This window comes from Nelumbo nucifera, chromosome 6 (assembly GCF_055504915.1).
Source record: "Nelumbo nucifera cultivar China Antique chromosome 6, China Antique-T2T, whole genome shotgun sequence".
Taxonomy (NCBI): domain Eukaryota; kingdom Viridiplantae; phylum Streptophyta; class Magnoliopsida; order Proteales; family Nelumbonaceae; genus Nelumbo; species Nelumbo nucifera.
The window spans coordinates 33,615,440-33,903,797 of NC_142654.1; the positions used below are offsets into that span (position 1 = coordinate 33,615,440).

Here is a 288,358-nt window from a genome sequence, read left to right on the forward strand (position 1 = left end):
TTGATGAAAACATACTAAGTCCTTCGAAGGATGATCCTACTTATCCAGCCTGGCAAAGATGCAACACAATGGTATATTCATGGTTAGTTCGTTCCTTATCACCTTCAATTGCTAAAAGTATTTTGTGGTTAGACAATGTTGTGGACATTTGGAAGGACTTGTATGATAGATTTTCTCAAGGATATGCTATAAGAATCTCAGAACTGCAAGAAGAGATTTATAACTTTCGACAAAACTCACTTTTTGTCACTGATTATCACACACAATTAAAAATTTTGTGGGATGAGAATATGTTACTCTTAGACCTGTTCCAGTTTGCACTTGTGAGCCCCAATGTTCTTGTCAAGCACTCAAAGATGTTAAGAAATCTTATCAGAATGATTATTCTATCAGATTCTTGAAAGGCCTCAATGATAATTTCGCAACAGTAAGGTCACAAATCTTCTTGATGGATCATTTGCCCAACATTAACAAATTGTTTTCTTTGGTGCTTCAACATGAAAGACAGCTCAATCATCCTGTGATTAAGCTTGAGGAACTAGCCTCTGTGTTCTTAACCCAAGGACAATGATCTAATTACAATCGAAGACCATTTGTTCCATAGAATTCACAACAATCTCAGAAATCATTTTCCTCCTCTAACTTTGGTTCAGGAACCACTATGCTAATACAGGATCCAAGCCAATCTGTAGCTATTGTAACACTCCAGGACATGCAGTTGAAACTTGCTATAAAAAGCATGGATATCTAGTTGGCTATAGAGGAGGGAAAGGCAGATTTGGTTAAAAGACTGCGCATGCCAATCAAGATTCTTATAACAGTGAATTAGCAGACGAAGGCACAGATGTTGCAGATTCTTTAATTCCTAATTCTGCATCTAGAGTTCATAATGAATTCACTTCAGCCAATAATGTGGCAACCTCTCCAATTACTCAAGACCAATACAATCAGCTCATGAGTCTGCTTCAACAAGTCAACCTTGCTCCTGGTTCTGCATTAGGAACTGTTATATTCTCTTCCAATTTTGTACTTCTAATGTTTTTTATATACCTCATTTCTCTTTCAATCTTATATCTATTAGCAAGCTTAATGATTCATATTCTTATTGTCTCATTTTTCAACACAATATTTGTATCCTCCAGGATCATCAATGCTAGAAGATGATTGGATTAGCTAAGAAGGTCAATGGCCTCTACAAGCTTATCCTACCATCTGTTTCTTGTAATTCTTCATTATTTGTAATTTTGTTTCTATTCCTTTTTGTAATAAGCCTAATGCAACTGATATATGGCATTTTAGGATGGGGCATTTGTCCAATCCTCGATTGAAACTTTTGAGAGCATTGGATCATTCTATAACACTACCATCTTCAAATTACTGTTATATATGTCATTATGCCAAACAAAGAAAACTTTCATTCCCCATTAGCCAATCTACTTCTGCCAACTATTTTGATTTGATTCACATTGATACATGGGGTCCTTTTTCTACTCCTTCATTTTATGGACATAAATATTTTTTGACAATAGTTGATGACAATAGTAGATTTACATGGATATACCTTATGAAAACTAAATCTGAAGCTAGACAACATATTCAAAACTTTTGTTTTATGATTGAAACTCAGTTTTCTGCAAAAGTAAAGTGTATTAGATCTAATAATGCTTTGGAATTTAACATGCCTGATTTTTATGCTTCAAGAGGTATTGTTCATCAAGCTACATGTGTGTGTACTCGTCAACAAAATTCTATTGTTGAGAGAAAACACCAACATATTTTGAATGTTGCCAGAGCTCTCAAGTTTCAATCACAACTTCCCATTTCCTTCTGGTCTGACTGTATTTCTCATGCAGTCTATCTAATAAATAGAACTCCTTTCCCAATCATTTCAAACAAAACTCCATTTCAGCTTCTTTATCATGCTGCTCCTTCATTTGATAATTTGAAAGTTTTCGAATGCCTTTGCTTTGCTTCTACACTTGATACAGGTAGAACTAAGTTTGATACTAGAGCCGATCATTGTGTATTTCTTGGCTATCTTTCTGCCACTAAAGGTTTTCGTTTGTATAATTTCAGAACTAAAAAGGTCATTGTTTCAAGAGATGTTCATTTCTATGAACACTCATTTCCTTTTCATTCTAATTCTTTCTCAATAGATAATTCAAACTTCATTCTTCCCACAGAATATGCAGTTTCTTTAGCAGAACCCTCTCCACCTTCTTTCACATCTTCATCTACTAATCAATCACCACCACTTACCACTTCAGATAATACCACTATTGATCCAACCCCTTCTACTAATGTTTCGCTAGATCCCATACAAAGTACACATTCTGAAACCCAACCTAGAAGATCATCTAGATCTCATACACTTCCTTCATATCTTGACCAATATCACTGCCAAATACCAAATCTAAAAGCCAATTCTGTTTTCAAAACCTCCAATCCTCACCCCATATCTTCTACCTATTCCACTCACAAATTATCGTCTTTTCATAGGATCTTTGCCACTCAAATCTCCCAAACCAAAGATCCTAGAACCTATAATGAGGCTATAAAATCACAATGCTGGAAGGATGCAATGGCACTTGAGATCAAAGCATTGGAGCAAAATAATACTTGGGTTTTAACCGATTTACCTGTAGGAAAACAACCTATAGGGTGCAAATGAGTTTTTAAAACCAAGTATCATGCAAATGACAGCATTGAAAGATATAAGGCAAGATTAGTTGCCAAGGGCTATACTCAACAGAATGGCATTGATTATCTTGTTACTTTTTCTCCAGTTGCAAAAATAACAACTATTAGATGTTTACTTCCTGTTGCAATTATTAAAGATTGGCATTTGCAACAACTGGATATTAGCAATGTCTTTTTGCATGGTGACTTACATGAAGAAGTTTACATGACTCTTCCCCCAGGTTTTGAAACTTCTGATCCTTCAAAAGTATGCAGATTAACTAAGTCACTCTATGGTCTCAAGCAGGCAAGTAGACAATGGAATAAAAAACTCACTGATGCCTTATTGTCTCAAGGATTCACTCAAGCAATTTCTGATACTTCTCTGTTCACAAGACAAGCTGGTTCTCATTTTATAGCCTTGCTAATTTATGTTGATGATGTCATTTTGGCAAGTGACAGCATTGAATTGATAAATGAGGTCAAAAAGTTCTTACATGATGCTTTCAAAATTAAAGATATCGTCCAACTCAAGTTCTTTCTTGGCCTAGAGGTTGCTAGATCCATGGCTGGCATTAATCTCAGCCAAAGGAAGTATGTGATTGATCTCTTGGAGGAAACAAGTTTTATAAACAACAAGTCAGTATCTACTCCTATGATTACCTCTCAAAGACTTGATAAAGATGCTGGTGCTCCTCTAACATATGTTACTTCCTACAGAAAATTGGTTGGCAAATTAATTTATTTATAGCACAAGGCCAGACATTTGTTTTGCTGTCAAACATCTTTCTCAGTTTTTGGACTTCCCTACAAACCTTCATATGTAAGCCGTACATAGAATTCTTTGATACTTAAAAGCTAGTCCTGGCCAAGGAGTGTTCTTCTTTGCTTCATCATCTCTATAGTTGAAAGCCTTCTCAGATTCAGATTGGGCTTCGTGCCTTGATACCAGGAGATCTATCACTGGCCATTATGTTTTTTTGGGAGATAGTCTAATATCTTGGAAATCCAAGAAGCAACAAATTGTTTCCAAATCTTCCTCTGAAGTTGAGTATCGTTCCCTTGTTGCTGTTACATGTGAAGTTCAATGGCTTACTTATTTATTAAAAGATTTGTAGATCCCTCAAGTTGCTCTTACTCTTGTTTTTTGTGACAATCGATCAACTATTCACATTGCTCGTAATCCAATTTTTCATGAGCATACAAAACATATTGACATAGATTGCCACATTGTAAGGGAAAAATTGCAAGCCGGTTTGATCCACTCGATGCCAGTAACTTCTGAAGACCAATTAGCTGACTGCTTCACCAAGCCCTTGCCACCTCACTCGTTCAATAGCTCAATCTGCAAGCTGGGCATTCAAAACTTGTTTGCTCCAGCTTGAGGGGGGCTATTAGAAGACTAAACTTGTAATTTACAATTTATTAGTTTTCCTTTTTTTTTTCTTCTTTTGCTTCTTCATTTGCTATATATATATTTCTTTGTAATATTTTCCAAATCAATGAAAGGGAATTATCTCTCTCTCCAAATTGCGATACATGTCACCAGGGTGACTCAAGATCACCAAGGCGATTTAAGAAATGTCAATTTCGAAGTTTCAAGAAATACATCCTTTCCTAAGACTCAGTTTGGAAGGAGTACAAATACAAATATGTAGAGTGCAAAATTATGTATTTTGTATGTATTTGTACTGTACATATTTGTGTTTGTACTCCTTCTAAACTAAGCCTAAATTCCAAAGCTAATCATTACAAAAATGTTTTTTTTTTTTTTGAGAAACAAGACTGCCAAATGCGGTTTTCTTGCCCATTCCATTTATTTCAATGCAATTATTTCACAAAATGATGTACACAATTTCCAGACAAATCAAGCTAATCTGATGTTTATTTATGTAACAGTGAATTGAAAATGATGAACTCTGGATATACTTCAAAGGATTTCATGTTTTGGAGAGCTTGTGGTTGAATAAGATTGTTGGTTTAGCAAGAGGCGCGAGGTAGTTGATCTCCAGACATCATATTGCTCTTCATCTTCAAACAGCAGCTCGAAATTGCCTCCACTGGTACTGAGGCATAATGAGTAAACACCATGAGCTTTCTTGTTTGCTTTGATCACATTCATAATCTTATCTGAGAAAATATAGCAAGTCAATGGGATTTGAAGTTCTGCAACTTATCTTCAGGTAGTTTAAATTAAGAGACGATCAACAGAAAAATGGGTCTTACACTGTTTAAAAATTGTCAAGACTCCCTTTAGGTATCTCTTCTCCAATCTCAGTATGAGCCTTTTGTGCTTGATGCAAATGCAGACACTTCTGAGTTTTTTTTGACCTGCATTAAGTGAATACAAAATATTGTATTATCAACTATATATTGCTCTCTCTTTCTCTCTCTCTCTCTCTTTCTCTCTCTCTCTTTTGCTGAAGTTCTCAAGTCAGAGTTTCTTCCTCACCAGAGAATGTACATACTGATAATTGGGCGCCTTTGGCAAGCATTTCCTTGTAATTTGAGAAGCATGTACTAGTTACAGATCTCGATTTCAGTGTCGCAGTTCCTCTTAGACCTTGTAAAATCAGTAGGTTACGTTACAGTTCAGAAACAACTATACAAAGCAAGCTCTTAATAACTGCAGTAAGCTCTTTGCTTCAATAGTGATCAAGATATTAATTGTTCAGTAAAATGAGACGTACAAATTTGTATTTGTATAGATACAAATACAAAATATGTACAGTGCAAATACGCACTCCTTCCAAACTGAGCTTAAAGACTATAAATACAAATATGTACAGTATAAATATATACAAATAATACAAAAGACCAAGTTTTGTACTCTATATTTGTATATATATTCTTTTCAAACTGAGACTTAAATAAATACAAATATATAGAGTGCAAATACATACAAAATACAAGGTTTTGCACTCTACATATTTGTGTTTGTACTCCTTCCAAACTGAGCCTAAGGCTATATTTGGAATTTGCACTAGTACAAATGTAAAAAATGTAAATTCTTATTTATTTTTTTTAGATTTTATTATATTTTGTTTCATGTCTTAATTTACTTCATTTGTACTGCAATCAAACAGAATAAGCTAAAATTTGAAACAAAAATAGGCCAGAATTTACACTCAAATGATTTGCACTGTCATGGTTTTGCATAAGTGCAAATTTATTTGCATTGCAACCAAACACAGCCTAAGGAGAAAAATGGTTGAAGTGGGCTTACATGTTGCGGCAGTGGCTGTGAGTGTGATGATGTCAGACGGAGTCCGAGCAGTGAGAGCAGAGTTGACGACAGATTCAATGTGGGCTTTATGCGCGCCTGCAGACTCCGCAGCCTCGGCGCACACTGTTGCCACCAAGGTCGCAGCTGAAGCAATAGCCATACCCATCTTCTTGTCCCGTATTCTACCTTTGCTAGAAAAGTCATCGATGTCTAGCTGTTCAAAGCCTCCGCCTGCTGTGAAGCCAGCAACCACTGCAGCCAACTCTGCAACTGAAAGGGCTGCATGGACTTTGGCTGTCTGCAGTCGGAATTCTTCCTTCTTTTTCTCTGTTCTATACCTTCTGGAGAAGCTAGACAATGGTCGTTCCACCAACCATCCCTTCATGAGTTTTATGTTCATCTTTGTAATTAGAATAGAGAGACAGGAACCAATTTCAAAGGAGAGAAAACTTAACTATAGTATAGCTATAGCAATGGTTATCCTGCTTATTACCAAACTATTCTTGACTGATCTTTGCCTTTGAAGGACCCTTCTCACGGACTTTCCAGCTGCAAGCCATTTCTATCCACAGATACCAACACAGAAAATCAGATACCATATCACAATAAAGCTTTGATGGAACCAACTCATTGACTTGAGGTTTAGTTGGGAGTTAGCGGATCAAAGCTTCAGGTTTAGTTAGAAGGTATATATAGCTGAACAACTAACTTTTATTCTAGTTTGTGAACTCATCATCATTCATCACTGAGTCCGACTCAGCTGGCTATCCTGGCAGAGTAGTAGTTGATGATCGAGTCTGAGTCATGTATATACCAATAACTTGTGTCTATGCCTAAGAGAGAGAGAGAGAGAGAGAGAGAATCCTTCAATTCCTTACCCATATGCTATCTCTGCTGCCTTGACTTGAGTTACTTTCTACTCCTGTATCTAGCCTTTCATCTGTATCTAGCAATAAGTTCTGCAAATTGACATGAAGAATATAAACTTCCTTCTAAGGCTTTAATCTATAATATTAAATAATTGTAGTTCGCGATCAACAATATTAATGTACTAAGGATATAAACATGGGTGCAGCCATGGTTCAGTTCAGCAGTTCAACCAATGCATGGCACAGGGAACTGTAGATACATGCAATATAATCGAGTTCACAACTGCTGCGAACAGATGCCGACTCACAATCATCATTCAAGGTAGTTGACACTTCAGCTAGCGCTTGCAGCTTGCTTTCCAGTCTTAGAAAAAGATGAAATGCTACAGTGTTTCACCATGAAAATGAATACATGCATGTGACACTGTAAATCGTGAAGACCTATAGAATAAGTTTAAAGGACTATTAATTTCTCACTTTGGATGATAAGATGTTGAAGAAGTCCGTGGCAGACTGGCTCCATGAACGCGATAAGAACTCCATGGCTTGATAGGGGCTTTTTGGGGTCTCCAGAGGATGATGATCACATGAAGATGAACACAGTTTCTCCTTGTTCAAGTGCTCTCGAGCTTTGTAGGAGCCCATCTTCTCCAATCTCCGACTCTTTCAAAAACTTCACTGAAGTCAGAAGGTTTTTCTTGGGCTTAATCCTTATATATTAACAAGTTAAAATGGAGAGAAGAAAGAAAAAAAGTACTAACAGATATAAACTTTACTCACCTTACGTGACAAATTAATTAAGATGCTGAGTGGCTAATGAGACTCTCTATATTCCCCCTCTGATGATTTTCCCATGTAAGATAGGTATTAAATACTGCAGATGAAGCATACAGTAAGCTATATTCTTTACACTAAGTAGGCCCTCCCCACTACCATGGATAATTTAATTTAAACTTTTATAATGGGGCGGTGGTCTAAAGCCTATTGGCCTGAATATCTTCATGATCAGTTGAATTATTAGTCTATGTTCAACCAAGATATCACTTAAAGTTGTTAAATATGGTTTTCAATGGGGAAGACCTGGAGAGCTTTAGATTTTCTTTAATGGAAGGACAATGTACGAGAAGGTTTGATAATTCATTCTTGCTTCTGTTTTTTGGCAAGCATCAAACAAACAGTAGTGTTAATGTTAAAAATTGACAATTTGAAACTCCAAACAGTGTTTAAACAGTATTTTGCAGTACACTCCCTTATCCTGGACGAGACCTGTACAAAAATTTAGTACAATTCCTACATTCCCTAAGTTAGACTCAAAGTTCTAAGTTCCTGGGTCTCAGTCATTGATTTGGAACAAGTACGTTAGGGAGAAGTGCAAACGAAGTACAATCTGGGGCTGAAGGATGAACAGTGATTTTGTTTCACTTTTACTGTGGAATCATGGGTCTAAGGAAATTGAATTACATAAAATGGAAATGTACGACTGAACAAAACATAGTGGAGGACAGTCGATGGCCATCATCATATATATATCCTCCCTTGAAAGGAAGCATAGCTGCTCAGGGATACAAAATTCACGCTGAAAGCATGGTTTGACAAAAAGATGACCAATTTGTAATTGAAAAAGGAAGAGAAAGAAAGGAAAACTTACGCCAAGAAGAAAAAGAGAACCAATTTGTAATTGAAATGGAAAGCAAATGCAAGAAAAACTTACCCTAAGAAGCAGGTTTCTTTGGATGGATAACTACGTATACTTGCTGCCATCTCCAGCGCATTCACACACACACTGAGAGAGAACTTTCTAATACATTAGAATTGAACTTTCTAAAGGCGGATCGAGCAGAAAGAATGCACATGGCTAGCAAGAGAGTTCATACTCTCTTTCTAATGAGATTGTGGCAAATTTTAGAGCTGCATTATTAAATTGAGGCCTCCAAATGGTAGCTTAATATACTTGAAAGTGCACTTAAAATAAGGATTTACTTGGTTAAAGAAAACATATTATAGATTATGGTTGAAGGAAGTGGCAAGCACAAGTTCGAGCACTAGCTCTAAATCTCTAATTGGCTCGAGAAATAAGTAGTTAAAAGTTGTATATATATATATATATATATGCCAATAAGAGCTCAATAGGTACGTGGGGCGCCTATATCATTATTAGAGTGCTATCATATGGTCATTTCTTATGGGAAAATCCCTGATTAATACTTTGTACTTTGGGCCTAGTGCCACTTTGGTCCCCAAACCCTCAAAATGTGACAATCTAGTATCTGCCATTAACTAGCTGTTAACCAACCATTAAGTGGCATTTGAAAAAGACACAAATGCCCTTCGAGTGTCATCTAATTTTCTTTATCAATTATCTAAACATTGACAAAAAAATAACAGCCCCAAATCTTTGCCTTTTCCATTCAAGAAAGTTTGGGTCAACGTTTGAGTGGGCATTCCCGTGACCCCAACTTTCTTGAATAGGATTTGAGACTTAATTTTTTGTCAGTGTTTGGATGGTTGTTAAAGAAAATTAAATGACACGCGAAGGGCATTTGTGTCTTTTTCAAATGCCACTTAACAGTTGGTTAACAACTAGTTAACAACAGGTAATGGATTGTTATGTTTTAAAAGTTTGGGTATTGAATTATCGCATTTTAAAATTTGGAGACCAAAATATCACTAGACCCAAAGTATAGAATACTAATTGGGAATTTTCCCATTTCTTATTCTCATCATTTTTGTATGAGGAATACTGTCAAACACTTAACTGTTGTTTTTTATGTGGATTATTAATGGAAAGAGAACAGAAACAGATGCCTTAGAGATGGCCGATATATATGCTATTAAAACGAGGGAAGCATTTTTCAAATGTCTCATCGTGTGATGCCCTAGAGGGGGTTTGACAGAATTTTTGAATGGAGGTGACAAGGCTAGATGATTGCTAAAACCCTCTTAGGAGAAGTCTTTGGAATTATAAGGAAGTAGAGATTTGTCAATTCTGATGAAAATCTTCGTATCCTCATGAGGCTAGAGAATTAAGGTTGGGCTAGGCTAAGGACCAAAACCACGTTTTAATTAGGCTTTGTGCTTTCGGCTTATAGTGTTTTAGCTTCGGATTATAGTGTTTATAAGAGTTTGGATCCATCTGTTTTCTACACCCTACCCATAAGACATTACAGCCGCACATGGGGAATATCTACTGTCAATGACTTTGAACTCTCTACTGTTCTAATTGCAATACTGAGCCAATCATGAGCAAAAACTTTAGCTGTTTGGAGAAAAACAGTTTGGGCTATTTTTCAGCTTCTTGTGCATGACACATGATTTCTTGGACATAGGGAGAGGGACCATGGCTCCCCCGGATCCCCCTGTCTCTGTCTCAAACTGAGTGGGGTATATATGTCAAGGTTCAAAATATTGATACGTCCAATATGTTGGTATGGGAGTATCGATACAGCTTTTGATGCCTTTTTTTTGTTTTTATTTTTTGCAACTGGTTCAGAGGGGCCGTTTTAGGGCTCCTCTACCCCATGAACTGATCAAACCCCTGATACACCCACTGTAGGGGTGTATGGGTGTATCAGAGGGGTCCCAGAACGATACATTTCGTTCGATATGAGCCGGAACTGATACGTGTTGATACTTTCAACATATATATATATATTACCCTTTCATTTATATTTTCAGAGAAATACAGACAGGCCCAATGCAGATTTCTGATTTCCACTGCAGAGCTATAAATATTCAAAAAGTAAAAAACCCCACTCTACACATTGCGCTAATGAAATGACATCAATTCCGAACTGGTACCCACCCCAACTGTACTTTTGGAGTGAACAATAAAAATGTGTAATAAGATTTTTTTTCCTATTAAAAACTTTTTGAGCTGACAAATACAAATTACTATTTATACCTGAAACTCAAATTTGATATTTTATCTATAACCAATGATCAATCCCATGGATCCATTTTTCTGATTGAAGTGACCATCTTATGTGATATTACAAAAATATTTTCTCAAAAAAATTTTATTGATTCAGGGGTGGCAGAGGGGGCCATGACCCCTCCCCCCCTCCTATGCCTTGAAAATCCCTATAATACTCATTGGAATCTTATCTATATTTTGGTCCTCCTACTTATATTTATTAATTTATTTTTAGCCACCTTATCCATGTTTATAATTACTTTTTTGCCCCCCTCAAAAAAATTCTAGTTCCTCCCTGTATTGATCAAAGGTGGAACCGACAATGTTACCAAACAACTTAAGTGAGGTATATAGTTGATATGGACTATGGGTTTGAAATTGTGGCAAATTTTAGTGTGGGTGTGTGTAGAGGCTCCCTACTTGATTTAACAAGTGATTCTTTCTCTCTCTCTCTCTCTCTTATATATATATATATATATATATATATATATATATATCTTAGCAGGGACCTGTGTGATGTACGGGCTTTGTCACGGGTTTTGTTAAACAAAAGTTAAATAATAGAAATAAATAGGAGTATATAAATGTTTTATATTTTAACATTTTAATAACCAATCTGATTGAACTTGACCCAAGTTGGTTGGTCTTCTAGTATTTCTGATCAGCTTTGGTTTAGCAATTTTCCAACTCGACCAAGTTAGGTGATCAGTTTCGATTTGGCCATTTGTAAACCGACCTGACCATAGATATATGTTAATATTTTATATTTTAAATATAATTTTTTAATATGGAAAAGTGGGAAAAGTCTCATATTTCTTAGTCTAAAATTCTCATAATTTTTTTGTGTATAGGTGGATCTATTGAAGGCTAACCCCTCTTGTATTTGGATTGGTTTAGGCATAAAGGGTTATTGGCAAAAAATAGTGGTGGCAATTGGGCAGGTTGGGTTGGGTTTGGTTTGGGTTGAGCTTCAACCTAACCCATCTAACCCGCCAACCCATTAATTAATGATCTAGTTATATAAAATTAAATGGGTTGGGTTAAACCCAAACCCGCCTTAAACCAATCCAACCCGCCCAAACCCATTAATCTTATGTTTATGTACTTAAAACAAAAAACTAACTCTCTCTTGACAAATAAGTTGGTTATAGCTTGGTGGTAGTAGTAGTTGCTATTTACACAAGTGGTGAAGGTTCAAATCACATTACATGCATGTTACTTTTACACAATCGGCGAAGCCATTTGACTATGTTCAGGTTTTGAGTTTGACCGAACCACTTAATTCAAACCAGACCAACTTGAACTATCTAATTGGATTGTCTTCAAGCTAATCACATCAAGGGTGGTTGAACCGTTTAGATATGGATCAGTCCGGTCGGACCATACCGAACCGGTAGTCAATGGCGGATTGACTTGGACCAGCCCATATTAGGTTTGTGCACGGATTTGGGACCGAACCGACTGGCCTGAAGCGGGTCAAGAGAAGTAAATTGGGGTCGGTCCTGATTCGAGCCGAGCTATGTGGATACGGCCTGGATGATCCAAACCGGGCAAAGCAAGCATGGTGGATTTTGGGTTAGGCCGAACCATTGCGCTCAGACCCGTTTTGGATTCGAGTCGACCAGGATCGACCTATCCTAGGTTAGGTCGGGTTCAAGTTGGGATTACTGACCCAAATGAACCGAACCAAGGTGATCGTGCCTATTCATATTTAGACCAAGTTAAGCTGGTCTAGACTCAGGTCAAGTTGATTTGGATTTATGTCGATTTGGGTGAAGTGTGTTGATTCGAGACAACTAATTTTAGTTAATAATTGATAAAAAAATAATGCATTAATTATAAATTATTTCATTCAAATGAAGAAAATTAAAAAAAGGTTTAAGGAATTAATACTTGTATCTGTAGTGGTTAACCCAATGGTTATTTACAACCCAACGCAACCTATTTAAATTGACTAATGGGTGATCAACCCATTTCCAAACCACCAAGTAAATGGGTAGGTTGGGTGAAAAATTGCCACCCCTAGCAAAAAATAATGTATGAAAACATGCCCTACTACTATATTCAATGTAACAAAATTGAGCACGCTAAAGAAGCATGTAAGTGGAAGGAAAAGAAGTCTGAAAAGCAAAAGAAGAATCAAATCTCAATGGATAAGAAAGGAAAAGCAAATTTACAAAGCTATAGTAGAACTTTAAACTTAGAAAACGAAGACATCTCCCACCCTGTTGACAATGAAGCGATCTCTAAAGGAGGGAGGTTGCCCCCGGTGCTAGATACACAGGAAGGTGAAACAAATCCTTAGTCCTTAGTAAGTGTTCAGCCAATTGTTGATGAAGGTAATCTTTTTCATCCTTCTAATGTGATGGTGAATGCCATACTTGAAGAGGGAGAGTAGAGTATTTGACAAAATGCCTCTATGGAGGCTGATATTGGATAGGAAGTCCAATATTATTAATCGGATGCAAATTGCAAAATCCAAATTTGATTACATAAACACCTCATCCAAAAATGTGATAGTCGGATCAAGTTGTGAAATTTCAAGTATCATTGACAAGCCTACTTGCTTGGCTAGATTCTTCTTTTTGTAATGTTTTATCTTTTTGATGTATCTTTTTTGTTCATTTATCAAAAGAAAATGTAAGATTTAAACAGAGGGAATTGAATGATGTGAAAAGTAGTAGTTCAATTTATAATTTAGACATTGCAATTAAATGGGGACTAAATTCAAAAATGAGTATTTTAGTCAAAAGAAAGTTCCACAATCTTATTCATATTTTTAATAGTAGTGTAAATATAGAATTATAGATGTGTTCACTTTTTTCTATATTTTTTTGTATTTTTGTGTGAAAAAATATTTCTGATATGTCACACTTACATTTTGTTTAATAGGATAAATATATGATACTATACATGTGCCTGAATGTTTTTTTTTTCATTTTTTTTATTCTTTATTCTATTAATTTTTATTATTTATTTATGACATTAAAGGTTAATACATTTACCCAAAAGTTGAACTATTTATTATTAATTTTTATGTTTCATTTTTGGCCATTTATAAATTTTGTATTTCATTTTCGTTATCAATAAAAATAAGTCATGTTTATTATACTTATTTTTTTAATTTGATTAATAAAAATATCATAAACGTGTCTAATTTTTTTCTACATTTTTGTAATTTTCTATATTTATTTATATTTTAAAAATTTTATTACCTAACTATGACTTTATAGGTTTATCAATTTGATTCAGATGGTTGAATTGCTTAGCCATTACTTTAATAAAGAATGATTTTGTTTTTTAGTCAATTTTAAAATATATGGGCCTATATTGTTAAAAATATTGACACAGATCTAATTAGTAGAATTTATTAGTGAAAAATAATTACTTAAATATATGATTTAATAAGAGAAAATGAGATTTAATACCTTAAGTATAAGACTTAATGAGAGGGGATTAAACAAGGTGGAAAGTGTTGCCGTGTGGATTGGCCAGGGGCAATGAAGTAAATTTACTCTTCAGTTTCCGAGTGTTGGCCGAGGACACTGAGGCATCAGAAAAGGTTGATTGAAGCCGTGGCAAAGTACTCCTTTCGAGGACTATGGTAGTCGAGGACTACAAGCCGAGGCGAGATCCCTAGTGACCAAAGATGCTGTAAGACAGGGAGTGTAAGAGGCCTCGGGGTGGATACCCAAGGCAGAGGCTCCGTTACTCAAGTTAATATGAGGTGTAAAGTAGGGGAGAATGCCAAAGAGATCCTAGAGAGAGTCATCGGATGCACCAAATATCCTTGAATTAATGCTAGGTAGATAGTGTAGGTGCGGGGAGTAAATGAGTGAGTGATGTTGGAGTTACTCTGTTCTAGCCCCTTTTAAGGGGTAGTTACCACTTATTTATACTTGAGCGTGCTGGGGGTAGGTGAAGATGAATGCCGCAGACAAGAGCCGTACGAGGTCGGGCTACAGGCCCTGGTGGGTACGCCAGACAATTATGTGGTTGGCTCCGTATGGAGGTAGCAGGGCTCCCTCCTATTGTGGCTGACGCCAGTAGGCAATAGTGGGTTGGGCCTCCCAACCCTATGTGGGCTGGGCCAAGCTAACCCACATCACTTGCCCCACTCCTGAGACCGAGGTGAGGCCTCAGCTTTTGCCCGTAATGAGGGTAGTAATCGAAGTAAGGCTTTGGCTTCGGTCATTGGGAGTAGTGGTCGTTATGCCTTCAAATTCGTCAGCCGAGGGATGTTCGACAGTGGTGTTGCTTTCGCTGTTCGCGTCGTCCCTCTTCGGTTCGGAAGCGCGAGCGATGTGGATGCCTCGGCTAGGCGGGGGGTCCGGTATCATGCACGGGCAGGTCACGTTAGCGGGGCTATCGTGCAGGGGACGACCATCCCAAGTCTTGTGTTTGTTGGGTTGAACGGTCTGCCCGATGGTTCGTTATGAGTGGGCCTTTCGGTTCGCTTGGCGGGTTGCCGCGGGCGATCTTCGTAGTCTACCCGACGTCATTTCGCTTTCCGAGGGTATGCGCTAGGAGGTGTAGTGAGATTGGTTCGCAAGAGCAGGGGGCTCCCGTATTCGTTGTCGATCTAAACTGTTGCTTTGGACGTCGTTTCGTCTTCCGAGGGCCTACGCTAGGTGGCGTATCACAGTTGGATGGTGGAAGCGGATTGGTTTCAGCTGTCGGATTTGGAGAAATCCAGGCCATTCATTTTCTTTTAAATTGGGGCCCTGGCAATGATTTTCTTCTCCATTTGAACTTAGATGCCCTTGCTCTCGAGTGAACGTAGCTTCCCAACTCTCAACTCTCCAAAACTTTTCTAATTCTTCCATTCTTCGGGATATTTCACCCTCTCTTAGGTAATCAAAACATGTCATTTTCAGATTCTGGTCTTGAGTGCCATGAACTCCCGAACATCTCGATAGGGAGCTCTCTTCAACCCCCTCTCCCCTGTCTTCTCTGGGTTCTTTAGCTGTAGTCCCCCTTTGACGGGATGTGGCCGTATTGAGGGAGAGGTTAACCTCAGGGGGGTGCCGAGGGCAGTCACCGGGGAAGACTCTCCCCATGAAAGCATTGCCTCGGCATTGTTGAGGGAGTCCGAGGGATCACCTCTCTCCGAGGATGATGTCGTGGAACTCTTTGCCGGACCAGTGGGAGGGAGTGCTGCCCGAAGGGTGGTTGACGTTGGTGTCCTGTGTTCGGAGTTTGACATCTCCTTAGACGTGTGCAGGTCAAATCCTTGGTGAAGAGTTATTCTCTTTATATAGAATCGAGGGTAAGGTTTTATGTCTCCCTTCTAAGATATTTATTTTATTGTTAGTAAAAAAGGCTTTTCTTTTCTTAAAAATGATTGGATATTCAATTAGGTGTCAAATTTTCGAAGTCCATTGGCAGCCCTATTTGAGGCTTATGCCAATATATTCACAGGAATATGCTATGTTTCTCCTCAAAACACCTTGATGCTTGTGGCTTGCTTCTCTTTGAACCCAACTGCCTCGATCGGCTCCTCCTTCAAACTTTTAAAACCTTGGGAAAATTGACCTTAATTTTGGAAATCAATATGGTAAATAAATAAATAGATTCTTGAGGAAAGTTTTATTACAACTCTTAGAGAAAACCTAAAAAGTAAAGCTTTTTAGATTGTCTAATACTTAGGGACCGTTTGATGACAACTGAACTGAAATGCTTATGTAGAGAACACTGATGTGGGCCCCACAGCTATGATCCCACTGTGTTCGTAGGGTATAAGGTGTTCTAGTCATCCTAGGGTTAGCTGGTGGTCAGTTGGTTATTTCAGTTGTTATTTATTTCAGTTTTATTTTGTTCTATTTGTTATGTAAATACTAAGGTCTGATCTGTCCTTTCCATGTAATGAGCATAACCTATAAATACTAAATAAAGTGGCGGCGGCAGAACATTAAGATTTTGTCCCTCCTTTAAACTCTTGTGTTCTACTGCTCTCACTTCTCTATACTTTTTCTTCTATTTTCGAACCTGAAATCCATTAGGGTTCAAGACTGATAGCAGTCATGAACGTCTACTTGGTATCAGAGCTAGGGTCTCTCATGTGAGTTTCGTCCTGAACGTCTACTTGGAATCATTGAATGATTCTTGGAGATTGCCAGAGGGTTTAGCAGCTGTTTGAAGATTTGCCACAGTTGCAGAGTGTTGGTGATCAAGAAGAATCAGAGAAGGCTAGGGTTCGGGTAACCTTGGAAGGCAGCGAACAACATTCTCTTGTAAGTTTTTTATTTTCTAAGAGAAGTACTATCAGAGAAGATAGGTTGGACCTATCTAGAAAGGGAGGCTGAACCACTCTAGGGTTTTCTTCCTTCTATTCTCTAGGGTTTTGTCTTAACCCTGCGGCAATCCCTAATGTTGGGCCGAACCTTGTGATCTACCTGTGAAGCTTTTCTTAAGTTCTCTCCTCAACATTGATCAGTTTTAGGGTTTCATATTAACCCTACTACAAGTCTTATCCATATGATACTACCTGGAATGTGCGGTTGAGAATTTTCTTTTAAGGATTGATTAAAACCCTAATTCTGCTTCAACATATCAGATTATTCTCCAAGTTGTTTTTAGATTTTTTTTGGGAGTTTTGAACTCTTCTAAGGGGTGAAAACTGTACGGACTGTTGCTGTTGTGTTTGCTAATTGGTTTCAGATCAGATTTATACCTGTTTCATGCACATATACCGTGAATACAGATTGGTTCTATACTAATTTTTTATTGTGATTGATAGTTCAAGTGCTGTTTTTGACTGTAGTAACCCTAATTTTTTAGACTACTAGTTCTTGACTGAAATGGAGTTTAAGAATCAGGCAGAAGGAAATTTTGGGAACAACAGTTATGGTGGTGTTTCTGAGACAGGTTTTCAGATTACAACCGTAAGATTTGATGGATCAAACTATTTGGAATGGACCCAATCAGCCATGATGGCTATTGGGGGAAGGGGTAAAGTAGGGTATCTCTTGGGAGATGTGAAAGAACCTTCCAAGGGAGACCCCATGTATACCAAGTGGGTCAAAGAAAACTACTTGGTTATGACACTGTGTAATTCTATGCAGCCTCATATCAACCAAAATTACTTGTGGGCAAAGACATCCAAGGAGATATGGGATGTTATGAAAGAAACTTACTCCCAACCCCTTAATGTTGCTAGAGCATATGAATTGAAATGTGAAGTGAATACTCTTAAACAAGGAGAGAAACCGGTTTCGGTCTACTTCTCTACCTTGAAGTCCCTGTGGCATGAGATTGATCACTTAGAGACTCTTGAGTGGGAGAGTCCCGAAGATGCATTGACCCATAGAAAGCACATCGAGACAAACAGGGTGTTTGAGTTTCTGGAAAGCCTAAATTCAGAGTATGATATTGTGTGGCAACAGATTTTGACCAGAGATAGTGTGACCCTCTCTCAGACATACTCCTTAGTTCATAGTGAAGAGACCAGGAGGAAATTCATGATGCAATCTCAGCCTCTTACACCGGCCCTTGTAACTGTTAAACCCAAATCAGGGGGTGATTCAGAGAGGGACAAGAAGAAGGAAGATAAAAGGGATGTGGTATGTGAGCATTGTAAGAAACCTAAATACACAAAAGAAACATGTTGGAAGTTGCATCCTCATTTGGTCCCGGCAAAGTTGAGAAGCAATAGGGGTAATGCTCATGTGGTCGTGATTACTGATTCAGCATCCTCGTCTGGCACAAGAGGCACACCCTTAGAGACCTTAGCTGCAGTTCGGGCTGCTCTAATACAGTTGGAAAATTAAGTTGGGAACTCAGCTCAGTCACCGCAGTCACCATCGGCCCCTACCACATCTGCTTTCGCACATTCAGGTACTCGAGCCTCAACCTACCATGCCTCAACTCCAGGTACTACTGAACCCTGTTGGGTAATAGATTCAGGTGCATCCGACCATGTGACTAGCTTGCCTTCTTTGTTTACCACTTATCATTTATCTTCTGGTAGGGATAAATTATCTATTATTGATGGCTCTCTTGTCCCCAATTCTGGCAAGGGTGACATCAAACTGTCGGATACTATCTCCTTGTTTTTTGTCTTGCATGTTCCTAAACTTGATACTAACCTTCTTTCAGTTAGTAGTATTACCAAATGTATGAACTGCTCAGTAACTTTCTTCCCTGATCGATGTGTTTTTCAGGACCTGGAGACGAAGAAGGTGATTGGGACTGGCCGTGAGACGAATGGGATCTATCTGCTCGGGGAGAGTTCTCGTCGGGAAGAGTCAGTGGACAAGAAGTCACTTATTTCTCAGATTGTGAGTCCAGTTATGCTTTGGCATAACCGATTGGGTCATTTGTCTTTTCGGTCCTTAAAGAGTCTGTTCCCTACTTTGTTTGAGTCTTTTGAATTGTCCCAGTTGAAATGTGAAAGTTGTGAGTTTGTTAAACATTGTAGAAACACTTATTCATTGAATAATAAAAGGAGTAATAGTTCTTTTGATATTGTACATACTAATGTTTGGGGGCTATATCACATCCCTTCTATGGGTGGGTACATATATTTTTTGTTATTTGTTGATGACCATATTCGGTTTTCTTGGGTTTATCTTATGCGTTCACGAAATGAGGTTCCCGTCCTGACCCAAAACTTCCAGCAAATGATCCTAACCCATTTTGATGCCAAGATCAAAGTTCTTAGATATGATAATGCAAAGGAATATGTTGAGCAGGAGGAGAAGGAGAAGAAGAAGGGAAGAAGAAGAAGAAGAAGAAGAAGAAGAAGAAGAAGAAGAAGAGGCTACAAAGTTAAGGCCTCAACAAAACTTAGCTTCAGTCGAGTGAAGCATTGCATTTATACTATTCTGGCCGTACATAACAGTATGTTTATAGAATTACAAAAATACCCATGCGGATACTAAGTCTGTGAACAGTACATATAATACACCTGTTAACACTCCCCCTCAAGTTGGGGCAAAGATATCAATAATGCCCAACTTGTCACAGAGACCTTGATGTCTGGAATGGTTTATCCCTTTTGTAAATAAGTCTGTTAGTTGGTCTTCAGAGCTGATGTATGGAGTGCATACTTTGCTTGTGATGATTTTCTCTCTGATAAAATGCTTGTCAACTTCAATGTGCTTTGTTCTATCATGTAGTACCGGGTTGGCAGCGATACTGATAGCTGCCTTGTTGTCACAAAGTAGAGTCATGGGTTTACCAACTGGAAAATCCAACTCTCCTAATAGATTCTTTATCCACATACCTTTGGCTACTCCGTGTGCCATTGCACGGTACTCAACTTCAGCACTGGATCTAGCTACCACGGTTTGCTTCTTACTCCTCCAAGTAACAAGGTTCCCTCCTATAAAGGTGCAGTAACCACTAGTAGACCTTTTGTCACTTTGAGATCCAGCCCAATCCGCATATGTGTAAATTTCAACCCTAAAGTGTCCATGTTTCTGGAATAATAAACCAGCACTTGGGAACTTCTTAAGATACCGAAGAACTCTCTCTGCTGCTTCAAGATGGGTGGACCTAGGTGCATGCATGAACTGACTGAGGACACCAACAGCATATGCTATGTCTGGACGAGTCATAGAGAGGTACAACAATCTTCCTACAAGCCTTTGAAATTGCTTCACATCCTTAAGAGGTTCACCTTGGCTGTCACTTAACTTATGGTTGGGGTCAATGGGAGAGTCAGCTGGTTTAACCCCAATCTTTCTAGTGTCCTTAAGCAAGTCTAGGACATATTTCCTTTGGGAGATGAAGATACCTTTTTTTGATCGGGCAACCTCAATTCCAAGGAAGTATTTGGCAGGTCCTAGATCTTTCACTTCGAACTGAGTGGCAAGGAAGCCCTTCAAACTTTGAATTTCATCCTCCTAGTCACCAGTAACACTTATGCCATCCACAAATACTATTAGGGCAGCCATTTTACCTTCTACCCTTGTTACAAACAGTGAGTGATCTGACTGACATTGCTTGTATCCCCTCTACTGAACTGTAGTATGAAATCTTCAAAACCAAGCTCTTGGTGATTGTTTCAGCCCATATAAAGACTTCTTTAACTTGCACACTTTCTGTTCACTTCCTTGAGCCAAAAAATCGGGGGGTTGAGCCGTATAAACTTATTCTTCAAGGTCACTATTCAAGAAGGCATTCTTGATGTCGAGCTGATGTAGATCCCAATTTAGATTGGTAGCAAGAGAGAAAAGTACTCTAATAGAGTTCATTTTGGCAACAGGGGCAAATGTTTCCGCATAATCAACTCCATATACTTGAGTAAAACCCTTTGCCACTAAACGAGCTTTATACCTCTACACAGTTCCATCAGCCCCATGCTTAACAGTGAACACCCATTTACATCCAACTAGAACCTTACCCTTAGGGAGATCAACAAGTTCCCACGTGCCATTCTTATGAAGAGCATCAATTCCTTCCTTCATGGCATTTGTCCATTATGGTACTGAGAGAGCTTCTGCCACATTCTTGGGAATAGGGATACTGTCAATGGAGGTAAGGAAGGGACGAAATGAAGGTGAGATGTTCTCATAGGAGACAAAGTTGGAAATGGGATGTTTTGTGGTGCACAACCTAACACCTTTCCTGTGAGCAATAGGAAGGTCAAGATCATTAGCAACAGGGAGGTCAGGACTATCATTGGGAGTCAAATTACCTAAGAGAGTATGATCTTCCCCTGAAGAGTTTGATGGCACTTGAGGTACAGCTTCTGGATTCTCCACAACTCTTGAACTTGGTTGGCCTTTATGACGACGAGAAAAAACACGGAAAGGTGGAGGATCAGGAAGAGAAGGGGGAGAAGGAGAAGGATTAGGAAGAGGAGGAAACTGAACCAGTTTCTCCTCATGCCTACACTCCCCTTGAGGAGAAACAGGAAAGAAGGGCTCATCTTCAAAGAAGGTAGCATCCATGGAGACATAGAATCTCCGAGAAACAGGATCAAAGCAACGATACCCTTTCTGAGAGAATGAGTAGCCAAGAAATATACACGGGATAGCACGAGAGTCCAATTTCCCCCGGGTGGGAGATAGGTTTTGGATAAAGCACCGATAACCAAAAACACGAGGAGGGATAGAAAGAAGAGGGGCCTTAGGAAAGTGAAGCTGATGTGGGGCTTTGTACTCTAACCAACGAGAGGGCATTCGGTTAATGAGGTATGTAGAACAAAGGACAGCCTCAAGCCAAAATCGTTTGGGAACTTTCATGTGGAGTAGTAAACCCCGTGCCACTTCAAGGAGGTGTCGGTTCTTCCATTCAGCCACACCATTTTGTTGTGGTGTACGGGCACAAGAGCTTCGATGAAGAGAGCCATGTGAAGCAAAGAACTCCATGAGGTCACTATGAAAAAACTCTTTTGCATTTTCTGACTGGAATATTTGAATCTCGGTCTGAAATTGGGTGAAGACCATACGCTGAAAATCTTGGATAATTTTTGGTACTTCCTCACGGGTTCGCATTAGATATACCCAAGTGTATCTGGAATAATCGTCAATGAAGGTAATGAAGTACTTGTAGCCACTCTCATAAGGTAAAGTAACAGGGCCCCACACATCAGAATGCACAATGTGAAAAGGAAACTCAGATTTGCTATTTCTTTGGGGAAATTGAGTTCTACAATGCTTGCTTAACTGACACGTTTGACAAGAAAGATTAGAAACAAACATTGACTTGCACAGTTCTGGGAAAACCAATTTCAAGGTCTCAAAAGACAAATGACCCAGACGACAGTGCCACAAATACATTTTACTCTTTTTGAACTGACTCATAGACTCTATAACATGAAGGACAACCGTATTCTCCAGCATGTAGAGTTCATCAACCATACGTCCCCTACCAATCGTCCTCCCCGAGGCTAGATCCTGAATCACACAATAGGTAGGGAAAAACGTCACAGAACAGTTCAAGGAATTTGTAACACTACTGACTGAGAACAAATTCATAGGAAACTTTGGAACATGAAGAACATCAGAAAGAGTAAGGCCGAGGGGAAGAGAGAGAGTTCCTTGACCAGCTATGGAAGTGTATGTTCAGGTAGTCTCACTTTATCTCTTCCAGAAAGAGGGTGATAAGTTTGAAAGTAAGAGGACATACCAGTCATGTGTTTTGACGCTCCAGAATCAATAATCCATGGAGAGTCAAGGTTGTGTGAGGCAGTAGGGAAAGCTGTGGCAGGATTACCTGATATGGTTGCAAAAGAGGTGGTGGGAGGAGCAGCATCCATCTGGCGAATTGCTTTACCATAAATCTCCAAATGGTCACGAAAGGAGTTTACAATGTCCTCCCTTGGGTCTGATCTAGAGTAGTTGTGTTGGCAATGTGGTGTTTGAGGCACAGTAAAAGTGGAGGGCTGATTCTCCTGAGTAACTATATTTTCCATGTGGTGCTTCTTGGTACCTTGTTGCCCGGGTCTTCTAATTACATCTAAGCCTTGCTTCTTAGGTAAATCCTGAGCCCACTTTGGTTTCTCATGGAGATCCCAACAAGTATCTTTGGTGTGTTGGGGCTTCTGACAATTAGTGCATCACAATCTTTCCTTATTCATGATTCTAGGTTTAGAAGTACTCAAAACACAGGCACACTGCCTTACAGAGCTGTTACAGTCCACAACTAGGCACTTGCTGATTTTCAGTTTCACAGAGAACCAAACACAAACACTGCAGCTGTAGTACTAGGATGTATGACTTACACTGTGTAGGAGTCCATAGAACAATATACGAACTGCTCTTGCAGTGTAACCAGGTCTGATGATCTACAGTTTTGCAACTCCAATACAACTTCTCAACCAAGAGAGAAAAAACAACTCAGTAGAAACAACAATACAAGTGGTGGTGCACCACACCTAATCGGCTGATATCCACTTTCCAGGACAGCCTAACAGTCACTTAGGGTCTAGGGTTCAACCACAGTCCCTTGGAGAGTTGAATAGAGCAACATACAATCGGAGGAAGGGGAACAGTCCCTACACAGATTTTGGAACATTAACAGTCGTGCAAGAAGAGAGCCATAAACAGGAAAAAAAAATCCAGTCCCTATGTCACCCGAACTGTGAATAGGTAGAACAATCATGGATTTGAACTTCTCTTCAGGTCAGAACCTTCCTTCAAACATCTGGGATGGATTTCCATAGACTTCTTAGCCGAGCAACACCAGCTACCAGCACTTAAGGCTGGAAGTTGAACAGTCAGTAGCAGAACCCTTTTTTCTGTGCCAGGAAGTTGAACAGACAACTTTCATGTAGCAGAACCCAACTCGACAGTAGAGACAATCCGCAACACTAGAGAATGCTTCCTCTCCTTGTCTTCGAGCATCAGGACTATAGCTTCTACGCAGCAGTGGAGAGAGACCTCAGCTGGTTGTTTTCCAGGCCTGGACAGTCCTGCTCTGATACCATATTAAGTAGGAGGAGAAGGAGAAGAAGAAGGGAAGAAGAAGGAAGAAGAAGAAGCTACAGAGTTAAGGCCTCAACAAAACTTAGCTTCAGTCGAGTGAAGCATTGCATTTATACTATTCTGGTCGTACATAACAATATGTCTACAGAATTACAAAAATACCCCTGCGGGTACTAAGTCTGTGAACAGTACATATAATACACCTGTTAACAGAATACTTTGCTAAGCCATTGGCATCGTACCTTCTTAATCATGGGGTTATCCACCAGAGCACTTGCCTTCATACACCTCAGCAGAATGGGGTTGCAAAAAGGAAGAATAGGCACATCTTGAAGGTAGCTAGAAGTATTATGTTTACCTCCAATGTCCCTATTCGCTTCTGGGGTGATGCTATCCTCACGGCGGTATATCTAATCGGGTTCCTTCCCGGGTTCTTGATATGAAACCTCCTTTTTCCCTTCTATACCCAAATGAGGAGTTGTTTACTGTTCCCCTTAAAACATTTGGTTGTACCTGTTTTGTTCAGCTTCTCGGACCCCATCACTCCAAGTTCAAACCAAGGGCCTCCAAATGCATCTTTCTTGGTTATGCACAAACTCAAAAGGGTTATCACTGCTATGATCCTGTCTCAGGGAAGAAGTTTGTCTCCATGGATGTCACTTTCTTTGAGGAGACACCCTGTTATTCTCAGGTTTCTCCTTAGGGGGAGAGCAGTGAGAGTGGGGATTTGGGTCCTTTTCTTCAGGGGGCGCAGTGAGGGTCGGGTTAATACTTTTGGGGCTGTTCCTGTACCTATTCCATTAGGTGATGAGGGCTGCAATAGTGAGGGTGGTCAAAGGGATCAGGAGTTGAGCGTCTATCACAGGCGATGCAGGTAGGTTGATCCCGGTCATCAGCAGTCCAGGCCAGCTCCAACCTCTTTTGCAGCTCCAAGTCCATGTATTACAGTCCCAGGGCCCATAGAGACTCCTTCCATTATTGCCACTTCACCTCCTACAGACGACCTTGACCTTCCCATTGCCATCCGTAAAGGAAAATGGCATTGCACCACATCTACAGCCCACTACATTTCCCAGTTTTTATCCTATGATCATCTATCTCCTTCCTACAGGTCCTATCTTACTTCCGTTGCTAATGTCCCTATTCCAAGAACAGTGCAAGAAGCCCTATCAGTCCCGGAGTGGAGAGGTGCAGTGCAAGTTGAAATGGATGCCCTGTTGAAAAATAATGCATATGGGTATTTACTGTGAAGCACAATGCGGATGGCTCCATTGAGAGGTACAAAGCTCAGCTAGTTGCAAAAGGGTTCACCCAGACTTATGGTATAAATTACTTGGAGACATTTGCCCCGGTAGCCAAAATGACCACCATTCGAGTTCTATTATCTCTTGCATCAAGCCACACTTGGCCTTTGTACCAAATGGACGTTAAAACTGCTTTTCTGAATGGAGACCTGCAGGAAGAGGTTTACATGCAGTTGCCTCCTGAATTCTATGATACCGAGACAGGTAAGAAGGTCTACCGGCTCAATAAGGCATTGTATGGTTTGAAGCAGTCACCTACAGCTTGGTTCGATAGATTCAGACTAGCCCTTGGGAAGTTCGGTTATGTACAGGCCCAGTCAGATCATACACCATTCATCAAGAGGGTGGAGTCCTCTCTGACACTACTTGCAGTATATGTTGATGATACTGTGGTGACAGGAAATGATAGCCATGAGATTGAGTCCCTCAAACAGCTCATTCATCAAGAGTTTGAGGTGAAAGATTTTGGTGCACTACGGTATTTTTTGGGTATTAAGGTTGCTAGATCTAAATAGGGGATCTTTGTCTCTCAGAGGAAATATGTTCTAGATCTGTTGGCAGAAACTGGAAAGTTAGGTGTCAAGCCTGCGGATACACCCATTGAACAGAACCACAGGATTAGTGCAGAGAGTGGGGAGCCTCTTGAAGACAAAGTTATGTTCCAGCGATTAGTGGGAAAGCTCCTATATCTCTGCCTCACTCGGCTAGATATCAGTTATGCAGTTAGTGTTGTCATCCAGTACATGCATTCTCCTATAACCACTCACTTTCTTGCAGCAGAAAGAATATTAGCATACTTGAAGAGATGCCCGAGTAGAAGTATACTGTTCAAGAACAATGACCACATGAAAGTGGAGGTATATATGGATGCCGATTGGGCTGGGAGTGTTGATGACAGAAGGTCTACCTCTGGATATTGTGCCCTTGTGGGAGGTAACCTTGTCTCTTGGAGGAGTAAAAAATAGAGTATTGTCTCCCAATCTAGTGTTGAAGCTGAATACAGGTCAATGGCTAATGGAGTGGCTGAAATTCTATGGCTGAGATCACTACTTGAGGAGTTGGGTATTGAGTATGAGAAGTCCCTGACGCTGTATTGTGATAATCAAGCGGCTATTAATATAGCACACAATCCGGTAGGGCATGACAAAACTAAACATATTGAAGTTGATCGACATTTTGTACGAGAGAGGGTCTCATCACCAGAAGTGTGTCTCCCGTACATCACATCCAACATGCAGCTAGCAGATATCCTTACCAAAGCTGTACCAAGGAAGAAGCTAGAGGCGGATCTCTCCAAGTTGGGAATGATAAACATTTATTCCCAACTTGAGGGGAAGTGTAGAGAACACTGATGTGGGCCCCACAGCTATGGTCCCACTGTGCTCATAGGGTAGAAGGTGTTCTAGTCATCCTAGGGTTAGCTGGTGGTCAGTTGGTTATTTCAGTTTTATTTTGTTATATTTGCTATGTAAATACTAAGGGCAGATCTGTCCTTTCCATGTAATGAGCATAACCTATAAATACTAAATAAAGTGGCGGCGACAGAACATTAAGATTTTGTCCCTCCTTTGAACTCTTGTGTTCTACTGTCTCTCTTCTCTTTCTCTATACTTTTTCTTCTATTTTCGAACCTGAAATCCATTAGGGTTCAAGACTGATAGTAGTCCTGAACGTCTACTATAGCTAGCTTTGTATATATTCTAGCTAATGAATAAGTTTTTAAGGAGGTTGTGAACTCCCTAATGATTTAAGCTAAACTTGATAAAATATTATACCCTTTAATATTTTATTATTTAATTTTTTTGTCCACTTAAAAGACAAAGCAACAAGTCATTTTGTTCAACTTCCACTGTTATCAAACGACCCCTTAATCTAATCCTCCTCTTGATAATCTCTGGTTAGGCACTCTCTTACTAGGGGCTGGATTCAGATTTGAAACAAGGAGTCAATTTGGCCCCAGACCCAAGAAAAACCCTTTCCATAAACCATGGTTTTTAAAACCGACCTGGAGGTTGAACTGGTCAGGGGTCTGGTTCTTGGGTCGAACAGTCTGACCGTTCGAACCAAACGGTCGGCCCGTTCTAACAAAAAATAAAAAAAAAAGAAGCGGTCCAAACCATTGAACGGTTCAATCGTCCGAATCAATGGTTTGCTGACCAAATCAAAAGTTTTTTTTTTTTTTTTTTTTTGCAAATATCCAATTTTGGGGAAAAACAGAACCGGTCACCTGATAGGTTCCCGTTTTTTCCGGCTGACCGTCCGATCCGGTCCGGTTTTGAAAACCATGCCATAAACTAATTAAGCTCTTTTATATTAATTAAGATGATCGATCAATACCTTCCAAAGGCAACTTGGATGATTCCCATTTAAGAACAGCATTGGTAGAGCTTTGCTAAGTCCAACCAGATGTATATTCTCCATGTCACACTAGCTATTATGTCCTCATTCTGTCCATGACTTGATCAGTAGCATAAAGAATTTGATAACTAAATGATTATTTCCGAAACTGGAGATCTAGAGGTGTTTTTGGGTCTAGTGCGGCTTAGGGCACTACCTGGGGCATGATATTCTGGTATCTGATAAGTGCATTTTCTGATCATCACGTTGCTTTTGGGAATTCTGTATTCTTCTTTTTAGGTGTGGTTGTTACATAACGGAAAAGCATGTGGATTGGAATTGGATTATTCCTCTTGGACATCATGGGTCCTCTACTCCCACTACAGACCGGCCCCTCTGCAATTAAGTATTTTCCCTTAATTTAATTTCCACTTTCTTTTGTTTAGGGACTTAAACCAGCTATTATGGAAATACACAGCTTTTGATTTGTCGAGAACAATAAAGTATTCTGGATGATAAGTTTACTTCTCTCTAAACAATGCTTGAGTGAATTAATTGTATGATGTCATGTTTATTATTTAATGAAAAGGTGGCATTGCGTGAGCCCTTGTGCAAACAAATTGTTTAATGTAAGAGCAGTCAAAGCCTTCCTAGATATCGATTTCTTTAGTTCTTAGGCAAAGCCCAAATGATGATAATACACAGAGTGGATGTGGGTGTTATTAGGGTTGAAGAATCCAGTGGGCATGAACTCTATCCTCTCTATAATGCCTCGTATTCTCTCTAATCTACAAAATCTATAGTGATCAGCACTCTCAGGTAACTAAGATGTACATTCAGAAAAAAAAAATGATAAGTAAGTATAATGTAGGTGCCATGCTAGAATATACAATAGAAACATGGTTGAATATAGTATCCAGGTACTAAATTTACAATACAATTTATATTAAAAATTGAAGTATCCAACATGATACAACATCCTTGTATAGGTGGTGTTTGTTAAGAGTGAATTCATGCTGAATCCCTGCTAGCAATGACAGCTCAGAGATATCGCTAGGTGAGATTAGCAGGTCATATTTGCAAGACGAAATACGTTAGAGAGACTAGGGTGACCCGGGTAAGGGATCTCCGACAGTCAAGTTAGCACCGGGCTGGTGAGGTAGCAAGAGAGCAGGAAATCAGAGCAAAGTAAGTGCCTAGAGAAGTGATTATCACCCTTGTATAAACTTCGAAGCTCGGTTGAAGCATGTTCGATACATTTGGAGATGATAAGCCTTATTCGTCTATTGCTTATAGAGTATACCCGCACGGCGTCGCTGTGGCCCTTATTCAGTTCCCCGCGATGTGAAAGGAACCGAGTTTATCGTTGCCAGGTGGGCATTGTGTCCTTGCACATTTTGGGGGCGCTAATTAAGTGGTGTGAACGGATAAGGAGAGACGTGCTATGTAGGTTGAAGCCATCTTGAGGTCGGCGTGACACTTTAGGTCGTGTGTTGCCCAGGTTGGAGAGGTAGGCCGGTGTTTGGAGCAGTCAATGGACATGTGTCGTAAAGGTCCCGTAAGCAGATCTACCGTTCTACTCTTAAGCAAGGTTGAAGTTATTCTAAGCGGCATAAGCTGATCTGTTCAGGAGGATTCAAGCGAGATCATGCCACATGCGATGCTGAGGTGTTGTAAGACGGTTTTGATTGCCACGTGGCAGCTCATAATTGGAAGGTCATTTTACCCCTCGTCAGTATTTGTTGTAAAGTAAAAGTTCAAAGGGGTCTTTGTTGCAAATGAAAATTCATTAGGGGATAGTTGTCACTGACCCCATAATATATATAGGGGGTCTTTGTAATTTATCCTTTAATTTAACTTGTTGAACATGGTTATAATGTCTCATATGTTATGTAATACTACATAATATATAAGGTTTAGTTTGGGAGAAGTACAAATACAAATATGTACAGTATAAATTCATACAAAATAATACAAAATATAAGGTTTTGTGCTCTACATATTTCTACTTGTACTCCTTCCAAATGGAAACTAAAGAACACTCAGGTAAGAAGCACATTTAAAAAAGAAAAAAAATGATAAGCAAGTACTAGATGTAGGGGTACCAAATATACTAGATACAATATAAACATGGTTGAATATAGGATCCAGTGGTACTAAATTTACAATACTAGTTTTATAATAAAAATTGAAGTACGTAACATGATACAACACCCTTGTATAGGGGGTATTTGTTGCAAGGTGAAAATTCAGGAAGTCTTTGTCACAAACGAAAGCTCATAAAACTCAGTTTGGAAGGAGTATAAATGCAAATTTATAGAGTGCAAAGCTTTATATTTTGTATGTATTTACACTGTACATATTTATATATTTGTACTCCTTTCGAATTGAGGCAAAGGGATAATTGTCATTGACCCCATAGTTCGTAGGTCTTTGTAGTTTACCCTTTAATTTTAATATGTTGAACAACATAGTTATAATGTCTCATATTCTCTGTAATCCCACATAATGTGTGGTGAACACTCTTAGGTAAGATGTACATGTAGAGGTGCCATGCTATATGTTATCCAGATATATCCGACATGATGTTTCATGCATTCATATATGTCTTAAGATGATATATAATTAATGCTTCCTATTTAGCATTAACCTTTGGGGTAGACCATTATCAATAATTGGTGCGTGGTACTGGAATTGATACAATTCTTGTATACGATTTATATTTAGCATGCATCTGAGCAAGGCCTATTGGTACATCATTAGTAAGGCATTCTTTTGAAGTTCTCAAAGATGCAGGTAATAAATGTTATTACTAGAAAGGGAAAAATGATTGATTGAAATAATCTATTAGTAGGTTTTCTTCATTTGGGCCGAGTTTGGAAAGAATATAAATGCAAATATGTACAGTACTGCAAATACATATAAAATAATACAAAATATAATATGTCGAGTCCAAATTTTTAAAATTAACTGATAACTGAATATATATATATATATATATAGAGAGAGAGAGAGAGATTAACGAAAAAACCTGACCAGCTGATATTGCAACTTTAAAAACATTGTAAATATAGTCATCATTAAGAATATACTCTATATATATAAAGCAAGGTGGTCTATGTCAAAGGGCCTCTCTTTGCTTCAAACACCCTTCCTAATTTCCTATTTTTTTGAATTTTTTATTTTTTAATTCCACCTAATTGTCCATTAAACCATTAAGGAAACAATGTAGGCAATAATCCCCTTATCTTATTCCTAATCTCTCTCTCTCTCTCTCTCTCTCATTCCCAATCAACTAAATCATCTCTTCTCCTAAAAGTTCTCCTGAACTATCTCCCCTACCTAAAAATTCTTCCTAAAACATGCCCCAACCTATCTCACAGTAAACAACATAATTCCAATGCCTCTTTCCCAACCCCCTATCTCTCTTTCTTTATCTAAAACACTAAAAAATGAGTAAAAAATTATCTAAAAGACTAATAAGAATAAAATAAATAATACAATAAGACAAATAATAAAAGTAATTAATAACATTTCATAATTTAAAATTATTATAATTATGCATAATATTTTTCATATCGCCATTGAAAATTTAATAATTAATTATAATAATTTTATATTATTCTTTAATAATTTTAAGTACTTAAAAGTAATTAACATAATAGAAAATTTAAAATAAATTACTATTTTTTTAATTTTAACAATAATAATTATTAAAATTAATTACAGTAATATAATACTTAATTTATAATAACAAATTCTAACAAGATAAAAATTTTAAACAATAACAAACTTAGCATAATATCATAACTTAAATTATGCTTCAATAACAGTTTACTAAATAAATTAAAATTTAATAAAAATAAAAATGAACTCTATATAAATTTAATTTTAAAATAATGAAAAAATAAACACAAAAGTTGAGTCCAATATGGGTTTACCTTCATCCTACCTAGGCCCCTCATTTTGCCACGTCATCTGGCTCTTAGCCTCTGGCCATGTCACCTTACCTCCCATTTCAACATTGTAACAAAGTTGGAAACTTCCCTAACATTAAACCAAGGTTTTAAAAACCGACTCAAAATCGAAACCGTTCTGTCCATTGGTTTCTAGGTCGATGCTTAAACCATCTGGTTTGAATGGACAACCCGTTTTAACTGAAAAAATTAAAAAATAATTAATATAAAATGTCCAAAAACCATTGAACGGGTCAATGGTTTGATTGCCTGGGTTAGTGGGTCATTGACCAAATCAATGGTTTTTGGCCAACGTTTGGGTTGAGGGTGAAATGGAACTGATTACTTGGACAGTTCCTGAGTTGAATGGTCCAATCATCATGGCCAACAACAATTTGAAAACATCACTTTGTTTTGATTTTTAATAATTAATTATTCATAAAATACATAAATGTTTGAAAATTAATTTATTCATATCAATTATTATTGAATATTCAAATATTAATTTATTATTATATGAAATTAATTATATATTAGTATTATTTTAAATTGATAATTATTACATGAAAGTTTTAGTAATTTAAAGATAGTTATTTATTTTTAAAATTTAAAAAATTTAATTTTCAGCAATTTTCAGGTAATTTCACAAAATTATTAATTTTGAAATTTAATTTTGGTAATAAAAATTATTTATTGATGTTTTCATTTACATAGGTTTTTGGCTATTGTTAAATGTTAAATTGGAAATTTATTGGGAAATTTTAACTATATTTATAATTTCCATAACTATTTTGAAAATTTAATATTTTTTGAAAATTATTAAATTGGAAACTTTTAATAATTTCCATAATTAATTACTTTGGTTTTTGGTAATTATTAATTTGAAAAGTTATTGAGGACTCTTAGTATTGATAATTTATATCTGGTAATAATTAATAATTTCTATAATTATCATAACTTACATTGCGTTTTGGTATTATTGGGAATTTTTAATTTAGTGATTTCCGTAAACTAATTTTCATGTTTTTGGTATTTTAATTTTGTGAAAGTTAATTTAAAAAAATCTAAATTACTGGAATGCTTATATTTTCAGTAATTAATTACTCATAAATTCAAAATTTATTGAAAATTAAATTATTCATACTAATAAATTTTGAAAATTTTATTCATATGAATTTGAAAATGTATTCATAAATTTTTGAAAAGTTGTTATTTATATCAATATTTGTACTAAGGATTGTTAAGATATTCAAAATTTTCTTTCTGTTTTTTATTTTCTTTTATGCACACAACAATAAATTATAAATAGATATTTTTATTAATTTAGTTTTAACATCCTTGCCAAAGTGTCAATTGGTTGGTTGGTAGGTCTACTGTTGGTTGTAGGAAAGACTTGGGATCAAATTTAGTTTGCACTAGGGTTGGGAGGCTTTATGGATTTGGGGATGATCCCCCGGTTGTTTAGCTCCATAGAGAAACAATTTTTAAACCTTCCCTATATTTTAACCTCAGCCAAAAAAGAAAAATCCCTGATATCTTTCAAATTATATCAATGGTTAACCTGCTCCATTGACATCCCTAATCAATCGGCAATTGAGATCCATCTTCAGTTTATATCACTCTGAGTTCCTCTTATATGGTTGCTGCTGCAAATCAAGAAAACTCAGCCTCCCCAAGATGGTGCAAGACCAAATTTGCAGGTAGCTTATCATCTTAATGTGGTGCTATTTCAATTATGCCATCTCGCTTGCTCCTCTTCAGTCTTCATTCAATGTTGGCCACATCATTTGAAACTGCCCCAATACATCTTACAGTTGAAGTAGCAATGGACAAAAGAGAAGACCAAAGGAACCCATAATCAGGCCCATAGATGGGTGCAGGGTCCATAGAAATTGTCTTCATGAAATCATGGCCCTTAAAAACCAACCGTTTCAAGCCCATATTGGCTCTTTCTCTGACCTATTTCTATGCCCAAGAGGGCTCTTTTGATCCACCCAATTCAATTTTCAATGTAGCATTGCTTTTCAAAGACATGAAGAACAGATCATGAAGTCGGGGAAAATCTCTTCTTCTTGAGGGCTTCCCAGCAGGCCGACCACTAGTAGGGGTGATCATTGGCTGGGCCGGGCTGGGCCAATGTGAAGGTTTTAGTGATCCGTGTATTGTTTGTGCCATGGCCCATGGGCCATACATTCTTCTGAAAACAGGAGACAGAGAGGCATTTAAGCTGGACATTGATGATCATTGGCAATTGTGATTCTGAGGTCGTACTCTGCCATTATTAAACTGAGCTGAGGTTGTGGTGGTAGGACCAACTGTATGATATATGTATTTCTAAAAGCAACTCTTACCAAACCCTCAAAACACTTTTTGGCTTATTTTTGTTTCCCATATTCCAAAACTCGAAAGAAAAAGCTTATCCAGCAAATGGAGCCTAATTAACCTTGATTTAGTCACACACACACACACACTATATATATATATATATATATATATATATAATTGGAATTTCAGGCTGTATGCCCTCTCAATCTCAAATGTTTTAATCAGTTGAGTACTTTTTTATGATCATATATATGGCCATAGACGTCTTCATCTTCATATCTTACATACATGCACTTCTATTCCTATAAGTTCATAGCTCACATTCTGTGAGGAGAGGTCTCTGCTTCTCCAATGCAAATCAAATCTATGTTATTTATATGTAACAGTGGAAAGGCAGATCCCGTTCTTTGATGGGATTGATCACCAATGGCATTGTTGGTTATGCCACAGGTGCGAGGTGGTTGATTGCCAGACATTACATTGCTTCTCATCTTCGAACAGCAGATTGATATTACCTCCACTGGTATTAAGGCTTAGCCAGTAGAAACCTTGAACTTCCTTTCTTTCTTCCATCACATTGATAATCCTGTCTGAGAAAATTAAGTAAATGAGTGTGAAAACCCAAGTAGAGTTGGGTTGAACAATAGGAACAACATTGGACGGAGCAGAAAACTAAACAAATCTAATAATAAATTAATCTAAAAGAGGACACCTTTCTACAGTAAATTGCATTCTATGAGACACAAATTACATACATAAACATGCTATAAAGGTGAAGAGATCTTACACTCCTTAGAAGTTGTTAGAAATCCTCCTAGGCATTTCTTTCCCAGTCTCAGGATGAGCTTATTGTTCTTGATGTAGATGCATACTAACCTAAATTGTGTACGCCCTGCATGGAATCCATAAAAATTATCAACAACTAAGAATCTTCTCTCTCTCTCTCTCTCTCTCTCTCTCTCTCTCATTCAAACACACACACATACACAGAAACACGAATGATCTCTTGCTCACCAGACGATGTGCATACCGATAGTTGGGTCCCTCGGGCAATCATTTCTTTCTCCCTTGAGAAGCATGTATCAGCTGTAGCTCTTGATTTAAGCGCTGCAGCTCCTCTTAGACCTGGTAGCGTCAATACCTAGGTTAGCAACTGTAACAACTACAAAGAGATCGAATTATGGAAAAAACAAAACCTTGGTTAAATGAAAGAAACTAGGCGTATACTTGCGTGCATGGAGTGCTTCTATGGATTCAACTACTTCTATTTAATGTATATGCATGGAGAATTAATGCACATAAACACAAATTTCTATCAGTCCATGTGAATGCCCTACTGTTCATGATGCACCAGATTTCAAGCTTAGAACAATAATCGAGATATTGAACTAGTTCAATTACTACTGTTCAAATCTGTGGCATAATTCAGACTTAAAGCGCTCACTTCAGTCTGGTTTTATCACTGGGAAGTGAGATGCATTGAATGGATGAGTGAATCCAAGTTTTGGCTTCTATTGCTTGTAGCTCATGTCAAGCTCATGTCAATCTGAACTGAAGAGCTTGAACTAGTAAGATTGGATGTAATACGTTACATGTTGCAGCAGTTGCAGTGAGTGTCATCATATCAGCAGAAGTTCGAGTGGCCAGGCCAGAGTTAATGGCGGATGCAATGTGGGCTCTGTGGGCGCCTGCAGACTCTGCAGCCTCAGCACATACAGTTGCTACCAATGCCGCAGCTGAAGCAACAACCATATCCATCTTCTTGTTCCATGCTCCACCTTTGCTAGAAAGATGGTTGATATCTAGTGGTTCAAAGCTGCCATCAGCTGTAAATCCAGCAACTGCTGCAGCCAACCGCGCAACAGAGAGTGCTGCGTGGATTTTGGCTGTCCGCAGTCGGACTTCCTCTTTCTTCTTCTCTCTGCACCCTAACCATCCTCCCTTCATGTATTGCATGGTTATCTTAGTAAGAACAAGGATAGATAGATAAATTAAACTAAAGTAGCTAGTATATATATTTCATTTTGCTTATTACCCAGCTGTTCTTTATTGATCTTTGTCTTTGAAGGAACCATGAGAGGGGCCTTTCAACTGCAAGCCATGTCTGTGAGGAGAGACCAAAATAAGTTCATTAGATTTCATTTTCAGTCATTTGATACAAGCTAAAAATAAAAATTCAAAACTGAATTTTCTGAAAAATTCTAATTTCACCCATTTCATATGCTTTAATTCACTTTAAAAAATTCAAATGAAAATTTTGGTATATTATGATAACTAATAAATCATGGTGGAGATAATAATCAGCAGTAGCTGCTAAAATAATTTTTTTTTTTTTGGTGAAGGCATTGCATTTTCCTGCAGATTTTTCATTGTTGGATATATATAGTTAGAGAATAAAAATCTATTCAGGGACACCTGTAACGGTTCCTTGAGAGATATATTCACCATTAGAAGAAAAACAATTTACTGTCAAGACAATAATATATATGAAGTGTAAAGACTCTAAACTATAAGATGCAATAGAAAGAAAATCTTAATTAACTTGGTCCTTTGTTGGGTGACCTTAAATATCGGTTGCTCGGTAAAAGATATTCACAAAAAAATTGTTATAAGAAGGACCAACAATATTTTGTTATGATAAAATATTTAATAACATTGGGGGGGGGGGGGGTTGATTGGTCAAAGTTCTTGTAGTATCATACCTTTCCGGCATCATAAAATTATCCTTATGTTGAATGAATGATTTATGAGACATAATATAAAACTCTAAAAGAGGAAAACCATGTTTTTGAAATCAGAAATTCAAGAACAAGTTTCTGGTTTTATTTTTGAAAAAATAAAGAAAAACACTAAACATTAATGTGAAGGGCCCGGCTTTCTTAAGATTTTAATAATTAACAAAGAAACCATTTCACATTGGAGAAACACCCCTAAAGATTTATTAGATGATGGGGTTATTTATTTTATAAAGTATTATTTATACTGGGCCTATATATCTATATTAGGCAAGTGCACATCACTCCACACAGTCTTGGCCCTGACGAAGCCCTTAAATCACAAAGGAATGGTTTGGGGAGGAACCTTGAATGAAATAAGAAATTTCCACATGGTAACTTGATTTGGGGGAGACAGGACATTCTCCGTCCTTTATTTATGTAATAAACTTCAGCCCAATAAACCCTTACGGCATTGTGAGAAAGATCCTTCTTAATCTTTTAAATTGAATACTTGCATATTATTGGGAAAATTTTCACTCAATTTAGAAGCTTTTATCTACCTAAGGGTCCGTTTGGGAATGAAGCTTCATAGGAAAACTTTTTTTTTTTTTTGGACTGAAAGGCAGCAGCTAATTTGGGCTGAAAGGCACCTAAGGGTCCGTCAGTCCTAGTGAGGCCCACCTCGCAGACCCAAAATCCGCCCTCCCATATCATGAAAAAGTCACATATTCTCACTTTGGAAAATAAATCATGGTTTAGTATGTTTTCTTGAAAAAGAAACCTGTGGGATATACCATGCCTTTGGCTCGGGTATGGCGGGAGTTGTTTTGAAGTCAAACTTTGATATATGAGGTGGGAATGAGTAGGCCTGTATAGAGATAGATAGATAGATAGATAGATAGATAAAGAGAGAGAGAGAGAGAGAGTCATTTGTTACCCAAATTCTTTCCACTCTCTTGACAGTATCTTTGTTCCCTTGAGTTGAGATCCTTTCTGCTGCTTCTATTTCTAGTCTCTCATTATGGTCATCTTCCTTTCCATTGTCCTGAAGAGGTAACAACAAGTTCTGCAAAACCAGAAGCCCTTGTTATTCTTAATTACTTGAATATGTAGATGTACCTTCTTTCAAGTTTTTAATAAGATTGGTTTTAACTATTAAGTTGCAATTTGAATTTCCATTGACCAAGGAAACTTGGTGTATCCACAATAGCTAGCAGAGGTTTCACCATTGCAAAATTAACTATCAATTGTGGCCCTTTCATTGCTTTCCACATGTCTGAGGAGCTCGATTTAAATTTCAGCAAGTGTAAAAGGTAAAAAGCTGTGGTTGCACCATGAAAATAATGCAGGTGAGCACTCTATAGTCTATGATCATTTCAATTTTCACGTATGCTGTATGCATGAAGTTTCAATATATTGTAAACATAGATTAGAGTTCAGATGTTTCTCACATTGGATGGGAATATATGGAAGAAGTCCGATGCAGAAGGGCTCCATGAACGAGATAAGAACTCCATGGCGTGATAGGGGCCTTTTGGAATCTCTAGGGGATGATAACAAGAAGAGGAATATGATTTCTCCTTGTCCAAGTGCTCTAGAGCTTTGTAGGAACCCATCGTCTCCAGTATTCCATTCTATACCAAAATTTTGAATTGAAGTAATTAATAACAAAACCAAGCAAATTAAAGTATATTCATAACTTAAACTACCCCTGTTATTACTAGTTTACAATGCAGATAAACTTCATAAATTTACTCACCTTACATGTCAATGGATGTTGAGTGGAAAACGAGATTCTACCTGTTCTCAGTTCTTCTGATGATTCCTCCATGTAAAATGTTATTTAACCCTGCAAAGAAACATAGTAAGCTACAGCCTTGTTAATGGGTTGGTCTCATCACTATACCTATAATTTAATCTTAGCTTTATCTCAGTCAGGCGTGAGCTTAAATTAAGCTTACTCACCTTGGTAAACGGTTTTACGTAGTGGCCTACAATCAATATAGATCCAGCTCAGTTATGACAGGGATATACTCATGAATGGCTTTTCACAGAATAGTAAAAACTAAGTACGGTAGGAGGATTTGAAATTCTTATCTCCAGTAGTATTTTATGTACTCAGACAAGTAAATAGTCAGAATAGGGCATGGCAAAACCCATGAACAAGTGCTACTAAACGACCCAACAAAACATAGTGGAAGACACCATACATCAACACAACTCTCTTAAAAAGGGAGCGCATGGGATGAATATCAATTCTCTATGAAAGGATGGTCTGGTCAGAAAGAGAGTGGATTCATAATTAATGGGAAAGAGAACAAAGAACTTCCTACCCCAAGATGAGGGTCCCTTTGGATGGATGATACTTTATTACATCGCAAGCATTCTATTATATATGGACATTCTAAAAGTGGAAGTCATATTAGAGGCACGAGGTCAGTTTCTCAAGTTTTTATGTGATTATGACCGTTGTATACTACATTACTAATTTAGGGAGATTGCTCATTGGAATTCTCTCATGGTTTAGTTAAGAAAAGCATCCCAAGGTTGAATGCACGTGAGAATCACAAGCTCCTGTTCTCCATTTTCTATGTGATTATAATTTATGGAGTAAACATTACAGTATGGAAGTCTGGTACTGAAATAACACGACCAGAACATGACTTCACTGGATGAGTGGAAATCACCTACATGTATACCAAATTAAAACAACTACACGTAACAGTAGAAGCACCAACACATTAGTCTAATTGTAGCATATTCTATGCAGACTTCCCTGTTTTGGTATTTACCTCTATTTTATAGTCCTTAAGAATATTATTAATTTTTAAAAAAATAAAAGAAGGAACATGTACCAAATCTGGGGTCTGGAGACACACCCACCTTCCTCATTCCAAGCAACAGATCCCACCATCAGATAGGCCCTACTTAGCTGGGATAGAAATCAGGCTCCTGGAGGCAAAAAATTAGTTCCACAACTAATGAAGAAAGCAGATGGTTAAATGTCATCTGAGTGTATTGATTGTTTAGTGCACTCATGACTTTTAATTTGTTGACCATTCAATGGTCGGTCCTGATTCTTGAAGCATTGAACAGATCTCAAGGTTATTGGGGTCCAGACCCTTATATGTGTCCTGTGCTCCCTGACCCAATACACTCACTACTATTAGCAAATCTCGGAAGGTAGGCTTTCTGCAGGTTAAAAAAATGTCAAAAGGTTTTCATTAAAAGGGACTCCCTATTATTAATTTGAGTTGCGACAGCGATAGAGAGAGAGAGAAGACAACGTAGGGATGACACATGAGAAAGTATTGGGGTGCCTTGGACTGAGAGGGCATTAAGTTTAATTCTTATTTACCCACTAGCCACTAGATTATAAGCAAATTAAACCCTTTTAGACTCTAGTCTTGTACATTACTTTTCCCTAAATCATTAATTAATTTTCTAATAAGGATGATTATAATAACACCTCCCATCTCAAGGCAACTTGAGATTTACTGATGGAATATTTAAGGGCATCGTTCTCATCAGAAAATTAAACGCAAGAGTATTAGAAGCTTCGCTACAGTGTTCTTACGTTTGTCCATGTTTTATGGCTAAAATAGAGAGTGGTTTTGAGTTTCAATGCAGCTTGGGACCAGGGTTGAGTATATAGAATCTCTTGGTATTAAGATATATATAAAAACGTTCTGGTTTTCTTGTGGACGCATATCCATTGAGCGATTCCTGCATGCATCATTGATATGGTTGGCCAATCCATAGGTCTTCACGTGTCCTATGGGAGCCAAAATATTGATGTATGCATATAGGGATCCATGCTCAGGAGATGGAGTGGAGCCTGTGTATCGGAATGCGTTTGCATGTGGATTGAAATTTGAATAGATCTTTAGCTGGTGGTGCCGGACCTCGTCTGTTTGCTTATTATTTGTCAACACAATGCTCAACGTACAACCTGGTAAAACCCAAGTTTCCTTTATCCATGAAAAGATACTTTTCGCGAATGCAGAGGAGATAAAACAACCTGCAGAAAACCCAGTACGTACCACGGTAAGTGGTTTCACTAGGCCTAAACTATTACATTGGAATCATTGAAGAAATTCTGTGTTTCTCATTAATGGACGAAACTCTTTTTTTAAGTGCAAATCAGGTTTCAGAAAGACAGAGAGAAAACCATCTGAAAAAGAAAAATATTAGAGGAAGCATCTGAACAATTGTTTGAGTCTCACCTCGGATTGCAAATCCACTAGGAAAGGTGGGAGTTTGTGTCTCCTTCCCTGTAAGCATTGATCCCTTCCCTAAGCCTGTACTCTCGGACACATGTCAACAACGTACGCTCTCTAGACCCATGACCCTGTTCAGGTTCATGATGCTATCTGCTTATCCCCCTCCCCACCATTTCTCACCGATCCTGATCTTTAGCATCTGTGTCCCTTGCTATCACAGTAGTGATTAAGTTCCCAATTTGCAAGAAAACTTTCTTTGCAAAATCTAATTTGTGACGTTGATAGACTTGACATATATACATAAAGCATGCATGCATGCATGAATACATACATACATACATGGTCATATGGAGTTATAAATTGCTTCTTTCTTAATCTCAGTTTGGGAAGTGTAAATACAAGATTTAGAAATACGGATTACAAGGATTTGCACTGTACACTCCCCATTTCGTTTGCAGTTTTGTTCTCTAAATAAATATATACCAATTATCACATAAATTTCAGTTTTTATGATGTTTTGTTTTTCATCTTTTAATTATTCACCTTCTATTAGTGGAAAACTTTGACGTATGTAGTAAATACCTTTTCAAGAAAATGCATGGTTTTCAAAACCGGACCGGACCAGATGGTCGGACTGGAAAAATCGGGAACCGGTCACCTGATCGATTCCGTTTTCCCCCAAAACCGTTTTTTTCCCCAAAACTGTTGATTTTGGTCAGCAAACCGCTGAACTGACCGGTTAACCGTTCGAACGGTTTTGACCGTTTTCCAATTTTTTAATTTTTTTTAAATTTTTTTATTTTTTTGTTAGAATGGGCCAACCGTCTGGGTCGAATGGTCGGACCATTCGAACTAGTAACCGGACCCCTGACCGGTTCGGTCACCGTTGTTTTAAAAACCATGAGAAAATGTAAGATATATAATGGATTTGAGTTATTTAAGAAAATAGTTGCATCCAAGGTTCAAAATATCCGTACACCCGATACGTCGTATCTGGCTATACCGGTATTGTTTTTTTTTTTACTTTTTTTTTTTATTTTTTTTCAAAACCAGTTCAGGGGGGCCGGTTTATGGCTCCTCCACCCCCTGAACTGATCATAACCCCGATACACCCTCTGTAGAGGTGTATTGGGGAGTTCCCGAAACGATACGTATCGGCCGATACATGTCAATACTTTGAACCTTAGTTTCATCTTTATGAGTTTGTGATTTAACTAGAATTCTTGGTAATATGTGATGGATTGATTACCAAAAGAGAGGTGAAATATGATAAAAAATAAATTGGGTTTGAAGGTGGGAAATCTTTCACACATGATATGCTGGCACATAGAATTTGGATTAATATATAATATATGTTTGGTCAGCATTTGGTACAGAAACACATTGCTATTCATTGGATTTCTTATTCAACCTACTTTCTTTATGAATATTTTCTAGGCAGAAATTTTTTCCACATTCCTATATCACCATCTGAACAATTGTTTTAATTCTCACCTCATATGATTGGATGCCTCACTAGTTCCTGTGGGATCTTGTGTCTCCTTCCCTGTAAACATTCCCTTCCCTAAGCCAGTGGCCCTGGACACCTGTCGACATAGTACCATATCTAAGCACATGATCCCTCCATGCCCAGAGATCTTGCTTGTTTGACATGAATAGATAGACTTGACTAGCATACAAGTCCTGATGTCCATATGGTAATCTACAACCTGATTTCTTAAGGACAACGTTGGCCAACATTTCCATATACGGCTATACCACTAATGCTTATTCAAAGGAATTTCCGTGCATGATAGAGGATAATATTTTGGTAATTCTAATATATAATTGAGAGAGAGAGAGAGAGAGAGAGAGAGAGAGAGAGAGTTCCCAATGATTTAGCTTTTCATTTGTAAGAGAGAGTCAGGATAACTCTATGGTGCATTTATGCATTATTCTAATAGCATAGATAAAAATATTACCAGGAATTAACAGCTTTGATGGAATAGTATACATGAAAATATTAATTAAAGAATGTTCCAAAAGAATATAACAAACTATGCACTTAGAAAAAAGAAATAACTAACAAATAGTACTTCTCTCCGAGGATTTGTTCTCATATTCTAAGATGGATCCTGCACAGTCCCATAGTCGACATGAAAAAGATCTGATGAATAAACATGTTCCTAAGTGGGAAAAGACAATCTAGATTCAACGTTCGCAAGTAGGAAAAGATAATATATAGCTAAAATAAAGTGATAATGAGCTAAGGTTACATATAACTGGACAATCCACGCCCTTCAATTGTTCAATAGCTAATTCTAAACCTCGAAAATAATACAATGCTAAACCTGCTTTTGCATTCCCTAAATTCAGTAATTTCTAGCAGAAATTCAAGGCATGATGCCATGACATAATGCCAAACTAAAAAATCTAGCCATCAGGACAAACATACCAAAATCTGTAGCAAGGGAAAAAGTATTCCTTAATAACAAAACTAATTTGGGGTTGGGGCCTGGGGGGGGGGGGCGGTATTGGTGGACCTTGACTACTAAATTCATTATGGCAGTTATATTTATAGGAGTTTTGATCACATCTTTTATTTTTGTTGTCTGGTTTTTCTAAACTAATGATGGTAAATATATTCAAAATCAATAACAACCAGATGATTGTTAGCAACTGCTTTGTACATCATCAACATCCAAAATTAGTATTAATATCAATTAAAAGGGAGTCCCTTTATTTTATCTAAAGATAATGGTCTGATTAGTTTCTTTTTATTACTAAATAAAAAAACAAAATTTTCTGCTTGATGGAAGAATCCTACAAAATTCAGGGTTCAGACAACAGATACACTGCAACACAGTATTGCTATGTTATGTATCAAATGGTTATTATTGGGCACAATAATAAATATCATATAACATTACTCTGCTGGGACTTGAGGACATGTGTTCAATTAAACTTCTCTTCCCTCAAGCTTCTAGATGGCAGTGCATAGCCTGGTCAATAGTTTGGCTGAACTCAATCCCTTTTGTATACCACGGTTGGGTAGTCTGGGTTCCACATGTTGTTCTTCACAAAAGCCACGATTTCATCCTGCACTCATGAGAATGTAAGAGAAATAACAGGTGCCATTTGTTGAAGCCCCAATTGAGTAAATATGGTTTTTTAAGGTACTCAAAGTAAGGCATTTAAAGAATAATATAAAGATGGAAACCGGTTCAATAGGCAGTCCAAAGTGCTATCCAAGGAAAATATCATGTAGTTCCAACTTTCAATTTAACACAGCATAATTTTCACCCATTTTAGGTAAAAGTTTTTTATTGTAAATATAGGCTAGAAAATCACACACAAAAAATGATAGAAATTGAGGAATATGCATATAACAGGTTCAACACTGAATATGCCTCTCAAACAAAAAAATAATCAACATGATAAGAAGGTCATGATATAACAAGTAACATTCTGAGATCAGGTGGCTTAGCCTTTTCATACAAAAGGGTAGAATTTTTTACCAAGATATCACTTATGTGGTGGGACTGTCAATTGTGAGTATTGCTTTCCAAAAGTCTATAAAGTATGAACATGATGTTTACAGACTGGTTAGAGCAACAAGGTTCAAATCATAGATTATTTATACAAAAGTGACACCAACTATGTGGATGGCCTCCAAATTCTCTATGAACATGCTGTTTATAGACAAGTTAGAGTAATAAGATTTAGATCATATATTGTTAAACCAAGAGTCCTTTAGAATGTTTCAAATAAAAAACATTAGGAAAGAAAAGAAAAAAAGGTTGGGGTTATCACATTCTATTAATAGAAAAACACCTGGTTTAGTTTTTGAAGATCTCGAGCATCCATATCACGGTATCCCTCTGCTAGATCCTCTTCTATAGCTTCCCTCACCACAGCTGCAGCAATCTCTTTTGTTATATCACGTATGCTACATAGATCAAATAGATTAAAACATAAGCTAGCATGTAAAATTGAGTCTCAGCATACACTGCAGGTTTTAGATGATACTTACCTTGATATTGATGGATATATTATCCCATTGAGAACCTCTTCTTCTTTCATATATGTGGCCAGGCTATGATATAGAAAGCAAAGGCAATAAAAGTTAAAATATTATGTGTCTGCCTCAATAAGTAATATCCAGAAACGAGTTACATATGAGAATCACCATTCTGCAGCAGCTTGCAGCATGCCATCGGATATCACAGGAGAACCAGATAGAAGAGTACCAAGCCCTATCCTGCACAATCAAATAGATAATGAGATCGAAACTAAAGCACAGTTCATTTAGAAGGTGTTATCCAGCATGTATGCTTTTTTTGAACAGTAATGTTTTTTGTTTTCTTGTTTCTAAGAAATGCCAGGTGGGCTAAAAACAAAAACATATTCTTGGATGTGTGTTTCCAAAACAATGTAACACTATTTTCACTTCCATAAGGCTGATATGATATACTATTTCATGTGTTTTTGCACACTAAAATTTCCTGTACATCCTTTTACAAATTCTAATTTAAAGCTTATATAGATCATACCAACCCACATTTAAATGGATCAGGGTGCAAAGTAGGAATACGAATTAAAATACAAAATAAGAAAGGCGAGATAATATCTTTTCAATCAAAATATCTGAATATTATATAAAACATGATATCAAACTTCCAGAGGAGAACGTGTTTGTTAAAGGAGAAATTCAAGAGTGAATTCTGTTTTCAGTTTTGGAAACAAATACACTACACAACCAGAACATGTTTTCTGTGTTTTTGTTTTAAAATCAATTTTCTTTGAAAGCAGGTGTGGGACCTTCGCTTTAGGAACTTGCAACAAAGAGAAAAGAAACAATTCACATTGGAGAATATCTTAATATCTAAAATGTTCAAGTGGTAAAACTCACCCTGGGAATAGGTACATGTTGTTCCCCTGGTTGCAGTGCCCAACTGTACCATTTCCTGACACAATTAACAATATCCGATTCATGACATCAAACAACTAAATTGACAGTAAGGTCTCTATGTGAACAAATTCAAATTCCAAAACATGTGAAATCTAAGACACCCTGAAGCATCTAAAGAGATGGCTTATTTTAAAATTAAATGAAGCATTCCATGCCTTTGAATATATCAAAGCCTGAAAATTACTAATGGTGAGTAGGGCATATGGTAGTTACAATATACAGAAATGGTTCCTTACTTATTTCAGGTTAACTGCAAGCAATAGGTTCCAAGCAACCTGGTATCAGGTAGTGGAGTAAAGGTTGCTCTAGATCACCTTCCCTTTTTAACAAAGACCCTTCTGTAACATCCCAAAAGGAACTCCAAAATGGATCTCAGCAAGCACCATTTTTCCAGACCACGCTGAAAATGATGACACCTAACTGCATGGACACTTCTAGATGTACTCTATAGCATTAACACTTAAAAAATATGTAATGTGGTCTAGTTTTTGAAGTTAAACTTCATTTCTTCAGACTTATGTCTTGCCAAATTAATTAAATTTCCAACATGTGCAGATATTTTTATAGTATAATTTGTCAAAAACAGACCACATTACATATTTTACAAGTGTTAATGTTATAGAGTACACCTAGAATGCCCATGCAGTTAGGGGTCATCATTTTCAGTGTGGTCTGGAAATTCCAGGCTTGAGCCTAGGTTTTGTGTTCAGGCCTGGCCCACAAACATATATTTAATATTGTTGAAGGCATTTTTTTAATCCAAATAATACTTAAATAAATTAGAACTCAAATAAGTGGGTTGGCTGTCTGCTAGCCAAATCATTAAAACTATAAAAAAGTATCCCATATGGGAGTTCCCTCTCTTTAAGTGGGAGGGACAGGTGTCCTTCACCTAGGAGGAGGAGGTAGTTACATAACTACCGCACTCCCTATTTATGCTCCTTAAGGGGAAGCTAGAAGCACAGACGGAGACACTCTTCGGAGAAAATTGTCACAAGAGATTCTTAAGAAAAGCAAAGATAAAGAGAGAAGAAAAGAGAAGTGCTCAAGGGAAGGCAGGGAAGGAAAAGTCTCACTAATACAGGTAGAAAAAGGAAAGTCCTCTCTGTGAATACTTCCTATATATGTCTTCTTCTATGTATCCTTCTTTCTCTCTCTTTTATTTTCACTTTTGAGAAAGGAAATAGAGGGAAATAAACCATCTACAACCAGGTGCCTCTACTTGGTTGATTATGGTCCCTCTTTCAAGAAAAAGTTAGGGATTAAACCATCTATAGTCTAATTCTCGAAGGCTGATTATGGTTCCCTTCAAATGAAAATGAAGAGTAAAGGGAAATAAACCATCTACAACCAGGTGCCTCTATTTGGTTGATTATGGTTCCTCTTTCAAGACAAAGTTAGGGATTAAACCATCTACAATCTAATTCTCGAGGGCTGATTATGGTTCCCTTCAAAGGAAAATGAAGAGAAAAGGGAGGAAAATTGTCTACAATCAAATATTCAGTTTGATTGACTATGATTCCCTTTTTGTATGCAAAAATCCAAGGACTAAGGCTGTTTACAATCAGAATTTCATCTGATTGACTACAACTTATTGTGAAGAAAGAGTGATAAGGAAATTTTCTTTGTATCAAAAAGAAAAGAGAAATGCATTACTGCATAGTTTCTCAATTGTATTTTCTTTTTCTTTCTTCTCATTCTTGTACACTTGATGTAAAAGAAAAGCAAATGAAAAGTTCTTTTCAAGTACTCTATTGCCCTTTTTCTTTTGTTCTATGCATTCATTTCTCCATGTCAGAATCAAAAGGTGTTCTCTACTTTCTTGTGGAGATGTAATTAAGGGGAACAATCTGTATGATTCCATGAATGGGCCTTACCCAAAATAATAAAAACTCAATCACTTGATTGAGTGAATTATGTTGCATGAGAATTTATTAAAATTTTCACACCAACAAATATATATTGTTAAATTCTGCTAGTTTAAGCTTTGGTGTCATAGGGACATTTTTGTAATTTTCTCCCTTTTTATTTATGTATTGGGTTTCCCTAGTATAAATACCATTGCTTGCACCCCCAACATAATCTTTTTGAATCTCAAATCTCTGTTTTCTCTCTTCTATTCTATTATGCTATAAAGAATGGTAGAAAAGAGAGGAGAGAAGGAAGAGAAGAGAAGAGAGAAGGAAAAGGAGAGAAAAGGATGAGAGGCAAAATGTTGTGCTGGTGGCACCAACATTAGATTATATACTAGGGCATCCAAGAATAAAAAAGGAGAAATTACAACAGCAACCATGCAACACTACATATAAACAATACAACATTTTCAACACTCCACCTCAAGTTGGGATATAGATGTCAATCATGCCCAACTTGTCACAAATCATTATGCCGCAAGTGATGTAAATCCTTAGGCTATGTTTGGTTTGAAGGAAAAGGTGAGGAAAGGAAAGGAAAGGTAGGGAAACCCATACAAGGTTTGTAAAGGTTTCCCTGCACTTCCTTTCCTTTCCTTACTTTTTCCTTCAAACCAAACACAACCTTAGTGAAGATGTCTACAAGCTGCTCTTCAAAACTGATATAGGTTGTGTTGGTTCGACTGGTTTAGTGTTTATGTTAGTCATATTTGTGTCTTAAGTTCTTAGTTATTGGGCCTAAACTTGTTTAATTTTTTATTTGTCTAGGTGTCCCATCACTAATCAGGGGCATTCTAGTCCATTCATGTAATATTGCTTTGTAAACATCTATATAAGATTGTAGGGCTGGCTGAAGTGAGTAAGCTGCCATTCTCAAATCTTCTTCTTCTTCTTCTTCTTCTTCTTCTTCTTCGGCTGTTGTTTTCCAGCAAACATGGTATCAGAGCACTAATCCGTCTGTCTGGTTACAACCGCCTCTTTTCTCCTCTTCTCTATTCTTTTTTTTTTGTTTTTCTCTCTCTCCTATCTTGGCCGCTGTGAAGAAACCCTAGGGCTGACCATAGAACACAACAAGGTCTGTATCTAGGGTTTCCCTTGGTTGTAGGGCCCAAGGGGAGTTTGTTCCAGAAGCTGATGCCCTACTAGACACCCTGCAGTAGGTAGTAGCCATTCGGCTGCTAAGAGAGATCTGTGTGGAACAGATCTAGGTGGAAGGACTGAATGAGACAGTCCTAGTACAGATTGTAAGGGTGGTCACAGTCTATGACAGCAGAAGTCAAAGCCCAGCCTAGTCCAGAAGAGTTCAGCACAGTACAGAGGTGGATTGTTCTTGGTTTCAGACCTGTTACGAGGGGTTCTCAGACTTGTAACAGCTTCGGTAAGTCTTAAATCGTGTTCTTTGTATTGAGTTTTCAGTTGTGATCACTATAAGAGGAAGAAGATGTCTTCAATATCGGGAGAAGTGTCTTCTAGGGATGATAGAACTGGTGGGACCTGAAGTGGGAACTTACGGGTTATTTAGATGGACAGAAGAAGGAACCTGAAGTGGGTAGTGTGGAGTACGCAATATGGTGTAAGGAAAACGCTACTGTTATGTCCTGGCTGCTTGCTTCAATGACTCCAAGAGTGGCCAGGACTGTTCAACACTTTCCCACTGCTACTAAGATTTGGGAGAAAGTGTCTAAAACTTATGGACAGAGAAAGAACAATGCAAGAATTTATAGGCTAAACCAAGACATTGCTGCATTGAGACAAGGAGATATGACAGTTGCAACGTATTTTGCAACCCTAGAAGGACTATGGGAAGAACTTGATCATCATCTTATTCTTGGTTGGGAGAATGTAAAAGAGAAGGAGAGGCATGATAAACAAATTGAAGAGGGTAGAGCCTTTAAGTTCTTGGCTGGTTTAGACCCAATGTATGAGAGCACAAGGTCTCAACTTTTTTGAAGAGATGAAATGCCAGATTTACACCATGTCTACTATCTAGTAAGGAATGAAGAGGTTAGGAGGAAAGAGATGCAAGTTGACACTCAAATACAGCCTGTTGAACATTCAACCCTGATTTCTTCAAACCAAAAAGGGAGCAAGCATTCAGACAAAAGGCATCTTAAGTGTACTCATTGTGGAGATGAAAGGCATGCAAAAGAGACTTGTTGGGTTCTTTATCCCCATCTGAAACCAGCTGCGTTAAGGAAAGACAAGAAGCCCCAGAGGATCAAACAGCGAGTGGGAACCTTGTTACTAGTCACAGTGGTGATAGCTCGAAGAACACATCTACAGTTACACCTCCTCCCATGGGACAGACTGCTAATTCCACCACATCCGGGTCCTTGGGTTTCACTGCTGATGAGGTAGAGGTCCTTAGCCGAGCCTTAACCCGTCTAAGGACTAATTCCCTTGCTTCCACCTCTCTTGCCAGATCAGGTATTGTCTCTACTTATAGCGCAACTAGTTCTATAGACTCTACTTCTTGGATTATTGATTCCGGTGCAACTGACCACATGACACACATGTCCTCTTTATTTTCTTCTTACCATTTGATGTCTGGCCAAGATAAGATGAGGGTTGCTGACGGTTCTCTCTCCACCATCTCTGGGAAGGGGGGGGGGGGGTTGACCTAAGCAAGGACCTCTCTCTTAAATCTGTTCTACATGTTCCCAATCTTACTTCCAATCTCTTATCTGTTTCAAAGCTTACCAAGAATTTAAACTGTAGCATAACTTTCTTTCCTACTCATTGTGTCTTTTAGGACAGACTGGCTAAGAGAACGATTAGGAGCGGTCATGAGTGTGGAGGTCTCTACTATTTTGATGCAGACATCAGTTTGGCCTTACAATCATCTGCTGCCAGTAGTCAGAATAATGAGGAGTCAATAGCTAGGTTACACTTGTGGCATGCAAGGCTAGGTCATTTACCTTTTTCATCATTGCAAGGGCTGTTTCCTAAATTATTCAAGGGTATTTCAAGTCAAAGTTTAGTTTGTGAAGTGTGTCAGTTGTCAAAACAATGTAGAACTCTTTATCCAATTTCTAGTAATGAAATTCAAGCTCCTTTTGATTTGGTCCATTCTGATGTTTGGGGCCCTTCACCTCTTGTTTCTGTAGATGGCTTTCGTTACTTTATCAGTTTTATTGATCACTATTCTCGATGCACATGGATCTACTTGTTAAAAGGACATGATGAAGTGCCATAGATAACCATGGCATTTTGTAAAATGATTGGAACTCAATTTGACAAGAAGATTAAGCAATTCCGTTCAGACAATGCTGTTGAATATTTTGAAAGATCCTTGAACCTGTTCATGGAGGATGCAGGCATGCTACACCAGTCATCTTGTGCTAGTACCCCTCAATAGAATGGGGTTGCTGAGCGCAAAAATAGACACTTATTGGAGACCGCTTGAGTTTTACTATTTCAGCACAAGGTTCCCAAGCACTATTGGTCTCAAGCAGTCCTTACCGCATCATATTTGATAAATCGGATGCCATCTAAGGTGTTGGGTATGAAAACTCCTTTCTCTGTCCTTTGTCCGAATCTTCCAGACTTTCCTCTTCCACCTAGAGTCTTTGGTTGTGTATGTTTTATACATGTAAAGGATCCAAAGAAAACCAAGTTGGATCCTAGGGCTACGAAAGGAATCTTTCTAGGGTACTCTCCTACATAAAAGGGTTACAAGTGTTATGATCCCGTTACCAAGAAGAAATATGTCACAAAAGATGTGGTATTTTTTGAGTCTCAATCCTATTTTCATTCTTCCCAGAATCCTCTTCAGGGGGAGACTAGTGGGATGAAAGAGGATTCTTCTTCCCCCTCATTTTTTGTGCCTCTTTCTGCCTCGGGCCTTCCATCTTCTCCTCCTGATCCTCCTAGTTGTAGCATCCCAGGTGAATCTAGTGAGGCTCCCATTGAACCTGTTACCACTCTTGATGTTGCAGATGTAACTGAGGACACTAGTAGGCAACAAAAAGATATAAGAATCACCTACAAGAGAAGGAAAAAAGACCCTCTAATTCATGGCAGCAACCAATTGGACTCGGATCAATCTGTCTCAGCAACTCCAAGTAATCTTATCACTCATACTTCTGATTTGGATCTCCCTATTGCTCTTCGTAAGTCTACCCGTTCTTGTACTATCTGACACCCCATTGCTGATTTTGTTTCTTACTCACGTTTATCTCCTCGTTATTATTCCTTTATGTCTGCTCTCTCTTCCGTGCATGTCCCTACTAGGTACTCAGAGGCAGTGTCTGACCCAAGATGGAGAGAGGCTATGAATAAAGAAATGAAAGCCTTAATGAAAGCAAGGATTTGGGAATTAGTGGATCTACCAGAAGGAAAGAGTACTGTGGGATGCAAGTGGGTGTTCACTGTGAAGCATAGAGAGGACGGGTCCATTGAAAGATACAAGGCCAGACTTGTAGCAAAGGGGTTTACTCAAAAAGAAGGAATTGGCTACAAAGAGACCTTTGCTTCAGTCGCGAAGCTCAACACAATCTGGGTTCTATTGTCATTAGCTGCAAACTTCTCACGGGAGCTACATCAGTTGGATGTGAAGAACGCTTTCCTAAATGACGATCTACATGAAGAGGTATTCATGGATCTTCCACTAGGTTATGGCTTTGATGGGAAAGTGTGTAAACTGAGGAAAGCATTATATGGTCTTAAGCAGTCTCCTCGGGCTTGGTTTGAGAAGCTCTGTGGGGCCATGAAGAGAGTGGGATGCACTCAAAGCAGTGCAGATCATACCTTGTTCATAAGGAAACAAGATAGCAGACTTATGACACTCATCGTCTGTGGATGATATGGTGATTACAGGGAGTGATCTAGAAGAGATAACAAGATTGAAGGAGTTCTTGGCTTCTGAGTTTGAGATCAAAGACTTGGGTCATCTGAGATACTTCCTTGGAATTGAAGTTGCTAGGTCACAAGAGGGCATCTATATATGTCAACAGAAGTATGTCCTTGATCTTCTAGAGGAGACAGGTATGATGGGGAGTAGACCAGCAGATACTCCAATAGAACAAAACCATGGTCTACAGGAATCAGTAGGAGAGGACTACCTTGATAAAGAGAGATACCAAAAACTGGTAGGAAAGTTGATATATCTGCCTCACTCGACCAGGTATTGCTTATGCTGTACATGTTGTCAGCCAGTTCATGCACTCTCCAAAGATTCCTCATATGAGAGCAACGGAAAGGATTCTTAGGTACTTGAAGACTTGCCTGGGAAAAGGAATTCTGTTCAAAAAACACAATAAAATTGAAATTGAAGCATATACTGATGCAGATTGGGCTAGTTCTGTTGGAGATAAGAAGTCTACTTCTGGGTATTGCACGTTCGTTGGAGGGAATTTGGTTACATGGTGAAGTAAAAAAGCAGAATGTGGTTGCTAGATCAAGTGCAGAGGCTGAATATCGAGCTATGGCTCATGGTGTTGCTGAACTATTGTGGCTTAGGACCCTTCTTGGTGAGCTCGGGATAAAGGTCGAGTGTCCTCTCAGGCTGTACTGTGACAACAAGGCTGCCATCAACGTTGCAAATAACCCAGTGCAACATGATAGGACGGAGCATATTGAGATTGACCGACACTTCGTTAGAGAAAGGATGGTCTCAGGGGAACTCTGCATTCCTTATACTCCTTCTGAGATGCAGATTGCAGATGTGCTAACAAAAGGACTAGCTTCAATGAAATTCTTAGACTTACTTGGCAAGCTAAACATGGCTGGCATCCATGCTTAGCTTGAGGGGGAGTGTTGGTTCGGCTGGTTTAGTGTTTATGTTAGTCATATTTGTGTCTTAAGTTCTTAGTTATTGGGCTTAAACTTGTTTAATTTTTTATTTGTCTAGGTGTCCCATCACTAATCAGGGGCATTCTAGTCCATTCATGTAACATTACTTTGTAAACATCTATATAAGATTGTAGGGCCGGCTGAAGTGAGTAAGCCGCCATTCTCAAATCTTCTTCTCTTCTTCTTCTTCTTCTTCTTCTTCTTCTTCAGCCATTGTTTTCCAGCAAACAGGTTGTACATATTTCTATACTAACAAGCTTCTCCCTGATAAAGTGCTTATCCACCTCAATATGCTTGGTCATATCATGAAGCATAGGATTAGCTGCCTTGTTATCATAAATATAAGGACATGTGATTATCCATTGTAAATCCTAGTTCACTCAACAAGTTCTTAATCCACATGATCTCAGTCACTCCATGAGACATTGCCTAGTATTCAGCTTCAGCACTAGACCTAGCCACAACACTTTGTTTCTTGCTTCTCCATGTAGCTAGGTTCCCTCCCACAAAGGTACAATAACCATTGGTGGATTTTCTGTCATCAACAGACCCAATCCAATCAGTATCTGTATTATACCTCAACCTTCAAATGCCCATGTTTCTAGAACAACAAACCAGCACCTGGAAATTTCTTGAGATATCTGAGGATCCTCTCAATTGCTTCCAAGTGAGCAGCCCTGGGAGAAAGCATGAACTGGCTAAGAACCCTACAACATAAGCAACATTTGGGCATGTAATGGATAGATATAAAACTCTTCCCACAAGTCTTTGAAATTGTTTCACATATTTGATGGTTTCACCTTGACAAACACCTAGCTTATGCTTTGGATCAATAGGAGAGTCAACTAGTTTCACCCCTAGCTTATTAGAATCTTGCAACAGATCTAGGATGTACTTCCTTTGAGAAATGAAGATCCCCTTTTGTGAACAAGCAACTTCACTTCCAAGAAAATACCATAAGTGGCCTAAATCTTTCACCTCAAACTAAGTAGAAAGAAACTCCTTTAACTTCTAAATTTTAGTTTTCCAATCACCAGTTATCACTATGTAGTCAACATATACTATCAAATCTGCAATCTTTCCTTCCCCTCTCTCACAAACAGGGTATGATTAGATTGGCATTGCTTGTAGCCTATATGTTGTCTTGCTAAATGAAACCTGTTGAACCAAGCTCTTAGTAACTGCTTTAGGCCATATAAGGTGTTAGGAATCGATCAGCGCCCTTGAAGACTTATTCTAGAAAGAAGAAGGCCTTATAGCAGGTCCTAATATGGCATAGTAATGGTACTTGGGGTTTGGACTAAATAGAACACCAAGGGTATTTTTGCCATTTTATAATTTTTCTGTAGGGTCCAATAATAGGGTTTGATTGTCTAGTTATAGTTTGTTTATGTTTAAAATTTCAGAGTCATTGCATAAGTAGGATTAGAGTTATTGAGTCTTCTTTGAACTGAAATAGGATATGATAGCTTAGTTGAGTCCTACTAGTATTATTGAGTCTAACAGTTTGACTCCTAATACTATTATGAGTCTAGCAGTTTGACTCTTAGGATTATTATGAGTTTAGAGTCTATAAATATGTATGGACGTTTTACACAAAGGAAATGAAGTATATTGAGCTTTATTCAGCTTATTCTAGCTATGGTGAGTGATTCCCATGCCCTAGAGTGATTTTAAGCACCTTGTGAGTGATTTCAGGTATTTTCTCTCTTCTTTTTCTCCCTATTTTCTCTCTTATTCCTTCAAGAAGCCATTACAGCCATCAACAACCATAAAACTATGATCAAGAAGGCCATTCAACATTCTCTAAGGACTAGAACTGAGTTGGACCTACATTAGTTTGGTATCAGAGACAATGTTATAGGCTGTTATCATCATGGCTACACGTAGTGGCAAGCAGTATAGGGGTCGGCTGACTGATACACAAAGAGATTCATTGATTTCTACCATTTGCAAAAGAGTTGAAACCCTTGAAGCACAAGTAAAAGAATTTCAAGAAGCTAAAGAAGAAGAAACCCAACAAGAAGCACCACTATCAATGAAAGGGATGGAGGACGAAACAACGGAGCTGTCCATGAAGATGATAATGGTGAAGATGAAGGATCTGTTAATCTTAGAGGACGACAAAAAGCTGCAAACTGCACAAGGGTACCACCTGCACAAGCTAACCGAACCAAAAATACCCATCAAGGGATTGATCGAGAAGCATCACTCACAAATCTATTTGATGAGATGATGGAACGAGCTGAGCATGGTGGTTATGCAGATGATATAACCAAGAAGGTAAAGGTGGATGATTCTGATTTTAATGGAGATTTAGATCCTCTATCTTTTTCAAATTGGCTGGCTGCACTTGAGGAAGATTTCGACTGGTATGACATGACTGGTGATCGGAGAATCAGATTTGCACGTATGAAGCTTGGTGGTCATGCTAAAGTATGGTGGAGAAGCATGGAGTGATGATTGGAGAGTACAGGTGATGGTCCTATTTCTACCTGGTTAGAAATGAAGAAACATTTGAGAGACAAGTACCTCCCAATGGACTTCCAAGATGAGTTATATGAGGAATTGACTAACCTCAAGCAAGGTACGCTATTTGTAGTTGATTACATGCATAAATTTGACGAATTATGTATTAGATGTGATACTATTGAAAGTGAGAGGCAAAAGTTGGCTCGATTAAAGAATGGACTAAGGGCTGAAATCAATAAAGAGATGGTAACTGCTCGAGTCTTTGACTTAGAGGATGCCTACTAAGCTGCTGTCAAAATTGAGAAGAGTTTAAAGCAAACAAATACAAGGAAATTTGTATCACAATTTGGGGAGTATGCAGCTCGTAAGCAAGCTGATGGGGGAAAGACTTCTAGGCTGGCATATTCTAATGCCAGCTCTAATAAGCCTAGTGGGTCTAGACCTTATCAAGGGGCTGACAATAAGAGTAAATCAGTTGCTAGTGGTGTTACTCAGAAAAAACAGCCCGATATTAGTTGCTTTAGATGTGGAGGAAAGGGCCATATGGCTTATCAATGTCCTATCAAAAGCCTTAATATCATTTATGAAGAAGGCATTAAAGTGGTAGGTGACCCAAGTGATGACTTAGCTAAATAAGAGGATTATTCCTTCATTGATGATGATGCTTTAGATGAAGACAGCAACTATGTTGGTGTAGTTCAGCATATTCTTGCATCCCCAAAGGAAGAAATCAAGATTGGCTTCATACAACAATATTTCAAACTATAGTAAAGAGTGGAGACAAATATTGTATATTTATCATAGATGGTGGTAGTAGTATGAATGTGATTTCTGAAGTCACTGTGGATTGGCTAAAGTTGACAACACAACCACATCCACAACCATACAAGATTGTTTGGTTTGATAAGACAACAATTCCGGTAACTAAACGAGCCCTTGTTACTATTTCTTATGGTAGTTATTCTGATTCTATTTGGTGTGACATTGTTCCTATGAATGTTACACACACATTGCTTAGAAGGCCTTGGTTGTATGATAGGGATATCTACCATTGCGGAAGGGAGAACACCTATCACTTCCTATTTAATAGGAAGCGAGTTATCATGAAGCCAATGTTACCGAAAGTTATTAAAAGGCATGCCAGACCACCTCAAAAGGAGACTATATTCGGCCAAGGGCCCATCACTGAATCTAAGAAAAACCGTTGCATTTGCTCTCCAAAAAAGAGTTTGAAGTAGAAAGCAAGGAGACAGGAGTTGTATATGTTGTAATATCCAAGGAGGTAAAGCAACCAGATGTTGTTCCACCTACTGAAATGCCTAAAGAAGTGGTCCAAGTGTTGGAGAGTTTTCAAATTTGGCACCAGAAGAGCTACCTAATGAGTTACCTCCCAGGAGAGACATTCAACATGCTATTGACTTGCAGCCAGGGTCACAATTCCCCAACTTACCAGCTTATTGTATGAATCCTATAGAGCAAGCTGAACTTAAACGACAAGTTGATGACCTCCTAAAGAAAGGTTTTATTAGAGAAAGCCTTAGTCTATGTGCTGTTCCAGCTCTTTCTACTCCAAAGAAATATGGTTCTTAGCGTATGTGCGTTGATAATAGAGCAATCGACAAGATTACTATCAAGTATAGGTTCCCAATTCCTAGGCTTGACGACATGCTTGATATGATGACTAGAGCGACCAGTTTTTCTACGATTGATCTAGAGAGTGGCTATCATCAAATACGAATTAGGCCTAGTGATGAGTGGAAGACAGCATTTAAGATAAAAGATGGCTTATACAAGTGGTTAGTTATGCCATTTGGACTAACCAATGCCCCTAGTACTTTCATAAGGATGATGACGGATGACCTAGGTACTTCGATCCTTCATTGGTCATTTCCTAGTTGTTTATTTTGATGATATTCTTATATATAGCCATAGTCCAAAAGAGCATATTGATCATCTACGTCAAGTGGTGAGAGTTTTACGCCAAGAGAAACTCTACATCAATGTAAAGAAATGCTCTTTCATGTCACCCAAAGTTATATTTTTGGGGTTTGTTGTTTCTGCTGAAGGCATAAGTGTTGATCCTGAGAAAGTAAAGTCTATATTAGATTGGCCCCTCCCTACCAATCTTCAAGAGGTTAGAAGCCTCCACAGCCTAGCAACTTTTTATAGAAGATTTATTAAGGGGTTCAGCAATATCATGGCTCCAATTACTGATAAATGAAAAGAGGTGAATTTAATTGGACCAAGGCACCAAGAAAGGCATTTGAGACTATCAAGAAGAAAATGATAGAGGCACCTATTTTACAACTTCCAAACTTCTCTAAAGTCTTTGAAGTGGCATGTGATGCATCCGGTGTAGGAATTGGAAGAATTCTCATGCAAGAAGGCCGTCCCATTGCATTTCATAGTGAGAAACTAAATGAAGCCAAGCAGAAATATTCAACTTACGGCAAGGAGTTATATGCAGTAGTGCAAGTTCTACGACATTGGCGACACTAGTTAATATCCAAGGAGTTTGTGCTCTATTCAGATCATGAAGCTTTAAAGTACTTGAATTCCCAAAAGAAACTAAACTATAGGCATGGGAAGTGGATTTCATTCCTACAAGAATACACCTTTTTCTTAAGCACCAAGTTGGAAATGAGAATAAAGTGGCAGATGCGCCAAGTCGGATGGCTTACATACTTCATTCCATAAATGTCCAAGTCATTGGTTTTGATCAACTAAAGCAAGACTATGCTGGTTGTAAGGATTTCAGCATCATCTATATTGACTTACAAGCTGGGAAGCAAGAAGAGTATCCTTCCTTTTCACTGCATAATGGTTATTTGCTTTTTGATACCAAGGTTTAAAATGTCGATGTCGATGTCGATGGAAATGTCGCTTACCAAAATATAAGACATATGTCGGAAATGTCGGAAATGTCGAGGGGACATATTGTAAAAATTAGAGACATTGTGGAAATATTATGAAATATGTGGAAATAGGCAAAGATATTTTGTAAAATGATAAAAGAAGCATTAATACATATTTCTAGACTATTATCTTATTCCCAACCATTATATAAAGCTAAGAAACTAAGATCAATAACAAATTAGTAAATGACGATTTACTGATTTATTATACATTTTGATTTTTTTACAAGGTTATCTGATATTTTCTTTTCTTATTTTTAATTCTGATTTATTATAAATTATAGTATATTTATTTCACACTAGTATATAGAAATACATTTATTCTGATTTTTTAAATATTAAAGTTATAATACATTATGTTTTATTATAAATTTAATAAACTGATTCTCCTTTTTGTAGTATTAAGATTATGATAAATTCTGATTTCTTATAAAACTTAATGAATTTATTATGATTTTTAATACTAAATTTATAATAAATTATGATTTAGTATAAAATTTATTAAATTTATTCTGATTTTTTATATTAAATGTAGAATATGGTTTATTATAAAATTTAATAAACATTTTCTGATTTTAATAAATATTTTAAAAAATACTAACTAGTTAATATTTTATTACTTGAAAAATATTTTATGTTTTATATTATAAAGTAATTAATTTATTCTTTTGTTTTTATATTTTGTTAATTCTTTTTATAAATATTTTATTTGAAATATTAAATAGAAATTATTAATGGAATAATCTATATTAATATACTGTATTATATTAATATAATATACTAATATATTATATTTTTAATATACATTAGTCAACATCCTGTCGACATAATAGGAAAAACTGTATTTTTTTTGGTTATTTGGACCGATTTGGTCGACATTTCCGAAATATAGGAAATGTCGACCGACATAATGTAATTTTTATATTACCATCCATTTTCATGTCGGTGAGCCTCGACATCAACATATGTTGGGCGACATTAGCGGCATTTGGCGACATTTGAAACCATGTTTGATACCTGCTTATGTCCACCAAATACCTCTTTACGGGATTTTGTTATTTGGGAGTTACATGTTGGAGGTGTAGTAGGTCATTTTGGTAGAGATAAGACCACTGCTATGGTGGAAGATAGGTTTTATTGGCCTGGTTTGAAGAATGATGTTGCTCATATAATAAAGCAATGTTGGACATGCAAACTTGCCAAAGGACAAAAGCAAAACACTGGGCTATATACACCCGTACCTATTGCTCATGAACCATGGCAAAATCCATCCATGGATTTTGTCCTTGGATTCCCAAAGACTGCTAGGGGTCACGATACAATCTATGTTGTGGTGGATCATTTCTCCAAGATGGCTCATTTCTTACTTTGCAACAAAACACATGATGCTTCACATATTCCTACTATATTTTTCAAAGAAGTGGTTCGACTTCATGGAGTACCTTCTACTATTGTATCAGATCAGGACACCAAGTTTATGAGTTATTCTTGGAAGACACTTTGGAAACTACTCAATACTCAGCTGAAATTATCTACATCATTTCACCCCCAAATAGATGGTCAGACTGAGGTAGTAAGTAGAAGCTTGGAGATCTTTTACAGTGTCTAGTTGGTGATCATACTTCTAGATGGGATATAGTGCTTCCAATAGCTGAGTTTGCTTATAACAGCTTAGTAAATAGATCCACAGGAAGAAGTCCATTTGAAGTGGTGACTGGTATTCAGCCTAAGCGGCCAATTGACTTAGTTGAGACATGGTTATGGTACATATACGACCAGAACGTCTTCCTAAAGGTGTGTACAAGAACCTTCACTCAAAGAGTGTCGGTCCTTACAAAATCATCAAGAAGATAAGTTCTAATGCCTATGTTCTAGAGTTGCCAGATGACATGGGAATTAGTCCTATCTTCAATGTTGAAGATTTGACTCCTTACCATGGACATGTGGATTCTTTTAAGACTCTTATACCTAAATTTCCAACTATTGCAGCTCCAAATGACATTCTAGAGGATGCTTTAGATGAGAAAATAATATCTGCTGTTACAGGAGGGTATCAGAAATTCCTTGTCAAGTGGAAAGGCAAACCTATGTCTGAGAGTTCTTGGATCACTGCTGAAGACTTTCATCATCTCAACCCAGATCTTTATGAAGGTTACCATGCTTTTAACTCAGGGGTCGAGTTCCTTCAAGCCGGGGAGAGTTGATAGGAATTGATCAGCACCCTTGAAGACTTATTCTAGAAAGAAGAAGGCCTTACAACAGGTCGTAATATGGCATAGTGATAGTTACTGGGATTTGGACTGAATTGAACACTAAGGGTATTTTTGCCATTTTATAATTTTTTTGTAGGTTCCAACAATAGGGTTTGATTGTCTAGTTATAGTTTATTTTTAAAATTTCAGAGTCATTGCATAAGTAGGATTAGAGTTATTGAGTCTTCTTTGAACTGAAATAGGATATGACAACTTAGTTGAGTCCTACTAGGATTATTGAGTCTAACAGTTTGACTCCTAATACTATTATGAGTCTAGCAGTTTGATTCCTAGGATTATTATGAGTTAAGAGTCTATAAATATGTTTGGACGTTTTACACAAAGGCAATGAAATATATTGAGCTTTCTTCAGCTTATGCTAGTTATGGTGAGTTATTCCCATGCCCTAGAGTGATTTTAGGCACCCTGTGATTGATTCCAGGTATTTTCTGTCTTCTTTCTCTCCCTATTTTCTCTCTTATTCCTTCAAGAAGCCATTACAGCCATCAACAACCATAAAACTCCGATCAAGAAGACCATTCAACATTCTCTAAGGACTAGAATTGAGCTGGTCCTACATCATAAGGTCTTATTCAACTTGCACATTTTCTGTTCACTACCTTGAGCATGAAAACCATGAGGTTGTACCATGTATACCTCTTCTTCAAGATCACCATTAAGAAAGGAATTTTTAATATCTAGCTGGTGAAGCTACCAATCAAGGTTAGCAGCAAGGGAGAAAAAGACTTTGATAGAGTTCATCTTCATTGTTGGAGAAAATGTTTCTACATAATGCACTCCACATAAATAAATCCTTTTGCTACTAATTGAGCTTTATATCTTTCTATTGTACCATAAGCTCTATGATTCATTGTGATAACCCACTTACATCCTATTGATTCTTTTCCTCAAGGAAGGATAATCAATTCCCATGTGCCATTTTTGTGTAAGGCACTTATTCTTTCATTGCATCTATCCATTCAAGTACACTAAGAGGGATTTGCCACATTTTTTAGAATAGGAACACTGTCAATGGAGGAAAGGAAAAGTACAAAAAGAAGGTTAAATGTTCTCATAAGAGACAAAATGGAAAATAGGATGTTTAATAGTGCAAGACCTTACACCTTTCCTTTAAGTAATAGGAAGGTTTAGGTCATCAACAACAGAAGTATCAATGCTAATGGGGTCAAGCATATCAATGGGAATAAGAGTACATGGCTAGATAGAATTTGTCCCCTAGGAATCCAATGGCACTGGTGGTATAGCATCTAGATGCTCCACATCTCTTGAACTCGGACAAACCTTGTGTTGATGAAAGAAAATGCAAAACAAAGGAGGATCAGGAATAGAAGGGAGGTGAACTTGAGCATGTTTCTCTTCAACTTTACTAAACTCCCCTAAGGAGAAACAAAGAAGGGTTACTCTTAAGAAAGGACACATCCATAAAAACATAGTTTTTCCTAAAGATGAGATCAAAGAACTGGTAACCCTTTTGAGAAGAGGGATACCCTAAGAAAACACTAGTAGTACGAGGGTCAAGTTTACCATGAGTAGTTGATAAGTCTTGGATGAAACAATGACATCCAAACATACAAAGAGGAATAGAGAACAAAGGAGCCTTGGGAAGCAGGAGCTGATGTAGGGCCTTGTATTCCAACCACCAAGAAGGCAAACGATTGATAAGATATGCAACACAAAAGAACATCTAGCCAAAAATGTTTTAGGACATTCATATATATAAATAACCCACAGGCAACTTCAAGAAGATTGTAGTTTTTTCTTTTCGCAACACCATTTTGTTGAGGTGTTCAAGCACAAGAGCTATGGTGAAGGGATCTACGTAAAGCAAAAAATTCCATGAGGTCACTATGGTAATAGTCTCTAACATTATCAGATTTGGATCTTGTCTTGGAACTGGGTAAAAACCATTTGTTGGAATTCTTTTACAATTTTAGATACCTCATCCCTTGACCATATTGGGTACCATGTATACCTAGAGTAGTCATCAATGAGTGTAATAAAGTACTTATAACTAGTCTTAGAAGGCAAAGTAGCAGGGCCCTAAACATTAGAATAAACAACATGGAAAGTTAACTGAGATCTATTATTTCACAAAGGAAACTACATTGTTTGCTCAACTGACAAGTTTGACAGATAAATTCAAACATTAACATTGACTTAAGTATTTCGGGAAACAAAACTTTTAATGACTCAAAAATAAATGACCAAGGTGACTGTGACACAAATTGACCTAACTCTTAGACTCTGTGACTGTAAGACCAGGTTTATTCTACAGCATGTAGAGCCCATCTATCATACAACTCCTACCAATTGTCATCCCCAAGGCCAAATCCTATATAACACAAGAAGGGAAGAATGTTATTGAACAGTTCAATGAATTTGTAATACTACTAATAAAATATAGGTTTATAGGCATTTTTGGAACATGAAAAACATTAGAAAGATGAAATCCGGAAGGGAGGGAGATGGTTCCTTGACCGGCTATGGTGGAAAAACACACATCAGCTAGTTTCACCTTGTCCTTGCCAGAGAGGAGATGATAGGATTGAAAGCAATTTGACTTACTAGTCATATGATTAGAGGCCCCTAAATCAATTATCCAAGGAGAGTCAGAAAAATCAGAAGTCACATGGAAAGCTATGGTAGGATTACCTGATGTAGATGCAAAGGAAGTAGAGGGGGTAGGGGTAGAATTATCCATCTAACGAATTGCGCTATCGTATAACTCCAAATGGTCAGAACCAGAAGCACGCATGACTCACAGTAATAGTAGGTAACTAAGTCTCCTGAGAAGACATATTTTCTGCACCAGATTTTTTTGGACATTGCTGTCCTGTTTTCCTACTCTGATCTGAACCAGATTTCTTACTCAACTCTTAAGCCCATTTCGGCTTCCCATGAAGATCCCAACAAGTGTCATTGGTATGCCTAGAATTCTGACAGTGAGTGCACCATAACTTATCTTTGTCACCTACTTTCTTCTAAAACTCCCCCTTCTTAAAAGAACTTCCACCACCTGTACCTACACCACCTTTTGCCACCAAAGCCATTGATTCACCCTCAGAGCTATTCATCAAACTTCTCCTACTCTCCTCAGATTGCAATAGGGCAAATACCTCTTGGATAGATGGATGGTCCTTACTTCCTAGGATCTATACCCTAATAAGTAGGATTCAGACCCAAGAGGAAAGTGAACACCCATTGTTGTGAGACAAGATTCTTGTAAGCTTGTGCATCCTCATCACATATCCAATTCATTTTCTGATAATGATCCAGTTCTTTCTAGATAGAAGTCAAGTCACAGTAATAGACAGAAAGGTTTCCCTCCCCCTGTTTACAGGCAAATTATTCTACCTGTAGCTGATAAATTTTAGAATAGTATCACTGTTCAGAATAGGTAGACTTGGCTTGCTCCTAGATTTCATAGGTTGTCTCAGCCCACATGAAGTTCCTCCTCACTTGAGGCTGCATGGAAACTAACGGCCACAACATCACAATGTTGTTTTCTTGGTTCCATTTTTCATGTTCTGCACTTCTAGATCCAGGTTCTTTAATCGTCCCATTGGTATTACCCTAATTTTCCCCTTGCAGTGATATACAACTTAATCCCCTTTGACCACTCTAAATAGTTAAGCCCATCTATGCAAATAATAGCCATCGGTAGCTCAAATCAATCCCCCACTGTAAATAAAGGATACACCAGAAGTAGCCAAGTCCTCAGATGCCATAAAGTGATATACAACTTAATCCCCTTTGACCACTCTATATAGTTAAGCCCATCTATGCAAATAATAGCCATCGGTAGCTCAAATCAATCCCCCACTGTAAATAAAGGATACACCAGAAGTAGCCAAGTCCTCAGATGCCATAAAAAATTTTATATTTTGTTCTCAGTCCACACACACACAGTCCAGCGCTAAAGGGAGAAATTTCTGATAATTTTCTTCAGTTCAGACACAGTATGATCTCTGGAAAACACATGCAGCCATAGATAACAGTAGAACAATCACCACCTGGAACAAAAAACTGGACCTACGTCCATCAAACTTCCACTTAACTGTTGTTAGAGAAAAAACAGCTCATCTCCTGACCTACAGATACACCCCAAAGGATCACATGATCCACAAATAAAGGTAAAATAACAGGTTCTAAACCCTTCACATTAATCATACGAACCTGTTACAGGTTGTTTTCTTGGTACACGACCAAGAACAAAAAAGAAAAAAGGCTGAAGAGGACTCTCAAACCTGTCCGATCTGTGTTCTCAAGTTTTTTGAGATAAAAAACAACAAGAAAGGGAAGTAGTACTTGATCTAATCTGTTCTTTTTGGCTGGCAGACCTGCTCTGATACCACATTATGCTGCAAGGAATAATAGAAAAGAAAGATGATAGAATTCAGGCCTGCCTTAGAGTTCGGCCTGACTGAGTTCAGTTATGTAGAAGAAGAAAAGGTGATAAAGAGAGAGAGAGAGAAAGAGAGAAGAGAGTATTCTGGTTCGAACTGAAAGAGCCAACTTGACTTCTCCCAGTCGGCCAGTAAGTATTTATATTATTATTAAAACATAACTGAAAAGACCTATGTGCCCTTACTTAAGTTAAGAGCACTTGTTCCAACACAACATTACAGATCAACAACATTAATCAAGGTATAAAGACAGAAATACCCCTACACTAACACTCCCCCTCAAGCTGGTGAGTATATATCATATACTCCCAGCTTGTTACATATGTAGTCCACTCTTCCCCGACTCAAGCCTTTTGTAAATAAGTCAGCCCACTGATTTCTTGTATTAACATGTGTAGTGTCTAGCTCTCCATTCAGCACCTTCTCCCTCACAAAGTGACAGTCAACCTCAATGTGCTTGGTTCTTTCATGAAACACTGGATTAGAGGAGATATGAACTGCAGCCTGATTATCACAATAGAGCTTCATTGGAGTGTTAATGTTGTACCCTACTTCCTGTAGAAGGTTCCTTAGCCACACTAATTCACAAGCGGTGTGCGCCATAGCCCTATATTCTGCTTCTGCACTGCTTCTTGCCACAACCGTCTGCTTCTTACTTTTCCATGTCACCAGGTTACCTCCCAGAAACGTGCAATAGCCTGTAGTAGACCACCTATCAGACATAGAACCGGCCCAATCAGCATCAGAATACCCTTCTATTTCAAGTTTTCCCCCACTCTTGTATATCAGACCGCGACCCGAAGCCCCTTTTAGATACTTCACAATTCTCAGAACTGCATTCCAATGAGGAATCAGAGGTTTTTGCATGAACTGGCTTACCACACTAACTGCAAATGAGATGTCTGGTTTGGTAATGGTTAGGTAGTTCAATTTGCCCACAAGTCATCGGTATCTGCCAGGGTCTTCAAACACTTCACCCATATCACTGCTTAGCTTGGTATTTGTGTCCATGGGTGTTTCAGCTGGTTTGGCACCCAACAGGCCTGTTTCTTCCAGCAAATCAAGCACATACTTCCTCTGGCACAGGTTAATCCCATACTTGGATCTCGCTACCTTTGTCTGAAAGTGATCTTGCAGATAAGTCTTCAGCCTATCAATACCAATGTTATCATTCCCAGTAATAACAATATCATCTACATACACCACCAACAGTATTTTTCCTCCCGGAGAGTCATGACTAAATACAGAATGGTCAACTTTGCACTGTTTCATACCAAACTTCTTTACCACCTCACTAAACCTACCAAACCATGCTCGAGGAGACTGTTTAATCCCATATATAGCCTTCCTTAGTCTGCACACCTTACCATCCTCTCCCTGAGCAACAAACCCTGGAGGTTGCTCCATGTAGACCTCCTCGAGTAAGTCACCATGCAAAAAGGCATTCTTGATATCAAGCTAATATAGTGGCCACTCATACATGGCTACAAGAGAGATCACAACATGAACTGACCCTATCTTAGCAACCGGTGAGAAGGTCTCTGTGTAGTCAATACCATAGGTTTGGGAGTACCCTTTTGCAACTAATCGCGCTTTCAGGCGTTCAACACTACCATCAGGCAGATACTTAACCGTATAAACCCATTTACATCCAACAGCTTGCTTCCCAAGATGAAGAGCAGTGAGGTCCCAAGTATGATTATGATGAAGGGCTGAAGTTCTTCTTCCATGGCACGACACCACCCTGGAGAGGCAAGACATCTTTAGGAACAATAACTGAAGATAACAAGGTAACAAACTGGCGATGGGAAGCAGAAAGGTGAGTAAGAGAAACATAATTAGAAATGGGATGAAGGGTGCAAGTACGTTTACCTTTCCGCAAAGCAATGGGTAGATCAATCTCGGATGCTAAGTGCGGGTCTGGTGCTAGATCCGTCGACGGAGATGTAGCCGGAGGAGTAGTAGCTGGTGCACATGGGCGATGTGTATACACATGACAGATAGGTGGGCGTTCAACAGGTGGTGGCACCGGAGGCAAGGATATGGTCACGACTGGAACAAAGGGAGGAGGATCGACAACGGAAAGTGGAAGAGGAGGAGGTGATGAGGTGGAAGAAGCATCACTAGACTCCAAAAAGAACGGAGTAGACTCAAAGAAACTGACATCAGCACACACAAAGGACCGTCGAGAACCAGGATGGTAACACCTATACCCTTTCTGGGTCCGAGAATAGCCAAGGAAGATGCACTTGAGAGAACAAGCATCGAACTTGTCGTTCCCAGGACCCAGATTATGGACGAAGCAGACACACCCAAAAACTCCCGGCGTAAGAGGGAACGGAGACAAAGTGGGAAACAAGACCTGAAACGGAGAATGACCATCAAGGATGAACGTGGGCATCCGATTAATCAGAAAACAAGAGGTAAGCACTGCATCACTCCAAAAAGGTTTGGGAACATGCATGTGATGCATTAGGGATCTTGCTGTTTCAAGGAGATGGCGATTCTTTTTCTCAGCCACCCCGTTTTGTTGTGGGGTGTAGCTACACGAGGTCTGATGTATAATGCCGTGTTGGTCCAAGTATTCCTGAAATGATGAGGATAAATATTCACGGCCATTATCAGAATGAAAAACTTTGATGTGGGTACCAAATTGGTTACGAATCTCAGCATAAAATTTTTGAAAAATGGTAAACAATTCACTTCTTTTTTTCATTAAATAGAGCCATGTCATCCTTGAAAAATCATCCACAAAAATGACAAAATATCTATATCCATTATATGACATCACTTTATAAGGACCCCAAACATCTGAATGAACTAAAGAAAAAGGACTCAACACACGGTTATCAACCCTAGAACTAAAGGGAACACGATGGTGTTTCCCAAACTGACACGACTCACAATCAAAAACTGAAAGCTGATTCAAGGACAGAACCAAGGACTTCAAGACTTTTAGCGACGGATGACCAAATTGGCAGTGCCACTAGAGAGGAGAAAGAGATGACTGGAGAGCTGTTGAAGTTCTACCACCACCACCGTCAAGATAATACAGTCCACCTGCTTCATGCCCTCCACCAATCTTCATCCCCGTCTTGAGATCCTAAAAAACACACATATTCATCACGGGGAATATGTGATTGGATAAACCTCTCATATTCATCACGGGGAACACACCATCTCCTTCATGGGACCATCTGTGGCTGTAGGAGGCATCTGGTCAGATGAATGATTCTCCTGTCTAAAGCTGGAACTTGAGTCACCGGTCGCGGCATGATTGGCCCAGGTTGAAAGAGGACCATGTAGATCATAACAATAGTTGATGGTATGTCCATCCATACAACAATGAGTGCACGTCTTCGGGCCTGAGCTACGTCCTCTACCACGGGCTCCCCCTGAATCTCTGCTCCCAGTACGACCACCCCCACGATTATGAGTAGACCCACCATTGCCACTTCGGCCATATGCAGAACCACTACCACCACCACGGCCAGATTGAGCTCCCCGAGCTCCACCTCTAACACCACGGCCTCTCGATGCAGCAAAGGCAGATCTATCTGAGATATTAGAGTTCTCAGTAGATCCGATAGAAATCCTCCGGAGTCGAGCAAATACCTCTTCTAGGGACGGAAGAGCTGATCCCCTTGTAGGTTTTCAAGACTACTATTCAGTCTTGACCACTAAGAGATTTCAGGTTCGATGAGAAGAAAAGTGAAGAAGTAGAAGGAAGAGTGGTGAAAGAGCAGTAGAACACAGATTTTGAGGAGAATAACAGAATGTCAATATTCTGCCGTCGCCACTTTAAGTTAATATATATAGGTTATACTAGTTACATGAAAGGACATATCTGCCCTTGGTGTTTACATCATAACTGCTAACAAATAACAAACAATATAAAATTGAAACTAGAAATAACAGAATAGCAAAAAAACCACAGCTGTGACTAGATACATTCTACCCTATGGACAGTGTGGGACCACAGCTGTGGGGCCCACATCAATGTTCTCTACACTCCCCTTCAAGTTGGGAGTATATGTTCATCATTCCCAACTTGGATAGATCCGCCTCTAGCTTCTTTCTTGATACGGCTTTAGTGAGGATGTCTGCTAGTTGCATACTAGATGTGATGTAAGGGAGGCATACTTCTTGAGATGAGACCCTCTCTTGCACAAAATGGTGGTCAACTTCAATGTGTTTGGTTTTGTCATACTGTATTGGATTATGTGCTATATTAATGGCGGCTTGATTATCACAGTCCAGCATCAGGGGCTTCTCATACTCAATACCCAACTCCTCAAGTAGAGATCTTAGCCATAGGATTTCAACCACTCCATTGGCCATGGACCTGTATTCTGCTTCAGTACTTGACCGGGAGACAACACTTTGTTTCTTACTTCTCCAGGAGACAAGGTTTCCTCCCACAAGGGCACAATATCCTGAGGTAGACCTTCTGTCATCAACACTCCCAGCCCAATCTGCATCAGTATAGACCTCCACCTTCATGTGATTGTTGTTCTTGAAAAGTATACCCCTACCTGGGCATCTCTTCAAGTAGGCTAAGATTCTTTCTGCCGCAAGAAGATGTGTGGTTCTAGGAGAATGCATGTACTGGCTGACAACACTAACAGCATAAGTAATATCTGGCCGAGTGAGGCAGAGATATAGGATTTTTCCTACCAGTTGCTGGAACATAACTTTGTCTTCAAGAAGCTCCCCACTCTCGGCACTAATCCTGTGATTCTGTTCGATTGGTGTATCTGCAGGCTTGACACCTAACTTTCCATTTTCTGCCAACAGGTCTAGGACATATTTCCTCTGAGATATAAAGATCCCCTGTTTGGATCTAGCAACCTCAATTCCCAAAAAATACCAGAGTACACCAAGGTCCTTCACCTCAAATTCTTGGTGAAGAAGCTGTTTAAGAGACTCAATCTCATGGCTATCATTCCCTGTGACCACAATATCATCAACATATACAGTCAGTAGTGTCAAAGAGGACTCCACCCTCTTGATGAATAGGGTATGATCTGACTGGGCCTGTACATATCCAAACTTCACAAGTGCTAGTCTGAATCTATTGAACCAAGCCCTAGGTGACTGTTACAAACCATACAAAGCCTTGTTGAACCGGCAGACCTTCTTACCTATTTTTGCATCATAGAATCCAGGAGGCAATCGCATGTAAACTTCTTCTTGCAGATCTCCATTCAGAAAGGCATTTTTCACGTCCATTTGTTATAAAGGCCAAGTGTGACTTGCTGCAAGGGACAACAGAACTCGAATAGTAGTCATCTTGGCTACCGGTGCAAATGTCTCCAAGTAATCTATGCCATAAGTCTGTGTAAACCCTCTTGCAACTAACCGAGCTTTATACCTCTCAATAGATCCATCTGCATTATGCTTCACCGTAAATACCCATCTGCATCCAACTGGTTTCTTTCCTTTTGGCAAATCAACTACCTCCCAGGTGTTGTTTTTCAATAGGGCATCCATCTCAACTTGCATTGCATCTTTCCATTCAGGGACGGATAGGGCTTCTTGCACTGTTCTTGAAATAGGGACATTGGAAATGGAGCTAAGGTAGGACCTGTAGGTAGGAGATAGGTGATCATAGGATAAAAAATGGGAAATACAATGGGCTGTGGATGTGGTACAATGTCGTTTCCCTTTATGGACTACAATTGGAAGGTCAAGATCATCTGTAGGGGAAGTCTTTGTGGGCTCTGGGACTGAAGTATCTGGACCTGGAGCTGCAGATGAGATTGGAGCTGGTCTGGACTGTTGATGATCAGGACCAACCTACCTGCACCGCCTGTGATAAACCCTCTACTCCTGATCCCTCTGACCACCCTCACCATTGCAGCTTTCCCTCAACTCCTGATCCCTCTGACCACCCTCACCATTGCAGCTCTCATCACCCAATGGAATAGATAAAGGAACTGCCCCACTCTCACTGCTCTCCCCCTGAAGACAAGAACTCAAACCCCCACTCTCACTACTCTCCCCCTGAGGGGCAACCCGAGGATAATAGGGTGTCCCCTCAAAGAAAGTGACATCCATGGAGACAAACTTCCTCCCGGAGATAGGATCATAGCAGCAATAACCCTTTTGAGTTTGTGCATAACCAAGGAAGATGCATTTGGAGGCTTTGGGTTCGAACTTGGAGGGATGGGGTCCGAGAAGCTGAACAAAGCAAGTGCAACCAAATGTCTTAAGGGGAATAGAAAACAAGTACTCACGTGGGTGTAGAAGCGAAAAAGGAGATCGTATATCAAGGACCCTAGAAGGGACCCGATTAATAAGGTATACTGCCGTGAGGATAGCATCCCCCCAGAAGCGAATAGGGACATTGGAAGTAAACATGAGGCTTCTAGCCACTTCCAAAATGTGCCTATTCTTCCTCTCAACAACTCCATTCTGCTGAGGTGTATGAGGGAAGAGCTCTGGTGGATAACCCCATGATGAAGAAGATAAGATGTCAATGATTTAGCAAAGTATTCCTTTGTGTTATCAGATCTGAGAACTTTGATCTTGGCATCAAACTGGGTTAGGATCATTTGGTGAAAATTTTGAGTCAGGGAAGGTACCTCATCTCGTGAACGCCTGAGATAAACCTAAGAAAAACGGGTATGGTCATCAACAAATAACAAAAAATATCTGTACCCACCCATGGAAGGGATACGATAAGGCCCCCAAACGTCAGTATGCACAATATCAAAAGAATTATCACTCCTTTTATTACTCAATAAATAAGGCTTCTACAATGCTTAGCAAACTCACAACTTTCACACTGTAGCTGAGACAACTCAATAGACTCAAATAAAGTAGGAAACAAACTCTATAAAGATCGAAAAGACAAATGACCTAATCGGTTATGCCAAAGCATAACTAGACTCACTCTAAGAAACAAAAGACAACTTCTCTACTAACTCTCCCTGACGGAACCGCTCCCCGAGCAGATAGATCCCATTCGTCTCACGGCCAATCCCAATCACCTTCTGCGTCTCCAAGTCCTAAAAAACACATCGGTCAGGGAAGAAGGTTACTGAGCAGTTGATATGCTTGGTAATACTACTGACTGAAAGAAGGTTAGTATCAAGCTGAGGAACATGCAAAACAGATGATAGGGAGATAGTATTTGAAAGCTTGATGTCACCCTTCCCAGAAATAGGAACCAGGGAGCCATCAACAATAGATACCTTATCCCTACTAGAAGACAAATGGTAAGTATTAAACAATGAAGGCAAGCTAGTCATGTGATCAGATGCACCTGAGTCTATTACCCAACAAGGTTCAGTAGTACCTAGAGCTGAGGCATGATAGGCTGAAGCTCAAGTTCTTGAATGGGCGAAGGCAGATGTGACAAGGGCTGATGGAGGCTGCAGTGGCTAAGCTGAAATTCCAACCTCCTTTTCTAGCTGTATTAGGGCAGCCCGAATTGCAGCTAAGGTTTCCAAAGATGTTCCTTTTGTGCTAGATGAGGATGCTGAATCAGTGTTCATGGCTACATGAGCAGTGCCCTTCTTGTTTCTTAACTTCGCAGGAACCAAGTGGGGATGCAGTTTCCAACATGTCTCTTTTGTATGTTTGGGTTTCTTACAATGTTCACATACTACATCCTTCTTGTCTTCCTTCCTCCTGTCCTTCTCTGAATCACCCCCTGATTTTGGTGTAGCCGCTACAAAGGCTGATGTGGGTTGCATCATAACCTTCCTTCTGGTCTCTTCACTGTGTACAAATGAGTAAGCCAGAGAGAGAGTCACACTGTCTCTAGTCAAAATCTGCTGCCTCACAATATCATATTCTGAGTTCAGTCCAGCCAGGAACTCAAACACTCTGTTTGTCTCGATGTGCTTTCTATGGGTCTGAGCATCTTTGGGACTCTCCCACTCAAGAGTCTCTAAGTGATCAATCTCGTGCCACAGAGACTTCAAGGTAGAGAAGTAGACCGACACCGGTTTCTCTCCTTGTTTAAGGGTGTTCACTTCACATTTCAATTCATATGCTCGGCAACATTATGGGGTTGGGAGTAAGTTTCTTTCATAACATCCCATATCTCCTTAGCTGTCTTTGCCCACAAATAATTCCGGCTAATATGAGGTTGCATAGAATTACACAGCCATGTCATAACCAAGTAGTTTTCTTGCATCCACTTGGTATATGTCGGGTCTCCCTTGGAAGGTTCTTTCATATCTCCCAGGAGGTACCCTAATTTACCTCTTCCACCAATAGCCATCATGGATGATTGGGCCCATTCCAAATAGTTTGATCCATCAAACTTTACGGTCATAATCTGACCACCCATCTCAGAAATACCACCATAACTGATGTTCCCAAGACTGCCTTCTGCGTGAATTTTAGACTCCATTTCTGTCAAGTCTCAAAACAGCACTTGAATCACCAATCACAATCAAAACAGTATAGGCCTGATCTGTATTCTCAGTGTATGTGCACAAAACCGAAATAATTCTGATCTGAAACCAACTAGCCAACACAGCAGTAGCTGTCCGTAGATCTCTAACTCCCTTAGAACTCTGAGAACAGCCTTAAAAAAACTGATATGCTAGGGAAAGTTAGGGTTTTAATCAGTCCTGAAAGGAAGCAATTCAGTCGCACAGTCCAAACTATATAGATGAGCTTGCAGTAGGGTTAATAAGAAACCCTAGAATCTGATCGGACCTACCAATAAACTTAAGAGAAGCTCTAGGTAGATCACAGGGTTCAGTCAAACACTAGGGCTTGCCGCAGATCACTTTCAAACCCTAGAGTAGAGAGAAACACAGTTCGGCCAGGGTTTGCAGTAAAACCCTAGTGAATCAAAGAGAGAAAGAACTAGAATGGTTCGGCCTTCCCCTCCAAATAGGTCCAACCTATCTTCTCTGATAGAACTTCTCTTAAAAAGTAAACAACTTACAAGGAAAAAATAGTTCGCTGCCTTCTAGGGTTACCTGAACCCTAGTCTTCTCTGATCCTTCCTGACCACCAACACTCTGCAACCCTAGCAAGTTTCCAACAGCTGCTAGCACCTCTGGCGATCTCCAAGAATCAGTCTGCGAACTCCTCCTTTTCAGCTTTCAGTCCTAGGGAATTCTCATGTGGTCGGCTGGTATTAGATTCACATGAAAAACCCTAACTTGGCTCTGATACCATGTAGGTTTTCAAGACTGCTATTTACTCTTGACCACTAAGAGATTTCAGGTTCAATGAGAAGAAAAGTGAAGTAGAAGGAAGAGTGGTGAAAGAGCAGTAGAACACAGATTTTGAGGAGAAGAACAGAATGTCAATATTCTGCCGCCGCCACTTTAAGTTAATATATATAGGTTATGCTAGTTACATGAAAGGACATATCTGCCCTTGGTGTTTACATCATAACTGCTAACAAATAACAAACAATATAAAACTGAAACTAGAAATAACAGAATAACAAAAAATCCACAGCTGTGACTAGATACATTCTACCCTACGAACAGAGTGGGACCACAGCTGTGGGGCCCACATCAATGTTCTCTACACCCCTAATATCTGAGCCCGTACTGGTTCATATTCAGACTTTAGTCCCACAAAAAATCTAGTCACATCAAGTTGCTCTCTCTATTGTTGCTGAATCTTGACATCAGAAGTGAGAGGATGAGACATTCAACTCATTACGTATGTTCCTCATGTTGGCATAGTACTCCTCAAGACTCTGATTGCCCTATTGCAGATTAAAGTACTCTTGATAAAGCTGATAAACTCTGGTTGTATTGTCCTGCCCCGAATACAATTTCTTCACATGGTCCCACACATCTTTGGCAGTATCAAGGAACATGAAGTTCACACTAATCCTGGGTTCCATACTGTTCCACAACCATGTGATGATCTGAGCATCCTCTTGCTCCCAGTCTTCATACTCGTGAGAGTCAGAGGAGAGTTTCTCCTCTCTGATGTGTTTTACCTTCTTCTTTGCCTTCAGAAAGACTTCAACGGATTTAGCCCAAGGCACATAATTCTCTCCATTTAATTTAATGGAGGTCATCTGAACATTTAGGTAGTCTGTAGGCACCATCACACTAGGTTTATAATCATTATTGTCTCCCATTATGTTATCACCGATTCTGCACACTTGCTGAATTCTATTATCACTGAGATCTGCACACTACACACCACTAGGTCACACCTGTCACACTGATTGCAGCACTAATTGTTGCTGGAATGTGTGCTCTTTACACCACAAACCCTAGATCACACCTGTCACACTGATTTCAGCACTTGTTGTTGCTGAAAAGTGTGCTCACACCACAAACCCTACTCCTACAACTACCTGAAATCTCGCCACTATATGATCATATCTCTTCCTTCAAAATGCACAAAGAAACTAGCATAAACCTTAGCTCTTACTGGCCGAAACCCTAGCATATGGTCTGAAACACACCTTCTATTTAATCCATAACAGATATCATGCACTGAAAACTCTTACCTTATCGCTGAAGTAACACCCATACGAGCAGGAAAGCAGTCCACACACAACAGCCGCTGCACACACAACAGCCACACACAACAGCCACTGCCCACACAGTTCGGCCCTCTATTCTTCCTCTACTAGGAGAGGGCGATCTCAGAAATCACTGCAACCGACCACATACGACCTGACTGGAGGCATAGAGACCTCCAAGGGAAGAGGGCGATCACTCCTTTTCAGCCCTTTCCCTTATCTCCAATCGAACACAGAAAAAAAAGGAAAACCCTAGATAGGGTGCGTAGAGAATGAACCCTAGGCAAGCAGAAATCTAGGCAGATTCAAGAAGCTTTGATACCATGATAGAATTCAGGTCTGCCTTAGAGTTCGGCCTGACTAAGTTCAGTTATGTAGAAGAAGAAAAGGTGATAGAGAGAGAGAGAGAGAGAGAGAGAGAGAGAGAAAGAGAGAAGAGAGTATTCTGGTTCGAACTGAAAGAGTCAACTTGACTTCTCCTAGTCGGCCAATAAGTATTTATATTATTATTAAAACATAACTGAAAAGACCTATGTGCCCTTACTTAAGTTAAGAGCACTTGTTCCAACACAACATTACAGATCAGCAACATTAATCAAGGTATAAAGACAGAAATACCCCTACGCTAACAAAAGAGAAGAAGGAAGAGAAGAGAAGAGAGAAACAAAAGGAGAGAAAAGAATGAGAGGCAAAAAGTTGTTCTGGGGGTGCCAATATTAGATTATATACTAAGGCATCCAAGAATAAAAAAGGAGAAATTATAGCAGTATCTTGCGGCACTAGATATAAACAATACAGCATTTTCAACATCTTCTTCTTCCCATCTTCTACTGTTTTTCTCCAAAGTTCCCTATTTTTTTGTTAAAGTGTGCATAGTTTTCAAGGCACCAAGGCGAGGCTAGGTGACCATGGGGTACCCAGGTGCCTAGGTGCCTAGATGGGCGCCTAGCCCTGGAATTTAAAAATAAAAAGCCAATGGATTTCTACCCCTTCTGAACTAGGTTTTTTGGTTTTATGTATTCTGCACTTACTTTTGTGCTTGTGTTTCTTGATGAGAACAATTACTAAAATAAAAGAAGAAAAGGGGTGGAGCCCCTGTTCTAGACCCAGAAAAGCTGGTGAAATAATATAAAAATAAAAGAAAAAATATGAAGAAGAAAAGAAGGGGTTTCATCCCTGTTTCAGACACCAATGATAAGAACAAAAAAAAGCTGAAAAATGCAAGAAGTTGAAAACAAAAGAAGGGGGCGCCCTGTTCTAGACCCAAAAAAGTTGGTGAAAAAAATACTAAAATAAAAGAAGAATATGGAGAATAAAAGAAGGGGTGGAGCCCCTATTTCAGACACCAATGACGAAAAAAAAGCTGAAAACAGTAGAAGATCAAGACTATAATCAGTCTTTACTTAATAAATAAAGTAAATAAAAGCTGAAATAAATAACAACTGAATTAACAAACTAACACTACTATAACTGAAACAAATAACTACACATGCTGTCCTACGAACACAGTGGGGACCACTGCAGTGGGGCCCACATCAGTGTTCTCTACAAATGCAAGAAATTTAAGAACAAAAGAAGGGGGAGGAGCCCCGGTTTTAGTCCAATAATATGATTCAAACCAGGAAAGAAGAATGGTTTTAGTCCAACAAAAAGGAAGAGAAGAAAAATGGGGCATAACCACTGTTTCAAACCAGTGGAAAAAGAGAACAAAACGAAGGAGGAAACTGATTAACTCACCTTGACTTAGAGGACTGTATCAGAACGATAGAGGGCTGTTGTTTATCTTCCTCAGTTCGATTTTTTTTGTCAAAGTGAAACCCTTGAGATTATTTTGTTTTTACTTTCCTCACAACAAAAACATGATAACATGCAACATGTCCTATTATAAAAACTAAAACCAACCAATAAAATATTATATATTTTGTATTTATTTTTATTTAATAAATATTATATATTATATATGTCATTCAGTCCACTAAGCATGCGCCTAATACATTTTTTCTTGGTGTTTGGGCAAGGTGCACTTTGAAAAGCACTTAGTCACCTAGGCATCACCTTCACAACTATGATCACGTACCCTAGAGGAGGGGTGTTTGATGTTCATAAAGGCTATACAGACCTTTCTTGATATGTGATTTGTTATTTTTTGGCTCCCAAACCAGTTCCAGAAGTGTTCCAGTACTTGCGTAGTGTGTTGACAGTGGTGAATATTTTTTTTTGGGCTGTTTTATAAGGTTGAGTGGTCTGGTGATTGTTTCTCCACCTTCTTGTGCCTGTGAACAAACTTGATACATCATATTAGGATAGCCCTTGTTATACACTATATATCAGCTTTGTAGTTTTATTTTTTCCTTTATTTTCTTTCAGCCCCATAAGGGAACTTTTGTAAATATACATAATATGTTATGTTTAATATACAAGAGGCCTCTTGGGGTGGGGTTGACTGATTTTGATTTTACTCGACACCCCTAGAACTGTTTTCTGCTTGCTCGTACTAGGTTGACATGGTATCAGGGCAAGTCCTACGAACCTGCCTTTGATTAAGTCTGTCAATAGAGGATTGAAAGAAGATTTAGGGCATCTAAATCGACTGTTATTCAGATGGTTAGAAGACCTCTGGTAGCTGTTCTGTTCAGCACGAGGTTTCCTGATCATGATAGCCATTTTCTCTAAAGTTTCACAGTTTCTTTCTCATTCTTCAGTTTGTGCATTTATAATAACAATTCTTTTGATTATTAATACAAAGTTAACTTGCATGCAAAATACAGTCTAACTTCAAAATCATTATTAGCTGTCTCATATAAAGGTTAAATGATCTCCTATCCTATCAATTCTAGGTCAGTGCCTGTTATATTAGGTCTCCTTTCTTTACAGAAACTTTTCATATAGCAATGCTAATACTAATCCCAATTCTATCCATATTAAATACCAAATTTCTCCATATAAAGTATTAAATTGAGTCACACATCTTATGCTTTTCTTCTCTTTGCCACATTCTATGGTGAATCATCAAACAACCTACAAAGAAACAAATGAACAAGGAATGATGTGCAAATTATAATGACTAAATCACATACCAAGATCAACGTTTTTGAATGGGCTTCCGCTAGCAAATATGATGTGGTGACCCACAATGGAAAATGCTTCTTCAGGGGTGCATTCAGCTGCCAAAGATTTAGAAGGATATGGATTTAAACAGAATGGAGTGGCGAAACAGGATTCATGTAGCTGATCCCATACAGTTGGGATAAGGCTTGGATAATGATGATGATTTATAATATAGAATATGGAATGATTGATGAGTTTAACACAAATGTAGGAACCAGAGTTCACATACCATTTTTCGTAGGGTTTGACAATGCAAAAATGGCTGGTCTAGTTGATGTTGAATGCTTCATGGCCTCCAAAACCTAATATGTAAAGTGCAATATAATAAATTAGTGTATTAATTGAAAATCAATTCGCAATTTGGGCAAAAAATTATTAATTATAAATTTTCTTTTTTTTTTGGTGCAGCCATTGCACAAGGAATATCACCCAAAACTTAATTTTTCTTCATTTTGGAGACCCATCCAAATTCATTACATATTTCAAAAACTCTAAATATTTTGATGCAGAAAGTCAGATTGACGTCAAAATTGATGGAGCAAAGCACATGATACAAAATTTAAGAAGGCTTCGTCCAAGACTCCCTACAAAATTTCTTCCACCATTTAGGATGCAAGGCTATCTCAACTTATAATAGTATAATACCATAGAAGGAACAATCTGCTTTGACATTTCCATGTGCTAGATTTTCTTCTACATATGGGATTTACACCTCAAGCTGATTAAGAAGAATTTCATTTGTCCCCCTTCCAAGAAAACTACTTATCCATTGTCATCCCAAAGCATTCCTCCTTCCCCATAGCTTCCTTTCCCAAACTTAATCTTTATAACCCAGGAAGCAAGCTGCCATGCCTTTATGCTGTAAAAGAACCAATTCTACCTCCTCCAAAGACTTTACATCTTCCACCACTATAAATATCCTTGATCCCTGTGATTAAGTACAAACTAGGGTGACCAAGAAATATTATAAATTAGATCATAGAAGCCTGGTTTTTCAGAGTTATTGAATATGCAATGTATCCAGAGTTATTTTGGCCTTTACACTGTACATCATATAAATAAAAGATCGTGAATGGGTTAATATCCCTATTCTTTTGTATGTATCTCTTCTTTGTTCTCCTGTCTTCTTCTTTTCTCCTCAAATATCTACTTGATCAAATCTAAGTTGGTACAAGTAGCAATTTATTCACTTGTATTCTTCTAGTGATAGCACTCTTTAGAGTGTCAATGTTTAAGGGTTCAAGTATTCAGCAATGAAGAAGAACAACAGTTTTGGAAGGTGTATCAAACCAATCAAAGTGCAAATTTTATTAGATGGGGCAAAAATATATACAATTACATAAATGCCCTTTATTAGTGGGCAAAGTACAAAATAGCCTACAAACAATCTATTGAAATACAATAAGACCCACCATACAAAAAATAAAATAAAACAAAGGAAATACATAACATATAACCCTATCTATACTCTCCCTCAAACTGATGTAGGGACAACATCAAGTTTTCCCACAAGGAAGTCATGGCATGCATGGGTCATGGCTTTAGTGAAGAGATCAACAAGTTGCATCTCAGAGGAGATATGAGGAAGAGTGATTGTCCCCACCAGAACTGATCACGAATGGAATGGCAGTCAACCTCAATGTGTTTTGTGCGCTCATGAAAGACTGGGTTGGAAGCAATGCGAATAACACTCATATTATTAGCATATAAGGGTGTAGGAACAATGAGGTGAAAATGAAGTTTTTGTGGAAGACCCCTCAACCAAACTATTTCACCACAAGCAGAAACATAGCCTGCTATTCAGCTTTAATAGAGGATTTGGATACAGAACTTTGCTTCCTATATTTCCATTTGATAAGGGATCACTGAGGGAAATGCATCAGATCTATGTGTATTTGAACACCCTCCCAATTAGCATCAGAGTATGCATGAAGATGGACCAAAGATGAAGGGAAAAACAATCTCCATGACATTGTTCTACACTTCCTTTGCAATTTCCATCCACAGGTAGTGGTGACTAATATGTGGCTGCATGGAGTTTACTAACTGTTAGAATCAGCAGCTTAAGGGTAGTTTAGTCTTTTGTCATTTAATTAAAGGTGAGTTGTCTATTTTGTCAGTGTTTAAGTTGTGTGTCCCATACTTAATGAGGGACATAATTGTTTTTTGTATTCTAATGCACAAACTATAAATAAAAGGTGGGTCGGCTGAGAGAGTGTGATCTTTTCCTCTCTGGCCAAACCCTTTCTTTCTCTTCTTCTTCTTCTCTCTTCTTATTTCAGACCTAGGACTGAACCAGTGTTGATCAAACCATTAACATGGTATCAGAGCAGTGGAAATTAGTCTAGAAATAAGTTTTCTTTCTTCCTATTTTTTCCTTGCATTGCCATATCAGATATGAGATTTTGAAATATCTCATCAACCAATTGGAGGATAGATAAGAGGCCAAAAAGGAATGATCATTTTTCCTTCTAGGAGGTAATTATGCCTCCAGCTGTTGAGGTGGCGTTTGTTTCAGTGGTTTGCTAGAAACCCTCTACTCGATGATTCGAAGAGGGCTGGTCCATGGACAGGTGTGAACAGAATTTTATAGTCGGCAGATATCATGGTGTTTTCTCCCCTTTTCGGACTGGATTTCAATTGTGTGGCAGTGCTGATTGGTAGGTATGTGTAGGGACTGTTTTCCTTCCTATTTATGTCTAAATGTGTGTGACAACAATAGGGTTTTGGTGTTGAACCCTATGACAGCGAGTGTCTCAGAAACAGTTAATTAAGTGTGGCGTAGTGATTGCTGAATAGTGAAGGGTGATCTTGGTGATTGATTTTTTTCAATGGAAACAATCAAAGAGGTTAGTGATAATAAAACTGGTGTTATGATTTCCCTTAATTACTTAAATGTACAGATGACCTCCATCAAATTAAATGATGAGAATTATGTGTCATGGGCTAAGCTGGTGGAAGTGTTCCTGAGAGCCAAGAAGGTAAAACATGTGGAGGAGGAGAAACTCTCATCTGAATCTCAGGGGTATAGTGAGTGGAAACAGGGGGGTGCACAGATTATGACTTGGTTGTGGAATAGCATGAAACCTAAAATTAGTGTGAATTTATGTTCTTGGATATAGACAGGGAGATTTGGGACCATGCTAAGAAACTTTATTCTGGCCAAGATAACACCACCAGAGCATACCAACTTTTTTAGGAGTACTTTAATCTGAAGTAGGGAAATTAGAGCCTAGAGGAGTATTGTGCTAGTATGAGAAACCTTCATAATGAGATTAACGTGTATCACCCCTTGACTTTAGATGTTAACATTCAGCAACAACAAAGGGAACAACTTGATGTGACAAGGTTTTTAGTGGGATTGAAATCTGAATATGAAGCTGTTAGGGCACAAATACTAGGCGAATCTGCTCTTCCCTCTCTTGAGGAGGTGTTTGCCCGACTCTGGAGGATCTCTGTTGAACCTTCATAGCATTCTACCCTTTTTGACAGGTCTATTTTTGTGGTGGTGAGAGGGGGAGGTCATGGGAATAAAGGTGGTGGAGGTGGCTGTGGACTTCTAAGGAACAAAGGTGGTCATAGGAGATGCACATATTGTAGGTTAGAGGGAATACTATCAACTTCTGTTATGACTTGCATGGCACACCCAATACTTGGGCCAATCATGTTGTAACTAGTGGTGGTGGTGGTGCAGTTAGTGAGAACCAACAAGCTGATTAAACACCTTCCACATCTACAGGTGCTTCTGGTAAGGAAATTGTGAGTGTCTCATGTAATGAATATGAGAAATTTCTTTAGACTTCTTCTCAGTAGAACACAACTACCCTTGCTCACTCAGCTATGGCTTGCTTGGCATCCAAACCTTTACATTGGATTATTGATTTTGGAGCCTCTGATCATATGACTAGGACTCCAGGTGTGTTTTCTTCTCTCTTCCAGTCTTCCACATCCTAAACAGTTACCCTAGCAAATCCTTCATTCCTTCTATCTCTCCTATTTGTGGTGTTGGTTGTGCTAGTAGATTGACTAAATCTCTTAATTGTTATATCACCTTTTACCCCTTTTCTTGTATGTTTAAGGATCTCAAGAGGGGGATGAAGATTGGTGGAGGGCATGAAGTTGGTGGGTTGTATTATCTTGATGGTGGTGGTCCAAAAGTAGCACTTCAATCTTCTCTCACTTCTCTCCAATGGCACTGCATATTTTGTCATCCATCTCTCAAGGCTCTAAAGTTACTTGTTCCATCGTTAAGTCATCTTTCTTCTTTGGATTGTGAATTGTGTCAACTTTGAAAACATCATAAAGTCCTTTAGTCCTAGGGTTGATATTCATGTTTTGAGTCCTTTTTCGATAGTTCATTCAGATGTTTAGGGTCCAAATAAAATTGTGTCGTACAATGGCTACAAGTATTTTGTAATTTTTTATTAAGGATTATTCAAGGATGACATGACTTTATCTTATGAAAGACAAAAGTGAATTGCTCTCTATTTTTCAAAACTTTCATGCCGAAATTCGTACCCAATTCGGTGTTCATATTAAGATTCTCCATTTGAATAATGCTAAAGAATATTGTCCAACAACATTTCAACAATATTTAGAACAATACACTGTAATTCATCAAATTTCTTGTACTTACCCTCGCAACAGAATGGTGTGGCTGAATGGAAGAACCGACATTTACTTGAAACTGCTCAGTCCATTATACATGATATGAATGCTCCCAAGCATTTTTAGAGTGATGTTGTCCTTACATCATGTTTTCTCATCAATTTGATGCCCATGTCTATCCTTGGAAGTTAATCACCTTTCTCATCCTTGTTTCCTACTTTATTTTCATTTCCCCTTACTCCAGAGTTTTTGGTTGTGTATGTTTCGACTTCAGCTACAATAACCTGAACCAGCAAGATGAAGACGAAGAAGAGGAAGAAGAAGTGAAGAAAAAGAAGGAAAAGAAGGGACTGTCGAATCTGATGGGTAAACCCTATCAGTCGACCCCTTAATAGTAATTAGTCTCTAATAATTTCTACAAAGACTAAATTGCCCTTACTTAAGTGTGGGGCAAAGTGTCTCTAATAAAACTGCCACATAAGCATAGAACTTAACAAAGATAAGATGACTAAACTACCCTTATTCGGCTCACTTTAACAGTCCCCCTCAAGCTGGAGAATATATGTCATATAATCCTAGCTTGTTACATAGATAGTTCACTTTCCCTGAGCATAGAGCTTTTGTAAACAAATCTGCCCACTGATCATTCGAGCCCACATGTTCTGTGCTTATCTCTCCAGCAAGAACCTTCTCCCTCACAAAGTGGCAATCAACCTCTATGTGCTTCGTTCTCTCATGAAAAACAGGGTTGGATGAGATATGGAGTGCAACTTGATTGCCATAGTACAATTTCGTAGGTTTATCCATGTGAAACCCAATTTCTTGTAGGAGATTCCTCAACCACACTAATTCATAGGTAGTGTGTGCCATGGCCCTATACTCGGCTTCAGCACTGCTTCTAGCCACAACCATCTGCTTTTTACTCTTTCACGTCACAAGATTTCCTCCAAGAAATGTGCAATAGCCTGTAGTCGATCTTTTGTCATTCACTGAGCCTGCCCAGTCTGCATTTGTGTACCCAACTACTTCAAGTTTTCCTCTTGGTTTATACAATAGTCCACGGCCTGGAGCTCCTTTCAGATATCTCACCACACTGACTGCAAAGGAGATGTCGGGTCTCGTGATAGTCAGATAGTTCAGCTTCCCAACTAGTCGTCTATACCTTCCAGGATCTTCAAATACTTCCCCTGTATCACTGCTCAACTTAACATTTGGTTCCATAGGGTTCTCAGCCGGTTTTGCACCTAACAGTCCTGTTTCTTCCAGAAGATCAAGAACATATTTTCTTTGGCACATATTTACACCTTGTTTTGACCTAGCAACTTCTATGCCCAAGAAATACTTCAATGTCCCAAGGTTGAAAATGATTTTGCAGAAATACCTTTAATTTGTTAATCCCAAATTTGTCACTGCCAGTAATAACAATATCATCCACATAGACCACTAATAAAATCTTTCCAGCCTCTGAGTCATAGTTGAACACTGAGTGATCAACCTGGCATTGCTTCATTCCAAAACTCTTCACCACTTCACTAAACTTCCCGAACCAAGCACGCAACAATTGTTTCAACCCATAAATTGCCTTCTTCAGTCTGCACACCTTACCATCCTCCCCCTGAGCAACAAACCCAGGTGGTTGCTTCATATATACCTCCTCCACAAGGTCACCATGAAGGAAAGCATTTTTTATGTCAAGCTGAAACAGAGGCCAATCATACATAACTGCTAGGGAGATTAGCATACGAACAGAGCCAATCTTAGCCACCGGAGAGAATGTCTCCATGTAGTCCACTCCATACAACTGTGAATAACCTTTAGCAACGAGTCTAGCCTTCAGACGCTCCACACTACCATCTAGCAAGTATTTAACAGTATACACCCATTTACAGCCCATAACATGCTTACCAGGTGGGAAAGTAGTGAGCTCCCATGTTTGAGTATGTTGAAGAGCAGAGAGTCCTCCTCCATTGCCTGCCGCCACCTAGGTGGACTAAGAGCTTCTTGGACATTGTTAGGTATGGAAATAGATGACAAAAGTGAAACAAACTAACGATGTGAGGCAGAAAGGCGAGATAATGAAACAAAATTAGAAATGGGATGGAGAGTAGAACTGTGTTTACCTTTCCGTAAGGCAATGGGTAGGTCAAGTTCTGAGGGTTTAGCAACAGGAGCCATGACAGGATCCGCAAATAAGGTAGAAGCTGGAGGAGGGGCTGGTGTCATTCGACATGTATACACTTGCCGGATCGGTGGTCGTTCAGTAGTGATCTACACTGGATGATGTGATGAGTCTACTCCAACAGGAACATCCGGAACTGGATCACTGACAGGAAGAGGAAGAGGAAGTAACGGTGGAAACGAAGGTGCTTCAGGTCCTGAGAAGAAGGGGACAAACTCAAAAAAGGTGACATCAAGACAGACATAGCACTTTCGAGTAATGGGATTATAACACTTGTACCCTTTTTGAGTCTGAGAGTAGCCAAGAAAGAAACATTTAATGGAGTGTGCATCTAGCTTGTCTATTCCAAGACTCAAATTGTGGACAAAGCACACACAGCCAAAGACACGAGGAGTTAATGGAAATGGAGATAAAGTAGGGAACAAGATAGAGAAGGGGGACCGACCATGAAGAATGAAGGAGGGTATCCGATTAATGAAGAAACATGCAGTGAGTACAGCATCACTCCAAAGCCGTTTAGGAACATTCATATGATGAAGAATAGACCGAGCAGTTTCAAGGAGCTGATGGTTCTTTCGTTCAACTACCCCATTTTATTGAGGAGTGGATGCACATGAGGTTTGATGAATAATGCCATGTTGTTCTAAATACTGTTGAAATGAAGTTAGTATTCACGACCATTATCTGAACAAAGGACTTTGATTGGAACACCAAATTGTGTACGTATTTCAGCATGGAATTTTTGAAAAATGGAAAATAATTCACTTCTTTCTTTCATTAAGTAAATTCATGTCATCCTTGAATAATCATCAATAAAAGAGACAAAATACTTGTACCCATTATAAGACTCTATTTTGATCGGGCCCCAAACATCAGAATGAACCAAAGAAAAAGGACTCAACATACGACTTTCAACTCTAGGACTGAAGGAAACACGACGATGTTTCCCAAACTGACATGACTCACATTGTAAAACTGACAAATGACTCAAAGATGGAACTAATATCTTGAGTGCCTTTAGAGAAGGATGTCCCAGTCGACAATGCCACTGTAGAGGAGTAAGTGAAGTCTGAAGAGCAATTGAGGATCCACCACCATCAAGATAATACAATCCACTAGCTTCATGCCCCCCACCAATCTTCTTCCCCATCTTGAGATCCTGAAAAACACAAGAGGAAGGAAGGAAGGTAACAGAACAGTTAAGAGTCTTGGTTAATTTACTAAAGGACATAAGATTGAATGGAAACTTAGGTACATATAGAACAGATGATAAAGGAAGAGAAGCCATGTCAACATTACCAACACCACAGATGGGAGATGAGGAGCCATTGGCAAGTGTAATAGATTGTGATGTGGAAATTTCAGAAAGAGAAGAGAACACACCTGGAGTCCCGGTCATGTGATCAGAGTCTCCAGAGTCAATAATCCAGGGAGAGGTTTTAGATGACATGCAAGCAATACCTGAGTGGGCAAGAGTAGCAGTGGTATGCTATGAAGTGGTTTGAAGGAACCATTCATACTCATCACGCGGTACACTCACCATCTCCCTCCCAGAAGCAGATGTGGATGTGGAAGGAGTTAGGTCTGCCTGTTTACTGTCACTGATATCAACCTCACCAGTTACAGCATGATTAGCCCATTTAGAGGGAGGGCCATGTAGATCATAACAGAAATTCACCGTGTGTCCTTCCCTGCCACAATGAGTACACTTCCTTGCAGAGTTACTCTTTCCTTTGCCACAGCCTCCCCCTGAGTCATGACCACCACCCCGGCCAAACATGGAACTGCCACGGCCTCCTCGGGAGGCATGTCCTCCCCCTCTTATACCATGTCCACTTCCTCTAACTGTCACAAGTGTTGATCTATCAGACTGTGTGGGATTCTCTGTCTGTCCCAAAGAAATCCTACGAAGCTGTGCAAATACTTCCTCAAGAGTAGGAAGGGTAGAGCTCCCTAATATTTGGGCTCTAACTGGTTCATACTCCGATTTCAACCCCACTAAGAATCTTGTAACATCTAGTTGTTCCCTCTGCTGTTGCTGGACTTTAACATCTGGAGTGAGGGGATGATAGACATTGAGTTCATTCCTTATATTCTTCATGCAGGCATAGTAGTCTTCTAGGGTTTTGTTTCCTTGATGCAAATCAAAGTATTCCTGATAAAGTTGATATACCCTTGTAGTATTATCTTGTCCAGAATACAGCTTCTTAGCATGTTCCCATATATCCTTAGTCGTATCTAGGAACATGAAGTTGGCACTAATTTTGGGTTCCATACTATTCCATAGCCAGGTCATGATTTGAGCATCCTCTTGTTCCCAATCACCAAACCCTGGAGAGTCAGCTAGTGGTTTATCTTCTTTTATATGCTTCACTTTCCTCTTTGCCTTGAGGACCACTGATTTGGCCCATGGAATATAGTTCTCCCCATTCAGTTTAATTGAGGTCATCTGTACACCTAGGTAGTCAGAGGGAACCACCACACTAGGTTTCTGATCATTATATCCATCTCCCGTTGCTGCCATGGTACTCTTTCACCGTTGCCTCTAACCTGAATTCTCAGCTACAAACTGAGTGCTGTTATTAGGAGTTTGATGTTCCAGCACCTATAGCGGCCCCTCAACACAATAATAGGTACACAAGCCTTGTTCTTGTTCACACTACTACTGATTTCACAACACCAAGAACCACATAAACATCAATTCAACACTTACTAATCACATGCAAGCCCTCTTACAACCACTCAATAAAAATTGTGCATCACAAGCACCACCACATAGTCATATCTGTTACACCCGGTACAGACCTGTTTAACACCTTTAAGAGGGCACTACACGACCACAAGGAACTCGGCTAGGTCACTGCATTACACTTTACACCACTCGGCCACTTACAGCAGTCCTTACACCACTTTGCAACTTACAGCAGCCCCTACACCATTCGGCTATTGTACACACAGCCCGTTCTTGGGATTTTCTCCAAGAACTAGGGCAACAATAAACCTAGTTCTCTAGGTTCTGATCAGTACTAGCAGGTTCTTGAAGATTTTCTACCCAAAAATACCAGCAGCACAAGGAGAAGAAATAACCGACCTTCTTTTGAGAGTCTCAACCAACCATTCACTGCTGAGGTCGTTTTTCTTAATGAAGAAGGTTATGCGCAGCAGAGAGAGACGAGCTGAGATGTTTCAGACCTAGGACGAACCAGTTTTCTCCATTGACAGCCCAGAAACGAAGAAAGAGAGATCACGAACACTGCTGAGATGTTTCACGAACTGAAGTAGGTCAGGGACATGGCTTTTCGACTTCTGCTACAGTAACCCGAACCAGCAAGATGAAGAAGAAGAAGAGGAAGAAGAAGAGAAGAAGAAGAAGGAAAAGAAGGGACTGTCGAATCTGATGGGTAAACCCTATCAGTCGACCCCTTAATAGTAATTAGTCTCTAATAATTTCTACAAAGACTAAACTGCCCTTACTTAAGTGTGGGGCAGAGTGTCTCTAATAAAACTGCCACATAAGCATACAACTTAACAAAGATAAGATGACTAAACTACCCTTATTCGGCTCACTTTAACAGAATAATGCTAAAGAATATTGTCCAACAACATTTCAACAATATTTAGAACAATACACTGTAATTCATCAAATTTCTTGTACTTACCCTCGCAACAGAATGGTGTGGCTGAATGGAAGAACCAACATTTACTTGAAACTGCTCGGTCCATTATACATGATATGAATGCTCCCAAGCATTTTTAGAGTGATGTTGTCCTTACATCATGTTTTCTCATCAATTTGATGCCCATGCCTATCCTTGGAATTTAGTCACCTTTCTCATCCTTGTTTCCTACTTTATTTTCATTTCCCCTTACTCCAGAGTTTTTGGTTGTGTATGTTTTCTACATAATTTAGGGCTTGGACTAGACAAGTTAGATGCATGCGCTACAAAATGCATCTTTCTTGGCTATTCTAGAACTCAAAAAGGGTATAAATGTTACAACTCTAGCTCTCCTCGTTCATTTGTGTGTTTAGATGTCACTTTCTTTGAATATGTTCCCTTCTTTTCTAGCTTTGATGTTCCTCCTCTCATGTTTTCTCTTCCTGTTCCACTTGAGGACCCCATTCCTATAGTTCTTGTTGTCTCAGTTGTCTTCTCCAATGTAGGTTAATATTGAAAGGCTACCAATCACACAAGTGTATACTCACAGACAAGCACTAGCTCCTCCTCCAGTCCATTCCTCGTCGACGGATCTAGCAATTCTGTCCCTTCCTTTTGATCTTGATCTGCTCATTGCATTGTGGAAAGGAAAATGTAGTTGTACTTCTCACTCTATTTCCAATTATGTTTATGTTGCTCACATTTCTACTTCCCATTTCTAGTTTATATCTTTATTATCCTCTGTCTCCATCCCTAAGAATGTCCAAGAAGCTATTACCTCTCCTAGGTGGTGCCAAGCAATGGAAGAATTGTCTACACTGGCACACAATCACATGTGGGACCTTACGACTCTCCCTCTTGGTAAGCATGTTGTTGGATGTAAGTGGTTGTATATTGTGAAATATCTCCTAGATGGCAATGTGGAAAACTTGAAGGCTCGATTAGTGGCAAAAGGATACTCTCAGTTGTATGGAGTTGACTACACTGAAACTTTTTCTTTTGTGGCTAAGATTGGTTCAGTTCGAGTGTTGATCCCTTTAGCAGCAATGTATGATTGGCTCCTTTCTTAGCTTAACATTAAAAATGCCTTCTTACATGGTGACCTTCTTGAGGAAGTATATATGGAGCAACAACCAATTTGTTGCTCAGGGGGAGGATGTTAAGGTTTGTAGACTTAGGAAGGCAATCTATGGGCTGAAATAGTCTCCATATGCATGGTTTGGAAAGTCCAGTGAAGTGGTAAAGGACTTTGGCATTAAACAATGCCAGGTAGACCATTCTGTGTTCAACTATGAATCAAAGGCTAGGAAGATCTTATTAGTGGTGTATGTAGATGACATTGTCATAACTGGCAGTGATAGTATGGGAATTGATAGGTTGAAGACTTTTCTGCATGATCACTTCCAACAGAAGACCTAGGTAAGCTGAAATATTTTTTGGGAATAGAAGTTGCAAGATCAAGACATGGTATTAACTTGTGTGAAAGAAAATATGTCCTTGATTTGCTGGAAGAGACAAGACTATTAGGTGCCAAACCGAATGAAACACCTATGGAACCAAATGTCAAGTTAAGTATTGATGCGGGTGAAGAAGGTTGGTAGGTAAGTTGAACTATTTGACTAATACTCGGCTAGATATATCATTTGCAGTGAGTGTAGTGAGTCAGTTTATGCAGCACCCTTGGGTTCCACATTGGAATGTAGTTCTAAGAATTGTCAGATACTTGAAGGGAGCTCTAGGTCATGGATTGTTATAAAAGAATAGAGGAACTCTTAAGATAAAACAGTATACATATGCTGATTGGGTTGGATCAGTTTCTGATAGGAGATTCACTACAGGATATTGTACCTTCCTTGGGGGAAATTTGGTGACTTGGAAGAGCAAGAAACAAATTGTAGTAGCAAGAAGCAATGCTGAAGTTGAATATGGGGCCATGGAACATACTACATGTGAACTGGTGTGGCTGAAAAACCTTTTCTAGGAGATGGGGTTCTCAATTGACAAGCTTATGAAGTTGTACTATGATAACAGAGCTACAATCCACATTTCTTCTAACCCAATTTTTCAGGAGAGAACAAAGCATATAGAAGTTGATTGCCACTTTGTAAGAGAAAAGGTGATCAGTGGAGTGATAAGTATGACACATGTGAGTTAAGGAAATCAGTGGGCAGATCTATTTACAAAAGGGTTGAGTCGGGGGACAGTGGATTACGTATATAACAAGCTAGGATTATAAGATAAATACTCATTAGCTTGAGGGGGAGTGTTAGAGTCAACAACATAAGGGTAGTTTAGTTTTTTTGTCATTTAACTAAAGGTAAGTTGTCTATTTTTTCTGTGTTTAAGTTGTGTGTCCGATACTTAATACAGGACATAATTGTCTTTTGTATTCTAATGCACAAACAATAAATAAAAGGTCGGTTGGATAAGAGAGTGTTATCTTTTTCTCTTTGGCCAAACCCTTTCTTTCTCTCCTCTCTTCTTTCTCTTCTTCTCTCTTTCTTTCTTACTTCAGACCTAGGACTAAACCAGTGTTAATCAAATCATTAACACTAATCAACCCACTATTGTGTAATTCCTGCATCCACCTCTCATAGGTAGGATCATTCTCCGCAGGTTTCTTTTTGCTCCCAGTGATGTAACCCCATTTCCCTCTACTACACATGTTTCTTTATAGACTGAGACCAGGCCATATAATTGGTTCCATCCAACTTTCCAGTGGTCACTGCTCCTAATAGAGTCTCCATAGACCCTCCATGTCAAAACCCAAAATCTGTGGGATATTTGGTTTCTCCTCTAATTTGCTCCATTGACTTAACGGATGCAAATGAAAATTAGATTAGGGCTTTACTAATCAAGATTTGCTAACCCAAAGCAAAAACTTCAACCACCCAAAACTAGGGTTTCACAGGACCTAACAAGATGGGAGGAGAGAAAGTTAGATGCTCCTACCAGAAGTTCCAGAAAACTGTCCAACCTAAATCAATGTTAAAGGAAATAAAAAAACTCCCCTTTAATCCCCAAGCGCTAGCTTCAAAGTGTCTCTAGAACTTGTAATTATGTTTTTGCAATTATCTAATGTTTTCAGGAAAAAAACTCCAAGAACCTGCCTTTGGCTTCAACTAGGGATGAAAATCTCCAAAACCTCTCCAAAAAATCCTCCCAACTGTGCTGCATAAGCTGCTAATTAATCAGCCGATCAGTTCTCCATACACACTATGTATGAGCCAAAAAAGATGTGAAGGTGGAACCTGCTCTAATACCAAGTTTCAGTACAAGCTTTAGGAAGAAGATGAGAGAATGGAAGAGAAGAGAAGAGGGAAGAAAGTAACTTGATCTCTCTCATTTGATTTATATATGTTGAAACAAAAAATGTGTAAAGTTACAAGAGTGCCCTTAATTGGGCAGTTGACTTCAGCATAAACAAAAAGAAATAAAAACAGACCCATAAAGAAGGCCCACTACAGCAGAACTAGCAACAGAAATAAACCTATTTAAACAAAGAGAACTAAGGCCCATTGGGCCCAATCTCTCTACACTATCAATTCTACCCCTCCTAAGACTCCAGGTAGCTGGGACCAATATTGGATAGTGACCTTACATTTCCAAATAAGTATTTTTGAACATTAACCACAACCTTTTTACATCTCATAGGGGGGAAATCTGAAGCACAAGCCTTGTAGAACAGAAGTTATGAAGACCAAATGCAAATCCACCATGACATTTAATTTATCACAACTTAATCATTTTATACCTCTTTGGAGAACAAGCTGCCAACTGCAGATAACCCAAGAAGAACATCAGGATTCACTTGCCGAACCTGGCAAGTATAGAATTAGAAAAGCATTTATGTGATTTAATACAGTAAATGTGGCAATAAAGCAAGGTATATTATCTCAATTATGCAACTAGAAATTATCAACCTTGAATTAGGAAGAAATATGTGGCTTCCTTGTGATGCATCTAAAATAACACAATTGATATAATTTACTATAAACGTTTTTAATATTAAAACACCTAAAAGGCAAAGACAAACTATATAGGCCTTGAAAATTTGAGAAAAATAACCAAAAATGCCACCACAATAATGAAACAAGAGATACTCTTGGGAGTACTAGCATAATTTCTTGCTTCATTATGACATCTTGTTTTGAGGTACAATGAAAAGGACATGGATGAATATATTTTCAGTGGATAATTTGCCCATCAAAATTTACGATGGCGAAGATGATGATAAATCTTATATCTGTATTACTTTTATTAAATTCATTATATTCCCCATCATTAAGACCTATATTTAAGTTATTAAGTCCCATTTCCTTTCATTAAATCTTATAGTTAAGGCACATTAAATGAATAAGATTTGTGGAATTTTCTTGACTAAAACACCCTCATTTGTGAATTTAATCCCTCTTTAACTTTTTATGAAAAAAATGTAATTTACTATTACTTTCCACTTCATTAAATGTCCTCTCATTAAGATATTAATTCTCATTCTCTCTCCTTAGATACTTTATTTGAAGTATTTTTGTTTCTCACCAAATATATTATACAAATTAAATCTATATCTAACATTTTTAATAATGTAAAATCTATGTTCAAAAGCAACAAGAAAAATAATTAAATAAACCACCCTTTTGTCTGAGAGGCAAGTAAATAGTTCAACCATCAACATCAAATGGGTCAACCAATTTTCTCATATTCAAATAATAAAAATTTAAAAATAAATATAAATACAAATATTAAAAAAATTATAAAAAAATAGGTGCATATCTAATATTATCTATAGTTGTGAAACACACCTACAATAATTCAAAAAATATAAAAAAAAAAGAAAAGGAAGAAGAAAGAAAGATTTCAGCAGAAGTAGAGAATGGAAGAGAGAAGAGAAGAGTTGAATTTGTTCTCTCTAGCCCCCCAAGATGTCTTTTATTATCTTAATTCTAAACTGAGTACAATTCCTCGGATGCCCTTAAGGGGGCGGCCAGCACTAAAGTAATAATAAAACAAAAAATAGAGGCCTATAACTAAAATGACTTAAACTTAAAACATAACTTAAAAGAAATAAAGTCACTAAGGCCCATTTGGCCTATTCTCACTACACTCTCACTCAAGCTAAGCACAGATGTCAATCATGCCCAGCTTGCTTATATAATGTTGAAGCTTTGCCTTCGGAACTCCCATAGTTAAAAAATCTGCTAGCTACTCTTCTGGTACAATGAAAGGAAGGCACACCTCTCCTGACGCCATTCTCTCCCATATAAAGTGTTTGTCTACCTCAATATGCTTAGTTCAGTCATGTTGAACCGGGTTGTGAGTACTGTTAATTGAAGCTTGGTTACACAATACAACATCAATGGCTTGACATGAAACACCCATCTCATCAAGGAGAGATCTAAGCCATAACAACTTAGAAACCCCATGGGCCATAGCCTTATACTCTGCCTTAGTTGAAGATCTAGCAACCACTGACTGCTTTTTACTTCTCCAGGAAACAATATTCCTGGCCACCATAGCACAATAGCCTAATGTGGATCTCCTATCATCCACATTATTTGCCCAATCAGCACCTGTATATGCTTCTACCTTCATATGGCCATGTTTAGGAAATTATATACCCTTCTTGGGAGTTCCCTTAAGATAGCATAGCACCCTTTCTACAGCAGCTATATGTGTGTCTCTGGAAGCATGCATGAACTGGCTGATTACACTCACCGCGTATGAAATGTCTAGACGAGACTCATACATAGATAAAGAAATTTCCACAGTAATCTTTGAAACACTCCCCTCTCAGCTAAAAGTTCTCCATCATTCACTGAGAGTTTATGATTCACATCAATAGGGGTGGAGGTAGGTTTAGCACCAAGTTTTCCAATCTCAATAAGAAGATCCAACACATACTTAAAAATACCTTCTTTGGACCTAGCAACCTCAATCCCAAGAAAATACCGCAACTCCCCTAAGTATTTAATCTCAAATTCAGAATTAAGGAACTTCTTGAGAACATTAACTTTTTCTATGTCATTGCTAGTAACAACAATATCATCCACATAAACAATAAGAAATGTAACTAGAATATTTCTCCTCTTAACAAAGAAAGTATGATCTGATTGAGTTTGAGCGTAGCCAAACTGAACAAGAGCAGCCCTAAACCTGTCAAACCAAGCACGTAGAGATTGTTGGAAGCCATAAAGTGACTTCTCCAATCTGCACACCTTACCTTGCATCTCCTTACCATATATACTAGGAGGAAGGGACATATATACCTCTTAAGTGAGATCACCATTCAGGAATGCATTCTTAACATCAAACTGAGATCACCATAAACCTACTTACACCCAACAGTCTCCTTCCCAACTGGCAAGTCAACAATATCCTAGGTATTATTTTTATGGAGTGCTTCTATTTCAGTCCTCATAGCATCTCTTCACTTTGGTTTGGCTAAGGCTACACTCACTGACTTTAGGATGGGTTAAAAGGAAATGGAGGCTAGAAAGGAATAATAGGATGGGGCAACAAGTTATAGGAAAGGTGTTTGGAAATGCAATGAACTATTCATTTCCTCTTACCCTTTCTCAGAGCAATGGGTAGGTCAAGGTCTAGAAATGAACGTGCTAGTTGTGGAGATGTCGGACCTATCCTCTCTTTGGTGATTAAAAGCACCTAAGACTCAACTAGAGGTGTAGGATCAACCTATGTTTGCCTTAGCCTTTGCTCTTGGTACCACCTCTAGAGAATAGGATGAGTGATAAAAACTGAAGGACTAGCAGGAAGAGGGGGAGGAGCAAGAATGGAAGACCTCAAAGGAGAGTATCCCTCCACGAGAATGGGTAATTGTAGAGGACTTGACACAAGACTCAACTGGAGTTGGCAAAGGAAGGGATGAAGAAAATAATTCAAGAGATCTCTCCTCCTTAGAAGGACGACTATAAAATGGGATTGATCCTGCAAAGGTGATATCCATGGAAACAAACCAGATGCCACTAATGGGATCAAAACAACATTACCCTTTCTCTGTGGAGGCATACCCAAGGAAGTTACATTTCTGAGCCTTGGGTTCAAACTTAGTCTCTTGGAATTGAGAATGTGGACATAGGAAGTGCAACCAAAGACACGTAGAGGAATGGAGAAAAGCTCAACACTAGGAAGGACTCCAAAAAGAGACTTTAACTCCAAGACTTAAGAAGGCATATAGTTAATAAGATAGGTGGTTGTTAAAGCTGCATCACCCCAAAACTTCATAGGTACATGGGTAGGAAAAAGAATATTCCTTACAACTTCCACAATATGTGTGTTTTTCTTCTTCGCTACTCCATTTTATTGTGGAGTATGGGCGCAAGAACTCTGATGGACAACCCCAAATTTCTCAAGGTAGGAAGTAAGGTTCTTCTCAAAATGTTCCTTAGCATTGTCTGATCGGAATATTTTGATGCGGGTATCAAACTGAGTGCGTATATATTCATGGAATTGTTGCACAAGTTTAGGCACTTCAGCACAAGAACACATAAGGTAAATATAGGCATATCATGAAAAGTCATCAACAAATAGGAAGAAATATCTATAGCCACCCATACAAGGTAAATGGTAAGGCCCCTACACATCAAAGTGCACAATATTAAAAGTAATATTCGATCTTTTACTACTTGAAGGATAAGTCTTCTTACAATGCTTTAAGAACTCACAAAATTCATAATGTAGACTTGACAAACTTATTCATTTAAATAGCTTTGGAAACAATTGACTCAATGAAGAGAAAGACAAATGACCCAAATGACTATGACATAACATAATATGACTAGTGGACTTTGAAACAAATGCAATTCTCTAAGGTTGTACTTGTCTCTGCTCAGGCATGACTAACAGATAGATCCCATTCACCTCATGGTGACTCCCAATCACCTTCTAAGATTTCATGTCCTAAACACGATATGAAGGGAAAAAGATCACACTGCAATTAAGGGATTTAGTTAAACTACAAAATAAAAGCAAATCAGTATTAAGTTTAGGTACGTGAAGAATAGATGATAAGGTCAGGAAATGTGAGGTCTTAATGTCTCCCTTTCCTATGATAGGGGAAAGGGAGCCATCAACAAGGGATATCTTCTCCCGACTAGAAAGGAGTTGGTAAGAGATGAATAAGGGTCTGTTTCGTTCATAGTCGAAATCGGAATCGGAATTGGAATCGAAATCATCCGGAATCGGAATTGGAATGATCCATTCTCAGTCTGTTTGGTTCAGACAAAAGTGGGAATGGGAATTAAAATCAGTAGGAATGGGATTTCATTCCCAAGGGAGGGGCAGGGAATGGCCATTCCCTCAAATGGGGGAATGCCATTCTAGTAGGAATGGGAATGGGATTCCGATTCCGTCCAACCAAACAGTTGAAATCGGAATAGCCCATTCCGATTCCGATTCCAGACCCCTATTCCTGTTAACCAAATGGCCCCTAAATGTGAAGCATTGGCCATATGGTCAGAGGCACCAAAATTAATTATCGAAGGGATTTTATGAGTATATGAAATAGAAGAATGATTTGTAGTGGCACGAATACCTGAATGTGCATATGCAGAGGAAGGAATAGTCTCTAATGAAGTAGATGTTGTAGTGGACTCCAAGTGATTGATTATTCGGCCATATTTCTCATACTCAGTTCTAGTAGCTGCAAGTTGCTCTCCCACCGACTTCTCACCACTCTGTCTCCATTCACTCTGTGAGGAGGTGGCTAAATTTGCATTTCCACCTTTTCCATTCTCAAACCTTTTTTCACTATTTTCTTTCTTAAGTCTGGTAGGAATGAGCTCTGGGTGCATTTTCCAACATTGACATTTGGCTTCATCCTAGCATTAGCATAGTGATCAACCTGCGGCTCTACAGGCTAAACTTATGCTCTCCTCACTACTCACCATAGCATAAGCCTAAGACAAAGTTACCTCATCCTTTGCCAAAACATTTTGCCTCACAATATCATAATTCGGGTTGAGTCTAGTGAGGAACCCAAAGACCAGGTTTCTCTCTAGTAACTTCCTATGTGTTTCTGCATCCTTAGTACAACCCCAAACAACAATCCCCATCAATCAATCTCCTACCAAAGAGATTTCTCTCCCTATCTTAGATTATTTACATCATTCCTCATTTTTTAGGCTCGAGCAACATTAAGCATTTGGGAATAGGTCTCTATGACACTATCCCACACTTCTTTTGTAATTTCCATCCACAGGTGGTGTTGACTAATGTGTGGCTGCATAAAATTCACTAACCAACCCACTACTATGTAGTTTTCTTGCATCCACTTTTCAGCGTAAGGTCATCCTCCACCGGTTTCTTCTTACTCCTAGTAATGCAACCCCATTTCCCTCTACTACAAACATGTATTTTAATTGATTGAGACCAAGCTAAATAATTGGATCCATCCAACTTCACAGTGGTCACTACCCCCAACAAAGTCCCCACTAGCCATCTAAGTCCAAACCCAAAATCTGTGGGATATTTGGTTTCTCCTCCAGCTTGCTCCATTGAGTGAACAGATGTAAATAAAAATCAAATTAGGGTTTTACTAAGCTAGATTTCCTATTCCAAACTTTCACAGGACCCAATAGGATAGAAGGAGAGAAACTTCAATCCCTCCTACCAGAGGTTCCAATACTCAGCCCAACCCAAATTGTCATTAATAGAAATCAAAGAGCTTCCCTTTGATCCCCAAGCACCAACTTCAAAGTGTCTCCAGTTATCTAGGGTTTTCGGGAAAAATCTCCAAGAACTTGCCCTGGACTTCAACAAAGGATGAAAAACTCCACAAAAACTCTCCAAAAACCCTCCTAATTGGGTTACATAAGTTGTTGATTGATCATCCGATCAGTTCTCCATACACACTGTGTATAGGCTAAGAAAAGAGAAAGATGTTGAAGGTGAGAACCTGTTCTGATACCAAGTTGTGAAACACACCTACAATAATAAAGAAAATATAGAAAAAGAATAGAAAAGGAAGAAGAAAGAAAGGTTTCAATAGAGGTTTATAGAAGAACAAGAGAAGGGAAGAGAAAAGAGAAGAGTTCAATCCTTTCTCTCTAGCCCCCTAAGTTGTCTTTTATTCTCTTAATTCTAAATTGAGTACAATTCCCCAGATGCCCTTAATGGGGCGGCCAACACTAAAGAAATAATAAAACAAAACAAAAGAGGCCCATAACTAAAAGGACATAAACTTAAAACATAACTTAAAATAAATAAAGTCACCAAGGCCCATTTGGCCCATTTTCACTACATCTATTAATCATATCATACAATATTAAGCATGATAAATAAAAGTATTTTTATTCAATGGAAATGAAATATAAGATTTAAAACTAACCCAAAAACGAAACCATTTTCCTATTCAAGTGGTGGGTCAATGATTCAACTGATGATATCATAAATTAATAATAAAAAATTTAAAAAGGATAGAGACAGAAATTTTTAAAAACATAGAAATTTTGTAAAAAGACATTTGGGTGCATCTTTAATATTATGTATTCATCATATTAAGCAAACATATGTGTGATAGATAAGAGTTATTTTTATTAATAATAGAAATAGAATTAAAACTAAACTAAATTAAAAAGAAAACTGCTTTTGCATCTAATTAATGGTCAATGGTCCATTAGGAGGAAAATTAGGTGGGCTTAACTCAAGCTCGAATCAACCTAGCTCGTAATTTTAAATAGGCTAGCTTCAATTTTTGGTCATCAACTTGGGCCTAGGCCTAGGTTCAAAAGTTTGGGCTTTCTTATTTTTTGGTTAGGCCCAAGCCTATCCCTTAGGTAGATAAAGTCAAGCCTAAATATATACATACAATCATAAATGCATATATAGCACATATTGCATACATGCATGTAAATACAATTATACACATATATTGTATGTCAAATTTTGTCATGGGGCTAATTGATAGACCCAAGTCTATGACAAACCCAAGTGCATCAAATTTCAACGCAGCCTGGAGGTTGGGCCCAAGTTGAATAGATTAGGCTTGACTTTGGTCTGAAGCCTTAGGCCCAATGCATAGGGTTGGACCTATGTTAAGCTTAAATTCAGCCCAACCTACTTGACTTGCACCATAATGGCCCAATCCTTTGAGTAAGTGAGTTAACTATCGATGTCATCATTAAATAATAACTAAAAATAGATGGAAACACAAAAATGAGGTTGCTTTTTAGAATTAATTATGTAAATGGAATAAAAATGAGGTTGCTTTTTTTCAAGTCAAATAGGCCAGCACATGGTGTCATAATTATAAGTGCGATAAACAAGAATTATTTTTAGAATTAATTATGTAAATGGAATAAAAAATTTAAAGTTACCCAAAAATGAGGTTGCTTTTTTTCAAGTCAAATAGGCCAGCACATGGTGTCATAATTATATAATAAAACTCAAAAAATAGATAGAAATAAAAAATATGGAAAACACAAAACTTTGCCTATAAAATTTGTGCACATCTCTAATATCACATATTTATCATATTAAAAAAAGTAAATATGATAAATAAGAATTAACTTTATTTACAATGAAAATGAAATATAAAATCTAAATACACTAGAACACCATGCTTTTATTACTTATCCTTTTTAAATGGTTCTAATAATGATATGGAAATTATTAATATTATCCGAAATAAACATGTGCAACGACGTGCATATTTACTAGTTGATTTCAATATGTCAACCTCAACTGTCAAGAATAGTAGAAACACTGGTATCACTTACACATTGAACAAACAAGGACACCTACGTATGTATGTATCTACAAGATTTTCCACTTTGAGGGTATAGTAAGTCCTTAGACATCCATCAGATTTACCAAACAAGAAAGCTGTGAGTAAGTCCTTAAAAATTAGAGGTTTTCAGTTGATTGAAGTATGTCAATTTCATCAATTCACCTACCTGGTTTTGAATATTTGACCGGGTTCTGTTCCTTCTACTATGGTTTCTAAATTCTAAAACAAGTAACAAATATTCTTTTACCACCAACAGTGCATTACATTACCCATGTTAAATTAATGTTCAACAAACATGAATTTAGCTATTGACTTTTTGTTAGCACTTTAGGATGTGTCACTCTCCAAGCCTGGAGAAGGCAAGGCTGCATTGATCAGAATGAGGTCTTCAAAATTATAATTTGTTCTTAGAGTTGGTAGGTTTTTGGCTTCCAGGATGAACAGTCAATTCTCCATGAAACTAGGGTCCTAAGATGCTTTAGCCAATTTGTTTGCAGTTTGCATACAGTGTCTTGTCAAGGAAATAAATGTTATATCATAATATACATACATACATACATACATACACACACACACGCACACACACACACACACACACACATATATATATATATTGAGAAAGGTATCATAATATTGACCGCTTGTAGGCAATTTTTTAGCTTAGAAGGGACCTTACACCACTCTTCTTTAAGTCTCCCTTCTTTCCTTCAACTAAATTTTTATATCACCAAAAATAAAATAAAATAAAAACAGTATAGTTCTCTACAGTGTCCAGTACAATGCAGACTTTTCTCTGTTTTGAAATTTATTTTATTGCAGTCACTATGGTTTATGCTTTAAACTTAGGGTGTGACTTGTCACTTAAACCAAATACTAATTTCAAAATAAGATGAATATTGTATCACAAGGTCTTGATCTAGTTTTGTTGGATTCTCTTGATTTACTTGGTGACCGTTTCTGTCTCTCTTAATCTCTCTCCTGATTTGATCTCTCCCATATCTTCCCTTCAAATTTTGATCTTTAATAAACTATCTTGTTTTTTATTTAAATATCTTGTTAGTTATAAAAAAAAGAAAAAAAAGTCCTGGCCAATGTTTATATTTAAAGATCATAATAATCATGAGCACCAGACAAGTGGTAAAAGGCATCCCTTCATTTAAAGAATGCGCAAACTCAAAATCAGAATCTTCTACTAACATTTTTGCTGTATTTAGTCATTCATAATCCAACAAAAGCAAGGCAAAATGATGTTCATTTTTAAGTCATTAACAAGAAAATATTGAATGAGAAAAATGGAGGAAATACAAAGGCATCAACAATTCCAAAAAAGGAATTGCAGAGAAAAGAAATCAACATGGGACTTATTAAACAGAAAAAACATTGGAACAACATAGGAAACAAAAGCTAACTATACATCTCAAACATAGAGATCCCAAGTTGCAAGATTCAGTAATACATTAACAAACCTAGATGTCCCAGAGAACGATATTCACCCATAAGGCTATAACTTAAAAGAAACTTCTCACATTAAAATATATGATATGGAAGAATAGTCATCAGTGCAACATTTATTATGTGTAGTGTGTAAGTTTTTAAAACAATTGCCTCTATACCACTTCAACCAAGCTTGCTCCTTCCCGTAATCCTTGATAACCAACTTCTTTCATCTTTCTTGCAAATGGCAAAACCTCTGGATCAATATTTGCACGATCCTCTGTAATTAGCCCCTGGATTTCCAGAAAAGTATTGACATGCATGAGTAGGAGCGTTCTTAGAATAGTGGATTTTTAAGATAGCCATAGAAAATTTATCCCAAGTCACTCTTCCAGTAAAGCTTCCAATGTTCCATCAAAATAAATAATTAAACAATAGATACCAATTAGATAAAAGACAAATGAAATGTATGTCATATTGTCATCAGAATGAGATAGCAGATAGGTTCTATTGCCAGTGCATGGCAAAACTAATAAGGAGCTTGGTATGGGTATTTTATTAACTTGTTCAGTACTTGGATAGCAAGCTTCTTGATCTTTTTAATTTGGGCCAATAAAAGAGATGAAGCTAGAAAATCTACAGTTCAGGAAATACAAATATTTAAAGTTCTAGACCAAATGGTTTGTTCAATTCCTGCTTTTGGACATCTAAATAAGCCTCTGTTCATGGTTCTAATAGTATGGTATTGCAAAGGAAAAGTACACTAACCAACAGAAAACTAAAGCCTCATCTCTTCTTCCAAGTACTACAAAATAGAGAAAATGACCAAAAATAAATAAATCCTGCCTTTCAAACCAAAAGAAACAACACTTCCAATTTGCTAAAAGACTACAAACAGCTTGAAAACCTTTAAAATGCCAACCATTCCAAAAATTTAGTTTGACCTCTAAATGAAGTTGCAAATTCTCCAAGGATGACATGCATGCCCTTTTAACAGAACGATACCTACAACAATAGAAGCTGTAAAAAGATGTTAAAGTTAAGAATGGTTCAGGAACCAACAACCACAATGAGAAATGAAATGACACCTTTTAAGGGGGGATCATTGGTCAACCACAATGTAGGGAGAGTGTGATTCAATACTAAGAAAGCAAGTGCGTGGTGTGTGTAAATTAGAGGATAGACTTTTCTTAGGGCAATATAAGGAGAATACCACTGGGAGTTCAGTACTAAAGGTCAATCACCAATCTGGAGATGCTCTTGAGGGACAGTTAATTCCGTCGAACCTAATTCCATGCCTGGTTAACAAAAGAGTAATGGTACCGGATCAGGCTGAGCCAAACCCATTAATGATCCTGTCTCATCTGCATTCCCTATCTCAATCCCCCAAGGTAATCACGAACCTAAAGCCATGCCTATTTTTGTTGATTTTTTTAAGAGAGCAATCATCAACCCAAGTGATATTGCTACTTTCTTAGCTTTGGTTCTCAAAAATCAAAAAGCAAGTTACCTTGGGGATTTTAGGCGAAACAGGACTCTTTTTGACAAACTAGAGGACTTAAATATTTCCTTCAAGGTGTCTACACTCTATGGATGTGTAAAATGTCTATTATCCCACACCAAAATAGTAAAATGATGCATCACTAAAATTATGGCACATGAACTAAAAAATAGTAGCACATATGAAGATGAATTCTTCAAACTAAAATGTGCAAAACAGAAAAAGCATCAATTAATGAAAACCATACTTTAGCTAGTAAAGTTCATTTTACAATGCAATAGAAGCATGCCAAAAGTATTCTGCTTTTCATTTCCAGTAGAAATCTACTAAATCAAAAATTTACAAAGAAAAGAAGAGTTTCTTGTGGAAGAGGAAGAGGAGAGAAGAAGTTGAGAAAGGAGAGAGAAAATCAGATATGGCCGCCCTCTCCCATTGGTATTTATACTTAAATAAAAACTAAGTACAATGACTAATATGCCCTTATAGGGCGGCTAACACATAAAACTGCATAAAAAACTTAGAAACATTACTCCAATGGGTCCCAACAAGAGTGTTGTGGTCCCCACTTATTATCTAAATAAATAATAAACAAAAACAACTAACAAATCTGCACAAAATCCTCAACACTCCCCCTCAAGTTTGGAGTAAATGTCACACATTCTCAACTTGCACAAGTCATGTTCAAGCTTATTCTTTGCAACCCCTTTGGTGAAGACATCAGCTAAGTGTAACTCAGAGGAGACATAAGGCAAAAGACGTCTCTGATTGTCACCCTTTCTCTTATGAACAGTTTATCAACCTCAATGTACTTTATCCTGCCATGCTGAATTGGATTGTGGGCAATATTAGCTTGGTTGTCACAATATAACATCATGGGCTCCTTTGCATCTATCCCAATCTCACTCGAGAAGGATCTAACCCAAAGTAATTCTGAAACACTGTTGGAAAACATGGGGTTACTGGTGCAGATCTATATTTGGTAGTTGTGTAAAAATAGAATTGTATATATTCCTAGGATTGTGGAAGGATTGATTTAGAAAGTTTTTCTTTCTATTCTTGTACTTTCTATTTTCTTTTCTTTCTATTTTTGTACTTTCTATTTTCTTTTCTTTCTATTTTCTTCTTCTTTCTATTTATTGCAGCAGCTTACTATATAAATATGTCGATTGGCAATAGAATGAAACACATCAGTATTCTACCATTCCAAAACATGGTATCAGAGCTCTAGGTTTCTCAACCTTGAGATTTTTTTTCCGGCCTTCATTGCCAGTTTTTCGTGTTTTTCTCTTCTGACCTTCAGTGTTGATCTGTAACCAGAAGTGTTCCTTTATTCTCCTTTATTCCGGCCAGTTCTTCCCTCCTTTATTCTCCTTTTCTACTGGCCTTATTTTTCCTCCATTAACAATGTCCGACACGACTGCAACAAGTGCTCCCGTCCAAACTGATGAAGGAGCAACAAATTCTCATCCTCACACTGGTGATTTGCAGAATATTCAGACAACATATAGACTAAATGGCCAAAACTACTTGAAGTGGTCACAACTAGTGCGTACCTATTTGAAGGGAAAAGGAAAAATTAGCCACCTTCTTGGAACAGGGCCAAAGTTGGGCGAGCCAAATTTTGATGCTTGGGACGAAGAGGACTCCATGATTATGTCATGGTTGTGGAGTTCAATGACACCTGAGATCAGTGATACTTGTATGTTTCTTCCCTCTGCAAAGGCTATTTGGGATGTTGTCCGACAAACCTATTCCAAAGCCCATGACGCTGCTCATGTCTATGAGGTCAAAGTGAAGACAGTGGCGGCCAAACAAGGGAGCAGAAGTGTTACAGAGTATGCAAATCTGCTACAAAATTTATGGCATGAGCTTGATCATTATCGGGTTCTTGAGCAAAGTGCCCTGATCATGCTGTGGTCTTGAAGAATTTTATTGAAAGAAATAGGGTGTATGATTTTTTGATCGGACTGAATGCTGAATTTGATCAGGTCCGAATACAAATTCTTGGCAAAGAAGAAGTGCCTCCATTGAATGAAGTCATATCCCTTGTCAGAGCTGAGGAAAGCCGCCGTGGAATCATGCTTGAGCCTAAAGATCCCAAAGGCTTAGCCATGGTGGCAAGGGGAGGAAGTTACAGTGGTTCAAAGGGTGAGAACAATCACAACTTGGCTCGTGACACAACTACCCGTGACTCTAACGATAACCTCTGGTGCACCTATTGCAAGAAGCCCAGACACACAAAAGATCGGTGCTGGAAACTTCATGGGAAACCTCCCACATCCAGCAAGGAATGGGGAAATCGAGGAGTTTCAAAAGGAGTCCAACAGGCCCATAATGTCTCCACAACCCCGCAGCAAGAACACTCAAGTCAGGGACCATTTAATGATGAAGAAATTGAAAGGCTAAGGAGCTTCCTGAAATCCTTGAAACCAGGAAGTGGTTCTACCTCTCTTGCTCTCTCAGGTGAATCTTTATCTCTAGGATTACATGCCTCAGCTAAAGTTTTTCCATGGATTCTTGATTCTGGAGCTACTGACCACATGAGACCCTCTTCACTACATTTTCTCACCTATACACCTTGTCCTAGTAATAGAAAAATTTCTGTTGCTGATGGTTCTTTCACCACAGTGGCAGGGATTGGGAATATTCAAATTGCTCCATCCCTATTGCTTAAAAATGTGCTTCATGTTCCTAAGTTATCCACTAGCCTTATCTCTATACATAAACTCACCCAGGATGTGAACTGCAATGTTGTGTTCTTTCCTTCTTATTGTGTATTTCAGGACCAGGTTTTGGGGAAGAAGATTGGACTTGCTAAGGAAAGGGATGGACTCTACTACCTTGAAGCAACCAGCAAACCATCTCACACTGTTATGCATGTCACACACGAGTCATTCTTATCTACCTCCAATAAAGATTTAATTTGGCGTCATCACTTCCGTTTTGGTCATCCTTCATTTCCTATTTTAAAAACAATGCTTCCTTCCTTGTTTAAAGGAATTGATGTTGAAACCTATCATTGTGATGTTTGTGAACTTGCTAAGAACAAAAGGGTTTCTTTCCCAATCAGCAATAAAAGATCTTCAACTCCTTTTTATTTGATTCATTTGGATATTTGGGGCCCTTCTCAAATTCCCAACATTACTGGTTCTAGATGGTTTGTCACCTTTATTGACGATTGCACTAGGGTCACATGGATCTTTCTTCTCAAGTCTAAATCTGATGTGGGTACCATTCTTCCCAACTTTCATAACATGATCCAAACTCAGTTTGGTGTGAGAATTAAAAGGTTTTGATCTGATAACGCTACAGATTATTTTAATCAGAATTTGTCCCCATTTTTTCAGAAAGAAGGCATTGTGCATGAATCCTCCTGTGTTAACACTCCCCAACAGAATGGGATAGCTGAGAGGAAAAATGGCCATCTTTTGCAAACCACCCGAGCCTTTCTCTTTCAAAACCGGGTGCCAAAACAATATTGGGGGGAAGCTGTCCTTACTACTGCATACACCATAAATAAACTACCATCTAAAGTTCTTGACAACCGAAGCCCAATACAAGTCCTTTCTCAATTCTACCCTGATATTCGAACCTCAAATAATCTCACACCAAGAAATTTTGGCTGCACTGCCTTTGTTCATGTCCATAATAAGGGAAAATTGGATCCACGAGCAATCAGGTGTGTCTTCTTGGGATATTCCCCAACTCAGAAAGGTTATAAATGTTATCATCCAGCCACCAGAAAATTCTACACCTCCATCGATGTCACATTTGAGGAGGGACAATCCTTTTTCACTCAACCTTATCTTCAGGGGGAGCTCTCATTAATGGAAGATAAGGCCTCGGATCTACTCTCCTTAGATGTATTACCCTCCTCACAGTTATCCAACCGTCAAGAATCACATCCCTCTGAGTCACAATCCTCTGAGCCCCACATTCCCGAGTCTCAACAAGAGTCAAACAACCCAACCATTGAACCAAATTCAGACACTGTTAACTCCACCAATGATGTGCATGATGATGTGAGATATATGTAGGTTTACTCTACGAGAAGAAATCCAGATCCTCAACTTGTGCAAGTCCAAGATTCAAATCCTAATCCTGGAACTGAGGGATATGCAGAACCTGAACCTGCACCTTCACAGTCTGAGTATGACCTACCTATTGCACTGAGAAAAGGAACCAGAGAATGTACCAAACGCCCATTGTACCCTTTAGCCAAATCTGTGTCGTTACAAAGATTCTCTAAATCCCATAAAAGTTTTCTAGCCAGCCTTAACACCATTCCAATTCCTAATACTCTAGCCAAGGCACTTTCTAATAAGGAGTGGAGAAAAGCCATGAGAGTGGAAATGGAGGCATTAGAAAAGAACAACACATGGGAAGTTGTGGATCTACCAAGAAACAAGAAGACTGTAGGTTGTAAATGGGTGTTCACAATTAAGTACAAATCTGACGGGTTGTTAGAAAGGTACAAAGCACGACTGGTAGCCAAGGGATATACACAGACTTATGGGGTAGATTATCAGGAAACTTTTGCCCCAGTAGCTAAAATGAATACAGTAAGGGTGTTGCTGTCTTTGGCTGCTAACTATAATTGGGATTTTCAACAGTTTGATGTAAAGAATGCATTTCTCAATGGTGATCTAGAAGAGGAGATATACATGGACATTCCACCGGGTTTTGGAGAAGGCATTAAGGGGAACAAAGTTTGTAGGTTGAAGAAAGCACTATACGGCATCAAACAATCTCCGAGAGCATGGTTTGGAAGGTTTACAAAGGTGATGCTTAGTACAGGTTACAAGCAAAGTCAAGGTGACCACACATTGTTTATCAAACACACAGCCTCAGGGGGAGTTACTGCACTATTAGTCTATGTGGACGATATAATTGTTACTGGGAATGATAAAAAGGAGATGGAATCATTGAAAAACTGCCTTTCCAGAGAATTTGAGATAAAAGACTTGGGGAGACTAAAGTATTTTCTCGGAATTGAAGTTGCACATTCTAAACAAGGCATCTTTATCTCTCAACAAAAGTATGTTGTTGATCTTTTGAGAGAAACATGAAATATGGCATGTAAACCAGCTTCCACGCCTATAGATCCCAATCATAAACTTGGAGAAGCCAGCGAGAATGCAAGTGTAGACAAGGAGATGTTCCAAAGACTGGTTGGAAAACTCATTTATCTTGCACATACACGGCCAGATATTGCATATGCTGTAAGTGTAATAAGTCAGTTTATGCATAATCCTAAAGAAGTTCATCTGCAAGCTGCTCATCGAATTCTGCACTATTTGAAAGCCAATCCAAGAAAAGGAATTTTATTCAGAAGAAATGGGGGACTGGCTCTTGAAGCATATATAGATGTCGATTATGCAGGATCTCCAGTAGATAGACGGTCCACTTCCGGTTATTGTACCATCTTGGGAGGAAACTTAGTCACTTGGAGGAGTAAGAAGCAAAATGTAGTGGCTCGGTCAAGTGCAGAGGCAGAATTCAGGGCTATGGCACAAGGAATGTGTGAATTACTCTGGTTGAAGATAATTTTAGAAGACCTGAAGATTCCACGAGAAGAACTTATGAAACTACATTGTGATAACAAGTCAGCCATCAATATTGCTCACAATCCTATTCAACATGACAAGACGAAGCACATCGAAATTGACCGACACTTTATAAAAGAGAAACTGGACAGCAAGTTGATTTGTACTCCCTATGTGTCTACAAAAGGACAACTGGCCGATGTACTTACTAAAGGGCTCAATAGTACAGACTTTCGAAGAATTATAGCTAAGCTGGGAATGGAGGATCTCTATTCACCAGCTTGTGGGGGAGTGTTGGAAAACGTGGGGTTACTGGTGTAGATCTATATTTGGTAGTTGTGTAAAAATAGAATTGTATATATTCCTAGGATTGTGGAAGGATTGATTTAGAAAGTTTTTCTTTCTATTTCTTTCTTTCTATTCTTGTACTTTCTATTTTCTTTTCTTTTTATTTTTCTACTTTCTATTTTCTTTTCTTTCTATTTTTCTACTTTCTATTTTCTTTTCTTTCTATTTTCTTCTTCTTTCTATTTATTGCAGCAGCTTACTATATAAATATGCCGATTGGCAGTAGAATGAAACACATCAGTATTCTACCATTCCAAAACAAACACCATGGGCCATAGATCCATATTCAGCCTCTGCACTTGACTTAGCCACCACTAATTGCTTTTTACTCTTCCATGAAACCAGATTTCCTCCCATAAAGTTGCATACCCCTAATGTGGATCTCCTATCATCTAGACAACCTACCCAATCTGCATTTGTATAGGACTCCAGTTTCAAATTCCCATGATCTGAGAATATAACTCCTCTGCCTGGATGCTTCTTTAGGTATGATGCAAGTATCCTATCAATAGCTTCCTAGTGCTGAACCCGAGGAGCATGCATATACTGATTCACAACATTAACAGCATAGGAAATGTCTAGGTGTGGCATGCCTAAATATCTCCCAACATCCTTAACCAACTCACCATTCAAAGCATTAATCTTGTGGTTAGGGTCAATAGGAGTATTAGTTGGTTTAACAACTAGCTTCCCAATTTCCTACAGTAGGTCCAACACATACTTGCTTTGAAAGATGAATATCCCATGCTTAGATCTTGTAACCTCAATCCCTAAAAAATATTTCAGTTCACCTAGATACTTAATCTCAAATTCTTGTTGTGGTGACTTCTTGAGTGCATCAATCTCCCTCAAAATCATTCCCTATAACAACTATATCATCCATATATACAATCAGTACTGACAGAAGTGCTTCTTTCCTCTTTCACAAAGAGATTGTGATCTAACTGGGCTTGTGTGTATCCAAATTGGATCAATGCCCCCCTAAACCTGTCAAGCCATGCCCTAGGTGACTGCTTCAAACCATATAATGAACTTTTTTTAGCCTATAAGCGTTTTCCTCACCAACATTCTCATAGAAATTGGCTAGAAGGTCCATATATACCTCCTCCTAAAATTCAACATTGAGATATGCATTTTAAACATCAAGTTGGAAGAGCGGCCATGAATAAGTAGCTGCTAGAGACAAGAGGATCTGAACTGAGCTCATCTTAGCTACTAGTGCAAAGGTCTCTGGATAATCTATACCATAGGTTTATGTACACGCTTTTGCAACCAACCTTGTGTTGTACTTCTCTATGCTACCATCTGCTCTATACTTCATAGTGAATACCCAGAAATCAACTATCTCCCATGTCTGGTTCTTAATCAAAGTCTCCATTTCTTCTATCATAACTATTCTCCACTCAAGTTTGGAAAAAACCTCACTAACATTCCAAGGTATAGACACTAAATTTAAGGAAGAAAGAAAAGCATGATAAGAAGGTGATAGGGCACTGTAGAAGAGATGGTGTGAAATGCAATGGGTCGTATGCTTTCTCTTTCCCTTGCGAAGTGCAATGGGAAGATCAAGATTAGCTGTAACATCAGTGTTAAGTACAGAAACATCATCAATGAGATCAAAGGCAATAATGGGATCAAGAGAAACACCTAGAACTGTATCAGTCGAACCTAGAATCTCGAATGGACAGATGGTGAATGGTGCAAGTTCTTCCACTGGAGCATGTGTAGAGCCAACCATCTTGCGCTGGCACTAAAAGAACTGTAAGGCAATCCGTAGTGGATCAACTAGTGGGATTGGGAGTTGATGGTGGAGTTGATGGTAGAGCAACAAGTGGAACTAATGGAGTTGATGGTGGAATTGATGGACCAGATGAAGGAATAGGAAGAGGAACAAAATATGAGTTCTCCTCCCCAAAACACTCCCCCTGTGGAGAGTCACCAAAGAAAAAGAATGTAGACTCAAAAGAGGTAACATCCATACTAACCTGTTCCCCAAAACTGGATCATAACAACAATGCCCCTTTTGGTTTTGAGCATACCCAAGAAAAACGCATTACTTGGCCTTAGGATCCAACTTTCTACAATGAGGACCAAGAATGTGAACAAAACAGACACACCCAAAAACTCTCAAGGGTATATGAAATACCTCCCCATCTGGAAAAAGAAGATTGAATGGCACTTTAAACCCCAGGATGTGTAAAGGCACACAGCTAATCAAGTACACAACCGTGACAACTACATCTCCCCAAAAATGAGCAGGAACTAAAGCGACATAATGGAACTTCTTGCCACCTCCACAATGTGTATTTTTTCTCTCTACTATCCCATTCTATTGTAGTGTATAAGCAAAACTACTATCATGAAACACCTCATGCTCCAAAAAATATGTGGCCAACTCCTTAAAATATTCTCTAGAATTGCTTGATTTGAAACCACAAACTATGTGAGAACCATCGGGTAGAACTGTCTCACCAAAATAGGTACCTCATCACGTGATCTCATCAAATATATCTAAGAATATCGAGTGTAATCATCCACAAACAAAAGAAATAATGGTATCCGTCCATGTTGTTGTTCTAGGGCTTATACTTTGAAGAAAAATTACAAGAATGCCCATACTTGGGCGCCCAAATACAAAAGATGATGAAAAGACTAAAACACCCTTGTCAAAGCATTCTCAACACTCCCCCTCAAGCTGAGCATATATGTCAATCATGCCCAACTTGACAAGGTTTTTGGCAAACTTTGGGTGGTGTACACCCACCCTTAGTGAGGCAATCAGCTAGTTGTCTTTCGACCTTACAAATGGAAGGCAAATCTCTCCACTACCAATTCTTTCTCTAATAAAGTAGCTACCCGCCTCAATATGCTTTGTACAATCATGTTGAATAGGATTATGAGCAATATTTATGGCTGCTTGGTTGTTATAAGACAGTCTCATTGTAGTATCTACTTGGATGTCCATCATTCAATGAGGCCTTCAACCAGAGTAATTCAAACACTCCATGAACCATCACCCTATACTGTGCCTTAGCACTAGATCAAGCAACAACAGATTGTTTCTTACTTCTCAAAGAAACCACATTTCCTCTAACTAAGGCACAATAACCAGATGTAAATCTTTTATCATCAATGGACTTTGCCTAGTCAACATTTGTGTAAGCCTCAACCTTTAGATGGCCATGATAGGAATACAACATCCCTTTACTAGGGCAATTCTTTCAAATAGGCTAAAATTCTATTAACTACTTGCATATGAGATGTCTTGGGTTCATGCATAAATTGGCTAACCACTCTAACAACATAGGATATGTCAGGTCTTATCAAACAAAGATATAGGAGACAGCCCACCAATCTCTGATATATCCCTTTGTCTAAGTAGCACTCAACTTGTGGTTGGGATCAATTGGAGTTTCTACAGGCTTACACCCTAACCTCCCAACTTCATGGAGCAAGTCAAGAACATACTTCCTTTGTGACAAAAAGATTCTTTTCTTGGATATTATAACTTCAATGCCAATAAAGTATTTGAGATCACTAAGATCCTTAATCTCAAATTCTGAAGCAAGGAAGGATTTTAACTGAGAGATACCTATGACGCCATCACCAGTCACAACAATGTCATCAACATATACTATCAACATTAAGGTGTTATTTGCCTGAGATTGAGAAAATTCAATCTTTAAGATAGAATTTCTAAATTTGTCAAAGTAGCCTTTAGGAGATTACTTGAGCCTATACAAGGACTTCTTGAAGTGGCATACTTTTCCTCACTGTTAGGAAAGCTTACCCTAGGTGGTAAATCCATATAAACTTATTCTTGCAAGTCACCATTAAGGAAGGCATTCTATACATCCATTTGATATAAAAGCCAAGAATAGTAAGTAGCAAGAGACATGATCACACGAATGGAGTTCATTTTAGCAACTGGAGCAAAGGTTTCCGGATAATCAATGCCATAACTTTGAGTATATCTTTTGGCCACATGTTGAACCTTGTACCCCTGAATCGAACCATCTGCCTTGTGCTTAATAGTGTGAACCCACTTACACCCGATAGGAATCTTATCCTTGGGACAAGAAACAATCTCCCAAGTTTGATTCTTTATTAGGGCCTCCATCTCTTGGTTCATAACTTCCTTCTAGTAAGGGGACTGCATTGCCTCTATAACACTGCAAGAGATGGAAACAGAAGAAATAGCAGAAATATAGGCACAATAGGAGAGTGAAGAGCATCATTAGACACATAATTAGTAATAGGATATTTGTTGCATGTCCTCTTTCCTTTTCAGATGGCAATAGGAAGATCGAGGTCACAATCAGTAACAGAATTATCAAGAGATTCAAGAGTACCTAAGTCTGGGAGATCTAATTGTGATGGGCATTTAGCTTCAGAAGCCACCCTCTTACTGTGCTTGATGAAAACTGCTACCAAGACTGAGGCCGATACACAGAAGGAGGAGGAGGAGGGCAAGGAATAAGATCATTACAAGGAAGAGAGGGAGGAAAAAGAGGAACAAAGATAGGAATAGGAAGAGAGAAGGGAACCCGATCTTCATTTGCATTCTCCCCCTGAAGAAAAGGACAAGATGACTGGAAAAAAGAGGAGGGCTCTAGAAAGGTAACATTCTTGGAAACATATCTCTTTCCAGAGAGATGATAAAACATCTATAGCCTTTCTAGACTAAAAAGTAACCAAATAAAACACATTTAATTGATTCAGGATCAAATTTATGCTTGGTAGGACTTGTATCATGATCAAAACAAACACAACCGACGATTTTGAGGGGTAGATTAAAGAGGGGTTCATCAGGGAAAAGAAGTTGATGAGGAGACCGAAGGTTAAGGACCCTTGATGGAAGCCTATCAATGAGATATACAGTTGTCTCAACAGCATCACCCCAAAACTAGGGGGGAACATGGGTTTGAAACAGTAAACCTCGAACAACTTCAACCACATGCCTATTCTTCCTTTTAGCAACCCCATTTTGTTGTGGAGTATGACTGCATGAACTTTGGTGAATAAATCCCCGATCTTCAAGGAACCCATGCAAATGGTTTTCGAAGTATTACTTCGCATTGTCAAATCTTATTATCTTAGCTCTTTTCTCTACCTGTCTCTACCATATTAATGAAACTTTAAACAATCATGGGAACCTCATCCCAACTTTTCATCAAGTAGATCCATGTATGCCAATTGTATTTATCAATGAAGATAATGAAGTATTTATACCCACCCATGCAAGGGATAGCATATGGGCCCCAAACATTAGTATGAACCAAATGAAAAACAATATCGCTTCTTTTACTACTCACAAAATATGTGGCTCTACATTGTTTAGACAAATGACAAACTTCACATTTAGATTTCAATTTTCACACTGAGTTAAACAAATTTAGAAACAAAAAGTTTTATAAAATTAAAAGACATATGACTAAGACGACATTGCCATAATTTCAAAAGAATCGTTTTCTCATTAGAACAAAACTCAATCTTGTTCGATAATCCATGCCCTAAAGGTCCACCAAAGATGTAGGCTCCATCGACTTCAAGCCCACTTACAATCATCTTCCTCATGCTCAGGTCTTGGAAAACACGATGCGTAGAAAAAAAGGTAGATGAAGAACAAATCCAAGAGAAAGGTTATGGGTGAATTTGAATTCACCTTGACCCAAGATAAGGGCCTGAGATCCATCAGCAACAGTAACCTTACCCTTCCCTGGGGTTAACTTATATGAAGCAAAATGTAAAGGCATACCAATCATATGGTCACTAGCCCCAAAGTCTACAATCCATGGACTGAAAGATGTAGAACAAGTAAGTGTAATACCTGTCTTAGCATATGAACTAGATGGATTACTAGGTCCAAAACCAAACAAGGAGGATTTACCATCCTTTCCAACTACAACACAATACTCAGGAGTTTATACATTACATCAAAGGAGTCAGGAGCATCAGAAGATTTAACATCATTATCAACTATAACCAAGTGAGCATTGCCTTTCCTCCCAGTTTTGAAGTTTCTAGTTTTAAATGAGGATTGAACTTCCAAACCTTTCCTTAGTATGTCTTGGCTTCTTGTAATAATCATAAATAACATCCTTAGCCTTCTCAGTAACAAGATGCTTACTGGTATTTTGCTTGGGTCAAGATGACATAAAGGTAAAGTGATCGGTCGCTGGAGGTTGTATCATGGTGGTCCTTCTACTTTCCTCCCCTTGTACAACGGAGTAAGTGGAAATAAAAAAGACAATGCCAGCATTAAGAATATGTTGCCTAGTATAGTCAAACTCTGTGTCCAAACCAGCCAAGAAATCAAAGACTCTATTCTCTTCTATGTGCTTTCAATATTGCTCACCATCTTCTGGATCCTTCTATGCTAGAGCTTTCAAGTGATCCATTTCTTCCCAAATAGACTATAGAGAAGAAAAATGCATAGCCACAGGTCTCTCCCCTTGACGTGTACTACAAGCCTCCTTTCGAAGCTGGTACAACCTAGCAATATTGTTAACTTGGGAATAGGTGGCAACAACCTTATCCCAAATATCTTTACCAATTGGAAGAAACATGTAATTTTGGGCAATATGAGGTTGCATTAAGCAAATCAACCATGACATTACAAGGGACTTATCTTGCTCCCACTTTTCAAATTTCAGATTTTCAGGATTTGGCTTTACTTCCTTTCTGAAAGTTGGTTCCATCAAATTTAACAGTGGTTATCATACCACTGGAGATATCTGCATTTCTTGGGAACACACTGGAAACCATCTATACATCCTTGAATGCTTCCATATTCAATCAAACCACTTTTTCATCAACCAAAAAGACCCCCAATGCTCAACAAAGTTAAAGACCCAAGAAAATAGCTCACCACACGGTTAAGAGACACGAGGAGACCAAAAAGTTAAGTTGGTGGCAAAATAGAAGAAGAAAATCTCCCAAAAATTGTATAGGGCTTAGAAAATTACGGGACCACTTCCCTTCACACCTAACATGTAAAAAACCTAAATGGTCTAGGTTTATAGCAAAAAAAAGCATTAAACTCGTTTTATGAGGGTCAACATCAGATCTGGAATTTCTTTGATTTTCTCCTTTAAAAATCCACAAAAAAAAATCATATAAGCTTCAAATAGCCACAAGAGTCATACCAAAAAACTTCTAAAATCAGGGCGAACCAAACCATGTAAGATTCATTGATTGCCATCGTCACCTATACAGATTGTTGACATCATTTGGCGGTAGTTTGGCATCAGTAGGTCATCTCACAACAGAGGATCAAGAAAATAAGTGTTCCTAAGAGCCTCTACCTCGCTCTAATAACAAGTTTTTCTAGGGCTTGTAGAAGAGAAGAGAAAAGACGAAGGAGAAGAAGAGAAAGAAGAATGTATCAAAGAGAGGAGTATGTGTTACTATTCACACCCTCAAAAATGCTACTTATACTTAGAAGAAAAATAACAAGAAAGCCCATACTTAGGCATCTGTAGAGAAGATGGGCCGAATGGCCCATAGGCAGTTTATCCTTTCTTAATTTTTATGTTCTTTACTGTAATGGGCCTTATTTTGGGCCAATTCTTTCTATGTTATGTTCTTTTAATTTCTTGCCCAACTAAGGGCCTCTTTGTAAATTATTAAAGTTTAACTTAATAAAATAGTGTTAGGGAGTAAGAGGAGAGATTAAGGTTCGAAACTCTCTTCCTCTGAACCCTTATCGCCGCCATCTTCTTCTTCATCTTCTCTTCCTTAGAAGAAGGATTTCTGCTGTTTTCTTTTGATTTCTGCATCTGTTCTAAACAGTCCTCTATTCTTAAGGACTGTTTTTCTTCTTGGTATCAGAGCAGGCCTAAACTTGGCTTGGGCTCTCATGTAGGTGTTGTCCAGCCGACAACATGAGAGTTGTTCTAGTTGTTCTAGGGCTGGAAGCTTCAGCTTGAGTCGTCTGGTTCTTGGAGGTCATTAGAGATTGAAGAAGGTGCCCAAGATTCAAATCTCTTGGAGAGTTGTCTCGTGACCAGGAAGAATCGGAGAAAACAGGTTGGTTCCTGATTTAGAGCTTAAATCAGAGATTGAGAGTGGTGCCCAATAATTTATGGGTTGTTTTCTTTATATTTTTTTGGACTGTTAAAGTATCCAAAATTTCTCTGAAATCAGTACTGCTATTCGGCTATCCTTCTAGACTACTTTAGCCCAGAATTTTTTTGGGTTGTTTTTCATATTGTTTGGACTTTCAAGTGAGCTGTCAAACCATTGTAGAAACAGTTATCCCTTGAGTAGTAAAAGATCTTCTTCTCCTTTTAATATTGTGCACTCTGATGTGTGGGAACCTTACCACTTACCCTCTATGGGTGGCTACAAATATTTTATCTTGTTAATTGATGACTTTTCGCGGTTTACTTGGATATTCCTGATGAAATCCCGTGATGAAGTTCCCAGACTTGTGAGGCAATTCCATGAATTTGTCCTAACCCAGTTTGATACCAGGATTAAAATTTTCAGATCTGACAATGCAAAAGAATATTTTGAGAAGAACTTGTCCTGCTATCTCTCTGACTTGGGGGTTATTCATCAAAGCTCCTGTGTTAGGACCCTAGAACAGAATGGAGTTGCTGAATGAAAAAACAGACATATTGTTGAAGTTGCAAGAAGTATCTTGTTTGCCTCACATGTTCCTACAAGGTTTTGGGGTGATGCTGTTCTCACTGCTACCTACCTTATAAATCGTATGCCATCCAGGGTTTTGGGGTTTAAGTCTCCTTCATCCGGACTAGGAGCTTTTTTCTATTCCTCTTCGTGTCTTTGGTTGCACTTGTTATGTACATATTCCTAGTGTCCAAAGACATAAATTTGAACCAAAAGCCCACAAGTATATCTCCCTTGGTTATTCCCCCACACAGAAGGGTTACTATTGCTTTGATCCAAAGACCGGTACTCGATATGTCACAATGGATGTCACCTTTGATGAGCTTTCTTCCTTTTATGGTTCCTCTATGGAAGGACATTGTCCAAAGGGGGAGGATTTGTCACAGGTCTTTGCTCTTCCTCTTCCTGTCCCAATTGAGTCTTTTACTGAGTCTCTTTCTTCTTCAAATGAATCAAGGGAGAATCAATCATTCCACTCTCCCTATCCCAGTGTTCCTCCCCCTTTACCTCCTCGTCCTCTCTTTAATCCCAGGATGTATCAAAGGCAAAGATCCAAAAATGAGCAAGTTGTTTCCCCTACAACACATGAGCCTCATGCACTTCTAGTTACAGATGAGACAACAGGCACTGTTTCAGCCCCTTTGGAGCCATCCTTCCCTGACCTTGATATTCCCATTGCTATTAGGAAAGGAAAAAGGAAGTGTACTGCACATTGCATTTCCAAACACCTTTCTTATAGTTTGCTTTCTCCTTCATATTTTGCCTACCTTTCTTCTATTGCCTCTAACCCTATTCCCAGGTCTGTGTCAGAAGCTCTTAATATTCCAGAATGGAAGGATGCTATGAGATCCGAAATTGATGCTCTGCACAAGAATGACACTTGGGAAGTGGTTGATTTGCCTAAAGGGAAGGATCTAGTTGGCTATAAGTGGGTCTTTACTATCAAATATCATGTTGATGGCACCATTGAGAGGTACAAGGCTAGGCTGGTTGCAAAAGGTTATACACAGACATATGGGATTGATTATTTGGACACCTTTGCACCTGTTGCCAAGATGACCTCTGTGAGAGTTCTTCTATCTTTGGCTGCTCACTCAAACTGGCCACTTTATCAATTGGATGTAAATAATGCATTTCTGAATGGAGAATTACATGAGGAGGTTTATATGTCTCTTCCTCCAGGGATGTATGAAACAGATATGAAAGAAAAGGTATGCAAGCTGAAGAGATCTGTTTATGGACTAAAACAGTCCCCTAGAGCATGGTTTGAGAGGTTTAGGACTGCCCTTGTTAACTTTGGCTATGTACAGACACAGTCTGATCATACTCTCTTTGTGAAGAGGAGAGGGCTCCTGGCAATTTACCTGATTGTGTATGTTGATGATATTGTTGTGACTGGTAATGATGTTTTAGGAATTACTGATCTCAAATCTTTCCTCCATACAGAGTTTGAGATCAAAGATCTGGGGGAATTGAGATACTTCCTTGGCATAGAAGTTGCTAAATCCAAGGATGGGATTCTTATCACCCAGAGGAAATATGTTCTTGATTTGCTCTCTAAAACAGGGAAGATGGGTGCTAGACCGGTTGCTACTCCTATTGATATGAGTCATAAACTCTCTGCTTCAGATGGAACATTGTTAGAAGACAAAGGAGTCTTCTAGAGATTTCTTGGAAAACTTTTGTATCTATGCATGACTCGGCTAGACATTGCATATGCTGTCAGTTGCATCAGCCAATTCATGCATGCTCCCCGGGATACTCATATGGCAGCAGCAGAGTGAATCCTGTGTTATTTGAAGGGCTCTCCAGGAAAGGGAATTCTGTTTGCCAAGTATGGTCATATGAAACTTGAAGCCTATACTGATGCTGACTGGGCTGGAAACATTGATGACAGAAGATCTACTTTTGGGTATTGCAGCTTGGTGGCTGGTAATGTTGTTTCTTGGAGAAGCAAGAAACAATCGGTTGTTGCTCGATCTTCAGCAGAAGCAGAAGCAGAATACAAGGCCATGGCACATGGAGTTTCTGAACTGTTATGGCTAAAATCATTGATGGAGGAACTTGGGGTTGAGCATGACAAGCCAATGATGTTGTACTGTGATAATCAGGCCACCATCAACATTGCCCACAACCTAGTGCAACATGATAGAACTAAGCATATTGAAGTTGATAGACACTTTATTCGAGAAAGGGTCTCTTCGGGTGAAGTGTGTCTTCCATTCATCACATCTGAAGGACAGTTAGCAGATTTTCTCACCAAGGGCATTCCCAAGGCAAAGCTTCAGCATGACACTGGCAAGCTTGGCATGATTGACATCTATGCTCAGCTTGAGGGGGAGTGTAGAGAAGATGGGCCGAATGGCCCATAGGTTGTTTATCCTTTCTTATTTTTTATGTTCTTTACTGTAATGGGCCTATTCTTTCTATGTTATGTTCTTTTAATTTCTTGCCCAACTAAGGGCCTCTTTGTAAATTATTAAAGTTTAACTTAATAAAATAGTGTTAGGGGGTAAGAGGAGAGATTAAGGTTCGAAACTCTCTTCCTCTGAACCCTTATTGCCGCCATCTTCTTCTTCATCTTCTCTTCCTTAGAAGAAGGATTTCTGCTGTTTTCTTTTGATTTCTGCATCTGTTCTAAACAGTCCTCTATTCTCAAGGACTGTTTTTCTTCTGCATCAAAATACAAAAGATGATGAAAAGACTAAAACACCCTTGTCCAAGCATTCTCAATAGAAGAAACATGATAAGGTCTCCAAACATCAGTCTGAACAATATCAAAAGCAGAAGCACTTCTTTTATTACTTGGTTTGAAAGAATGTCTACAATGCTTTCCCAACTAACAACTTTCACACCCAAGACAAGATAACTAAAAAAACTCAAACAACTTTGGAAACAAACTTCTCAATGAACTGAAAGAAAGATGAGCCAACTGGTTATGCCAGAGTATAATCTGACTTATTGACCCTGACCCACTACTACTGCTACCAACATGGTGGCTCTGATGTCTCAGAATTTGATCTAGAAGGTAGACTCCATTCACCTCACGACCACTCCTATCGTCTTCTTTAACTCTAGATCTTACAAAGCACAATTACGAGGAAGGAAGTCACTGGACAATACAATTTTTTTGCCAAACTACTCACAAAAATATTAGTATGAAGTCTAGGAACATGTAAGACAAAGGACAAAGTAATGCCATTAGTCACCCTAACTATCCCTTTCCCAGCAATGGGGATATGAGAACCATCTGCTGCAGAAACTCTATCTCTACCAGAACACAACTGGTAAGAATCGAAAAGGGTAGATGCATAATTTGCAACTATAATCCAGGGAGGTCCCTCCTTACCTAAGGTGGATGCATAATTTGCAACCACATATGAACTACTTATATGAGCAAAGGAAGTAGTGTGGTTGGTTCCTAGGTTTCCAGCACTCTGTTTCCCACCTGAAGAACTAGAACTAGTTGAATCCTTCTTACTCATAATCTATCCATACTTTTCCAACCCAGTTCTAACTATTGCCATTGCAATGAACTCCAAGTCATCTTGGGTAAGAGGTCCTGAAGAGTCTTTAGTAGTTTCCACAATTGCATTTTCCCTTCTTGCTCTTGACCTGAGCTAGTAAGACATGTGGATGGAGCTTCAGCAAGTGTCTTTGGTATGCTTAGGCTTCTTGCAGTAATCACACATCAAGTCCTTATCCTCCCTCACTACTCCCCCTGTCTCCATTTGGCTTAGGCTTAACTATACTAACCATAGCCGATTGGTCAACCCCAGACACAAAGGCATAAGCTTGTGAAAGAGTTACACTTTCTCTAGAAAGGATGTATTTCCTGGCAATATCAAATTCAGGGTTCAGTCCATCCAAGAAAGCAAAGACCCTATTCCTTCTCCACCAACTTCTGATAGGTTGTTGCATCCTTCGTACTCTCCCAAGCCACAGTCTCTAAGTGATCTATCTCATGCCAAAGTGTTTTTAGCATGGAAAAATTCATAGCTAGTGGTCTATCTCCTTATTTTGTATTAATCACTTGATTCCTTAACTAGTACACTCTAACTACATTCTATTTCTATGAATAGGTCTCAGTCACACCATCCCAAATCTCCTTTGCAATACTAGCCCACAAAAAATTTTAACCAATGTGAGATAACATAGAATTACATAGCCAAGACATCACCATTTAATTCTCTCGTACCCACCGGGAGGAGTCTATATCAGGTTTATTCTCCTACCTAGCAATGTACTCCAATTTCCCACGAGTACCAATAGTCATCTTAGCTGATTGTGCCCATTCTAGATAATTTGTACCATTCAATTTTACTAATGGTAATAATCCCAGACCCAAAAATGTCACTGGTACTTCTTTCACCCAAACCTAGGTCACCGATGGACTTCTACTCAGTACTCCAACCCTCCATTTCAACTTCAATTAGGTCAAAACAAGAAAAAATCAACTAGAAAGCTTATAGAAAATGTAGAGAAGAGAAATCTCTCTCCTCCCACCTTCTCCCACCAGAGAGAAAAGAGAATCGATCTCTCCAAAGGGCACTAAAACTGCTAGAAACTGAACTGCCCCCTATAGAAAACCTAGAGAAGTCCAGAATTGCCCAGTATCAAGTCAAAAATGAAGAGTCCAACTTGACTATGACTCTTTCGCGCACTCTAGTTCTTCTTGATTTTGATGCCAAAACACAAATCACTCTCTTGATGACTGGAACCCACTAAAAAATCCAAGAACTGAACAATCTAAAGTAGATCAATCAGCTCTTTATCTCCTCATACAATCGACCAATCTATGACTGCATGGATAAACTCCAAGAAACCCTAGCCTTGCTCTCATACCAAGCAGAAATCTGCTGAATCAAAAATCTGCAAAGAAAAGAAGAGTTTCTTGTGGAAGAAGAGAAATAGAAGAGAAGAAGTTGAGAAAGAAAGAGAAAATCAGATCTGGCCGTCCTCTCCCATTGATATTTATATTGTTCCAACTTTAATAAAGTAAGAAAAGGAGAAGAAATGAGGGAAGATTAGAAAGGAGAAATCTATTCACTTCTCCTTATTGTTGACCCAGGTTATATTAGCATTCTACTAAGGCTGAAATGACTACAATACCCTTAGGAAAGTTACAGCAGATATAAGAGAGAAAGAATAACATGAAAAAGACAATACTGCCCCTGTTAACTACTTCTAACAATTCTAACACTCCCCCTTAAGTTGGAGCATATATATCATAAAGTTCCAGTTTGTTACAAATATAGTCTATCCTTGAGTGACCCACACTTTTAGTAAAAATATCAACTACTTGGTCTTCAGATTTAACATAGGGAGTAACAACCACTCCACTTGTCACTTTCTCTCTCACAAAATGGCAATCAACTTCAATGTGTTTAGTCCTTTCATGAAACACTGGATTAGAGGCAATATGTGCTGCAACTTAGTTGTCACAAAACAATTTAATGGGTTGACAAATTGTGATATTCATCTCCCGAAGAAGATGCTTCAACCAGACTAGCTCACAGGTAGCATGGGCCTTGCCCTATTTTCAGCTTCAGCACTACTCCTAGCAACTACATTCTGCTTCTTGCTCTTCCAAGTAACAAGATTTCCACACAAGAAAGTACAATAACCTATAGTAGACTTCCTGTCCATTGGAGACCTTGCCCAATCTGCACCTGAGTACCCTACCAAAGAAAGGAGATGCCAGGCCTAGTGATGGTAAGATAGATCAACTTGCCTACTAGTCTCTGATACCTTGTAGGGTCTTCTAATGGCTCCCCCTGACTATCAGTCATCTTCACATTGGGATCCATGGGAATTTCAACTGGCTTGGATCCTAACAACCCAGTTTTATCCAGCATATCTAAAACATACTTTCTTTGGGACAGAGAGATTCCCCACTTCGATCGAGCTACCTCAATTCCAAGAAAGTACTTCAAGGTTCCTAGATCTTTAGTTTGAAAGTTTTGCTGTAGGAACTATTTCAACTCATCAATTCCATGTGTATCATTGCCAGTGAGAACAATATCATCAACATACATTGCTAGAATGATCTTCCCAGATGACGAGTCTCTACTAAGCACAGAGTGATCAACATTGCATTGATTCAAGCCAAAATCTTGCACCACACTACAAAAATGACTGAACCATGCCCGTGGTGATTGTTTCAGCCCATAGATAGCCTTCTTCAATCAACACACCTTTCCTGACTCCCCTTGAAACCTAGAAGGCTTCTCCATATATACATCCTCTTGAAGATCACCATAGAGAAACGCATTTTTGACATCAAGCTGAAATAGGGGCCAACCATAGTGGGCAGCTAAAGAAATGAGCACTCGTACAGAACCTATTTTAGCCACAGGAGAGAAGGTTTCTAAATGGTCCACACCATAGGTCTAAGTATACCCCTTTGCAACAAGTCGATCTTTGAACCACTCAATACTGCCATCTTGACAGTGTTTAACTGTATATACCCATCGACAGCCAATGGCCTACTTCCCAGGTGGTAAGGAAGTGAGATCCCAAGTATTATTGGATTAAAGAGCATGAGATTCTTCATCCATCGCCTTCTTCCAGTTAGGAGATGAGTGGGCTTCCTGTAGAGAACACGGTAGAGAAATAGAGGATAGAAGGGAATGAAACGTTGATGTGAAGGAGACAAATGAGGAAAGGAAACATACCGAGAAAGGGGTGATCTATACAAGTACGCTTACCTTTACGAAGGGCAATAGGAAGATCAAGATCTGAGGATGGTGGATCTGTCAATGGCAAGGACTCTAGTGGCATGTCAGAATCTGGAGCTGGATCAACTATTGGCGACAATTCTGGTTGTCTATCATGTCTAGAGTACACTCTGCGAATAGATGGTTGAAAAGGCTCCTCCATAGTAGGCAAGGGAATAAAGACATCACCAGATTCAGAGGGAAGAGGAATAGAAGGAGAAGGTTCACGTCTAGAGAAATAGGGTAAACTCTCAAAGAAGGTAACATCTGAAACAACAAAAGCTTTCCGTAAAACAGGATCATAGCATTTGTAACCTTTTTGAGTACGAGGTTAACCAAGAAAAACACATCTAATAGCTCTGGAGTCAAGTTTATCATGGCCTAGACCCAATTTGTGAACAAAACACACACAACCAAACACACGAGGAGGAAGAGAGAAAGTCGAGGTGGAAGGAAACAAGATAGAGAAAGGTGACTCGCCATCTAGGACTGAAGAAGGCATACAATTTATGAGAAAACAAGAGGTGAGAATTGCATCACTCCAATAGATTTTAGGAACTGACATTTGAATCAACCAGGCCCGAGCAGTTTCAATCACATGGCGATTTTTTCTCTTAGCCAAACCATTTTGCTGAAGAGTGTGTGAACATGAGAACTGATGTACAATACCATGAGAGTCAAAATAAGACTGGAAATTATTATGAAAGTATTCCTTGGCATTATCTGAACGAAACACTTTAATGCATACACCAAACTGATTCCTTATCTCAGCACGAAAAGATAGAAAAATAGAGATCAACTCTAAACGATCCTTCATTAAGTAATTCCATGTCATTCTTGAATAGGACCCCAAACATCTGAGTGGACTAAAGCAAAAGGATTCAGGACTCTCTTATCATCCCTAGGAACAAAAGACACTCTATGATGTTTACTCAACTGACATGACTCACAATCTAGCTGAGTTACAGACTCCAAGGTTGGGACTTGCTTTTTCAAAACACGTAGGGAAGGATGACCAAGACAACAATGCCACTGATGTGATGTAAGAGAGGAATGAAGAGCCTTCTGAGGACCATGGTCATCCAAGTAGTATAGTCCTCCAACTTCACGACTACCACCAATCGTTTTCCCCATCTTGAGATCCTGAAAGACACAATATGAAGGATAAAATGTTACTGAACAATGACGGATTTGAGTAAGCTTACTTACAGACAAGAGACTAAAGGGAAACTTAGGAACATAAAAAACCGAGCATAAACTAAGGTCAAAACCAAGAGACACATTACCAGTACCGGTAATAGCAGAAGAAGAACCATCAGCTAAGATAACGGTTTGAGAGGTAGAAGGTGGTGACAATGATACAAACATATCTGAGGAGCCAGTCATGTGGTCTGAAGCTCCAGAATCAATTACCCAGGGTGAAGGTGAAGAACTAGAAGCAAGACAAGCAGTACCTGACTTCACAAGTGTAGTAGTGGCAGGACTAGAAGAAGCAGACTAGCAAAGCTTTTCATACTCCTCACGTAAGATAGAGATTGTGCCTTTATCCTTACCAACTTTGGAAGTAGGAGCATCTTCAGTCACACTAAGACTCCCAAAATCACCTTCCACCATTGCTTGGTTAGCCAAGGAAGATGGGGGCCATGAAGATCATAACAAAAGTTGACTGTGTGATCTTCTCGTCCACAACGTGAGCACTCCCAAAATCACCTTCACACTAAGACTCCCACTACCACTACAACCACCACCACCCCTTGCACCACCGAACTCTCTACCACCTCCTCGTGCACCTCTGGGCCCAAGTCCAAAACCCCTCACATTTCCTCCACCTCTACCACACATATGTCTACCAGGAAAACCTCCTCTAGAAACCACCATGGTTGATCTCTCTGAACGTGGGGGATGATCACTATGTGGATTTGAGGCTCTCCTTATGCGAGAGAAAACCTCAGACAATGATGGAAGATCACTACTCCCTAAGATTTGGGCTGGCATTGGTTCAAATTCAGACCTCAACTTAGATAAAAATCTTGCTACATCTAGATATTCTCGTTGTTCTTGTTGAGTCTTCAAATCAATGGATAGGGGTTGATGAACATTGAGCTCATTCCTTAAGCTTTTTAGAGAAGCATAATATTCTTCAACACTTTTATCCCCTTGTTGAAGAGAAAAATAGTCTTGGTACAATTTGTATATTCTTGTGACATTGTCTTGTCCAGAGTACAATTTCTTGGCATGGTCCCAAATCTCCTTGGTCGTGTCTAGAAACATAAGGTTTACACTAATGTGATTCTCCATACTATTCCAAAGTGATGTCATAATTTGGGCATTCTCTTGTACCCATTCATTGTACCCTTCTGATTCACTTTTCAATCGACCTTCCTTAATGTACTTCAACTTGCCTCTTGCAATGAAAGATACCTCAACCGACTTGGCCCATGGGATATAATTAGTAATATTGAGTTTCACCATAGTTAATTGGTAAGTCATGAAATCTGATTGCACAACTCCTGTAGGTTTAGTGGTACCATTTGATGAAACCATGAGTGAGAGGAGATCACTGATTTGTCACCTAGGCAAACTGTCAAACAGTTGGTATGCAACTACTGTAACACACCTTATTTTTTTAGGAAAAACACCAAGAATCATCAGCCCTCTACTTTAGAAACACTTGGTTGCATACTTACCACAAGGTGTCACCACAACAAAAACCACTATAAAATCACCACACATTGAGGAGAACCTACCTCACAACTCAAAACATCACAAAGCTGCTCTCTTCAAACTGCCAAATAGAGGGCTTTTAGAAAAACACCACCAACTCACACAACACTACAACTTGAGGCATTAAAGCCTCTTTTCCAAGTGGCAATCATTCTTCTTTAAGTCCTTTTCCTTTCCAACAAAGAATAGAGAGCACACTCCATTCCTAGCGCACAAAAAGTTGAGACGTGAACAGCACAATCAACCTCAAGGCTCTGATACCATTTTCCAACTTTAATAAAGTAAGAAAAGGTGAAGAAAAGGATAGAAGAAAGAAAGAGAAGAAGATAAGAAGAGAAAGGGAAGGGAAAGAGGAGAAAAGGAGAAGAAAAGAGGGAAGACTAGAAAGGAGAAATCTGTTCACTTCTCCTTACTGTCGACCCAGGTTGTATTAGCATTCTACTAAGGCTGAAATGACTATAATACCCTTAGGAAAGTTACAGCAGATATAAGAGAGAAAGAATAACATAAAAAGACAATAATGCCCCTTTTAACTACTTCTAACAATTCTAACATATACTTTAGGTAAAAAATAAGTACAATGACTAATATGCCCTTATAGGGCGACTAACACATAAAATTCCATAGAAAACTTAAAACATCACTCCAAAGAGTTCCAACAAGAGTTTTGTGGTCCCCACTTACTATCTAAACAAATAATAAATAAAAATAACTAACAAATCTGCACAAAATCCTCAACACCCTTTAACATCTTCATTTTCCTTCATTCGTAAGGTATTGTAATCTTGTCTCTTTGGAACATAAATAAGAGTAAAGAGTTAAAGTATGCATGAATAAGATGTCCTGTTTGATTAAGTCTTACAACTTCTGGTGATCATTCAAGGTGAACACTCACCATAGCATCAACCACCCAGAATTGGCTTCTTGCACTTTCAATAGCAGACTCGCTATTGCCCAGCATCCTTGCCATGGTATTACATGCTGTGTTAGCAACTCCTATTCCTGCACTGCATGATGAGGGTAAAACATGTCTCAAAACCTTACACTAAGACAGAAAGGACATTATTGAGATGGAAAGCTCTTCAAACATCTATATTCATTTTGTATGGACCACTAGGATAACTGAAATGTCTAGAGGTAGAAATAGTGTTGATTGTTATGCTTTTAATTCAAAATAAGACCAACAGAAGCTGTTAACAGTGGGAGCAGACATATTCCATAAACCAAGTGATCTGTGCATCAATACCACCATAGTATAGTTAAAGGATGAAGGAAGGAGGAAGAAAGACAATGAAGCACTAACATTCTGTACCACAACCATGATGCATGCTGGGAGACTTCTGTACTCTAATCTTACCTGTTCTCTAACAATCAGCTTCAAGCTGCTGGTCCTCTTTCCGGTGGATAAATGGGAGGTATTTTGTGCCTTTTGACTTTAATTAAAATCAATGAATGCTCTTGGTTTTCTTTCAAAACATGAAGTCTCCTTTTTTTATTCATTGGGATACACAACAGGGGTAGCCGTAGCCCATCCCCCATGCCCATGACCCCCCCCCCCCCCAACCCAGGTGAAAGTGGAAATTTGATCCCAAGTCTCCACTACAACCAGCTAAAGACCTTAGTAGCTGAGACAGTTGACACCTTCAACATGAAGCTAAATCTTAGTTTTTGTCTGTGTGATAGATTATTTAGTTGATCTATTAGAACCATTTGTACTTTCTATGAGTATAAATTTTGCTTGAGCCCACTGTATCATGTAGTTTATGCTTTACAGGACAACTTTCCATCATATTATTTTGTCTATTAACCTTAGTTTTATTAGCTTCTTTTGATGGTTAGGAACAAGATAATAATTTAAACAGATTACCTATGCTTCCTCTATCATTTCATAAAATATCATTATATTTTTTGGAGTATGTCACAATTTTTCCTCCATGTCTAATTTTTACAGTATTTCCATACAACATTTTCAACATGTTTCCTATATTTGGATGACTGATATTTTCACCGACAACAGCATCTTAACCTTTGGACACTTGGATTTGGTACATGCCAACATAACACTGATATAAAGTTTCACTTCAAGTATGGGGTTAGTATCAGACCTTCCAGCACCAGCAAGAACAATCTTTTGCTTTGGAAAGTCTATCATTGGTTTTCCTTGTGCTCTTACAGCGCCCAAAAGACCAGCTATTGCAACTCCTGCTGTTCCCTGTCATTAACTTATATTGAATCATGATGTTTAGCCAAGTATAAAATGATTATGACATCTTAATGTCTTTATCACACACTAGTCTTAAACTTGTGGATGACTTTAAGTACCTCTTGCTATATAAGATAATCTGAATACACATGCAATGAAATGCATAATCTTTACCTTGTTTTTATTGCACCAACTTCTGAAAAGTTAACCATGATTAAATAAAAGGAAATGTATTGATCAGAAAACACAATGTGTAATTTAATATTCAACCAAGGACAACTGCATCCCAACACTAAAACAACATTTTTTCAATTTAGGATTCACTTTCGTTTTTACTTCTAGGAGTTCATAGAGCTCAGTAATATTCCCTCAATATCTCGAGCCTGACTGAGCTCCACAGTATGAGAAGCTGAAAGTTTCAATAGGTTCCCTATCTATTTTTCTTCTGTTAACTGTATAACTTTTATTGAATTATAAAAGAACATTGTATGTACAACATGCCAAGCATCTTTATGCTTAGGATGTAACCAAATAACCTAATCCATTTCTGTTTGTATATTACAAAAGAGCCCAAAACGTTTCTATTGTGTTCACCCCTTGCCACGCCAATCTATCAGCCATGTTGTTTTTGATTGCTTTACCCTTTCCTGTGCCCATCCATGCAGAAGTGATTGTACTTCAGTTCTTAGTGAATCTCCATGCCCAGTCAGTCCCAACTATACTGCAAGTATGTTGCTGTTTTCATCTAAAGCACTTCCTATGTCCAAGGGTCCCGGGTTCCAAAGGCAGCAGCCATCAGAGTCTAGTTTTCTGTAACCATTTATAGGCAATTCCACTGCATATGAATCATCTTTTGCCTTGATGACTGAGCTACTATTTTCCATCTAAGTATGTTGTCCATTGAATATGATGCAAACTCCTTGGTCTTTATCCAATGGATTACTCTAACTGTTATACATTCAATGATTGATTGTTTTGCAAGCTACTTCCCATTAAAGATTCTTGCATTTCTCTCCTTCCAAGTTGTCTAAATAATCACCACCCCTGTGGATAACCACATTACCTTCCCATTCCTTCTTGGTGAGGTGAGAGGTGTCACGTTAAATCAGTGTTCTAAACCTTCATTGACCTAGACAGTCAAACCATTCAAACTGTACAGCATTTTACTAAAAAAATCAGAAAACAGTAGGAATGATGGCCGTGAAAACCAGTTCTCTACAATCTATGAGCTATGGAATCATTGCAGATTTGTTCACAAACAATTAGAAAAATGATAACCTTTCCTCGGAATCTGTAGATTAAAGAAAAAGATCAAACAGATATACTGGGTTCCACTGTGTATATCATACAGTGCCATTAAATACCACGATAACAGGTGTTTTACCTGCACATCATCATTAAACATTCGGTAGGTATGCCTATAGCGCTGCAGTAACTTGAAGGCCCACTTACTTTGGAAATCTTCAAACTGTCCATATCCATGTTATGTCAGTACTTCCTCATCCAGGTAAGCAGCATCATGTAAGAACCACTTTCAAATATTCAGAGCAGTAATTGATAATAGCCATGTATAAATAATCCAAATTACCTGTACAATCACATTTGGCCAACGAGTAAACACAGCCTCCATAAATTCATCAATAACGGAAAGATACTCCTCGCCATCAAGGCGGTGTTGTTGCAATCCCAGGTCTAATTAGAAAAAAAAAATTAATTACAAATTTGATGAAAGAAAGAGCATATAATATTGTTAAGCATAAATGTTGATTTAAATAGTTTTAAATAATCAACATGGAGTTCAGACTGTGTTGATCAGAGGAGAAACTAGATGACTAGTCCATTTATGTGGAACTAGAAAAGCACAAGGTTGATGTTAAAGAGAATTTAGGGAATAAGGTTGAGGAATAAGTGGAAAAAAAAGATGCTGAAGGTAGACATTAACTGAATGAATTCTAAAGGGGGATTTAAATATGATAATCAATAAAGAAATTCAAGTTGGAAAAAGGCTGGGCTTCTTCTTTCTAGGTGGTGAAATTTGCTAAAAAGTTTGAATTAGAAGGAAGAGATAAGAAAAAAGAGTTTCAATTTGTTCACAAGGATCCAAATGTTGGATGCCAAGAGTATGGCTCTTCTACTTTTGGTGGGAAACTGTAAGGGATTCTAGAGTTAAAAAAGAAAAAGAAAATGATCGGTCCAATTTTGTTGAAGTGAAGAATATGAATTTGGGGAGTTGTAGGGCAAGGAGAGTTGAAGATGTAAAAGGACAACATTGGATTAGGAGAGAAAGTATGGAGGTAAGGGAGCTATTGAGGTGGGGATCCAAAGATTCTTTATTAGTTTTCTTAAGGTAGTAGTGGTCTGCTTAGAGTTGAAATTGATGACCTGGAAGGTAAATTGTTAAGGGTGCAGTGAGGTGGAAATTTGAAGATTTTACTTGTTTGAGGACCGAAGCATTTATCAGAAATTTGGAAGATAGCCAATTCTGTTGGTTTATTTTAGTTGAATATTTGTTGGGTTTCTTTGTTTCTTTTCTTGTTTTAGTCTGGGCTATGTTGCAGATAGGTAGTATTTGAGTAAGATGAATGAATAACTGCTATTTCCATTTGAAGGTCCCATGGCATTTACTGATTTACACTTTGGTTGCATAATGAATCATTTTGGTGGGTTGTGAGTTTTTACAGTGAGATTTTCCTGTTTGTATGAGTAGGATGTTTCTTTTTTTATTGTATCTCTTCCTTCCAAGGAGATTTCTTATCATCTACCCTTGTATTCATTTTTATTTTTAATGATTTTTTTCCTTTATTATCTAAAAATGTTGATTTAAATAGTTTGAATATCCATTGTTTGGTAAGTTAAACTTGATCTAGATATAAGGAATTCTCATGCACAAGCTTGTATAAATTCTATATTTCTATTTACATATAAAATGCAAAATAAGTAAACAATTTCAGAGTATTTGTAAGAACTTTGAAAGTTGTGTCCTACACTTAATTAGGGACATAATAGTCTTTTTACACCAAGACTCAAAACATATAAATAAGGTGGTCGGCTGGGAGAGGATGATTTTTCTCTCCATCTGTTCTCTCTATTTTCTTCCTCTTCTCTTCCTCTCCTCTATTCTTTCTCTCTTGTTTCTGACCTAGAACTGAACCAGTGTTAACCAAACCATTAACAGAAAGGAAGGCCTAAAACTATAAATGAAATTAAGGAATTGACTAGGAAGTATCTTGAGAAATATTATTTGTACAGGCATCAAATAGTTTCTTCTATACTATTTTTGAGCCACCAACAGAGTAGCTTCTATAATACTTTTCGTTGAGGGTTCAGTTCCAAACAAAACACTTAACACATTAAAAATCAATTACTTTCTTGTTTGACAGCCAAATATGAGAACCACAACCCTTTAAGTAATAAGTACTCCATATAGGAAAGGAAAGCATTTATTTTTTTGAAAAGGTAAAAAAGAGAGTATTTATTGAGTAAATAATTTATTTAAAATTATTACAGTCTCTACTTACATATGGTATTTATATTATTTCAGACACACAGTAGGCAGAGTCCTTACATAGGGGATGTTTAAGAAGCATCTCATTGTTAGTTCCAACATCAATCATCACAGGAAGTACCTATTAAAGGAAAAAAGAAAAGGCTAAGAAATTCCATGGCTAGACACCTACTCACAAAATGAATTACAAAATGCGAATACCAACCATAATTAACAGAAAATATTGATTATGATTTATGACTTACTCTTTGTTCCTTATAAGAAGCCAGGAGTCTATAGCCAAGAGACAGCACAGGTAAAGAAAAACACAACTGAAACATAAGCATCAAGAACTTGATGATAATGAAATCCTCTGGGAATTGATGAACTCTTAACCTCTTTAGTGCTAGCACTGAAGTTATGAATTCAGGCCATGGTTACCATAAGAATTTACACTAAACATAGACTTAAGAGAAGAGTAATCCAAGCATCTATGTAAATTGTAAATGAAGGTCATCGTTGGGTGGTTTTAATTCTTGATAACTAGGGTTGCTTTGTTTGCAACAGGGCAGGTGGTTTTTGGGTTTGTTGTAGGTGATGTAAAGGTTTCTGGATTTGTTGGGACTATAAAAATGATTTTTAGGTTGGTTGGTTATGGTTCTTTTTCTTCTCTTCTTTTTTCATGTGGTGAATTAAGGTGATTCTTTTTTTTTTAATGGCCAGGTAAACTTGGGGTGAAGGTGGGATTTGATCCTAGGTCAGTAGGAACTACATCTACTAACTTTACCAGCTCCATCTGAGCCAGCAGCTGAGTTCTTTTTTGGTTTTGTGAGGCTTGGGATAGGGTATATTGGCCCACAGGTTGGTTCTTTTGCTCTTCATTGATCAAAAACTAAGTTTTCAAGAAAAACAGTGTAACATGAGATATCTGATGTAGAGTAGAGATCTGCAACTTATTTTTCATGAAATAGAATTTATGTATTGACACAGACATTATATCTCTATTCCCTGATATCAAAACTCCTCATAATAACTACTGCAAAACATCTCCCTATGTGGTATATTCATATGTTACATATTATATTGTATTTACTTTATTACACACTGTGTAAATCATGTATGTGGGTTTTTGGCAATTGGTACCCATACTCCAACCTGATTGTAAGCATTCAACTATGGTTTAAGTTTTTCCTGATTCATTATTCCATCCTAACAAAGTTGGAGAACACATGAAACCATCACCTGAAATAAGAAAGTGATAAAAATGACCTCATTCAGTTTCCCCCACCCTCACCCATCCCATTCTCTTTTCCTCTTTCTCCACTCCAAATGTAATGGCTTTTCAACCAAAATCAGTCATATCTAGGAATGTCAACAGATCAGATTTGGTAAGGAAGTGACTTAAACCAAACCTGACCAACCCAATTATTGAAATGCTACAATGTCAACGGGTTGTGTCTGGCATGGAGCAGACGCAACCCAAACATGAGCCAAACCCCGATTAAGGCTGACAATTAATGTGGGTTTACTACTTACCCAACCCATTGACATCACTCATCCAACAAAGAAGGTTGTATTCAGCTATCTTTTCTCACCAACAAGACAAGGCTAGAGCATTTTAAGGTGGAAAAGTGGATATGGGTTTGATGGAACTGCCCCATTAACTCTGCAGCACAGGGAACCCAGGACCTTGTAGAGTTGGAAGAGTTTTCAGAAAAGTGTTCTTAAAACCTTCCATCAGAGTAGTGGGTCAGTGGTTCAACTGTCCGGATCAAATGGTTCAAACTAATAATGGAAATGCCTAAAAATTAAAAGAAAAAAACAGCAAAGAATTAATATTTGACCCATGATCCACTAACCAGATCAAAAAGTTCAGTGGTTCAACCAGTCAGGTCACCAGGTCATTGACCAAGTGAATTGTTTTTCTTCAGGAAAATGGATCAGCAGTCAAACATACCCAGAGTTCTGGCCAGGTAACAGGTTGACCAATCCAATTGGCCCATTCAATCATAGGTTGAAAACACAGTTCAGAAATTGTGAAGGGAGCATCCTAGCTATATATTCTGGATCTATTGGATTGAGAGATTCAACCAGGGTAAAGTTGTCAGCAGTATTATGTCGTGTAAGGATTATAAAATTCCTTATATGGGTATTTTAATTGACAAGGATTCACATGTAATCATAAGCTCCTTAAAAGAAGTCAGGTTTGTTCATTAGAACATAGACATTTTTAGGGAGATCAAGAAGCTAGCCTTGGAGATGAGGACAAGATGTATATGAACATGAACAGCTAAAAGCATAGATGATGGTAATGGGCTTACAGAACAAGGGGTGAACAGAAACCAGATGTATTGGGGTTTAATTCCCCAAGGGGAGAGTTGTTAATGGAAAAAAGTAATGGTAGTTAACCAAGGCTAACCACTTAATTGGGGTGCATGGCACACAATATCTTTAAATCATTCCTTATGCAGATATTAATAAATTAATGTGTTATCAAAACACATAGCTGTGACAAAGGGAATGTACTGTAGAGGCAGTCCATGCACCAACAAACTCGTATATGTGAACCCTATGATCAGACAAAATATAGATATATCATGGATATCATGTTATTATATTTCCATTTTGGTAAAATGTCAGACTTATTTGCAGACAATTGATGGAATCTAAAACCCAATCAATATTGTTACAACATATATTACAAGCGCTGCAATCAAAGTTTTCAGAACCAAATCTACTAACCAAATGTGAATGATATGATAATTTTGTCATAATGTTTAAACATCTGACTTTTTCTATTGGATTTTTTTTTTATTTCACCAGAGTGAACATGGAGGATAAACATAATTGGATCACATTTTAATGAAAGAGGCTGTTTATTCTATTAGATCTTTATCAATGCCCAAGACTGATAAGCCCTTTGCAAGGAGACAACATTGCCCCAAGAAAATACATAAAATGTTTATTCCAACAAAAATATACTTCCACTTATCTCTTTAAAGGACCTTGGAGGTTCATGAAAACAAAATACTAAATGTTATATAGTACAACAGCAGAGGATTTGCATGGCCAAACCCAAATAGTTGGAATAAGGCTCCATTGAGTTGAAATAACATGAAATGTAAAAGCAATATAAATTACTAAAAGTGATTTTAGAATATAATCATATTAGCATTGAAGATTGTTTCAAGAATCAAATAAACCACCACCATGGTGCATGTTAGGACTTTTTAGAGAGTTGAAACCACCATTTGTAAGGTCCTGAATAAATACAAGGTAGGAATGGAGGTCTACCTTAGATAATTGAATTGTGAACTTGGGATAAATAATACAAAAACTAACAGGATGAAAGGTTGAAGACCAAGCACAGAGGCAATGCTAGTTTGAACAAAAGCAGTATGGATTTTAGTGGATTAATCATGGTAGCTCAGAGATGGCAATTGGGGTTGGGGAAGAAGACTTGTGAAACTTTTGTCATTTAAATATTCCATCAGATGGTTTCACGGATATTTAGTTCTGGAGCAAACAGATGTAAAGAATCAAAAAATCCTAGGAAATGACAATAATATAAAATATAGGATGTTGCAATAAGGTTAAAATATGGGGATATCCATACAAAATAAAATCCTATATATAATATAAAATGATATGTACTAATTGCAATCAAGGCAGAATAACAGCAACTAATCAGTGGCAAAGAGATGAACTGGCAAAAGAAGCATGCCAAGTGGGATGATCTTGGGCCGGGCCGGGCTTAGCACCTGTGATAAGAGCTAATGTCCAGGGCCAGGTCTGCATGGACCTGGGCCAGGCTTTGGGCCTAGGTCATTAAATAGTACAGATTAGATATTTATAATATTATATATACATCATATGATATATGTATAAATTCATCTTATACTTTATATAATATACAATAACACAGATATGTATGTATCTATACATAGAGTACATATATGACATATATTGTGGGCCAGGGCTGGGTCCGGGCCCAGCCTAGACAGAAAACCTAGGCCCAAGCCCTGAAACTTCCGTGATGGGCCAAGCCGGTTTTCTAGTCCAGGCTGGAAATGATCACCCCTAATGTCAAGTTTAAAGACAATGATACAGATATACAGTCAAACATGGAGACACATGATAATACATATAGATAGAGATGATGATAATGATGCAAATAATAATAATAATAATAACCATTTACCCTTTGTGGATTTATCCCAGCAGCAGCAACATATAAATCCAGCTTCCCAATTGCAATTCCAATGCCCTGAACACCAAGGTCTCCAAGGCCCAGTATTCTGCTTCCATCTGTTACCACTATCATATCAACCTACAATATAAAGTAATGTCAAAATTGACAAGTTGTTTTTTCCTCACTGAAAATGTGCAATTTTTTCACACTAATTCAAAAAATCCACAGCTGAAAGACCAAATATTAACTAGCAAGTTGTTTTGGGTAATAGATCGTAAATGGTTAATGCAGGAAGTGAAACTTTAGAGAAATCATGGAACAAGAAATTTTCAGATTTTAGGAAGAATAATGGAAAGTCGAGCCTGATTCAATGGCTCCTAAAAGGAACATTAGGAAGTATCTGGTGGATATAGGGATAGGTTTTAGTTCTCTAAAAATTTACTAGTTTTAGTAAAAATGAGCTTGCTATTTGTAGAGATATTGGGCCGGATGGGCCATAGTTCTTTTCTTTTATTTTTAGCACTATTTATATCTATCTTATGTCTATATTAGTGGGCCTTAGTTATGGGCCTGTTTTACTTTTCTTATTGTCTTTATTGAGCTAGCCGCCTACTAAGGGTATACATGTAATTGTATCCAAACTACAATTAGTTTCTAATAGAAGTGATTTGAGGGACTAGAGAAAGGTACAATTGCTCTCTTCTCTTCCTTCTTTTACTTTAGATTTCAGATTTATTGCAGTTGTGATTCTCAACTTGGTATCAAAATAAGTTTTTCACCAGCTTCAGTTTCTTCCTTTAGGCCCATACACAATGTGAATGGAGAATTGAGTGGCTGATTGATTGACCACTTAGATAGCCCAAATGGAGGGAGGCAGGTTTTTGGAGAAGAATTCAACTTTTGTTTGTGGCCCAAGACAGGTTCTTGGAGACTTTCCTGAAAACCCTAGCAAACTAGAGATTTTGGATTAAGGGGTCTAGAGACCATTTGAAGTTGGTATTTGGGGCTTAAAGATAAGTTTTTTGACTCTCTTTGAGATCGATCTAGGTTGGAGTGATTTCTGAAGCTCCTAGTTGGAGTTGTTGCATTTTCACTCTTTCTCCTAGGTTGTCAAGTTCTAAGAAAGCCTAGTTTTGGGTGATTAGGGATCAGTTTTGGCCTCAGGTCAGTAATTCTTTGTTAATAATGCCTTATTTTGATTTTAATTTGTTTCTGTTTGATCAATGGAGGAAGCTTCAGGTGAGACGAAACAACCTTCAAACACTAGATTTATCTCGAGAGGGTCTGTGGAGACTCTACTAGGAGTAGTAACCATAGCAAAACTTGATGGAACCAATTATCTAGCATGGTTTCAATCAATAAAAATCCATGTCTCTAGTAGAGGGAAATGGGGATACATCACAGGGAGTAAGAAGAAACCCAAGGAGGATGACCCTGCCTATGAGAGATGGATGCAAAAAAAAACTATATTGCAGTAGGCTGGTAAGTAAATTTCATGCAACCTCATATTAGCCAACACTATCTATGGATGGATACCGCAAAGGAGGTGTGGGGTAGTGTTACAAAGACCTATTCCCAAAAGTTGAATGTTGTTAGAGCTTGGGGTGAGCAAAAAAAACTGAAAAAACGAACTGAAACCAAACCGAAAAATCTGTTAACCGAACCAATCGGTTTGGTTTTGGTTCGACGTTTTCAAAAACCGACAGTTTCGGTTCGGTTTCGGTTAACCATTTAGAAAACCGGTGGTTAACCGAACCGACCGATATATATCTAATAATATATATTTATATAATATTATATTAATATTATATATTATATTTTATTTTATATTTGAAAATCTAATAAATGTCGTTGACAGCGAATGAGACGTTTCAGTTCGACAGTCTGAGAGTGTTCAGACTGTCGAACTGAGTCTGGCAGTGGCAGACTGGCAGCCAGACTAGAAGCTGAATAGCCAAAATTTTATATTTTTGGCTTTTCCCTTTCTTTCCCTCTCTCTCTCTCGAACTCTCACTCTCTGTCTCTCTCACTGTACTCAGTCTGGTCCTCTTCTCTTCCGATTCATTCAGGCGTTCAGCCAAAGCCAATCAATCCTCAGGCTTCAGCTAAGAATGGCACTCCCTTCATCCCTCTTTGCCTTTTCATTCTCTTCCTTTCTCTCTCCCACTCAGCACAATGCACTACCGCCGCATCAAGATCCGGCACACCGGGGATCTAATTCGTTCATCATGCATCCACGCCAGCTATCCAAACATCTGTCTCCACACGCTCTCCTCCAACACCGGCTCCACCAGGACTTCCAACGACCTCGCATGAGCGGCGTAACCATTAGTCTTTCCCGCACTCAGGCCACCTCTGGTTACATCGCCCGCCTCGCCAAGCTCCAGGACGGGAGCAAGAGGTGGCAAGGCGCACTGCGCGATTGTGTGGAGCAGCTGTCGGACTTAGTGGACAAGTTGCATGAGACGCTTGCGGAGCTCTGGCATCTTAGACGCGTATTATTCAGGACTCGCAATTCCCTTTCTTTTTTTAATTTTTAGGGCATAAAAAAACCGAAAAACCGAACCACGATTAACCGGTTGCATCGGTTCAGTTTTGGTTCGATTAAATGTAAAAACCGAATAAATCGATTTGGTCCAGAAAATCACCCCACGGTTCGATTAACCGAACCGTGAGCACCCCTAGTTAGAGCCTATAAACTAAAGAATGGTGTGAATAAATCTAAAACAAGGGGAGAAGCCCTTAACTACTTATTTTTCAATGCTGAAATCCCTTTGGCAGGAGATTAATCTAATGGAGACTGTAGGGATTCACAAAATATGCCAAGGCTCATAGGAAGTCAGTAGAGAGAAATCAGGTTTTTGAGTTTCTTATTGGACTCAACCCCAACTATTATATTGCCAGACAGAATATTCTAGCAAAGGATGAGGTGACCCTCTTTCAATCTTATGCAATGGTTAGTAGTGAGGAGAGTAGGAGGCAAGTTTAGGTTGTGGAACTCCTATTGATCATTTTGCTAATGCTGGAATTAAGCCAAAGGTTAGTACTGAAAAGAAAGATGTGTGTGAATATTATAAGAAGCCAAAGCACACTAAGGACAATTGTTGGAAGTTACATCTAGAGCTCATGCATACTAGATTCAAGAATGGTAATAGTGGCAGTTGCAAGAGTGTGGCAGGAAGAAAAGAAGAGGAAGAAAGGAGTTACAGGAGAAGAGGGTGTGTCATTGTTCATACCTCAAAAATTCCTTTTATATCAATAAGAGAAAATACATTTATGTCCCTATATGGGCGCCCAAATACAAATAGAAAGGAAAGACAAAATTGCCCCCATTCCAAATACATATTGGCTAAGCATAGATATCTATCATGCCCAACTTGCCTAGGTTCCTATCAAGCTTCAACTTGTGGAGACCCTTGGGTGAGACAATTAGTAAGTTGATCTTCCAACTTGACAAAGGGCACAAATATTTCTCCATTGGCTATCTATCAAGCGGCCCCTACCAATCATTCTCCCCTAGGTCAAATCCTAGAACACACGAGTCGGAAAACAAGGTCACAAAACAGTTTAAAGACTTAGTAATGCAACTAATAGATAGGAGATTAATAGGCATCTTTGGGACATGGTAAACATTAGACAAGTTTAGGCCAACTGGAAGAGAGACAACTCCTGGTCCAGCAATGGAAGAAGAAGAGCCATTAGCAAGTTTAACTTTATCCTTTCCATATAGAATACGACAAGAAGAGAAAATGGAAGACTTACCAGTCATATGGTTTGTGGCACTTGAATCAATGATCTAGGGAGACTGAGAGGGAAATGAGGAAACATGAAAGGCATTGGCTTCATTACCTGAACTTATTGCATACGAGGTAGAGGGTGTAATGGAAATGTAATCAGTCACAACATATTCTAGGAGAGAAGAGAAGGAAAGGAAGAAAGGAGCAGAAGAAGAGAAGAAATAGAAATGAGGGAAAAATGAATGGGATAGTCGTGGCTCCCACACACCCTAATATATTAATAAGAGTTGAGTTTGGGCCGATTTTAAGTTATTGGGCCAGATTTGTTTTATTTTTTATTTAAGTTATTAAGTTAGGAAGTTATTGGGCCCTAGACCCATTAGTTTATGTTATTTTAAGTTGTGACTATTCAGCTACTTAAACTCGCCAGCCTACTAAGGGTATTTTTGTAATGTTTCATTCTTTTATTTTAAGTATATAAATCAAGAGGGGTTGGCGGCCAGACCTATTCAATTCTGGTGACATCTCACTCTCTTTTCTTCTTCTCTCTTTCTCTCTTGCTGAAACCTTTCAGTTTTCTACTACTTTTCTTCACAAAGCATACATCAGAATTAGTTATCAGCAATTTCTACTTGGTATCAGAGCAGGCCGAAGGTTTCTTGAGCTGCTCTATCATGCAGCCCTAGATCAGCCGACTACATGGTGATATGAGAGGCTGATCAAAGACCTCAGGTAATCCTAGTTTTTGGATTTTTTGGTGTATATTTTTTGCCCTGTAGCTGGTTTAGGGTTTCCCATTAAATTCAAGAAGAACTAGAGAAAGGGGGAGAGTCTTGCTTTTGTAGGACTCTTCAATTTTCACTTAGGAAGTGGTGCCCTAATTTTTTAGGGTTCCTTGGAGTTTTCTAAAGGGAGCGATTCAAGTCCCACCTGTTTTGGAGGCCTCTGGAGGGAGTGGCTGCTTCTTCTATCTCTTCTCCCACTCCCACGAAAAAAGAATCTTTTGTGGGAGGATCACCTAGGGTTCCAGAAGAGGGTGTGTGGTGCCTGAAGGGAATTATTACCTTTTCTTCATCTCAAAGTGATTTTCTAACCCGTTTTTGGAAATAATGGAGGGTCACAGAGTTGAAAACAAATCAAGAACTGAAATGGGACAAGGGGGAGGAGGTGTCGGAGACCTTTTTGGGGCTGGGACCATCACTACAACTAAGTTAGATGGTACAAACTATTTAGAATGGTCACAATTTGCAAAGGTGGCCACTGATGCTCGTGGGAAGTTGGGGTATATCACTGGTGAGGAAGTAAAACCCAAGACTAACAGCCCCCGGTAGGTACAGGAAAATTATATGGTAATGACTTGGTTGTGCAATTCTATGCTGCCCCATATAAGTAAAAATTTTTTGTGGGAAAATACAGCTAAGGAAATTTGGGATGGGGTTGCAGAAACCTACTCACAAAGTGAAAGTGTTGCTAGGGCCTATCAGTTGAGGAACTAGGTTATTGCTACCAGACGGGGAGATAAACCTATTACTATTTATTTTTCGGCCCTTAAAACCATGTGGCAGGAGATTAACCATCTAGGGACAGTGGTTTGGGAAACAACTAAGGATGTAGCTGCCTACCAGAAGCTCTTAGAGAAGAATAGAGTCTTTGAATTTCTTGCTGGTCTTAATCCTGAATATGACATTGCAAGGCAACATATCCTTTCCAGGGATAGTGTTACTCTCTCTCGGGCATATGCCTTTGTATCAGGAGAAGAGAGTAGGAGGAATGTGATGATGAGGAATTCGAGTCTTGAACAGTCAGTTGTGGTCAGTACTATGAAACCTAAATAGAGTGGAGACTGGGGTGGTAGTGAAATCAAGAAGGAGGATAAGAAGGATTTGATCTGTGACTACTGTAAGAAGCCTAAACACACGAGAGATACCTATTGGAAGCTTCATCCTCACCTTGTGCCGAATAGACTCAAAAAACAAGAAAGGAAATGTTAGCATGGCCGTCACTGGTGACTTACCTAGCCCCCCTACTACAGCTACTTTGGAGTCTGTTGCAGCTGTTGCAGTGAGGGCCGAACTTGAGAGATATGAGCAATTACTAAATCAGCGAGATACAGTCAGCCCTAATCCGTTATCAGGTGGACAGCTAGGTACAGGTGGTTCTGGTGGTGGACATTCTACTTCCTTTGCTCATACAGGTAGTTCGCATGCCACTACAAACTATGTTTCTACTACAGGTAAGGAGGGACCTCCTTGAATTATAGATTCTGGAGTCACAGAGCATATGACCCATAGTTCCACTAGTTTCTCTTCTTACCAACTCTGTTCAGGCAGAGAAAGAGTTTCCACAGCCGACGGATCCCATGTTCCCATTGCTGGGAAGGGGTCTGTCAAGATTATTGATTCCATTTCCCTACCCTCTATCCTTCATGTACCCAGATTGAGTACTAACTTATTATCTGTTAGTAGTTTAACTAAGAAATTGAATTGCTTAGTGATTTCTTCTCCTGGCCATTGTGTTTTGCAGGATCTGGTTTCAAAGAGGACGATTGGGAGTGGTCGTGAGGTGAGAATCTACCTTCTGGATGTGCTTCCTCATCATCATAGTCATCATGTTAGCAGGGAATTTGAGTCAGAGTCTGTGGGTCAGATTATGCATTGGCATAATCGTTTGGGACATTTGTCTTTTCCTTCTTTACGTTTCTTGTTTCCAAAGCTATTTGAGTCTGTTAATATATCTAGCTTAAAGTGTGAGCTGTCAACTTGGAAAACATTGTAGACATTCGTTTAAAGCTAGTGATAAAAGGTGTTCATCTGCTTTCGATGTTATTCATACTGATGTGTGGGGACCATACCATTTTCCTTCTATGGGTGGCTACCGATACTTTCTTTTATTTGTGGATGATTTTCTCGATATTCTTGGATTTACTTGATGAGATCCCATGATGAGGTACCGTCCTTGGTTCAACAGTTTCATCAGATGGTGCTAACACAGTTTGGGGTATGAGTGAAGGTGTTCAGATCAAACAATGCCAAGGAATATTTTGAGAAGAACCTTGCTTCGTATCTATTAGAGTATGGAGTAATTCATCAGAGCAGTTGTTCTCACAGTCCACAGCAAAATGATGTAGCAGAAAGGAAGAACAGACACATTGTTGAGATTACGAGGAGCATGATGATCACATCTACTGTTCTAGTTCGTTTTTGGGGTGACGCAGTTCTCACGATAGTCTTCTTGATTAATAGGGTGCCTTCTAGTGTTCTTGGATTTAGCATGTTGGAAAGTAGAAGATTGACTCTCTGATTGATTCTCCATAATTTTAGGTCCATCAGTTTAGGAAACTTAATTTCCTAGAATCATGGGATATCCTAGAATCATGGGATATTAATTGGAGAATCCCACTGATATAGAAATTAGTTTTTTAGGAAAAGTTAGTTTCCTATTTTATCACCTTGTAAATTAGCTCTGTAATTCTATATAAAGTTGTGTATATGCTCATTCCAAGACAATACAATCAATTCATTTTTCTCTCAAATTTTCACATGGTATCAGAGCCAGGTTACGACCTAATCCACACATAGTATCTCTTTGGTCATCTCTGTTGCTGGTTCAAGAACTCTCAAACAGTATTTGGGAGGTTCTTGAGTGTCCTTGATTCTTCTTCGAGATCGGCTACAGATCTGAACTCTACATTTTTACAGATCTGAACTCTACATTTTTACAGATTTGAACTCTACATTTTTGCTTCTTCTGGACTGTTGCACCATCGGATTCATCCTTTTTTCTTGGATCTCTTTGTAGAGACATCAGATCAGTCTGAAATCTTAGATCTGGTGTTGCCCAGAGCAGATTTACTGAATCCCTTTGGTTTCATTTGGATCAGTTTTGATTTTGAGTGGTTTCGATCCACTCTTCAGTTTGGTGGAGCATTACAGTTACCTTTTTTTTTACATTGGCTGAATGATTCTTTAGGCCTTCATCGCCAACCCTTACTAAGTTTTTCAGACCTTCATTGTCTGTTTTTCTCTCTTTCTTGAAGCCCACCCAATATGTCAAAAGCCACCGTATCAAATACCACTGCACAATCGGAAGAAGTTTCCTCACATCAAGCATCTGGCGACCTGCAAAACATTCAGGCAGCATATAGGTTGAACGGGAAAAATTATTTGAAGTGGTCTCAGTTTGTTCGAACATATTTAAAGGGAAAAGGAAAGCTTAGCCATCTCTTAGGGACGGGACCGAAGGAAGGAGATCCAAGATTTGATGCATGGGACGAAGCTGACTCCATGATCATGTCATGGTTATGGAATTCAATGAACCCTGAAATCAGCGACACGTGTATGTTTTTATCCACGGCTAAAGAGATCTGGGATGCCGTCCGACAAACATATTCAAAAGCACGTGATGCAGCACAAGTGTACGAAATCAAAGTCAAGACTGGAGCAACTAAACAAGGCAGCAAGACAGTTACCGAGTATGCAAATTTACTGCAGAACCTGTGGCAAGAACTCGATCATTATCGGTGCATTGAGACTAAATGTGCAGCGGATGCAGCAATCCTAAAGAGTTTTATCGAAAAAGATCGCGTTTATGACTTTCTTGTAGGACTCAACACAGAATTTGATCAAGTTAGGGTCCAGATTCTCGGCAAAGAAGAGGTACCATCTCTAAATGAGACTATTTCTCTGATTCGTGCTAAAGAAAGCCGTAGGGGGGTTATGCTTGAACCCCAAGTACTAGAAGGTTCAGCCATGACTACAAGGATGGAACAACCGAAAATACTAGAAGGAATGAAGACAGATTTGTCCTCTGCATGGGACAACAAGGAGTCTCTTTGGTGTACCTATTGCAAGAAACCAAGGCACACCAAAGAGAAGTGTTGGAAGCTGAATGGTAAACCATCGAATAGGGAATGGGGCTACCGAGGAGGACAACAGAAGAGTCGAAGTCAAGCTAACTTCACCACAAATCAGCCGAGCCAAGAAAAGCCTCCAAACAAGACCGAGTTCAATAAGGAGGAGATCGAAAAGTTAAGGGGGCTTCTAGGATCGTTGGAGAAACCTAGTGGTACAGGCTCTCTTACAATCTCAGGTAAGTTTTCTATTCCTCACGGACTAAATGTCTCAGATGAACCTATTAGGGATTTATGGGTTATTGGCTCAGGAGCCACAGATCACATGACTCACTCCTCACTACATTTTAGCACTTACACCCCCTGCCCAAGCAATCGAAAAATAGCCATTGCAGACGGTTCCCTTACTACCGTAGCTGGCCTTGGGGATATCCATATTAATCCATCACTTACATTAAAAAGTGTCCTTCATGTTCCAAAATTGTCCACTAACCTGATATCCATCCAAAAACTCACCCATGACATGAATTGTAATGTGCTTTTCTATCCTTCTTACTGTATATTTCAGGACCAGGATTCGGGGAAGAGGATTGGACTTGCTAAGGAGAAGAATGGACTCTACTATCTTGAAAAATCATGCAAATCAAATATTGTCCAGGATAAGTTATCTCTGTCATTCCTTTCATCATCCAACAAAGACACCATTTGGCTTCATCACTTTAGACTAGGACATCCATCTTTTAGAATTCTGAAAACTATGTTTCCCTCCTTGTTTAAAGGATTGAGTGTTGAATATTTTCATTGTGATGTGTGTGAATTTGCAAAACACAAGCGTGTGCCCTTTCCAATCAGTAACAAGAGAAGTTCAATCCCATTCTTTTTGATCCATAGTGATATATGGGGACCCTCCACAGTTCCAAATGTTTCTGGCTCACGATGGTTCGTCTCTTTTATTGATGATTGCACTAGGGTATCTTGGATCTTTCTTCTTAAATCTAAATCAGATGTAAGTAGTGTACTCCCAAATTTCCATAACATGATCCAAAATCAGTTTGGGGTCAGAATCAAAAGATTTAGATCGGATAATGCACGAGATTATTTCAACCAAACTTTATCCCCATATTTTCAAAAAGAAGGGATTATCCATGAATCCTCCTGCATTAATACTCCACAACAAAATGGAGTAGCAGAAAGGAAGAATGGTCATCTACTAGCTGCAACTCAAGCCTTACTTTTCCACCAGCATGTTCCAAAAATCTATTGGGGGGAAGCTGTGCTTACAGCCGCATACATTATAAATCGATTACCTTCGAGGGTGTTGGGATTTAAAACACCAATGGAAACACTTTCTCAATTTTATCCCGATCTACGTACAACAAATAATCTCACCCCAAGAATCTTTGGATGCACTGCTTTTGTCCATGTTCATACCCATAATAGAGGGAAGTTAGATCCAAGAGCCATCAAGTGTATTTTTGTGGGTTATTCGTCCACCCAAAAGGGTTATAAGTGTTACCACCCACCTACTAAAAAATTCTTTGTCTCTATTGATGTCACTTTTGAAGAAAAAACACCATATTTCACTCAACCTTATCTTCAGGGGGAGTCTTTGTCATTCATTGAAGATAAGGACAGAGAATTGTTCCCGCTTGGTCTACCTACAGTTTCTCAACACCCAAACTCAGCATCTATACCAGTTCAATCCGTATCTGCACCTATCGAACCACCTCAAACCAAACCAACTTCTTCACCCATTCATACCAGACCCATGACAGAGAATGATGAACTTTGTGGCTCTATGAGATTGCAGGTATATTCAAGAAGAAGAAACCAAGATCCTAATCTTGTGCAGGTTCAAGATTCAACTCCTAATCCTGAGAATGAGGTAAATACAGTTCCAGAAATTTCTTCTGAATTAGCATCTGACCAAGATCTTCCTATTGCTCTTAGGAAAGGCACAAGAGAATGCACTAAACATCCCTTATATCCCTTAGCAAATTTTGTGTCCTTTAAAAAATTCTCACCATCACATAGGAGTTTCCTAGTTAGTCTAAACACCATTCATATTCCTAATACTTTATTTGAGGCATTATCTGATGACAAATGGAAAGATGCTATGAGAGAAGAGATGCAGGCTTTAGATAAAAATCAAACATGGGAAATTGTTGACCTACCACCAGGAAAGAAACCCGTGGGCTACAAGTGGGTTTTCACAGTAAAGTACAAGTCAGACGGCTCTCTAGAAAGATACAAGGCAAGACTCGTGGCAAAAGGATATACACAAACCTATGGTATTGACTATCAGGAGACATTCGCTCCAGTGGCTAAGATGAATACGGTAAGAATTTTGTTGTCACTAGCAGCTAATTTCGATTGGTACTTGGAGCAATTTGATGTAAAGAATGCTTTTCTTCACGGTAATTTAGAGGAGGAGATATACATGGATATTCCTCCGGGCTTCAAAGGAAATCTAAAAGGAAATAAAGTTTGCAGGTTGAAGAAAGCACTATATGGTCTCAAGCAATCACCTAGGGCGTGGTTTGGAAGATTTACTAAAGTTAGCTTGCCATCGGATACAAACAAAGTCAGGGAGATCATACACTCTTTATAAAGCATTCGGATGCAGGGGGAGTCACGGCTCTTCTGGTATATGTCGATGACATAATTGTGACAGGAAATGATGAAAAGGAGAAGGAAGCCTTGAGAAGATGCCTAGTCAAAGAATTCGAAATAAAAGAACTTGGGAGATTGAAGTATTTTCTAGGGATTGAAGTAGCTCATTCCAGAGAAGGCATCTTTATCTCACAACAGAAATATGTAACAAATCTTTTAAGAGAGACAGGAAAGTTAGCATGCAAACCATCCTCCACACCGATTGAGCCAAATCACAAATTGGGAGAAGTAAATGAAGATCCAGCCGTGAATAGGGAAATGTACCAAAGATTAGTAGGAAAACTTATATATCTTGCCCATACAAGGCCAGACATAGCATATGCTGTGAGCGTGGCTAGCCAGTTTATGCACAACCCGAAAGAGGTTCACCTACAGGCGGTCTATAGGATACTACATTACCTAAAGGCTAATCCTGGCAAAGGAATCTTGTTTAAAAGAAATACTGGATTAACCCTAGAGGCATACACCGACGCAGATTATGCAGGCTCTCCCATGGATAGGCGGTCCACTACAGATTACTGTACGTTCCTTGGAGGAAATCTTGTGACATGGAGGAGTAAGAAGCAGAATGTGGTAGCTAGATCAAGTGCGGAGGCAGAATTCAGGGCAATGGCTCAGGGAGTATGTGAATTACTATGGCTCAAGATAATTTTGGAAGACCTAAAGATCAGATGGGAAGGTCCAATGAGATTATTCTGTGACAACAAGTCAGCTATTAACATTGCTCACAATCCCGTCCAACACGACAGGACAAAGCACATTGAGATAGATAGGCATTTCATAAAGGAAAAGCTGGATAGCGGATTAATTTGCACTCCATACGTCTCAACGAATGGTCAACTGGCAGATGTGCTGACAAAAGGGCTTTGCAGTGTGGCATTCCAAGGACTTATCTCCAAGCTAGGAATGAAAGATGCATATTCACCAGCTTGAGGGGGAGTGTTGGAAAGTAGAAGATTGACTCTCTGATTGATTCTCCATAATTTTAGGTCCATCAGTTTAGGAAACTTAATTTCCTAGAATCATGGGATATCCTAGAACCATGGGATATTAATTGGAGAATCCCACTGATATAGAAATTAGTTTTTTAGGAAAAGTTAGTTTCCTATTTTATCACCCTATAAATTAGCTCTGTAATTCTATATAAAGTTGTGTATATGCTCCTTCCAAGACAATACAATCAATTCATTTTTCTCTCAAATTTTCACGTAGCACCCTATTCAGCCTCCTTTTCCCTGAGGGGGGTTATGTTCCACATCCCTCTCAGGGTTTTTGGTTGTGCTTTCTTTGCTCATGTTCTTGATCCTCACCGCTCGAAGTTTGATCCAAAGGCAAAGAAGGGTGTTTTTCTTGGGTATGCAGAAAATCAAAAAGGGTACTGTTGCTATGACCCAATCTTTGGGAGTCGGTATGTTACTATGAATGTCACCTTTTTTAAGTCCACATCTTTTTTCCCGAAGGGTTCTTCTCAGGGGAAGTGTTTTGGGGAAAGAAGTGAGCAGTCTATTCCTCTTCCGGTTCCAATCCCTGTGTCCACTCCTATGTCTGACCCTCCTATATCACCTACCTTACCGCCTCCCTTGTGTCCTATTTCTCAGTGCTACTCACGACGACAGCACCTTCACAGGGAGGTTGATTCCACTGCAAAAGAACCCACATCACTTCCTATCGGTTCCTCGGAAACTCCAGATTCGACTGACACTAACTCAGGTATTCCTCTTGATCCCTCTGATGTTTCAGTTCCTATTGATTCCACTAACCCCATTACAGATGACCTGGACCTTCCTATTGCACTTAGAAAAGGGAAGAGAAAGTGTACTGCTCATTGTGTCTCACAGTATCTCTCCTAGAGTGGAATTTCTCCTTATCATGTCTTCCTTTCTTCCCTCGACTCTGTGGTTATACCCAAGGGTGTCAGTGAGGCTCTCTCCAAACTTGAGTGGAAGACAGCTATGCAGGAAGAAATGACAGCTTTAATTAAGAATCAGACGTGGGAGATTATGGATCTACCAGAGGGCAAGGAGACTGTTGGATGCAGATGGGTTTATACAGTTAAATACAAGGCAGATGGAAGCATACAAAGGTATAAGGCTAGACTGGTTGCAAAAGGGTACACTCAAACCTATGGCATTGATTACTTAAAGACCTTTGCACCAGTTGCAAAAATTACTTATGTTCGGATCCTTCTCTCTCTTGCTGCTACATACTCTTGGCCTCTTTTCCAACTTGATGTAAAAAATGCCTTTCTTAATGGGGATCTACAAGAAGAAGTGTATATGGATCTTCCTGCTGGTTTCTACAGTGATGCTAGAAAGGGGAAGGTATGCAGATTGGAGAAGTCTTTTTATGGTTTAAAGCAGTCTCCCAGAGCCTAGTTTGACAGGTTCAAGAAGGCCTAATTGATTTTGGCTATACTCAAACTCAATCAGACCATACATTGTTTGTGAAGCGAAGGGGATCCTTGGTGTCAGTTCTAATAGTTTATGTGGATGACATTGTAGTTACAGGAAATGACCTAAGTGAGATTGACAGTTTGAAGAAGAATCTGCATAGAGAATTTGAAATTAAGGATCTTGGGGAGCTGAGGTATTTCTTGGGCATTGAGGTTGCAAGATCAAAGCATGGAATTTTTATTTCTTAGAGGAAGTATGTTCTGAACCTTTTACAAGAAACAAGGAAACTTGAAACAAAGGCAACCAGTACTCCTATTGATTAAAATCACAAAATTAATGCATCAAAAGGTGAGCTGGTGAAGGACATTGGGAGATATCAGAGACTTGTGGGGCAGCTGCTATATTTATGTATGACAAGACCAGACATCTCTTATGCAGTGAGTGTGGTGAGTCAATACATGCATGCCCCACGAGTCCAGCATTGAGAAGCTATTGATAGGATTCTTGCTTATCTGAAGGGACACCCAGGCAAAGGCATACTATTTGCTGACCATGGACAGTTGAAACTAGAGACTTACATAGATGTTGATTGGGTAGGATGCCTTGATGACAGGAGATCTACATCAGGAGTTTGCACTCTTATTGGGGGCAATCTAGTTTCATGGAAAAGTAAGAAACAGACAGTTGTGGCAAGGTCAAGTGTAGAAATTGAATACAGAGCCATGACATATGGAGTTTCAGAGCTTCTCTGGATCCATTCCTTGTTAGGAGAAATTAGTATTGAGGCAAGTAGGAATCTGCTGAATTAAAAAAATATGAAAGAAAGTAGTTTCTTGAAGAGAGAAGGAAGAGAGAAGGAGAAGAAGAGAAGAAGAGAAGTTGAAAAGAAAAAAGAGCAATAATCTGGCTGCCCCCTTCACTTATTATTTATACTAAAATAATAGAACAGTACAAAGACAACTACACCCTTATAGCGTGGCAAAACATAAAACAGCATATATAACACTCAAAAAACATAATAAAATTTGGACTCACATAACTGTTGTGGTCCCCACCTCCTATCTAACAACTAACATAAAACATCTACTAAGAAAAACATCATAAAACTAATTAATCTTCAACACTCTCCCTTAAGTTGGGAGTAAATGTCACACATTCCCAACTTGCGTAGATCATGTTCAAGCTTGTTCCTTGCCACCCCTTTAGTGAGAACATCAACCAACTGCAACTCTGAAGAGACATAAGGCAAACAAACTTCTCCGGTTGTTACCCTTTCTCTTATAAAGTGTCTATCAACTTCAATGTGTTTTGTCCTATCATGCTGAATTGGATTGTGGGCAATATTGATTACAGCCTGATTGTCACAGTATAACATCATAGGTTCCTCTGCTTTCACCCCAATCTCACTCAAAAGAGATCTAACCCAAAGAAGTTTTGAGACACTATAAGCCATGGATCTATACTCAGCCTCTACACTTGACCTTGCCACAACCGCTTGCTTCTTACTCTTCCAGGAGGTCAAGTTTCCACCTACAAAGGTACACACTCCTGATGTAGGCCTCCTGTCATCTAAGCATCCTGCCTAGTCTGCATCTGTATAGGATTCTAGCTTCAGATTCTCATGATTTGAGAAAAGAATGCCTCTGCCAGGGTGCATTTTCAGGTATGCAAGTATTCTCTCAATAGCTTCCCAATGCTAAACCCGAGGTGCATGCATGTACTGACTCACAACACTGACAGCATAAGAAATATCTGGTCATGTCATACACAAATACAGCAATTGTCCCACCATTCTTTGATGTTTCCCCACATCCTTTACCAATTCACCATCCACACCATTAATTCTGTGATTTGGATCAATAGGAGTGTCTGCTGGTTTGGTCCCCAGCTTCCCAGTCTCTCGCAGTAGGTCAAGTACATACTTTCTTTGTAAAATGAATATCCCATGCTTGGATCTTGCAACTTCAATCCCTAAGAAGTATTTGAGCTCACCAAGATCTTTGATCTCAAATTCTTGCTACAACGATTTTTTGAGATCATCAATCTCCTCCAGATCATTTCCTATCACCACTATATCATCCACATACACAATCAAAATTGACACCAAAGCATCTCTCATCTTCACAAAGAGGGTGTGATCAGATTGACACCAAAGCCCCTCTGAACCTGTCAAACCAAGCCCTAGGTGACTGTTTCAGTCCATACAAAGATTTTCTGAGTCTGCACACCTTTCCTTTACCAACATTTTCATAAAAGCCTGCTGGAATGTCTATATATACCTCCTCTTGCAAGTCACCATTGAGGAAAGCATTTTTGACATCAAATTGGAACAAGGGCCATGAATAGGTGGCTGCTAGAGATAAAAGGATACGAACTGAACTCATCTTAGCTACTGGTGCAAAGGTTTCCAGATAATCAACACCATAGGTCTGAGTATACCCTTTCGCTACAAACCTTGCCTTGTACCTCTCTATCTTGCCATCGGCCTTATACTTCACTATGAATACCCATCGACATCCGATTGTCTCCTTGTCTGGGGGGAGATCAACTATTTCCCAAGTTTGGTTTTTTGACCAAAGCATCCATCTCATCTTGCATGGCTGTTTTCCACTCAGGTTTGGAGAGAGCCTCAGTAACATTCCTGGTTATAGACACAGAATCCAGGGAAGAAAGAAAAGCACTGTAGGAGGGTGATAAGGCACTGTAGGAAAAATGGTGTGAAATGCAATGGGTTGTACACTTTCTCTTCCCCTTACGAAGTGCAATGGGAAAGATCAAGGTCAGTGGGATCAGCTGCAACAATGGTGTTAGGGACAGAAACATTAACATCAAAAAACATAACAGGCTTAGGCTCAAGAGGAATACCTGGAACTATATCTATCGAATCTGGAATTTTAGAAGGACTGACAGAGAGTGGTGTGGGTTGAGGATGTGTGAAGTCAACCATCATCTTCTAGTGCTGATATTGCTGTGAGGCAGCCCGTAGTGGCTCAGGTAATGAAAGGTCACAATTACCAGGAAGAAAGGTCACAGAACAATTCAAATTTTTTGTCAAAGAACTAACAGAAAGTAGGTTGGTATGAAGTCTAGGGACATGTAAAACAGAAGACAGAGTTATATCATTAGTCACTCTAACTGTCCCCTTCCTAGCAATGGGCATATGTGAACCATCTGCAATAGGAATTGAAAATGGTAAGGGCATTAGTCATATGCTCATATGCTCCGGAGTCTATAATTCAGGGAGGTCCCTCCTTACCTGAAATGGATGCAAGATTTGCAATTGCATATGAACTACCTGTATGTGCAAAGGAAGTGGTGTAGTTGGCTCTTGCATTCTGCTGTCCATATGGAAGGCTAGAGCTGGGTGAATATTTTGTTCTCACAGCTGCTACTGCAATGGATTCCCAATCAGTTTGGGAGAGAGGGGCTGAAGAGTCTCCTGTAGTGGCTACATTTGCATTTCCCTTCTTGTTTCTTATCCGAGTAGGAGATTTGGGGGAAGCTTCCAACAAGTGTCCCTAGTATGCTTAGGCTTCTTGCAATAATCACACACCAAGTCCTTCTTATCTTCCCTTCTAATCTCACTACTCCCCCAATCTCCATTCGGCTTAGGTTTTGTTGTACCAACCATAGCCGACTGGTCAATCCCAAGTTGTCTCAGCATTACATTCCTCCTACTCTCCTCTCCAGAGACAAAAGCATAGGCCTGAGAAAGTGTCACACCCTCCCTAGAAAGAATATGCTGCCTAGAAATATCAAATTCAGGGTTCAGCCCTGCCAAGAACTCAAAAACCATATTCCTCTCTACCAGTTTGTGATAAGTTGTTGCATCATTTACACTTTCCCATACCACAGCTTCTAAGTGATCTATTTCCTACCATAGGGTTTTCAGCATGGAGAAATACACAGCAAGAGGTTTTTCTCCTTGTTTCATACTTACCACCTGATTTCTTAACTGATAGGCTCTGACTTCATTTTGCTTCTGAGAGTAGGTTTCAGTCACTCCATCCCAAATCTCCTTAGCAATATTAGGTAACATAGAATTACACAGCCAGGACATTACCATGTAATTCTCTTGCACCCATCGGGAAGAGTCTGTATCAGGTTTCTTCTCCTCCCCAATGAGATACCCTAATTTTCCACGGGCACCAATAGCCATCTTAGCTGATTGTGCCCACTTCAAATAATTTGTACCATCAAGTTTTACTGTAGTAATGATCCCAGACCAAAAAATATCACTACTACCTCCAACATCCAGTCACACAGTACCGATAGATTTCATCTCGGTATTCCAACTCTCCATTTTACTTCAAACAATTCAACAGTACGAAAAAATAGATTGGAGACCTTCAAAAAATTTAATATCACACACATAGAAACCAACCCTTCCGGAAGAAGAAAACCCTAGCTGGAGGGAAATCTCTCTCCTCCCCACACCCCTAACAGAGAGAAAAGTGAATTGATCACTCCGGGAGGCCTAGAAAATTTCAGAAACCAAACATCAAAAGAAAACTAACAATACCTGGGTGCCCAAGATCAGATCAAAAACAAAGAGTCCAACTTTTCTGGGACTCTTCCCCATACTCCAGTTCTTCCTGGTTTTGATGCCGAACAGTAGATCACCTTCCTGATGTCTAGATCCCACCAAAAACTTCAAGAACTGGGCAATCTATAGAAGATCGATCAGCCCTTTACTACTTCATGCAGTCGGCTAATCTAGGGCTGCATGAGAATGCTTCAAGAAACCCTAGCCGATGCTCTGATACCAAGTAGGAATCTGCTGAATTAAAAAAAATATATATGAAAGAAAGTAGTTTCTTGAAGAGAGAAGGAAAAGAGAAGGAGAAGAAGAGAAGAAGAGAAGAAGAGAAGTTGAAAAGAAAAGAGAGCAATAATCTAGCCGCCCCCTTCACTTATTATTTATACTAAAATAATAGAACAGTACAAAGACAACTATTCCCTTATAGGGCAGCAAAACATAAAACAGCATATATAACACTCAAAAAACATAATAAAATTTGGACTCACATAACTACTGTGGTCCCCACCTCCTATCTAACAACTAACATAAAACATCTACTTAGAAAAACATCATAAAACTAATTAATCTTCAACAAGGCAAAAGAACCAATGATGTTGTACTGTGATAATCAAGCAACAATCAACATTGCCCACAACCCAGTTCAACATGACAGGATAAAGCACATTGAAGTGGATAGACATTTTATAAGAGAAAGGGTGACTTCAGGGGAAGCTTGTCTCCCATACATTGCTTCTGATTTGCAGCTTGCTAATGTTTTTACAAAAGGCGTTGCAAGAAACAAGCTGGAGCATGATCTACGCAAGTTGGGAATGTGTGACATTTACTCCCAACTTGAGGGGGAGTGTTGAGTTTGGGTCGATTTTAAGTTATTGGGCCAGCTTTGTTTTATTTTTTACTTCAGTTATTAAGTTAAGAAGTTACTAGGCCTTAGGCCCATTAGTTTATGTTATTTTAAGTTGTGACTGTTCAGCTACTTAAAGTAGTTGCCCTACTAAGGGTATCTTTGTAATGTTTCATTCTTTTATTTTAAGTATATAAATCAAGAGGGGTTGGCGGCCAGACCTATTCAATTCTGGTGACATCCCACTCTCTTTTCTTCTTCTCTCTTTCTCTCTTGCTGAAACCTTTCAGTTTTCTACTACTTTTCTTCACAAAGCATACATCAGAATTAGTTATCAGCAATTTCTACTATAAGAAATATAATTACAGAGTGGTCCTTGGAAGAAAGAAAAATCACAAGAAACCTCCTGTGCCTGAAACATTCATAAAAAACACCCCTAACAACAAGAAGATTCCTCCAACTATTTGAGAACACACCCAAACTGTTCAAACTGATTACGTAATGTACCTAGAAGACCTTCCTTAGGAACAGAAACTGGAGGCTAAGTTAGAAAAAAATTACTAGGACTAGACGGATGAACTTGGCAAGCGGTGGAATAAGCAATATTGGCAGCATTAGGTCCTTTGTAATTCTTCCCCTAAGACTTCTTAGGTTTACCAACCAAATCCCAACAGAATTCCTTCGTGTGTCCAGATCTCTTACAATGAGAACACCAAAACCTACCTTTGTCACCCCCTTCTTTTGAAATTCACCTTTCTAGTTGTCACTCTTGGATAGTAAGGCCACTTGCTCCCCCTCAGGAGAAACCATGGAAGCCCTCCTAGTTTCCTCTGACGGCACCAAACCAAACACTTCCTCAAGACCTAGAAGTTTCTTACAACAAGAATCTGAACCTGAATAGGCTCATAAACAGAATTCAGACAAGCTAAGAAGGCAAACACCCTCTCCTGAGGTAGCAATTTTCTGTATGCAAACGCATCCTCTTCACTCTTCCAATCTATAGACTTATAGTGGTCCACTTCTTTCCACATGGAAGTACGGAGTAAGGACAGAATAATAGGTGGAAACAGATTTCTCTCCTTGTTTCAATGTAGTTGACTCCACTTGGTGCTGACAAATACAAGTAAAGTGACGTCCTAAATATGTGGAATTTTCTTGGTACCAAATTTCCTTGGCTGTTTTAGCCCACATATAATTTTTCCAGTGCATGGGTTGAATAGAAGTAAGCCAAGACATAATAAGATAGTTTTCTTGCTCCCACTTCTCATACCCAGTCCCTTCACTAGTAGGCTTCTTAATCTTTCTAGTGAAGTACCCTAATTTCCCCCTGGCTCCAACAAGCATCTTCACATTCTTGGACCATTCGAAGTAATTAAGGCCATCAAGAAAAACAATTGATACAAGAAACCCAACACCATCCGTCCCACTACCAGACCTCCAGATGAGTTTGAAGTAACAGAACTCTCTGAGGACATGACTGAAAACACAATAGATGCCAAATCTGAACCCAAGAAGAAAAAAATGGAGGCCCTTTTCTGGTTTTCTAGAGACATACAATCTCACAACTACAGCAGTCCAAGATAACAGCAGAAAGAAACTAGAAACAAGTGTGTGAAAAACACAAAATAACACTTACTTGAGAGACTGCTACACTCAAAAAAGATACTATCACCAAGAACTGTTACTGCACATACAGGAATGATGGTGGCCAAACAGCACTTCAGTTTTCACTTGGCCAACAAAAAAAAACTTCAAGTTGATCACAAAAAAAAAATCCTTCTAACGAAAACACCTTCCTGACAAACCTAGTACCTTTCTTGAGCATAGCCATCAACCACTCTTTAAACACAGTAATTTAGCAAGGAAAAACACTTTGTATCTTCAGTAGCCCTCTTACATGCTTCAGCTACACAAGCATCAGCACAGAAACAGAGAAACAACTTGGTCCTATGACCAATAAACAAAAAAGAATAGTCTTGAATGCGCCAATCAGATCAGGGTGCTGCCTGTGTGTCCTCTTGATTTATTTGAACTAGTGAGTGCAGAATACAAACTGAGAAGAAGAAAAAGCTTGATTATTCTATGACGGATTATTGCTCTGATACCATGTAATCAGTCATGGAATAATCAATAGAGAAGAGAGGAAGGAAGAAGAAGTCAAATGGGATTATTGGCTGCACCCACTTCACCTAACATATTAACAATAATAATAATTACATAGTAGTCCCCTAAAATAAGACTATTACATAAAAAATGATGTGAATGTCAGGTTCTCATTTCTCAGGTTCCCACCTAAAGGCATCCCAAGGTACTCAAGGGGCCAATTTTTCACCTCACAACCTAGTATTTCAATCACGATCTGAATGTCAGCCTCTTCCATGTAAATTCTCACTACACAACTCTTTTTCCAATTGACTTTTAGCTTTAAAATCCATTTGAAAATCAACTAAGGTTTACAAGTTCCTCAAATTTGATTCATCACAATCCTCAGAAAAAATAATAATGCCATCTGCAAATTGCAAGTGAGTCACCACAACCTCAGACCTATCAATGCTCCAAACTTTGATCTGACTTTCTTGGTTAGCCCTACTGATTTGTCTACTCAACACCTCGGCCACAATGGTGAACAAAAATGGGGAAAGAGGATCTCCTTGTCTTAGCTCCTTAGCCACTCCATTTAGTAATATTGAGAAATGTGCCAAGATAAAACAACCTTTAATCCATTTTCGCCATCTTTCTTTTAGGCCAATTTTCTCCAAAAGACTCAAAAGGAAGGACCAATCCACCATATCATAACCTTTCCCCAAAATCCAAATCCAATTTACAAATCAGACCTTTCCCTCCCTGTTTTTTTTTCTTTCCTGCCACTATAATTTGGTCCACTGTTTGTCTCCATTCTACAAAGACTCCTTGGTTTTGGGATATAACCAGAGGCAAAATAGTCTTTAACCGTCCAGCCAAGACTTTTGCAATGATATTATAAAGGATTTCCACAAGGCTTATAGGTCTGTAATCCTCAGGAGTTTTAGCCTCTTTCTTCTTAGGCACTAGAGCTAGGAAGGTTTTATTTGCACTTGGTGAGATTTCCCCTTTTTATGGAATTCAACAAATACAACCATTAGATCATCTTTTAAAATTTCCCAGCAATCCTGGTAGAAAGCCATCGAGAAACCATCCAGTCCAAGAAAAGATAAATTAATGGACCTCTTCTACACTGAAACTCTTTCTAAGAAGGAAGCTTTTGTTTTCAGCACTCTATCCCAACTCAGCTCCCCCAAATTCATAGTCCTTTATTCTAAGGAGGCAAATATTAATTAAAATGATCCACAAAACACTTTTTAATTTCCTCCCTTGAGGTTATCACCCGACCTTCAGCCTCAATGTCGGATATCAAATTTTTCCTTCTCCCATTTGCCAAATAGTGAAAGAACTTTCAATTTCCATCTCCCTCTAAGAGCCATTTACACCTTGATTTTTGTGTTCAAGAAATTTCTTCCTTCCTTTAGTTGTACTTTTAAATTCCATCTTTTTTATCTTTCCTCCAAAACACATTCTCTTTGGGCCTGCTTTTGGTCTAACTCCTCTGTCCTTTTAGATTTGCTCCTTTAAATCTTCTAGTCTCCCAAACTCTTCTCTATTCCATTCCTTAATCCTTCCCTTCAATCTCTACAACTTCTTAGTGAATCTCACCCCTTTATTCCTAACATTGATTCCTCCTACCATCCACCATTCTTTTTATTTTGTCCAAAAATTTTGGGACTTCAGCCACATGAAACCTAAAGGGTGTAGGGCCCCCAAGAAGGTTCTCCCGGTTCAAACACAAAGGGCAATGGTTAAAGTTTACCCTAGGGAGTGCTTTCAAAGCTAGATTTCCCAAAAACCCCACAACTCTTCCCAATCAATGGAGACAGGAACCTATCCAACTTTGAGCAAACTAGATTTTCTTGAAAATTTGACCATGTGAATGATGCTTGTAACAAGGTATTGAATTTCCTCATACGTGTGGTTATAGTCTAGTTTGGGTTATTTGTTTCATTTGTGTATCTTATAACATTAAAGCACCCCCCCACACACACACACACACACCAAGGTTCCTCCCATAAACCCCTCACTCTCGCTAGCTCCTCCTAGGGAAGGTCCCTATCTCTATATGAGTTAGGCCCATACACATTGGTCAACACCCACTCTCTTCTGTCACACTCTTTTAGATTTAACTGACACTGAGAATTGTCTAATTAACACTTCTAGGCATTCTACCTCCTCATTCTTCCATATCATAAGTATACCACCTGAAGCACCTCAAGAAAGGGCATAGGACCAGCTCAAACCCCTACTATTCCAAATGCTCCTTATCCATCTTCTATCCAAACCCGAGAGTTTTGTTTCATGTAACATTACAACATTTGGCTTTTCTTTTCTTAGCACATTCCTGATAATTTTCCTCTTTTTTGTACTCCCTGGACCTCTTGCATTCAACATAGGATCTTCGTTACACAAATTTGAAAAGAACCAATCCTATTCCACCTCCCATTGATCTCCTCTCTTCTCTCTCTTTCGGTTTCCGTTACAGACTGTATAATTAAAATAGGAAGTAAATACTAGGGAGATATGATTTACCTTGATTGTAGGACTGATTTGTAGGAATTTGATTAGTCTTCTTTCCTAACATAGAGTTTGTAACTTGTATATATACATACGAGATTGATGAATAATATAACAAATTCTTCTTCCTCTGTTTACTCTTGCATTACATGGTATCAGAGCATCTGGTCTCTGCCTGCCCTTTCGTTTTTGTCCTAAGTAAACAGTAGGTAGAGGAAAACTTTTGGGTATTTCGAGTCACCTCCTTGGAGCAGTTTTTTTACTCTCACCGCCCATCCAGGAAGAAGCGCCACCCGCCGATCGGAGGTTCTGCAAAGTCCGGCAGTCAGCAGCCCTACGCGTGTGTCTCACGCGCCGCCTGAAGATTCTGCCACAATCACACGCACCAGCGCGTGAAGGCCCGTCTGTCGCCGAAAAAAAAAAATTTCGGCCGTTGTCTTTTGGCTCGCCTCGTCCTGTATAGCACATATTTGTGCTTTGTTACGTGCATATCCATTCCGATGTGACTTTTGTTTTCAACAGGTGTGCTCCGTTGATTTTCGGTGTTCAAAATATTCTGTTTATTTGAATTTTGAGATTACGGCAGACAAGAAATCAGTAGTTATGTCGGATGTTGTTCCAATGATGTCAAAAATAACTGAGCATAAGCTTAATGGCTCTAATTATCTGGATTGGAGTAAAACTGTTCAACTATATTTACTGAGTATTGCTATGGATAACCATTTGACTGATGACCCTCCTAGTGATGACTCGAGAAAGTCTTGGTTGAGGGAGGATGCTCGTTTGTTCTTGCAGATACGCAACTCCATTGAAAGTGAGGTGGTTGGTTTAGTCACTCACTGTTGATTTGTTAAGGAATTAATGAACTATCTAGAGTTCTTGTACTCCGGAAAGGGGAATATTTCCCGCATTTATGATGTCTGCAAAGCCTTTTACAGGGCGGACAAAGGCGATAGATCTCTTACAAGCTATTTCATGGATTTCAAGAAAACATATGAAGAACTTAATATGTTGCTTCCGTTTAGTACTGATGTGACTGTTCAACAAGCTCAACGAGAAAAGATGGCTGTTATGAGTTTTTTAGCTGGATTCCCTTCTGAATTTGAGACTGCTAAATCTCAAATTCTTTCCAGTTCAGAGATCTCTTCTCTACAAGATGCTTTCAGTAGGGTCCTTCGTACAGAAAGTTCTCCACCTGTTCAGCCTAGTAGTGCCCTTGTCAGCCGCAATAATACATCTGAATCAGGGAGACAACAATACAGGAGTGGTAGTGGTAGTAAAGGAATAGGATCCAGCAATTATGACAGGTCAAGTAACTATGACAGGAATACTAATACTCGTGGACAGGAGTCAGGAGAGATAGTGTGTCATTACTGTTATAAGCCAGGACATATGAAGCGGGATTGCAGGAAGTTGCAGAATAAGAAAACTCAGTCTGCCCATATTGCATCCACCACGGATACTTCTGAGAAGTCTGTCATGATATCTGCAGATGAATATGCCAAATTTGCTCAGTACCAAGAATCATTGAAACCTCAATCTACTCCTGCTACAGCCATCGTCGAGTCAGGTAAACCCAATACATGTCTTGTTTCCTCCTCTTCAAAATGGGTCATTGATTCTGGAGCTATAGATCATATGACAGGTAACTCAAGTCTGTTTTCTACCTTTCAGTCTCATAAATCTACCTCTCCTGTTACTTTAGCAGATGGGTCAACATCTTGTGTTATTGGGTCTGGCACAATTAGTCCAACACCATCACTTCCTTTGTCATTTGTTCTTAGTTTACCTCAGTTATCATTTAATTTAATTTCTGTTAGCAAACTTACTCGTACCCGTAATTGTTGTGTCTCGTTTTTTCCTGATTATTGTTTATTTCAGGATCTTATGACGAAGAAGATTATTGGTAAAGGACATGAGTCTGGAGGTCTCTACATCCTTGATACACAAGTTCCAAGATCCATAGCCTGTTCTGGAGTTGTAACCCCTTTTGAAGCACATTGTCGGTTGGGCCACCCCTCTCTCCATGTGTTAAAGCAAATTTGTCCTCAATTTCAGAGTTTGTCGTCATTAAATTGTGAGTCTTGTCAGTTTGCTAAACACCATCGTCTTAGTTCAAGTCCTAGAGTCAATAAACGAGCTAGTGCTCCCTTTGAGTTAGTCCATTCAAATGTTTGGGGTCCGTGTCCAGTTGAGTCCAAAATTGGGTTTAAGTACTTTATTACTTTTGTTGATGATTACTCTCGTATGACATGGTTATATTTAATGAAAAATCGTTCTGAGGTGTTTTCTCATTTTTCTGCTTTCTATGCTGAAGTTAAAACTCAATTTAATGTTTTTGTACAAATATTGAGAAGTGATAATGCTAAGGAGTACTTGTCAGAATCCTTTCAAACTTACATGCTTCAGCATGGCATTCTTCATCAAACTTCTCGTGTAGATACACCATCTCAAAATGGGGTTGCTGAACGGAAAAATAGACACCTTCTAGAAACTGCAAGAGCTTTGTTATTTCAAATGACTGTTCCTAAACCTTTCTGGGCTGATGCAATTTCCACAACATGTTTCTTGATTAACCGTATGTCTTCGTCTGTCCTTCAGGGTAAGACTCCTTATCATGTTCTGTTTCCAAATAAAACATTGTTTCCTATTGAGCCTAGGGTATTTGGGTGTACATGCTTTGTTCGGGATGTTCGTCCTCAGGTTACCAAACTAGATCCAAAATCTTTGAAGTGTGTTTTTCTAGGCTATTCTCGTGTTCAAAAAGGGTATAGATGTTATTGTCCTACTCTTCACAGATATCTTGTGTCAGCTGATGTTAATTTTCTAGAAGATACACCTTTCTTTCCATCTACTCCTCATTTAAGTCAGGGGGAGGATGATGATTTGTTAATCTATACTGTCACATCATCTGTTTCACATCCTATTGAATCTGCTCCTGCTAGGCCTAAGCCACCTATAGTATAGGTTTATTCTCGGCGACCAACCCCTCCGGATCCATGTCCTGCACTAGCTCCTTCGTCATTGGATCCAGTCTCAAATGATCTTGTTCCTTCGTCATCAGAACCAGTCTCTAATGATGATCTTCCTATTACTCTTCGTTAAGGTAAGCGTAAGTGTACTTATCCAGTGTCTTCATTTGTGTCTTATAATCATTTGTCATCCTCTTCTTGTTCTTTTATTGCATCTCTTGATTTTATCTCTGTTCCTAAGACTGTTAAAGAAGCCCTTTCTCACCCTGGATGGCATAATGCTATGATTGAGGAGATGAATGCTTTAGAGGACAATGGTACTTGGACCTTGGTAAATTTACCTGCAGATAAGAAGGCTATTGGGTGTAAATGGGTGTTTACAGTTAAAGTCAATCCTGATGGGTCCATTGCCTGATTGAAAGCCCGTCTTGTTGCTAAAGGATATGCTCAGACTTATGGAGTGGATTATTCTGATACCTTTTCTCCTGTTGCTAAACTTACTCCTGTCAGGTTGTTTATTTCTATGGGAGCTACTTATAATTGGCCTCTTCATCAGTTAGACATCAAGAATGCTTTTCTTCATGGGGATCTTCAGGAGGAAGTTTATATGGAGCAACCGCCTGGCTTTGTTGCTCAGGGGGAGTATGGGAAAGTTTTCTATCTTCATAAGTCTCTGTACGGGTTGAAGCAGAGTCCTCACGCCTGGTTTGGAAAGTTTAGTCAGGTAGTCGAGAATTTTGGTATGAAGAAAAGTAAGTCTGATCATTTTCTTTTCTTCTAGCACTCTACTGCCGGCATCATTTTGTTAGTTGTGTATGTGGATGATATTGTCATTACTGGGAGTGATACTACAGGGATTTCATCCCTTAAATCCTTTCTCCACACTCAGTTTCATACCAAAGATTTGGGAATGTTGAAATACTTCTTGGGTGTTGAGGTAACAAGAAGCAAGAAGGGAATATTCTTATCTCAAAGGAAATATGTACTTGACTTGTTGTCTGAGACGGGAAAGTTGGGAGCTAAGCCATGTAGCACTCCAATGGTTCCTAACTTGCAGCTCATAAAAGATGGTGAATTATTTGAAGATCCTGAGAGATATAGAAGATTGGTTGGAAAGTTGAATTATCTTACTGTAACTCGTCCAGATATTGCGTATTCGGTTAGTGTGGTGAGTCAGTACATGTCCTCTCCAACAGTTAATCACTGGACAGTTGTAGAACAAACTTTGTGCTACTTAAAAGGAGCACCTGGGCGAGGAATTTTGTATGGCAATCATGGTCATACTAGAATTGAATGTTTTTCAGATGTTGGCTGGGCAGGATCCAAGGAAGATTGAAGGTCTACTTCAGGCTATTGTATATTTGTTGGAGGGAATCTAGTTTCATGGAAAAGCAAGAAGCAGAATGTTGTCTCACGTTCGAGTGCAAGATTGGAATATAAAGCTATGGCCAAGTCTGTGTGTGAAATAATGTGGATATATCAGCTTCTGACTGAAGTGGGTCTTAAAACTTCAGTACCAGCCAAGTTGTGGTGTGATAACCAAGCTGCTCTTCACATTGCATCTAATCCTGTTTTTCATGAACGAACTAAGCATATCGAGATTGATTGCCATTTCGTTCGTGAAAAGATTCAGCAAGGTTTGATTTCCACAGGTTATGTGAAAACAGGAGAACAACTGAGAGATATCTTCACGAAGGCTCTTAATGGGGTTAGGGTTGATTATCTTGGTAACAAGCTAAGCATGATTAATATTTATGCTCCAGCTTAAGGGGGAGTGTTATGGACAGTATAATTAAAATAGGAAGTAAATACTAGGGAGATATGATTTACATTGATTGTGGGACTGATTTGTAGGAATTTGATTAGTCTTCTTTCCTGACATATTCTTTCCTAACATAGAATTTGTAACTTGTATATATACATACGAGATTGATGAATAATATAACAAATTCTTCTTCCTCTGTTTACTCTTGCATTACACCAATCTTTGCATATGATACCCCACTAGCTAACTTCTCCACTTCACTCAATTTCCTCTTTCTAAGATAGACTTTTAATTTGGTGGCCTCTTTCCTAGAGTTTGCTCGTTTTTGTCCCTTCTTTCTTGGTGAATCCCTATTTTCTCCTTTACCCTTTGAAAGAACATTTTCCACTCCCCTTTTTGCCATACCTAAATTGGTCTCGTGCCAACTCTACTTAGGTGGCCCAGTTTCCTAGGATCAAGTTCATAATTTCCTTTACCTCCCTACTCACATCTCCATCTACTCCTTCCTTTCCTATAGCACTTATGGTACATTTGGTTTGTGAGAAAGCAAAGGCATGGGAAGAAATATTGGTGGAATATTCCACCTTTCCCGTGTTTTTTATATAGAAACCCAGGAAACTAGAGGGATGTGGGTTCCCAAAAGTGAGAACATGGGGTCACACCAAAAAGGTGAGACCCTGCTGAGAAGAGAAAAATAGGTCGGGCATTGTGAGAAAATCTATCGAGACTGTCAAACCATCAAGTCTCAGGTCATTTTTGCAGATGGTAAGGATTCAACAGCTGGATCTGCAAAGTCAAGAGTAGAGGATTAGCCCAAAGATTAGTAGTATCTAAAGCAAGAGAGCAATCAAGAGGATGGGAAAAAGAGAGGGAGGGAAAGGGGAAGGAACTCCCTGATCCGAGTGATTTTCTATTCCAAAGACCCTCTTTGGAAGTTCTGGTTCAACCAGCTGTGCATCCAAAGGTAACTGTTCCTTAGATATGCCTACACACAGGTTGAGGTAGGCAACCACATCCTCATTACGGACACCCTGTCATTGTTCTTGAGTTGTTCCTACATCCTTTTCTCCCTTGGGTTCTTATATAAACCCCCCACAGTCCACAGTGGGTTCTCCAACTCCCATTTCCTTCATTTCTAGAGTTCTATACCAAATTCTTCATCAAAAAGGATTTTGGCTCCAAAGAATTCAGTCTTCAAGTTTGCAGGCTCTTGTTAAAGCAAAGATTCCTACACTCAAGTGTTAATCCACTTCATCTTCTTCAATGTCCCTAAGATCTTTCCATTCTGTCTCATCCTCTAAATCCCATTGAGAATTTCTGATGTAACGAGGGTTTGGTTTTTTCAGAGACATTGAGTTACCCACTTCAAAACTTTGCCACCTCCACGATTTTGTGGCAAGTTGGACTCATTTTCTGCCTGAGGAGAGGAAGGGAGAACACCCCTGTTTGAAACTTCTGCTACTGGGAACTGATGCTACAAGGAGCTATCAAGGGGGATGATGATACATTGATTCTATCATCTCCTATTGAATGCCCAGCCCCCCTTTACATGATTTATTAAAGGGTCACGTGACCCGGCCTTGTTTTGAAGCAAACCTGGTTCATTTAAATTAAAAAGAGAGTAGGCTCCTGAATCTTTTCTCAAACCAGTGGCGCTAAATGAACCAGCTAGATTTGTGTTAGCTTTTAATACCTCAGCAACCTATTTCTTCAAGGTTGTAGGATCTGATTTAAAACATTTCGAAAAATTAAACTTAAAAGGAAATTGTTCCATTCTAGGGCTTCCCTTCAGCATTTCAGCATCCAAGTCATTTCGTCCCAATTTGACCCTTTGGGCGGTCCACCCAACTACTTCCACATGGCAACCAAACATCCACATCAGCTTCACCTTACTCCTTTGACCCTAGATTCCAGAGCTTGTGTTCGACCTCTAAAGTAAACCAGACTGTTCTCCAACAATCACCCACAAAAAATTCCATTGCTCATGGTATTTTCTCTGGCCTTACAACCACTACTTTGATCTTGGCTGCCCAAAGATCATATATGCAGTATGAGTCCAAAATACCACCACACACCGCTGCTAATTTTTGGAAAATACTTTCCTACCAAAGGTTAAAAGAAAGCCCAAGTGTTCAACAACTAAGGTACCCTGTGGGAGATCCTTCTTGTTACAAGAGGGCAACCAATTTTCTATTTGGATCTGGCCGAATGTTGTTCCAAGTTTTTGGCTTTCAACTTAGTTTCCCCAACATCTAGGATGGCCTTCTGCTCATCAACTGGAATATTGACCACCTCCTGCTCTAAATGAAGCTTCTCCATCAACTCTTCTAAGATTTTCTTCCAATCCTTGACTTCTTTCTTTACTTTCACCACTTTCCTCTTCACCCAGCCCATTCTTCGTCCTTCCCACATTACTTTCAAATTTTGTTTCAGTAGAGAACATTGTTGTGTTTCCATTCTGAGTATCAGCCTCCGCTTCATTCGTTTTAAGAGTCATCCTTTTGGTTTCAACAAAGGTTTCTCTTCTTTCTTTCTCAGCATCCACAGTTTCTCTTTTCAGCAACTCTTACTTCTTCAAGTGCCACAACTAACATCTTCCACCCCTGTTTTGCTCTTCCCTCTGGTATGCATTGTAGAGAACACTGACGTGGGCCCCACAGCTGCGAGAGCAGAATTAGGGTTTCAACTGTAGGTCTGAAATAAGTGCTCAGCTGCACTCTCCAAGAAGTCCGTACAAGTGGGACCTGTCGTAGGGTCAATATGAAACCCTAAAACTGATCACCTCTAAGAGAAGGGGGGTTCGGCCCAACAGTCAAACCCTAGAGACAAACTTAAAACAGTTCGGCCTCTCCTTCTAGATAGGTCCAACCTATCTCGACTGATTGCAGTCTCTGAAACTAAATAAAAAACTTACTTATGGATTTCGGTTTACTGCCTTCCAGGGTTACCTGAACCCTAACCTTCGCTGTTTCTTCCTGATTACCAACTCTCTGCAAGCCACGGCAAGTCCTCAACTGCTGCGAACCTCTCCTGGTAATCTCCAAGAATCAGCCACCAAATACTTCTTCATAGGCTTCCAGCCCTAGCTAGTCCTCATGTGGTCAGCTGGACTAGACACACATGAGAAGCCCTAGATAGGCTCTGATACCAAGTAGAAGATCAAGACTGTAATCAGTCTTGAATCCTAATAGATTTTAGGTTTAGAAAAGTAGAAGAAAAGTGAGAGAAAGGAGAAGGAAGAGAAGAGAAACAGGAGAACACAAGGAGTTGAAAGGAGGGACAGATTCTAACACTTCTGCCGCCGCCACTCTCTTAGCATTTATAGGTTATGTTCAGTACATAATGGAAATGACAGATCTGCCCTTAGTACTTACATGACAAATAAAGTAAATAAAAAACTGAAATAAATAACAACTGAATTAACAAACTGACCCAAACTGACACTACTATAACTGAAAACAAATAACTACACATGCTTTCCTACGAACACAGTGGGGACCACTGCTGTGGGGCCCACATCAGTGTTCTCTACATGCATACCTTTGCCAAAGAACTCAGTTAAGGTAATGAAGCCTCCATTTCTATTTCTTCTGTTTTCTAAAAAATTTTATGCCACCTCTGCTCAACACATTCCTCCATCCTATTGTTCTCTCAACAAAGATTAGGCCATCCATAAATCCCTTAAACGAGCCTGGCTATTCCCTTCCCATTACAATTGTTGCCCTTTTATCTTCCCTTACCTTCACATCTCTTTTCCCTATAGTTTTTGTCTCCTCGAGAAGTATTCTCTTTTTCCCCAGCATGAGAACTTTTCTCCATTTGTTTACCTAAACAAAGCTCTCCATCTTTTCCTGGTTGCCAAGGGTTAAACACAGGTGTACAGAGTTGATTATATGGAGACCTCCCCAATTACCAAATGACCTTAGTAAGAATTTTGTTATCCTTGGCAATGAGTTATAACTAGCCTTTATATCAGTTTGATGTTAAGAATGCCTTCTTAAAAGGGGACTTAATTGACAAGGTTTATATGTTACTTCCTCTAGGCATATATAGTACGGAAATGCAGGGCAAGGTGTGTAAATTGAAAAAATCTCTATATAGCTTCAAGCAATCCCCTCAAGCATGGCTTGACAAATTTCGGGCTGCACTTGTTAAGTTTGGATACGCTTAAGCACAATTTGACCATACCCTATTTATTAAGAGGAGAGATACTCGGGTTACCATCCTTATTGTTTATGTTGATGACATTCTATTTACAAGCTGTGATATAGAGGAAGTTTAGGCACTCGAGAGCTTCTTTAATTCAGAATTTGAAATTAAGCAATTAGGGGAGTTAAGATATTTCTTAGGAATTAAAGTTTCCAACTTTAATGATGGCATCTTCATCTCCCAATGGAGGTATGTGTTAGATCTTCTCACTAAGACTGGGAAACTTGGTGTCAAACCTGCCTCTACACCTATTGATGCAAGCCATAAGCTTTCAACCAATGATGATGAGCACTTGGCAGACAAGAGAGTGCCTCAGAGGCTTTTGAGGAAGTTACTATATCTTTGTATGACACAGCTAGATATTTCATATGTTGTCAGTGTGATTAGTTAGGTTATGCATGCTCCAGTGACACATGTGGCTACTACAAAAAGAGTTTCGTGTTACTTGAAGGGAACTCTAGGAAAGGGCATTCTCTTCTCTAAGCATGGACACATGAAGTTAGAGGCTTATACAGATACTGATTAGGCTAGTAGTATTAATGATAAGATCTATATCTGGTTATTGCACTCTAGTAGCAGGGACTATTATTGTCTCTTGGAAAAGTAAGAATAAGTCTATGTTAGGTAGATCTTCAACTAAGGCAGAGTATAGGGCCATGGGGTTTCAGAGTTGTTATGGCTCAAGTCACTTCTGGTGGCATCTGGAGAAGTCTGCATCCCTTTAATTGCCTCAGAGTTGCAGCTAGAAAATGTTTTTACTAAAGGTCTACCTAAGGTGAAACTGCAGCACTACATAAACAAGTTGGGCATGATTTATATCTATGCTCAGCTTGAGGGGATGAGTAGAGATACTGGGTTGAATGGGCTATAGTTCTTTTCTTTTATTTTTAGTATTATTTATGTCTTATGTCTTTATTAGTGGGCCTTAGTTAAGGTCCTGATTTACTTTTCTTATTGTCTTTATTGAGATAGCCGCCTTACTAAGGGTATACTTGTAGTTGTATCCAAACTACAATTAGTTTCTAATAAAAGTGATATGAGGGACTGGAGTGAGGTACGATTACTTTCTTCTTTCTTCCTCTTCATTCTCTTCCTCTCCCTTTTGAACACTTTCCTCTTCTTCTTCTTTCTTCTTTTGCTTTATATTTCAGATTTATTGCATGTCTCCATAACTCTATCTCTGATAACTCTCGTGCTTATATTTATGGTAAAATTTTATTTGCTATTTTAATAATTTGTGTTCCTTTAGATTAGGGATAGAAAGTTTTTCATACTTTTTTGGAAGGGTTTGTAAGAGATAAGAAGCTTCCGGGATATTTAGTCAAGTAATCTAGTATTCGGAAACCTTGTTCATGGCCACTAAGTATTTGAAATTGTTTTTGTTCTTGGTGGAGATTATTCATCCCCAAAATTTCCAATTCTTTGAACATCTTACCCTCAACTTCTTGGAACTAGATATTAGGATAACCCTAAGCCGTTGTTGGTAATGAAAAACACATATCTGCACAAGGACATAAGATAATTTCTGGATGCAAATTATGCAGATTGAAATTCAATCTTTCAAAGTACTTACAATCTAAAGTGACATGAATCTCATTTTAAAACTATAAAAAGAATCATGAGTTGGGGAACCTTACTGCTGTGGTTTGGTTTCAAAGTTTTTCGAGCAAACCACATAGCAAGCTAGCACTCAAACTTAGGATGTGTAGACAATCTAATATTGTTTCAGTTCTATTCATAATATATTTACCAGCCAACTGGACATCCTAATCTATGTCATATTTATGAATTAGGATACATTCTTGAAAACGCAATGATTCAGATCAGATTAGCAATTAACAATATAAATTCAACCATCCACCACCAAGCAAATAAAGGTAAAAAGTAGATTCATATATGAAAAAAATTATAAACAATATGTTGGCATTAAAACATGCATAGCTAGGAAACAAATGACCACCTCTATTAAATTAAATGAAAAAAGAAGTATCAATGTTATGTCATATGAAAATCACAACCTGATCAGATGGCCAATTATAAACCATTGACATCATCTCTCCACGGTCTGCTGCACTGAAATACATTCCCCGTGGCCTTCTAAACAAGCTACTGTAGTTCTGGCATACCAGACCAACAGTGGGTGTATAAACTAAAGGTGCATACTCTTTAATGTTGTCAATTAAAACCTGTCAACAATAGAAAAGAACCATAAACTTGAGGGATATGGAAAAACGATTAATTACAAATTAGAAATAATAATGTGTATCTTCTATATCATAAAACAGAACAAATACCAATAACAACAAAAGCCTCACCTTCCATCAAACAGTATGTGCAATTAAAGAAAGTAATAATGATGTAACAAATTCACCTTGTAGTACATTGTCTCATTTCTGTCATGTAACCGGTTGAGTATCCGCCATTTAGCCAAAGCATATGGATCAGATGGTCCATCTCTTGCATTTTTTTCAAGCTTTTTTAGGTCAACCACTGCCAATGAACAAATTTCAACTATGACTCTCAAGAAGAACAATTTACAAGAAAAAACAACCAATTTACAGAACCATGTCCCAAGAATGGAGCTCAAAGCTTTTTATCCCTTACATATCTGCAGCAGAACATACCATCTAGAAACATGCCTAATCAAAGTAAAATACCAAAAACCCAATTTTTGCGACAGATTAGTATGATAACGGTACCAAACTCAAGCCAAAAAGGCAAGGTTTGTACACAATTAATGCCATAAAATGAAGTGAAAACTTCTGAGTTACTCATATAAATTCTAGGAATCCTATGGACTCTTTGGATATTTAAGGTTGAAGTTATGAAACTATAGGACCAAGGTTCAAAGTATCGAAAACGCAAAGAGTATCGAAAAGGAAGTTCTAAGAGATGTATCGGGATACACTTTGGATATGCATGGATACGGTAGAAAAATTAGGATATGCATGGATATGCTAAAAAAACTCAAATAAATGCCAAAAGATACACCAATAACACTGAAGGGGAAATCCCAAGAATTACAAAAGGCCCCCTTTGAGAGGAAGGGAACTGACAGTATAGGCTATTCACATCATATACAAATCAACATAACAAAGCTCTCCACTAAGAGATAAAGGTCTCCACTAAGGCCCCCTTTGAGAGAGAAGGGAACTGACAGTATGAACTATTCACTTCATATACAAATTAACATAACAGAACAAAGCTCTCCACTAAGAGACGAGAATATGCCCCTACCAATCGTAGGCCCTTGGATCATTGATTTTGATGCTTCCTATGACCAGAATATCTAATCCTTTTAGCTCTTATCAGCTTCTTTCTAATCGTGTCAAGATATCCCCTGCAAATGGCTCACTTCCCCTATTTCTGGCGAGGGAGACATCACAACCTTAGAGTGTCTTATTCTATACTTTATTCTTCATGTTCCTAAGCTTAACAATAACTTTCATTCTGCTAGTAGCTTAGCCAAATCCCTAAATTACAATATAACCTTCTTTCTCTCTTATTCTGTTTTTCAGGACCTATCAGAATATGATTAGGAGTGGCCATGATGTGAATGGAATATACTTGCCAGATATGCCTGAAAACAGCCAAGTCCAACCTCAACAAGTTGATTTTTTTTATAGTAAAAATAAAAGGAATTTTATTAGAGAAAAGAAAAGAGTACAATAAAGGTGATAAGATATCACCCACAAAAAACAAGCACAAGACCCAAGAGAAAAAAATTAAAACTCCAAAACAAGGTTCAAAAATTTGGCAACGTATCAGACCATATTAGCCAATACCTATCATTCCAACACATCTGGTATCTGGTACACAGAACGTATAGAAATCATATGCAGTGTTTCATTTCATATGTATCAAACTGTACAGGTCCATATCGAATTGTTTTGGGCATATATCGGCCAATATGGGCTTGAATACAGCCCGATACACTCAAGTCCCCTACTCTCATTAATTTCATTAAACTATATTTAAGGCTGAATTGTCTCCCATTAATTTCGTCATTTACTCCTATATTTAAGTGTAATTTCTATCTCTCATTAATTAGTTAATTACTCCTATAATTTAATTCATAATTTTAAATTTGAATTTTAACTTTAGCTCATTAATTTCGTTAATTAATGATCCACACTCTCATTGAATTCATTTTGTTAGTATAAAACTACAAAGCTTAGCAATAGCAAGATTTGAATCTTGGTCATTAGGTTTTAACGACCAAAAGTTCACCACTAAGCCACACCCATTTGTTTGATATAGTTAAATGCATTTTTATTTTTAAGTAAATTTTCTCTTTCTTAGTGGATGCTTCTCAATAAATGTTAGAATTAATTATTAAATTTGTATATTAATAAATATTAAGATAAATTATATTGATTATTTGAAAATTAATGCATATCCATACACAATTAATTTTTTTGTTATTTTCACATTTTAGTTATTCCATCATTTACCAAGTGTGTCCCAATATCTCAAACTTTATGTAAACCATTAAATTGTGGCATTTTACTTTTAAATAACTTATTTACAATCATATAAAACTTGTAACTATTGTTATTAATATATTTTTAGGATTTATTTGAGTTTTTAGCATATATATGCATATCCTGATTTTTCATCTATATCCATGCATATCCAAAGTGTATCCCAATACATCTCTTAAAATTGTATTTCCAATACTTTAAATATTGCTCCCAAACCTAAAAACAACAGAAAAGATAAAATTGACTTCAAATCCTCAAAATATTAACCCAAACTCGCTTCCAAAACAAAACAACCCTCATTAACCGGTACAAAAATGCCCAAACAACAGAAAAATTTCCTCAATAGAGAACTCGCAACTGTCAATAATTATATCAAGAGTTTTCGGTTTCCAATGGATACTATAGTTCCAAAACATTCTTTTAGTGAATTCTTCCCCTCCTAAAGTCTCATAAGAGTCTTTCTCGTGTCATGCTATGTCATTTTCGTTTAGGTCATCTTTCTTTTTTTCTGAGTCATTTGTTTTCAAAATTGTTTGAAGAAATAAGTTTGTCCAGTCTTTATTGTGAGTGATGTAAACTCTCCAAGCATTGTAGAAACTCATATCCATTAAATAATAAAAAATCAACAATTCTTGTTCATATTGTGCACTCTAATGTGTCGGGGCCTTATCATTTACCTATGGTCGGTGGTTATAAGTATCTCATCTTATTTATTGATAACTCCTCTAAATATACTTGGATATATCTAATGCGTTCTCATGATGAAGTTCTAAAAATTATGGCTGTAGAGGCTTCCTTTAGAAAGAGAGGCTTTGGAACAAGGTAAGTGCAAGTATACACAAATGATTGAAGAATGATTGGGATGCAAAGGTAGCCCCCAATGGAACTTCTACCTCTCCTTGGAAAGAAATACATGAGGTATATCCTTTTTTTTCTTAACCATATACGGTTGGATGTGGATGGGCTAGGAGTCTTATTCTAAGAGGACCTTTTGGTAGGTGAGAGTCTGCTCAAGGTCCAATTTCCTTTACTCTATGCACTCTCCAATTACAGGGCTGGATCCATTGCTAAATTTGTCGTTTTCTCCTCCTTGGGGTTAAATTGGGATTTTAGGTTCAAAAGGGGCCTTTGTGAGATGGAATGTGAATCTCTCATCCTTATCTTGGCCAAGCTTGATTCAGTTTTTTTGGACCAAGGCATGGAAGATACTAGGATTTGGTCAATATCTTTGAATGGCTTGTTTACTTGTTATTCTTTCTGTTGAGTTGGTCCAGTTTGTTTTTATTTAGTTAGGAAGTTGTTGAGCTTTAGGCCCATTAGTTTATGTTTTTTTAAGTTGTGACTGTTCAGCTTTTAATAGCCGCCCTACTAAGGGCATCCTTGCAATATCTCATCTTTTTAAGTTAAGTATAAATATAATGAGAGGGGGGCGACTAGGGTTAATTTTCACAATCCTGGTTGACTTCCTACTCTCTTCTTCTTCTCCTTTCTTCTCTACTGCTGAAATCTTCATCTTCCCCCTCTTTCCTTCACAAGAAACTCGACTAAATCTGCAATTAGTGATCTCTACTTGGTATCTGCAATTAGTGATATTTCTTTAATATTTTAAATTTTTAATACAGCATTCTACCTTGGGGGTGAACTTCCTGGTGAAAGAAATTTGGAGTAGGCCAATTACTCCTAAAATTCAGGCCCTTTCTTAGGAGACTTTTCGTGGAAAGATAAATACCAATGGCTTGCTGTAGAAAAGGAGGCCAAACAAATGCCTTTCCCCTCATATGTGCATCCTTTGCAAAGGAAGTGGTGAACCCATTTCCCATATCTTTATTCCTGCCCTTTTGTGCTTTGCATTTTGGGAGCATCTTTGTTCTCTTTTTGGGTGCAGGTGGAAACATAGAAGACTTAATAGAAGACTTTAAGTACCCATTAGATATTGGAAACATAGGCTATATATTCAGGTATTCTAGACAACACAATTCAGTCCAAAAACCCTAGCTTTCACCTAGGATTGAACTTGCAATTGTGTTCTCCTTTCTTCCTCACTTTGAACCACTTTCTAGAAGGCAATTTTTGACAACCAAACACAAAGGTGATTTGGGCAACCAAACACAGCTGTGTCCTCAAGGGATCAAATTATCGAATATCAAAGGTTGCGCCAACTTCATGATCGTTCACTAGAGATAAGAGGTTGGATTCTTAGGCATGAATACCACAGTTGTTCTTGCACTTATGAGGACTCTTCTATCAGGTAAAGTTTCAACCTTTCTCATTGTTTTGGATCTAATTTGACCTGGTTCAAATCCCAAAATCGATCTTGATGAGAAAAGGTAGTTTTCTCCCATGCGATTTTGCTATTCTCCTATCTGATTCCTCGGTTCTTGAACCCTAGTTTTGGAAAAGTTTTGAACAGATAATTTTTCCCATGAGAATGTCTCAACTTTCAGCACATCAGCAACCAATAAAATAATCAAGAAAAATGTGCGGACTGCAAACTTACTGAAGCGATCAATTTGCTGTTGAGCAGTCATAACAGTAGGAGGAAGAAGACCACGAAGATCAAGGCGATCCCGTTCAGTCGTGGAGAATGCTGTTCCCTGGTTATTTTTCATAGACAAGAAGATCAGAATTATATCCTACCATTTGACAAGGAAAAAGTAAAACCATTCATCAAATGACGGATGCACTAAAACGAACCAGAAAGGGATGACATGAATGGTAATGGACCACATTCTCTTCAAATATAAAATTTGCAGAAGTATGTAGATTAGCCGCTTGCAAATTCAAAATTATCCACGACATTCAGAACAGAACCGCCAAATGTAGTAATTATAAAATAATATCCAATGAATCTGAACCACATAAAAGCATGCAATGAACCAGTGTGTAATATTCTTCAATTTGATCCATTATGTTCACAGTCATCTTTTATTTTACCGCGATTGAAGAACAAATATAGCTAGTTACGTAACAATCTAATCTTAGAATTTGAAGAGATAACCGATCAGCAATCACAAATGTACTATCTTCTAAACAATATCTGAGATATTGGTAAGTAGGACTTCAACTCGATTGGATAAGGCAATCAACATACTAAAATTCAACCGATCAAACAGTAATTAAAGAGTTACCTTGTTAAACCAGGGATCGTGAAGGATATCAAGGCTACGTTTGTGGATAATGGTGGGGCGGTGCCATTCAACAGTTGTAAAGGATCTACGTTCCGTCATCATCATCATCATCATTGACACATTCGTCGCCATTTGATGCTTAAAACGTTTGATGAGGGACGAAGAGAGTCTGAGTTGAGAAGAGAAATTCGACATTTTTTGCAGCGACAGACTATGCAATAATGTTGCAGAAAAGAAGAAGAGATTGAGATTGAGAAAGAGAGAGAGAGAGAGCACAAGAACAAAAGCTGAAAGATCGATCTATTTTATTCCTTCTGTTCTTCTTTTATTCCACTTCTGCATTCGCATTCCCGGACAAAACCCAAACTGCCCAAGCTGGGACGCGGAAGTTGAATAGGAATCCGAACTGCCTTTCATTTTTGCTTTTTTCGTACTTTTTCTTTCCTTCATTTTCGCCAAAAGATGTTTTATGTTTTATATACAATATGGCTACGTCCACTAAAAGCAGCGAAGTGGGACCATTTGAACCGTCAGATTATCATTAAAAGGAAAATCTATGATGGAGGAAAGACATATTTCGCAAGAGTTTTGACCAATCAGAATTCAACGGTTAATTTTGATAAATCCACCTGAATCATCTGGTCGCTTAGCACATTTATATCGATTGATTGGTTTCTACAAAAAAACAATAAAAAAACGAAAAAAGAGATTTAAAAGTTGTAGCTTTTATCTTTTCAGGATTGATATGAAGGGCAGATTTGATTTGAAATCACAGAGGATATTAACAATTTTTAGTCAAAAAGCCTTATTTTACTTTTCCTTTTCACCCTTTATAATTTTTGTTTTTCCAGTAATTTATTTAACTATCTTGATTCCTGAGGCCATATGCTAATTTTTAGTCAAAAACCTTGATTTTACTTTCCCTTTTTACCCTCTATAATTTTTGTTTTTCAGTAAATTGTTTAATTATCATGATTCATGAGGCCATACGCTATTCATCAAACTTTTTTCAACAATACAAATGAGAATGCAAACTGTTAACATTGTTATATCTTGATTCTACTTTCCATCTTTACTCTTCACAATTTTTGTTTTCTAATGTTCTTTTTTGATCATTCAAGTATTTGATCTTATCATAAATGGCCAGGTACACTCTCCAGTGCTGACCTTGTTGCTACCTACTATTTTCATTTAACTCATTGCAATCGTCCATAAATTCTCATCAATTACACACATGAAACATAAGGACTGTTAAATGGTGATTGGAGATCCGAGATCCCATAACCAATAATTTATCGTTATTTATGTTTTTATTGAAATCTTATATCAACCAATTATCCTATAAATTCACCCTGATATTTAGAATAAAAATTAAAAATTCATCAACCTCACTTAGGATTAACAAAATGCTTGTGAAATCATCTAAACACCAAAACTTGAAAACAATACAAAAGACACTTCTTATTGAATTAATATTAATTTTAGTTAGATAATAAGAATCCTATTATGAGCTTAATATTAATTTAGTGCTAAAAAACTAAGAATGTTGCAATGGGTTTGGTCAAAACACCTTCATTTTACTTTCCAACTTTACCCTCAAATTTCTATTTTTTCCCATTTTTCCATTGCAAAATAATTATGAAAAACATAAAATGAAGAAAATAATATAAATTACAAAAAAAACAAAGAAATCCATAGAAAAATTACTAAAAAATATAGAAATTTCTATGCCATACTAAAAAAATGAGAATGTTGCAATTGGTTTAGTTAAAACACCTTGATTTAACTCTCCAACTTTACCCTCAACTTTCTACTTTTTCCCATTGTATATATGTCATTGCAAAATAATTATGAAAAATCACATAAAATGATGAAATAATATAAATTACAAAAAAACAAAGAAATACATAGAAAATTTACAAAAAAAATATATAGAAAATCATAAAAATTGAAGAAAAATAACATAAATTACAAATTTATACCATACCAAAAAATGAGAATGTTGTAATTGGTTTGGTCAAAAAACCCTGATTTTACTTTCCAGCTTTACCCTCAACTATGTATTTTTTCCCATTGTAATATACTCATTGCAAAATAATTGTGAAAAAAACACAAAAAATGAAGGAAATAATATAATATACAGAAAAACAAAGAAACATAGAGAAAATTTACAAAAAATATAAAAAATCATAAAAATTGAAGAAAAAATAAATTACAAAAAACAAAGAAAAACCATAAATTATAGAAAAATGAACAAAAGTTGTAGAATAAAATGAGAATTTATATCTACTACCATATATAAAAAATGAAATTCATCCATTTAGTATGGTCGAAAGACCCTGATTTTTCATACCAATTCTACCCCTTAGTACATAAATTCTAGAAAAGTATAACGAAAAAAAATACATAATATACAAATAAATATAGGAAATGTATAGAATAACATAAATTAAAGAAAAAATAGAAAATTAATTATGAAAAACATAGAAAATGAGGAAAATAGTATAAAGTACAAAAAACAAAGAAATACACAAAAAGTTACAAAAACATAGAAAATTATAAAAATTGATGAAAAATAACAAAAATTACAATAAACAAAGAAAATGATAAATTACAGAAAAATGAAAAGAAATTGTAGAATAAAAAAAATTTATAGAAAAATATAACAAAAATTGCACAAAAATACAAAAATTTCGTTTCATGGGCCCTAGACATGTTTGTCAATTGGACCCACGTCTTATAAGGGCATTTGGCCACTGGGACCGTATGTTATCATGTGTGTTGCTGTTAAGTAGGGTATGCAACTCATGTCCTCAGTCATATGCAACACTGTGACACATTATGAATTGTTCAATTGTTTTATTCTTGGACAAATTTGCGAAGGTGATCAACATGCCCAGAAGGTGTTTGTATACATGTTACTCTAGTGGTTGGTTGATAAATTTTGCTTCCAACTACTTTCTTTATTTCCTTTTTAGTTAAAAAGTAAGAAGAAAGTGTTTTTTGGGCTTAAATGTAAGTTATTTAATAGTCATCTTAGATAATGAATTCTGCTATTCAATAGTTAATTGAGTAAATTAACATAATAGTTTAGTTTACTTCTAACCATTAATAGTAATTATATTCATAGGTTTTAAGTTATTGCAAAATAGGAGATCAGTTAAGAGTGGCATCTCCAATTCTCCATAAATGTTGTTGAATGTAATTTTATAATTGATTTGGTGCATTAATGTTTCAATCTTATGCATTTGCAACCAACATTTTATAATTATAAAATTTAGATCTTGGCATTTTGGGAGGATAGTCTTTTCTTTTATGTATTAGGACTTGAATAGCATGTGAACTTTCATTTATGCCCAAGATATAAAAGCATAATCAAACATCACCATCAATATCAAATACCCCATGTATGCCATTCCACTAGTTTTGATTAAAAGTAAATGTACAGGTATTTTGGACATTTTCATTCCTCTTTATAGACTATACTAACAAAAGGGGGATCTCTTTATAAAAAGTCCCTCTTGTGATTGAAATTACCAAACTTCAATAAGATTTCAATGATTTACCATTATTCTAACTTCTTTTATTTTTAATTTTTTAAATTTCAATAATCCCTGTAACTTTAGTACTTTCTCTAATTTGTAAGGTTCTGGTTATTTCTCTAATATTTTTGTTTCCCACAATTATTCTAATTTCTAAGGTTCTTTCTTCGCAAGGCTCAGCCTTCGGCCTTGATAGACCTCAAATTTCTCAGTCAGCCCTCGACTCGGGAGTGGAATTACAATATTACCCTCAACCCATTCTGACCAGCAACAACTAATAATGCTTAAGCGGCAGTCTCCACCCTTCTTAACTTTGTCTTTGCGTGGTTTTCTTGGCGTTCATTCATTACAACCTTGACACCCAGTTTTTGGGTGGTGATGGTTGAATTGGCTGATGGCTCTGTTTCATTCAACGTACGCTCGTAAAATGTCTATTGGGACAAGAGCACGCAAGCTACGCCAAAGGATACGCATGACAATACTTGAGACACGTCTACTACTAATGGCTGCATTAATTCTTGAATCCAATTATCACTTTTTAGTCAGTATTATCCAATGAATCTAATCTCTTCACCGCAAGCAACATGAACAGGGAGGAAAATTCTTTGCGCAGAACTTCAGCCCGTACGTTATCGAAGGGAGAAAGTAAGAAAATAAAAAGATACCGTATCTTTTGTGCATATTAGACATGACCCAACAGATTCAAATTGCCACTTGGTAAGGTGGGAAGTAGGAGAAACATAAAAAAGAAAAAATAAATAAAAATAACTTGGGGCTCAGTTTGTTTGCAGTGTTTAAATGCATGAGATGAGAATATGCTAGCTGAATGCTGGAAGCAAATTCTTTTACTTTTGCTTCACATTTGACATTGTCTTGTTTGTTTGTGTGAAGTAAAATGATTGTTTTCCCCATCTTATATGAAGAAAGAGAATGGAGATAAGAGGAGGTTTATTTAATTTCTTTGAGAATTGAGAGTGAGGCTGAAAGAGCAAGATGATGTGGTCTACACTTAAGAGACAGAAATGAGGTATAGGAGGAAGGTGGTGGTGCAAAATTCGTATCAGTTTTTGGGATATAAGATTTGCATTGTCAGTGTGTATAAATGAGATAAAAAGTACAAATTTTGTATCAAGTAAAATGCAAATCATAATTGCAAATAAATCGATGCAAAACTGAACCAGCAGGTACAATATTTATATCTGGTTTAGATTTGAATTGCAAACAGAGCCTAAGAATCTAACATTTGTAGAAAGCTTTTTCTGTTAATTATTTACATTTTGTTGTCATTATTATTATATTTTTTTTGTTTGTTTTTTTCTTTCTCTCTATGTATATAATTATATCAAGTAAAAATATTAGGCTGCATTTGGCAATCCTTATTTTAAGGACTTATCTCCATTTTGCAATTAAAAATTCAGTATTGGTAGGAACATTTTAACTATAAAAAGGAGATAAGTCCTTAAAAATTTGAAATGTCAAATGCAGCGATAGTACTTTTCTTCTAGAGAGGTTGAAGGAGATGGGAGTTATTTCTTCACATACTTACAATGGGAGAGTGTCCTAAACTTTGTGGATAAGAAAGGAGATATTTTTGCATGGAGATTATAAGGGGAGGGAGAAGACATGAGAGAAAGAGAAAAAAGTCTTCTTTAATTAGAGGAAAATTAAGGAAATGTGATTGCATTTTTATTATCAAAGAATCGATGATGGAAAAATTGAAGAAATTAGAAGTGTTCTAGTAGCAAAGGTGGTTGGGCCCAGGGGTGTCAATTGGACTGGATTTGGTCCAATCCGATCCAGTCTAATGTGAGTCCATTATAAATGGATCATGTCCAATCCAATTCAATGAATATTTTGGACCATTTTGGACTGGTCTAATTCAATGCCTGGACCATCTAATTTATTCAAATTTGTTTAAATTTAGGCCACATTTGGTGTGTTTTTTCACGCGGTCTTTCGGTTGCTTATAAGTCGGGAAGACCGAAATCGGTCTATTCTAGTTTGGCATGCGGAAGATCTCGCCGCTAAAAGACGGGGTGCCAAAAAGATGCAGAAAGCTCATTTTGGGCTGATTTCGGGAAGCTCCAAATGAAACTTCTCACGTCTTCCACATTTTAATCTCACGCGGAATGACCTGAAACGACACATGGAAAGATGTGCGTCTGCCAAACGGTCTTCGGGCTGCTCAAATCTTATGTCAAAAGCTCAATGTGCCTATTGACTGTCAGAGTTACGAGAAGATCTTCTCAAAAAGACTTGCCAAACGGACCCTTAGATTAGTATTCTAACCCAAACCTAGGTCCATTGACACCTATATTCTTATATTCTATCAATGGACCAGATGTTTTACTCATCCAACCCAATCCAATATAAATTCATTATGAATGGACCAGATCCAATCCAATCCAATAAATACTTTGGACCATTAAGTCTAGACTGGTCCAATTCAATGTTTTGTTGGTCTATCCAATCCATCCAAATCGATTTTGATTTGGATGTGGTCCAATCCAAAACTGGTACATTAACACTTCTAATAGTTGAGCCTTATAACTTGTCAGACATAGAGGGGTGTTATTTTTTTTGGATTTAAAGAAGGAAAAAAATTGATCAATGAAATTTTAGTTCCCATTAACCAAAAAATCCTTTTAGTTAGACACGTGCATACCCTTCCACTAATAATACTTGATGATTGAATTTCCTTATAATATTTTTAATATTGGATAGTGTGAATCGTCGTGATAGACGACACTTCACCATCTTCTGTAAGAAATAGACATTTCACCATTCATATCAAAATAATTGATTAATTGTCATCACTCACTCACTCAATCTGTCAATCATCAGCAATAGCAATTCCCATTAACCTTTGTCACCGCCAGAAAGATTAGAACTTTATTGTGACATGAGAGAGAGAAGGGAGGATAATTTTGTCCGCCTTGAATTTCTAGTTGCAATTCACTCTATGACAATCCAAAGGGAAATTCATTGAGGTCTGTGGTCAATGCAAAAGATTTGGCCGCCTCCCGAAATGAAAGGCAGAACCGCCATGGCTGTGTTTGGCTTAAAAAAGTGGCGATGATCGAAGGAGTTTTCCTCGAATCGATAATTGATGTAAAATTTGACCTGTGAGGTGTTTTACATCGAATTTAGGTGGTGTTTCATCGAAACGGTTATATACAGTGTTTAGAAAATCACTGAATCGTTTGGTCGAACCGGTTTAACCATAACTGGGCCCTGACCGGTTTGGTCACAACCCACTCACTGAATTTGCTCAAAATCCGTTAAAAACCAGCTGATCAACCGGTTTAGCCAGTGAATCGGTCTCAATTTCATAAAACCGATTGGATTCATACTCCACATATAAGTGAAATTTTAAAATGTTGTTAACAAGATTTGAATATAAGATTTCTTATATATTTTCATAGATTACTTAATTACCACTAATTCAACTCTTTACTTATATTAATTAATAACTATTTATTATATATATTATATTAATATGCACGTAGTTTAAAGAAAATGTAAATTAGAAGGCTTGAACCCTAGTTATTTATTTTAAAAATTAAGAACTTACTATCCATAATAACACCTATTCGGTATTTTTACTGCAAACAAAGTTTGAAACAAGAGAAAAATAGATTGAGGGAGAAGGCTTTGGTACAGGGCACTACTATTTGAGAGAGGCTATTCATACTTCATTGTTTAATATAAATATAGTGGATTTAGCTCCTCCTCCCATGGACATAGACAACAAAGCTGAACCACATAAAATCTCCATCTCTATGTGTTCTGCTCAGTTTTTTGTTCTCCTATGTTTCTTTATTATGTAATTGAATTTCAGATGATCTTGGGGTTTGCGTTTCACAACAATTCCTATGTTACATAAGAGAGTTCTTGTATACGTGTGAGGATGAAGGTTGAACTATTATATGAGGGAATATCTTTCGCATTGTGTTGAGGCGACTTCAATAATCCACCCATTCCAATAAGCCATATAAGGTTGCAGTTGGAACAAAGATATGCAATAATAGCCAAAAAAAATTGAATCAGTACATTGAAATCAGCAATAATTGAATCTTTTCTTTTTCTTCTTTGGCTCAATTTGAAAAGAGTACAAATAATATGTAAAAGGCAAAAACTTTGTATTTTGTATTATTTTTTATATATTTGTATTGTATATATTTGCATTTGTACTCATTGCAAATCAAGCCAGTGGTGCAACAAATCCCACAAATTTTCATATCCATATTATAGAAGTTATACAAATCTTGGGATCATGGCGGTGTTTGGCATCGATGTCATTGTCCTAGAAAACGGTGCCATATCAAAAAAAGTGGTGTTTCAAAAAATGGCCTCTTGTTTGGATTCATTTTTCTAGGAAAAAAGCATAGCTCCAAACCACACCTTGAAAATCGGGAAAGTGTGGTCTAAAGAAACATTGAATTCAATGTTTTCTCATAAAACAGCCTACTGTTACCAACGGTGCAATTATAATATGGCATCATCTTGGGCATTGAATAATGTAGACTAATGCTGAAAACAGTTATACAATATCGGTACCAAATAAAACCAGGGTTGTTTTTCAAAAAAACATCTTATGTGACAGCATCGATGCCAAACAAAAAAAAAGAACTGTTTTCTGAGAAAACGGTGCAATAAATCCTCATCTATACAGCACCATTTTTTCATCAAACATCTATGAAGCAACGACATCAATGCCAAGCACATACCATGTGAACCCCAAGATTCACTAAACAACACGAGCTTTATGGCTAGATTGACCCACGGTCCTACACCACTCTATAAAAATATATATTTTGGATTAAAATTTAATTAACCCTTTTTTATACATTGAGACGCTTTAAGGCCAGTTTATCACGAATTTGACCTTTGTTATCCAATTGGCAATCCGCTGCACAGTTTTCTTCTATGTGAATATTTTTGTAGAGTGTAGACGATTCTTGCTGGTATCCTTTGAGCTATTTGCTTGTAATCTTCCATGAGAGAGAAGTACTTTTACGGTCCGTTTTATTTGTTGGAAAATGGAAATATTCTTCAAAGATTTCTATTTTCCCAAGTTTGTTTTGGGCAAAAGGGTGAGACGTGACGAGAACACCCATTTCAATTTCTGGGGTGCGGGGTCTCACCAACTAGGTGCAACCCCACTGAGAAAGAAAGCTGAGTGAGAAAATTTCATCAAAGAGGCAACTGAGCATAGTCTTCTTCTCAAACGCCGTCCAACGGTTTACTCACAGGCGCCATTTCTGATTTTCATTGCCAAAAAACGGCTTCCGGCATCTACCTCTTATAGATCTAGCGTCGTTCTTCCATCGTCGTCGCCGCTACTACCACCACAAGCACTGCCAAGACATTAGGTTGCGAAAAAATTGGTCCTTCCACCTATAACTTTCATTTTTTCTCTCTTGAACAAATTGGTCTAACAACCAACCACATGTATTAGGATTGAGAAAAAAAATTTCCCTTCTCATCCTATCTCATCTCATCTCATCATTTCTCAGCAACCAAAGAAACCGTTATGGGATTTTGGCAGTCTTGAATAATCCTTATCACCAAGAGAGAATCCCGGTTATTATGGATTCACTGTTTACCACTTTACCTGCAGGGCCAGCTTATGGGCTTCGGGCAGCCCACCTTTAAGCTGTATTGTCTATTTTGCCCAGTTTGGCTTTTATCAATTCTTTTAAAAATCGGACTAATTGACCTGAGAATTGGTCATGATTCCGGATCGGATTTAGCCCCGAAAATCATCTGACCTGGCATCAGATCAGCCAGTTGGACTGTTTAACCCAGAAACTGATGGTCAAAATGATTTCATTTTCAATTTAATTTTTAAAAACTATGACCTCATCTCCCCTAGCTCCTTTTTCTGTTTATTTTATTTTATTTTTTTTAGTAGAGGCCCAACCACTTGTTGGTCTAAAACTCCTTGTAATAATTAACCTTTAGTAGGTTAAAACATTCCATTGTCCAACCACATGTTTGAAGGAGAATCTTCCTGTACAGAGGCCTAGAACTCCTTGTGATAGTTTACCTCTTGGTAGGTTAAAACATTCCATCACATGGATGACAGATGTGGTGGCGATCAACCTTTTCAGTCACCTTTTCTGCTTACGGCATGTATGGTGCCATCTGGATGGACCTATTTTGTAGTGGCCAAATAGGGACGGTGTTTCACTGTTTTGCGGCATCTCCGATGCAAGTGAAAGCCTTGTCCATTTTGGAAGGTCTGAATCTGAATATTGTAGGATTGTAAAACGACTGGATCTGTGGAGAGATTGGATTGAAAGTGCAAAAAAGAATATTTCGTTTTGAAGGAAATATTTGCTTTGAAAGCTAAGGCATTGAATTTTCTTTTTCTTTCTTTTTAAATGAGACGGCTCACTGTTGAGCAGGATTGGGAATTAGCATTCTCCTTAGTCCATCCTAGTTAGTGGATCTTTAATCGAAGGCCGAGGATAGAAGTAGCATGTAGCAGGAATGGGATTCAGTCATCAGAAAATGGTTTTCTTACCGTACTCACTAATCAGCCACTTGCAGCCATGGTTTGGTTAGTGATTCATTGACCCGGCTGGGTGGAACTATCGATTGATCGGTAAAATCGGGAATCGGTAAGGTAACCGATTCCATTTCACCCCAAAACCGTTGTTTTGGTTAGTGATTCATTGACCCGGCTGGGTGGAACTATCGATTTGGATAATGATTTTCTACTATTTTTTTTTAAGTCAGAACGGGCTGTCTGTTAGAATTAGACGGTTGAATTATTCAACCCGAAAACTGATCTCTGAAACAGTTTTTTGTCTGGTCCATTTTTAAAAATCTTACTTGCAGCTTTATATTGAAAATATCTCTTATAAATAAAAATATAAAAGATATTTTCCATATACTGTTGCAAGTGGCTGTGAGAATAGTATGAACATCATTTTATAAGAACTGAATCCGAATCCATGTAACAGCAGTCAGCTATTTTGGGTTTTTATTTTCTATTTTTTCTATTTTTTAGTGGTTTTTGCTCCATCAGGGTATTACACAATGGGGTAGCCCAATAGCCCATCCCTCCAAAAAATTAACCCCGCTCCTCCGCTGACGTATTGGATCAACTCTTTGCTACAACGAGCTGGAAAACTTACAACTAGCCAGTGGATCTTGCAGTTTTTTTTTTTTTTCTGACCTTTTTTCTTGAGAGTTGATCAGACTAGTTTATGTAGTTTGTTTTGGTTAAAGATAGGGCAATAATTGAACCGGACGTCTGACACTACTATGTTATGACAAAAAAAGTTGAAGTTAATTTTTTTTTTTTTACATATACATATATGATATATGATATCAAGGTTTTTAAAATGGGAACACAGACTTTCTGGGGACTGGTTCCTGGGTCAAACAGTCCAATCATCCATTCCTAATGGATGGTTCAATTAGGCGGCCAAAAACGATAGTTCGACTGCCTGAGTCAGCAGTTTTATATAATTTTTAATTTGATCAGATAAGGTTAAATCCACATCTCCGATATTTTAGCATTCAAATCCAGAATAATCGAATTCAATTTCAAATCAATTATCAGACTTTCAAAGTTCATTGATAGCTTGAGAGCTAAAGATGGGTTGTTCTCTTAACAATATAGATTGACAAATGAAGGGATGTTCACCACCGGTATGCTGTGAGATTGATGTGAGGAACACTCTGTGAAGATTAAATTCGAATTCGTGAACCACTGTCAAGTCAAATGATGAGAAGATCCTATCTTATAAGAAGTTGGGAGAATGACAGATCAGCCCAGGGTCAGAATTTGTAGGATCAAAGTACTGTTGGGCTAGGCACCAACTCGGAATTGATGCTAATTCACGGACAGGCGTTAATGCATAGAATATGGATTGTTGCCATTTTAAATGTTTATAACTCTACAATGAAAATCAGAAATTTGCATTAGGCCTATCCATACTTTTCCCTAAGAAGTTTGACAAGAAAATCAAACCTTTCTGTAAATTAGGTTATAATGTAGGACACAACCAATCATGGATTCTGATCAAACCTGAAAGCTTAGAACAGGTGACATGCATAGAATGATAAGAGATTCCAGAATTGGGTTCATAGACACGTTGGTTGGGACCTATAATTAGGTTTTAATTAATTGTTTGAGTCCAATTAGCCATTTGTAAACAGCTTTGGTGGCTGAATTGAATGATTTATTATTTTCTTAACGAATGATTTATTATTTCCTTAATGTATAAGTTATTCAAGAAGTTCCTAGCTCCTTCATGGAGAAAACTGATATTATTATTTAATTGTTTTATCCTCCAATAAACAAAGCAATAAAGCATTCAGTTAAGCCATTTTAGCCATTATCAAATGGCCCTTAATTTAATAGTTCTCTAGGATCTTTTTTTTTTGAAATTTCAAAAAACTGAAACCCTATAATGATAGTCGGCCATATGGATCACTAAGAAACCGAACCAATAATGAAATAAAATAATAAAATATCAACTATTACAGAATTTAATCGATCAGATCTTGCTTTTCAGTGTAAATCATGACGTAAATAATATTAAATAATAAAACATTACCTCTTGTCAAAATTCTTCTTTGAATCTGGTTGGTTTCCCAGCAAATTCCAGCAACGCTAGAGTTTTATTGTAGCTCTAGAATAGACCGGTTTTAGCTTATGATGAACTTAGTCAAGATGATTGTATAGTAGGACTGACTTTTCTGTCAATATCTGTCCTTTTGTTGGATTTTGAGAGGGAGAAAGTTAATCAATCGGATTTTGATTCTCATTGACCAAAGTACCTATATTCTTTTTTCAGATTTATATAGGGTTCATAGAAAATTTATTTTCCTTGGGTATCATTTACCTCCCATTTCTGAGGTGGGTAATTTATTTTTTCAGATTTATGAAGAGTTCATGAAAAATTTATTTTCCTTGGGTATCATTTACCCAGGGTACATGATACCCATCTCCGAGGTGGGTAAATAACTTTCCCACCTATGAGAAAGTTTCCAACACTTGGGTGGGACAAAATTGTTCCTTGGATTTTTATGCCTAAAATGGTCATTGTCTTATTCACTTGGGAAATAAAAGAATATGGACAAATGCATTTACCCAAATATTTCCCAAGAAACACTAACTTAAACAAATCATTTAACTTCTCAAAAAGCAAAGGAGGCCTTAGTCTTAGTAGTATTTTTCTCTCTTTACTAGTGTTGATAGGAAGGCAAAAGTTTTTTGGAGATTCGTGGATGAGAGAATGGTTCTTACAACTAGGATAAAAGGTCCCTCACAAAGTTTTGTTATGGGTGGTTTCCTCCCATCAAGAAACTCTCTCCCTCGATTGCTCTATGATCTCAACCAAATGGACTTGGTTTTAAATTTTAAATTTTAAATTTCCAAAAATTCCTTAAAATTATGAAGCTTCTAGTGGGGGAGTTTTAGTCTCAAATGCCTACCATATGAGTTCTATCTTTGGAGTAGGACTTTCCAATATGAATCATGGCCACTATGATAGGTCACAATCCCAGTCCTACCCCATTGGGGTTTTTTCTAACAATCTCCCACTTGGCCCCAATAGTACACATAGAGAGAAGAACAACATATAATGTAAAAGGATTTAGCTTGATCAAGGCATGAGTAAAATGTGTACAAATACACATATAACCATACCACTTTGGAAATTACTAGCATATTACAAATCATGGTAGTTCCCTTTGACAGTTAGAATTTCCTTCCATTATGTCATTACACATTACAACCCTTACTGCATGTAAGGACCCCATTATGTTTTTTCTATTGTGTCACAATATAAATGTGCAAGGTGACAATCTGTGAGCCAATTGTAGATACAAGGCACATTGACATGTGTCACAAAATACAATGGATTAGCCAACAAAGTGGCAGCAACCATGTTTCTTACATGATTTTAAAAAGTAACAAGGGACAACCCCTTATTCATAGGGTTTTCTAACATTCTTTTAGTTCCAATATGTTGGATAGTCACTTTGAACTCTTATATTCTGTCCCTCACTGCCAAGTACTTTGAATCTATAAACTTGCATTAATTATTACTCTTTTTATTCATAATAAAAACATAATTGTTGTATTATTACAGAAATGTTGTATTGGTCTATCTATGCAATTTAGGACAAGAGCGTCCAAACCGACAATAAAATTTTTCAACCATATTGTATGTGTCATAGCATCATGAAATCTATTAAACTTTTCTTCTTCCATAATAAAGGAAGTCCTCAATTTTTGCTTACTGCTCCTCTAATGTAAGTAGAAAATGTATCCCGACTTAGACTTTCTTGTGTTTAGGCAACCAACATAATTCAAATCAATGTACCCTAACAATTTCAACTTCTCCCCTCTTTTGTACGTGAGAATGTATTGTTTTGTTTACTGCAGATATCTAAGCCCCTATTTTGCAGTTCTCTATTGCTCTTACTAGGGTTACTCTGAAACCTACATAGAACTCCCACCACAAATACAATGCTAGGTCTCATGTAAACCTGTGTATACATTAAACTGCCAACAACTGATGCATAGAGAACCTTGTTTATGTCATCCTTTTCATATTCAATCTGAGGGAAGCTTTCACTACTAAGTTTTTCACCTTCATGTATAGGAATCACACTTGGTGTGCAATTTTCCATTCCAAACCATTTTAAGATCATTTGGATATATGCTCTCTGCGATAAACCTAGAACTTTATGGGCTCTACCTCTCTAGATCTTAACCCTAGAATATAGAAAGCTTCTCCTCCCATGTCCATATTGAATTTCTGTTTCAAAAACTTCTTGGTTTGGTACAATAAGCCCATGTCCTTCCTAGCCAATAAAATATCAACATATTCCTTAGTTTGGTATAATATCTCTACTAACCAATAAAACATCATCAACATATAATACTAGAAGAATGAAATTGCTCCCACTAACCTTAATACATTGATACGCAGCATGTTCTTTATAGCCAAATGGAGTTATAACATTGTGAAATTTGTAATACCATTGGCGGGAGTCTTGCTTTAACTTATAAATGGACTTCTTCAATCTACACACCATGTGTTCTTTGCCCTTAATAACAAACCCTTTAGGTTGTGCCATGTATATTTCCTCTTTTAGATTATCATTAAGAAAAGATATTTTCACATCCATTGATATAGCTCCGTGTCATAATGAGCTACTAAAGCTATAACTATTTTGAAGGAATCCTTCTTTGAGATAGGTGAAAATGTTTCATTATAATTAACTCCTTTTTTGATATTATACTCTTTAACCACAAGTCTTGCTTTGTACATCCCAATTTCACTTGTAGGGCTCATTTGGTTTTAAATATCCATTTGTATGGAACCGCTTGAGCACCTACCTGAGCTATCAATGGGTTAGGTCTAAGTCGGTTTTATGTATAATATATATACATAAATATATATTATACATTCAATATGTGTGTGGGGTGGGATGGGGGCGGCTCTAAATTGATTCAGGACCAGATAGAACTAGTTCCAAACCAAAAATAATTAGGACAATAGATTAGGAACTGGAACCAATCCATTGGTATCAGGTCCTAGAACTAGAACCGGCCCAATCAATTCAGGTCCATTAGTTCCGCTGAATCGGACTCAACCCATTGACATCCCTACACATATTGGTAGCGGTACCAAGTCCTAAACATCGTTATTGACCATAGAGTTTGTTTTACTCTTCATGGCATCAAGCTAGAGTGTGAAATTGCAGCTTGTCGTGGCTTCTTTGAATGTGGGTGTGGAGTTATGACATGATACCAGAAAAAACTTACAGCCAATCGACCGATATATATCATAAAGGAGGTGACTAACCAGGTGGTATCATGACAATTCAAATAGGTGCTTTGATTAGCCAACGCTTTTTCGATACCATTTCTTTCCGATATCATAGATTTCCCTTTTTATTATGGTAAAAGGGAGATTACTTGATATAATTAGGTTGCATTTGGCTGTCCCTTAAAGGGCTTGTTTCCTTTTTAAAATTAAAATGCCCCTATGCATACTAAGTTTTTAACTACAAAAAAAAATAATAAGTCATTAAAATAAGGAAGTCTACCCGATTATAGTTGGTTAGTTGTTATGATAAGCAAGCCTACCCGATTAAGCAATCACACTGATTATATCAGTTCTGCTTATGTGTTTTGTGTCTCAATTATAGTTGGTTAGGGCCCGTTTTTTCTGTTCCAAACAGATTATGTAATTAATGATATACAAAGGGCTCTTTTTTTACATTTTATTATATCTAAAAAGGTACATTTCCTAAACATTATATAATATAATTTTAACTAAATACACTTGCTTTATCAACATATCAACACATCAACAGTGTCATTTTTATTAAAAGAAGATATATATTATGAAAATGAAGTTCCAAGTTGTGATATCATAGGTTATTATAATGTCACGTATCTTGATTAATATTATGGTTCGGTTGTGGGTCTATTTTATAGAATCCATATTAATCAGACACGTTGACAGCTACCATGACCCTTTATGATAGTTTAGCAAAGATTGATATATTAAAGGATTTATTCTTTGAACGGGCTTGGACAGAGCTATTCTCTATTCATTAGAAGGCCCTAAAATTTCTACTCAGCAGAGATACCAAGAAAGAGTTAAGAGTCTGTTTGGTTAAACCGAAACCCTTTAGAATTAAAATGGGAATGATTCATTTTCAAAGTCTGGTTAATTTAGATAGGAATAGGAATGAGAATTAGGATTAGTAGAAATATGATTTTATTCTCAAAAGAGAGATAAGAAATAATCATTCTTTCAAATGGAGAAATACCATTCTAATAAAAATGAAAATGGGATTTCGATTCTATCCAGTCAAACAGTTAGAATCGAAATAACCCATTTTAATTCCTATTTCAAACCCCTATTCCTGCGAACCAAATGATACCTAAAAGTTGCTATCTGAGCATTTTCTTTCGTTCAGAGGCTCTTTCGCCTGTCATAGCCTCATAGGTCCACAATATGAAGTGTTTGTTGGCATCTGAGGAACCCTTTGCTGTCTTATTTCTTCTAGCCAGCGGCTACCAAGCGTGTTTCTTTTGCCCCTCATAGGTTTTATCTACCCTAGGGGCTTCTTGGATGCTAGTCTTCTTGTTGTTGATCCAACAAAAGCAGAAGCTTTGATTCACACTTAAAGCTACCAGATGGAAGCTTCCTGTACATCCTTTAAAATTTTCTTGCCACTTGTCAGGTGGTTTATCCACCAACTCCGTGCCTTATACGTCCAAAAACAATGATGAAAGAACCTTAGAGGCATACTCCATTAATTGTTGACACAAGATTGATTTAATAAAATAAAACTTAGGTTGATTCCTTTAGATTGTAGATTTCGTCATTACTTTACTTGGCCTATGCTAATTAAACTATGCTCGTTTGTTTGAGAGTGGAAAGTAACCTAATAAGGAAGACACATATATGGGTTCATGCCATTTTATTAATTTTTTTCTTTTTGCTTGAGAAAATGGGTATCTTTTGTTTATTAAGGATATTTTTATATATCTATTTTTTGTCATTACATTTATTAATTATTTATTTATTAGACATGAGTGATGCCCCCATTCGATTGAAAATATGGAATCATAATCAGGTCATGCATATATTTTGGGAAAGGTTCTATGGTTTTTACTTTTGTTAAATTTATTGAAGGCCTTGTTTGCTTCAGTTCAATTTTAGTTTTCACTGGTGCAAAAGAAAGGGAGTGTAAGTGCAAACCTTTTGGTCTACTTTTGTTTTTGGTGTAAATGAATCAAAATGAAATCTAAAGAGAAATAAAAATGAAAACTTTTATTATTGAGATTTGCAATAAAGGAGAAAAATGGAAGAATTCGGACTCATTTGGTTTGTAAGAATAGGGGTCTGGAATTGGAATCAGAATGGGCCATTCCGATTCTAACTGTTTGGTTGGTCAAAATCAGAATCTCATTTCCATTCTTGGTGGAATGGCATTCCCCCATTTGAGGGAATGGTCATTCCCTCCCCCTCTGAGAATAAAATCTCATTCCCACCACACAGATTATGGTGGGAATAGACGATTCCAATTCTGATTCCGAGGGATTTTGATTCTGGTTCTGATTTCGATTCTAGATGTGAACCAAAAGGACCCTTGGGGTTTTGGCAACTTGCAAGCCCAAAAAACATTAGGGACCTTTGAGTTGTTTTCTGGAGTGAATGCTACAATACTCGAGTCAGAGGACGAGGGCACTAGGTACAGGTGTCAATGGACTGGTTTTGGATTGGACCCATCCAAACCAAAATCAATTTAGGATTGGATTGCACTTTGTCCATCCATCATAAATTTATAATGGATTGGGTAGATTGAGTCAATATCTAGTCCATTGATAAAGTAAGAATATAGGTGTCAATGGACTAGATTTGGGTTAAAATTAATATAAATTTGAACAAATTGGATGGTCCAAACATTAAATTAGACCGGTCCAAAATAGTGGATTGCATTGGACATGATCCATTTGTAATGAACTCACATTGGACTGGATTGGATAAGACCAAATCCAGTCCAATTGACAGCCCTAGCACCAAGAGTGGAAAAGGCAAAGCTCTAGAGCGAAAAGTTGTGAAGTATCCATACCTTGGTTCGAGTGTCTTTATATAAAGTAGGAGACCTTGACGAAGGAGAACTTAGTTTCCTTATTGGACATGGTTTCTTCTTAGATCGAACTTCGCTATTCCTAATCTTTCTCGTTGGCAATTTGTCCACTTTCCCTTTAATGGATCCGCATATCTCCTTCTAATTGGTGGTCAAGTTGAACCCATATCATACCAAGTAAAGTTAATATAAAATTGTATTCTTCTCATTTACACTCCCATGCATTTATAACAAATTTTAAAAATGTGAAAATATGATACCGGAAAGATATCATATCTAAAAAACTTGTGACCAATCAACCGATATCATAAACATATTAATCAATTAGACAGTATTTATCAAAAATCATGGGTGGACTTTGATTGACTGAAACTCTTTCGATATCATATTGATGTAATGCAATCCGGCTGCTCCCTACAACAACGATAACTGAGGTTCCTACAAGAAATGAATCAAAGATCCCAGGGTGGCTTACCCAGCAGGGATACTCCAATGGCTAAGTTAGCACTTAATAGTAGAGAGCTTGAAGATGATATCAAAGAGTTAGAGAGCTAGAGAGCAAAGATTACACATCATACCTTCACCCCTAGGGGGTGAGGTCTTTATATACTAGGGTCCCTAAGGGTTTGGTAGAGCAGTTCCTGTATCCTCGCTGTGATGGGATCCGCTTTCGTGTTAGGTGGGGATAATGCCACCAACCGGTAAGGTTGCCCATCTCCGCCTGAACCGGGGAGTGGGTGAGCTAATATAACTGTTAAGGTACGATCCCATAAGATTCGGGGTACAACGGTGAGCTCCTCGGGGTTGTCACGCGGAGGTGGCCTAACTAGGTAGCGATCTGCCTGTGAAGTGTCGGGCTACTTGGTGGCAAGCTGCCCAGTGGCAAGGTGCCTGAGCTTGTGTTCTTCAGACCTGACCTGCTCTGAATGCCGAAGTGTCTTAATACTGAAATGATCTTGCACCAAGGTAGGCTTGTCTCGAGGTGAACTCCTTTCGAGGTGGGCCCAACTGTCTGAGATCGATCCGTTGCAGACTTGGCATATCAGAGTGAGCTATCTACCTGCTAGTTCAGGTCGTATCCACGTGCCAATCTAATCATGTTGAGTTATCACTTACACCGAGTCACGTCCATGTGTCTCCCTGTTATGAGTTCAGGCCAAATCACCCTTAATCACATATCTTTCTCGCATCATACGTTTTTCCCACAACTCCTTTTAAACTTTCCCAAAAAAGCTCCTTAAAAAATAGCTAAAGGAAAAACTTTTTTTTTGTCGAAAGAAAACATTAGGAATAGAGAAACCAGAACTCAAAACCAGCTTCTCTTTCCACTGACTTTCCAATTTGATCACGTGCAGTTTCCAAGTTAACAAATGATGCTAATAGACACTTGTTTTTATAATCATGGTTACAACTTTTTTTCAACTTAGAAGATTCAATTGGTAGGAATTGAAGCCACCTAATCACTAGAAATAGATAAACCGGCCCACCTTGCGCAACACAAACCAGTCCAAAACATGAAACCAAATCCAAGTTTGAAAATCACAAGTGGTGCGGTACCAATTCATTAGCTAGAATAATTGGAAGATGAATTCTCAATTCCGTAATTACAAGTTGCACAGGATTGAATTCGATCCAAGCATGGATTCGATTGTGCCACTGCCACACCCACACCAATTGCTCAATATTTATCAATTTCTTTTTATTTTGTTCTTTTTAAATTACTGTTTCAAATTATTAGCAATCAAGAAAGGTGACCCACCAATCACAGCCGTCCAATCCAAAAAAAACCCCAAAAGATTATTAAATAATTTGTTTGGTCAAATACATATACACGTTCCCCTCGAGATACTGTTGATTGTTAACGGGCCACATCGTAGAGTTGGTATGCCGTACATTGTTTGGATGTATCCAAATTGGTTGCCCACATGATCCAGGCTACAGATTGTGATGGTCCATCCATGTATCCCATACTTCTGTCAGGAAAGTACAAAGTAAACTTCACATATCCACTTATTTTATTATTTGAACTGCTCACTTTAGTTTTTAATTTGTTGTGACTCGACCAGAGAGTTCTAGGTTTCTTTCCATCCTGGGCTGGGCCTCCATCAATCCATGCAGAACCGAGAGCTTTCACAAATTTGATAAAGCTTACATTGGAGGTTGGACTGAACTACGGTTAGGATCTGCTATCCACTAGTTGTTCCCACATCCTAACCCACAAGACATAACAGCTGTGCATTGGTAATCAAGGTTGGAAGTCACTTCTGCATATTGATACTTATTATTTATATTTAAAAAAATGGATTTCCAAAAACACTTATAAATATGTGTATGGGACCCAAAAGATAAAAATACGATATAATACATCTGGCATATAGTATCAAAATTTTGATCTTTGTTGAGAATATCTCCCTTCTCATGACGGCAGTATTCCATGGGTATATAGATATAGGAACATTTTGTGAGTAACAGATCAGGAGTATCTGAACTATCATTCGGAAGTGTTTATTTGAATAAATAAGTACTGATCAATAAGTGTTTATCTTAACAAGTGCTTATGAGTGTTTGGTGAAAAATCATTTCTTTCAAATGGGGTAGTGTAGATATTTTGAAAATTATGTAACAGGGCAAAATGGACCAAAAATGCAATAAGTACTTGTTATTAAAAAAAGTGCTTAAAAATGAAGCTGAAAATTTGGGCTTCTTCAAAACGGGTTTATTTTCTAGAACAAACACTTATTCTACTTTTTTTTGGTATGATTCCAGCCTAAAATAAGCACTCCCAAAACGGGGGCTAATTCTGAACATTAGCTTGTGCGATGTGAGCAAAAGGTCAAGTTCCGGGTGGAAAATTGGGAATAATTCGGGTCGACCCGGTAAATCAATGCCAAAGAAAGTAAGAATGACCCGATGAAAGAAATGTCCCTACGCTAATGAATAGCAAGATGATTGAGTTGTCGATTTCATACTTTCGGTTGCTAGCCGGCATGAGTTTTCTCCAACTGGCTAATGCCCCCACTCCCTTCAAGGTACCATCCTCTATTTGAATTTTGAATAGGGCCTCTGTTCTTCTTTCTTGTTTGGGGTCTCTTAAATAGTCTACTTTTTGAGGTTATATTTTTGCCTCATACGGATTCACATCTGCCCCCACAGAAAGCGCCCCAAAAACATCTCATAACACATCTCAATTTTGCATTGGAAACATCTTCTAATGACAAATACAGAAGATGTTCTCAATGCTCGCTGAAATGTGTATGTGGGATGTTTTTGAGACACATTCTGTATGGGGCAGATATGAACTTGGTTCATACAGGAGAGATATAATAACGAAGGAAAAGAAGAAAAAAATAAAAAATAGCAGTAAAATGCCTATTAAGTACTAACCTTTATTTTATCAAAATACTCAGGATCTATTTGGTTTATAGTCAGAATCAGAATGAGAATGGTTTATTCTTTTTACCTGTTTGGTTCAGATGGGAATTAGAAATCAAATTAGAACCAGTTTGAATAAGTTCTCATTTCCAAGAGAGGGAGAGGAAATCAACATTCCCAAAAATGAAAGGATGCTATCTATTCCACCAGGAATCTGAATAGGATTTTAATTCCACCCAACCAAAGGGTTAGACCATTCCGATACTAATTCCAAACCCTTATTCCCACAGATCAAATGAACCTTTAGATTGTATAGTTGTTTTCACTTTCGTCACAGAGTCAGCGAAGGAATCAGTTGATTCTAATCAGCCCCCAACAAAACTGCCCCTACAACGTCCCACAGCACATCTTCACCGTGTATTGGGAACATCTCCCGATGATAAACCAAGAATGATGATGTCATGATTGATAAATGTTCCCAATACACAGCGGAGTTGTGCTGTGGGACGTTGTGGGGGGCTGATTTGGTCTCATTGGATGAACCATAATAAAATTGTATTGTTTTTGGTGACATGGCAGCTTCTTTTTATTAGTAAACAAAACCATTCACATTGACAAACCCCTCTCCCCCCTCCAAAAAATTGCTTCTTTTTTCCTTCTTTTCCCTATATCCCTATGACCTTGGATTTGCTCACAACAAAAATTTATTTCAAGACGTTCCAACATGATACGTGCCAACACATCACAAACATGGTCAGTCCTATTCTCATGGTGAGATGTGCGGACACAGGTGATGTTTAGAAGTGTGTTGTAACAATCTTTTTTGAGTAAATCTTTTATACGATGGAACCCATCTCTTTGAGGGTGGTGAAAATGAAAATGTATAGTACAAGCAATCTTGATTTGAAATGTTGGTTTGTAGGAAATGAAGTAACACTACTTGATAAACTAGTTTTGCTTACTAATTTTAATTTAGTATGTGTTTTGTTTTGTGATAAGTGTTTATTGAAACATTGTCATATCATCACCAAATCAGCATTTAGCCCATCATGGTGATCCGAACGCATAGATATTCACAAAATCTAGCATTGATTTATATGCACGCCTATCATTTAAGGAAGTTTCATTTTAATGCTTCCCCCAACGATTAAACATTTATTCATTGTTCTGCAAATGTAGTGTCTAATTGTCATGAGTGACTACTTTTTCACACCATGAAATGCCTTCTTCATGCCTGCGACATGCCAACAGAGTGCCATCAAGTGTGTCTTGGGGGAATTACACATGTATTTTGTATGGGGGAATGCCCCTAGCATTATTATAATTATGAAATATGATTTTTCAATTTTTATGTAATTTTTTGTCAGAACACCAAAAAATTAATTTACTCTTTGAGGGGAGGTAAATAGTTGAGTGGTGGCAATACTATCTAAAGGTTAAGCATGAGGACCTCTTGACACAAACTTGTGCTTGTTCTTGCTATCTTTAATGTAATATAAAGTGTCTTTTGATTGATTCGTATATATATATTCTTTGTTGCCTTCTATGTGCTATTACTTACTTTTGTAGGCTTAGTCGATCCAATCGAATACCGTACAGGGCCTCATTGATTAGCCCCATAGCATAATGGCACCTAGTGGTGCCTACTTATCATAAACGGTTGACATTATTACTTTTCTACCAAATGCGTACTTAGAAGAAGTAATCTATTAATAGTTGCTTTTTAGAAGATAACAACCTAATGCCAAACCATATTCAAACCCCAAAGACCTAGTAATCGATTAGATGGATTACAATTTACAGCCCCGTCCTAGTAGCCCCTTATTTTTTTGTAACATAAACCATATCCTGTCTGTGGATTTAACATCACTCCACGGTGATGAGACTAAGATTTCTGAGACGGACTAAACCATAAAAACCCCTTTTTTTTTGTAACATAGAAAATTAAGGCCTTCAAAAAATAAAATAAAAAAAAACATAATAAATTAAGGATTGACCTCAAAGTGGGATTGAGACTGAGTCATTGGTCTAACCCGACGAATTTACTTGACAAGAATGAAAGTGAATTATCCCTAAGTGCGACCACTTGGTGCAGAAAAACGCAGGAGGTTAGTTATGTGCCCAATTCATTAATTCCTCCCACTTCTTTGGATAGCCGTAACGTTTATTGGTTAATGACTTTTCTATCTTCATTTAAGTGGGGCTCGGATCTGCTACCCACAAACTGTTCCCATATTTTTATCCACAAGACATTAAATAACCTCACTTATTATTTATGGGGAGATATTTTCAATACACGGCAATGATGTTCTATGAGTAGAAATGTGGGAACAATTTCTGGGTAGTAGATTCAGGCACAATACTTGGCTCCTATCCGTTGGAGGACATTCATCCAATCACCTTCTGATTATTAGAACTAAACCCTAAATTCCTAAAATTTAAATTTTAATCCTTTAAGCCCTAAATTTTAAATCCTTAATATGTTAAGTGGATATAATAAGACCTACATCCTCTAAACCCTAAATTCTAAATTTTAAATCTTAATATTAAGTGAATATAATAAGACCCACATCCTCTAAACCCTAATCATAAAACCCTAAACTCTAAATTCTACATCCTTTAATGTATTTTCTCTATTTAAGTATACCTGAAAAGTAGATAACTCGAGTGGTGAAGGCGTGAAGCAGGAGAGATTTATTAACAGTAAAAGTTGCTTTTGTTGGCGGGTCAAATTCAAACAAGGCCGTCTAATGATAGCCATCCTCTTGCAGAAAAAGAAAAGAGACACACTATCTTGAGACATCCCCCTTATTTCTTGATGGCCCCAGACATCATTAATACTCCATCCATTGTCTAACACAATCAATGTGTACTTATAGACTTTTCCGACCTTTTGACTTGCTTACACGTTCAAACTCAATACTCCCACTAGGCCACTCTTTAAGGAACCTCTTTAACTGTATCGAGTTAGCCAGGGACTGGGTTGGCTCCATCCTGACAACTGTTGTGGGTCATATTTACAGACCGGGTATCCAAAGATAGACATAAACTCTTGAGATAACCCAGAAGAGGTTTAAGTGGTTAACCCAGAAATTCTCCCCGGAAAACCGGGTCCCCACCCGACCCCACCCTGATCTTAAAGAGAGAGGGATGGAAAAAATATTTTTGCTGATAGGTTTACGTACAATTGAATTCGATGGTAAATTAATATAATATTTATTTTTAAAATATTTGTAAGTTTTTCCTAAATTCTTAAAATCTTATGTCCCATAATTTCATTTTTAAAATATCTAAAATTATCATAATTGAATTCTTAAATATATTCATTAATTAATTTTTTTTAAATAATTACTTTGGAACAGAAAAAATTCAAAAATTTTCCATCTATCAGGTTGCAGAAACGAGTAGAAGACGAGGCAAAACATCTTGAATTCTTGACTACGGGGCGGGGCACCGCCCCGAACCCAACACGCAACAGACATGGTAAAGCCCAATTTCAAGCCCAAACTCATTGCACAATCAGTAAATTGGGCCCATTAACCAACGCCATTCACTCGTCATCGTGTAAATTTCATCAGACAACAATAAATCCTACTCTTGCTCGCGCTCTCACTGTGTCTCACAAGTTATTCACTGGGAGAGGTTCGTTCACGAATCGCGTGTCTTTAATTAAAACAAGGAGTGCGCCACTGCGCCTTTGCCTTTGACCATCTCTCTCTCTCTCGATTAAATAAAGAGAGACCCCAAAAGCGCCCATTAACCCACCAGCCACCACCACCACCAACAGCAACTAGCAGCTTCCGCTCTCGCATCAGAATCCAAATTCTCTCTCTTTCATGGTGCGTCGGCGGTGGAGAATTCTGAAAAAGAAATAGCAAGGTTTCTCCTTATTGGGTTTGTATGATCGATGGTCACAACTTAAGCAGAATTGGAGGAATAGAATATGGCAGACGGGAGAAACACAGAGAGGTAGAGGTTGCGAATTAGGTAAATGAGGTGCCAGAAACATCTCTCCGACCTCAGCAGCAGCGTCGGCGTCTGCGCTTCTTGTCTCCGTGAACGCCTCTTCGTCCTCATCGCTGCTCAAGCCCGAGCCCAGGCCGAAGAGTGCCGGAAATCTGACCCACATCCGCAGCCGCTCGTCTTCCCCCGCTCCGTCTCTCCTTACGTCTGCCGCCGCTCGGACGACTCTTCCTGGCACCACAATCACTTCGATCAACGGTTTTATAGTACTCCTCAAGTGGGTCCCACCTCAAACACCGCCGCGTACGGCCGTAAGAAGAAACATAGTAAGTTCTCTCTGTTCACCTCTCTTTTCACCTCCAGATCGGACGACCATCGACGCAAGCACGACCCGCATGAATCTAGAATTTCTAGGGCTTCAAGAGATTCAATTTCCACTTTATCGTCCTCTCCGATCTCATCTTCCTGGTTCTCGTCTATTCTCCCTGGTCGCCGCAAAAAACAATCTCGGCTATTCTCCTTCGACGAGACCACCACCACCACTACCACGGTCACTGGTAGTCGTCGGCCATGCCGGGCGAGAGATCGGGGAATGTCGCCGGCGAAGGACAACGATGATGATCCATACTACGAAGACTACGACGGCTCTCCTTGGGCAAGTGGGTACTCGTCGGATGCCTCCCAAAGCCGACGGAACCATGTGACGACGGCGCCGCCAGTCCGACGGCGTGGACCCGCACAGCACAGCCGAAACGTTTCGGGGCTGGCGTTTTGTTTGAGCCCGTTGGTGCGGGCGAGCCCCAATACCCACCGAAACATTGGGTTCTCCGGGGAGATAGGGTTTTCCGGTGAGATCAGGGTACCGTCGTCGAACAAGCCGCATCGTCTGTCGACGGCCGCTTCATTCTGTGCGAACAGATCAAGAAAGCTTGCAGATTTCGGGAAGTACAACAACTACAACCCTTGATTACCATGACCGTTTGAGGTTTGACACTTTGACGCATATCGATAATTATCTGAAGACGGTTTTACCCTTATATTTGAGCAAGTTTTACATATGTATTGGGATTTCCATCTGGCATCTGATCATCATTCCCTCGTTGTACGGTTCAAAAAATTACATCTATAAAATTACAAAATTTTCTCCCCCTGTACATATAAGGTGATAAACGATTCAAAGTTCAAACTGAATGGTGGATTGTGAGTTGTTTAAGGATAATTGAATATTTTAATTCTAACTGCCAAAAAATCCGACTCTTTTATATACAATTCTTACTCTAATACTTTTCTTAAGTTGGCTTGGTTTATTTGTTGCTGTTTTGGCAAACCTTAACATTGAGTCTTCGGTGGGTGAAGTGTGAGGTATTCACTATTCTCGTTGCTGTGAAGGCTCGGTTTGGAAAGAATATAAATACAAATATGTATTATAATTTTTCGATTCTCTTTCATCCTTGAAAAAATTGTGTGTGAATTTTAATTGATTTTGTTGGTAATTCTTTGTATCAATTTCTTGAATGAATGAAATATATTTTAAACTCTAAAAAAAATAATAAATTTTAAAATATATTTGTATTTAAAATAGAATTCGATATTTTCTTCAGAGTTTTCCTCTAATTTTTGCAGTCATACATTAAGAACATCTTTTATGTGTGGCTGCAAGGTGCTAGCTTGAGGTAGGTGTGATGAGGAAATCTGCATTCTTCAAATGCCTAGGTGATGTGAGGTGGGTATGAGGAGAATTTTGTTAGTTGCGTTTGTTTACGGTGTAAACTTCATTAATGTAAAACTCAATCAATGGAGTTAAACGATGGTTTTCAAATTTTAGTGAACTGTTATAATTTTTTAAAATGTGATAATTAATGTAGAAGTACATCCATAAAATTTTACGTTTCCCCTTTTTACCCTTTTTTTCTCTAAAGTGCTAATTTCAGGACTTTCTGGGTCAATACTGGAACAACCCAGCTAACACACCAACGAGCCAGTCCTCAGTTGGTTATAAGAGGTTTATATCAATGGAAAACTCAACCTGATGAAAAACTGTGTATTTATCATAACTAAAAATGGATTAACAAGAATATTCTATTTGTACTCCTCCCAAACGGAGCTCAATGTAGCAGTGGGTGCTTGTCCTTGGTGTTGCTTCATGGCCGTTCATTGTTGATGGAAAAAAAGAAAAAGAAAATGAGAATGGAGCCCACAGCTTTAATGGCGAAGATGGTTTGGTGGGTGTCTGATCTTCCTGGTTTCTGGGCCGCATTTGATGGAAGGGGGGGGCCTTATTAAATACTTTCACAATGTCAGTGGCTAAAGTCAGAATCCGCACTGAGGAGGGAGGATTGCCTTTTCCTTTAATTTCTTGAGTGCAGGTGCCGCACAAGTGAAGGTACACACGTTGGAGAATTAAAGAATATAGGTAAATGAGGGATGTTTGGGTGCAAGTTCAGAGATGTGTACTAGTTTTGTAGTTGGGCTCTCTTCTCTTTTCTTCTCTTCTATAGTCAACAAATATTCTTTCTCTTTTGCCTTTCTCTCCCCTTGTTTTCTTCTCTGTTGCTACCCATTTGGTATGGAAGCTTATTGGGCTATAAGAAGGGGACCCTCTGCATTGACCTCATCTGTGGCCCTTATCTGCTGCAGCTCTATTTCCCACCATTTCTCAGACTTCTTTTTCCCTGGAAATTGACTGAAACTTCGGTCCTGTGGCGAAAAAGGAAACCCTTTTGGCTACCACTTGGGGTGCAATGTTAAAGATTCTGGGATCCTCTGGATTTCTTTGTCAAACAATCCCATCCCAATAACAATGATTGTGATTGTTGGCTTGGTGGAATTTGATCCGAGATTTGGTTGATTCTGATAATTGTGGTTTGTGGGGGAGGGGCCGAGGGGCCGAGGGGGTTCTCTCCTGCTATCACTCAACAGTTAAAAAAGAATTTCTTCTAATTACAATAATGTCCTATTTGATAAGTACTTGGATTGAAATTACCTCTTTTTGTTGTACTCTGTTTGGATGCCTTATGAGAGATGGAATAATTTCGTTTTAGTTTCCCCCATAGCATATGAACTCACATTATTGTCAGGTAATATGGATTGATTAGGTGAAATAATTTTTATTGAGGATGTGAGAGCAAACCACAGAGATCATTTCATTTCACATGAAATATAAACGAATTATTGGTTTTGATTAATAAATTACCGAGATCTCAAAAGTTTAAAACCCAACATTTGGTAAAACTTGTCCAAAATTTTAATTCATTATCATATTTATAGGGTGTAATTGGATTCTAAAAGTTACTGATATCCGATTTAATTTTAAATCTGATTATCTCAGATTTGGATGTTAAAACTTGTATTGGATTAATGATAAAATCAGATGTATTTGGTTAAAATCTAAATACCATAAAAAATTATTATTTATACAAATTGATAAATTTAATATTTTATATTTAAGTTAAAAATAAGTTAAAAATAATTAATTTTTTTTAACTTTTTTAATTTTTTTGGCCATCTTATAGACAATAAGATGGTTGTGGATTAAATCCAAATCCATTTGAAATTCAACATGATAATCAGACATTATAGATTATCTATATTATATTCATACATTTTTTTTCGGTCATTCAACCTATATCTATATTATATATAAGAAAGAATGAAGCCAAGAGTCCTCTCACTTGGATACTCAAACGTAAAATTATTTATTTATAAATTAAGTAACAATAAAACCTTCTTAAGTCTTAATTTTATTTAATAAAATCCATCATTACTTTCTTTAATAAAATCATTATATTAAAACAAGGGCATAAATTAAATGGGTAGACTTGAGTTAAAGGCGAACCCAACACTAACATTAAAACATAGACCTTGACCCCGACATAAACTAATGTTAAAATCGGAATTTGCCAACCCAAACCTAACCAATTTTCTATTCAAACTCATGCTTTACATGGGTTTTACTTGTTAATTGCATAAACTTCTGAGTTGGTGATTTCCTCTTGATAAATGCATTTATGCTTTCTTTAACAAAGACCATCAAGGATGTATATATCAATAGACCCCAATATGACTGAGTCAACCAAATGAAAGTATGATATATAATGTTGGATTTTAATCTTATAAGAGACTAAATCTAATGAGTTTGATTGGTCAATTACATGAGAAATTGTATTTATACACTTGATTGAAAAATTAGTTTTTCTTTTACAACACTCAATTTTGAACTTGTCCCACATTGGAAAATTATAAGTTTTGTTTTTCAGTATTTTAATAGGAGTTGATTTACACTCCTATTAGGAGAGTATGGGGTTTGATACCGCGCAACGCATGTGCGCGTGTGTGCGGCGCAATGAGGTATTTTAGAGGCGCACTTTGCTCGCACCCGCGTGACTTACGAAGGGCGGTTTCGGTTTTGGTGCAATGTTGACCATTGATCACCATTGATGAGATCAACGGTCACGATTCAATCGGATGTGATCAAGAGGCACAATTCAAAGTTAACAGTCATTAACTATTAACTACTTTTTAAACAGTCACAATATTTGAAATTGTGACTGATCAAGGTGCCTTCTCTAAACTAGCACCTACATTTTCTTCATACCTCTTCATAAATTATTTAAGGAGCATGAATCAGACTCCAAAAACAAAAATTTTCGAAATCCACTTTCTCTCTCTCTCTCAGTCCTATCTACTACAGTTTCGTAGAAGGTTTCACCGGAGATTCTTCAAGTTTTCTGTTTGCAGATTCTCGCCCAAGGTTCTGTTGTATCCTAGGAACGGATTTGCTTGTAACCCAACAGCAAACTCAGTGAAACTGAGTGAGGGTAAATAACGTTCTAAAGACAGTGTCTTCAAACGTGCCTCAGAGCTTCTCCTCCAAAGTTACAGTGACCCCATTTTCCAACATATAATATAATATCCTAAAAAAGAGAGATGATTAAAAAGTCAAGCTCAGAGGAACTATGAACAAATAAACAGCTCCAAAGGCAGCTTCATGGAAATGGCAGTAACTATGATAATTTAGGTTGAATTTAGATAAGTTTCAGGATTTATTCTTCTAAAGCTCCAATTTTAGGATCCATTTACGAGTGTTTCTGCACTGATTGAGCTATTTTGGACAAGCTGCCTAAGATAGCTCTACTATAAAGTCGATTTTTTGGCTCATGCAAACATATTTTTGGCTTCTCATGTAATGTGGGAAGCTGCTGCATGAAAGCCCTACCAAACAGGCACTTAGGCTTTGCAGTTTAGGGCTTAAAAGTGTTTATGTTTTGGACCATAAGGCTGTATTTGGTTTCAGTGCAATTTTATTTGCACTGATACAAATGCCTGGGAGTGCAAATGAAAAGAATAGTACAAATTCTAGTTTATTTTAATTTTGGGTTTTACTTTCTTCTACTTCATGTCTTATTTTATTTCATTCATAATGCAATAAAAAATAAGGTAAAATTTGATACAAAAGTAAATCAGAAGTTGCATCTAAATCATTTGCATTACCATAATTTTGCATTAATGCAAATAAATTTGCATTACAATCAAATACAGCCTAGTATTTTTAGAAACAACTCTCACCAAACGCTTAAAACATTTTTTGGTGCAACTTTATTTTTGACGGCCCCAAATTTAAAAAAGAAAAGCATAACCAAAGGGAGCCTAATTAACTAGTTAACCATCCTTGTCCCTAAAAGCAACTAAATGGTGCATTACTATTATTAATTTGGCGAAGCCATTTTTCAAAAGAGGACCCTCGTAGCAAAGGAATCTATTTGACATTGGAATTGTATTAATTTGTCGCCAAGTGGCAAGTTTCAATCCAATAATAAATCACCAAATAGCAAAAGTGAGGCTTCTTTTTTTTTGTTCTAATGTTTTCTTATTGAAGTAGTTTCAGAGACTTCAACCGCAGGCTTAGCTGGCAGGAATCTACTAAGATAATGATAACAGACAGAATGGTATATTCTAGTATCAATTGAGATTAAAGGGTCGCTTCTTTAATGGACGGTTTAGATTTTCCATGTCATCACTTCGTGCGTAGATGGAGACGAGGATGAGCTGTCTAAGGAAAAACCTTTCTTGTCCAACCATGTTTCCAGAGTGGGGATTTAGAGCCAATCAGTGATAAATACGTTAGGTGCTTATTGCTAATTAAGCAACGTGAGCACGCTCGTTGGATCACACACAAATCAAGAACCCATTGGTCTGATTAAAGAGAACCCTAGGGCCCGTTTGGGAGGGCTGAGCTAAGGATTCAGCTAAACTGGTCGATAAGTTATTTAAAGAGGCCGAAGCAAATAGGCCTTCAAATAACTGACTGGTGACCAATTTGAACCACTCCCTCGCTTTTCATGGGAGAAGTACCAATCAGCCCAGATCAGAATTCTCTAACCCCAAAATACAGGGGGAATGCATCCTGACCATGAATTGATGCCAAATTTATGGGCAGGATGTGGTTTATAAGGGGGCAGAGGGCTAGTAGTAGGGGGGGGGGGGTGGAATTCAGAATTCTGCATCGTGTGTTTTTGTACTTCTCCCCGCTTTTCGTACAACTGTCCGTGTGGGGTACATCTTAGAAGTTAGAATGCTAGAAGCTATTGCATTTTATCTCTCCCAAACGGGCATCTAAGTTCTGTTTGGAAGAGTTTCTGCATTAATGTTGCATTTTGGTTGAATTATGAATGGATGCGTTCGGAGTAAGCTACTTAGACTTAATTTAGAAAGAGTATAAACACAAATATGTATAATATAAATACATACAAAATAATATAAAATACAAGATTTTACAATCTACATATTCCTATTTGTACTCCTTCCAAAACTGAGCCCTTAAGAGAGTCAAAAAAGGGAAAGTTGATTCCCACTTTCTTAATTTTCGTCAAACATAATTTTTTTACTTTCTGTATAGGAACCACCTCGAAACACCAGAAGCTGCTGCCTAAAAGTCCTGCCAAACGGGCACCTAAGATCCCCACCAATTGGCTTGGCTGACCTTTGATATATTTAGCTTTGGAAACTCGTAGGAAGTCAATACTTCAACAAGATAATTTATGGATAAACAAGGGGATGAGAAAAAGAAATAATCAATATTAATTACGTATACAGATTTAATAATTCTATTTTATTAATAAATATTTTATTTTATCTTAGTCATAGACTTATGGATGGCCACATTCTCAACACATTTTGATTAAATTCCTGTGCTATAACCACATAAAAATGCTTTTTCTTTTTACAATTTCTAAAATAATAATCAATTAAATCATCGTGTTCATGGGTTGTTAATATAAATTTTATTTATCTGCCAAAAACCAAGAGAACAGCATAAAGAGATAGTGAAACCTAAACTTTGAAAAGAATTAAGGAATCCAACAAGAATATATCCTAAGAATATCTCACAGAATGATATAACTATTGATTCTAAATTCGGCCACTTTGTTTCTACTATTTTTAAATTAGATTTAATTGCAATCACAAGCACAGAATGATGTAACTGGGAATGGTTGCAAGAAAACCTTCCGTCACATACATTCTCATTCTCATCTCAAGGTTCATAGAACAAATATAGCATTGGTAGATTCGGTGATGGAAAAGGACTGGGCCTCCCTTTATTCGGTGAAGAAGTCATTATTTGGTGACTGACTATTGCCACCTTTTGTCTATGTTGTTAGATGTAGTTCATAAAGAAGGGGGGCCCATGGGCTATGATTCAAATAAATGATCTAAGCTAGCATTTCACATCCTTGTAGCAGTGCAGCAGTGCAGATATCCACGTCAATTGTGGTTTTGCTGTACAGTTCATTTCTTCCATCCACTACATCCGTCTTAATGGGGAGATCGGATCTGCTCCTCACAAAGGGCGCCTCACATGCGCCTCACATTCACATCCTACCATGCATTGGGAACATCTTCCGTACTTATAAGTTATTATTTACGGGATATGTTTTCAATGCATGATGGATGTGTATGTGAGGTGCCCAAGTGTGAGGAGCAGATCCCGTTTTCTTAATGGGAAAGGAGATTAGATTTGCTCTCACAAAGCGCACCTCACACCAACCTCATAACATGTCCTAATTGTACATGGGGAATTTTTCCCTTATTTGTATTTATTATTTATAGAATGCTCCCAATACACGGTAGAATGTGACTATGAAATAGGTGTGAGATGCGGTCAGTGAGGAGCATATCCCAATTCATGGGGAAGAGTAGAAATTGATGACTAGTAGTTATTAGTTAAAGAATGAATGGATTCATGCGTTACAATCCCGTGAATCATGGAAATTGTTGGGCCGACTTCAAACCCAAACTAGCAAAGGGAGCCCACAGTTCCAGGGTCCCCCCGCCCCACCTCCCCACACCCCCTATGGGAATTACTTGCTTTTAGGGATGGCGACCCATTAACCCGATCATTTTTACCCAAGTTTATGGTTTCGGTTTGCTTTTTGATTATTTGTGTTTTTCCGGGTCAACTGAATTTATGTGTGGGTTCTATTTGTTTTTTAGGAATTATTTATCTAAATATATTTATCTAGGTAGGAAATACTTAGTTAGATAAGTTTATTTATCCATGTTCTTTTATTTCATTCCAGTTAACTAAGACAATGACCGTTTTAACTATAAAAATATATTATTAAAAGGGACAATTCTATCCCATTCAAGTGTTTGGCACTCATAGGTGGGAAAGTTTCTTATTCACCTCGAAGATAGGTATCACTTACCCGGGTAAGTTTCCGTAAACCTCACGTAAATCTGAAAAATAGAACATGGATATCTTCATCAATGAAAACCAAAATCTCATTGACTAAATTTCCCCCTCTCAATATCTAAAAAATGAATGAGCCCTGGTGAGGGGCGATTTGGCCCTCTAGTGATGTGATGACACCGTGACACCTCAAAACAGTCAGATGACATCTCAGCACCACGTAAGCAAACCTCAGGAGCGCCTCGCACCCTCCCTAGTGACCTCGGCAGACCAAATTGCGAACGGCCTAGCAATACTTCAAGTTAGCGTAAGAGGTGACCTAATTCCGCCGACCTGGCCCAAGTTCAGCTAGCAACTTGCCTGACGTGTCGAGTGACCTCCTCGTTCAGTGGGTTATCACCCCATCGAAAGAGCCGATTATCACCACGCCCGCTTCAGGTGCAATTGGATAAGCATTACCCGCTTACACAGAGTCCACCTCTAGGCGTGAAACCACCTCTGAACCAAATGGGTCGGAGATCTCGGATGCACTTCGTGAGCCTCATGGCAGCTTGCCAATATAAAGACGTCCCCTTCCTTAGAAAAGGTATGCATGATTTAGCTCACATAGTTCACTAGCTCTCTAGCATTTTATCTCTCTAAAAACTCTTTGCTGACTTAAGCATTGGAGTGCCCACCCCGAGTCAAGCAACCCAGACACTCTGATCTCTCCTTTTGCAGCTCAGCTAGGCGACCTACTTAACCTAGCGTCCGAGTTGTCTGCTAGCGGGGAGCACCAGATCATGCACCATCAGATGGTTTCGTTTGTGGGAAACGCTACGCAAAGCCAAGTTCTCACCTTTCTAGAACTTCAAAAGCCTATTGGCATCTCCCAGCAACACTCCTGTCAACAAAGTCAACAACAACGCATGTGCTGACGGAGTAGTCAGAGGGGAGAAGGACCAGAACACCATGCATATTGAGGTCCCCTCTGTTATAATCAGGCAGTTCACTGTGCCCCTTACCTTACCTAGCAACCCTATTATGCAGAACCTTAACCTCCCTTTACCCATTGTGAATGCCCTTCTCCCACCGGTCGAGCCCTCCATGGTTCCCATTGGAGTTTATGGTTGCTAGTTCAATGAGATAGTGTAGTTTTTCTATAAGATTGACCTACAGATGATGACATGGGAAGGTCATTTTGCCACACTAGCAGGGATGTAGTAGAAACAATGAGATTGGGCCGATGGGCAGAACCAGAACTAGAACCAATAGCCTAGCAACCAGAATCAAAACCCAATACCAGATCCACCTTGTCACCTTAACAACTAGAACTAGGTCCCAGTCAAGGAACTAAGTCGGGCAATAGCACTGATCGAGACCAAAGGGTTAAGAAGAAGGCACTGTAGATGTACACATCGCGTCCTAGGAAGAAGCCACCTCACCCCAAATCACAACGAGGAGGCGGAAAAAGAAAGAAGAGAAGGAAGCCCCCTTGTCAACACAGCTAGTGTCCTGAACTTCACCATTGGCTATTGAGATCCTCATGGCCCCATGACCGAAAGACTTCAAGGCCCCTAGCCTAGAATCCTAAAATAGGACAACCGACCCAGTCAACCACCTCGACAGCTTTCAGGCCCTAATGCAACTATACGGGGAAAATGATGTGAGCTTTTTAATGGCCTTCCTGACCACCTTCTAGGGCACAGCCCGGATGTGGTATTCAAGGCTAGTCGCGAGCTCTATTAAAAGTTGGAATTAGTTTGCTGACCTATTCACTACACACTTTGCAACAAGCAAGCGCAGCCTGAAGTTCGTGACTTGCTTGCTCAATGTCGTCTAGAGACCCGATGAGAAGCTCCGAGGCTAAATCAAATGGTTCAACCTGGAGCAACTTTAGATTCTCAACCTCGACCCAACCGTCCAACTCACCACAACGGTCAACGGCATTCGGCATCCCAACTTGCATTGGGAGCTCGAATTGAACCCTACGACCTCAATGGAGGAGTTTCTCAACCAAACGGCCAATTTTACAAAGGTTGAGGAAGCACTTGGATCTCAGTTGGAGCTAAATGGCAAACAGAAAAGGTCAGAAGATGGGTCGGGGATCAACAAACAACGGAAGAAGAGCAAGTCACCAAGGTGCAGAAGGTCTATTTGCAACCACCGCAAAGGGTCTCCATACAGAAGCAGTAGATCCTTGGGTCGGCGTTCTCATACCCCTCCCGTCCAGATCCATAACTACACAGCATTGAACGCAAAGAGAGGATAAATTCTTATGCAAATCAAGACGGTCGAGTACGTTAGATGGCTACCTCGGATGAGAGAAAATCTAGCTAACAGGAACCCGAACAAATATTGCCACTTTCATCGAGACATTGGCCATGACATTGAAAATTGCCATAAGCACAAAGGTGAAATAAAGGAGCTAATACGCCAAGGTTACTTGAAGCAGTTTATCAAGTAGGAGGACCAAAGCCAACCTGCTGACCAGCCAAGAGAAGTGCTTCAGTCAAGCAGGGACCAAAACAAGGACCAACCTCCCTGAGACCCACCACTAGCAAAGTGACCCATTCATGGTGTTATTTACATGATCACGAGAGTGTCCATAGTGGCAGGATACAACACCTTGGCGAGAAAGATCAGTTTGGGAGCTCGGGCATGATGACAAGAACCCACTGAAGCACCCTCGTAAGATCCAATATCTTCATGACAACACTCTCATAGTTGTATTAGTCATAAATGGCTTCATGGTAAAGTGGATTCTGGTCGACTCTAGAAGCTTGGTTGATATTATTTTCTCGGAAACGTTCAAGCAAATGTAGCTCGAGAGGAAGGACCTATAGCCAGTCGACGTCCCCCTGGTCGGATTTAGCGGAGAAGTGGTGTGGTCCCAAGGCTGGGTGAGATTGCTAGTAACAGCAGGCTTGGTACCGAACTCAGTACGCTTCGACCACGACTTTCTAGTGGTCACAACCCCCTCGCCCTACAATGCCATTCTTGGTTGTCCTATCTTGCATGCCCTCCAAGCGGTAGTGTCGACCTACTATCTACCTATGAAGTTTTCGATAGACTATGGAGTAAGGGTGGTGCGAGTTGATTAGCTCGAGTCTTGCAAGTGCTACGTGACCACTTTAAAGGGCAAAGCAAGAAGGCTATCAACATCTGCTTGGAGCCGCCTCCGGAGAATGGCGATGAGAGAGCTCACCATATGGAGGACATCATCTTGGTAATGGTCTCGGATACCGACCCTGAGAAGATGGCACAGATCAGAGCTTGCCTCACAGAACCATTACACTTTGAGTTGGTATGTTTTTTAATAAAAAATATAGATGTTTTGCTTGGTCAACAATAGAAATGCTTGACATAGACCCCTTTGTCATAACTCATAGGCTAATTGTTTGACCCTTTAGTCAGACCAGTCAAATAGAGGAAGATGAACCTCGCCCAGGAGCGATGGAGGTTGTAGATGAGGAGGTTGGGAAGCTCCTTGGAGTAGACTTCGTTAGAAAGGTCTAATACCCAAGCTAAATTGCCAACTCAGTGCTCGTGAAGAAAGCCAACGGCAAGTGGTGCATGTGCGTCGACTACACTGACCTCAACCAAGCCAGCCCAAAGGACAACTTCCCTCTCCCTAGGATTGACCGCCTTGTAAACGCAACCTCAAGGTTCGAGCTAATGAGTTTCATGGATGAATACTCCCTCTACAACCAAATCCAAATGGATTCGGCCGATGAAGAAAAAATTGCTTTTGTAACTGAAATGAGCTTGTACTATTATAAAGTTATGCGCTTTGGTTTAAAAAACACTGAACTGACCTACCAGTGCCTTGTGAATAAAGTATTTTCTATTTTAATAGGAAACAAAATTAAGGCTTCTGTTGATGATATGGATGTGAAAACTCCGTTCTCAAATTCTTTAATTTCCAATCTTAATTGCGTTTTTAACATTCTAAGAAAAAATAACAAGAAACTCAACCCAAACAAGTTCATCTTCGAGGTCACATTGGGCAAGTTCATCGGGTACATAGTAAAGCATTGAAGCCAACCCAGATAAAATCTAGGCCATCCTAGATATGAGACTCCCTAGGTCGATCAAAGAAGTTCAAAGGATAATAGGTTGGATAGCTTCCCTAAACCGGTTTATTTCTATGTCGGCTGGGTAGTGTCTTCTCTTCTTCAATGCCATAAAAAAGAACCAAGACTTTGAGTGGACTGAATAGTGCCAGATCACGTTTGACGAGCTTAAGTGGTACCTCAGTTCGCCACCCTTGTTAACTAGGTCGGAACCCGGAGATGAGCTCAAACTCTACTTCTCTATGAATGACGAGGTAGTCAGCTCAGTCCTAATTCACGAGGTGGACATAGTGAAGTGACCAGTCTACTACGTGAATAAAGTCCTACACGCCGCAAAGACCAGGTACTTGAGCATCAACAAGCTGGCCTTCCTGCTGGTGCTAGTAGCCCATAAGTTGTGCCCTTACTTTCAGGCCCATACCGTCGTGGTCTTAACTGACCGATCCCTGAGGCAAGTCCTCCAGAAGCAAGAGGTCTCAGGTAGGCTAGCAAACTGGGTCATCGAGCTCAGTGAGTACGATATCCGGTTTGAGCCGTACCCAGTAATCAAGGCGTAGGTCTTGGCTTTCTTCATCGTCGAGTGCACATTCAGCACGCTAACCCCTGATGTTGCTAAACCTGTGACCACCTCCAAGACATCAACCAATGCGACACCCGCCCTAACTTGGAATGAGGAGCCCCAGATCCTCTATGTGGACAACTCGTCCAACTAGCATAAAAGCAGTGATGGGCTGATCCTTTATGGACCTAAAGAGGTGAAGTTGGAATATGCTCTCCAGTTCACGTTCCGAACGTTAAGCAATGAAGTTGAGTACGAGACGCTGATAGCCGAGCTATCACTGGTGAAGGAGGTCGAAGCAAAACACCTCATGGGTGTGTAGCGACTCGCAACTAGTAGTGAACCAAGTGAATAGGCAATATGAGGCCGGGGAGCCCGCCATGTTGGTCTACCTAGCCAAGGTTAGAGAGCTCATGCCCAACTTCCACTCTTGGTAAATCTAGCAAGTGCTGTGGTCCGAAAACACCGAAGTTGATGCAATCTCGAAGTTGGTTAGTGCAACAGACACTATGAAGAGAACGATATACTTTGAAGACCTACCACAACCTAGCATAAAATGGGTGGCAGAAGAGGTTGTTGCTATTTTGGCTACAGAGCTGAGCTGGATGAGCCAGTTATCACCCAGGATCACGATGCCACGCCGGAAGAAATTTGCCTAACATTAACAGGTAAAATAGTCTTTTTTGTCATTCCATTAATGGTGTTAGTATTTTGGAGGTTTTAGTTAATTGTTAGAAAACTTAGGCGTACTATAAGACACTAGTTAAACAGTAAGGGTACAATTTTTCAATTAACTAAATAGTGGGGGTAGTTTAAGAAAATTTACCTAGTTTAAACTCTTTTTTTCATTTCAATGAAACGAATGCCTATCTTCATCTTAAAAATATAATGTCCACTCCTTCCAATAAACCAAGAAAACCAAACTAAACCTTAAATTCATATTTATTAAAAAGAAACTTCTACCATTTCATTTGAATATTGAATCCAGCCAACAATCTACAAGGATCCATTAGACCAACCAAGAGGATTTTAATATTTTGAACCATAAATCATTCAAATAACTAAGAAAAAGGTAGTTTGGAAATTTAAGAGAATTTTGAACAACTAAATGAGAATCTTTTTGGAAGTTAACCAACACAACTCTAATAGAGGGGGGTATTTGTCACAAAGTGAAAGTTCAGGGGTCTTTGTCACAAATGAAAGTTTAGGGGGATAATTATCATTGACCCCATAGCATAGGGTGTCTTTGTAATTTACCCTATTGATTTTATATAAGCCCACCCCATAGTTGAGATGATCATTGGCACCACATCAAATTAGGAAAGCAAGATCAAACCTACAAAACCACAAGCTCTCTATGGTTTGGCCAGTGGGCCTGATGTGCACCCTACTTCAAGGGTGGGGATAGAGATAGATAGATAGATAGATAGATATAGGGCTGTCAACGAGTCAGGTTTAGTCCAGGACCAGCCAGAACCATAACCAACCCAATTGGAAATATTGAGGACCTAGAACCAAACTAGACCTGATAGGGTCTATTATTTTTAGACTGAGAATCAAATCAATCGATTCTTAGGATAATTAGGTCTGCCCAACGGACCCGATTATAATAAATAAATATGTTTAATATATATTAAATATTATATATATATCGTGTATTATATGAATATAGCTTAGGTCAGGTCTGAATCAATACGGAACTGGGTCAGAACCGGTTCCAAACCGATAACAATCAGGACACTATATAAAGACCCAGACCCGACTCATCGATTCTACCTCCTAGAATCAAAACCAGTCCAATCGATTTGGATCCGTTGGATCATACCCGATCCATTAACAATCCTAGATATATATATATAGATAGATAGATAGATAGATAGATAGATAGATAGATAGATAGATAGATAGATAGAGAGTGAGAGTACAAAATCTTAGAAACATCATACATATATGTTGCATGAGAAGGATCTTTCATCATAAAATTTGATGAAGCCTATCAACCATGTCAAATTTGTGTTTAGATACTCAGCAAGAAATAATGTATATGCATATAAGAATATATGTTTTCAGTGGATACTCGATTACTAATGAAGATATATAAATGAAGAGGAATTAAAATGACAGACATGAGATATCTTCTTTCGGTGCTAGTAGGGGTGGTAACGAGCAAAATGAATGAAACGAAACGTACTTAGTTGGGGTTTTGGGTCGTCCTGTCACATAGATTATAGGTAGTGACATAAGTGCTCAACATTAATGGCTGTCTCCCTCGTCAGTGCCACAACAGATGAGACTGCATCTAGTCCCAACAACCACTGCAGTTGTATATTGTAAACATCTTGCTATGGAAGACAAAGGGAGATGTTCCGAATACACACATCTGCAAACACTTTTGGGACTGATTGTTGGGACCCTTTGTTGGGACCTGATTCAAACTCACAACACATGACGTTGTCGTTCAAAATTTTCAAACCACATTTCATGTTTGATAAAAACTAAAAGATGTCGGTGTCCCTTATCTTCTTTTTATCCACGAGGAACATTGACGAAGAAGAAAAAACTTTGGCCTACGCTGTTGAGAAGCTTATTGCACATGACATGCTACCATGGTGTGGGGTAAAAGAGTAATTGCATTCAATAATCTTTTGACCAAAAAGATAAAATAAGGGATCTAAATGGGCTGATGTGTCAATATAGAAAAAACCTTTTTCAACAGCTAAGTATTAGGCCAACAATCACTTTTAATTAACCTTTATTCCAATTAATTACTGGGAGAATGATTGTTCAACCCACCATTAGAATTCTTAGTTTCATTATACAGTTTGGGTAGGTGATAGTTCAGAATTGATGGTAATATACAGGCAGGTATTGATGTTTAGGGTGAGAATGTTTAACATTTTGAATTATTATAAATCTTCAGTGAAATTCAGAAATCTGTAGTCGGGGGCAGTATACTTTTTCATTAATTATATGGGGTCGATAACATTAATCCAGTTTGGCATCCCCTTTTGTTTAGTGTCATTCATTATTAAATTATTAGTCCTCAAATCATTTATTGCTATTTAACTTGTAACAGATTGCTTCTTAATATAGGTGTTATATATATGGTTTTCATGCATGCACCAAACCATCTTGGTCTACTTCATCTTTTTTTTTTTATCACCTATTGAAGCGATTCTTACGCTCTTTTTAACTTCGGGCCCATTTGGCTAGTCTTTTTGGGAAGATCTTCAAGTAGCTCAGATAGTCAAAAGTTGCATTGAGCTTTTGCATTAAGGTTTGAGCAGCCTAAAACCTATTTGGTTAAGGCATGTCTTTTCATGTGTCTTTTCGCGCGAAAACAAATAGAAAAAATGCAAAAGCTCTATTTCGAGCTTCCTAAAAATCGCTCAATTTGAGCTTCTCACATCTTTACGGCGTGTCGACTTTTGGCAGTTGAATTTGTTGCAAACCAAATGGGAAAAGATCAAATCGCGGTATGTCCAGTTTGTAAATAGCCAACAGACCACACGAAAAGATGCGCCAAATTGGGCCAAATTAAACTTCTTTTTTTTTCTAGCTTTTCTACTTATCTATCTTTGTCACACTCATGTTTCCTGATTGTCAAACAACCCCTGTTTATATAACATTACTGGTCTTACAACTATTTCATAGAATTTTCTGCTTATAGTAAATAGGAGAGGATTCGAGCTGAGTTGAGTCGAATATCTCGCTATTCTATCTTGGCTCACCAATAAAGTATGAGGCTCAAGCTCAATTTGAGCTAGAGACTTGAGCTTGAGTCAAAAGCTCGTAAGTTCGCTAGACTATGAGCCAAATGTTTTATAAAAAATATATATATATATATATATTACATATAAAAAAATTAAGAATTATAAAAACTAATAAAAGATATTACATACAACATTTTTTATTATATATAGGCCTGATTAGGCTAGTGAGCCTCACAAGGCAAGCTTTATTGGGCTTGAGTTCGACTCAATTAACTGTTAGACAGTTTTTGTATGCCCTTAGCTTCAATCCGATTTGATGTACTTTTGTTATTTAGTGGAAATAAATAAAGTACATGTTTGATTCATGTTGTTTGGTTTAATTCTGTGTAAGACCCTAAACTAGACACTTATAGAGACTCGTGTTAGTTTTAAAGATTCACAGTCGTTGGATAAATCTGGGGAGATTTATCCTGCCAAGGCTGACACTGGTGTGCCACCAAGTGTTGGGATGGCCTGTCTCAGCCACCAGGGTAGGACCCGAGGCACATGTAGTGTGGGATTGCTTGAATCCTTGAACCGGACCAGATTTCCAGTGTACCTTGGAAACAGATGGGCAAAACTGGAAAGTTACACCTGACCCCTAGACTCGATTATGACATTTCACTAGGTGTCGGATCGGGCTGTCTTTGATATGCCAATCAGTGAGATCCTTAGATGGGGATCAAAACCTGGGTATGTTGGGACAGTCTGAGAATTCATCTGAGTGGGTGATCATAGTGACAAGATCAGCCCATTTGTCGGACAAAGGGTAATGATCGGGAATGCACTCTCCCTGATGGAAACCAAACTGCCGGCAGTTGATTTCAATCGTTGGAATTTTGTTTTGCAAAATTAATATATTTATATATATATATATATATGTACGGTTTCAAATTGTTTGCAAATGGTTTTAATTCCCGGGATCCATGTGAGAGGAGAGTGCGGCATTGTTCCTTGCAGCTGAGGGAGAGGTCCTCTCTTGTCGAGCAGTGCTTGATCATTAAGGGCTGAGAGGTTAAGTGTAAGACCATTTAAGGTAGTACATGATGGGCTAATCTTGCACCTGCCCACAGTCTCTGGGTTTTTATAAGATGGTTTGGCCCAGGGACCACTTAATGTAAGTGTTGGGCCCATAGGGTCCATATGATGGGCTCAGGGGTTTACTGAGTCTTTTAGTGAATTCGGCTGGGCCTTGTATTAAAGGCTGGGCCGAACCCATGTGGCTGGTGTGTAGATCAATGCTTGGGTCCCACGCCATACAAAGAAGCCCAACTGGGCAGCAGATTGGAAGCTAGTTGAACACTGAACATCTAATGGGCCAAAAGCCCATTTCAAGCTGGGCTGATATGATCACCCATCTATGGGGTGAATCTGAGATTAATGTTAGTAAAAGGATTGGGCCTTTGACCTTATCCACTCCAGGAAACCAAATTCAAATTAGATTTGAATCTGGTAACCTCCTGATAAGATCAGGAGTAAACTAACTTAATCTGCAGATATGATTAAGATAATCCCCTATCCAAATACATATTTGGATTGGGATAACTCCTAATTAGGAGGTTTTCTTAATCAAGAAGAAAAGAGGAGAAAAACAAGAAAGAAAACACATCAGAATTCGAACAAGGGTTTTGGTGGAAAGAAAACTCCCTGCGAATTGATATTAGATCTCATTCATACTCCAGCCAGAAAAAAAAGCAGTTCAGCCTTTTCGCCCTTGGAGTTCTCCTCCTGCCACCGCCATCTACCTCTGCAAGATTCGATCTTTGCAGAAATAGGAAGTCGAGAAACCTATCCTTGACATCAGTCTTGCAAGAAAGACTGAAAAAGACTCAGTGTTTAGTGTTTCCAGAGGGTTCTTGCGAAGGATCCAGTGTGTAGGACGCACCCTGCTGGTTCTGTTCCATCCACAGCTGTGTCATCTTCAGCAGGAACGGATCTTGGTGCATTCTTTGGGCGTGAACACCAACTTTGGGAGATACTGCTTCTCCGGATCAGGTATATCCCTCCCTTTTATCTTTTGGTACATATCTGGTTTGATTATGGTTCAAGTAGGATCCTTGAATATTGTATTCTAAATCTAGGGAATATGATTCCCAGTTGCGAGAAGGTAGGAAATTTTTGAAATTCGCCCCACCCATTCCGCAACCGTTATAGCATCCATTAGATGGATCCTACCATTCCTTCATTAACAAACTTGTCTATATATTAAACTCGAGTTTGGCTCGAAGCTCAATTTAAACCAAATTGAATCAAGCTTTTCATGAGCTGAACTTGAATAGTTCATAAAAAACTCGACTTATGACCACCCCTAACGGTAAATGGCACCTACTTATCATATAAAGCTCTGAAAGCATCCCTCTTTTCGACCATTCTATACTAATTTTATGGGCAACATCCTCCTCAATCTCTCTTGTTGTAGAATTAAGGTAATAGAAAATATCACCTTGGATACCACCACCTACACTAGTGAGAAAGACAGGCAAAAGATTCAAGGGGTTTTTATCCCAAAATTAGAAATTGCAGCCCACTTATCCCAAGATTTCAAATACTAGACAGACATGATACATCCACCGCTTTTGCATAGTTCCCATCCCACAGTTTCCTACAGACACTTCATCTAATTTCCATAACTCTCAGTGAAAGGATGTTTTGCTCGGAAGCAACCAGAGAGAGAGGAAACAATCACAGGAGTTAAACCCGATTCCATTTTTCCGGTTCATCCAATGACGGTTCCTCCATCGTTTTCTGTACCGGAGGAAACAAATAAGAGAAAGCACACTGGAAATACAAGCCAAATTAGGTATAACAACATGTGAAGGTGATCAAGAGAGTTAGGTGAAGTTGCAGATCATTATCTGCCAAGCTTTAGTCATTATCAACCCATTACAAGGTTTCTGTTTTTTATTGATGTTGCGTCGACATTGGATTTCAGGGACAACATTCGCATATGATTTTTTCTTTTTCTTTTGGGAAAATTCCCCACTAGTATCCTCTACTTTGGGCCTAGTGCCACTTTGGTCTTTAAACTTTAAAATGCGATAATTCAGTGCTCAAACTTTTAAAATGTTTCAATTCAGTATAAAAGATGCGACAATTTAATGCCCAAACTTTTAAAATGCCACTAGTATCATCTAATTTTCTTTATCAACCATCTAAATATTGGCTCGTACTTTGGGCCTAATACCACTTTAGTCCCCAAACTTTAAGATGCGACAATTTAGTGCATGAACTTTTAAAATGTGTCAATCCAGTACCTGCTATTAACCAACTATTAATCAGCCATTAAGTGGCATTTGAAAAAGACACAAATGCCCTTCAAGTATCATCTAATTTTTTTTATCAACTATCCAAACTTTGACAACAGATTAACAGTCTCAAATCCTTTTCTCTTCTTCTCAAGAAAGTTGGGGTCATGTCTTAGTGGTCATTTTGGAGACCCCAACTTTCTTGAATAGAAGAGGTAAGGATTTGAGATTGTTAATTTTTTGTCAATATTTGGATGGTTGATCAAGAAAATTAGATGACACTCGAAAGGTATTTGTGTCCTTTTCAAATGCCACTTAACAACTGATTAAGAACTGATTAATGACAGATACTGGATTGACACATTTTATAAGTTCAGATATTGAATTGTTATATTTTAAAATTCAGATATTGAATTGTCATATTTTAAAATTCAGGGACCAAAATAACATTAGGCCCGAAGTAGATGGCATCCTACCTTTGATTTTCCTATATAAGGCGAGTAGTACAATATCAATGGATAAATGTAAGGGATGGTAGATGGCATCCTACCTTTGATTTTAGAGATGGATATGACTGGTTGGATTGCATTTCTTCCACGTAAGCTTATATAATTTACTTGTATCAGATTCGGTATTTGGACATTCTAACCAACAAACCACTAATAGGTTCTAGATGAATAATTTTCCATCACTAGTGATCCCACGATTTAATCATCCCTGCTGTTCTATGAAATGTTTGCCACGTGGCATGTTAATGGCTTGGTTTGGTGGGCCCATCTTTTTCTTTTCATTTTTTGTGGTAGTCGATTCTAGCTTGAATCCTATGAGATGGGCCCTTGCCTGATGTGGCCCGAGTTAGGCTATCATTAGGGAGACAGGTGACGGGACCACAGCTTATGGGCCGAGATAATATCAAATCCAGTTTTTTATTGGACCTGTTGTGGAAGAATAATCCCAATACCTGAAAATTAAAATCTATTTGCCAACATAAAAATGCAACTCAAATCTCCCTTATTGGGAGATTTTTTTATGATCCGATCCGATCCATTTGCAGTTCTATAGCGCTCCACTGCCGTCCTCCTACATTGAGAGCATCTCCTGTACTTGTTATGGGGAGAGATTTTAAATTTATGGGATGGGTTGTGGGACGTCTGTGAGGCACGCTCTGTGAGGAACCCATTTGGAAACCAGACTAATCCACTTGCATGCCAGGTTGGAGATACCGCGTCATGCTAGCCTGGCTTAGGTTGTATTTGGCATTCTTTATTTTAATGATTTATCTCCTTTTTACTGTTAAAAATTCAGTGTTCATAATATCATTTTAACTGTAAAAAGGAGATAAATCGTTAAAATAAAGAATGCAAAATGCATCCTTAATATCCTTTGATGCATGTACTTTTTGCATTGACCATTTTGATCTTTTCTTATTGACAAACAGTTTAAGAGTCTATGTTCATAATAGTAATGCATATGCTTAGTGTCGACAATTAATAGAGTTGAATAAGGGCAATTTGGGCTATGCTGAATCAATTTGACATCAACTCTAGCCCACCCAAACACTAATCTAATTCTAATCTTATTAGCAATAATCCACTTTTATAAGATATTCATATAAATATCATTTTTATTTTTCATATTACCATGCCGATGCTGACACTATGAACCTAAACCCAATTTTTAACTCTTGTCCAGAAGCCTTGTCATATATAAAATTTTGAAAAAACAAACAAAAACCCAGTAATCTATTTAACAGATCAGACATATCAATGGTTCAACCACTTAGGTTGATAGGTTATTGATCCGGTCAATGGGTTTTTTGTACCATAGCATGTTAAGATTTAACCAAACCAAAGTTATTGACCTAGTCCCTGGTCCTACCAGCTGGGCCAACAAGAAGCTTAATTTTATTTTCTATTTTTTGGTAAATAATGAGTTGAAAATACTGTAAAGAATAAGACTCAAGTTGTTATTAGGCATGTCAATAATACTTGAAACTTTACAGTCTGATCTGACATCTGATCCGATTATCGCAGATTAGATAATGTATTTATCTAATCAGATCGGATTCAAATTTAATTCTGTCGAATTGAGATTTATTATATTATATATGAATATATATATAATAAATTCAGTATGTTATATTTATATTAATTTATTATATATAAAAGTTGAAAAGTAATTAGCTTTTTAATTTTTTTTGCATTTTAAAAAATTAAATCTGAATTGGATTAGTAGTTTAATAACTTCATTTTCTATTTTGCACCTATGGACCTTCCCATTCAGCCATTATTCTTTAATGTTTAGTTTATTCATCAAGTAACCGTGTACTCTGCCTTGCTCTTTCCCATTTCAACATATATCATTTAGCAATTTTATTTAACATTTAGTCTCCATCATTTCTTGTTAATCCCTTTCGAGTCAATTCTTCAATAGATAGTTTCCTATTCATTTAGAGATATATTGGTTAATTATTCTACTACAAATCTTTGTTCTCTTCATACATTAATATAACAATTAGTTTTAAAATAATTTAGTGTGAGGCTATTTATTCTTTAAGGCCCAAAATTAGTAAATCCTCCTTGAAAATTGGTAAAGTGGAGGCTGGTTTAATCGGGCACATGTGGGGTGCCTAACACCTTCCCACACTGTACCTTGGTCCCCGAACCCTAAGAATCTCTATCCCATTTGGGCAACAAGTCACCAAGAAAATAAAAAATGCTTTTCTTGAAAATTCTTGGGTTTTCCTAAATTCCCATTTCCTAAAAATTTAGGTAGTAACTCCAACTCCATCCATACTCCATTCCATCCCCCTCCAGGTTAGGTAGCCATAGAGACAAAGGCTCTACTTTCCTCAAACCTCTTTGATGCCAGATTTTCTTGGTAGGAGAGCCATTAATTAAGATCTGATAGCTAGAACATAGAAGAGACATATTTTATAATCAAATTAAACCAAATTGATCCAAAACCCAATTTTTTCATGGTTTTGTGCAAGAAATTCCACTACACCCTATCATAAGCTTCAATTACATCTAACTTGATTTCCATAAAGTGCATCACTTTATAGACAAAAAGAGCATTGTCTAAGATGGCTCTCCTAGATAAGAAGGCACTCTAATTGTCAAAAATAAATCTCTCTAAGAAGGATTTGAAACTATTCACCAAGTTTTTTGTGATAATTTTGTAAACTATTCTACACAAACTTATTGGTCTAAACTGAGCATCTTTGTTCTTTACAAAAAAAGTCCCAACCTCTATTATAGGTACTCCTTGACCACTTCCTAAAATTTTTAGAAAATAAGCTTGTTTACAAAATATTTTGAACTAACAAATCAAATCAAGTCAACCCAAGATGGTTGGTCTTATAAAAATTTTGGTTTAAATAATGGTAAAACCCAAATATTCGGTTTAATTACGAGTTATGTTTTTGTAACCTAACTTAAAACCTACCCAAATTGATGCATATTCTACATATCCTAGAATGTCATAGGCCCCTATCCAACTAGATTCTCTTTGTGTTTTTCTATATATATATATATAAAAAAAAAAACACTCTCCCATAAAATGTTTCTCTTAACTTGTGTTGGTTAGCTCTCCCTAAACAGTAAAAAGCCTGTCGACATTCATCCATGCCTAAATATTAAATGAGATAGTGTTTATGGATAGTGTATTGCATGCAAAAACTAAAAAGGGTTCTCTTTTAACTTTTTTGCCATATAAATGCTTGGCTTCAAAATGAAAACTGGAGAATGTCGGTTTGGTTTTATTCATATTGATTAAACCGATCCTTAATTGCATCTAATTTCAAATTGTTCTTTTACTAATTTCGATTAGTTTTGTTGACATATAAGTCAACCCAAGATGACCAATTCAGTCGATAAAAATAGGTGAAATCGAACCGAATTGACCCATGTACAAATTTACTAAAAAATAAGTTAAAGAAACCATCTAGTATAGGTGCTTTCATAGGAGTTATATGAAATAGGGCACATTTAATCTCTTTAGAAACATCCCTCTAGGGTTCCTCATTATCTTCATTAAATATAAAACTATTTGTGCATTCAAGGAATCTATCAACATCTGAAGGATTGGAAAGAGGTAAAAGAATACCTTGAAAATTATTAAAAAGAATATTACCAATTTGGTCATTTCCTTCCATCCACTCTCCATCACTATTTTTTAATTTAAGAATTCTATTCTTAGCACTTTTCTTCATAGTAGCATTATGGAAAAACCTTGTATTTTCGTCTCCTTGAGCTATCCAATTTTGTTAGGCAGTGTATGCCTTTAGCTTCAATAAGACTGGTGTATACTAAGTTTAATGAATGAACAAAATCAATTCATTGTTTTTTTGTGTTTTGATTGATGTATTTCTATGAATTACCCCTTAAATTGGACACCTATGAGACTTATGTTGGTTTAAAAAGTTCTCAACCATTGGATGAAATTGGTGAATTTATCTTAACAAGGCTAACATTGATATATTGCCAAAATGGTGGAACAACTTGTCTTAGTTATTGGGGTTAGATCGTAAGTACAATCAATGGGTATTTATAAGAAACACTAAACATGAATCAACTTTTAGTTATGTCTAAAACCTTGGGGATAGATGGGTAAAATCAGAAAGTTGCACTCAACCCCAGACTTGATAGCGATATTGCACTAAGTCTTAGATTGTGCTACTTTTGATATACCAACTAGTGGGGTCCTCTTTGGGTTAAATACCTAGGTATGTTGGAACAGTTTGGAATATTAGCAGAGTAGGTGATCATCGTGATAGTATCAACCCTTTTGTTAGACACAAAAAACCTAAAACTGACAGCAATGGATTTCAAGTATTTCTGAAATCTCTTTGCGAAATGTATTTATATTTATGATATGTTATTTTATGTAAAAAAATTGCAAAAGGTTTTAATCCCATGATTCAATTGAGTAGAACGTGTGATATTATATTTAGTAGTCAAGGAAAATGTCATTCTCTGTGATTAGTGCTTAATCATTTAGGGTTAAGAAGTTGAAAGCAAAAGACCATCAGAAAATTGAAACCTGATGAGTTTTATCTTATGTCAATTCATTATCCTAAGGCTTCATAGGGTGGTTGAAACCAAGGGTTACTTAGAATTAAGTGATGTGCCCATATTGCACCCAGTTCAATTGGCTCAAGGGTTCATTGACTTTAATTAATGAATTGAACCCATGTATTTCCTAATATGGAATTAACCCATATGGACTGATATAAGACCTTTGTGGATCTCACACTATACATTATTCAAGTCCAATAAGACTTACAACAATTATGTTAATGAACCACTTAAGTAATGGGCTAAGACCCATTAACTAGTAAGACTAGTTAGACTAGTCACATGGCAACTTAACTTGTCATGTGCAATGGGTCAAATATGGGTATGAATCTCATATTATCTAATGTAGTTAGAGACCCAACCAAATCAGATTTGAATACTCCTAATTACATAGGGATTAAGGTCTAAATATAGAATACAAGAAGGAGAGTTTGACCACTACTTATAGTTGCATATTCTTGCACTTTCCTTCTTCTCCCTTGCTATCCAAGACCCTTCTTCGAACCAGCCTTGAGAGCCATTATTTTCTCATTGTTTCTATTGTGTTTTCTACTGTAACACACCAAAATTTGAAGTGGTTTCACAGTTACACAATTCCAAGCTTGTTGGAGAAGGAATTAGGTTGAAAACTTATGGGACTGGCCTCCATTATTAATTAAACCATCATCACTTGGGAGGGCGATTTGGGTCTGAATATCGAGTGTGATCGACCACACTAGGAGTTAAAATTTGTGGTATCTATATCAGGTATGCTCATATTTTATTTGGAAATCAAATATGGTTTGATCCAATGCTACGATCATAGGAGAATCTAATTCTCCAAATTCTCCGAATCCAATTCTTGGGTTCGGAGTGAAAAATTTTTGAAAGTCAGCCAATAAACACCAATTGGTTTAGCCAACATATTGATGTTTACAATCTGTTCAACACAATTAACCTTTGACTTTTGAGTCCACAAAATCTCCTCCCCTTTTAGTAGAAGATCCAACTCTTGTACTTTCCCGAAATCAAAATTGCAACAGGAATTCAATTTCTCTATTGATAACTATAGCTTCTTCCTCCCAATCATATCTTGAGCTTTCTTAAAGGTATTTCTATTCCATTCCCTGCACATTTTATCCAATGAATTACTTCCATGATTCTCTAAATTATTTTTCCAACCCTCTTTTATGATTTGTATACACTGCTCATATATTAATCACATCTCTTCGAACTTGAAAGGCATCGTAATTTTCTTAGGTGATGGCTCTATGTTCATGCAAATTAACAAGTGATATGAGCCATGGGAGGAAATGGATAACACTCTACCTTTAGGTAAGAGCTTCAAGCAATTGTTGTTGTACAATCCTCTATCCAATTTGACTTTTATATGCTCTAGTCCACTTTTGTTGTTTGTTTAAGTGTATTTTGGACCACTAATCAACATTTCCTCAAAGGACCATATTCTTAACATGCCTATATTATTCCTAATTTTACTCAGCTTCACTTGACTTCCACCAATTTTATTATTTGAGTGCAGAATCATGTTAAAATCTCCTAAACAACACCAAGGCCCTTTCACTTTACTAATTGATTGATTTTTTCATGAAAAATCCATTTTTTAGCTGGTCGATTTCCAATATTGTAAAGGTATAGAACCAAGAGTTATTATTATCATTTTCAATTATAGTGTCAATGAAATACTTGTCTATAGTTAGTACCTTCTACTTAAAATTTGGACCCCAGTACATAGCTAATCATCTAGCATTGCCAATTGGACAACCCCTAAACAATCCCAAGCCAGAAGGTTCTTAACCTTCTATCTACATTTTAACAGGCTACATTTTGTTTCATAAAGAAAAATGACATTGGGATATTCATTTTTAAGGGACTCTTTCATTGCACAAATCATCAAGGGGACGACCTGCATAGATTGTCAGGGGGGGTCCTAACCCCTAACAACTCCAAATTTTAAGGTTTTATTTTTGTTGTCAAAACATTAATCAAACCATATTTATAGATGAGTTTACGATAGTGGATCGAGGGTGAATTAGAGAATTTTCTTCTAGGTTTATCTTGCCTACATATAAACATTTTTCACATCTCTTTGATTTTCATAAGAAAACTCTTTTAACAGGCAAAGGATGTTCAAGGTTTCAAACAATGAAAACTAGAAATCAACTTAAACTTCTCCCCAAAACTAGAGACAAACATTTATTAAGAGTAGAAACCGAGCTTGCACTCAACTTCTGTATAAACCTTGAGGCATAGAAACAACCTGCACTTTTAATAGGGATTAATGGGGATAAGGCCAGATCACCACGAGGTAAAGGATGATTTACAGCTTGTCTGTACTTTCTTTAAAGCATAACATGGTGAACATTATTGTGCAAATGCTCAGAATAATGGGTTGAAAAAAGATCATTATTAGAATGGAAAACACACAAAGAACAATTAACTGTGCTCCATATTGTGTTTTGATTTGACTGTAAAGGAATCTACCTTCCTTAATTCTCTACCAACACGTTGATGTTGCAATGAAACATAGTCATAACCTCCTTCCCTATTTCATCAATGGTGCCTAAGATCTTCAATTGCTTGCAGGTGTTTTGTTTTGAACCCCCCCTCCCTTCTTGTTTTTTGATTTTATGCCTTAGTCACACAAGCTAGCTTTGACAAAGTTATGGCCAAAAGAAGGGCTAACCATTTCACCATTTGGATTTGCCTCCAATCTAGGATCCAAATCCTACCTGGATTGACCACCTAACTCACTCATCTGTTCAAGCTTCCTTTCCCACAAGATGGCTCTCTCTCTCTCTCTCTCTTATATATAGTAGGCATGTGGCCACTGGTTCCTTCTATCTTGCTATCACTCATAAGAAAGGTATGGTTAGCCTAGTCCCAACTAACCCCTTTCCTAAACCACTGGTTCTCCTTTTTGCCAAAAGCATGTGGCCAAAAAACCTTTACTAGTGACATAATGATGTTGATGTTGCCATTGAAACCAATGACATTTTAAAGCCCTACAACTCTTCCATTGAACTCTGCCAAAAAATGCTTCCTCCTTATTGCAAGCTTTGTATATATATATATATAAAGTTTGGGTTTTAGATTGATTTTCCTCTGCTCCAATGGTTGCTTGTTTAAAATTCATTACATCATCTTTCCTAGTACTCTCATTTTGCAGCTTCAATGGATCAACAACCATCTTCTGGAAGTTCAAGAACCTATCATTCTCTTCTCCAACTTCCACTTTCATCCACAGACCAAAGTCCACCGGTCCCTCCTTATCCTCCATTATTTTATTCCACTTTCTTTAAAGCCTCCTCTAGCTCTTCTTCCTTTGATACCTTTTCTTGGAACTTCTTCTCTCAGCATGTCCAAGCATTCTACACCTGTAGAAAAAGAGGGATGTTCTCATATTAGAAAGAAACCACTATTGTCTTCCTCAAGAAATCCATGAAAGCATTTTTCTAGAGGCTTCCTAACATCCACCCTAACCCTAACTCTTAGTCCTTTGTTCCATTCCTCCCTTAGCTTTTTCTTTCTTCTTTCTACTTGATAGTTACTATTTATCTTACCTTTACTTGCAAGTATTTCCCCTTTCTCCTTAGTTCTATAATCCACTAAAATGTTTAGCAATCTAACCCAAACATCAAGCGTGTGAAACTGTAGATCTCCTAGCATTGTTGTCAATGGCCCTTTGGTTAATAAGAGGGCACCAAGGTTCTTCCATTAGCACATTAAGCATATATTTTTCTCTTTGAAAAGCAATCTACAAAATGTCTCCAATGACTCTCTCAATCTCAAAGCCGAATTTAGTCTACCAACAGATGTTATGAATCTATTTTATAACCTTTTTAACATTGAGTGTGATAACTTTTGCTTTGAAAGAATTTTGATTGAATGGCTCAATGCCTTTTCATTCTGATTTCCTTGAATATATAGCTGAATATACAGTAATTAAAGGCTGATGTACAAAGATTTAAGGCTGATTTATCTCTACCTACAGCTATACAATCTACTTATGGAAAAACAATATGAATACAAAATAAATAGGCTGTACAAAATAAATATTTGCTCTATATGGCAACATCCCCCCTCAAATTGACGCCAGTTGATCAAGAAGCATCAATTTGCCAATAAGAAATTGATGGCGTTGTCGAGTAAGAGACTTGGTAAACACATCGACAATTTGCAAATCTGTGGAAACATGTGGAAGAGAAATAACTCGAGTATTTACAGCATCTCGAATATAATGACAGTCAACTTCAATGTGCTTCATGCACTCATGGTAGACTGGATTAATAGCAATTTGAATAGCACTGGTATTATCTGCATGTAGAGGAGTGGGATTAGATTGAGGAAATCCAATCTCAGTAAACAATCCTCAAAGCCAAGTAATCTCAGAGCAGGCAGCAGACATAGCCCGATATTCAGATTCAGTAGAAGATTTAGAAACCCGATCTTGTTTCTTACTCTTCCACGATATCAAAGAATCCCCAAGAAACATACACCAACCTGTAACAGAGCAACGAGTATTTGGGCAACCAGCCCAATCGGCATCACTAAAAGCACTAAGGCGCAGAGAAGACCCAGGGGGAAAAAATAAACCACGACATGGAGTACCCCAAAGATATCTTATGATGCGACGAACTGCAGCCAAGTGAAGATGAGTGGGAGAGTGCATAAACTGACTAACTTGTTGGACAGCAAAGGAGATGCCAGGTCTGGTAATAGTCAAGTAATTTAAGCTACCCACTAATTGTTGATACAAAGATGGGTCAGAAAGTAGCTCTCCCTCATCCGAGTGGTACTTGACATTTATTTCTAGAGGTGTATCAACCAATGAAGAATCCTGAAGACCAGCCAATGCAACTAAATCTTGAGTATATTTATGTTGATTAAGAAATATACCAGAGGAGTTAGATTGAACTTCCAATCCCAAGAAATATGTAAGGTGGCCAAGATCCTTCATATGAAATGACTCTCGAAGATGCTGCTGAAGCTAAGTAATCAATAAAGAACTCGTTCCTGTTATAACTATGTCATCAACATAGACCAAAAGAAGGACAATTCCAGTAGAAGTTTTATGAAGGAATAGAGAAGAGTCATATTGACTTTGCAAAAGCTTGTTTTAAGCCATACAATGAGCGATTCAACTTACATACTTCCAAAGTAGAAGAGGAAAACAAACCAGGAGGAGGTGTCATGTAGATATTTTCTTTGAGATCACCATGGAGAAAAGCATTTTTGACATCCATTTGTTTAAGTGGCCAACCCTGTGAAGCAGCAATGGCAAGGATTGTTCGCACAGTAGTCATTTTAGCCACAGGAGCATATGTCTCCTCATAGTCCACCCCATACTCCTGTCGATTACCAAGAGCAACCAACCTAGCCTCATAGCGCTCTAGAGTCCCATCAGAGCGAAGTTTCACTGAGTAAACCCACTTACACCCAATAGGTTTAACTTTGGGTGGACATGGAACAATATCCCATGTATGATTATCCTAAAGAGCTCGAATTCTTCTTGCATTGCTTGTTGCCAACACTCATGCTTAACTGCCTGTGAGTAAGTGACAGATCAAGTGACAGATCTGGAGTCGGAAGGGGCGGTGGTGAATGACGTCGTTCATACACATATCCAGGCTTGAATCATTCAGGAGAAGAAGACGATTCATCAAAACTATGAAGAATAGCAATATCAGAGAATGACTGATCACAAGTTGGAAAGAAAAACTGATTTTCAAAGAAAACAACATTGCGAGAAACACTGAGCTTCTTAAATAAGAATCATAACAAACAAAAACTTTATGATTTGTACTATATCTCATAAATGCACATTAAACAGATTGAGTAGAAAGTTTATGACGTTCAAGAGGAGGCAAATGAACGAAACAAACACAACCAAATGTATGTAAATGCCCATACTAAGGATGTTGTTGATAAAGACGAAAATAAGGAGACTCAAGGTTTAGAGTTTGAGAAGACAGTCTATTAATAAGATAAACTACTGTAGATAAAGCTTCTACCCAAAACTGAGGGGGAACGGAAGACTCAAGTAGCAAAGTACGAGCCACTTCTAAGAGATGACAATTCTTTCTCTTCGCCACACCATTTTGTTGAGGTGTGTGTGGACAAGAACGTTGTGAGAGAATACCTTTTTCATTTAAAAAATCATGAAGTGCATGATACATGTATTCTCCACCAGAATCAAATCGAAGAACTTTGATAATAGTAGAAAATTGAGTTTCAACATGCGCAACAAAAGTCTTGAAAACCGAAAAAACATCAGATTTGGAACGAAGAAAATAAATCCAAGTAAATCGACTATAGTCATCAATAAATGTCACAAAATACTTGTAATGTGCATGAGAAATAACAGGTGTAATCACCCATACATCACTATGAATAATACCAAAGCATTTATCTGCACGACTATCGACAAGAGGAAAAGGAAGAATTTTACTTTTTCCCAATTTACAAGTTGAACAATCAAAAGAAAGGCTTGAAAATTTATTATTATTGCCTAATAAACCAGAATTCAACAAATAAGACAATATAGTAGAATTGGGGTGTCCCAAATGTTTATGCCACACCTCATTTTTATTAATAACAGCAGAACATGCTAAAGAAACATTACTAGGAATGGAAATATGTAGAGGAAATAAACGTCCGACTTTAGGCCCCTTCGCGATCACCGTCCTCGATTCCTGATCCTGCACACAACAACCATTACGAGAAAAATGGACATTATAGTTATTTTCTACTAATTGGCCAACTAAAAGAAGATTATCAGAAAGTCCAGGTGATATAAAAACATTGTTGAAAACCGGAGTAATATCACCAACACCAGTAATGGGAAAATGATTTCCTTTAGCAACTTGAATATTTTCTGAACCCTGATAGAATTGGACATTTTGTAGCAAATTAGCAGAACTAGTCATGTGATTTGATGCGGCAGAATCAACAAGCCAAGGCTTAGATAAAGAATTACCATTACCTTGGAGTCTCAGAGCTGAGAGGGCTGAAACTATCATTTGTTGCACCATTTCAGGACTAAGAACAGTGGATTGAGCATTTTAATTGACTACTGACATAGTTGAGGACCCAGTTTGAATCTGATCCGTAGAAGAATTGCCAACTGTTGCTTGAAAAGCAGTGTTTTGACGATTTTGAGGGCGAGTTAAACAATCTTTGATAATGTGCCCATGCTTTTTGCAATAATTGCAAAATTTCTAGGTACAATTTGCAGCAATATGCCCATAATTCTTGCAACTAAAACACTGAACCTTACTCATATCTTTACCCTTGCTTTTTCCGTGAGCCGAAAATGCCATGTGTGTTGTAGTCATTTTCTCCTGTTCAATAGTGGTTTGTGTAAGAAGACGTTGTTCCTCATGAAGCAATTCACTGAAACACACATCCAATGTAAGAGGAGGATGACGATTCATCAAATTAGAACGAGCATTTTCAAAATCTGATCGTAGCTTTATCAAAAACTGATCACACTTGCTAATCTCATGAACAACCAATACATCAACAAGAGAATCTTTAGACACTGCAGCACACACTATATCAGAAAATTCAACCCATAAATTTTGAAAACCAGAGTAGTAATCCTGAATAGAGAGACTCCCCTGTGTATATTTGCAATTTCACACTCCAATTGAAATCTCCTAGCTGAATTTGTTTGATTATAAAGCTTTTTAAAATATTCCCACATGGTTTGAGCACTTCTATAGGGGCGTAAATTAAGAACAATTTGAGAATCACATGACCCGGTAATCCAAGACATCACCCTAGCATCTTTGATCTTCCATTGAGCCAATTGAGTAGCATCTGCTGGAGCTGGAGTAGTACCATCAATATGTCCCCATAACTCTTTTCCAGTAACATATAAACGGAATTGAAATTCCCATGCCGAATAATTTTTTCCCGTAAATTTAACACAAAATTCAGAGTGGTTACCAGCTATTTTCAGCAGAAAACAAGACAAATATAGAGAGATAAACAACCCAAAATATGATTGGGAAAAAAATTACCAAAATACGTGAGCTTTCTGAAAAAAATCACACAGATGGAACTTGCAATCTATAGCGGCCTAAAGTTCCAACACCCAAGAATAACCAGAAATTCCAAAACTCTAAGACAAGCGCTCTGATACCATGATAACTTTTGCTTTGAAAGAATTTTGATTGAATGGCTCAATGCCTTTTCATTCTGATTTCATTGAATATATAGTTGAATATACAGTAATTAAAGGATGATTTACAGAGATTTAAGGCTGATTTATCTCTACCTGTAGCTATACAATCTACTTATGAAAAGATAATATGAATACAAAATAAATAGGCTGTACAAAATAAATGTTTGCTCTATATGGCAACAGAGTGCTCAGTCTAAGAGTAGGGGTGGACATGAATTGAGTTTTTCACAAGCCATTTGAGCTCGGCTCATGAAAAGCTCGATTTGGTTCAATTTAAAATGGCCTTGAGATGAGCTCGAGCCCAATAAAACTTGGCTCGTGAGGCTCATGAGCTTAATTGAGCTTATAATAATAACAATAACAATAACAATAATAATAATAATAATACATATAAAAATAATATATATATAAATAAGATTAAAAATAATATATATATAACATTTTTGGTTTTTATATGTATAATAATAACTAATTTTTATAATTCTTATTTATATGTAAAATAAAAAATTATTTTATATGTATATTTTTTATTCTTATTGGAAACTTGGTTTAATCGAGCTTGAACCCAGCTGAGCTCGAACATACGAGCTTTTAAGTCGAGCTGAACTCAAGCTCAAGTCTCTAGCTTGAGCTCAAGCGTCATGGCTTTTTGGATAGCCTAGCTCGAATAGCCAAATATCTGGCTAAGCTTGGCTCGAGTCCACCCATATCTGAGAGCATTTATGTTGTTTTGCACACAATCCAAACCTTTCCTGCTCCCCTACATTCTCTTTCTTTTTCAACGTCTTGACATTCCTTTCTCCCTTGTTTTTTAATTTGTCCTTCTTCCTTACTCCCAACATCTTCCTTCTAACCTACACCACTACTTCAACTATGAGGAGAAACCAAACAACTTCAAGAGAAAGCTCAGCTCATGATCACCAAGTCACCATGCTCACCACACATGCACACCACATAAAAACCAAACATCTTCAAAGAACATCTTACGGTACTACATTGAACTTTTAGATTCCACCATAAAGAGCACATATACACACATCTTATGGTCATTATTGCCATCATGTAGTTTGGGGGTAAAAAGACTTAGCAACCCCGTGAACTTTTAGATTTCAACACTTTGCCCCTTTTGGTTGGTGTTCTATCGGTTAACTTCAAAAAATATTCTCATGTCACTATCTCATGCTTATTAAACATGTCTAAATATTCAAACTACAATTTTCTTAACTTATGGCCGATCTTGCCCTTTCTCTTACATATTTGCATAAAGGCCTCATGTTTCTTTCTTCTTATTTCTCTTACATATTTGGTTCGTTGGTAGGAAGATGTTTCCAAAACACTGTGAGGACAGTGTGAGTACTGGTTTTGTGAGGACGAAATATGGATTCTTGCATACCAGGTTTAGTTTGAGATCTTCCCCAAAACACATCCAAACTGGATCATGAATACCTCTATTCCATTAGTCCAGTTAATGAGGAGAGGACAAAGTGTAGGAACCTCAAAATTCTAAGGGGGTATTTATTGCAAAGCGAAGGTTTGGGGCTAAAGGACCATTTGATGACAGCTGAAGTGGCTGATCCGAAAAATCTATTGCTTTGTCTCTTAGTAAATTTTTATGGAGGTTGTAGGCTCCTAATGGTTTAAGCTGAAGTTCAATAGATTATTATACCTTTGATTATTTTATTATTAAGTATTTTATCTACAAAAAGACAAAGCAATAAGTTTTCTGATTCAGCAACTTTGGCTGTTGTCAAAGACATTGTCACTGTCCCAAAGTATAGTGCAAGAATATGTAATTAACCCATTTTGTTTTGATGAATAAGAAGTGGATGTTTTTTCAAATTGGAATTAGCTGAACACAATAGCCGTTTCAAATTGGAATTAGCTGAAATCATAGGCTCAATAGGAGAATGAATTGGCACCCCAAAAAGTGCCCCATATGCACATCTCAACGTGCACTGGGAACATCTCAATACACGGTTGGGATGTTTTGTGGGGGGCGTCCATGCGATTTCACTGAACAAGAATCAATTGGTGTCCCATGGGCGCTCTACATGCATATCTTAGTGTGCACTGGGAACGTCTACCGTAGCTATTGTGTTAAGGGTTTGGATCTCCTACCAACAAAATGATTCCAACACCCTACCAACATTACATGACACTGCACATCTCATACATGGTGGGTCCTAGTCTCATGGCAAAATGTGTGGTGTGAGATCATGTTGGTAGGGTGTTGGCATTGTTCTGTTGGCAAGAGATCCCAATTCTTCCCTACATGCTCATCTTAGCATGCATGAGGAACATTTGTTGTAATTGTCATTTGTGATGTTGGGAGATGTTCCTAATGCACGGTTGAGATGTACCATAAGGCATATGGGTGTTCATTATATGGTTCAAACCATAAAATCGAATTGAACTAAATCAAATTTGTGGTTTGATTTGGTTTAAATTTATAACAATTTGATTCGATTTTACGAATTTAAAAAATATGATTTACGGTTTATGATTTGATTTATTAAATTTTATGAACCAAACCAATCGTAAATTGTATTGATATAAATATATAATATAATATATATAAGGGTAAATTTCTTAAACTACCCTTGTGGTTTAGTTAATTGACTAACTCTACCCTTGTGGTTTAGTTAATTGACTAACTCTACCCTTATTATTTGAAAATTGACTAAGTGTACCCTTACTATTTCTGACAATTGACTAAGTGTACTCTTAACCGTTAAATATGGATGGAAAAGGTAAAATGCCCGTTATACCCCTATGCAAAATTACATTTTTATCCCTGTTTTTAACTTAACTCAATCCCTCTCAGACAGGCTGCCATCGCCATCATCACCGACGGAGGTCACTGCAAATACCAAACGGCAGAGGTCTGACAGAAGTTGACTCCGGCCAACGATGAACGACGCTGGAACCACCACAGTCCAGTAATTTTTTGCTTTCTATAGCTTTTGTATTGTTGTTAGAGTGAATGATAACACAATCCAGTAATTTTTTGTCTTTTATCTCTTTTTTTCTTCACCCCCAGCATGGTGGAAAGGCATGGTCTCGTTGCTTTCTGTAGCTTGCTTGGCCTTGGCAGCAAAAATGGAGGAAACTGATTGCCCCCAACCCATAGATTTACAGGTAGAACAAAAACCCATTCCACCAAATCATGAATAGAAACCAAACGAGAGCAAAACAAAACCATCATGCCATGTTCATTCCTTTATGTGTTTCAGACTTCTGAGATGGGTTTAACAGTTTAAAACCATCTTCAGGTGATTGAAGGGAAGCCGGTGTTCGAAGCTCGGGCGATTTAGAGAATGGAGCTTATGTTGTTGTCAGTACTTAAATGGAGAACAAACGCAGTGACGCCTCTTTCTTTCAGTGACTATTTCTTGTGCAAACTCAAAGACCCAAAACACCCAAACCCCATATCTCTGATTTTTCATTCCGTAGAGCTGATTTTAATCACCACCAAAGGTTTCTAACGCCTCTATTTCTCTTTATCCCATCCATATTCAATCTCGAAATCTTAAAAATAACAAATTTCATATATTGTTTCCATTGCTCTCACTAAATGGGCAGGAGTCGAATTCTTGGAGTTCCGGCCATCAAAGATTGCATTAGTTGTCGCAATCTCCATTGTTGGAGAAAGCCATACCATCGATTTCGAACGCACCTTCCACTCTTGTTCTTCTTTTTCTTTGTCCCATCTAAACAAAAACAGGCAAAACTCCCAGAAATCTTCACTGTTAAATTTCCTTGCTTTCTAAAGTCGTTCGTCGTCGGCTGGAGTCGACTTCCGTCGGACCTCCGCCATTCGGTATTTGCAGCGACCGCCGTTAGTGACGATGGAGATGGAAGCCTGTCTATCGAGTTAAGTTAAAATAGGGATAAAAATGTAATTTTGCATAGGGGTATAATGGGAAATTTACCTTTTTTGTCCATATTTAACGGTTAAGGTTACACTTAGTCAATTGTCAAAAACAGTAAAAGGTACACTTAGACAATTTTTAAACAATAAGGGTAGAGTTAGTCAATTAGCTAAACCATAACGGTAGTTTAAGAAATTTATATATAAATATATCAAATGATTAAATTTTAATTTCTATCTCCTCTTCAATAATCGATACACGATACGTCGATACCTAGCCTTTTCGGCTTTTTCCTTTTCCTGCCCTTTTGTCACCTTCACCGCGCCATCAAGCACCTTCCACCGTGCCATTAACATGCCTTCATGGTGTCATCATGTGTCATTGGTGGGCTATGCATGTACCTTTGTAAGGGGGGTCTGCCAATGGCATTATTGTAATTACCTTGTATGATTTTCCTCTCTCTTGATGTTTCCTTTTGTCACTCCCCCAAAAGCTTAACATACTTTTTGAGGGGAGGTTGGTAGTCGAGTGAGTCAATAGCGTGTAAAGGTTAGGCACGAGATCCCCTCGACACTGAATTGTGTGCTTGTGCTTACCATCAATTAATGCAATACAAGTTGACTTTTGACTAATTTGTGTGCCTTCTTGTTGCCTTTTGTATTTGTTACTTGCATTTGTAAGCTTTCTCGACCCCATCGAGCGTCGCACGGAGTCTCATTGACTAGCCCCGTGACAGTTGGTATCAGAGCAGGTTGCTCTTCAACACATGTGACCCTTGCATAGAAAATTTAGTGGTGGCACAATGAAGCACAACAAGGAACTGACCGACGAGATTCAACATGGCCTTGCCCATGCGAGGGAGACTGATGAGGCACTAGGCAATGAAGCCGTCACAGAGAAGTCCCCCAAAGGCCGCCCATCCAAATCAAGCAAGCGCAACAAGTCGGTTGACAAGCTTGTTGCCTTCGACACGTGCATTCTTCGTTGCGAAGTGACTGTTGGGGAGATGTGTGACCGAGTAGAAGAAATCCACCTACATGTGAAGACCATTGAGAGCTCCATGGTGGAGCTAGAAGCCCGCTTGAATGGCATCATGAACGAGGTCCAAGACGCCCGGAATGGCAACCTCAAGGAAGTCCTTGGCACAACATCCCGACAAGAAGGGAGCTCATCCCGATCCAACATCCAAGACCAAGTTGACGAGATGAGAGCTGAATGGTCGACATGGAAGAGAGCCATGCCCCCACCTACAGCCGTTCAAGTACAACTAGAAGACATTAGAAGAGAGTGGATGGCCATGAATGCTGCCATGACCGCTCCTACCGACCGCCAGGCAAACTGAATGAACTAAGAGGAGACATGATGCTCCTCAAGAGACTAGTGGCCAGCACTCCTAGTCCTTCCCCAACTCTGGCTCCTACTCGTGTAAAGATCCGGGATCCCACACCTTATGCCGGCTCCCGAGATTCTCGACAACTAGACAACTCCTTGTGGCAAATGGAACAATATTTCCTTAACGCTAGCATTGATGATGACCTAACTCAGGTTCGTACTGTGATTATGTATTTGGCTGACATTGCTATGCTATGGTGGCACAGGCGATGCCAAGACATTGAGCGGGGCACATGCACCATTAACACATGGGCCACTTTCAAGCGAGAACCTGGCACGGAAAAAGTTGAAAGCACTCGAACATGCAGATTCACTCCACGACTATGTCAAAGAGTTTTCAACCCTTACCCAAGAGATCACGGACATGCCCGACAAGGATCTATTGTTCAACTTCATGGACAGACTAAAGCCATAGAACGAATTAGAGCTCCAACGCCGCAACGTGCAGGACCTTGCCACCGCAATGGTCATGGCAGAGCAACTAAATGAGACAAGCTTGTTAGATGAAGAATCCCCAAAGCCAACCAGCCCACGTGCCTTGGACTTGAGTGGGGCAGCCAATCAGTCATGCCCTCCTCACAACAACTCAAACTTCAACAAGCCAGGTAGACAAGATTATGGGAAGAAGCCACAAGAAGATCAAGGTTGCCAACACAGCTACAAGCCTAGAACCACTAGACCCCCACTCTCTGGCTTTATTTGTGAGGAGAAGCATTTGGCTCGTGATTGCCCAACAAAGAAGAAGATCAATGCCCTTGTCGCCAAGCTCAATGATGATGAGCAAAGTGACGAGGAAAAGTCAGTGCAAGCGCCAAGAGTGGGTGCACTTCAACTTTTCAATGCAATGGTGAAGAAGGAGGCCACACCAAGGCGGCCTAACAAAGCCCATAAGGGGATCCAATATGTTAACATCACCCTCGGCGGGAAGCCGACCCAGGTCCTAGTAGACACCGGGGCCACACACTTCATTTCCATTGCTGAGGCCAAGCGACTAGCCCTTCCAATCACTAAGGAGACAGGCTGGCTCAAAGCTATAAACTCTGGTGCCAAAGCTGTTGAAGGCCAGACCCGTGGGGTAGACCGCCAAGTTGGGCCTTAGAAGGGAAAAATTAATTTATCTATGGTACCCTTGGATCACTTTCAAGTTGTCTTGGGGATGGATTTTCTAATGCAGGCAGAAGTAGCCCTTATGCCACACATCAACTCATTATGCATCCTAGACGAGAGCTCCCCTTGCATGGTGCCAGTTACAACCTCCACCAAGGTCTAAAAGAGACAAGTGTCAGCACTGCAACTCTTACACATTGAAGCAAAACCTAGAACCAGCGTGAAGCATGCAGTAGAGAAGACCTCCACTCACCCTGCCTCAGCTGTGAAGCACCAATCAAGTGAAGACACCAACATGAAGCAGCAGCAGTGGCAACAACAGCCCTCCAAGTCAACCTCAGCACCACAGCGTTAGCAGAAGCCGCTTACGCCTTTGACTGACGAGCCCAATAGAAGACCCAATGTCATGTCTGATTTCACCTACACCTACTACCACAACCACCAAGGAGAGTGAGTGCCACCCAAGCCATCTAGGGACCACTTTCGCACCATTCCTCAGACTAAATCACATAGTAGCCCTGTGAGAAGTCACCATTGGGGAAGAATTCATGGGAACCAATACCCCAGCAATCCAAAAAATCATTTTGACCCTAACCTGGCCCAGACCTTCCCTATAGCCAAGCTGAACCAGCCACTATCATACCTTGAAGCCGCCAAGAAAGGACTTAGACATAGGAAACCCCAACAAAACAAGCCAACCCAACCATGCCATCCAAATATGCACCTCGGCCTTGGACGATAGCCGATTCGTGGATTAGCAGAAGAACCCTCCTTCCGCATCAATGACTCTAAGGGACTAGCCGAAGCCGATCTCCGAGGACATAGATCGAATTGATTGGGGGAGACTGTCACAAGTGACTCGTTCACCGCACCATCAAGCACCTTCCACCGTGCCATCAGCGTGCCTTCATGGCGTCATCATGTGTGTCATGGGTGGGCTATGTATGTATCTTTGTAAGGGGGGGTCTGCCAACGACATTATTGTAATTACCTTGTATGATTTTTCACTCTTTTGATGTTTTCTTTTGTCACTCTCCCAAAAGCTTAACGTACTCTTTGAGGGGAGGTAGGTAGTCAAATGAGTCAATAGCGTGTAAAGGTTAAGCACGAGATCCCCTCGACACTGAACTGTGTGCTTGTGGTTACCATCAATTAATGCAATACAAGTTGCCTTTTGACTAATTTATGTGTTTCTTGTTGCATTTTGTGTTTGTTGCTTGCATTTGTAGGCTTTCTCGACCCCATCGAGCGCTGCACGGGGCCTCGTTGAGTAGTCATGTGACACTTTTGCGGTTTTACTTTCACTTTGGTTTTCTTCTCAGAGAACGCAGAACACCGGTGACCGGAAGACTGAAGCCACGCGAAGGTCCGTCCTTGCGATTGCCGCTGCCACAGTGGCAGTTTTACTTTTAAGAACACCGGTGATCGAACACAGCTTTATTATGTTTTGTTTTACTTCTGCAGTTTTACTTCGCCGCTGCCACTGGTTTCGCCATTGCCGCTGGTTGTTGTTGCCGATCAAACCTTCGCCATCTGTCTTTGAGATTGCAGTAAGCTCTCTTTCTTTCTCTCTCTTATTCTCATACAACGAAACCCTAACTATTTTCGCCAACTCACCGCAGGATAAATTTTAAAGTGGCCTATTACTATTAGTGATTCATCTTAAAGCAACCAAAACACTATCTATATGTATTCTCTATGCTTGAGAGTTGTGAGTTCAAGAAAACACTTTCATGTTATACAACTTTGAATGTGTCTAACTATTGTTTATGGTGTTATTCAGTTATTCTCATATTGATATGTATGTTCTTCTTGTTTTGTCATATTGATATTGTCATATTTGGTGATATTTATGTTATTCTTGTTTCGTTAATCGTTTTTTTTTTCTATGCTAGTTTTATAATCTAAGGTGCAAAGTCCCCAAACTAAAAAGGTTTGATTTGATTGAGAATTTCTCGAACCGTAATTTACTGATTTGGTTTGAAAATTTCTCCAAACTGGACCGCGAACAAAATTAGACGTCGTGAATTGAGGTAGGGATCTGCTACCAATGAAATGCTCCCAAATTGTTTCCCAATAGTCCACTGCAGCCGCACATTGGGAACATCTCCGCATGAACAGTGTCTCGTTGGGACAAGTTGGGAGCGTTTCATTGCTGGCAGATCTGAAGTCCGTCAATTGTATAGAATTCGGGGTCGCCCTCTTTTCTTCATCCTTTGTACGTTGTTTTTCTTCTAAATCCGTTTCTAATTTCAGATCGCACTGTGAATCAAACAGGTATAAAATTCTAGCAACAACGATCAACCTTTTATATTGATCAATTTGGATCTCCTTTGGCGGCCTTCTCTTTGTTTTCTTTCTGGTACGCCCCTCTTCACTTAGGTTTATTTTGAGAAAAAAAGGTTTTCAGAAAAAGAACCTCTCCAGTATCTCTTGTATAACCAGATTTTCTGGAGAATTGAACTCAAAGTTGATTTCCAGTAGCTTTATTAATATCTAAACATAAGGTGTTAATCATTGATCTCACTGAGAGTCTGAGACCTGGGTTTAATTGATGATCTGAAATAGTTGTGGAACCTCATTTCATATTTCTGTTTTTTCCTTTTTTAAATCTCTGGCACTTGGAGCACTATTCACAGAGAGAAGCATTGAATAACACCATTTAGGAACTCTTGGTTGAATTTTAATTTTAATGGATACACCTCGACCATCCACAGCTAGTTTACTGATATTAAACTCTGAAACAATTAAAGAGTTCATATTTTAGCTTCAGAATTGAAGTTTTGGATAAAAGTCTAGTTCTTGGGTGGAAATAACTCAAACTTCTTTAGATTGAGAGGTGGCCTTTTCCAAAGTCGGGGCTCCACACGTGAGCGTGTCATATTCATATAGTTAAACAGTTTCAAATTTCATCCTTAGCAATTTAAGGTGTCTCAACCATTCAGAATTGATCGCATCAGCCTAACTTTGTCATATCCAACTTCATTTATTTAAATTTTGGCGATTTCACAGTGGATGAATCCTTGTAGTAACTCCACGGGATGCATTGTACACACAATTTAGAATACAAAAGGAACTTTTATGGAGGATTCCCTGATGGAATCTGGTTATAAGTAGATTTCATATAAGTTAAGATGCACATGTCTGCAAATTTTCATTGTTAGTTATTTCTCCATAAACTTCATACCAGACCCTAAAAATAAAACATATTTCCAAACAACACTAAAAAAATGTAGCTTCAGTCTTCAACCTTCAATCCATATACTGCATTACCACTTGTTATCTGCTTCATTGTAATCATATTGCCTTTCTTCTTTATTTTATTTCTTGTTATTCATCAATAAGGTATTATTTAATTTTTCTTTCTAAAATTCAGGAAATTGTATTTGAGATTGGTAACTACCGTCTTCTCTGAATGGATTGGGGAAATGGCTATTGCTTCTTTTTGACACTTCCAAATCTCACCATTTCCTTTCTCATCATTGCTTTCACTGTCATTACCATTCGGATTGTTTATGTGATACACCGGAGCAGTAGACCTCTTTACACCTCACCTCCACAATCTCTCAGCACTCTTATTATCCTAGGTTCAGGTCAGCTCTCATTACTCAATCATCGTTGTTGCCATTATGATTGTTGTTACCATTACCATTACTGTGGGCTATGATGATTATGTAGGAGGTCACACTGCTGAGATGATTAATCTGTTGTCTGTGCTTCAAAAGGATAAGTTTACACCAAGGGTCTATATTGCGGCTTGGACTGATAATATGAGTCTTCAAAAGGCTCGAGTTTTGGAAGAATCCTTGGTTGATCAGGTACATAATAGATAATTTACAAACTTACAATAACTTTTCTTGAGTTTTGATACAAGCCTCTTGTGTTTTTATGTTGCATTGTTTTGTTTTCCTTGCATCATTACAATGAATTGTTTATACATATCCTAATTGGAGTTGGGCCTGAGTTGAATTGAAAGAATCTTGTGGCCAATCTGAACCATCCAAGGGTAGGGGTTTAGGGCACCCTACAGGTAGAGCATGAGCTTCACTCTCCCAGTCCATATCATCATAACGTTGTATTGGAGGTTCCTTCTCTAATAATAGCTATTAAAACACTCAGTCTTTTTTTTTTTTTTTTTTTAGTTCAGAAAAGTTCATACAGGAGGGCCTACATTAAACACATGTAAAGTTTTTGATGTTGAAACTTGTCTCATTACTAAAGGTCAGAGAGAGGGGGGGGGACTCTTTTGGGCCCAAATAAGTCAGCACTGTAGAGGTTAGTGGGAACTGCTGTTTATTTTATGTAGTGGAGGGTATTTTGGTGTTTTTATCATTTTTAACTTAAGTATATACTTTAATAGAAGTTGGAATATACCAGCACTTTCTTTCTTTCTTGGTTGTTTTTCCTCTTTCTCCACTCTCTTATCTCTTTTTTTACTCTCTTGTACACTGCTGTTTCTCTCTTCCTCTTTCTTACATGTCCCTTCCCTCCTTTCATTATCCACCCCTCACCTCTCTTTGTCTCTCTCAAATTACATGGGCTAGTACTTTATAATGTTCACACTTTTAAAATATAAAAGTTGGTGCACTTTAACAAAGTGTACTATGAAAAACCTTTATTTGTTAGAAGTTTAACCATGAAACTTTGCTTTGAAAACATATTTGAAGCATTATATAAACATATTAAATGGGATAGTACCCATATCCATATCCAGGTCCATGTTGGTACCTGTATCTAAGCATTATAGATCCATATAACATCTTAAGCCAACTGAGTACTGACAATCTCTATACATGAAATCACATGTTGGGTGTACAATTATTCTTGGAGTAGTCCACTTCCAAAATTTTATCTAGGAGAGCTCTCCCATGGAATAAGCATCTTCCATCGGAATGTGGAATTGCAGAATGAAACTGCCTGGGAAGAATCTATTCACATGAAATAAAAATCATTCTCAACCACTCCTAAATTATAAAAGTAATTCAACTACAATTGGCAGCCCTATTTGGCAGTTTTAAATGCCATGGTGTTTCTGTGAAGGTTCTGACTTTAGAAGTCCTCCAATATCTCAAGCTTTCGATCTATTTAGATGTAGAGAAATTAGAGATTGTGGGTGATTCCAATGTGGTGATTGGGTGGAACTCAGATTGACTGGTCCATCCATAGTTGTCAAGGCGACAAGGTGTCCTTGGAGGCTCACCTCGCCTAATTGCCAAGCAGTTTTGTATGTTGTGTTATAAAGTACTTTTATATTCTTAATTTAAAATAGACATTATTAAACTAAAATATTCATTTTGTGTGTTTGTATACTAATTTCTTTTTATTATTTTCTTATATGTTACAGTTTAATCAACACAAACATAGCTAACTGCTGTGTTGAACCCTCAAAGGCTTCAAAACCTGAATCAATAAGTAAGGAAGAATTTAAAATTGTGTCTAATCAACACATTTTCTTCTTCTTTTTCTTTTCCTGTAACAAAAATAGGGGTTCAGCCCCTATAATTTTTGAGTTTTCTTTTTTTCTCATGAATATGTTGATTTTCTATACTTTAACACGAAGTTTATACTTTTCTTATGAAAATTATGGGTAGTTATTAAGGAAATATGGTTATGGAACCTAGGGAACTACCCTAGGATATATGTTTTTTACTTAAAAAAAAATCCATCGCTTAGGCGACACCCAGGCGACTAGGTGACAAGGCACCCCCCTGTCGCCTAGCCTTGCCTTGGCGCCTTGAAAACTATGGGTCCATGGTCCTTGTATCATCATATTGGAGAAGCTAGAGCCTTGGTGTTTAGAGTCAATCTCTTGTTCAGATGGACATCAAGGTTGCCTTAATTGTTTGCAGATAGTTTAGTTAGGAGAGGGGTTCAAAGGAGTATTTTGTATTGGGGAACCTTGTATGTATTCCTTTTAGTATCTTCTTATCGTTTGATGGGTTCTAAAAAACAGGATTTCAAGGGCCACTATCACCACTCAGATAAGCAGTCAGTATATGCCTATGAGACAGGACATTGCTTCTGGATGGCAAAAGAAAATTATTTCTTCTTTTTATCCAATTCATCATTTTTGTTTTGGCTTTAAACAGAATGGAATGGAGAAATAGTATTCTTGGAGCCAACCCCATATAGTTGGGATAAGGCTTGGATGATGATCTTTTTTTTTTTGGTCCACTTGGACCTTCTACTTTATGATGTTTAAAGTCCTTTGTTTTTTCTTGTTTTCTTGAGGTTTTCTCTGCAATTTCCTATTACAGTCATTTCTTTTCATTGATGAAGATTTCTTATTACTTCACTTTAAAAGGGACTCAATAGGCTATGGATTTTATTTTTATGGTCAAAACATTGGATTGAAGCAGAAGGGGACTCAAGATTGGTAACAGGATGAATGCGGGAAGAAAATTTGGGGGTATGGACACATAGACAAGCCATGAGAGAAATATGGTGGTTGACAAGGGAAATGAAATTGATGTAAAATTTATTTGGGTTAGAAGTTCACTGATGGTTTAGCTAAACATGGGTCAACCAGGGCTGATTTTTTATTGCAGCATTGTAATAGTTGACTGCTATATGGGGTTCAGCACTCCTCTTTGGGGTGCTTGTTATATACTTCTTATAAATTAATGAAGGAAAGTTACCATTTCAATTCTTGGCAGTGTAGCCGGCCAGAGATAAGTGGAAGAGGAGAGAAAAGAAGAGAAGAGAGAAGGTTTGCAATGTAACAGTACTGGCGGCGCCAGTGTTTATTTTACTATATATAGGGCGACAGAAATAACAAGGGAAAAGACCATTGTGCCCCTGAGTACAATAACAGACATAACAGAAATAAAAAAACAAAATAAAAAAAACACTTTAATTAGCCAAACAGACACTGACATCTGCAACTAAGTTATTTTAACATTATTCCAACACTCCCCCTCAAGTTGGAGCATAGATGTCAATCATGCCCAACTTGTCACACAAATCTTTGTGCCGCACATGATGAAGACCTTTGGTGAAGATATCTGCAAGTTGCTCTTCCGAGCTGACATATGGTGTGCACACTTCTCCACTTTCAAATTTCTCTCTGATAAAATGCTTGTCCACTTCAATGTGTTTCGTCCTATCATGCAGAACTGGATTAGCAGCAATATTGATCGCAGCTTTATTGTCACAGTAGAGTGACGTAGGATTGCTTACTGCGAAACCCAGTTCACCTAACAGATTTCTTATCCACATGATTTCCGCAACCCCATGAGCCATCGCTCTATACTCTGCTTCAGCACTGGATCTAGCCACCACACTTTGTTTTTTGCTTCTCCATGTGACAAGGTTTCCTCCTACAAAGGCACAACTGGTAGACTTTCGGTCATTGACTGCTCCTGCCCAATCTGCATCAGTATATACTTCCACTTTTAAGTGACTGTTTCTGGTACAACAAACCAGCTCCAGGAAACTTCTTGAGATATCTCAAAATCCTCTCTGCAGCCTCAAAGTGAGTTGTCCTCGGGCTGTGCATGAATTGACTAAGGACACCCACTGCATAGGCAATATCAGGCCTGGTCATAGACAAATACAGAAGTCTCCCCACGAGTCTCCGGAACATCTTTACATCTTTCAAAAACTCTCCCTGACTGTCTCCCAGATGGTGATTAGGTTCAATAGGTGAATCAGATGGTTTTACCCCCAACTTGCCTGTATCTTCTAGTAGATCTAGTACATACTTCCGTTGGGAAATAAAGATGCCCTTGTGAGAGCGGGCAACTTCAATTCCAAGAAAGTATCATAAGGGGCCTAGATCCTTCACCTTAAATTTAGTGGCTAAGAATTTTTTTAGTCTCTAGATTTCAGCCTCCCAATCTCCTGTGATCACTATGTCATCCACATACACAATAAGAGCTGCAATTTTACCTTCACCTCTTTTTACAAACAGGGTATGATCTGATTGGCATTGTTTGAATCCCATCTGTTGGACTGCTAAATGGAACTTACTAAACCAAGCCCGAGGTGATTGTTTCAACCCATATAGGGACTTTTTTAACCTGCTCACCTTTTGTTCACTGCCTTTGGCACAAAACCCTGGGGGTTGGGTCATGTACACCTCCTCTTCCAAGTCACCATTCAAGAAAGCATTCTTGATGTCCAATTGGTGAAGATCTCAGTCAAGATTTGCTGCCAAGGAAAGGAGAATCCGGATGGAGTTCATCTTCGCTACTGGAGCAAAAGTCTCTGCATAGTCCACTCCATATACCTGTGTGAAGCCTCTTGCTACTAGTCTAGCCTTGTACCTTTCAACAGTTCCATCAGCTTTGTGTTTCACTGTGAACACCCACTTGCACCCCACTGGTTCCTTCCCCTCAGGAAGATCTACCAACTCCCACGTACCATTTTTGTGTAAGGCATCAATTTCTTCCTGCATTGCATCTGTCTATTCAGGTTTTGACAAAGCTTCTACCACAGTCTTAGGGATAGGGACACTATCCATAGAAGAGAGAAAGGCACGGTGTGAAACATGCTCATAGGACACAAAGTTAGAGATAGGATGATTAGTGGTACAAGATCTAACACCCTTTCTCTTAGCAATAGGAATATTAAGATCATTGGGGACAGGTGAATCAACATTTAAAGGAGCAATGGGAGCAAGTGTACCTGGCTGATGAGACGGATCTGCCTCGGGTGAATCCGATGATGTTGGTTGCATAGTGTCCGACTCCACGACTCTTGAACTCTACTGGTTCTTATGGCGACGATGAAAAACCCGGAACGGAGGAGGATCGGGTAAAGGAGGTAGTTGAATCTGAGTCGTCGCCTGTTTCTCCTCAACCCTACTCTCCCCCTGAGGAGAAACCGAGAAGAACGGTTGACTCTCAAAGAATGAGACATCAATGGAAACATAGTACTTGTGGGCAATGGGATCATAGCAATGATACCCCTTTTGAGATGAAGGGTAACCAAGAAAAACACAAGGAATAGCCCAAGGGTCAAGTTTACCACGAGTAGGTGACAGGTTGTGGACAAAACAACGACACCCAAAAACACGCATCGGAATGGTGGACAGCGGGGCTATAGGGAACAAGAGCTGATGTGGGGCCTTATACTCTAGTAGCCGAGAGGGCATGCAATTGATGATATCACACACAATACTGCATTCATCCAGAATTGTTTTGGCACATTCATATGAATCAGCAAGCCACGAGCAACTTCGAGAATGTGACGGTTTTTTCGTTCAGCCACACCATTTTGTTGGGGTGTCCTGGCACAAGAGCTTCGCTGAAGTGACCCACTCGAAGCAAAGAACTTCGTGAGATCACTATGGAAATATTCCTTTGCATTGTCCGACTGGAAAATATGAATTTCCGTTTGGAACTGAGTGAACACCATCGGTGAAAATCTTTCACAATTTGTGGCACTTCATCTCGAGATCGCATGGGGTAAACCCAAGTGTATCGAGAATAATCATCAATCAAAGTAACAAAATACTTATAACCAGCCGCAGTAGGTAGAGTAACAGGGCCCCAAACATCAGAATAAACAATATGAAATGGAAATTCAGATCTTTTATTTCTTAAAGGTAAAGAACTTCTACAATACTTACTCAACTGACAAGTTTGACAAGTTTGACACTGTAACTGACTCACTGACAAGGACTCAAACAACTTTGGGAACATAACTTTTAACGACCTCAAAAGAAAGATGACCTAAACGACTATGCCATAAATAGGCCTGACTCTCACTCGACGAACTTGTGGACTCAGTCGCCACTAGACCAACATTATTCTCCAACACGTAGAGACCATCCACCATGCTTCCTCTACCAATCGTCTTCCCCGAGGTCAAATCCTGAAACACACATGAAGACAGAAAAAAGGTGACTGAGCAGTTCAAAGAGTGAGTAATACTACTAATGGACAGCAGATTAATAGGTAATTTCGGAACATGCAGGACATTAGGAAGAGTAAGGCCAAGTGGGAGAGATATGGTGCTTCGGCCAGCTATGGTAGAAAAAGAACCATCAGCCAATCTTACCTTATCTCTCCCAGAGAGAAGGTTATATGTCTGGAACAAATTTGACTTACCGGTCATGTGATTTGAGGCTCCGGAGTCAATAATCCAAGGTGAATCAGTAGTATGAGATGACACATGGAAGGTTGTGGCATTACCTGATGTAGACGCAAATGAGGTAGGAGTAGGCCCAGAATCCACCTGGCGGAGAGTCCTACCATACAATTCCAAATGTTCACGGAAGGAGTTGATAATATCTTCCTTAGGGTCAGAACCAGGATGTCTCTCCTGAGTTACAGAAGGACTAGTCTCTGTCGATGCCATATTAGCTGAGTTATACCTTTTTTGATTCTGCTGGCCTGGTTTCTTGCCCTGATCCGATGCTGACATTTTACCCAAATCCTGTGCCCATTTAGGTTTTCCATGGAGATCCCAGCATGTATCTTTAGTGTGTCGTGTCTTCTGGCAGTGAGTGCACCAAAGCTTGCTTTTATCTTCTGATTTTTTCTGAGTGTCACCCCTTTTAAAGCCACCTCTGACATTTGTATCTGAATTTCCCCGAACCGCTAGGGCAACTGACTCCCTTTCTACACCATCATCACACTTCTTCTGCTTTCTTCTGACTGCACCAAGGCATACACCTCCTGGACTGATGGCAAGTCTTAACTACCCAAGATCTGTACCCTGATGGACTCATATGACGAATTCAGCCCTAGGAGGAAGGCAAACACGCGTTGCTGTGATACAAGTGACTTATAGGCATTTGCATCTTCATCACACTTCCAATTCACATTCTGATAGTGATCAAGTTCTTTCCATATTGATGTCAAATCAGAATAGTACATCGAGAGACTCCTCTCCCCCTGCTTGCAAGTAGAAGATTCAGCTTGTAGTTGATATATTTTGGCATAGTGTCTCTGTTCTGAATTAGTGGACTTCGCTTGTTCCCATATCTCACAAGCAGTTTCAGCCCACATAAAAGTCTTCCTTACTTGTGGCAGCATTGAAACCAAGAGCCAAGATGTCACCATACTGTTCTCTTGGTTCCACCTATCATGCTCAGCACTTCCATACTTCGGTTCCTTTACTCTCCCATTGATGTATCCTATTCGCCCCCTAGCAGTGATGTAGAGTTTTATCCCCCTAGACCACTCAAGGTAATTCAGACCATCAAAGGGAATGACAGCCATGGGAAAGCTCATATCCATTCCCCCATTCACTCCATTGTGGCTCCCTGAGATCTTTGAAGTAGCAGAATTCTCAGTCGACATGGTCAAGCAGTTAATCAGTCCCACACACCGGACTTAGGACCCCTCCTTACTCCACAAAACAATGCTCCACTCAGTTCACACCCACACACTCGGGTTTACCAACCAGATTGAGCACAAACAGTACTAAATTCTGGATAAAAACTGAGGTAATATTCGGCAGATTTCAGACCTGTATAGTTTTATCAGTCCCCACCTACCAGAATTCCAGAATGTCTAACAACCACTAATCAGCAGGAGAGATCCTTCTTACTTATAGTCAACTCAAACCATTGAGAAGACAGGTCAGCATTGACCTACAGTTGTCTTAACGCATGAACAGGATCACACGATCCAAGAAAACTAGGGTTACACAGGTTCGACAGCATTCAGCTGCCCCAGATTCATAGGGTTTTCACTCGGCACATGACCAAGGAGAGTAAAGAAGAGAAAAAATAGGGAGAACTGTACCAGTTGTAGCTATTCTGTAGTCCAGAATCAGATTTCTTTTCTGCTAGTCTGTTCGATCTGTTCTTTGGGTTGATCGATCTTCTCTTGACAGTAGGGTTGATCAATCTGCTCTCTTTTAATCAGCATTCCCGCTCTGATACCATCTTGGCAGTGTAGCCGGCCAGAGATAAGTGGAAGAGGAGAGAAGAGAAGAGAAGAGAAGAAGAAGAGAAGAGAAGAGAGAAGGTTTGCAATGTAACAGTACTGGGTGCGCCAGTGTTTATTTTACTATATATAGGGCGACAGAAATAACAAGGGAAAAGACCCTTGTGCCCCTGAGTACAATAACAGACATAACAGAAATAAAAAAACGAAATTAAAAAACACTTTAATTAGCCAAACAGGCCCTAACATCTGCAACTAAGTTATTTTAACATTATTCCAACACCAATAAAAAAAATATTTTTATGGTCAGAGTGGCATTTTGGATAAAAACAAAAGAACTTGTGGATTTTATTATGGATGGCATCATTAAATGATGGGGTCATGGGCTAATGTGGCCTCTTCATCTGTTAGTAGAGGGGTTGGTTGCATCTCATGGTCCCCTCACCCTCCCCTCCCCCAATGAAAAAAAAAAACAATTAAACTTAACTTTGATAGCTGCTTTGTTCGAAATCTGAGAAGATCAGGATACCACTCTATGTGGGATGTTGAAGGAAATTCTCAAGTTGTGATAAGGTTTGTGCAAGGGGAAGGTTAGGTTTATGGGTACCAGAGTATAGAGGCTAGGACTTTGGGCTTCAGAATAAACACCTCATTCTGATGAGTTGGGAGATCAATTTGCCAATAGATTCATTGCAGGGGAGAGGGGATCAGTACAGGTTGTATGGGTGGCATACCATGTCAAGGGTGGCTTTAGGGGAGTCTTGATTATTTTATTTTATTTTATTTCTTTTTTTTTTTTTTTGGGGGGGGGGGTATTATGCATTTGACTGGGGGATATAGAAGAGATTAGAAGCAAAAGAAGAGTAACTTCTTTGTCTCCTAATAAAATTTTTCTCTGATCTGTTAGATTAGAAGCATAAGAAGAGTAACTTCTTTATGATTTCAATCATTATACTGCTTCCTTATTTTCATAAAAAATGTGGTGTTGCTTCTTTATTTTCTAATTAATTAGAATTAAATTGCCTGCCTCTGATTTCTTTGGATTATGATTCTTATATTATTTGGTAATGCAGACAGGTGCTCAGAAGGTTAAAGTTCCCACCCAGTTCATGCAGATATATCGGAGCCGGGAAGTAGGTCAATCGTATTTAACATCTGTTGGGACAACCCTACTTGCTATGGCCCATGCCACATGGCTTATGATTAAAATCAGGCCTCAAGTGGTACTGTTTTCACTTTCTGCTCTTTCTCTCTTCATGTTATTGTGGTCATGACTCTTTTTTGATAGGTAACAGCAACTTTTATTAAAATAAAGAAATCTGTACGTGGCTCAGTTTTGGATTTACTTTTAAATTTCCAGATTAAGGAGCTTGATGCAGACAATTATCTTTTTCTTTCAGATTCTATGCAATGGTCCTGGAACTTGTATTCCTCTCTGTGTGGCTGCATTCCTTTTCAAGGTTGAAAACCTATTCCTTGCTCTATTTGGGATCTCTTAGTTGTAGATCATGAAAGGAAATATTTGATGCAGTATTTATCAAGGATGAAAATATTTCACCACTTTTATGTAGTTCAACATGAGGCAGTTGATAGAAATTTGAATGATTCTTCTGAGCTTTATATCTTTAGTACTGTTTTAAGGCGAGAGTCTAAATCGTCCTTAAATTTTATTCAACTTAAATTGCAGGTAGTTGGAATTAGATGGTCATCCATTTTTTATGTTGAAAGTATAGCCAGAGTGAGGAGGCTGTCTTTAAGTGGCTTGCTTCTTTACAAGTTAGGCATTTCTGATCAGTTCTATGTGCAATGGCCACAACTACAAAAGAAATATCCGCGGGCTCACTATGTTGGTTGTCTTATGTAGCTGTATCACTTTTGCTGCTGCCAGGGTAACCCTTTCTTCTCCCTCCATATTGGGAATCTAATTTAGCATCTTTTTGAATTTCTACTTAAACCATCTCCTTGTATTTCTCTATCTACAGTCTAGTGTAATGGTATTTCTTTTGTATAGACCCTAACAAGATAGTGTGACATTTCCTCTTTGATAGCCCAGCTGTTAACTACATACTGCTACAAGCGAGCATGGTGAATGCACTAATGGATCATGTGCACACTGAAGTAACATGGCAATAATAGATATTGTTCATAGCATTTAACTACAAAGCCACTGACTTCTTATTGCATGCTTGTGTTGTGGAGCCTAGGATGTGCATATTTGATATTTCTAGCCATTAAGTATGGTTTCTGTGTTGGACAACATGAAGCACATGGATTTTGAAAGAGGAAACCTTAGAGATGGTTTTCCTCAATTTCTCTTTTTCTCCCAATGCATTTTCATGGCTAATGGTAAGATTTTTGAGTCCAAAAGTCACATTGGAGAATAAAAGACTGTAGTTCCCTTATTAACAACTCTCTTAAATGTTTGTCTAAATTTAACAAAATAAAAAATAAAAAAATAAAAGCATTGTTTAGTATCACTGATATAGAACCAAGAAACTTTTAGTACAATAGCTCTCTCACTAAACTGATATTATGTTTTATATTTTTCCGATTTAGATTATCGGTTTAGGTTTTTAAAATTCTTTACAGATCAGTAGAGAATCTTGTTAGGAATAAAGAATTAAAGAATTGGCTTTTCCTCATATATGGGTCCCTCTGGACTAGGCTTTGTTTGCAGAGGCCATGTAGAGGCTGACCATCTATGTCTACTCTGACTCAATAGGAGAAGGGGATTTAGTTAGAGCTGAGACTTGGCCTTCCTCCAAGTTTTAAGTTGATGCATTCATTAGGCTTTGAGCACATGTTGGTGGAAAGTGATTATTAAGTTTTGATTGCATGGATGAAAGGTTATGAAGGGCTTTGTCTGGAAGAGAACTCCATCATTTACTTATTAAGTTTTGCACATTGCATGCTCACTAGAAAAGGGTTCAAAAGAAGTGTCCATGCCCCCCAAAGGCCTTGGGTGATCCATGCTTGGTTAGCTCCAGAAATTCGAACACTAAAACTTCACTTGATGGGTTTTCTCTTGGATAACCTGATCCCTTGGATCTAAAAAAGTTTTTAGATATTAGGAATACTATTGTCAACTTAGTGAACGTCAGTACATCACTTAGAGTCAAACTCATAGCAATCCTTCAGATGGACTCTAAAAAGAGCAAATAGCTTGGCAGATGAACTGCAAGGAAAAGTTGAGAGGCTCCAGGCCATGGGAGTAAATATTCTTGCTCCCTTATAATGTTTTTGGTCAGCTATGACTGTTGTACTTGTCATCTGAATTTTCATGTAAAAGGCCATTATACTGGATACAGACCTAACTTTGGTCTTTTTTGGCACATAGTGGCACTCTGACTTGAAACTCTTCTCAAATTTGTCAGCCTGAGAATTTACCATTACACCAAGCAATGGCCCATAACTAAATTTCTATGTTTTTTTTTTTGTATTCCAAGTTTTTTGGTGGTGCTGATTCCTGGATTATTTTTATCCTTTTTAATTTGTAGTTTTGTTCTGCATCAATTTGGTATCAAACCAGTTGATCCTGCAACAGACTGAAGGGTTTTTACCTTTTCTTTGTGATTAATTAAAAAAAGAGTTCTGGATTGCAGAAACAAAAACAAATGTAGTTGTTTTAGATTTAAGAGAGAAGAGAGTGGTGCAATCTACCTCAATTTTATGATCTTAGACATCTTAGATGCTTATTGTCTTGGTAGGATTTTATTTACTGAGAAGTTAGAAATGCAGCCTAGAAAGCTATATCTGATCTGAAAAAAAATAATAATAAGAAAATAAAAAACAACAAAATGAATACAAAATAGGAAATATAATAGTGGTATGTAATGCACTCTTGAAATTGATTATTTTGTCAATAAGAGTGATTCAGTATGCAGCTAACTTTTATATAAAGATTAGTTGCGGTTGACAATATGCATGTTGCAGCAATTAGGTTCTACTTTTATCCATGTTTTTTTTTTTCTGGTAAACCACAGGAAAAGAGAAGTCATCATCATCCAATCCTTATCCCAACTATATGGGGTCAGCAACATGAATCATGTTCATTCTGTTTAATGTCCTATCCATTGTTAAATTATGGGCACTTAAATCATTTCTAACTACTTCAACCCATGTCCTTTTTGGTCCACCCCTAGCCCTTTTAGCTCCTTCAACTTGCAAAATATATCACTTCTTCATAGTTAGGTTGGAGAACTAGCAGGGTGGAAGAGATTGATAGAGGGACATGAGAATTAAGTATAAAAGGTGTGAACTTTTGGAAATTGAGGAATATGGAGAGAAGTGCATTTCAGGCCAACTGTGTTGCACAGATGAGGGAATGTGTGGATACAGGGAGATGCAAGAGGTCATGTAAATACATCATGTAGCAGTCTACAACAAGCCAGTGGACACTTAGATGAATCAAAACATTGAGGCAGGACAAGTTTTGGTGGTGTTGATAGTGAAATTGTCAGACAATGAATGGAAGAGGCACAGGGGGAGGAGAATTGAAAACCTGCAGATTGAGTGGTGGTAACCATCCATTTGTTCCTCCCTCCTTTATCATGATATAATCTTCCTGGCAGAGTTATAGACTGGCCACAGAGGAGAAAGAGTGTATCCCTCCAGAAAAAAGAAGGAAAGAAAAAAGGGGAGAAAGTGTGTATGGAGGATCATGCAAAGCCACCGCTTATAATGTTCAAGTTGGGGAATTGGTGATCGCATCATACAGTGAGTTTGTTTCTTCTTCTCCCTGAACCGGAAAACTATAGTTTTAGAGAACTTGTTAGCCTATGGATAATTATTTTGCTGTAAGAGTGTGCACAAATTTCTTAATAAATCGAACCGCAGAATTCTGTGATCTTCTGTGAACACAAGTGTGTGAACCAGGCTACGTAACCAATTACAAGTGAATTCACAGCAAATATGCCCTGTATTCCTGTGATGTCTTTTTTTTTTGTTCCATAAAAAAATCTAATGAAAAACTTTCATAATTACCTTGGAATATTTTGTAATTTCAATGGTTGGCACCTCTGGGAAATTAACATGTATTCAACATTGTTGAGATGTCTTGACAAACTTTAGAAAACTCAAAATGAAGACACTTCAGAACAGATTATTTTAATAGCTTGAGATGTATTTCAAACGTAATATTTCAAGTAAAAATGATGGTCTTGTGGACCATCACTATCAGAAAAAAAATGAAAAAAGAAATAGAAAAGAAAAGAAAAAAGAAGAGGGCAAGTTCTATGGTACAGTCTCTGAACAGCATGATAGTGCATGTGCCAGTGAAACAATTATGGTTGAGGCATGAATTCAATAAATTGAGTCTTGGGCTAATTGGATAGGGTTTGATTCGATGGAACCATTGAAATAACTTGTTTTGGCTGGTTGTGGGTTGTGGCAAAGGATGAAAAGATTGGGAGGTCCTGAAAGTACTTTATCTTTTATTCTGTGAGAAAACTGTGAATAAAAACTATCAATCATGAAATGCAAAGAAATTGAAAGGAAAATATTGAAAACACTATGAGATATAGAGATCTGTGATTTATCTCGTACGTCATACCATAATAGATTAATCCGAGTCAAGTCAAATACAGCTTAGTTCTTTTTATGCAGTCCAAGTTTTGTCCCTTTGCACGTTGAAGGTCTTAATGGATATAAATCATGAAATGCTGTCTCCTCTATCTTTCTATAATTTGTTCAAAGCTAAGGGCTAAGGCCCCGTTTGGGAGAGTTATTGTTAAGTAGCTTCAGCGCTCTGCTTTTAAAAGCTTATGAGTTCACTGTGATAGCATTCAGAAAAAGCCAATTCCAAATGCTTATGCTGAAATTAGTAATTCCAGCATTTAGCATTTTGAGGAATATGGACCTGCTTTCCATATTTTTAAACATAGGATGCTTGTTGGGGTTATAAGTCCGAAAACACGTGGAAGCCTTACCAAATCCCACACGGAAATGGGTATCTAAATGTTAACATGATTCATCAGTGATGGGATCTCTTGCGAGCAAAAACTCTGCTCACTCTGAAAGCAGTGGCGTCCGGTTGCACATTGGGAACATCTCCCCATGAATTTTACATACATATATGGGCATTTTACATACATGTATGAGAGATATCCTCGATGTACAGTTGAATGTTGTGTGCAGAGTTTTTGCTTGCAGCGGGAAGTTGGTTGATCAAGACAAGAATGCAGCTTGATTGTATGCTAGTAACCACTGAAATTATGGTGAACTCCCACCCCTCTACGGCTCTACCCACCCTGAGGGCACATGGATTTAACATAAGTATGAAAGATATTCTCAATATATGGCCGGATGCATGTGTGTTCAGCATGTTCGCACAACACTTTTCTTTCAAGAGATCTGCCCACTGGTTTGTGGGATTTTTTTGGTCGATTTTTGTCCAAAATTTGCACGCCATTGTCAATGTAAATGATGAGAAAGATGGTTGTAAAATTGCTGTGTGTGGACAATCATTGATTTGATCACTTGTTTGTATGCATGAGTGACCAAGATTTTGACAAACTTTGTTATTCTTTTTTCATTTTTTTTTGGTAAATTATAGATAGGTATCCTTACTTTGGGGGTAGTGATAAAGTACCATGAACTTTCAACTACAATACTTTTGAGTACCTTGAACTCTCAAAAATAACAATTGGGTCCACTTTTGTTAATTCACATAATGATGTATGATAAAATTACCAAAATGCCCATATATTTTTTAAATTATTAAAATAAAAAAACTGAAAATGACCAAAACAACCCCAATTAAAAGTTTGGTAGTTTTTAGTCTAGGTATTTCTCATTCTAATCCCTACAAATAAGTAGAAGAGAGTTCAATGAAAAGCACTTTGCCAGTAGGGTAGGAAATCGCCAACAAAGCAAAATCATTACCAGAGAATGTCATCGCAAAAAAGAAAAAGGGAAAATTATAGTTAGAGTTAGCTATACATTTAAATTTATGCTACAGGTTGGTTTAAAAACCAACAAAACTTTGGCTGTACATTTCAAATTTTAAAAACCCTCGCCATGTTATGCGGTTGTTTCCAACATAGGACTCTTAATCCATGTTAGGCACAACAAAAAATTTATGCCAAAATCAAAACATCTCTCTCTCTCTCTCTCTTCATTGGTAGATTTCTCATGCTCTCTCGATCTCCATCGTTCTCTCTTAGTCTTTCTCCCACTCTCTCCCTTGTTTTTTTTTTTTCAAAGAAACTTATACGGTATTAATCAGATCGTATAAGTTATAAGTTAGTCAAGGGACCAACAACTTATACAATCAAGTTGGTGTAAAATTTTATAGCCAAGAGTTTCGTGTGAATTTTTATCAAATTGGGCTAAGGGAGTTAGAACCATACCAAGTTGATTTTATGTTCTTTAATACGGTTTGGTTAATACCCTATGAGTGTGTAAGAAAAAAAAAAGAAAAGAACGAGAGAGGGAGCGAGAAAGAAACTAAAAGAGAATGATAGAGATTGAGGAAGAAGGAGAGATCGACCGAGAGAGAGAATGAGGGAGAAGGAGAGATTGATCGAGAGAGAAAATGAGGGAGCAGTGGTTAAATGAGAAACATAATGAGAGATCGAGGGAGAATGGTAGATTGATAGAGAGGGAGAGAACGAGAGAGATTGACTGAGAGAGAATGTAAAACTCTTTTCTCAAATCACACAATCATTTAGCAAGGAGAGACAATTATGAGAGTGATAGAGTGAGAGGGAGATCGAAAGATAGAGGGAATGAGAGAGAAAGTGAAAACCTTTTTTTTCAAGTAATCCATGTTGTATCCAACATGGATTAAGAGCCATGTTGGCAACAACCAATTAAGCCTTTGATGACATGGCAAGGGGCTTTTATAATTTCAAATGTACAACCGGTTGTCAGAGTTTTGTTGGTTTTTGAACCAACCTACAACATCATTTTAAATATTGAGCCAGCTCTAACTATAATTTTCCCAAAAATAAGTGTTGAAACGCCAGCATAGTCCCTTTTAAATGGTGTTAAAAATTTGATATATTATTTGTTGTCCATGTGAGAACGTTATCATGGGGAGAAGTGGACTTTGGAGTGAGGGTAGGAAATTGCCAACGAAGTAAAATCATCACTAGATAATGTTGTCACCAGAAAAAATAGTGTTGAAATGCCAACATAGTTCCTTTTAAATTCTGTCCATGTGAGAACATCATTGTGGGAGAAGTGGCTAGTCCCTTGATTAACTTAATAACTTATACAATATTAATCAGACCGTATAAGTTTAGCTGACAGAAGGATAGTTTTGGCATTATGTAATGTTTAACTGACATATCACGGAATACTAAGACTGGACACAAGTGTCTATTTTTGAGAGTTCAAGGTACTCAAGTATTGAATTGAAAGTTCAGGGTAGCTATTTATCACTACCTCTAAAGTACAGGGTACCTATCTGTAATTTACTTTTTTTTGAAATTTTTAAAAGTAATGTAACTATATAAAGTGATGTACCAAAAAACATAGAAAAATTTAGGCCATCAAACATCTTGACCACTCAAATAATGCATTAAAATCTCTAAAAAAAATCCAGGCCATATAAATGGGGTTTGACTATGTTAATAGAAAAACTTGTAAACAATCAATTGGTATCATAAAAGTGTTAACCAATCAAGTGGTATTTATCAAAATTCATGAGGATTGTGATTGATCAAAGTTTTAACAATATCATGTCTTTCCGTTAGTATGAATTTTTCCTAGAAAATTACCTAAAATCAGTCAAACAATCTCATTCATCCACACAATATACCAAATCAATCAAAAATATAACCATTAAAACAGTCAACCAAGATCACTAAATCAATCTCAATCATTTAATAAATATAACAAGATTTCAATTAAGTCATATAAATAATATACCAAATCAACCAAAAAATAAATGCCACTAATGTGGTCTCCTAGAGAAATGGATGGATCCCATCCATCCAAGTGATGTAGTAGATTATTTCAATCAGTAATGACTTGGATGGTTAAGATTAATTCATTGATATTACTGGAATACACTGATGATTTGACATTTAGGCTGATCTAAGTTGGAAAAAAATCTATGATGCCAGAAGACATGGTACTAGAAGAGCTTTGATCAATCAAAGCCCACCCGTGAATTTTGATAAATACCATATGATTGGTGTTATGATACTAGTTGATTGGTCACATTTTTTTTTTTTTTGCATATGATGCATTTTTTGATATCATAGTCGAACCCTTCAAATTATTTAATAATACGTCATTTGGATAAGATAGATGTTAGACAATGTATGCCTTTAGCTCTAATTAGATTGATGTAGATAAAAAATTATCAATGAATAAAGTACATTATTGTTTCATGTTCTTATCTGTATGTTTTCTGTGAATTACTCCTTAAACTGGATACTTTTCATACTCATGTTAATTTAAAATGTTCTCAATCATTGAATAGACTTTAGAAGTTTATCCTAACAAGGCTGACATTGATGTGTTACTGAATTAGTGGAGCAGTTTGTCTCAATTGCTAGGGTTAGACCCTCAACACAAATAGTGAGTGTTTACAAGAGACACAGGGTCTAGACCAATTTCTAGTTATGCCCTTAGGGGTGGCCACGAGCCAAGCTTCTCATGAGATATTCAAGCTCGGCTTGGTTTAAACCAAGCTTCGAGCTGAGCTCGGCTCGTTTACTAATCGATTCGAGCTCGGGCCCAGTAAAGCTTGGCTCGTGAGGCTTGCGAGCCTAGTATAATAAATAAATAATGTTTTATTATATACATACATATACATATACATATACATATACATATACATATACATATACATATACATATACATATATATAATAAATATTTTTTTATTTTATATATAATATTTTTATTTTTTATTTATAATAGTAAATAATTTTTATAATTCTTATTTTTCGTATGTAAAATAAAAACATTTTTATATGTATATTTTTTTTTATTTTTTATATGTATAATAATTATTAATTTTTTGTATAAATAAAAAAAATTATTTTTATTTTTAATTTTTAGAAAAAACTTGGCTTGTAGTCAAGCTCGAGCCGAGCCAAGCTCGAACTTGCGAGCTTTGAAGCGAATCGAGCTCGAGCTTAAGTTTCTAGCCCGAATCAAGCTCGAGCTCGAGCCTAACACAGTTTCAGCGAGTCGAGCTCAAATAGCCAAATATTCGGCTCGGTTCAACTCGAATCCACCCCTATATGCCTTGGACCTTGGAGATAGATGGACAAAATTGGAAAGTTGCACCGAACCCCAAACTTGATTATGATACTGCATTAGGTATTGGACTGAGTTGTCTTTGATGTACCAACTAGTAAGATCCAGTAAGGGTTAAATACCTAGGCATGTTGGGGTAGTTTGAGAATTTACTTAAAGTGGGTAATCATAGTGATGGGATCAACCATTTTGTTAGACAAAGTGAATATTAGGCTTTACACTTTCTCTGATGGAAAATTAAACTACCGGTAGTGGATTTCAACTATATTTGAAATCTAATTTGCAAAACATATTTATATGTTATATTACTATTTTATATAAAAAAAAGATTTGCAAAGGATTTTAATCCCAAGATCCATCCAAGCAGAGAGTGTGACATTGCATTTTACAGTCAGGTAATAGGTCTTTCCCTGCAGTAGTGTTTTGATGATTATGGGCTGAGAGGTTATGTGTAAAAGACCATTACAGGGCTAATTACCTGATGGGCTTTATCTTACATAAGTTCGTTATCCTTGGGTCTTCATAGGATGGTTGAATCCAATTATCATTTAGGTGTAAATGTTGGGCCCAAACTGAGTCCAAGTTGATAGGGTTAGGGGTTTCACGGTCCTAAGTAGTGAATTCGGCCTAACCTCTTTTAGAAGTAGGATTGAACCCTTATAGACTTGTGTGAGACCTTTGTGGGTCTCATGCCATACAATATTCAGGCCCAAAATGGCTATGCAAACAACTTAAGACATGAACCATTAGAAAAAATGGGCTTAAGGCCTATTACTAATATGATTAGTTAAGTGATCAAGTTGTCATGTGACTTTGGTTGAAAATGGGCATGGTTCTAGGTATGGAGCACCTATCCTCTTAAAAAGATAATGCTTATCAATTAAAGATAATCTCCTAATCCAAATTTGATATAAATTAGCTCCTAATTAGATTAGGAGAGTGCTCTATATAAAGGAGAAAATGGGAGAGTCTAATTCAACTAAATCTCTCCACTCTCTTGTTCTCTTCTCTTCTCCTTTGCCTCACAGAAAACCTAATTCGACCTAACTTTGATAGAAGTTGATTTCTATCAATCCTCGTTTTTTCAAGAAAAACATCAGGGCATATCAGGTTCACATTGCCAATTCAATCCAAGCAAGTTGGGGAACAATTTTGTTGAAATGGTATTGCTAAATCGACTTCACATACATTTTACACCATCTTCAGTTTGAGGCCGATTTTGGAACTGATATTGGGCATGACCCAAGGATTAAAATATCGACGTGATATGCCCAAATGGGGTGCATCGTATCAGTATCGAACGCCACCAACACAGGATACGTCACTACTGGATATGTAGCTTACTAGTCATATGTATCAGTTCAATACGCTACTATATCGACATGTGTCGTATAGTATCGGGCATATGTGTCTAAAAGAACATGGGTAATTAACTTACAGAAAAATGAACGCGCATATGTGTCTAATTGATAAAATTCAAGCTAAATTAGCGGGGTGGAAATCCTCATCCCTTAGCCTAGCAGGTAGATGTACCTTGTTCAGGCCACCCTTTCCTCCATTCCTTGTCAGTTAAGGGCTAAATTCTTTATGTGGCTTCTGTACCTTGGCAAAATCCCTGTGAGAGATAAATTAGTGAATAGAGGATTTGAGATCCCAACAACATGTGCATTGTGTAGCACAACACCGAAACCTTATAGCACCTCTTTAGAAATTGTGAATTCGCAATGAATTGTGGAATAATACTACATTTGGATCCTATAAGTATAATATTCAAAATCAGGACCTCTAGTTTAGGCTATGTTTGGTTTGAAGGAAAATGTAGGGAAAGGAAGAGAAAAGTAGGGAAATTTTTACAAATCTTGTATTGGTTTTCCTATCTTTCCCTTCCTTTCCCTACCTTTTCCTTCGAACCAAAGATAGCCTAGGGAGTGGATTGTAAATAACTTAAAAAGCCTCAACAAAACTGATACAACAGCTTTCTGTCATACAAATTGGCTCATCTAGAAAACCCGTAATGATACCATCTTCAACAACAGTACGCCAAACCCGACCCGACCCAGCTAGTGACTCATACAAAAGCCTATACTGACAATTTTACTGTTTCCCTTGAGCCTAATTTTACTGAGCAGAAGCTGAAAGAACATCAAATGGATTCCTCCATTGGAACACCAAATCAAACTTAATACGGATGGAGCTGCTAAGGGTAAAAGTGGCGAAGCTGTGTAGAGGAAAGGTTGATACACCTCATATATCGGTTATACTTGGGGATGGTAATTTTCTCCTCCCTGATGGGGATCCAATTTTTCCAATTTGATGGGGTTGGGGATGGAGATTATTTTAGCGGGGCGAGGACAAGGATTAATTAAATTGGAGATTATTTTCAATTTAATTTTTTATTTATTTTAAGTAAATTTATTTTTCAAAAAAAAATACTGTCATCTTAAAAAAATTTGGGGATTCGGGTCCCTGCAGGGAACCCATCCCTAATGGGGATCAGGGATGGAGGACAAATTTTATTCCCAGTTGGGATCGCGGACATGGATGAGGGTTAATTTCAAAATTGGGGGTGGGGACGGAGAATATGATCCCCGCCCCGTTGCCATTCCCAGTTATACTTCAAACAAATAAAAAAAAAAGTTCTAATCAATGAATCACCAGGATAAACCTTCAAACCAAATAGTGGAATTAGATAAGGGGATCCCCTATCCCCATATATCTTTGTATTATGCTTAGAAGCTCTAACTAAACACATTGAGAACCTCTCAAAAGGCGTAAATAATAGTGTGAGAAGAAAAACTTCAAGAAGTGGACCAAAAATTCCAATACTTCAATTTACCGATGATTGCCTAACCTTTTCAAAGACGAGTCTGGAGACGAGCATAATGTTATAACAATATTAAATGGCTATGAAAAGCCTTAGGTCAAAAACCTAACTTCCATAAATCATCAATGACTTTTCAAAAAAAATACCCTGAATAGATTTTGGAGAATTCTAACAAGGATTATGGGAATTCCAAGATCAAATAAAGAGAAAGATACCTAGGGGCCCCTCTAATTGAGAAAAGAGCAACAAACTTGTTGAAAAGGCAAAAGCTAAACTTAAGGGATGAAAAGCAAGACCCTCTCTCTAGGAGATAGGATTACTCTCCTAAAAGATATCATCGGAAATCTTAGCCAATATCAAATGAGTATGTTTGGTATCCCTAAAGAAATAACTAACGAATTAGATAGGCTTCAAAGAATATTCTTATGGAGAACAAAACAAACCATAAGACCTTTGTCCTCGTAAACCGAACAGTATGCACTGGTAAGAAAGAAGGAAGTTTGGGCCTAAGAAAGATGTACCAAGCAAACTTAGGTTATGTTTGGTTTGAAGGAAAAGGTAGGGAGAGGAAGAGAAAGGTAGAGAAACTTTACAAGCCTTGTATAGATTTTCCTGTCTTTTCCTTCCTTTTCCTATCTTTTCTTCAAATCAAACATAACCTTAATGAAATTGGGGTGAAAAGTCATTACTGAAGAAAAAAAAATAACCTATAGGTTCAAGTAGTGCAAAAGAAATACCTAAAACATGAGGGATTCTTATAACATAAAGCTCCCTCTTCGGCCTCTTGGGTACGGAAGAAAATTAATCAACAAAGATCATTTAAAAGAAAGCATAATGTGGGATATTGAAAGAAATTGTAGCTTTTGGCAAGACAAATGGACTCAAGATTTGATAGATCAAAAAGTTAGCCAATACATAAACTTAGAAAACAAATGTTGGGACCAGACAAAATTAAGAGAAGTGTGCCCCCAGAGATAATTAATAAAATAATTGCTATTAATATTCTACTAGAAGAAAGAGAGGATAGAGTTGTTTGGGGGACTGCCCTTCGGGGAACATCACTATAAAATCAGCTTACAACAGTTTAAGGGAAATAACTAAAAGAGACCCCACTATAAACAGCTGTATTAAAAAACCAAGCAAAATTTCTTGTCAAGAAAAAAATCAAAAATTTCCTATGGATTCTGCTCTTAAATAGAATTCCATCAGGAAAAACTCCTAGTTGCTAAATGATTAAACATTAGTGTTGCTTGCCCATTTTCTGACCTTGATCAAGAGAATCAAGATCATAACATGAAGAACTGCATAATGACAAAACAAGTATGGAGACAACTTGGCCCCCAAATAGCTGAAAAAATTGAAAGGCACGAGGGAGACTTGAATTATGATTGGTGGAAAATCATGATGGAGGAAAGAGTTAAAGAGTCAATCCCCCAAATAGCTGAAAAAATAGCCTTCCAACACAAATAGTAAACAAAATCCTCATGGTTAAAAAAAAAAAAAAAATCCTAGAAGCAAATACATTATTTTGCAGCTCAAAGAGATCTTACCCCTCCCAACACAGAAACTAATGGATTTGTTGGATCCCTTCTCGTGAAGGAATAAAAATAATTTTCAATGCGATTGATAAAAATGATGGAATGTGTGCCTACGGTTTCAAATATGTGGTGCTCTAAAGGGAAAATCTTTGATTTTGACCAATCAAAATCCATCCATGAATTTTTAAATAAAATTCAAATCATTCTTTCAAAATCTATATATATATATATATTTTTTAAATAAAATACTTAGTTATTTAAAACAAAGCGGTCAAGAATTTTTATCCTTTTTTTTATTTTTTTATTCCATGCCATTTTCGAAACAATGAGATGCACTTTCCCAATAACCTAAATAATTTCTTCTCCTAAAATTTCTCTTAAACTATCTCCCCAACTTTCTCCAAAATTATCTCTAATTCCTATTTATCTTCTAAATTATCTCTAAATCCTATTTATCTCCAAAATTCTCTCTAACTTAGTAGAGAGTTTCTCTCCTAAATTATCTCTAATTCCTATTTATCATTTACCCTACTTTTTATCTATCTAAAGAAAGTTTGGATTAAAAAATTTAAGAATTATTTAAATATTCTAACAAAATTATAAAATAACTTTAAAATATTTATTAAAAACACAAAAAGTAATTTTATATTTTCACAAAATATATCACAAAACCATGTACTAACAATTTAAATTATGTTTTTTTCTGAATTATCAATTTAAATGTTTTTCAAAATATGTAATAGCTTTAAATAAATAAAATTCAAATAACAAAAAAAATAAATATTTTATATATTATTTAAATATTTAAATAACTAAATATTATCATAACTATATTTTAAATAGTTAAAATAACAAAATTATCTAATAAATGATTTTATATTTTTACAAAATCTATCACGAAATTATGTACTAACAATTTAAATTATGTTTTTTTTATCATCAATTTAAATGTTTTTCAAATATTTGATAATACGTAATAGCTTTAAATAAATAAAATTCAAATAACAAAAATTTTAAATATTTCATAGATTATTTAAATATTTAAATAACTAGATATTTATCATAAGTAGATTTTAAATAGTTAAAATAACGAAACTATGTAATAAATTAAAAAAATCTTTAAAGCAGAAAATTAATTATAACATAATATTAAAACTAATAATAATTCTATATATTACAAAATTAATAATGAAGTTATGTAATAATAGTATAAATTATGATTTTATGGATAATTAAATTCAATAAATAATTAATATTTTAAAATTTAAATATTTTACATATTATTTAAGTATTTAAATAACTAAGTATTTTAAATAAACAAATATTTAACATAACTAGATTTTAAATAGTTGAAATAAAGAAATTTTGTAATAAATTTTAAAGTATTCTAAAAAGTAGAAAATAATTATAACATAATATTGAAATTAATAATAATTTAATATTTTTACATAATATTGTAAATAACAAATTTCACTTATATCAAGTAATAATTCGAGAAAATAACTTTCAAAAAAAATAATATTTATTAATAATAGTTTTAAACTCTTAATCTGTATTTATTATATAATTATATATACTAAAATTAGTTTTTATTGTATTTCAATAATTACTTTTTTTGTGATAAATGTATTTTCAATGGTTATGTATAAATTTATTTTGTTTTGTTATTTTACAGAAAACTTTCAATAATTATTGGAGATTAAACTACTATTATTGAAAATTTTAAATTTAATTTATTGTACTTATTGTATTTTTATTATAACCTTTTGGTTAATATTTATTAGAGATTAAACTATTATTTGAGATTATACTATTTATTGACTAAGTTAATATATTTTTAGTACATATTGTATTTTTGTAATTATTGTATTTTTTTCATTATCAATATATTTTCAATAATTGTGTATTTTCGCTATAAATTTTCATGAGTTGGTTCGATTCTGTCGTAGGCTATTTGGCCAACCAAATTGACCTAGTCAAGTTGGGGAGTTGGTCAGCTGAAATTGACTGACCTCTTGTGAAAACCGACCCACTCAAGTTGTATTGGTTTGGGTCGATTTTTTTGTTTGGTCAATCAGTTCAAAAGATTTAAATTGAAATTTTTAATTTAATTTTAAAAATTATAGTGCAGTTATTAAAAATTAGATTTATGATATAAAACATTTTAGACTGAAATGTGGGAAATTTCCCACTTCATATTAAAAGTTATATTTAAAATATAAAATATTAATATATATCCATGGTTAGGTTGTTCGATTTTTGTTGGTTTACAAATGGCTAAAGTGAAATTGATCCAAATTGGTCGAATTGGAAAACTTTTGAATCAAAGCGAAAATCGACCAACTTGGGTCGAGTTGATCGGGTTGGTCGATTTCATTAGTTTGATGAATAAACCTAACTGAATTATAAAAAAAATTATTAAAAGTAGTAAATAAAATATGTATAATTATTAATTATTTAAAAAGTTGAAAATATAAAACAATTGTATACTTTCATGTGATTCTATTGGGGTCATTTAGTAGAACACATCTTATAGTTTTACTTTTTTTGTATAGAAAAAAATTAACCAAATATAGCTAATAGAGTGGTTGCCCGTGTCTTATAAAGGGCAAAAATGATATTTTTTTATTTTCTTTTGATTAAATTTATTTAAATGAACATTAGGGTCAACACTGACATTTTCCACTATCATCTAATGGAAGATTGATTAAATCCATTGCAAATTATAAGTAGTAGTTTAGTAGAATTTTAACTATAAGTTAGATTTTAGTAAATTCATGAAACTATAAGAAATATCTTAGTAAATAACCCTTTCTATTATTTAGCTTTCGCTTAATAGGGTTGTTCATAAGAAGACCTAACCCGACCAAACCGACCAACCCGGACCGACCCAACCCAAGTCGGCCAGGTTTTCTTTAGCACCGGTAGGTTTCGGATTGAAAAAAATCATAAACCAATGGTTCGACCCGAACCGAACCAACTTAGTAGTTAGTTCCTAGTTAGTAGTTACAACCTACTTAGTATCCAAGTTACAACCTAACTTAATTTCTAGTATTCTAGTTAGGAATGACATTAATGGCAAATATTGTAAGACAACAAAATAAAGAATTTTTTTGGAAAAGTTTAAAGAAAAGAATCAAAGGATCCTAGTTTCTATGGTCTTTTACACCAAATAGACAACTAATTACAATTAGAATTAGGTGTCCTTTTTTACTTAGATTAGAAGATTTCTTGAAATATACAAATTTCAGTCTTCTTTCTCTAATACAGTTTGACTTTCTATTTTCTTGATAACTTCTATTCTAATTTGGTCCGCCCCTCAACTCAAGCACAATCTCTAATACAATTTGACTCTCAAGAATCAAAATTTTGAAATTTCAAATTCTCAAGTCTCAACTTCAAGACATCACTTGAACTTGGCTCTCCCAACTCTCATCTTCTCATTCTCTCAACTCAAGCCCAAGCATGGTTGAACTTAGAGCCGAAACCGACCCAACCCAACTCAAACCGATCAGGTTGGTTTTGCTTAACACAGTGTCGGTTTCGATTTCAATTTCAGGTAACCCAATCAGGTCGGATCGATTGGAAAAATCTCTATAAACCGACCCAACCCGACCCGTAAACAAGCCCTATCGCTTAATAAATCCCGTACATCACACGATCCCCACTAATAGATGCATGCTCAACTGAATAAGAAACATATATGGTGGGACCCATTAAAAGAACTACCACAAATACACCGTTCAAATAGTTACTTTCCCCTTTCATTCAAAATCTTAAAATAGATGCATAATCAACCCAATAAGAAAAATACATAGTGGGAGCCATTAAAAATATCATAAACTCGGTCAAGTTGTCTCACACTTCTAGGTTAATTGAAAATAATTGACATAGGTCACTAAAAACAAATTAAACTGCTTTTTTATAGATAAAACATATATTTTTTAAGCCACCCATACAATTTACAGATCCACATGATTAACCATTATGTCTAACTCGTAAACTCTATGGGTCATTCAATTCAACTTGACCCGCTTTTTTGATAAGCCAACTTGACCCCTTAATTCAATGAAAACTTATTGCTTTAGTTTAACAATTTATAGGTCCACATAAGTTGATTCATTTATGTTTAACCTGTACACCATATAGGTCATTGAATTTAAATCGGCCCCTTAATTCAATTAAAGTTAATTACTTTAACTTAAATAATTTAATTCAATTAATAACTTATCTAATTAAGCTAAATTAATAACTTAGTACATAAAACTAATTATTCATGTATGTAATTATATAAAATATACATTATTAAGTTTATAAAAAAGAAATACAAAATGATCCAATAATTATTAAAAATAATTATTCCAAAAAAAAGAGAATGATTGAATAATTAGTAAAATGGTCAAATAACCAACTGAAGCTAATAATTTAATTTAAGTTAATTAAAATGTGATAAAAAAATTAAAACCAACTATTTAAATAAAAAATAATTGGATATTTATTACATGTATAAAATCAATGTAATTGTCTATGTTAGCATCATCTCTCCATCTTTCAACACTATTTGTCTAAACTTTTATATATATATATATATATATATATATATATATATATATATATATATATATATATATATATATATATATATTATCTATAATTCTATACTCTCACAAAATACTCAATTATCTAATGCTTCTTAAAATATCTCTACCTTCCTAAAATACTCAAATCAAACTTACCATACAAGTACTGAATCACAAACAAAATAATATTTGCCCTGTACTTAGGATTTTTCCATGCCTACTAAGTTGAAAAGAAGAAAAAGCATAAATTATTAATTGCAAATTAAATCTGATTTAATTTTCTAAATTAAATAGAAAACCAAAATCAAATTTATCATATAAGCATAAGTTTTGGTCTCAAATGAAATAATAAATGATGTGGGCCACTCTTCTAGATAAAATATGGTAAGCTTCTTAAAGCGAATAAAAATCTATAAAAACGAAATAAAAAAAAAACAACCTAAATTTCTAATATAGAATAGTTAAAAATTGAAATAATTCAGATCATGGACCTGTACTTAATACGGGGGTCATGCCTAGTTATCATCAAACTATTGTTGAAAGCATGCGAGTCACGAGCATGTGCAAGTTATTTACAACCACACCTTCAGAAAAGGAAATTTTGCCGTAGACCGACTCGCCAGCAAATACGCAGGTAGGGCATATCGGTCTATATCAATATTTTTTTTTTCTTTTCTTTTTTTGAATTTGGTTTAGAGGGGCTGTTTAAGGCCGGTGTACCCTTGAATCGCTTGTCGACCCAAAACACCCCTTGTAGGGGCATATGGGGAAGGCTCCGATATGATACATATCGGCCCATTGATACTTTAAACCTTGATTTCATTGTTATTCTAGATGTCATGGGAAGAGTCTTTCATCGACCCCCTTTATAATTGTTTTTCCTCGAGAGAAAAGGGTTTTAGGAATTTGGAGAAAATGAGAAGTGAAGGAGGGTGATTTGACCCGACCTCCTGAGAAGGTGACACGTGGACATGACTCAACATAAGCAACAGCCCAGCATAACAGCCTAGCCGCAACTAAGTAACGAGCTCGCAGGACAACTCACTACATTACAGCTCGCCACAGAATGACCACGCTACAACGCAAGCTCGAAAACCTCAATATGCTGAAAGGGAATACTCCAAGACAAGTATATCCCAGCTCGCTCCAATACTTAGGCAAGAAGACTGCCCCAAAGGCAACCTCAGGCGGAATCACTTCGGGACACATCCAGGAGCTCCCTACAGGGCAGCTCGCTGTTAAGCGACGCGAAGTTCTCAAGAAACTTCTTATCTGACAAGACCGTACCCGTCAGACTGCATCACGTCTCCTGGCTGACGGCGCAGTCCATGCCAACCCAGTAGACTGCACCCACGTCCCTCGACAAGTGGTGGCGTGTCTGTCCCTTCCGGGTACATGTCTCTCATTCGATTGGGCAGTACCCTGTAACAATTACCTGCGTAGCCCTGGCAAATAACGGCTGCAATAGAGAGCCAGTGGCGGTTACGCCCGTTTTGACAAGAACACCTACATTTAAAGGCCCCAGGGTCGAAGGGGCGAAGGCATCTTGCATCTTATATCTTGAGTTAATCTCGAACTTTCATTGATCTAGCGCTACCCGCACTTTTAGCTCTCTCTGCATTCCTTACCGCTTTCTCAGATGTTCTAACTTAAGCATCGGAGTATTCCCACCGGGAAAGTCCCCCGAGAATCCTTCACCGTCCTCTTCTCAGGTACTGTCTGTTGCCAGCTAGGAGCCAGTCGACTGCCTGGTAGGAGTCCCCGGATTGCGCAGCATCATTTGGCGCCGTTTGTGGGAAAGCTTCAAAAAGCCTTCCTCTAATCTCCACAACTCCCTCTCAAAAATTCAGCATTCATGGCTTCCTCTAGTAATGCCGGACGTGGTGCCGACCAAAACGCTCCTGGGGAACAACTTCAGCTCCCCACTGTCTACATCGGACAGTTCACCATCCCCCTCTCCGCGGATGGAATTCCCAGCTTGAACGTACCTCACACAATGGCACCTGTGAACGCTCCACTCCCTTCCGCGGTTGGAGAAACCTTTACTGAACCTTCTTTTGTTCCCCCAATAAGCAACCAAAACAAGCTTGAAGACCTGGTGCAGTGCATGCGAGCCATGCAAGCTCAGATGCAATAGTTCCAGCAGTCTCAACTCTACTAACAGCAAGTGTTGCATCAAGTTTCTCAGTACCAGTACCAACAGCAGTTCCCTTCACTGCCTCAAGCCCAGCAGTCACTTCCCCCTCGGAATTCGGCCTCGAAGCAGGCCAAGCCCTCCCGCCGGAGCGAACGTCCTCACCGGTGAGAGGCCTCTCAAACCCAGAATCCTTCCAAAAGCCAAGCCTCATCCCACGGCAAGAAGGAGAGACCAGTCACCCCCGCCTCGTAGCCTGCGGGCAGGTCGGGGACCTCTCAGCCGGTTAGGCCCACATCTCCTCAGCACTCTCAGTTCGAGCTCCCGCTCGCAGAAAACCAGTTCGAGGTCCTAGCCATAGATTATAGGCAGGGCCCTTTGGTTCACAGCTATCATGAGCAGTCCGAGCCCATCGAGCTCGATAATATTGAAGCCAGCAGCACCAGCGCCGAGCCGACGAAGCAGTAGCGGAGGCGCCGACGAGCTCGCCGAACCGCTACCCGTGTCCTGCCCGAGCTCAAGGGTAAGGAGGAGGTAAGCTCAAATGAAGTAAAAGCTACTCCTCTCTTGTCGGTCCCTTCCCCTTTGTCATCCGAGCTTCTTGCGGTCCCTATGCCGAAGGATTTCAAGCTCCCTCCCCTGGATAAGTACGACGGATCCTTCGATCCAAACGACCATGTGGACGCCTTCTAGTCCTAGATCCACCTGGCAAGGGCCAGTGAATCCTGTATGTGCGTGGCTTTCTCCACCACCTTCAAAGGGGTTGCCCGCACATGATACCGAAACCTTGCGCCCGGATCGATAAGAAGTTGGGCGCAGTTTGTGCAAGTCTTCACCTCCCACTTTGTCACCAGCAAGAGGTGTCCAAGAACTCAAGAAAGCCTCATTGGCATAGTCCAGAAGGAAGGGGAGTCCATTCGGAGTTATATCAAACGGTTCAATGACGCTTATTTGCAAATACCCGATCTGGACCCCGCAGTTCGTCTCACCGCGAACAAGCGAGGCATCACTCATAAAGAATTCAAGTGGCATGAGGTAGTTAACCAGCCCAAGACTGTGACCAAGTTCCTCAAGCTCGCAGATCAGTTTATAGGGACCGAGGAGGAAATCAACCAGAAGAACACAAGTGCGCCCAAAAAGAGAGAAAGGGAAGGCGAGTCCTCGATTCAAGGGGACGATAAGAAGAAAAAAGACCCAGCTCGGGGGGCAAGGCCGAGTCATCCTTTCCGAGCTCCAGCAGCAGAAAGAACGAACTATACGCCCCTGAACGCGAAGTGGGTCGAGATCCTTATGGCAATCAAGGACGCCCCGTATGTGAAGTGGCCACCTCGGCTGAAGGCCGATCCTAATGTAAGGAATAAAAATTTGTATTGTAGCTTCCATAAAGATCACGGTCATATCACCAAAAATTGTAAAAACCTCCGCGATGAGATAGAGGAGCTCATCCGTCACGAATACTTGAAAATTTTTGTGCAAAATAATAATAATAAAGCAGGTCAGCAGGGGGAGCAAAATAGAGATGCTCCCGAATCTAGTAGGTAGGCAGAGCAACCGTAGAGGCAGCCCCCGAAGGAGAGACTAGTTCGGGGGACTATCCACGTAAATGTTGGAGGTTCGATTGTCGCGGGTTGTACCACAACTGCAGCTCGGACATCAGCTCGCGAAGCCGCCAAGGAAGAACAGAACCCACCGAAGCGGCCAAGGACGGAAGATCCAATCTTCTTCGCGGGGGACGACGCGCGCGGGGTCCACTACCCCCATGATGACGCGCTCGTCATAAAGATAAAGATCAACGACTTTGAAGTCAAGCGTGTCCTTATTGACTCCAGCAGCTCGGCGGATATCCTCTTCAAAACAGCATTCGACCAGCTCCAGCTCCAAGAAAGCGACCTGAAGCTCGCAAACACTCCCCTGGTAGGCTTCAGCGGAGAGGAAGTCAGGCCCCTGGGAAGGATTACAGTACCTGTGGAAGTCAGCCCATGGCCTAGCATTGTGAGGCTCAACCACGACTTCTTAGTGGTCGCAACCCCCTCCCCGTACAATGCCATAGTAGGTCGGCCGATCACCCATGCCCTATGTGCAGTGGTCTCCACTTACTACTTGGCGATGAAGTTCCCTACAGACTTTGGAATCGGGATAGCGCGAGGTGACCAGCTTGAGTCTCGAAAGTGCTACATCGCCGCCCTCAAAGGGAAAGCCAAGGTGGCCGACGACCTCGAGCTGGAGCGACCTACGGAGCAGTGCAAGGAGCGAGCTGCACCCACTGAAGAGACTGTCTCCATCCCGGCATCGGCGGAGGATCCAACTCGGACACTTCAGATCAGCGCTTCCATAGAGGAGCCCCTGCGGTCTCAATTGGTACGCTTCTTACTTGAAAATTTAGATTTTTTGCATGGTCCGCGACAGAGATGCCCGGTATAGACCCCAACATCATAACTCACAAGCTTAATATTGATCCTGTAGTTAGGCCCGTTAGACAGAAGAAACGCAACTTATCCTTAGAGCTATGGAGGGCAGTCGACGAGGAGGTCGGAAAGCTCCTTGCAACCGACTTTATCAGGGAAGTCCACTACCCGAGCTGGGTGGCCAACCCCGTTCTGGTAAAAAAGGCTAACGGTAAATGGCGCATGTGCGTCGACTACACCGACCTGAATCGAGATTGCCCAAAGGACTGCTTCCCACTCCCCAGGATCGACCGTCTAGTGGACGCGACCTCAGGGCACGAGTTGTTGAGCTTCCTAGATGCCTATTCAGGCTACAACCAGATCAGGATGGACCCAGCTGATGAAAAAAATACTGTCTTTATAACCGAGCTTGGCCTGTACTGTTACAAGGTCATGCCCTTTGGGTTGAAAAATGCTGGGGCAACCTTTCAGCGACTTGTGAATAAATTGTTTGAGCCATTGATTGGTAAGAAAAATAGAGTGTTATGTAGACGACATGGTCGTCAATACCCAATTTTTGCGTGATTTAATACAAGACTTGCATTCAGTTTTTGAAATTCTGTGTAGATTTAACATGAAATTGAACCCCAATAAGTGTGTCTTCGGTGTTACCTTGGGTAAATTCCTAGGGTACATCGTTAACCGGCGCGACATTGAAGCCGACCCGCGCAAAATAAAGGCCATCCTAGACATGAGACCACCCCGAAAAATGAAGGAGGTTTAGAGGTTGAATGGCTGAATAGCTACTCTGAGCCGCTTCATTTCCAAGTCGGAAAACCGATGCCTGCCTTTCTTCAAGGCAATTAAGAGCAAAGGTTTTAAGTGGATCGAAGAATGCCAGTTCGCGTTTGACGAGCTCAAAAAGTACCTCGCTAGTATACCGGTCTTAACCCGGCCCGAGGAGGGCTATGTTTTAGAGTTGTACCTCTCGGAAAATGAAGAAGTGGTCAGCTCGGTACTGATAAAAGAGGTAGATCGGGTCCAACGACCTATCTACAATGTTAGTAAAGTATTGCAGGGAGCAGAGACAAGATATCCAGAGATAGAAAAGTTGCCCTATGCACTAGTTGTCGCAGCCCGGAAGCTCCATCCGTACTTCCAAGCTCACACCATCATCATCCTCACCAACAAACCTCTGAGGCAAGTTCTACTCAAGCCTGAGGTCTCCAGTAGACTGACGAAGTGGGCCGTTGAGCTCAGAGAGTACGACATCCAATACAAATCGCGAACTGCTATCAAGGCCCAAGCCTTAGCAGACTTCGTCACGGAATGCACTTTTAGCTCCGAAGTCCCCAGGCCGGTCGAGCACGAGGCCCCCAGCTCGGGCGAGCCTGAAGCTCCCAGGCCGGTTGAGCTCGAGCAGCGTGAAGTAGCAACCAGTGCGGCATCTCTCCTAGTTAGGTCAAGAGCGAACTGGGATGAGGAGCCCTGGATCCTTCACGTAGATGGCTCCTCAAACCAGCAGGGCAGCGGAGCCGGAATCATTCTGTACGGCCCAAGCGGCACGAAACTGGAGTACGCACTACGCTTTGAGTTTGCGGCATCCAACAATGAAGCAGAGTACGAGGCGTTAATAGCCGGGCTAGCTCTAGCCAAAGAAGTGAAAGCCAAGCATATCGTCATCTACAGCGATTCCCAGCTCGTGGTCAATCAAGTCCCAGGCGAATACGAAGCTCACGAACCAACTATAATTGCCTACTTAGCCAAAGTAAGAGAGACTCTGTTCAACTTCCAGTCATACTTCATCAAGCAAATCCCGAGATCGGAGAACGCTGAGGCCGACACCCTATTCTGGTTAGCCAGCACCAGTGATAATACCATGAGAACTGTGTACATAGAGAACCTGCCTCGGCCTAGCATTCTGGGGGGGTAGAGGAGGTCGCTCCTGTCGTTCAAGCAAAGCCGAGCTGGATTGATCCGCTCGCAAGCTTCCTGCTACACGGGACCCTCCCTGCAGACCGCAATGCCGCCAGAAGGGTAGAGCGTCAGGCGGTCAAATACATCATGATAGACGAACGGATGTACCGAAGATCTTACACGCTCCCCTACTTGCGCTGGTTGCGACCTTTCGAAGCCGAGCTCGTGCTCCGCGACACTCATGAGGGCGTGTGTGGCGGATACTTAGGGGGCAGGGCCCTCACCCAAAAAGCGTTACGACAGGGGTACTACTGGCCAACAATGAAAGTAGATGCGATCGAGCTCGTCAGAAAGTGTGACAAGTGCTAGAAGAACGCAAATATCCACCATCAACCTGTTGTCGATCTGAAGTATCTCACCAGCCCGTGGCCTTTCACACAATGGGGGATCGATATACTCGGACCGTTTCCACCAGCGATGGGCCAGAAGAGGTTCTTAGTGGTAGCAGTTGATTATTTCACCAAGTGAGTAGAAGTTGAACCTCTCATAACAATCACAGCTCGGAACGTATAGAAATTCTTTTGGAAAAATATAGTGTGCCGCTTCGAGTTACCTCGGGGTACTGATTTCTGATAACGGTAAGCAGTTCGAGGACATTAAATTCCAGTGGTGCCAAGACATGGGAATTTGGTAGAACTTTACCTCAGTCGCACACCCTCAAACAAATGGTCAAGTGGAAGTCACAAACAGAGCTATCCTCCACGGACTGAAGGCACGGATAGACCGAGCTAAGGGACTATGGGCAAACGAGCTACCCAGTGTTCTATGGGCATATCGGACCACAGTGAAGACTGCCACAGGCGAAACCCCCTTCAACCTCACCTACGGCACTGAAGCAATCATCCTAGCCGAGATCGAGGTTCCCTCGCTACGACTAGAAGCGTACGATGACAAGAATAATGAAGACGAGCTACGCACTAACCTCGACCTCCTCGACGAAGTACGTGAACTCACATATATTAGGACCGTGGCCTACCAGCAGAGAGTAGCTCAGTACTATAACGCCAGGGTCAAGAAGCAGAACCTCCGCGTCGGCGACCTAGTCCTTCGCAAAGTTATGGTGCCCGAGGCTGGTGTTGGTAAGCTCAAGCCAAATTGGGAAGGACCCTACCGAGTAAAGCGAGTGCTTGGGGAAGTATCTCACCAACCCGTGGCCTTTCGCACAATGGGGGATCAATATGCTCGGACCGTTTCCACCAGCGACGGGTCAGAGGAGGTTCTTAGTGGTAGCAGTTGATTATTTCACCAAATTGGTAGAAGTTGAACCTCTCATAACAATCACAGCTCGGAACGTACAGAACTTCTTTTGAAAAAATATAGTGTGTTGCTTCGGGTTACCTCGGGTACTGATTTCTGATAACGATAAGCAGTTCGAGGACATTAAATCCAGAACTGGTGCCAAGACATGGGAATTCGGCAGAACTTTACCTCAGTCGCACACCCTCAAGCAAATGGTCAAGCGGAAGTCATAAACAGAGCTATCCTCCGCGGACTGAAGGCATGGCTAGATCGAGCTAAGGGGCTATGGGCAGACGAGCTACCCAATGTTCTATGGGCTTATCGGACCACTATGAAGACCGCCACAGGAGAAACCCCCTTCAACCTCACCTACGGTGTTGAAGCAGTCATCCCAGCTGAGATCGAGGTTCCCTCACTGCAACAAGAAGAGTACGATGACAAGGCGAATGAAGATGAGCTACGCACTAAGCTCGACCTCCTTGACGAAGTACAGGACCTCGCATATATTAGGACCGCGGCCTACCAGCAAAGAGTAGCTCGGTACTATAACGCCAGGGTCAAGAAGCGGAACCTCCGCGTCAGCGACTTGGTCCTTCGCGAAGTTATGGTGCCTGAGGCCGGTGTTGGTAAGCTCGGGCCAAATTGGGAAGGACCCTACCAAGTAAAGCGAGTGCTCAGGGAAGGAACATACGAGTTCGAAACCCTAGAAGGGAAACAAGTACCTCGGGCATGGAATATTGTCAACTTAAGGCAATACTACCTATAACTACTGAGTAGACCACGAGTCACTCTCAGAGCCTAAGGGCCAAAATGCCGAGCTAACGCCGAGCTAACTAAGACCTCGGCACTGCGAAAGACCTAACTATTTCATTGGCAATGGCTAAGTATTAATACCAAAGGCATAGGCAGCTCGGGCATGAGCCCTATGAAGCGTAGATTGCCTTGGTATACTAGTTGAACTCAATAAGGAACAGCTCGGGGTAACAACTACCGAAAGATCCTACTCCATACATGTAGCTCTAACAACTCGAGTGATAAAATCGCTTCGGTAGAAAGTAAAAAGCACACAATACTTAGCAGAAAAAGATAAGACATTTCATTACTAATTTCTATAAACAAAAAACCGGGCTTAATAGCTTGAGAAAAGTTTAACAAAAAACAAATAAAAAGTGGGGCCCAACCGCCCGAGAGAGTTCATAAAAAAAAGAGATATTTAAAACCGGGTTCTAACACCTGGGAACCACCAAAATCCATTCAGAAAAAAAAAAAAAAAACAAAAGAGCAGCAACTGGCCTCAGGGATCCACCGCCTCCACATCCTCGTCATCCTCCGGAGAGTCAGGCTCCTCCTCCTCCGCTAGGTCCGCCGTCTCTGGATCCAAACCCTTCATTGTTATGCCGTCGAGGTTGAGCCCGGAGAACTTCTTTCGGACTAGCCAGCGGCAGAGTTTAAATCCAGAACAGTAGGAGCTTGAGTCGTACTCCACCTGGAGGTCGTGGTACTCCTAGGAGTCCTTGAAGTCCCACACCGCCTTAGCTCGCTCGGCCTCCACCATGGTGTCGAAGTTTCGAGTCTGATCTTGAAGCGCGGACTCCAAGTCCCAGACCTACTGGCGAAGAAGCTCCCTCTCTGCCGCCACCCTCGACAACTCCTCCCGGTAGCTTGCTCTCTCCTCAGATAGCCGGGCGATCTGTGCCTCCTGGTCCTGGACGAGCAGTTCTTGGGCCTCGCTCCCCTTTTGAGCCTGACGGACTTCACCCCGGGCCCGGTCGAGCTCGCCCTGGAGCTTCTGCACGATTGACCTCTGAGCGAGAGCATCGCTGGAGTGAATGTTGGTCTGGAGGGTCATGGCGTGGATGGCGGAGTTCACCTGCCAACAAAAGGCCAAGGTCAAAAAAAAAAAGAGAAGAAAGAAGAAGAAGAAGGAAAAAGAAGAAAAAAGTAGTCACTTACCACCATGCAGTGAGCGAAGGCTAGCTTGGCGAGCTACTTGGTGTCCATCCCTCCCCAACTGGCGACCTCCTTGTGGGAGACCGCCTTTCGGCTCATTCGTGAAGCCACAGTGAAGTCAGTGACGCTTTCCCACCCCCCGGTGGGAAACCGCGGGAAAGCGAAGGGGTGGGACTGCTCAGGCGGAGGGTGCTACCCTTGCACCGGGAGCTCGGGCTCTTCTGCGCCACCTTCCGTGGCTACTCCCTCGAACGGGACCGGTGGGACCTCAAGCGGTGGAGAAACGAAGGCTAGATCGGCAGCCTCGAACTCGGCGCTCCCGGAAGTGGAAGCTCGGTCAGGGCGTGACCTCTTCGCCCTGTGTTTCTGGTTGCTGGACAGAAGGCGGCGTGCGTCTACACCAGACATGATGGGTGCCAAAAACCACAAGGCATTAGTCCAGTTAAAAAAAATTACAAGGCACTACGCGACCTAAAAGGCAACCTACCAGGGCTCAGGTCAGCCTGCGCGAACTTGTCCTCAGTCAAGTAGTCCAACCAATGGAAGCCAACTACTGCACAGGATTGCAGCGTTTCCCGAACTTTGGGATCCAAGTCAACACCCGAATCCTGGATGGCGGCCCTCCAATGAGTTGGGAAGGGCCACCCTTCGGGGTTGCGAACTACAAAATAGTCCCGCTTCCAGGTCGGGATCCTATTCAGTAGCTCGTGCAGGAGCTTGAAGCCAGGACAGGGAGAAAAATAATAGGAACGCCTTTTTGGAGGCGCTCCGGGGGAAGCATTCTTGATGGAGAGGATGGTGGAGAAAATGTCGAGGTTAAGGGGAAGACAGTATTCATAAAATAAAGAGATAGTCCCAACTACATTTCGGATTGAGTTGGGGTGAAGCTGGTCAATAGTAACATTGAAGTGGTTCAAAACCTCCACTATCAGAGGATGTAGAGGAAGACGAAGGCCAGCGATGAGCTATTCCTGGAAGATCACTATCTCGTCGGGACCATGCTCCCAAGGATAGTCACCGGAAGGGAGACTATAGACGAGGTCTCTGGGAAGGTTAAATTGAAGAACCAAGGTCCTAAGTCTCTCCATCGACATGGAGGAAGGACCGAAGCTGTCCGGCTCCCTACCCCAAGAGGTGGAAGCTGTCTCGCCAGAGGCCTCACGAGCCTCCGGGGCCTACCCCCAATCTCCCCTTGAGCTCGAGGGGGCATCATCTTGGTCACCGCCCCGGGGAAAGTTATTGTACGAGTACCCAGACATACTGACAAAGTGATAAGACTCACTAGGGAAAGCTGAACTAGAAAGTTGGTGTGAACAGAAGAAGAGCTCGAGCAGGTAGGTGAAGGCATGACTTCAGAATCCAAAGGCAAGGCAAATTGGCATGAAGGAAATGAGGCTTAGGACCCTCCTATTTGTAGCCACTATGCCCACAAAACCAACAACCCAGATTAAGGCAAATCTAACGGTTCGCAGTCAAGCTGACCGCACGTCTCCTGAAATCGAAATGTGACTAGCTGCATGTCTTCCATGATTAAGATAATGCCACCTGCACGACTTCCGGAGGTGAGAGCCGTTTTGGCGCACTTTTTGGCATTCGAAAAGTCCTGACATCCGTGTGTGTATTTAATGCGATTGGTCAATCAAGTTTGAATTTCAGGTCAAATCCACCTGTCACACTCTATGAACTCATCGCGCTAGAGTAGAATCCTTAGCTCGAGGAGTGGGGGCAATTGATGGAGGGTGATTTGACCGAACTCCTGAGAAGGTGACACATGGACATGACTCAGCATAAGCAACAGTCCAGCATAACAGCCTGGCTGCGACTAAGTAATGAGCTCGCAGGACAGCTCGCTACAGCGCGAGCTCGAGAACCCCAATATGTTGAAAGGGAATACTCCAAGACAAGTCTATCCCAGCTCGCTCCAATACTTAGGCAAGAAGACTGCCCCAAAGGCAACCTCAGGCGGAATCACCTCGGGACACATCCAGGAGCTCCCTACAGGGCAGCTCGCTATGGGATAGCTCGCTACCAAGCAGCTCGCTGTTAAGCGATACGGATTTCTCAGGAAGCTTCTTATCTGACAAGACCGTACCCGTCAGACTGCATCATGTCTCCTAGCTGACGGCGCAGTCCCTGCCAACCCAGCAGACTGCACCCACATCCCTCGACAAGTGGTGGCGTTTCTATCCCTTCCGGGTATGTGTCTCTCATCCGATTGGGCAGTACCCTGCAACAGTTACCTGCGCAGCCCTGGCAAATAACAGCTGCGACAGAGAGCCAGTGGCGATTACGCCTGTTTTGACAAGAACACCTGCATTTAAAGGCCCCAGGGTCGAAGGGGCGAAGGCATCTTGCATCTTATATCTTGAGTTAATCTCGAATTTTCATTGATCTAGCATTACCCGTACTCTTAGCTCTCTTTGCATTCCTTACCGCTTTCTCAGGTGTTCTAGCTTAAGCATCAGAGTATTCCCACCTGGCAAGTCCCCTGGGAATCTTTCACCGTCCTCTTCTCAGGTACCGTCCGTTGCCAACTAGGAGCCAGTCGACTGCCAACTAGGAGTGCCCGGATTGCGCAACATCTTTTTTTGCTAAGTATTGTGTGCTCTTTACTTTTTGCCAAAGCGATTTTATCACTCGAGCTGTTAGAGCTACATGTTCGGAGTAGGATCTTTCGGTAGTTGTTACCCCGAGTTGTTCCTTATCGAGTTCAACTAGTATGCCGAGGTGATCTACGCTTCATAGGGCTCATGCCCGAGCTGCCTATGCCTTTGGTATTAATACTTAGTCATTGCCGATGAAACGGTTAGCTCTTCCGCAGTGCCGAGGTCTTAGTTAGCTCGGCGTCTTAGCCCTTAGGTTGAGGGAGTGACTCGTGGTCTTCTTAGTAGTTCGCTCATGCCATAGAGGCGACTGGGTCTTATCGCACTGGTCTGTGTTAGCTCGGCATTTTGACCCTCAGGTTCTGAGAGTGACTCGTGGTCTACTCAGTGGTTATAGGTAATATTGCCTTAAGTTGACAATATTCCATGCCCGAGGTACTTATTTCCCTTCTAGGGTTTCGAGCTCGTATGTTCCTTCCCCGAGCACTCGCTTTACTCGGTAGGGTCCTTCCCAATTTGGCCCAAGCTTACCAACACCGGGCTCAGGCACCATAACTTCCTGCTACACGGGACCCTCCCTGTAGACCGCAATGCCGCCAGAAGGGTAAAGCGTCAGGCGGCCAAATACGTCATGATAGATGAACGGCTGTACTGAAGATCTTACACGCTCCCCTACTTGCGCTGCTTGCGACCTTCCGAAGGTGACACGTAGACATTATACTCAGGGGGTATTTTAAAAATTAATATTAAATTTAGAGATATTTTAATAATTTACCATGTTCAAAAAATAATATGTAGATCCATACCCATTCCATCTTTGATCTAGTACTAGATCCGTCATCGGGAAAACCCGCTCCGAATCGGGTCGGACCCGGTTTTATAACGTAAATTGCCATCCCTACGGGCTACGGCTACGTAAGCCATTGTTTATAGGGCGGACGGAGTTTTTGGGTGGTTGACTTGTTGGGTTAGATTTTGGTTTTACCGATTTCGTTCGCCACTTCGCGTCTCGCACTCTCACTCGCCGGGCAGCATCTCGACCCCTCAGCTCCCTGCGCCTCTTCTTCCAAGATGGAATTCTTGGACGAAGAAAGTAGGCCAAGGTTTCTTTTCCAATCTCGCGTTTCCTCGTCTTCAACCTCCGCTCCCGAAATCCAAAAATTCAATAAGCCTTTAATTTTCGTCTGCGCTTCGATTTCGTCTCT

The 288,358-nt window shown here is 38.5% G+C and overlaps 6 protein-coding genes across 16 annotated transcripts in view; 3 read left to right on the plus strand and 3 right to left on the minus strand.

The window, feature by feature from the left end:
• Positions 1-4,525: 4,525 nt before the first annotated feature.
• On the minus strand, positions 4,526-7,442 carry LOC104606430 (uncharacterized). Its single transcript, XM_019199287.2, has 7 exons — positions 7,252-7,442; positions 6,784-6,864; positions 6,399-6,467; positions 5,906-6,284; positions 5,132-5,242; positions 4,906-5,010; positions 4,526-4,809 (listed from the first exon to the last, which is right to left on the minus strand). The coding sequence occupies exons 1-7, from the start codon at positions 7,417-7,419 to the stop codon at positions 4,610-4,612; spliced, it is 1,113 nt and encodes a 370-aa protein (XP_019054832.1). The 5' UTR covers positions 7,420-7,442; the 3' UTR covers positions 4,526-4,609.
• A 26,789-nt stretch (positions 7,443-34,231) lies between these two features.
• On the minus strand, positions 34,232-38,332 carry LOC104606487 (uncharacterized). The gene is made up of 7 exons (XM_019199285.2): positions 38,154-38,332; positions 37,640-37,768; positions 36,021-36,089; positions 35,578-35,926; positions 35,000-35,110; positions 34,773-34,877; positions 34,232-34,575 (listed from the first exon to the last, which is right to left on the minus strand). Exons 1-7 carry the CDS (start codon positions 38,316-38,318, stop codon positions 34,406-34,408), a joined length of 1,098 nt encoding a protein of 365 aa, XP_019054830.2. The 5' UTR covers positions 38,319-38,332; the 3' UTR covers positions 34,232-34,405.
• A 5,310-nt stretch (positions 38,333-43,642) lies between these two features.
• On the minus strand, positions 43,643-178,848 carry LOC104606431 (NAD-dependent malic enzyme, mitochondrial). Its single transcript, XM_010271624.3, has 19 exons — positions 178,401-178,848; positions 177,770-177,866; positions 173,160-173,278; positions 172,807-172,974; positions 138,214-138,342; positions 134,094-134,154; positions 132,117-132,220; positions 131,913-131,996; positions 130,431-130,537; positions 129,221-129,332; positions 103,030-103,143; positions 93,425-93,490; positions 79,457-79,529; positions 79,197-79,283; positions 45,817-45,871; positions 45,094-45,165; positions 44,938-45,000; positions 44,739-44,853; positions 43,643-44,003 (listed from the first exon to the last, which is right to left on the minus strand). Exons 1-19 carry the CDS (start codon positions 178,593-178,595, stop codon positions 43,929-43,931), a joined length of 1,896 nt encoding a protein of 631 aa, XP_010269926.1. The 5' UTR covers positions 178,596-178,848; the 3' UTR covers positions 43,643-43,928.
• A 25,106-nt stretch (positions 178,849-203,954) lies between these two features.
• LOC104606488 (uncharacterized) lies at positions 203,955-204,893 on the plus strand. Its single transcript, XM_010271718.1, has one exon. The coding sequence runs from the start codon at positions 203,955-203,957 to the stop codon at positions 204,891-204,893; it is 939 nt and encodes a 312-aa protein (XP_010270020.1).
• A 40,180-nt stretch (positions 204,894-245,073) lies between these two features.
• LOC104606432 (UDP-N-acetylglucosamine transferase subunit ALG14-like protein) lies at positions 245,074-262,196 on the plus strand. Of its 11 annotated transcripts, none has more exons than XM_010271625.3 (8): positions 245,074-245,229; positions 245,328-245,413; positions 246,141-246,225; positions 247,240-247,456; positions 247,542-247,681; positions 256,780-256,929; positions 257,107-257,166; positions 257,394-257,869. In XM_010271625.3, the coding sequence occupies exons 4-8, from the start codon at positions 247,279-247,281 to the stop codon at positions 257,568-257,570; spliced, it is 705 nt and encodes a 234-aa protein (XP_010269927.1). In that variant the 5' UTR covers positions 245,074-245,229; positions 245,328-245,413; positions 246,141-246,225; positions 247,240-247,278; the 3' UTR covers positions 257,571-257,869. The 11 variants fall into 11 exon arrangements, with proteins under 11 accessions (XP_010269927.1, XP_010269928.1, XP_088746791.1 ...); XM_088890665.1 differs by lacking the exons at positions 245,074-245,229; positions 245,328-245,413 and adding exons at positions 245,518-245,574; positions 259,690-260,560 and having other exon boundaries at positions 257,394-257,595; XM_010271626.3 differs by lacking the exon at positions 246,141-246,225.
• Positions 262,197-288,065: 25,869 nt separating this feature from the next.
• MAMYB (Duplicated homeodomain-like superfamily protein) overlaps positions 288,066-288,358 on the plus strand; it is a 1,341-nt gene continuing 1,048 nt past the window's right edge. The window contains exon 1 of the mRNA XM_010271628.3: positions 288,066-288,358. This exon is cut by the window's right edge and continues 1,048 nt beyond it. Coding sequence (XP_010269930.1) covers positions 288,225-288,358 — 134 coding nt within the window. The 5' untranslated portion in view covers positions 288,066-288,224.

Excerpts from the sequence above, each read along its gene's own strand:
- LOC104606431 (XM_010271624.3), bottom strand. The coding sequence starts at position 178,595 with ATGTCGAATTTCTCTTCTCAACTCAGACTCTCTTCGTCCCTCATCAAA. Across the intron at positions 177,867-178,400 it reads ACGATCCCTGGTTTAACAAG|GGAACAGCATTCTCCACGAC; the intron begins GTAACTCTTTAA and ends AAAAATAACCAG. Across the intron at positions 138,343-172,806 it reads ATAATTGGCCATCTGATCAG|GTTGATATGATAGTGGTAAC; the intron begins GTTGTGATTTTC and ends TTTATATTGTAG.
- LOC104606488 (XM_010271718.1), top strand. The coding sequence starts at position 203,955 with ATGAGGTGCCAGAAACATCTCTCCGACCTCAGCAGCAGCGTCGGCGTC.
- LOC104606487 (XM_019199285.2), bottom strand. The coding sequence starts at position 38,318 with ATGGGTTCCTACAAAGCTCTAGAGCACTTGGACAAGGAGAAATCATAT. Across the intron at positions 36,090-37,639 it reads AGAGAGTGGAAAGAATTTGG|ACATGGCTTGCAGTTGAAAG; the intron begins GTAACAAATGAC and ends CTCTCCTCACAG. Across the intron at positions 34,878-34,999 it reads ATCGGTATGCACATCGTCTG|GGCGTACACAATTTAGGTTA; the intron begins GTGAGCAAGAGA and ends GATTCCATGCAG.
- LOC104606430 (XM_019199287.2), bottom strand. The coding sequence starts at position 7,419 with ATGGGCTCCTACAAAGCTCGAGAGCACTTGAACAAGGAGAAACTGTGT. Across the intron at positions 6,865-7,251 it reads TCAACATCTTATCATCCAAA|AACTTATTGCTAGATACAGA; the intron begins GTGAGAAATTAA and ends GTCAATTTGCAG. Across the intron at positions 6,285-6,398 it reads GATCAGTCAAGAATAGTTTG|GGATGGTTGGTGGAACGACC; the intron begins GTAATAAGCAGG and ends AAACTCATGAAG.
- LOC104606432 (XM_010271625.3), top strand. The coding sequence starts at position 247,279 with ATGGATTGGGGAAATGGCTATTGCTTCTTTTTGACACTTCCAAATCTC. Across the intron at positions 247,457-247,541 it reads TCTTATTATCCTAGGTTCAG|GAGGTCACACTGCTGAGATG; the intron begins GTCAGCTCTCAT and ends ATGATTATGTAG. Across the intron at positions 247,682-256,779 it reads AAGAATCCTTGGTTGATCAG|ACAGGTGCTCAGAAGGTTAA; the intron begins GTACATAATAGA and ends TTGGTAATGCAG.